A 288358-nucleotide genomic window follows, 5' to 3' on the forward strand; every position below is an offset into this window, starting at 1 on the left:
GAGAGTCAAAATCTTTAATAATTTTAGAATGAGAACTATTGTGGTTTATGTCACAGCTATTTAATTTTTTATAAAACTGGATGAAATCTTCTTGTGGTAAAGATTCGTTTTGTTGGTTATTACTTTTTTGTCTACTTAATTTATTCAAAATGTTCCAAAACATCTTTGGGTCTTTCTCACATGTATAAAGTTCTGAAAATATATCTTTTTTGTATTTATTTTCTTCATATTTACATAGACGTCTAAGTCTAGATCTGCAAGATTCAGAAAACCAAGGTCGTCTTTTTGACCTATTTTGATTTTTATTTCTGACTGGGACTTTCTTAATTAGTTTAGCAGATTTCAAAGCATTTTCATATAGTATAGTATTAAATGAATTTACTGCTGATTCAGAGTCTTTAAAAGTGGATTTTAAAAACTATTCAAATTTGTTTTTACTCTCTATACTGTTACTATTTAATGTGTAGAGATTAATTGCTTCAGGGGTCCATATAAACTTATTTGGGATAGGATCCAACTGATATTGGGGTGTATTTTGAGGCATAATAAAATCTATTAATAAAGAACAACTTATTGTACAATGATTTGACAAAGAAGTGAAGTCATGTACTTCAAAATAACCAACTATATGTAATAATTCTTTAGACACAAGCATATTATCTACAACACTACATCCATTGTATGTAATACAAGTGTGCTTACCATGTAAATCGCCTATGGTTCTACCATTTAGTATTCTAAGGCCTGATTCCTTACATAAATTCAGTAGATACTTTCCACTATTGTTGACAAGTTTGGTGTCAAGGTTATTCATTGGTATATTTTGATCAGAAATATATTGTAAATCATCTCGATTTGAAGTACAAGAATTATCAAAGGCAACAAAATCTGGTTTTGTATTAGTATAGGCATTGAAATCGCCTTGGACTATAATGTGCCCTAAATTAGAGTATTTAACAACATCAGCTAGTAGCTTGTCATAAATGGGTTCTAACCCGGTAATGTTCGTGCTCGAATTTTCTGGAGACATATATACTGTAGCAATATATATGTCCTTATCTTATTTAAAAAATTTATGGTCCATTTTGATCCAAAGGATATCAGTGTGATATTTTGGTAATTTTTTTATTCCTTTTGAAATGGAATTTTTAGCAAAAATATTTATTCCACCAGAATTGCGTCTGGCTTTATGATGTTTTTTTCTATTATTACTGTCAACAAAGCAGAAACCTGGGATACTTATTTCATTTACATCAACATCATTTGTCCAAGTTTCAATAAAGCTTATAATCTGAAACTGTGAAATAATTTTGTTAAAATGGGGGTAATTGATCTTGTCAGTGGTGAGACCCTCAATATTCCAAACAGCAGTTTTTAGTAAATTTGTACACATTTTACAATTTTGATTTGATAAAACCCATTAATTTAAGATGATGGAACAACACAAACAAAATTATTACACTAAGTAGCATATATGTAAATATGCTTTAAACATTTTATAGTGATCTGATACATGATATTTCTTAATTCTACATGTATGTATAACTTATATATATTTGTTTATGTTTTGGTTGTATGTAATATTATGGCATACTTAATGATACATGTATGGTGATGCAAGATATAAAAGAGATTATGTACAATAAAAGAAGGAAAACATATATGAACCTTTTGGTATTTATAACATATACCGGTTCTTTGGGTACTTTCCAATTAAAAAGTAAACAAATGTTTAACATCGGGTGTTTTAGTTAAACAACTAAAGTATTGGCTATTGATGTTTATCTGTATTTTTTTTATCTTTAAATGAATTTTAAATTTAATAAAATGTAATTCAAAGAATTAAAGATATTTTTTTTATCAGAAAGAAAATTATATGAATATTAAAACTTGCAAAAAGGGTGGATTAATCTGTGGGAAAAAAGTTTTAAGTTTTGAAAAATCAAAAGTAAAAATGAAAAATATATAACCTATAATTTTAACTTCATAATTTGAAAAAATCATCTATTGTTTACATGTACTTATGAATAAAACAGGTATTAGACAGTTAATGTTGTACTTGATTGAACTGACGATAAGGTTGCCACATCCAAGGGACTTGCCACGGCAATATGTTGGGCGGCGGTTGACCCCATGGGGGACACAAAGCTTTATCATGTAGCATCGGACCCCACGGTGGACTTGGGGGGTTTTCTGGTGGCATCGGACCCCACGCTGGACATTGGGGATTTTCTGGTATCATCTGACCCCACGGCGGATACATAGTGTTTTTGGGTAGAATTGGAGGCGGTCTATCCATAGAATTGTCAAATGCACTGAATCTTTGACTAGTGTTTGGTTGCCGGCGAGAAAAGTTTATACCTCCTGCAGCGATTGGTTGTTGGTTAGCATGATTAGAACGTGAAGGTCTGTTCCCATACATGTTCATTGCTGTTTTAAGGTGTTTTACGATTTCAGGGAGACCTTGTTTACTGTTTAAATGAACCTGGTCGTAAAACATTTCATCTGTTGGTTCAAACTTTTTTTATTAATGTTATCTTTTGAAATTTCAAGCATTCTGTGGCTAGGATTTCGTTGGCATCGTGTACTCTTCCATCAGCCATGTCCTTCCTTCGAATTATAGGTAAAACAAATATTTTAGCATTTGGCCAAATTTGTGTTGTAGTGTGAAAAAGGTTTTCAAATTCCTTATTTTTAACTCCATTGTTCTGCAAATCCCTCGTTCCTTTGCTGATAAGGACATGCTGTGGTTTTATGTTTTTGCCGTTTTTCTCTATGAAAATGGAACAGGTTTCTGCTCCCCCTCTTATGTATCGTTTTATTGTTTTTCCATCTGGAGAAAATTTTTAGGAATAATTCTTCTGAGAATCGAGTCACTGAGAATGAGATAATCGCATTCTGACACTCGAACATTTTGAGTATAAGATTCACTTGTTCTCTTTTCTCTTTGTTCATTAATTGATTCTTTTGAGTTGCATCTTGAATTCATGCTTGTATTTATTTCCTCTAAACGTGAAATGCGATTATTGAATTCTGCAATTTTATTCGAAATTGACTCCATACTGTCATTGTTCTCTTCTCGGAAATCAATAAGAATTTTTTCATTATTTTGCAATTTCTCAATTATGGTATCTTTATTCAATGCAGATTCTTTTAACTGCGAGTCAAGAAGATTCATTTTCAATTGAAGAGATTCCAGAGACTGATTGCAGTGTTTTATTTTATTGTCAAAATTTTCACATATTTGATTTTTTTGGTTCGATGATATTAAGTCTGGGACAAATCCTTTGATGTCTGGCACGATAGTGTCTGTTGCATTCTTGAGGTCGGTTAATTTGTTTACAAATAACTTAAAGGAAATGTCAATAGTGGTCAAAGTTGCTGTAAGTGTGTCGAGTTTAGAGCTCAAAACTTGGCCGTGTTTCGCAATCTTTTCCTTTGGAGTTTCTACTTGATTGTCTTGGTTTTTTTTTTGTACCCTCTTTCTTTCCTGATTGGGGTAGATGTGTTGTTGACATTTGCAAGGGATTTTGCAAATGTAAAAGAAGTGTCACTGAGATTGTTTTCATTTGGAAGATTTTTTTCAATTGTAGATTGTTCAATTTTAGTATTATCTTAACTTAAGCTAGGATCATTTAAACTCTCATCATTTCCACTTTTTTGTAATAGGGAACTGGCTGGTGATTTCACTATGTTCTTCAAGGTTTCGAAATATGTTTCGCTAAACTGTACACATTTGGCACCCTGAATCACAACGGAGCCCGTTTTATAAAAGTTAATCTTTATGGTGCAGTTTTTGTCAGTACCACAGTCACATAAAATTTTGATAACTGCTTTTTCCTTTAAGAAGGTAGTTTTTTCTGTTCCAAAATAATGCACAATTGCATTTTTCCAGTGTTCAATCTTTTCAGGCAGTGTTCTGAACGTGACATTGTTTGTTTTACCATTAACTTGATGGCAGGGCATTGGTTCTTCTAACTGACAGTCTGTGTATTTGTTATTCGAGTTTATATCTGTACACTCGTCAAATTCATTACCTGTCACACAATTCTGGAATTTTAATGGTGGTTTAATTTCCCTCGGCACCGCCATTTTTATCACGTTATGTTAGGTGTAAATATTTCAAGGACTGTCAGTGTTAATTATCGACCTTTGTGTTATAAATTGAAGAACTGTAACTATTTTTAACTATTTCATTAATTTATGGAGTTCCATTCATCAAATACCATGGGTTTTATGTGTATTTAAGTGCAGCATGTGAAAGGCATGGGCGCATCCATTACCGGAAGTCTATACAATCTCACATACATACTGATTATTGATAATAAAAAATGTTAAGAATTAAAAATAAATACATACCTTGACAGCTACTACCTCTTTCAAGGATTTGTATAGTATTAATATACAAATCCTTGCCTCTTTCCTTGAATCCTTTTCCCCTAAAACTCTTTAAGTTACTGCTCTGTCCCTAATATCTGTGCAAAAAATAAGAATAACATCGATAATCGCCAAGCAATATTTTAAATTTGTAAAATTCGATTGAAGACTAAAAGAAATAATTAACAATTTCAGAGCATAGTTGACAATAATAAAAAAATTTGATAATGGATGACGGATTAAAATTTTAGATAAAAAAGGGGGAGATATGATAATCTTACTTGGCAAATTCGGAAAAGTTCCTTGTCTTTAACAAATGAGCAGTAAAGAACTAAAATAAACTGTATGTAGACTGAGTATGCTGTTTCCAGATTATAGTACATATTTATATAGAAGTGCAGTCATAAATTTGGAACGTACAACAAAAAAGACAATGGACACACTGAAGTCAGAAATGATATCTCTACAACATTCAATATAGCGAGATTTTCAGAATATAACGCGTTTTTGCATTTATAATCTCCCATTGTTAACATCGCACAAGCATTGAAAGACAATTAATACAGCAACGGATAATAATTAAGGAATCACTGACATTTCTATGAATTATTCTTTCCTGAAAACGGTCCTAAAATTGTCCAGGAAAATTGTACAATCTTCTGTGTTTGTATCACACTTCATGATCGCTGCCGCGTTTGAAAAAGGCCGTCACACACGTGCGATCATACATTAATCAGCATCATGTCACGTGATAATATTATCAATAGATTATTGGGAGTGCCAATCCTCGTGTATCTGTTGTGTATATGCCGCACTTTCACATGTTGTGTCTTATCTCTGATTAAAATATTTCCGGATAATAACAAATTAGTTAGTAGCATATTTCGACGAATGATAATTAATATTTTTGTATACTTTTATGATTTTAATAAACGACCCGGTTAGACGTCGGTTTGAGATTTAATTATATTTCTTTGGAAAATTCCTGATTTTACCAGATATTGTACAAAAAAATTAAAAGGCGACATTGATAACAATTTACATAGCAAAATCCTTATTTGTAAACTTTTGTTGATGCAACAACAAACGATGTACAACTATGATGATTCCTCTTTAAAACTGATGGTGAATATTTTTTTACATCTTTTTTCTCGACGAACCTCCATCGTTGACATGTCAACCAACATTAAACGTTAAAACAACATATTTCTTTCAACCTAACTTCAACATTAAAAATTCAACTAAAATTCAACGTTGAAACAACATACTTTCTGCAACCGATAACTTCGACGTTGCTGTTACAACGTTACAAGCAACGTCATGACAAAATATCAACCACATTTCAACGTTGAAATGACGTTGCGTGCCGGGTGGGATATTATTGAAAACTGGTGTTCGCAAAATTGTATGAAACTAAATGCCAAAAAATGTAAATCAATGATTATTGGTTTAAAACAGAGGCTTTATTCAACTGGGAAAGGTTTAGATATCAATATTTCAGATGAACAAATAGAGAATGTAGATTGTGAAAAACTTCTTGGTTTATATATCGACAAAAACCTAAATTAGAATGAGCAAATAGATAAAATGTCAAGTACAATATCAAATAGAATCAACTTATTACAAAAGAAAAGAAAGTATTTACCTATGCATATACGTATTATTTATTTTAATGCTTATATTCTGCCATTGTTTGATTATTGTTGCAATATATGGGGTAGCTGTTATGAAAGTGGAATAAATAAACTTAATAAGTTATTAAAGAAATCTGCTAGGGTTATAGTAGAAGCTGACATAATGACATCATCCAGTTTATTGTTTAATAGTTTAAACTGGTTAAATGTGGGAGAATGATTTCAATATCAAAAGGCAATACTTGTATTTAAATCATTAAAGGATATGGTTCCTAACTATTTACAAGAAAACTTTCATTTTACTGATAATCAAGATTATAATTTACGCTCAGCTGATGAAAAACTATTAAATCTTCCGAAGCCAAAAACTAATTTTTTGAAGAAAACATTTACATATTCTTGTTCTCAAATATGGAACAGTTTACCAAATGAAATAAAGATGAGTAATACACTTGTATCTTTTAAAACAAAATGTTACAAATTTTTCATAAATTGTGCAAATTAACATGCTTTTTCATTAATATCTATATACAATTGTATATTGTGTATATACCATTATAATATAATAGTGTATGTACTTTATAAATATGTTATTGTTATTTTTGAAGACTCTCAGGAAGATTAGTTTTAATTAATGGGATTATCCTCTTGAAATAAAGATTATTTATTTATTTATTTATTTATTTGTCCAAGGTTATAGTTGTCTTTCTGATATTATTTTACATCTCACCCCATTTTTTTATTCATTTTGTATTTACATTGTGTCATAAATCAAATTTATTCGTTCAGTGAATGTTTACTTGTTTTTGTTAACATGTCTTTTGATTGAGTTAAGCCATTTCAATTGATATTTTATAGTTTGTCTTTCTATGTTGTGATGTTACGCTATTATTTCAGGTTAGGGTGAAGGTTGGCGCGTGTTAAAACGTTTAAACCCGCTGCATTTGTTTGCACTTGTCCTAAGTCAGGAACCTGTTGTTCAGTGGTTTTCGTTTGTTGATGTGGTTCATAAGTGTTTCTCGTTTCTCGTTTCTCATATAGATTAGACTGTTGGTTTTTCCTGTTTGAATGGTTTAACACTAGTCATTTTTGGGGCCTTTTATAGCTTGCTGTTCGGTGTGAGCCAAGGCTCCGTGTTGAAGGACGTACTTTGACCTATAATGGTTTACTTTTACAAATTGTGACATGGATGGAGAGTTGTCTTATTGGCACTCATTCCACATCTTCTTATATCTATTTAGCAAATATTACTGTAAGCAACTGTGTGCATGTGCAGGAAACAATTTACAGTGAGAAATATTCGGTGCCCAAACCAGTACAATTTTGCCTATAACTCAATTGTTCAAGATACCGGTATAAAGGATATCAACACTGCCTGGCGTACCCACCACCAATTTAAAATCGCATCGGCAAAATTGTCACATCCAATAATAAGCTAGGGATTCTATCCCAGCAGGGTGCTCAATTTAAATATGAAGCACAAGTAGCATTTAAGTAATTTACTATTATACTTGCAGGGATCTGTTCAATCACCATACTATATATATATATATATATATAGGTTTGAACGTTGTTTTCAATTTAGACTTGTTTATATATATATATATATATATATATATATATATACATTTGGACTCCCATTTAAGGCACACATGTTATTACGACAATAATGCACTAATCTATGTACAACACTGTAAAATTTTACTGCACTGTGGCATTTACTAAAATCTAAAAGCAGTTCACGTGCCATCGATATATCAATGTTATTATTACAATCTGATATTCAGCATATAAGTTCTTACTTTTTATTGTTCATTCTAAGCCAACAGGCACATCTTTGTAGGTACTTTTCATAAGTCGCCTTACACTGCACCAGTAGACTTATAAATCCTACTTCAATAAAGAGACACAACAAATTGAAAAAGGGACAAAAAAAAACAAACAAAATTTAAACTCATAGCAAAAGTTACCTAATATATTGATACCTATATTTTGATTAGGCATATAGAATTTACCTTATACCTTACTAAAAATCATTGCAAAGAGTTATTTAAGTGATCTGCTTATTTCACTCAATATTACAACTTAACCATTTAAATAAACCCTTAAGCTTCACTCTTACAGGCTGAAATATAAGTACTGCAAAAATATGGATACAAAGCAAGCCTATTCTTAACATTAGATTGTCAATTAAAGTCTTAACTGTTAATTTTTAAAAGTATTAACTTAATAAATTTATTTAATATTATGTTATCAAATGGTTTTAAATGACATTCTAATAGAGATGTCCAATAAAATGACATTACTCGACATAACCAACCTATCTGACCGTATCTCGTTCTAATGCATTAGAGGATGACGGAGGGGAGCATATACTGCATGAATTTTTGGCATGTTGAATACACATAATTTGTTGGAATAGATGCTATTTAAAAATTAGCACAAACTACTAGTTTAATTCTATACATATTTTTGTTATTACATTTAGGATGTTTTTTTTTCATTTACAACAACCTTTAAAGCCAATAAAGGGAATAATTAATTCAGTTACTGGTAATCAAACGCACCGATAATTACTTCGTCATTTCACTTGACCCATATATTTATCTCTCAAACGATGAATTCTTAAAGCTACTAAATCAAAATTAAGTTTGAAAAAATAAAAATAATGAAATCTGAAGCGAGATCATATTCTCATTTTTGATTTTAAAGGTATAAGATTAAAACAAGAGCTTCAAACACACCGGAATGTAAAAGGTGTACATGACTTGCTGCTTCTTTTTTTTTTTAAGCATACTTCTATAATTTATTTCAAGATACTTTTGTCAAAGGTAAAAATTCAGATCACTGATACATCTTTCTGATAGTACTTTGTCACCTTTCCGTAGAATTTTATCAAATGGAATTTATGAGGACGCATCTTCAAGAAAAATATGATATCACTTTACTGAATCAGTTTATTTTTTTATATCTTGTCTTATAATGATGTTTGGATTCTATGAAGAGCCAGTACAAACGTATGCGTAGTTTAACGTCATTGCTCTTAAATTGATTTTCTAAAATGTTTGGCGTTTAACTTATACAAATATGTTTGAAAAACGGACATATACGGAATATTTGATTTAAGTTTTATTAAGTAGAATGATCATTTTAGTTTTATGACCAACTACTGATAGCAAGGGATATTATATTTACTGGTCTGTGCATCCGTCCGTTCTTCCGTTCTGTTCACAATATGAAACGTTTAAAATTATATACCAAATTAGAGCTTGACCCGGATAAAGTGGTGCACTGAACATGGAAATATGATCATGTGAAGGGGCACGGTGTCTTAAGGCGACACATTATTGTTTCAAATGTTTTGATTAATACACGTACATGTACATTTGTATATGTATCTTCCATATTCATATCTGTCTCTTTGGTCGCGTGCTCGCCTCGGCAGTAAGCCTTCTAAGGTGATCTGGGGAATAGGAATATGGTCACTATTGGTCTTGTTCCGATCGGCAGTAAAACCATTGTCAAAACGGGGAGTCCGTTTGGTTGTGCGGGATGTACAAGTACGCAGTCCCGTCCGGTCAGAGTGGGGACGTTAAATCCGATGCCTCTAGTACAGTAGTAGAGAGAATGCCAAGTTCCCTACACGTTAATTATGCATGAAATATTTGCGGCTGAACGTTATGCAACCAACTATCAATCAATCGACAGGAGCGTAACTTGTATTTTATTTCGTGTGAGGCAAATGATTTGAATGTTGACAGTCAAAGCCTCACCTTGGTTAAAAAACGTCAATGCCAATAGGGAGTGGACGGTTAATTGAAAATATGAATCGAAAAATAGGTGTAGGTGATGCATATTCTTGATAGGTCACACACTGGCAAAAAGATTCTGTCTATGTAAAATCCAGATTTGTGGAATTTTATCATATAACAATATTTCTTGTGCGCATTAAATCAATATATTCCAATGAAACTGCTGGTTAAAGGTTAAATTCTCAGTATTCAGTTACAGACAGGTCCTGATCAAAACAAAAATAATTGACAGAATTATATGTATGACCTCCTCTACAATGCTTCTGTACAGATCTGGGGATATTAAGTTTAAGATCCACTATGTTTTTTAACTTTATACGTTTAGCTTTTGTCAAAATATATGGATGATAATAACTGGGTGAACTATGAAGTCTTGCTTATATTAACCAAGATAGAAGAGTATTACATAAAATGTAGGAATGCCAAGTACCTGTTGAAAACTTTGTCCACCAAACGTAACAAGTTCGTTGTCAAAAACAAATCAAGCATCATATCAGTTTCACAGTTATGACCTCTTGTTTGTATCAGTTTTTTGCGAGGTATACTTTGTCTGTTACTTAAAAAAAATATTTGCATCTACCTTGTTCATTTTATGAAAAAAGTTTTCAAGACGTTAATAATGAGGAATGAGTGAGTAAAGAGTAAAGCAGTCAACGTTTTGAACCGTCGTCACTCAGTATAATTTATACGTACATGGAATATAATTCTCTTTATCTCTCTTGTTTAATTGTCAAAAATTTGGTGAGTTGGTTGCCTCATTGCCTCAATGAAAGCTACACCATGCACTGTTCGAGTGCAGGAAGTCTTCGACTCGATCCTCGCCCGATTGAAGATTGGCTGCCTCTCTGCCAAGCACGCAATATTTAGGAGTTAGAGCAAAGATTGGTTGGTCCGGGGTCAAAATCATGTGTCCGGGTAGGATGACATGTCTTCCTGTGGTATAATACAAAGTCTGGTTCATATTCATCTTCTCGTCCTAAATATGCATATGTAACATATGCAACGAACACTTATATATATGGCCCGACATCCTATTAATACTTCTATTTTTTGTTCCACTTTTAACGTTGCCTATATCCCCCCCCACTTTTACAAAATCCTGGATCCGCATCTGGCAACGAAATCTTATTATATTACGTTGTTCAATGTTACTTACCATACACATTTCCGATAATGATTTATTCAGTAAAATTAATTCGGTGACACCCTTTTAATTGCTTATATCAATAAAATAGATAAAATACTTGTAGTTATATTACTTCAAGGGATATAAAAAAAATCCTTTGGAAATGTCTTTTGTATTTGAACTCCGATAGCATTCCCGTTAAACAAATTAATACAGAACAATCCCTAATCAAACACACCTTAATTCTAAAAAACAACATATATAGGGATTTTTTTATCAATACATTTTATAATAAATGAAAAAACTTTTGTTTAGAAATTAAATGGAAGCGATAGTTTTATCTTAATTTTCAACTTTTATAAAGAGACAGATTCTGACAAACTCTGGTTTCGATATTTCTGAAATAGATAGAAAAATATCCTTCTAAATATTTTCCCCGCAACAAATATAATATCAAGATAAACTATAAAAAAAGACAGAAATAAAAGTATAATTGGGCCTTCATCTGTATAGTATATTGAAAAAAATAATTGTCATAATCAAAACCATGAAAGATAAATCAAATCGTACGTATGATAGGTATGGGATACGTGTGTTTTATACGTGATCTTATGTCAGTAAAAATAAAGGCGGGAATCTGGAAAACCACTTGATAAATAAAATTGCAAGATTTCTATCACTTTTCGTCATGATAAAATTATTTTGTATGGACGGAAATTCCAATGGGTGATTTTAAAAGTCTTGGAATACTTTGTTTAAACTTGAGCGACGTATTTAATAAAATTCAATGGTTGGCAATAACCAGTCCCATTAGGTCCGTACGTCGAGTTACGTACGTATGTCATTTTATTGGAAATCTCTATTATGACGTTCTTCAAACGCTTTGAGTACACCCCCGTGGTAAAATATGAATTTATCGCACCGCCGGTAAATTATCACGTTGTGATTGGTTTAACGCCGTCACGTGGTGACCCCCAATGGATCCGTAGGGGTTAGTAAATTTCATAGGGGGTTCATGACGTCACGTCTACTGTTAATAGTGACATCATCTATTAATGTTGTGTTTTATTGTTCATTTCTCTACAAAACACAGCGGAAAAAAGTCTCGCGGGCGATAAATTCGTTTTACGGTTAACTACTGACCTCCTACGGACCATAGAGGGTGAATAAAATCCATAGGAGATTCGGCCTTCGGCCTCACCCCCTATGGATTTTACACACCCTCTATGGATCCGTAGGGGGTCAGGAGCGAACCATATAACTTATAATATTGTTTGGGCTGTTCCGATCATACTCCTACGTCATATGCTTTTTTATGAATGAGCTACAACGCAATTGAACGATGAAGAACATATTAAGCATTTTACGGGAAAATGCACGATTGTGAAACCGAAAATCATCACAACAAGGAAACGTAAAGAAACGATGCTAAAATGTGTTATAAGCCATTTTTCTGCTTACATACAAGTAAAATTATCATTTAAATTCATCCAAACCTATCTAAATACGTCATTGTAAATGGTTTCAGCATATCTTGTCACTGATTCAGTTTCCTCCGTTCTTTTACGTCAATGTAATAGTAGGTTTATTTACGGAAACGGAAAATATTTGCCTTCACCTAGAGCGCTTCGATCCAAAAGAATTGCTGTATTTGTCCTATTAGAATAGAAATAATTCATGGCGGCTTGAATTTATACTGATTTTACCACAGGTTTGCCCTAAATGCCGATATTTTACCCCTCGCTATCGCTCGTGGTAAAATATTTAGTATAAAGGGCCAACCCGTGGTAAAATCAGTATAAATTCAAGCCCCCGTGAATTATTTCTTAATTGCCACCCTAGCTGCGAACTAAATCCAGTATTGAGCATCTCTTATGGTGTAAGGCATATACCATTCCTCTTGAGATGGCCTCTATTTTCACCATGAGTAAGATAGTCTGTATTAATATTGGAACGAACTTGTGGACTTGACATCTAAGATCACTCTCAATAGCATTGACTTGTTTGAGAAGACTAGATTTCCTATTTCATGATCAATGTCATATAGCAGAGTTTTCAGCTTTGTAATAAACGGACTCCTCACATTATCTGTACTGCTACACTATATAAGGAAATGTTCAGTATCTTCATTATCATACATACACAACGGACATATCGCACTTACTTCACACTTATCAAATCTACTACGGTTTGATTGCAGTGTATACACTCCTGTCAGTAATCTAGCTTTAACATTAGCTTTCATAATATAAATAGAATCAAGTCCTGTATTGGCCCATATATTATGAACAATGCCACAATTCATTGACATTGGATGCAACAAAAACTGCAAACACGCAATATTAGGCATGAAGATGGAATTGATTGCAGACTAGCTCAATATCTGTCGTAAAGGATCGTAAGATACAGTCACAGAAATAATTATTTTGATAAGTACGTCTAAACAAGTGACAACTCTACGACAGATCCATCTATTGGATCACCAGTGAAGGTGATACACGGCTGGAAACACATTTTATATTCATAACTACTCTAAATAACAGCACAACAATGTTAAATCTGCAAATTTGCGGAAGCAAATTTGTGTTCTTCCCTCACCATGATTCGAACTCATGCTATTGGGATATCGAGACAACACCGCCTGCACTGTGTCCATCGCTATGTTTTAGTTGCAATTTGACCAGTAATTTTTGCAAAAGTTTACAGACGACGACGAACGATAACAGATGAGAAAAGCTCAATTTGTCCAGTAGGCTAGGCTTGCAAAATAAAAAAAGGATAAAAATCGTTTTTAAAGTCGTTTTAACTTTTTTGTAACTTTTTATCTAAAAAAGTTTTTGAAGTAAAATAACTCCAAAATTTGCTCAAAGCTGACATTAAATGTTGTCCAGTGTTCTGAAAATTTTACGGAAGATCAATACCTACTGACCCTAACATTCTTGTCTTGCTCTAACTGCTTTAGTGTTTGTAATAGGGATGTCAACAAGTACTCGAGTATTCGAGTATCGCTCGGTAGAAACGAGTATCGAATATCAAAACGATACTCGACTAATCATGCTAATCGGTTTCCTGCTAGAGTATTGCTGTCTTTTTCATATAAAATTGATCTTCTTGAGAACCTCTTTCGGAAAATTATATAGACATCACTGATTAATCATACTAGTAAATAAAATATATTTTGTTTCGAATGATTGTGCTAAATTGTCATTTAAAATGCATCCGAAAATACATGGGCTATACCTAGGCTAACACTTTAAATTAAACATGTCTTAGACATTCCATCACATCGGTCCCGTCAGAACAAATATTTTCGTCTACGAGACTGTAATTTACAAAATTGCAAAACCGACTGTCCCCAATTATAGTTGACAAGAAAATGTTTCCAAATAAAATAAATTCGATGCATCCTATGGTGACCCTCAGTGAATAGTTAAACTTATAATCCTTACGCCTTTGTAAACATTGTACTAGCCATAATTGTTACCAGGTAGTAACAGAATAATGGAAGTTTACAGAAAAAATGCTATGCATTATCACTAAAATAACATTTAATTATGCAGTTTCAAAAGGAAATATTTTAGAAGGACAATGTACAAAATGATGACAATGACGGACACCCAGTGTTTATATAACCTCAAAAGGCTCTTAAGAGCCACACGAGGAAAGATCTTTGAATCGTGTTCAGAAAGATTTGTTTGTACCTTTTGTCTTCGCGACACACACATTGATGGTTGCTAGTCATGTTCCACAGTATGAGAATGGCTACAATAGAATTGTGTCACTATATTGACCACTGTTGTAAACCGACATATATGCCTGGAAACAGCATTTGTATTTCAAGTCATAACAGGAGCCAAAGTGGCTAGTGATTAACTGAAATTCACATGAGTAAAATCATTTCAGTTAATTATTTACGTCAAAACACACAATTTCAGTTCTTTAAAGGAATTTGAAATTCTATTTGAAAGAAAGAATTGCAAGTTTTATATCAAAATTTCGGAATTTTATCCCAAAGGACCAAAACATTGATGGTTGCTAGGCATTTTATAACTATATGAGAATGGCTATTAAAGTCTATGGTGACAATATTGACCACTTATCTTTCAATTGGGATCTATATCATAGTTCATATTAATCTGAACCCAAATACGTATGGTTGCTAGGTACTTTTGTATCAAGTAATGGTCGTTGCTAAGAACTTTCGACAAAACCATGACCTCTGACATTTTGCTGTATTATCGAATACGAGTAATAATCAATCTGAACATTAAAGCTGTTTACTGTATGGGTTATTTGTTACAATTTTTGACAAAATCTAATAAAAAAAAAAAATCAAGGTCAAAGGTCAAGGTCATCATTAACCTTTGACCTTTGGGTCAAACTTAAGGTCATTAAATGTACACCATTTTTCAAGTGATTATCATCCTTTATCTGTCACTGTTTATGAGCTATTTTCATAACAAGGTCAAAATTCTGTTACAAAATAACAAAAATGACACTTTTAGGTTCAAAAAGCAACCCCCCTAGCAACCTATTTCCCAAACCTTTAGTCATAAGTTATTCCTGGGCAACAGTGGTATTTAACATTTATTACCTCAACATAATTGGTTGTGGATGCAAAAGTGTTAAATCATGTCATGCATATCGCTCGTGGTAAAATATTTAGCATAAAGGGCCAACCCGTGGTAAAATCAGTATAAATTCAAGCCCCCATGAAATATTTCTTAATTGCCACCCTAGCTGCTAACTAAATCCAGTATTGAGCATCTCTTATGGTGTAAGGCATATACCATTCCTCTTGAGATGGCCTCTATTTTCACCATGAGTAAGATAGTCTGTATTAATATTGGAACTTGTGGACTTGACATCTAAGATCACTCTCAATAGCATTGACTTGTTTGAGAAGACTAGATTTCCTATTTCATGATCAATGTCATATAGCAGAGTTTTCAGCTTTGTAATAAACGGACTCCTCACAGTATCTGTACTGCTACACTGTAGAAGGAAATGTTCAGTATCTTTATTATCATACATACACAACGGACATATCGCACTTACTTCACACTTACTAAATCTACTACGGTTTGATTGCAGTGTATACACTCCTGTCAGTAATCTAGCTTTAACATTAGCTTTCATAATATAAATAGAGTCAAGTCCTGTATTGGCCCATATATTATGAACAATGCCACAATTCATTGACATTGGATGCAACAAAAACTGAAAACACGCAATATTAGGCATGAAGATGGAATTGATTGCAGACTAGCTCAATATCTGTCGTAAAGGATCGTAAGATACAGTCACAGAAATAATTATTTTGATAAGTACGTCTAAACAAGTGACAACTCTACGACAGATCCATCTATTGGATCACCAGTGAAGGTGATACACGCCTGAAAACACATTTTATATGCATTACTACTCTAAATATCAACACAACAATGTTAAATCTGCAAATTTGCGGAAGCAAATTTTTGTTCTTCCCTCACCGGGATTCGAACTCATGCTATTGTGATATCGAGACAACACCGCCTGCACTGTGTCCATCGCTCTAGACAACCTAGACTGAACTGTATGTAGTCTAGTGTTACCTTTGCTCGTCGGTAGAATCTAGAGTTGTAACACAGTACATGATATATTAGGCATGAAGATGGAATTGATTTTTTTTTTTTTTAACACTTGAATAAAGTTTTATTGCACTAAAGCTGTTAACAATGACCTTACCGCTACAGCTTTAACAGTAAGGTACCCCGATATTGTTAATATCTATAAGAACAGGGTTTCATATAGATAAGTAGTATTTTCTTATATTTTATATTAGTAATAGTACAATTAAATACAATGTTCAATAATAATATGACATACTAATCCGAAATTAATTATCTACTGTTTTTTTACAATTAAATACAATGTTCAATAATAATATGATACACTAATCCGAAATAAATTATCTACTGTCATCTCGTTTATCAATTGCATGGTTTAAATGTGTGGAATATCGATTTTCTTGATCGGATGTTTTACCTTGTTTAAAGGTGAGAGCATGCTTTTTAATGGATGTTTATTGTGGAATTTGCCGATTTTATATCTTTATCCTTGGATTTCAAACTTATTAGGTGAGTAATTTATTTATTTATATAGTTAAGATATCTGTCTGCTTAAGAATATCATAAAAATGTTTTGTTTTTTTTTTGAAGAAAACAAATTTCTGTTCCTTAGATTAAATTTTGAAACACCCGGACTGCATTGTATTCTTTGTCTAGATTGTATGATCTAAAGTATTCGTCAAATTCAGATTTAAAGAGAATGAATACATTAGTAGATTTATTTCTTTGGTTTGATACATAGTACGATTTGTAGATTGCAAATCCTATAATTGTCAGAATTATATTGAATCCGATATACTCGCTATCTGTTATTTTGTAGCCTATTACTATATCTTTTAAGTTGATTTTTTTATTAAAGTTCATTTGAGATAAAATTTTATTTATAATTTCCCAAAATTCTTTTAGAAATTTACATTCAATAAAAAAGTGATGATACGTGTCTTTAAGTTGACAAAGTTGACAATAGGGGCTAGATTCGATTTTCCATTTGTAGAGATTTTCTCCATTTGGGAGAATGCAGCTTATCAATTTCCATCTAAACATTTTTAGTTTATTCAGTTTTAAATTTTGGTGTATAAATTTAAACGTATATTTGGTAAAATTGTAATTGATTTCTAGTTCTTTTTTCCATTTATTTATGCCGATGTTTGGAGAAATTTTTTGTCGAACGAGGTATTGATATACCTTTTTGTTGCTTAAATTTTCAAATTCAATGTTTTCTTTGTTTATATTGATAAATAATCTGTTAAAATTTACATTTGATTTGATGGATTCTTTCTTGGCTAAAACTTTTAGCCATGAGGTTGGTATTGCTTTTTTGACTATCGAAATTTCTGAAATCCAATTTTTAGTGTTTTGCAGTTTTTTAAATATTTTTTCGTGGGCAATTTTTCCATTGTCGTCAATAATATCATTAAGATAAATGAAATCACTGTGTATCCAATTATGCATAATAAGCGGCTTGTTTTGAAATTTGATAAATTTATTACCCCAGATAACTTGCTTTCTTATCTCGACAAAGTTTTTCAGTTCTGTGTTTTTCGTTTCATGAATTAAAATCCAACTTTTTATTATATCTAAGTAAAAATCTGGAATATCCTTAGTTATATCTAGTTTTTTTAAGGTTTGGTTATTTAAGTTCATTCTAAAAATAAGGTAATTTTCCCCTAATTTGTTTAAAAATAGCTTTGGGATCAATGTCCAATTTTCTTGTTTTGCCTGTAGCAACCTAGAGACCCATCTTATCTTAAGAGAGGAGAAGTAGCTTTTTATGTCGATCATATTTAGCCCTCCCTGGTTGTAATCTGCTACCAATGTATATCTTTTGATTTTATCTTTTTTACCATCCCATATAAAACTAAAGATTTCTCTTTCTAGTTCAAGTATATTTGAGTTACTTAAAACTGTAACGTTCGCTAAAAAAGTAAATTGTGGTATAATGAGGGTTTTAACTATTAGAATTTTACCTAAAATTGTTAAGTTTCTTTTTTTCCACGATGTAATTAGATTTCGACTCTTTTCATATCTAGTATCCCAATTCAATTTTTCACAATCTTTTTTATTAATGCCGAAATATATTCCTAACACTTTTACGGGTTTATCCGTAAAATTAATTTCATCTACTTTATCCCTACAATGTTTTAGTTTACCGATCCAGATTCCTTCTGTTTTATTTTTATTTAGTTGTAGTCCGGAAAAAGTTCCAAAAATTTCGATTACATTTAATGCTGTTCGGATTTCTTCTTTCGATTTGAGGAATAGAGTTGTATCATCAGCAACTTGCGTGATTTTCAAGCTATGTGTTTTACTATCAATTTTTAATTCTATGCCTCTTATATTTTTGTTTTGCCTTAGTTGGTTGGCCATTATTTCTACTGACATTACAAAAAGTAGAGAAGAGCACGGGCATCCCTGCCGGATACCTCTAAGGGGTCCAAAAGGGGCAGATATCCACCCGTTATTGAATATAGAGCTATCTATATTTGTATACAAGGTTCTTATCCAATTTATGAAGGGTTTATTAAAACCAAAATATTCTAAAGTATGATACATAAAATTCCATTCTAATGTGTCGAAAGCTTTCGAAAAATCTATGAATAAAATGGCACCTTCTATATTGAACTTATCTGCGTAATCTATTACATCTTGTATTTGGCGTAGATTAAAACCTATGAATCTGTTCTTGATGTATCCTGTTTGATCAGCATTAATGATTAGATTTAGGATTTTTTTTATTCTTAAAGCTAAAGTGTAGGAGAGTATTTTATAATCACTATTTAATAATGATATTGGTCTGTAGTTTGTGAGTTCCAACGGATCATTTTTTTTATAAATTAGATTCAGTAAACTTTGTCTTTGCGTAAATGGCAGTTGTATATTTTCAAAGCTAAAGTTAAAAAAATTTACAAGTAGAGGTCCAAGAAGTCCCCAAAATTTTTTATAAAAGTTAATGCTTATCCCGTCCATTCCTGGACTTTTATTTAATTTTAGATTATTGACTGCAATAGTTAATTCTTCTAGCGTTACGTATCCGTCACAAGATTTACTTTCTTCTTCTGATAATTTATAATTGCGTTTTGTTTCAGTAATGTATTTTTGAACATCTATATCCGGTTTTTGTTTAGTGTCGTATAAATTAGCATTAAAATCCCTTTCAAGCTTTAATATTTTATCTTGATCTGTTACTATTTCCCCATTATTGTTTCTCAGTTTAAGTATTGTCTTTTTCGTTTGTTTAGATTTTTCAAGACCTAGGAAATACGCGTTATTTTTTTCTCCTTTTTCTACCCACTCTTGTTTTGATCTTATTTGAGCTCCTTTAGCTTTGTATTCATATTGGTTTTCTAGCTCTTTTTCTAATGTGGATATTTTTTCTTTTATAACATCATTTTCCTCATTATTTGATTTCTCATATAATATTTTTAGTTGTGATTCTAAATTACGTGTTACATTTTTCCTATTTTTTGCTTTAATTTTACTATACTTAATACTATATTCCTTTATTTCCAATTTGAAGGAGTCCCACAGAAGTCTTGGATCTATTTCATTTTTTTCTATCTTATTACTATGTTTTTGTATTATTTTACTTATATTGCATTCATAATCTTGCTCGTCGAGGATACCGTTTTTAATTTTCCAGTAACCCGGGCCTCTAGTTTCAGTTGAGACAGATTGTAATTGTATGGAAACTGCTTGGTGGTCAGTGCTTTTAATAAGAATAGGCCTAATATCACACGACTTAACGTTTAACATGAAATCTTTTTTGACTAGGAACATGTCAATTCGACTAGACTGGACTGGATTTTTACGTCTCCATGTATATTGGATCTTTTGGGGGTTAACGTGTCTCCATATATCTATTAAGTCATTTGATTTTATTAAATTTTTTAGGCTATTGACTGGTTTACTAACTTTTTTACGAGTATTTGAACTTTTCCTATCTACATTTTTAAGGGCATCATTCATGTCTCCTCCTAAAATTATTGTACCTATTGCGTTTTTGTTTATAAAGTCATTTAATTTTTTGTAAAAGCTATTTCGTTCAGATTCTATATTTGGGGCATATATGTTTATAAGAGAATAAATTATATTTTCAAATTCGATATTTATCATGATTATTCGACCTTCTAAATCTTTATGCTCATCTATTATTTTATAGTCTACTTTTTTATTAATCAATATAGCTACCCCTTTGCTTGATGTCGTCCCATGGCTATAATAAAGAGAATGATCTGATTCGATAGTTAGAACGTTTTCTAGAGATGTATTGAAGTGAGTTTCTTGAATAAAAGATATTTTACATTTCTGATTTTTTATCCATTGGTAAAATCTCGATCTCTTTTGTTTATCTCGAAGTCCTTTAACATTAGCTGTACAAATGTGCAGGTTATTTAACATGTTTCAATTAAAAAAAATAAGTAACTTAAAGTTGATTTTTATGTTTATTTTAATTAGTAAGTGTACTTTATGTTGGGTCGCGTTTTTAAAGTACATTTTATTTCACCCACATTTAATCGTCGTTTTATAGCGTGGGAGTTACCTGTGAAAATGATTACGTTTATCAATTTTCTTTTGTGTAATTGGATTGCAACAATATTGTTATAGTCTGTTTCACGAATGAATTTGTCCAATATTGAGATGATAATTTTGAAACATATAATATATGTTCATAGCAATTACTGCATACCTGAAATACAAATCACACAACATATACATAGAACTATTAATAAAATTACAAATTGACACATTTCTTTGCTTTGTGCAAATTAAAACAAATGTATGGTTTTGACTGAGGAAAACTAATATACTGTCTCTAATTTTCTCAGCTAGTAATGTGGTTATATTTTCTTTGATATTTTGTTTTTCATAACATTTTTACATTGTTTATTTGCTTTTTGCATAATATTTTCCTTTTCTCTATTTTCAGTTACTTTATCGGATTTATGCTGTGAAGATGTACTAAGAATAGTTATTAAGGTGAGTAAATCTTTACTTTTGTTTTGATCTTGTTGAGTACATCTACTATAGATTAAAGTTGTAAACCTAAAGGGTTTTAAATAGAAAAAAGACTGGTTAAATTTTCTAATATAAGTGTTTTTATCTCTGACAATTTTTGTTTTTGGTATTATCAAATATACTTCTGTTAATAGTATCATATACATGAAAATATATGGTATAATGCAATATGTGCAAAATTTCACGTTTCTTTTTTTTTTTATATTTACTCTTGTTACATTTGTTTTGGAATCTTTATTCCATTCAATTATCTTTCTATAAATACTAAATACACACAGACATAAATACAAAGAGAGACAAGACATATAAACATACATATTTTTTTTTTGTTTTTTTGTTTTTTTTTTGTTATACATAAAATGTTTCTATAATTTATAGATGGACTGATTGTCTTTTCCCATCTGGTTGATTGGGAGTAGGTGGGGTTCTTTCCTTGGCAGCATTCGTTTTACTGTTTGGGGTTAAAAATTTTGAAATGGCAGATTGTGCAGATGAAGAATCTCTTTTTGTTTCTGTCTGTTTTGATGTCTGTTGTTTAGAAGAATCACTTGAAGTTTTGTTTCCTTCTTTTTTTGCAGACTTTTTTGCCTTCTTTTTTTCTTTTTTTGCATCTGCTGCTGTTATTTCTTTGTTCAATGACATTGAATGTGTCAGATTGTCTTCGTCATCTCCATCTGTTAGTTCAGGTTGTTCATCAGTATCATCTCTTTTTTTATTTTCTGTAAGAGCTTGAATTTGTTGGCTTTCTTCGGTATTTGTATTTTCATCAGCATTAGCTGTTGTTGTTTCTTGTTGCTCATCTCTTTCTGTTTCAGAATTTTTTCCCATCTTCTTTGCCAAAAAGGTTGGGCAGTCAAACATCTTATGACCATATTCATTGCATAGTCTGCATTTTCATTCATTTGGACAGTTTTTTATATTATGACCTTTCATTTGACATTTGTTGCACAAGAACATGTCTGTATCTTTCATTTGACCAAAGTGATATATTCTTGCTGTGTATTGACCTATTGTAAGAAACCTTGGGAGTGGTTTGTCAAATTTTTTGCATATGACTATTCTGTCTTCTGTCCAGCAGTTGGTTACCAAGTTATCAACCCTGAGTCTTTCTCTGTTTATAGTGAAAACCTCTATGTTTCTTTGTCTTAATTCTCTGTCAATTTGACCATCATCTGCTGATAGTGGGATGTTTTTTACCCGTACTGTTGTTGTTATGTAATCATCTTTTTGGTAATATGGGTTCTGGGAATGCAGAGGTACCGACTTGTTTCTTAATGTGATGCCTTCTGTAAGCAACAGCATTCTGTCTACCTCACTGTCTAGGTAGATTCTCCACATTTGTTTTATTCTTTGAATGCCTCTTACAAACTGTGGTTTTATCTTATGTTCAAGTGCTTTGTATATTTCTACGTGTGTTATCCAAAGTTCTTTAGGCGGAGTTTTGTTGCCAAAGAAGTCTGATTCTTTTATAAAGATAGGTTTTACTCCTTTTAGCTTTGGTTCAGGATCGCTGTAGGCCTGATAATTTACACTATGATGTTTGACAACATTGGAAAAAGATGGCGCCGAAGTATTGTCACTACCAACGGACTGAGACTTGTCAGTTTCTGATTGTTTACCATCTGAATCTTGCTTGTTGTTTTCATTTTGCTGTTCTGGTATCATGTTTTGGTTGTTAGACATTGTTCTGATAACTTACTCTTCTATAACTAGATACTTTTTATGATTTTTTCGTCAGAGCTATTCACCACTAGACCGTAGTTAAAGGGCGATAATTCTATTTTTCTACGACAGATCCATCTATTGGATCACCAGTGAAGGTGATACACGCCTGAAAACACATTTTATATGCATTACTACTCTAAATATCAACACAACAATGTTAAATCTGCAAATTTGCGGAAGCAAATTTTTGTTCTTCCCTCACCGGGATTCGAACTCATGCTATTGTGATATCGAGACAACACCGCCTGCACTGTGTCCATCGCTCTAGACAACCTAGACTGAACTGTATGTAGTCTAGTGTTACCTTTGCTCGTCGGTAGAATCTAGAGTTGTAACACAGTACATGATATATTAGGCATGAAGATGGAATTGATTGCAGATTAGCTCAATATCTATCGTAGAAGATCGTAAGATACAGTCACAGAAATAATTATTTTGATAAGTACGTCTAAACAAGTGACAACTCTAAGACAGATCCATCTATTGGATCACCAGTGAAGGTGATACACGGCTGGAAACACATTTAATATTCATAACTACTCTAAATAACAGCACAACAATGTTAAATCTGCAAATTTGCGGAAGCAAATTTGTGTTCTTCCCTCACCAAGATTCGAACTCATGCTATTGGGATATCGAGACAACACCGCCTGCACTGTGTCCATCGCTATGTTTTGGTTGCAATTTGACCAGTAATTTTTGCAAAAGTTTACGACGACGACGAACGATAACAGATGAGAAAAGCTCAATTTGTCCAGTAGGCTAGGCTTGCAAAATAAAAAAAAGGATAAAAATCGTTTTTAAAGTCGTTTTAACTTTTTTGTAACTTTTTATCTAAAAAAGTTTTTGAAGTAAAATAACTCCAAAATTTGCTCAAAGCTGACATTAAATGTTGTCCAGTGTTTTGAAAATTTTACGGAAGATCAATACCTACTGACCCTAACATTCTTGTCTTGCTCTAACTGCTTTAGTGTTTGTGATAGGGATGTCAACAAGTACTCGAGTATTCGAGTATCGCTCGGTAGTAACGAGTATCGAATATCAAAACGATACTCGACTAATCATGCTAATCGGTTTCCCGCTAGAGTATTGCTGTCTTTTTCATATAAAATTGATCTTCTTGAGAACCTCTTTCGGAAAATTATATAGACATCACTGATTAATCATACTAGTAAATAAAATATATTTTGTTTCGAATGATTGTGCTAAATTGTCATTTAAAATGCATCCGAAAAAACGTGCTATACCTAGGCTAACACTTTAAACTAAACATGTCTTAGCCATTCCATCACATCGGTCCCGTCAGAACAAATATTTTCGTCTACGAGACTGTAATTTACAAAGTTGCAAAACCGAATGTCCCCAATTATAGTTGACAAGAAAATGTTTCCAAATAAAATAAATTCGTTGCATCCTATGGTGACCCTCAGTGAATAGTTAAACTTCTAATCCTTACGCCTTTGTAAACATTAAATGTGTTTCCTTAACGATTACCAAATACTATTGTTTGATATGGTTTTTCCTTGTTATAATTTTAAATAGGTGTTCATTAAATATATTAATTAGATTATTTGTTTTTTTTACTTAATTGGTACTTGTAGATAATGAGCTATTCATTATGGTGTGTAAATCAATGGCCCAGATACTTATGTAGATGGTTTTTTGTCCGTTGAACAACAAACCATAGAATGTAAAATACGTATTTTTGTGTTCCCGTGTTGATGATATATTCCCGAGCGAGTACTCGAGTATCGCTCGATAAAACCAACGAGTACTCGATTAGTAATTGTTCACGGAGTGGACATCCCTAGTTTGTGAATTAAGCCAAAAACTATCGTTTAAATTTCAGTATTTTATTTTAATTGTACTAGCCATAATTGTTACCAGGTAGTAACAGAATAATGGAAGTTTACAGAAAAAATGCTATGCATTATCACTAAAATAACATTTAATTATGCAGTTTCAAAGGGAAATATTTTAGAAGGACAATGTACAAAATGATAACAATGACGGACAACCAGTGTTTATATAACCTCAAAAGGCTCTTAAGAGCCACCCGAGGAAAGATCTTTGAATCATGTTCAGAAAGATTTGTTTGTACCTTTTGTCTTCGCGACACACACATTGATGGTTGCTAGTCATTTTCCACAATATGAGAATGGCTACAAAAGAATTGTGTCACTATATTGACCACTGTTGTAAACCTACATATATGCCTGGAAACAGCATTTGTATTTCAAGTCATAACAGGAGCCAAAGTGGCTAGGGATTAACTGAAATTCACATGAGTAAAATCATTTCAGTGAATTATTTACGTCAAAAAACACAATTTCAGTTCTTTAAAGGAATTCGAAATTCTATTTGAAAGAAAGAATTGCAAGTTTTGTATCAAAATTTCGAAATTTAACCCCAAGGGACGAAAACATTGATGGTTGCTAGGCATTTTATAACTATATGAGAATGGCTATTAAAGTCTATGGTGACAATATTAACCACTTATCTTTCAATTAGGATCTATATCATAGTTCATATTAATCTGAACCCAAATACGTATGGTTGCTAGGTACTTTTGTATCAAGTAATGGTCGTTGCTAAGAACTGTCGACAAGACCTTGACCTCTGACATTTTGCTGTATTATCGAATAAGAGTAATAATCAATCTGAACATTTAAGCTGTTTACTGTATGGGTTATTTGTTACTATTTTACTAAATCTAATAAAAAAAAACTCAAGGTCAAAGGTCAAGGTCATCATTAACCTTTGACCTTTGGGTCAAACTTAAGGTCATTAAATGCACACCATTTTTCAAGTGATTATCATCCTTTATCTGTCACTGTTTATGAGCTATTTTCATAACAAGGTCAAAATTCTGTTACAAAATAACAAAAATGACACTTTTAGGTTCAAATAGCAACCCCCCTAGCAACCTATTTCCCAAACCTTTAGTCATAAATTATTCCTAGGCAACAGTGGTATTTAACATTTATTACCTCAACATAATTGGTTGTGGATGCAAAAGTGTTAAATTATGTCATGCATATCGCTCGTGGTAAAATATTTAGCATAAAGGGCCAACCCGTGGTAAAATCAGTATAAATTCAAGCCCCCATGAATTATTTCTTAATTGCCACCCTAGCTGCTAACTAAATCCAGTATTGAGCATCTCTTATGGTGTAAGGCATATACCATTCCTCTTGAGATGGCCTCTATTTTCACCATGAGTAAGATAGTCTGTATTAATATTGGAACTTGTGGACTTGACATCTAAGATCACTCTCAATAGCATTGACTTGTTTGAGAAGACTAGATTTCCTATTTCATGATCAATGTCATATAGCAGAGTTCTCAGCTTTGTAATAAACGGACTCCTCACAGTATCTGTTCTGCTACGGGTGCTATAAACAGTTTCGTATAAAAAACTAGGGGTTATTCCCCGACTAAAAATAACCATGGAGGGAAATCCCTTTTTATTCATATAATTGGTGAAAAAGTATCATGTTTTTTGTATTTGATTGTATAAATTAGTTAATTAGCTTTCAATTTAAACAGGTTAAATGATTAAAATAATTTTAAAAATTAGATTAAATATACATGTTTTGAGGGGAGACAACACTGTAAACATCCTGTTGTTTTGCAGTGAAAATTGAAAACTTATTTGCAGCCACTTTAGCTCTTTTCGAAGCAGGAAACCGTACCCTGAAACATGATTTTTATTAAAGGCCAGGTAAAAACCTATGAATTTCATACAGTTTTGATTATGGGAAATGTGCCTGTATCATGTTTACATGGGTATGCACATGAGCTGATTTCAGGTTTTTTATGTTCAGATTAGGCAACTTTTTCCCCATTTTCTCTGGATAGAACTTTTTTACTATACTAAAAGTACACTATATTTTTATTTCAATATAAACTAGAGACAATTCTGATTCCAGTGATATCTAGTTTTATACAAGTATCTTTATTAACCATTCCACCACTAAGGGTCACTTAGACATGGTCCCTTAAAATATGACGTCATAGAAAAAAACTGTTGATTGCACCCTACACTGTAGAAGGAAATGTTCAGTATCTTTATTATCATACATACACAACGGACATATCGCACTTACTTCACACTTATTAAATCTACTACGGTTTGATTGCAGTGTATACACTCCTGTCAGTATTCTAGCTTTAACATAAGCTTTCATAATATAAATAGAATCAAGTCCTGTATTGGCCTATATATTATGAACAATGCCACAATTCATTGACTTTGAATGCAACAAAAACTGAAAACACGCAATATTAGGCATGAAGATGGAATTGATTGCAGATTAGCTCAATATCTGTCGTAAAGGATCGTAAGATACAGTCACAGAAATAATTATTTTGATAAGTACGTCTAAACAAGTGACAACTCTACGACAGATTTATCCATTGGATCACCAATGAAGGTGATACACGCCTGAAAACACATTTTATATGCATTACTACTCTAAATATCAACACAACAATGTTAAATCTGCAAATTTGCGGAGGCAAATTTTTGTTCTTCCCTCACCGGGATTCGAACTCATGCTATTGTGATATCGAGACAACACCGCCTGCACTGTGTCCATCGCTCTAGACCACCTAGACTGAACTATATGTGGTCTAGTGTTACCTTTGCTTGTCGGTAGAATCTAGAGTTGTAACACAGTACATGATATATTAGGCATGAAGATGGAATTGATTGCAGATTAGCTCAATATCTATCGTAGAAGATCGTAAGATACAGTCACAGAAATAATTATTTTGATAAGTACGTCTAAACAAGTGACAACTCTACGACAGATCCATCTATTGGATCACCAGTGAAGGTGATACACGGCTGGAAACACATTTTATATTCATAACTACTCTAAATAACAGCACAACAATGTTAAATCTGCAAATTTGCGAAAGCAAATTTGTGTTCTTCCCTCACCAAGATTCGAACTCATGCTATTGGGATATCGAGACAACACCGCCTGCACTGTGTCCATCGCTATGTTTTGGTTGCAATTTGACCAGTAATTTTTGCAAAAGTTTACAGACGACGACGAACGATAACAGATGAGAAAAGCTCAATTTGTCCAGTAGGCTAGGCTTGCAAAATAAAAAAAAGGATAAAAATCGTTTTTAAAGTCGTTTTAACTTTTTTGTAACTTTTTATCTAAAAAAGTTTTTGAAGTAAAATAACTCCAAAATTTGCTCAAAGCTGACATTAAATGTTGTCCAGTGTTTTGAAAATTTTACGGAAGATCAATACCTACTGACCCTAACATTCTTGTCTTGCTCTAACTGCTTTAGTGTTTGTGATAGGGATGTCAACAAGTACTCGAGTATTCGAGTATCGCTCGGTAGTAACGAGTATCGAATATCAAAACGATACTCGACTAATCATGCTAATCGGTTTCCTGCTAGAGTATTGCTGTCTTTTTCATATAAAATTGATCTTCTTGAGAACCTCTTTCGGAAAATTATATAGACATCACTGATTAATCATACTAGTAAATAAAATATATTTTGTTTCGAATGATTGTGCTAAATTGTCATTTAAAATGCATCCGAAAATACGTGGGCTATACCTAGGCTAACACTTTAAACTAAACATGTCTTAGCCATTCCATCACATCGGTCCCGTCAGAACAAATATTTTCGTCTACGAGACTGTAATTTACAAAGTTGCAAAACCGACTGTCCCCAATTATAGTTGACAAGAAAATGTTTCCAAATAAAATAAATTCGTTGCATCCTATGGTGACCCTCAGTGAATAGTTAAACTTCTAATCCTTACGCCTTTGTAAACATTAAATGTGTTTCCTTAACGATTACCAAATACTATTGTTTGATATGGTTTTTCCTTGTTATAATTTTAAATAGGTGTTCATTAAATATATTAATTAGATTATTTGTTTTTTTTACTTAATTGGTACTTGTAGATAATGAGCTATTCATTATGGTGTGTAAATCAATGGCCCAGATACTTATGTAGATGGTTTTTTGTCCGTTGAACAACAAACCATAGAATGTAAAATACGTATTTTTGTGTTCCCGTGTTGATGATATATTCCCGAGCGAGTACTCGAGTATCGCTCGATAAAACCAACGAGTACTCGATTAGTAATTGTTCACGGAGTTGACATCCCTAGTTTGTGAATTAAGCCAAAAACTATCGTTTAAATTTCAGTATTTTATTTTAATTGTACTAGCCATAATTGATACCAGGTAGTAACAGAATAATGGAAGTTTACAGAAAAAATGCTATGCATTATCACTAAAATAACATTTAATTATGCAGTTTCAAAGGGAAATATTTTAGAAGGACAATGTACAAAATGATGACAATGACGGACACCCAGTGTTTATATAACCTCAAAAGGCTCTTAAGAGCCACACGAGGAAAGATCTTTGAATCATGTTCAGAAAGATTTGTTTGTACCTTTTGTCTTCGCGACACACACATTGATGGTTGCTAGTCATTTTCCACAATATGAGAATGGCTACAAAAGAATTGTGTCACTATATTGACCACTGTTGTAAACCTACATATATGCCTGGAAACAGCATTTGTATTTCAAGTCATAACAGGAGCCAAAGTGGCTAGGGATTAACTGAAATTCACATGAGTAAAATCATTTCAGTGAATTATTTACGTCAAAAAACACAATTTCAGTTCTTTAAAGGAATTCGAAATTCTATTTGAAAGAAAGAATTGCAAGTTTTGTATCAAAATTTCGGAATTTTACCCCAAGGGACCAAAACATTGATGGTTGCTAGGCATTTTATAACTATATGAGAATGGCTATTAAAGTCTATGGTGACAATATTGACCACTTATCTTTCAATTAGGATCTATATCATAGTTCATATTAATCTGAACCCAAATACGTATGGTTGCTAGGTACTTTTGTATCAAGTAAGGGTCGTTGCTAAGAACTTTCGACAAGACCTTGACCTCTGACATTTTGCTGTATTATCGAATAAGAGTAATAATCAATCTGAACAGTTAAGCTGTTTACTGTATGGGTTATTTGTTACAATTTTTGACAAAATCTAATAAAAAAAAAATCAAGGTCAAAGGTCAAGGTCATCATTAACCTTTGACTTTTGGGTCAAACTTAAGGTCATTAAATGCACACCATTTTTCAAGTGATTATCATCCTTTATCTGTCACTGTTTGTGAGCTATTTTCATAACAAGGTCAAAATTCTGTTACAATATAACAAAATGACACTTTTAGGTTCCAATAGCAACCACCCTAGCAACCTATTTCCCAAACCTTTAGTCATAAATTATTCATAGGCAACAGTGGTATTTAACATTTATTACCTCAACATAATTGGTTGTGGATGCAAAAGTGTTGAATTATGTCATGCAAAATGCCTATAATTTGCCTTCTGGAATACAATGAAAACTCCCTTATTTCAATCCGTGGTGCCCCATTCTTCCTTTTTTATCAGAATTATTTTTTTATCTTTCACCGAAAACAAAAACGGTGATAAATTTTCACCCTGCCTAACACCAACTCCACAATTGAAGAAAGTTGAACTTTGGTTACCATATCGAATACATGTCTTTATATTTTGATACATATTACAGATAACTGTAAAAATTTTCCCAGTAATGTGAGATTTTTGTAACTTTTGCCATAACCCTGTTCTCTAAACAGTGTCAAATGCTAAGTTCAAAATAATTTTTTGCCCATCGAAAAAAATATAGATAAAATTGAATGTTGCACAAAAATATTATCGGTAGTTGAAAATCCTTTTCTTAATCCAGCCTGAGATTCTGATATAAGTTAAACTTCATCTGAGAAACTATTTAATCTCTCATTTATTATTGATGAAAAAGTCTTTCCTAAACAAGAGTTTAATGTTACACCTCTATAGTTTGCAGGGTCTGCTTTGGAACCTTTATTCTTAAAAATAGGAATCATTATACCAAGAGACCATAACTCTGGAACTATACCCGTATCTAATACTAAATTAAAAAGTTTAACATACATTGGCATAAGATCATATACGGTAGATATTATATATTCATTAATTATTTTTGTCACATCCGCCAGCTTTATAATTTTTTAAGTATTTTACTCTTTTTAAAATCTCGTTTTCGGTTACAGCACCATTCAATAAGTTATACAATTCATCTGGCAAATTATGTACATTAAAATTAACCTCTGGTTCCTCAGTATTTGAGTCACATCTATTCATATCTTTGAAAAAGTCATATAGAGCTTCAATAGAAAGTTCAGGATCTACGCCTTTTTTATCTGACCCAATACTATTGAGAATATTCCAAAACTTTTTACTATCTGATTTGTTGGTCTGACGTAACTTATTGCCAATATTTCTTCGGTACAGTTCACATGCTTTAGAAAGTTCAATTTTGTAGTTTTTGCTTGAATTTTTCATTTGTTTTCGATTTTCAGCGTTTTTTACAAAACTGTACCTTTTCCGCGATTTGTGAAATTTTTTTCTACTATCAAAACATTGCTTGTTAAACCAAGGTTTTGTATCGCTTTTTGGTTTGCTATTTTTAAACGGCTGATACTTACCAAAAGTTTTCGTAGCAACTGATTGAAAAAAGTTGCTGATTCTCTCTACATCTTTGTTCATCTCATTTTGATGAATCCCTTGTTGTACCTCTACATTGTCTAATTCTAACAGTATCTGTTCTAACTGACAATCATGTTATGATCACTTTTAACATTATCTAAAAATTCTGAACACCTTTCTTCTCTCCACTTGATATATTTTTCACTACCCAATTGAGAGAGTTCGTTATTACTATTATATAAAACAATGGAGCTTGAAAAACTAAATGTAATTGACAATGGACATCTGAGATCAATGGATCAAATTCCTTTATATCGAACTCTTTAACAACTGGAAATAAATTTGATGACAATAATAAGTAGTCAATAACACTTGTGTCATAACAAGTTTTTTTACCAATACCTCTATCATTACCTACTCTAGAGTTTGCTATACATGTTATTTCTTTTACATACATTTAAAAGTTTGTGCCCGTAATTATTTGGTGCACAATTACAACTAGTAACTCTGTGTAATGGAATACTGTTTCTAGGTAAATTGTCGTAATCAAACATATATCCTCGTCTGAGCTATTAGTAAATTCAAAAATATTAGCTAAATTTTCGTCCGGTATAATATAGTCTGGTAAAAACTACCAGTTTTGGCATTAAAATCACCAAAAAGAATACAATTTAAACTGTCTATGTTTTTTTATAAATAAGCATCTCATTTTCTACTTCATCAAATGATTAACTTGTTGAATATTTCGAATTTGCAGGTGGAATATAAACACAACCTAATAGACAATCAGTTTTCTGGTTTATAATAAGTTTTGAGATCTTGACCCACTGTACAAATTCACTATCTGTATTTAAAAAGTTTAAATAACCTTTTAACTGATTTCTATACATAACAACAATCCCCCCTGATTTTCTTTTACATTTTTTTCTAATTTTAGAATAATACATATAGTCATCAGGTATATTTAATAAATCAGCGTCAGACAGTTTTGTTTCTGTAAACAGACAAATATCATAATTTTTTATCATCTCTGTAAATTCCGGACATAACAATTTTTGTTTTATACCACAGACGTTAAGAAAACAAAAGTCAAACGAAGTCAACAAGTTCAGGTCAATAACGTCATGTCTGATACTAAATACATAAAAACTGGTGTACCACAAGGCTCTATCCTTGGCCCTCTGTTATTTATTTTTGTATATCAATGATTTACCACTGAACATAGAAAATTATTTAATAGATTTATATGCAGATGATTCTACTTTACATAGTAAAGGTAATAATGTACATGAGTTAAATGCTAACCTTCAAAATGGTATTTATATTATTGAAAACTGGTGTTCGCAAAACTGTATGAAATTAAATGCCAAAAAATGTAAATCGATGATTATTGGTTCAAAACAGAGGCTTTATTCAACTGGGAAAGGTTTAGATATCAATATTTCAGATGAACAAATAGAGAATGTAGACTGTAAAAAACTTTTTGGTTTATATATCGACAAAAACCTACAAATAGATAAAATGTCAAGTACAATATCAAATAGAATGCCATTGTTTGATTATTGTTGCAGTATATGAGGTAGTTGTTATGAAAGTGGAATAAATAAACTTAATAGGTTATTAAAGAAATCTGCTAGGGTTATAGTAGAAGCTGACATAATGACATCGTCCAGTTTATTGTTTAATAGTTTAAACTGGTTAAATGTGGGAAAACGATTTCAATATCAAAAGGCAATACTTGTATTTAAATCATTAAAGGATATGGTTCCTACCTATTTACAAGAAAATTTTCATTTTACTGATAATCAAAATTATAATTTACGTTCAGCTGATGAAAAACTATTAAATCTTCCGAAGCCAAAAACTAAATTTTTGAAGAAAACATTTACATATTCTTGTTCTCAAATATGGAACAGTTTACCAAATGAAATAAGGATGAGTAATACACTTGTATCTTTTAAAACAAAATGTTACAAATTTTTCATAAATTGTGCAAAAGTAATATGCTTTTTCATTAATATCTATATACAATTGTATATTGTGTATATACCATTATAATATAATATTGTATGTACTTTATAAATATGTTATTATTATTGGTTCATTCCTCCTATTCCCACTTTTTATAAATCTGGTAAGAAAAGTTAAAATTGCATGTGGGAATAGGGGGAAAACTTGTGCAAACAAAGGATTATACTGTATAAACATTGTTTAATCAACTTTTAATTGACAAGGTGTTTTTTTTATAGGTAATAGGTTATTTTTGTATGTGTATGAATTCTGTGTTTTTAATTTAAATAAATATGCAAGAAATGGAAACAAATATAAGTAAATTATTTTATTTCTTTTATAACACAAATTCAACAGTAGATTCAAGCAAGCACTATAATATGAAACAAACTATACAAATTAACAAGATTCAAGATTCTTTATTTCTCAAACACCATATAGTTACAATGGTACAAAGAAGTTCATCAAAAGTTAAAACATAACATGAACACACATGACAGGATGAGATGCAAAAAAAAATAATAAAATAAACAGTAGTTGAGAAGAGCGGTGATTAACCAGGAAGACTTACTTGAAAAGTTATAACCCTGATAAATTTGAACAGCTTTTTTAACTTATTTTTGTATTTTAACTGAAATAGTTTTCCAAACTTTAGTATTAATTCTATGCAAGAAAAAAGTATCCAAATATTGTGCTCGAAAATTTGCCAAAGAGCTAAAATGTAATGAAGTTCATCACCAATCTCGTTCCATTGACATAAATTACAATATCTATAGTTACGTTCAATTTTATTCCATCTACCAGTTTCGATGGATAACTCGCGGTTTACCGTTCTAAATCTACAATATGTTATTCTATCTTTATCATCACTCTAGATGATGTGTAGTCCTCAGTCCCTGTGTTTTGTATTAAATGGTCCCATCAGTATTTTGTTACATTGTCTGTAAAGGACGTTTAGCTGATGTTAGTATCAATCTGATCAATGTCGGTTAGGGCATTAAACCACACATCTTCGACCTCAGCAGTAGGTACAAGTGGAAGGACAGCAGCACGGCGTACTAGTCGATGAATGTTGTTGTCTTTCTTGTATGAAACCTGAATCCCTGTTCATTGAGCTTTTCTCCAGATGCATTGTGTGTAGTGGAAAAACATTGGTTTGCGTTGATGTAAAGAAATACATAATATGCTGCATTTCGGATGGCGACATACATCCTTGAGTAAAGTCAGGAACCTTGTGTATATTAGTTCGCTCTTGGCTGGAAGTGAACTATGTACCAGTGGATAATAAATTGCACCGTCAACCATTGCGTGAAATGTGTAAAGTTTGAAGAATAGGCTTGGACAGGAGTAAAATGTACCTTCACCATACTAGTATATGATATCTGCTGCTGCTTATGTGTTAGATTCGTTTGAGTACTGAAGATTAACATACACCCAACTGTGTTGTCGTCTGTTATCGGGAATGGGTCACCTTTGGTAGTACGTGCCCAAATACCCTCTTTGTTGATTTTATCAACATTTTTGGTAAAACTGGTAGGTTCTTCTTGCGTTTGTTGTACATGGTAATCTTGCAAGATGGGAAAGTTTGTTTTAATATTAACTATCATTAGTTTCATGTGGTCGGATGACAATTTGTTAGGTTTACAAATTCAATATAATTTTAATCTTACTAATATTTATCTGACTTATTATTATTTATTTTAAGGTAATTCTTTGAAGAAGAAAAAACATATTACAAACAAACAGTGCATTAATTTTTTTTTAAATAATATACTTAAACAGTGTAAGAAATGTGTTTTCTTTTTAAAAAATACAGGTAAATCTTAGGTGAATTCTTAATTAACCTTGATTGTTATAAAAACAAATTATTTATCAAAACATCTATTGTTATTTGCATGTGGGAATAGAAGGAATAGTGATTTTTAAAAAGTGGGAATTGGAAGAAGACACCTTATTATTTTTGAAGACTCTCAGGAAGATTAGTTTTAATTGATGGGATTATCCTCTTGAAATAAAGATTATTTATTTATTTATTTATTTATTTATTTATTTATTTGTCCAAGGTTATAGTTGTCTTTCTGATATTATTTTACATCTCACCCCCCCCCCCTTTTTTTTATTCATTTTGTATTTACATTGTGTCATAAATCAAATTTATTCGTTCAGTGTATGTTTACTTGTTTTTGTTAATATGTCTTTTGATTGAGAACAGCCATTTCAATTGATATTTTATAGTTTGTCTTTCTATGTTGGGATGTTACACTATTATTTCAGGTTAGGATGAAGGTTGGCGCGTGTTAAAACGTTTAAACCCGCTGCATTTGTTTGCACATGTCCTAAGTCAGGAACCTGTTCAGTGGTTGTCGTTTGTTGATGTGGTTCATAAGTGTTTCTCGTTTCTCGTTTTTTATATAGATTAGACCGTTGGTTTTTTCCTGTTTGAATGGTTTTACACTAGTAATTTTGGGGCCCTTTATAGCTTGCTGTTCGGTGTGAGCCAAGGCTCCGTGTTGAAGGCCTTACTTTGACCTATAACGGTTTACTTTTACAAATTGTGACTTGGATGGAGAGCTGTCTCATTTGCACTCATTCCACATCTTCTTATATCTATTTAGCAAATATTACTGTAAGCAACTGTGTGCAGGAAACAATTTACAGTGAGAAATATATTTGATGCACAAACCGGTACAATTTCGCCTATAACTCAATTGTTCAAGATACCGGTATAAAGAATATCAACACTGCCTGGCGTACCCACCACCAAGTTAAAATCGCAACGGCATATTGTCACATCCAATTATAAGCTAGGGATTCTATCCCAGCAGGGTGCTCAATTTGAATATGAAGCACAAGTAGCATTAAAGTAATTTACTATTATACGTGCAGGGATCTGTTCCATCGCCATACTATATATATATATATATATATATATATATATATAGAAGTCTATAAAAAGGACCAACCAGCAAATTTACTATGTACCGGATCGTCTAGAATAGACGATACTGTGCAGATAAGGAAAACAATTATATAAGTCTAGAGATTTGCACAACGATACTAATATAAGATGGTATTATACGAAGATGTTGTTAATAAATCGTGTTGACAAATATTTCGGCTTAACAAATAGCCTTCTTCGGTGTCAATTATTTTAACAATACTGATAATATGTATAAAAAATTGAGCTATTTTAAAGAGTATTATATTTTCCTTCGGGTTTATATGATCCGTTTATCCTATTTCGACTCTTTAAAATTCAAGAGTCTATCCTAAATTGAAGTAAATTATATGGCCTTCCAATTACCGTTTCGATCCCTAACATCACTGAAGAGACATTAATTGTCGAAATCCGGATATGGTGTACAAATTTTTGCACCTCATGGTTGTGGTATACCATCTTTTCCACAAGTTTATTATTTTCTGCTTTGTATTAAATTACTATTTAGATCATTTTGTTACATCTGTGATCAATTTATTTGGCAATCGCCAATGGCAGTCAGCAGGGTTTAAGAACATCCGTTGTTCGACCTGCTAGTCAAATGCGTTTTGTTAAAATATACTTTTTCACTTTTTTGGTCTTTTGGAAAATGTTGTTTGTGCTGTATATATATATATATATATATATATCTATATATATATATATATATATATATATATATATATATATATATATATATATATATATATATAATAAAGGTAAATTATATGGCCTTCCAAATACCGTTTCGATTCCTAACATCACTGAAGAGACATAAATTAAGATCCATTTTTACATCTAGTGATCTGTTTATTTGGCAATCGCCAATGGCAGTCAGCAGGGTTTAAGAACATCCGTTGTTCGACCTGCTAGTCAAATGCGTTTTGTTAAAATATACTTTTTCACTTTTTTGGTCTTTTGGAAAATGTTGTTTGTGCTGTATTTAGACCACTCTACCAAGAAATTTGTTTTGCATGCACACGTATAAAAATTGCGGTTTTTATCCAACGCAATCATAGGTTTGAACGTTGTTTTCAATTTAGACTTGTTTATATATATATATATATATATATATATATATATATATATATATATATATATATATATATATATATATATATATATACATTTGGACTCCCATTTAAGGCACACATGTTATTACGCCAATAAAGCACTAATCTATGTAAACAAAATATGAAATAAATACTGTAGTTACAAATATTACTGATATTTTAATTGATTCTGCAAAAGCAACATTTGGTACACATAATTTTAATAGAAATATACTGAATTGTAATAGAAAGCATAATAAACAATGGTATAATTTTGATTGTAAAAAGGTAAAGAAAGAACTGAGAAAGGCACAAAGAATGTATAAACATTATGGGTCAAATTTATTTAAAGAACGATTACGATACTGTGAATATTACTATAAAAGTGTAATGGATGAAAACATTAAGAAGTATAATAAAGAAATAAGTGAAAATATGAAAAAATTAAAATCCAAAAATCCCAAAGAATTTTGGAAACTTTTTAACAGAGGTAGACAACGAGAAAAAAGCAATATATCTATTGAAACTTTATTTGATTTTTTTAAAGAATTGAATGAAAACAAGTTTGAAGACGAATTTGTCATCGATAATGATTTGAACCCAAATCATGTAAATGAGACACTGAATGGTGTAATTACACATGACGAAATTATAAAAGCTATTAAAAAGGCGAAAAACAACAAATCGCCAGGTGAAGATAAAATAATCAATGAATATGTTGCAAATTCTCTTGACAGTATGATTGATGTATATTCTAAATTGTTTAATCTTATTTTTGATACGGGTATTCTGCCGGAGGCCTGGCTTATTGGAAACATAATACCAGTGTTCAAGAACAAAGGATGTCAATTAGAAGCAAAAAATTATAGGCCTATTACTTTATTGTCATGCCTCGGTAAGATTTTTACATCTATTCTTAATGATAGATTGGGGGAATTTGTTGATGAACTAAATATCTTGAACGAAAACCAAGCAGGCTTCCGACAGGGCTACTCTACCAACGATCATATGTTTTCATTATATGCACTCTTCGAGTTGCTATGTGTCAAACGAAAAAAATTACATTGTGTATTCGTTGACTTTGAAAAAGCCTTCGACTTTGTTCAAAGAAACTCACTTCTGTATAAGCTTGTTTTAAATAAGATAACTGGTAAATTTCTTAGAATTATAGAAAATTGGTATAAAGATGTTAAATCAAGAGTTGTACATAATAATGAAGCATCTGACATGTTTGTAAGTGATATTGGAGTCCGTCAAGGAGAAAATCTTTCTCCTTTATTATTTTCTTTATACTTAAATGATCTTCATGAATTTTTAGAAAATAGTGATTTAAAAGGTATACATTCAATTACTTCTGATATAGAAGATGAACTGGATATTTATTTTAAGATATTTGTCTTATTGTATGCTGACGATTCGATTTTACTCGCTGAGACAAGCACAGATTTGCAATTACTTTTAAATAGTTTTTCTCAATATTGTGAAAAGTGGAAACTTAAAATTAATGTTAACAAGACAAAGGTAATGATATTTTCAAAAGGTAGACCACAGAATAATTTGAAGTTTTATATTAATAACGAAGAGATAGAAATTGTTAAGAACTATAAATACCTTGGTGTTATATTCTCTAGAAATGCTTCTTTTTTTGCAACTAGAAAATATCTTAAAGATCAAGCTACTAGAGCTATGTATTGTGTTATTAAGAAGTGTAGATCTAACCATCTATCTATAGAATGCCAGCTCGATATGTTTGATAAAGCTGTTTTACCTATACTTTTATATGGGGCTGAAATCTGGGGATACGAAAATCTTGACATTTTGGAAAGGGTACATTTGAGTTTTTGTAAACATGTTTTACGGTTAAAAAGATCGACTCCAAATTTTATGGTTTACGGGGAATTGGGAAGATATCCTATTTCTTTATACGTTAAATTACGGATGATAAAATTTTGGTGTAACCTTCTTGATAACACACTTGATAACAAGATTTCGTCAATGTTATATAAGTTGATATATTAATTTTAATAAGTATGGAATTGAAAACAAATGGTTGTTATGTATCAAAAGTATTTTTGATAATTGTGGAATGTCAAACATATGGCAAAATCAAGATTGTATCTCAAAAAAATGGATTGTATTAAGCATTGAACAAAATTTAAAAGATCAGTTTAAACAAGAATGGCTAGCAAATGTAAATCAATCATCAAAAGGTCTATGTTATAAATTATTCAAAACAGAACTTAAATTTGAAAATTATATTTCAATTTTATCGTTAAATAATGCACTGAAACTATGTAAATTTAGATGTGGCAATCACCGTTTGCCAGTGGAGACAGGGAGGTGGCAAAATGTTCAAAGACCCGAGAGACTATGCCACTTTTGTGAATCTATTGACATCGGTGATGAATTCCATTATGTAATGTCTTGTCCTTTTTTCAAAAAAGAACGATATAAATATTTACCACACTATTGTTGTACAAATGTTAATATTCTTAAATTTAAAAATGTATTCAATACAGTCAATATTGTCTTACTAGAAAAATTGTGTAGATTTATAAACTATATATCAGTGAAAGTCTGTCCTCCTGGTTAAATTACATTTATTTATGTATATTTCACACATGCAAAATATGTTGTATTTTGTTTATATTTTCATCTCTGTAACTATGTTATTTAGTTAATGAGAATAAAGATCTATCTATCTATGTACAACACTGTAAAAGTTTAATGCACTGTGGCATTTACTAAAATCAAAAAGCAGTTCACGTGCCACCGAGATATCAATGTTACTATTACAATCTGTTACTTAGCATATAAGTTCTTATTTTTTATTGTTCATTCTAAGCCAACAGGCACATCTTTATAGGTACTTTTCATAAGTCGCCTTACAATGCACCAGTAGACTTATAATAAATCCTACTTCAATAAAGAGACACAACAAATTGAATAAGGGACAAAAAACACAAACAAAATTTAAGCTCATAGCAAAAGTTACCTAATATATTGATACCTATATTTTGATTAGGTATATAGAATTTACCTTATACCTTATTAAAAATCATTGCAAAGAGTTATTTAAGTGATCTGCTTATTTCACTCAATATTACAACTTAACCATTTAAATAAACCCTTAAGCTTCACTCTTACAGGCTGAAATATAAGTACTGCAAAAATATGGATACAAAGCAAGCCTATTCTTAACATTAGATTGTCAATTAAAGTCTTAACTGTTAATTGAAGTAACTTAATAAATTTATTTAATATTATGTTATTAAATGGTTTTAAATGACATTCTAATATGACGTTCTTCAAACGCTTTGAGTACACACCCGTGGTAAAATATGAATATATTGTTTGGGCTGTTCCGATCATACTCCCATGTCATATGCTTTTTTTTATGAATGAGCTAAAACGTCATTGAACGACGAAGAACATATTAAGCAAATACGGGAAAATGCACGATTGTGAAACCGAAAATCAGCACAACAAGGAAACGTAAAGAAACGATGCTAAAATGTGTTATAAGCCATTTTTCTGCTTACATACAAGTAAAATTATCATTTAAATTCATCCAAACCTATCTAAATACGTCATTGTAAATGGTTTCAGCATATCTTGTCACTGATTCAGTTTCCTCCATTCTTTTACGTCAATGTAATAGTAGGTGTATTTACGGGAACGGCATATATTTGCCTTCACCTAGAGCGCTTCGATCCAAAAGAATTGCTGTATTTGTCCTATTAGAATAGAAATAATTCATAGGGGCTTGAATTTATACTGATTTTACCACAGGTTTGCCCTTAATGCCGATATTTTACCCCTCACTATCGCTCGTGGTAAAATATTTAGCATAAAGGTCCAACCCGTGGTTAAATCAGTATAAATTCAAGACTCCATGAATTATTTCTTAATTGCCACCCTAGCTGCTAACTAAATCCAGTATTGAGCATCTCTTATGGTGTAAGGCATATACCATTCCTCTTGAGATGGCCTCTATTTTCACCATGAGTAAGATAGTCTGTATTAATATTGGAACTTGTGGACTTGACATCTAAGATCACTCTCAATAGCATTGACTTGTTTGAGAAGACTAGATTTCCTATTTCATGATCAATGTCATATAGCAGAGTTCTCAGCTTTGTAATAAACGGACTCCTCACAGTATCTGTACTACTACACTGTAGCAGGAAATGTTCAGTATCTTCAATATCATACATACACAACGGACATATCGCACTTACTTCACACTTATTAAATCTACTACGGTTTGATTGCAGTGTATACACTCCTGTCAGTAATCTAGCTTTAACATTAGCTTTCATAATATAAATAGAATCAAGTCTTGTATTGGCCCATATATTATGAACAATGCCACAATTCATTGACATTGGATTAAAAAAAAAACGAAGAGTAGATTTTCCTTCTGTCATAATCATTATCTTCTGTCTCCAAAATGTTTCTATCCTTTTTTTCACATATTTTTTCCAAATTTCTCTATTCGGAATAGAATTTAAAATGTCAAATATGGATTAAAGTCATACAATGAAAGTACATATCATTCACATATATAAACCAGCTATGATAGGTGTTATCCTTCAGTACAAGTTGTCTAATACAAATCTCCTTCTCTATATCATTATTTAGCACAATGTTTCCAAAGTGAACTAAAATTTGACTATGTAGGAACGCTTCAATTGGCATCTGACCGGCCAGATTATATATTGCTGCATCAGCAGTTCGTTCTGGCAAGTTTTGCAATATTTTAAGGTGTGATTTGTGAAAAAGTTCAATTCACCCAATTCCTTTCTACTGAGTGTTACACAATCTAGTCCAAAAATCAGACGTGGGCGGACATATGTATTCCATAGTTTCAGTGGCGGGTCCAGAAATTGTCATGGGGGGGGGGGGGGGGGGGGGGGGGGGGGGGTGCTCACTGACTACCTAAGAGGGGGCCCGCTCCAGTCATGCATAAATGATTCTCTATATAATCAACCAAATTTTTCCCACAAAAAGGGGGGGGGAGCACCCTGCCCCCTCCTAAATCCGCCTCTGAGTTTAATGACTATATTTGGGTTGACTCCATTGTGTCCGTGCATAGCTGCATACATTAGCGCATAGCAAGTACGTCTAGCTAATTTTTTTCTCTCTGTCACTTAACATTTTTCAACTCATGGACTACTTCCAATTTTATGACAATCTGTTATTTATGGGATTAGAAGTCCATTACTAGAGCCTAGTAATGGACTTCTGATTGGATCAGAATATACATCTAAAAATGCAATATACAAGAAACAAATGCTACACAACAAATATTTACATATAAGATCAAAGAAAAAATGGGAGACATATCGCGAACAACGAAACATTGTTACCAAACTAAGACGTCAGTCTATAAGAAACTATTTTATAGAGCGTTGCTCTGGAGGTCCAAAACAAAAAGATTTCTGGCCAACAATTAAACCCTTTTTTTAAACAAGAGTGCACACGCTGAAATGTCTCGCCTTCTTTACTAATCATTGATATTATGTTGATAGTCCTAAATATAAAGCTTTATTACAACCATGACAACTGTCAAATAAACTTAACATTAACCAAGTAAACTAAACATTGACCAATGAACCATGAAAATGAGGTCAAGGTCAGATGAACCATGCTAGGCAGGCATGTACAGCTAACAATTCTTCCATACAACAAATAGAGTTGACCTATTGCTTATAGTTTAAGAAAAACAGACCAAAACACAAAAACTTAACACTGAGCAATGAACCTTGAAAATGAGGTCAAGGTCAAATAAAACCTGCGTGACTGCCAAATAGATCATAAAATATTTCCATACACCAAATATAGTTGAATTATTGCATATAGTATAAGAAAAACAGACCAAAACACAAAAACTTAACTATAACCACTGAACCATGAAAATGAGGTCAAGGTCAGATGACACCTGCCAGTTGGACATGTACACCTTACAGTCCTTCCATACACCAAATATACTAGACCTATTGCTTATAGTATCTGAGATATGGACTTGACCACCAAAACTTAACCTTGTTCATTGATCCATGAAATGAGGTCGAGGTCAAGTGAAAACTGTCTGACGGGCATGAGGACCTTGCAAGGTACGCACATACCAAATATAGTTGAAATATTGCACATACTATTAGAAAAAAAGACCAAAACTCAAAAACTTAACTTTGACCACTGAACCATGAAAATAAGGTCAAGGTCAGATGACACCTGCCCGCTAGACATGTACACCTTACAATCATTCCATACACCAAATATAGTAGACCTATGGCATACAGTATAAGAAAAACAGACCAAAACACAAAAACTTAACTATAACCACTGAACCATGAAAATGAGGTCAAGGTCAGATGACACCTGCCAGTTGGACATGTACACCTTACAGTCCTTCCATACACCGAATATACTAGACCTATTGCTTATAGTATCTGAGATATGGACTTGACCACCAAAACTTAACCTTGTTCATTGATCCATGAAATGAGGTCGAGGTCAAGTGAAAACTGTCTGACGGGCATGAGGACCTTGCAAGGTACGCACATACCAAATATAGTTGAACTATTGCACATAGTATTAGAAAAAAAGACCAAAACTCAAAAAATTAACTTTGACCACTGAACCATGAAAATGAGGTCAAGGTCAGATGACACCTGCCCGCTAGACATGTACACCTTACAATCATTCCATACACCAAATATAGTAGACCTATGGCATACAGTATAAGAAAAACAGACCAAAACACAAAAACTTAACTATAACCACTGAACCATGAAAATGAGGTCAAGGTCAGATGACACCTGCCAGTTGGACATGTACACCTTACAGTCCTTCCATACACCGAATATACTAGACCTATTGCTTATAGTATCTGAGATATGGACTTGACCACCAAAACTTAACCTTGTTCACTGATCCATGAAATGAGGTCGAGGTCAAGTGAAAACTGTCTGACGGGCATGAGGACCTTGCAAGGTACGCACATACCAAATATAGTTATCTTATTACTTATAATAAGAGAGAATCTAACATTACAAAAAATCTTAACTTTTTTTTCAAGTAGTCACTGAACCATGAAAATGAGGTCAAGGACATTGGACATGTGACTGACGGAAACTTCGTAACATGAGGCATCCATATACAAAGTATGAAGCATCCAGACCTTCCACCTTCTAAAATATATAGCTTTTAAGAAGTTAGCTAACGCCGCCGCCGCCGCCGCCGCCGCCGCCGCCGCCGCCGCCGGATCGCTATCCCTATGTCGATCTTTCTGCGACAAAAGTCGCAGGCTCGACAAAAACAAAGGTAGTCATTTTGACAACAATATTGTATTGTGCAATGATTGTGACATCATAAATGATCAATCTAATGTTGCAGAAATTTTCAATGATTATTTTGTAAATGTAGCCAAAGACATTGGCAATGATAGTTGTGAGGTAGATGATAATCATCCAAGCATTAAAGCCATTATAGAGAATTGTAATGTTGAAGGTAGTTTATCGTTTAATGAAATTAATGATGACTTTGTAGAAAAACAAATTGATAAGATCAATGTAAACAAAGCTACTGGCTTTGATGGTGTATCAGTCAAAATTTTGAAAATAGCCAAACCAGTTATTGTAAAACCTATTACAAAACTTATTAATATGTCAATTAAAAGTTCAGAGTTTCCTGACCATCTAAAGGAAGCACAGTTTGTTCCCTTGCATAAGAAGAATAGTCAGTTAGAGGCAGGAAACTACGTATACAGACCTGTTAGCATACTATCGGTGGTGTCAAAGTTCTTTGAAAGGGCCATATACCAATCTAATTAAAATATAGAACTCGGATTTCGTTATACTACAACGAAATCCGAGTTCTATATTTTAATTAGATTGGGCCATATACCAGCAGCTAATAGAATATTTAAGTAAGATTTTTCATCCTTCTTTGTCAGCTTTTAGACCTGGCTATGGCTGTAATACAGCACTTCTAAAAGTCATTAGAGTACTGGAAAAAAGCAGTCGATCAAAATTTATATGTTGAAGCTGTTCTTATGGACCTTTCGAAGGCCTTTGATTGCTTACCCCATAACTTACTGTTATTAAATTTGGAGCCTGTCAAACGATGCACTAAATCTTATTGACAACTATCTGTCGAACAGAAAACAATGTGTAAAAGTTGGTGCATACTTTAGTACCTGGCAAAATATTTACAAAGGTGTACCGCAGGGCTCAATCTTGGGTCCTGTGCTTTTCCATATTTTTCTAAATGACATTTTCAAGTTTGTAAAAGAAAATGAATTGTACAACTATGCAGATGACAATACATTGTCACACTCAGGACCAGATCTAAACGGATTAGTTAAATCTTTGGAAAAGGAAGGTGCAGTTTTAATTGATTGGTCTGCTAATAATAAAATGAAAGCTAATCCGGATAAATTTCAGGCTATTGCCATTGGTAATAAATCTAAAAGTGGGGATATTAAATTCAATTTGGATGGGAATGAAATTTTATGTGACACTGAGGTAAAGCTCCTGGGAGTGACAAATGATTATCAACTGAAGTTTAAAACACATATTTCTGAAATTTGTAAAAAAGCATCAAGGCAGTTAAATGTTCTAAAAAGAATTGGGAAACATCTATCAAAATTGGGAAGGTTAACTATGTATCACTCATATATTATATCTAATTTCAACTATTGTCCTGTGGTTTGGCATTTTTGTGGGGAGGGTAAAACTAAAAAAAAAAAATGGAAAAAATACAAGAACGTGCCTTGAGGTTCATCTATGAAGATGTTTATAGTAGTGACTATGAAACTCTTTTGTTAAAATCTGGTTTACCTTCTTTAAAAATAAGACTTCTACGAAAGATGGCAATAGAAGTTTTTAAAATATTACACAAAGAGTCACCAGTGTATCTCCATGATATTATTAATTGTAAAAATGTACCTTATTCTTTCAGAAAACAACAGACTGTTGAAGTACCACAGGTGAGAACAACACAATTTGGACTTCACAAATTAATGTATGCTGGAGCTATACACTCTGGAATGAGCTGTCTGACGCGATCCGTACGCAGTCGAACCTGAACCAGTTTAAAAGTATAATCAACAACTGGAATGGCAACTCATGCAGATGTGGCTACTGCAGATCTTAAAGCTTTTGATTTTTTATGTTGAGTTTTCCATGCAGCTTTTAGAACTAGTTTTGCTTTATTTATTTTGTCTGCTTTGCATGTGCTTATGATCTAGTTTAGTGCATTACTTGTTTGTTCTTTGCTTTTATATATGAACATCTTTGCTTATGCAATATAGCTATCTTACTTTTTATGTCTCATATGTATGTTTTATATGTTCTTTAATATATGTCTTAATAATTGTAGGTGTTGTTATTGTTATTAATGTCGGCAAAAAGCTCTACAGAGCTTATGTTTGTAATGTAACAGAATATAAGTTCCCCCATAATATTTGTTCCAAAGAACTTTTAGCATATAACTAAAGTTCCATTGGGAACTTTCCTTATATAATATTTTATCCAATGCCATAAGAAAATTTCCTTCACAAAGGATAAAATATTACATAAGGAAAGTTCCCAATGGAACTTTTGTTATATGCTAAAAGTTCTTTGGAATAAATATTATGGACAATGTTTTATATAATAAAAGTTCCAGGAATATTTGTTAAATTATAAAAGTTCCAGGAAAATTTGTTATATTATAAAAAGTTCCAGGAATATTTGTTATATTTAAAAGTTCTAGGAATATTTGTTATATTAATATTATAAAAGTTCCAGGCATATTGGAATATTGGCTATATTATAAATGTTTCAGGAATGGCATGGTTATTAGATAATTAAATATCTAGAAATATTTATTATATGATCAAAGTTCTAGGAATATATACTACAATATCCAAAATTATTTCTAGCTACAAATGTATGGAAGTAAATTTCCGATAATAAAGTACAGGCATTTTCATCTGAAATTTGTGGCTAACTTCATGCTTGACTAAAGTATAAGCTAAACTTTCTTCATTGGTACAGACTAACGGACCATTTAGTTAAAAATTAAGTAAGTCACAGTGGAGCATGCAGTAATAAAATATTAAAAATATATATTCTTACCTTGTTTAGAATAAGAGCCATGGTTTAAATATGTACAATTTTTGTTGTATTCCTCAAACTCCATTCTTTGTATGTACTACATGTACAGGTAAATGTGAGGTGAACATTAATTAAGATGTAATCAGGTGTAAAAAATTAAATGACACTCTTTCTTTAAAGGGACAAATATTATGAAACCATATATATATATATGACGTTTTAGTTCCAGGAAAATATCTTATGAAGGTGGAAATAGTATTATGTAATGTTTGTTCCCAAGAACTTTTATTATCCATAGTTTTGTTCCAGGGGGAAAAAGTATTATGCGGAACAAATATATGTTCACACATGTAACCCCGACTTAAAATAAAATGTTCTATTCTATCCATAATGATTTCTTCGGATACCACCTAGACATCTGGTGACAAAGTGGATGAGGTTTTCTTTTCTTTTGAGTATGCGAGGCCGATTTCGTTATAGGCCGAGTTTGTTATAGTTCGAGTTTGTTTGAAGACTGGTTCCCAGGGAACTGAGATACCCGTATGTTGCAAGGGAGAGGACCAGCCTAAGTTTGTTTAGGGCCGAGTCTTCAAAACTATTGTTGTACTTCCGTGTTCAAAAAGAAGGAAGAGGGAAGGAAACCAATATGGTAATCATTTTCTTTTTCTTTTTCTTTCCACTTGAAGTGAAGTCATATGCTTTATGCCTGTGTGCATACGATACTGAAACTTGTAGGAAAGATAATAACACGTATCCTCGATGATTGGAAGTTCGTTACCCTAATTCGAAACGGACGTGAAAAATCACAACCTTGGAGCAAATATTATCCACTGTGAATGTAAATATTCTTTACTTATTTGCAAACAGTCTGATAAACTTAATTGATGAATAGCTTCAGAAACATGGTCAATCTGTCTATGTTTCCTATTGTGACCCGCATAAAATAAGTAGACATGCTTGTAACTGTAAGTTCGTGACCTTTGTCTTGGACGGTGACTTTTGTGCATGTGCAACAATATATACATGTAGGTCAAGCATATTGTATTATGTATTTGAACATTACAGAATAAATTCGAGATCAAATAACAAATGAATATCTGTTAAAAATATAAAAAGAGAAAATGGGACATACATGTACATGTAACTTTTTTTATTCTCCCTACAACAATTATTCTAATTTTTACAGTGACTTTCAATGGTCAATTGGAAAGTCCAGAATTAAAATCTTTAAACACGTTAAGAATAACTGTAAGATGTCACAATGTCATTAATGCATCAATCCTCAATCTTATGGCCTTATGGCACAACTGTTCTCATTGGTGCATATTATGCCCTATGTGAATCTTCCTCCATGTATTTTCCTCCATGTACTTTAATTTTGTTTTTGCTGTTACGATTGAGGTTGCGGATGTGCTGGTAAGTCATAACGTCCTGTTTTTGCAATAAAGACGGAAATGATTTCCAACTTCCGTTTATATTCTTCTGTGTTTTCTTGTTCTAATCTTCCTAGCAGGGTGCCTGTATTTATTTTACGGATTCCTATTTCCTTTGTAATTTGGTGGTACATTTCTTCTCTGTAACATTCATAGTTGGAGCACTCTGTGAGGTAGTGTTGCGGTGTTTCTTTAGTTCCACAGCTGCATAATTCGGTGGTATTTTGCCCTGTGTGTTGTTTATAGTAATTAAGGGTGGTATAGCCAGTTCTTAGTTGTATGAAGATGCTGAAGAATTTTTTTGTTGGGTAGTCAAAGATTGGGATGTTTTTAACGTATGGTGTTATATCAAAAAGGTCTCTTCCAGTGTTGCTTAATTCCCATCATCTTTGCCACTTCAGCATGACACTCTTGTGTGCACCTTGTTTAATGTCTTGAAGGGTAATTATGTTGTTTTTTGGCAAGAGTTGTGTTGCTTCTTCTGCAGCTTGCTTTGCCAATAAGTCCGCTTCATCGTTTCCTTGTATATTTGCGTGTCCGGGTGTCCATAGGATGCAAATTTCCATCCCTTTAGTTCTTAGGTCCTCAATGTGTTCTCTGATGTCTCGAATCACATCAATATATGATTTTGGTGCCCAATTTACATGTAGTATTAGGAGTCCTACTGCACTTTGACTGTCAGAAAAAGTATTATTTCATTCAATTTGTCTTCAAGGGCACATGATTAAATCGCTTTTACGAGCCAATAATCGGCATGTTTTGTTTTATCAAAATACATCAAATCATTTTCTGATCTTAAAAAATCCGCTCACATACAGAATTTAAAAAATAATAATCTCGGCCTTAAAAAAAGGAAAATGAGCGCCACATAACCTAAAAAAAGATGATGACTCATTGTTGAGGTGGCTATAACATTGCTGAAAGGATTTTCCCAAGAATTAAACGAAATTCTAGGAGAGGAATGACACAGTAATAGTGGAAATAGATGTTTAAACAAATAATATACAAGAACATACACAACTTCTCTTTTTAAAGCCGATATTAGTGAACATGATGAACATGCAATGAAAAATATCCGGTTAAGTTTTTTGAAGTAGCATGTTGCCGATGATAAATACTTATGCATGACGTCACGAATAAAGTGGAAATCCCCAGATGTCACGAACTTACAAGCATAACGAACTTGCAATCATCGACGATACATTCAGTGGCTTGACAATGCTGGCTATGTCCAGTGGCAAAACTGATGACCAAACGATGCAAGACATTTCGGCCACAGTTGTTTTGGCAATTCTTTGTTAAGTTGTTTCAGTCATGGTTTTTAAGAATGTTCTTAAAATGATTACCCTAGTTTACCTCCTTCAACCATAGTGATATCATGGATATGTCTAACTACCCTCCACCAAATAAATATACAGTGATTGTCTTATAATTATAATATATACCTTTAATGTGAAAAACTAAATTTCTTTTGTAAGACTAAAAAAAATGATTTAGACAATGAAATTAATACAATGTGTACCAGGCTTTAGTCTAATTGATATAAATATTAGGAAAAAAACACAAAAAAGCTAGGCGAAATTCAGGTGGCATCTGTGTATTTGCTAAAAATAGCATAGCAAAAGGTATTAAAAAATTACCAAAGAGTCACCCAGATATTCTTTGGATTAAATTAGACCATTCATTCTTTAAATTTGATAAAGATGTGTACATAGCCACAGTCTACATATCTCCTGAAAACTCGTGTGAATGTTTCTGGAATTGAACCAATCTATAATCATTTACTTGCTGATACTGTCACAATGACTGTAAAGTATAGTAGTTTAGGACATATCATGCTACAAGGAGATTTTAATGCATACACAAATACTAAACCTGACTATGTCACATTTGATGAATCTAAGAAAACAAATCTAGAGGATAGTCGTTATGTAGCTGATAAAATAATGTCAAGAAATAATCTTGACCCCAAACTCATTAATAATAGTGGTAACATTTTGCTTAATTTATGCAAAGAGTCAGGCCTAAGAATATTAAATGGAAGAACTACATGTAAGGTGATCTTCATGGCAAATACACCTGTATTACTTATAATGGATGTAGTGTTGTTGATTATATACTTGTTTCAAATGATTTATTAAATTTAATAGGCCTCTTTGAGGTGCATGAGTTTACCTCACGTTCAAATCATTGTATCATCAGTTGTACTTTACTAACTAATTTTTTTACGAGTAGTATTACCCCATGTCAACTGGATCCCCTCCCTAACAAATTTATATGGTCGCAAGAGGCAATTGACCTCTATATTCAAAACAGTAACAGCACAACAAGTCAGAAAAAATTTAAAGAATATTTACAAAAAGATTTTAAAGATGCTGACAAAGCTGTAGAAGATTTTAACTCAATTCTCTATGAAAATTCTCAAAAGTCAGCTAAATTAGTTAAAAGTTTTCCAAAAAACAAAACAAACAAAACATCTAACCAAAAACCTTGGTTCTCAGAATCTTGTAAAGATCTTCGTACTTCAGTGAAAAATTATGAAAAACTTGTAAATAAATTTCCTGAAAATGCAGAGTACAGGAAATTCTTTTATTCCTTTCAGTCAAAATTAAGACGACTTTGTAAATATGAAGAAAAAACATATAAAAGAAAAATATGCTCTGAACTCAGTAACACATGTGAAAAGAACCCCAAAGGTTTTCTGGAAGATTTTTAACAAGCAGTCCGAAGGAAAAGATAAATATTCCCCAAAAAGATTTTATTAAATTTTATAAAATCTTAATAAGTCTGATCATGAGTATAATGATCACCAAAGCAATGTAGTCCAAAAATTTGAATCACTGAAAGCTAATTTAAATTATTCTGTTATATCAGATGAACTAAATACAGAAATAAATGCAGATGAAATAGTTAAAGCTATTAGATTGCTCTGTAATGGTAAGAGTTCATCTGCTGATATGATCTCAAATGAAATGTTGAAAAATGTTGTACCAGTATTAATTAAACCACTTCATAAATTATTTAATTTTATTTTTACTAGTGGAAATTTTCCAAAGACCTGGAATGAAAGTTTTCTAGTTCTTCTCCATAAAAAAGGGAACAAATTTGACCCTGGAAATTATAGGGGCATATCCATCCGTTCCAACCTTGGCAAGCTGTTTAATAAAGTTATCTACACTATAACAGACTAATGAATTTCATAAATAGTAAAAACTTAATCAACAAAAATCAGATTGGTTTTAAAGAAAATAGTCGCAAAGCTGATCACATATTTACACTAAAATCAGTAATTGATCCTTATAAACAACAAAATAAAAAGGTATTTGCAGCTTTTATCGATCTTAAAAAAGCCTTTGATACAGTTTGGCGACTAGGATTGTTTTATAAAATCTTGATACATGATATTCCAAAAAGAATTTTTAGAATTGTTTATTCAATGTATACTGACTCAGTATGCAGAATCAAGTTCTCAAATGGACTCAGTTCAGCATTTTTATCTGAGTGAGGAGTAAAACTAAGAGATGTACTGAGCCCTGTACTTTTTAATAATTCCCTCCACTCCCATTTTAATGTAAGCAAAACAAAACTCAACACATTTATAAGTAATGATAATCATATTTTGGCATAAATAAACATTTACAATCATACATATGTCATAAATAATTTTTCATTTAAAGTCCATATTAATTATAAATATTAACTTCCAAAATATATAAATGCACCAAACCAACGGCCACTATAAAGTGTCCAGTGTTAAATAAAAACTACACTATAATATAAACATACCTGATAATACAAACAACAAATACTGGAATCCTGCAAACTAATAGAGGTTCACAGGTAAACCAGATGTAGAAGTAATGGTCTAGCCCAGCTTTCTTGACCATCATCTTCTGAAAAATAAAGTTAAAAACCACAAAGTATCTTGACCAAAAAAGTACATGTAAATACAATATTCTAATTACAAATGATTAACTATACACCTATAAAAAAGTTTCGTAAAACAGAAACGCCAAAATAACTTAAATGTAATCTATCTTTACAAAAACATTTTCTTTTATAAATAGATCCTGGTTGCTGAACAAATTGCTTGTAAGTTTTAACAAATAAAATATTTCTCTTCAACGTTAACTTGGCCAATGCTTTATTACAATCTATAACAGTTTGTTTTGTGTCATCAAAATCTATGGGTCTTGGCAAAATTGCTGAAACTATTATCTTTAAAGAGGGTAAAGTGTTGCAAATAAAATCAATTAAATTATTGTAATATTGAATAATCAATTTACTTGATAAACCATTCCCAACATCGTTTGTGCCTACATGCAATAACAAATGTGTGTATCTTCTCAACAGTGCTTTATTGTCTTTCACAAATTGATGAAGTGTGTAAATATTAGCACCAGATATAGCATTGCATTCCAGCCTGTTAATGTTATTTACGTATTTGCAAGTAGAATCTGACAACTACAAAACCTTATTTTTTGACACATTGTCTACAAAAAAATAACAAACAAAAAATTAAATGGGAATTTCCTCAGCCATAGCTCGTGATATAGACAATTTGTCATGTAAATCAAATTCTAAATAAACTTTATAGGCATCACTACGCCAATCCCCGTGAAAATGTATTAACTCAGAAGGAATTTTACTGTGAAAAGCCCATGTAGCCCCTCCTCTGCGAAAAGAATGAGAGGAAAATTTAGAAGAGTCTAACCCACACATTTCTAAAATGTGTCTGAATTTTTTCTGAAAAAAAGAATAACATAAAATTTTATTGCCTTTAGTTTGTGGAATTAAAAAGGCGGGGTCATCAGCATTGGCTGGTACTAGAGTGCACATACGATTGTAAGCATTATACGGACAAAGCGGGGAATCCTTTATCTTAACCAATGGTAACTCAAGTTTCCTATTACCATATTGAATGGTTTTTGACCATTCCATTTTAACCAACAAGTAATCGCTATGAACAATGACGTTATTTCTGCATAATTGTTTGAGTGGATCAAAATTCTTTGCCGAAGTTGGAACTAGATTAGACTTTCAAACCATGAGAAAAAAAGGCAAACAAAAAACAGCACCAGAAAGTTACATCAGACGGATTATTAGACATATAAAAAAATTCATACATTTTCAAAAGAATATGTGGAATAATAGGCAAAGCTCTGTGAGGCATATGAGGATTTTGACGAGACAAACCTCTAAACAATAATTTTATGGAAAACCAATCTTCCGTTGGAAACTCAAATCCTAATAGCAAATGTAAAGTCTTGACACCACTAATATAATTCTGAATAGAAGCTATACTTAAAAAACTTCCATATAGACAAAGAGTATTTACAGAAGTAGGTAAAGGAGATATATTGAAATACATGTATGTGCAAAATAAAAAATAAGAAACAAATTGCACTTTCAAATTCTTGTAAGTTCCTTCTGCAAAGGCAGATTTCTTACACAACTCTGTGTCTTTCTGTAACTTATGTAGTTGATGAGTATCTACAATAAACAATAAAAAAAAAAAAAAATCACCAAGGTGAAGTAAAATGAAAGAGATCATCATTCAATTCAATTTCTGTCCAAGAATTGACACGATCCTGCTTTAAAAACTCAGTGCTGATACCGGGATCCATATCCCACCTTGAAAGCATGTCAGCTACTCTGTTTGCTTCACCACTCAAATGCCGTCCTTTGACTTGAAACTCATGACTAGCTGTCAGAAAACAGATTTCTCTGAGACAAGATTGCATGAAAGTATTTCAGCAAGCACCAGAATTTAGTACAGTGACAGATGAGGAATTATCACAATAAATAACAATCTTAGAACCCTTGAGTACACTCGCCCATACTTTCAGACACACCATAACACAAAGAAGTTCCAGAGCATTAATATGCAACTGTTTCCTGCGAATAAATGCCGGAAAGACAGTATGAAAATACCTCCACAACCAACCAAGGTTGAATCACAAGAAAGCACACAATCTGGACTAGACCAGTCAACATGGTCAATAAGAAACATCATAGAAACCCCATTGTATATATTTAGAAACTTACTCCACCAAACTAAATCCAACTTAATATACTTGGGTACACGTTTTGTAATGTTTTGACCACCGAAAGTCCGCAACCAAACCAACAACCTCGAAACAAAAAGTCGCCCTGGGCAAACACATGAACTCACGAAATGAAGTTTACCGAGCAAAGATTGTAAATCTCTTAAAGAACATTTATCCTTTTGCAACCAACTTTTAACCAAACCAAGTATTTCCTCTAACCTATCCTTAGTAATAGATAGAGTACAACTTACTGTATCAAAGAGTATACCAAGAAAAACCATAGAAGTAGAAGGAGGAGCGGCCTTTTCTACAGACTCCTCCAAACCATAGTTGTCCAATACTTCACCCAAAATAGCATAAGGGTCAAAAGCTTTTTCTTGTACGTCACAGCCCGCTAGATCATCAATATAGTTAACAATTTGTAAATTAAACGTGTTGAAATGACCAGTAAACTAATTCAAATGACAAGGGAATATGAAATTTGCCAGAAGTGAACAGATATTTTTATCAACCAATCAGAGGAGATTAAAATACGAACGATAAATTATGCATACAAACAGGTAACGAGTTATGTCGAAAGTATCCGAGATGGAATTAAGCATTTTTAATTAATTAAAAATTTACCTATTATATTAATGACCTCACTTAAATGCTTTAAGCAGTTGTAATTCTGATCCAGTTGTAATTGGGGAGTTTTCTTTAAATATTCTTCTATAATGCAGATGATATTGTTTCATTGCAATTGTCTCAAAGTAAAAAAAGGACTACAAAAAAGTCTTAATGCTTTATATGATTATTGTGACTGTTGGAAAATACAAGTTAATACAGATAAGTCCAAAGTTATTGTATTTAATTCAAATGGTAAAACTTTTTTGGACAAATTTACTTATAATGATTCTTGTATTGAAACTGTTACTCATTATTCTTATTTAGGTATTGCAATAAAATGCAATGGTAATTTCAATTTAGCCATTAATACTCTTATCCTGCTTATAAATGGAAAAGGCAAGAAAAGCCTATTTCAAAATAAAGAAAACTGTTGGTCTGAATAATCCATGTAGACTACTTGAAAAATTGTTTGATACATTAATATCACCTATACTTATGTACAGTTGTGAAATTTGGGGCGTTTACTCATCCTTAAGGGACTCTGAACCCTTTGAAAAACTACACATTAAATTTATCAAAGAAGCACTTGGTGTTCATTGCAAGGCTTCAAATGATGCTTGTCGTACTGAGCTTGGTCGAATTCCACTCAAAAGTAAGATTGTATTTTCAAGCATAAATTTTTTAGAACACATACTTTCATCAGAAAATACATTTGTAAATCAAATTTTCTGTGCTACAAGCTAGGTTTTCAAACCCCTGGATTAACAAAAACTAAATACATTTTTACAAAATTTAGGATATTCATATCTTGTATTTATTTGTATTTTGTAATATTGAAAGAAAGCAACTCATTTGCCTATCCTGTAATAGGCAAGAAATTGAGGATGAATACCATTTCTTCTCAGTCTGTCCATGCTATATATCATTGAGGGATACCTACAATGTATATACAAAAAAATAATACTAATCTTAATTTCAGTTTTATTAAATTACAATCCGCTATAGGTTGCAATTCTGTAAATATAGACAATGCAATTTCCCATAGGAACTCCCTTTGCGGCTAAAACTGTGACACTTTTACTATGAAGTTTCGTGAAAAATAATATCCTAGAACAGAAAGTTTATATGCACTACTATTTTATTCAAAGGTCATAATATAGGGCTGTGCGGCATATTTTCAACATTTATATGCCCGGAACTTCTAAGAGTTTAAACTTATACTAAAATTCTATACTACCCTTACCTCCATTTTTGGACCTCCTAAGAATTAAAATTTAGGCACTACCATGTTTTTCTATACTGGTTACATTCCCAAGTGATGTCTCTATGAAATGAAACACAGAGATCATAAATGGGAACCAGACGTTAACAAATTAACATATCTATGAATATCATATATCTCCCCAAAAGAGGCGTGGTTTGAGAAACAGCTGTATTTACAAAGTGCAACCTATACAAACATTTATTCAAATAGAAAACTCTCTAAAAACACTTTTTCTCACAACAATACTTATTTATCAGAATTATAGCCTTAAAGAAATCACTGCATATACTCTAAGTTTCCTTTTACAGTACATTTTATACCCCTACCCCTGTTTCAAATTTTTAAAGAATTTGAAAACAAGACTTTAATTATTGCCAGCTTACCCTATGTGCATGTTTTCTGACATGAACTGTCTAAAACCTGTTTGAAACTATTCTGATAACAAATTGAAAGCATTTTGAAATACTATAAATGTAATGTTTAGTAGTTAATCATTCCAACATTCAAGATTATACAAAGTATCCAATCCTGCCTGTGTCTCCAGTCCACATCTAACTGTATGCCTATTTGTCAATGAAAGTTCACAATTTCTGCCTCAAATGGTCAGTTTAGAATTCATGTTACAACAGTATCATACCTAACCATATATCTAACATAAGTTAGTTAATATATGAACTAGAAGTGTTTAAACAAAGCCATATTTGCAAAAGTTGTATTTATGAAGATATCAGTCTGGTGCATAAATTCACTAAAAGTTTGAATGAAATGACTGCTTACATCTGATTTTTGCATAACTTCCTAGCACAGTTATTGTTTTTCTTTACAAAAGACCTTTAAAATAATAAAATCATAGCATTTAGAAGTTAAATTATCTGTTTTATGACCCAGGGGGAGGCATTTTTCTCTGTTTTTTGCCCCTGGGGCCTCACATTTCCTAAATTTTTTCCCTGTTTCTAGCAATATGGAATATTTGGTACATATTTAGGATAGAACACACTATTGTAAGTTTTATTGAGGTCTTTTTGTAATTCTAGTTTGTACTTTTTATGCCGCAGTCACAAAAAAGCACATTTAGGTGTTACGGCTTACTTTTGGGTTATCGACAGGACAAAAACACCCCATCTAAAATATTTAAGAAGGATCAATGAGTTGCAATGACTGTGAAGAGTAAATATAAGCACTTCTAAACAATTTAAATTACAAATAGGCATATATTATGAATTTATTTTTAATTCAGGGCTTTAAGTAAACAATGCATACTGCATGTACTGTAAACTGTGAATTTATGCTGACTCATCATAGTTTAGGCCCAGGATTTTCTCAATCTTCATGAAATATTTATAAAACTTCATGAAATATTTATAAAACTTCATATTTGAGTTAAATTCTTCAAAATCTCTGAGATAAACAAGATTTTGTGAAATTCTGTATGTTCTAATTTTTAACCCTATATAGGTTGCAATTCTGTAAATATAGACAATGCAATTTCCCATAGGAACTCCCTTTGCGGCTAAAACTGTGACACTTTTACTATGAAGTTTCGTGAAAAATAATATCCTAGAACGGAAAGTTTATATGCACTACTATTTTATTCAAAGGTCAAAATATAGGGCTGTGCGGCATATTTTCAACATTTATATGCCCGGAACTTCTAAGAGTTTAAACTTATACTAAAATTCTATACTACCCTCACCTCCATTTTTGGACCTCCTAAGAATTAAAATTTAGGCGCTACCATGTTTTTCTATACTGGTAACATTCCCAAGTGATGTCTCTATGAAATGAAACACAGAGATCATAAATGGGAACCAGTACGTTAACAAATTAACATATCTATGAATATTATATATCTCCCCAAAAGAGGCGTGGTTTGAGAAACAGCTGTATTTACAAAGTGCAACCTATACAAACATTTATTCAAATAGAAAACTCTCTAAAAACACTTTTTCTCACAACAATACTTATTTATCAGAATTATAGCCTTAAAGAAATCACTGCATATACTCTAAGTTTCCTTTTACAGTACATTTTATACCCCTACCCCTGTTTCAATTTTTTAAAGAATTTGAAAACAAGACTTTAATTATTGCCAGCTTACCCTATGTGCATGTTTTCTGACATGAACTGTCTAAAACCTGTTTGAAACTATTCTGATAACAAATTGAAAGCATTTTGAAATACTATAAATGTAATGTTTAGTAGTTAATCATTCCAACATTCAAGATTATACAAAGTATCCAATCCTGCCTGTGTCTCCAGTCCACATCTAACTGTATGCCTATTTGTCAATGAAAGTAAACAATTTCTGCCTCAAATGGTCAGTTTAGAATTCATGTTACAACAGTATCATACCTAACCATATATCTAACATAAGTTAGTTAATATATGAACTAGAAGTGTTTAAACAAAGCCATATTTGCAAAAGTTGTATTTATGAAGATATCAGTCTGGTGCATAAATTCACTAAAAGTTTGATAGAAATGACTGCTTACATCTGATTTTTGCATAACTTCCTAGCACAGTTATTGTTTTCTTTACAAAAGACCTTTAAAATAATAAAATCATAGCATTTAGAAGTTAAATTATCTGTTTTATGACCCAGGGGGAGGCATTTTTCTCTGTTTTTTGCCCCTGGGGCCTCACATTTCCTAAATTTTTTCCCTGTTTCTAGCAATATGGAATATTTGGTACATATTTAGGATAGAACACACTATTGTAAGTTTTATTGAGGTCTTTTTGTAATTCTAGTTTGTACTTTTTATGCTGCAGTCACAAAAAAGCACATTTAGGTGTTACGGCTTACTTTTGGGTTATCGACAGGACAAAAACACCCCATCTAAAATATTTAAGAAGGATCAATGAGTTGCAATGACTGCGAAGAGTAAATATAAGCACTTCTAAACAATTTAAATTACAAATAGGCATATATTATGAATTTATTTTTAATTCAGGGCTTTAAGTAAACAATGCATACTGTAAACTGTGAATTTATGCTGACTCATCATAGTTTAGGCCCAGGATTTTCCCAATCTTCATGAAATAATTATAAAACTTCATGAAATATTTATAAAACTTCATATTTGAGTTAAATTCTTCAAAATCTCTGTGATAAACAAGATTTTGTGAAATCTGTATGTTCTAATTTTTAACCCTATATAGGTTGCAATTCTGTAAATATAGACGATGCAATTTCCCATAGGAACTCCCTTTGCGGCTAAAACTGTGACACTTTTACTATGAAGTTTCGTGAAAAATAATATCCTAGAACGGAAAGTTTATATGCACTACTATTTTATTCAAAGGTCAAAATATAGGGCTGTGCGGCATATTTTCAACATTTATATGCCCGGAACTTCTAAGAGTTTAAACTTATACTTAAATTCTATACTACCCTTACCTCCATTTTTGGACCTCCTAAGAATTAAAATTTAGGCGCTACCATGTTTTTCTATACTGGTAACATTCCCAAGTGATGTCTCTATGAAATGAAACACAGAGATCATAAATGGGAACCAGTACGTTAACAAATTAACATATCTATGAATATTATATATCTCCCCAAAAGAGGCGTTGTTTGAGAAACAGCTGTATTACAAAGTGCAACCTATACAATCATTTATTCAAATAGAAAACTCTCTAAAAACACTTTTTCTCACAACAATACTTATTTATCAGAATTATAGCCTTAAAGAAATCACTGCATATACACTAAGTTTTCTTTTACAGTACATTTCATACCCCTACCCCTGTTTCAATTTTTTAAAGAATTTGAAAACAAGACTTTAATTATTGCCAGCTTACCCTATGTGCATGTTTTCTGACATGAACTGTCTAAAACCTGTTTGAAACTATTCTGATAACAAATTGAAAGCATTTTGAAATACTATAAATGTAATGTTTAGTAGTTAATCATTCCAACATTCAAGATTATACAAAGTATCCAATCCTGCCTGTGTCTCCAGTCCACATCTAACTGTATGCCTATTTGTCAATGAAAGTTCACAATTTCTGCCTCAAATGGTCAGTTTAGAATTCATGTTACAACAGTATCATACCTAACCATATATCTAACATAAGTTAGTTAATATATGAACTAGAAGTGTTTAAACAAAGCCATATTTGCAAAAGTTGTATTTATGAAGATATCAGTCTGGTGCATAAATTCACTAAAAGTTTGATAGAAATGACTGCTTACATCTGATTTTTGCATAACTTCCTAGCACAGTTATTGTTTTCTTTACAAAAGACCTTTAAAATAATAAAATCATAGCATTTAGAAGTTAAATTATCTGTTTTATGACCCAGGGGGAGGCATTTTTCTCTGTTTTTTGCCCCTGGGGCCTCACATTTCCTAAATTTTTTCCCTGTTTCTAGCAATATGGAATATTTGGTACATATTTAGGATAGAACACACTATTGTAAGTTTTATTGAGGTCTTTTTGTAATTCTAGTTTGTACTTTTTATGCCGCAGTCACAAAAAAGCACATTTAGGTGTTACGGCTTACTTTTGGGTTATCGACAGGACAAAAACACCCCATCTAAAATATTTAAGAAGGATCAATGAGTTGCAATGACTGCGAAGAGTAAATATAAGCACTTCTAAACAATTTAAATTACAAATAGGCATATATTATGAATTTATTTTTAATTCAGGGCTTTAAGTAAACAATGCATACTGTAAACTGTGAATTTATGCTGACTCATCATAGTTTAGGCCCAGGATTTTCTCAATCTTCATGAAATATTTATAAAACTTCATATTTGAGTTAAATTCTTCAAAATCTCTGAGATAAACAAGATTTAATGAAATTCTGTATGTTCTAATTTTTAACCCTATATAGATTGCAATTCTGTAAATATAGACAATGCAATTTCCCATAGGAACTCCCTTTGCGGCTAAAACTGTGACACTTTTACTATGAAGTTTCGTGAAAAATAATATCCTAGAACGGAAAGTTTATATGCACTACTATTTTATTCAAAGGTCAAAATATAAGGCTGTGCGGCATATTTCTAACATTTATATGCCCGGAACTTCTAAGAGTTTCAACTTATACTAAAATTCTATACTACCCTCACCTCCATTTTTGGACCTCCTAAGAATTAAAATTTAGGCGCTACCATGTTTTTCTATACTGGTTACATTCCCAAGTGATGTCTCTATGAAATGAAACACAGAGATCATAAATGGGAACCAGTACGTTAACAAATTAACATATCTATGAATATCATATATCTCCCCAAAAGAGGCGTGGTTTGAGAAACAGCTGTATTTACAAAGTGCAACCTATACAAACATTTATTCAAATAGAAAACTCTCTAAAAACACTTTTTCTCACAACAATACTTATTTATCAGAATTATAGCCTTAAAGAAATCACTGCATATACTCTAAGTTTTCTTTTACAGTACATTTTATACCCCTACCCCTGTTTCAATTTTTTAAAGAATTTGAAAACAAGACTTTAATTATTGCCAGCTTACCCTATGTGCATGTTTTCTGACATGAACTGTCTAAAACCTGTTTGAAACTATTCTGATAACAAATTGAAAGCATTTTGAAATACTATAAATGTAATGTTTAGTAGTTAATCATTCCAACATTCAAGATTATACAAAGTATCCAATCCTGCCTGTGTCTCCAGTCCACATCTTACTGTATGCCTATTTGTCAATGAAAGTTCACAATTTCTGCCTCAAATGGTCAGTTTAGAATTCATGTTACAACAGTATCATCCCTAACCATATATCTAACATAAGTTAGTTAATATATGAACTAGAAGTGTTTAAACAAAGCCATATTTGCAAAAGTTGTATTTATGAAGATATCAGTCTGGTGCATAAATTCACTAAAAGTTTGATAGAAATGACTGCTTACATCTGATTTTTGCATAACTTCCTAGCACAGTTATTGTTTTCTTTACAAAAGACCTTTAAAATAATAAAATCATAGCATTTAGAAGTTAAATTATCTGTTTTATGACCCAGGGGGAGGCATTTTTCTCTGTTTTTTGCCCCTGGGGCCTCACATTTCCTAAATTTTTTCCCTGTTTCTAGCAATATGGAATATTTGGTACATATTTAGGATAGAACACACTATTGTAAGTTTTATTGAGGTCTTTTTGTAATTCTAGTTTGTACTTTTTATGCCGCAGTCACAAAAAAGCACATTTAGGTGTTACGGCTTACTTTTGGGTTATCGACAGGACAAAAACACCCCATCTAAAATATTTAAGAAGGATCAATGAGTTGCAATGACTGCGAAGAGTAAATATAAGCACTTCTAAACAATTTAAATTACAAATAGGCATATATTATGAATTTATTTTTAATTCAGGGCTTTAAGTAAACAATGCATACTGTAAACTGTGAATTTATGCTGACTCATCATAGTTTAGGTCCAGGATTTTCTCAATCTTCATGAAATATTGATAAAACTTCATATTTGAGTTAAATTCTTCAAAATCTCTGAGATAAACAAGATTTTGTGAAATTCTGTATGTTCTAATTTTTAACCCTATATAGGTTGCAATTCTGTAAATATAGACAATGCAATTTCCCATAGGAACTCCCTTTGCGGCTAAAACTGTGACACTTTTACTATAAAGTTTCGTGAAAAATAATATCCTAGAACGGAAAGTTTATATGCACTACTATTTTATTCAAAGGTCAAAATATAGGGCTGTGCGGCATATTTTCAACATTTATATGCCCGGAACTTCTAAGAGTTTAAACTTTTACTAAAATTCTATACTACCCTTACCTCCATTTTTGGACCTCCTAAGAATTAAAATTTAGGCGCTACCATGTTTTTCTATACTGGTTACATTCCCAAGTGATGTCTCTATGAAATGAAACACAGAGATCATAAATGGGAACCAGTACGTTAACAAATTAACATATCTATGAATATTATATATCTCCCCAAAAGAGGTGTGGTTTGAGAAACAGCTGTATTTACAAAGTGCAACCTATACAAACATTTATTCAAATAGAAAACTCTCTAAAAACACTTTTTCTCACAACAATACTTATTTATCAGAATTATAGCCTTAAAGAAATCACTGCATATACTCCTAAGTTTCCTTTTACAGTACATTTTATACCCCTACCCCTGTTTCAATTTTTTAAAGAATTTGAAAACAAGACTAATTATTGCCAGCTTACCCTATGTGCATGTTTTCTGACATGAACTGTCTAAAACCTATTTGAAACTATTCTGATAACAAATTGAAAGCATTTTGAAATACTATAAATGTTATGTTTAGTAGTTAATCATTCCAACATTCAAGATTATACAAAGTATCCAATCCTGCCTGTGTCTCCAGTCCACATCTTACTGTATGCCTATTTGTCAATGAAAGTTCACAATTTCTGCCTCAAATGGTCAGTTTAGAATTCATGTTACAACAGTATCATCCCTAACCATATATCTAAGATAAGTTAGTTAATATATGAACAAGAAGTGTTTAAACAAAGCCATATTTGCAAAAGTTGTATTTATGAAGATATCAGTCTGGTGCATAAATTCACTAAAAGTTTGATAGAAATGACTGCTTACATCTGATTTTTGCATAACTTCCTAGCACAGTTATTGTTTTCTTTACAAAAGACCTTTAAAATAATAAAATCATAGCATTTAGAAGTTAAATTATCTGTTTTATGACTCAGGGGGAGGCATTTTTCTCTGTTTTTTGCCCCTGGGGCCTCACATTTCCTAAATTTTTTCCCTGTTTCTAGCAATATGGAATATTTGGTACATATTTAGGATAGAACACACTATTGTAAGTTTTATTGAGGTCTTTTTATACGACCGCAAAAATTAAAAATTTTTTGGTCGTATATTGGTATGACGTTGGCGTCGTTGTCGTCGTCGTCGTCGTCTGGCGTCGTCCGAAGACACATTGGTTTTCGCACTCTAACTTTAGTTTAAGTGAATGGATCTCCATGAAATTTTACCATAAGGTTCAATACCACGAAAGGAAGGTTGGGATTGATTTTGGGGGTTATGGTACCAACAGTTAAGGAATTAGGGGCCAAAAAGGGGCCAAAAATAAGCATTTTTGTAACTTCCAGACAATAACTTGTGTGTAAGTGTATGGATCTCTCTGACATTGTACCACAAGGTTCCTTATCACAAAGGCAAGGCTGTAATTGATTTTGGGGGTAATTGCCTCAAAATTTTAGGAATTAGGGGCCAAAAAAGGGGCAAAAAACAAGCATTTTTCTAGTTTCATGACAATAACTTGTGTGTAAGTGTTTGGATATTTCTGAAATTGTACTACAAGGTTCCATATCACAAAGGGAAAGCTGGAATTGAGTTTGGGGGTAATTGCCCGAAACGTTTAGGAATTGGGGGCCAAAAAGGGGCCAAAAATAAGCATTTTTCTAGTTTCCAGACAATAACTTGTGTTCAAGTGTATGGATCTCTCTGAATTTGTACTGCAAGGTACCATACCACAAAGGGAAGGCTGGGATTGAGTTTGGGGGTGATGAATCATAAGGGGGTTCAAAAAATTTTGGGGGGGGGATTTTTTTTTTTCTTTTTTTTTCTTTTTTTCCTCTTTTTTTTTCTTTTAAAATTTTCCATTTTAAGTTGGTTATTTCTGATTAATATTTAAAAGCAAATAATAATGATATGGTAGGAGATACACACCAAACAGGATGTGTAAATTATTATATAAGTATTGTGCAATAGCAAGAAATTTTCAATTGCACAGTATTGCACAATAGCAAGAAATCTTCAATTGCACAGTATTGCGCAATAACAAGAAATCTTCAATTGCACAGTATTGCTCAATAGCAAGAAATATCCAATAGCACAATATTGCGCAATAGCAAGAAATTGTCAATTGTACAGTATTGCGCAATAGCAAGAAATATTCAATTGCACAGTATTGTGCAAAAGAAGATACTTCATATAAATTGCTTATTTCTTGATCAATTTCAATGGGGTTTTATTTTTGAATTCTTGGGGTTCTTTGATATGCTGAATCTAACCATGTATTTAGATTTTGGATATTGGACCATAATAGGTGAATGTCCAATTTAAAATTTTTAAGTTCTTAGACCACATTCATTCTGTGTCAGAAACCTATGCTGTGTCAAATATTTAATCACAATCCAAATTCAGAGCTGTATCAAGCTTGAATATTGTGTCCATACTTGCCCCAACTGTTCAGGGTTCGACCTCTGCGGTCGTATCAAGCTGCGCCCTGCGGAGCATTTTATTGTAATTCTAGTTTGTACTTTTTATGCCGCAGTCAAAAAAAAGCACATTTAGGTGTTACGGCTTACTTTTGGGTTATCGACAGGACAAAAACACCCCATCTAAAATATTTAAGAAGGATCAATGAGTTGCAATGACTGCGAAGAGTAAATATAAGCACTTCTAAACAATTTAAATTACAAATAGGCATATATTATGAATTTATTTTTAATTCAGGGCTTTAAGTAAACAATGCATACTGTAAACTGTGAATTTATGCTGACTCATCATAGTTTAGGCCCAGGATTTTCTCAATCTTCATGAAATATTTATAAAACTTCATATTTGAGTTAAATTCTTCAAAATCTCTGAGATAAACAAGATTTTGTGAAATTCTGTATGTTCTAATTTTTAACCCTTTCTAGGTTGCAATTCTGTAAATATAGACGATGCAATTTCCCATAGGAACTCCCTTTGCGGCTAAAACTGTGACACTTTTACTATGAAGTTTCGTGAAAAATAATATCCTAGAACGGAAAGTTTATATGCACTACTATTTTATTCAAAGGTCAAAATATAGGGCTGTGCGGCATATTTTCAACATTTATATGCCCGGAACTTCTAAGAGTTTAAACTTATACTAAAATTCTATACTACCCTTACCTCCATTTTTGGACCTCCTAAGAATTAAAATTTAGGCGCTACCATGTTTTTCTATACTGGTTACATTCCCAAGTGATGTCTCTATGAAATGAAACACAGAGATCATAAATGGGAACCAGTACGTTAACAAATTAACATATCAATGAATATCATATATCTCCCCAAAAGAGGCGTGGTTTGAGAAACAGCTGTATTTACAAAGTGCAACCTATACAAACATTTATTCAAATAGAAAACTCTCTAAAAACACTTTTTCTCACACCAATACTTATTTATCAGAATTATAGCCTTAAAGAAATCACTGCATATACTCTAAGTTTCCTTTTACAGTACATTTTATACCCCTACCCCTGTTTCAATTTTTTAAAGAATTTGAAAACAAGACTTTAATTATTGCCAGCTTACCCTATGTGCATGTTTTCTGACATGAACTGTCTAAAACCTGTTTGAAACTATTCTGATAACAAATTGAAAGCATTTTGAAATACTATAAATGTAATGTTTAGTAGTTAATCATTCCAACATTCAAGATTATACAAAGTATCCAATCCTGCCTGTGTCTCCAGTCCACATCTTACTGTATGCCTATTTGTCAATGAAAGTTCACAATTTCTGCCTCAAATGGTCAGTTTAGAATTCATGTTACAACAGTATCATCCCATACCATATATCTAACATAAGTTAGTTAATATATGAACTAGAAGTGTTTAAACAAAGCCATATTTGCAAAAGTTGTATTTATGAAGATATCAGTCTGGTGCATAAATTCACTAAAAGTTTGATAGAAATGACTGCTTACATCTGATTTTTGCATAACTTCCTAGCACAGTTATTGTTTTCTTTACAAAAGACCTTTAAAATAATAAAATCATAGCATTTAGAAGTTAAATTATCTGTTTTATGACCCAGGGGGAGGCATTTTTCTCTGTTTTTTGCCCCTGGGGCCTCACATTTCCTAAATTTTTTCCCTGTTTCTAGCAATATGGAATATTTGGTACATATTTAGGATAGAACACACTATTGTAAGTTTTATTGAGGTCTTTTTGTAATTCTAGTTTGTACTTTTTATGCCGCAGTCACAAAAAAGCACATTTAGGTGTTACGGCTTACTTTTGGGTTATCGACAGGACAAAAACACCCCATCTAAAATATTTAAGAAGGATCAATGAGTTGCAATGACTGCGAAGAGTAAATATAAGCACTTCTAAACAATTTAAATTACAAATAGGCATATATTATGAATTTATTTTTAATTCAGGGCTTTAAGTAAACAATGCATACTGTAAACTGTGAATTTATGCTGACTCATCATAGTTTAGGCCCAGGATTTTCTCAATCTTCATGAAATATTTATAAAACTTCATATTTGAGTTAAATTCTTCAAAATCTCTTGAGATAAACAAGATTTTGTGAAATTCTGTATGTTCTAATTTTTAACCCTATATAGGTTGCAATTCTGTAAATATAGACAATGCAATTTCCCATAGGAACTCCCTTTGCGGCTAAAACTATGACACTTTTACTATGAAGTTTCGTGAAAAATAATATCCTAGAACGGAAAGTTTATATGCACTACTATTTTATTCAAAGGTCAAAATATAAGGCTGTGCGGCATATTTTCAACATTTATATGCCCGGAACTTCTAAGAGTTTAAACTTATACTAAAATTCTATACTACCCTTACCTCCATTTTTGGGCCTCCTAAGAATTAAAATTTAGGCGCTACCATGTTTTTCTATACTGGTTACATTCCCAAGTGATGTCTCTATGAAATGAAACACAGAGATCATCAATGGGAACCAGTACGTTAACAAATTAACATATCTATGAATATCATATATCTCCCCAAAAGAGGCGTGGTTTGAGAAACAGCTGTATTTACAAAGTGCAACCTATACAAACATTTATTCAAATAGAAAACTCTCTAAAAACACTTTTTCTCACACCAATACTTATTTATCAGAATTATAGCCTTAAAGAAATCACTGCATATACTCTAAGTTTCCTTTTACAGTACATTTTATACCCCTACCCCTGTTTCAATTTTTTAAAGAATTTGAAAACAAGACTTTAATTATTGCCAGCTTACCCTATGTGCATGTTTTCTGACATGAACTGTCTAAAACCTGTTTGAAACTATTCTGATAACAAATTGAAAGCATTTTGAAATACTATAAATGTAATGTTTAGTAGTTAATCATTCCAACATTCAAGATTATACAAAGTATCCAATCCTGCCTGTGTCTCCAGTCCACATCTTACTGTATGCCTATTTGTCAATGAAAGTTCACAATTTCTGCCTCAAATGGTCAGTTTAGAATTCATGTTACAACAGTATCATCCCTAACCATATATCTAACATAAGTTAGTTAATATATGAACTAGAAGTGTTTAAACAAAGCCATATTTGCAAAAGTTGTATTTATGAAGATATCAGTCTGGTGCATAAATTCACTAAAAGTTTGATAGAAATGACTGCTTACATCTGATTTTTGCATAACTTCTTAGCACAGTTATTGTTTTCTTTACAAAAGACCTTTAAAATAATAAAATCATAGCATTTAGAAGTTAAATTATCTGTTTTATGACTCAGGGGGAGGCATTTTTCTCTGTTTTTTGCCCCTGGGGCCTCACATTTCCTAAATTTTTTCCCTGTTTCTAGCAATATCAATACAAACCAGTAAAAGTCTGAAATGGCCTATATCTGTACTCGACTGTACTGATTTTTACTCGACCAGTCTGAATAGGTCTGAAATTTACTTGATAATACTCGACTGTAGTCTGAACCATACTTAACAGTCTGAACTTGTACTCGACCAGTACTTAACCATTTTATACACGTCTGAACCATGCTCGACCTAGTCTGAACCATACTCGACCTAGTCTGAACCATACTCGACCAACAGGGCTCGACAATAACGCTTGTCCGATTGTCCGGTACCAGAGGGAAAAAGGGTCGGACAAGTAAAAGATATATAAAGCTTGTCCGATGGGACAAATAAAATTATTCTGCAGAAAATAAATTTAATCCAACTTTTATGAACAAAGTAATTATAAACAAAAAACAAGAAAAGAAGATGAAAACAAGACATGGATAATTTAAAACTGGTTCTTTGTCAGGTACTTTTTAACAGGTAAAATGCATACTATTCTCAGAAACCAGTCTTACTGATCCCAATCAGGGATGCGCTTTGTAGATAAGGTAATTTTACAAGACAGTTCGTCACCAGCTCAGAAACATTTGCTCCAAGTTTAATAGACAGTTTGGCACCGTAGGAGACATATTTAATAGACATGATTAATAAACAGTTTGGCAATGCAGGAGACATTTCGCAGCAGACATTTCGGGACCAAGACAAATCAGTACCTGTTTTTCCTACCTTATTCTGTTGCTTTATAATAAATACCATACCGGTAATTTTTTTAACAAAAACATTTTTTAAATAAAAATGAAAAATTATTTACCATTAAATTCACAAAATCATATTTGATCATATGTAGAAAAAAACAATACTTGCAATACGGTGACCTATAGTTGTTAATTTCTGTGTCATTTGGTCTCTTGCAGAGAGTTGTCTCATTGGCAATCATACCTGAGGGACATCTTCTTTTTTTTATTGATTGCATTTAAATAAACTTTTTTCAACTTAAAAAACCAGGATACAAATCCAATGAGTGTACATTGACAGGCCTATCAGACGGTGCCTCATGTGCAGAATCTGATGAGACTTTGGCATGATGAACTAGAACCTAAGTCCTGTGACATGACTAGATTCAGTTGTATTCGGCTCATATTTTTGAATGGTATTTCAAAAGATATAAATCAAATTCTGTTCTATTGTTTTAATTCATTTTGTTCCTTGAATCAACTTAAAATGCAAAAAAGGTTATTATTAAGATTTTTTTTGGACAAGTTACAATTTCATTCGGACAAGTAAATTTTGGTATGTACTTGTCCTACTGGACAAGTTGAAAAAAAAGTTATTGTAGAGGCCTGACCAAGTTTTAACCAACCTAGACCTATTTTTTGTATTTATCTATTGTATTTCATCAATTTAGGAACTGTTTTTAACAACAGCTATTTCCCCTGGCTAGAAATTTGAACAACAATTTGAAATTAAAAAATGTGTTCAATATAGCATTGAAACCAAAATTTCACAATAAACATAATATAACTTCAACACCATATTCATCAACACTTATATACATACATATATATCACCTTTAAAATAAAATTAAAATAAGCTGATCAAATAATCTCAAAACTGAATTGTGACTAATATTTTCAATGTTATTCAAAAATTTTTGAATGTTTCAGATATTATTTATGGTTACTGGACAATTTACATCACTAACTTAAGCCTAGTATAGATTTATGGTGTCAGTTGAGTTTAGTAAATAATGCAGTGAACATTTTTTTTTATTAAAATATATATAAAATAGCATATAAAGCAACTTGATAAATTTAAAAAATGACACCTTTGTTTTGTTAAACCAAGAATTTAATATAATCATGATAATAGAACTTCCATAGTAATCCTGTGATAAACTTTTAAAAAAGGAAATGTGTTCCAAAGTTACAGTAAAAATTTATTTCAATTAAATTTAAATAATTTTTGTCAAAATTAGAGACATGGCATGCAAGAAGCACTTTAATAAGGTTTAATTACCTCAGTACATGTATGTTTGACAGGTAAAAAGAAGCCCTATTTTTCTTAAACTCGTGTATTACTTATCTAGTGAATTCATAAAGGCCTTTTTGATTTAAGTTTCACAGGATGTTGCAATTTTGAATGAATGTTATTTAGAATTTAATACTCTCTGACCAGGTGTGATCTTTTTCATGAGTTTGCCCCAAGCAGGAGGTATTACTTTATACTTCACCACTAATCAGAAGAACAATTTTATTAATTTCTTTAATTTTTATCCCTTTTTGATATATATTGTATATAATATATCCCAAATTATAATAATAGATATATTTCTAAAATAAGGTAAAACAGTTTCAGTGATTTTGTTGGCTGTTGTTACCTCATTAAAAAGATAATTATATAACTATTGTACATTTTTTGTATGTAACCATGAAATCTATGTAGTTTTTATTTAGGAATTAGGGAAATTAATTAAAAAAAAAAAACATGCCAAACAAGAAGCACCTTAATAAGGTTTAATTACCCTCAGTATAGGTGTGGTTTTTAGGTAAAAGAAAATCTTTTTTTAACAAAACTCTAAAACTTTAAAATTAATATATTTAAATTATTACATAAGATAATTTGATTTAACTATCTTTATTTGATAAATCTGAGAATCATGTAAGAATGTAAAAATCTGTTTTTATAATATATCTTTATTTTATTGTGGCTGTTGTCATGTCAATTAAAAAGAAATTTATTTTAACAGTTAAAATTTAGAAAAAGTAGAGGTAATTTGGTCAAGTATGGTTCAGATTGGTCGAGTATTGTTCAGACCTTTGGTCGAGTATGGTTTAGACTGAAAAAAATAGGTCGAGAATGGGTTAAGACTGTTTCAGACTGGTCGAGTAATAGTTCAGACTATTTTCAATGGCAAAGATAAGGTTCAAGTACAAATCAGTACAGTCGAGTATGGTTAAGACTGGGGTCGAGTAATGTCGAGTAAAATTCAGACCAATTCAGACTGGTCGAGTAAAAATCAGTACAGTCGAGTACAGATATAGGCCATTTCAGACTTTTACTGGTTTGTAGTGTATGGAATATTTGGTACATATTTAGGATAGAACACACTATTGTAAGTTTTATTGAGGTCTTTTTGTAATTCTAGTTTGTACTTTTTATGCCGCAGTCACAAAAAAGCACATTTAGGTGTTACGGCTTACTTTTGGGTTATCGACAGGACAAAAACACCCCATCTAAAATATTTAAGAAGGATCAATGAGTTGCAATGACTGCGAAGAGTAAATATAAGCACTTCTAAACAATTTAAATTACAAATAGGCATATATTATGAATTTATTTTTAATTCAGGGCTTTAAGTAAACAATGCATACTGTAAACTGTGAATTTATGCTGACTCATCATAGTTTAGGCCCAGGATTTTCTCAATCTTCATGAAATATTTATAAAACTTCATATTTGAGTTAAATTCTTCAAAATCTCTGAGATAAACAAGATTTTGTGAAATTCTGTATGTTCTAATTTTTAACCCTATATAGGTTGCAATTCTGTAAATATAGACAATGCAATTTCCCATAGGAACTCCCTTTGCGGCTAAAACTGTGACACTTTTACTATGAAGTTTCGTGAAAAATAATATCCTAGAACGGAAAGTTTATATGCACTACTATTTTATTCAAAGGTCAAAATATAGGGCTGTGCGGCATATTTTCAACATTTATATGCCCGGAACTTCTAAGAGTTTAAACTTATACTAAAATTCTATACTACCCTTACCTCCATTTTTGGACCTCCTAAGAATTAAAATTTAGGCGCTACCATGTTTTTCTATACTGGTTACATTCCCAAGTGATGTCTCTATGAAATGAAACACAGAGATCATCAATGGGAACTAGTACGTTAACAAATTAACATATCTATGAATATTATATATCTCCCCAAAAGAGGCGTGGTTTGAGAAACAGCTGTATTTACAAAGTGCAACCTATACAAACATTTATTCAAATAGAAAACTCTCTAAAAACACTTTTTCTCACACCAATACTTATTTATCAGAATTATAGCCTTAAAGAAATCACTGCATATACTCTAAGTTTCCTTTTACAGTACATTTTATACCCCTACCCCTGTTTCAATTTTTTAAAGAATTTGAAAACAAGACTTTAATTATTGCCAGCTTACCATATGTGCATGTTTTCTGACATGAACTGTCTAAAACCTATTTGAAACTATTCTGATAACAAATTGAAAGCATTTTGAAATACTATAGATGTAATGTTTAGTAGTTAATCATTCCAACATTCAAGATTATACAAAGTATCCAATCCTGCCTGTGTCTCCAGTCCACATCTTACTGTATGCCTATTTGTCAATGAAAGTTCACAATTTCTGCCTCAAATGGTCAGTTTAGAATTCATGTTACAACAGTATCATCCCATACCATATATCTAACATAAGTTAGTTAATATATGAACTAGAAGTGTTTAAACAAAGCCATATTTGCAAAAGTTGTATTTATGAAGATATCAGTCTGGTGCATAAATTCACTAAAAGTTTGATAGAAATGACTGCTTACATCTGATTTTTGCATAACTTCCTAGCACAGTTATTGTTTTTTTTACAAAAGACCTTTAAAATAATAAAATCATAGCATTTAAAAGTTAAATTATCTGTTTTATGACCCAGGGGGAGGCATTTTTCTCTGTTTTTTGCCCCTGGGGCCTCACATTTCCTAAATTTTTTCCCTGTTTCTAGCAATGTTGAATATTTGGTACATATTTAGGATAGAACACACTATTGTAAGTTTTATTGAGGTCTTTTTTGTAATTCTAGTTAGTACTTTTTATGCCGCAGTCACAAAAAAGCACATTTAGGTGTTACGGCTTACTTTTGGGTTATCAACAGGACAAAAACACCCCATCTAAAATATTTAAGAAGGATCAATGAGTTGCAATGACTGCGAAGAGTAAATATAAGCACTTCTAAACAATTTAAATTACAAATAGGCATATATTATGAATTTATTTTTAATTCAGGGCTTTAAGTAAACAATGCATACTGTAAACTGTGAATTTATGCTGACTCATCATAGTTTAGGCCCAGGATTTTCTCAATCTTCATGAAATATTTATAAAACTTCATATTTGAGTTAAATTCTTCAAAATCTCTGAGATAAACAAGATTTTGTGAAATTCTGTATGTTCTAATTTTTAACCCTATATAGGTTGCAATTCTGTAAATATAGACAATGCAATTTCCCATAGGAACTCCCTTTGCGGCTAAAACTGTGACACTTTTACTATGAAGTTTCGTGAAAAATAATATCCTAGAACGGAAAGTTTATATGCACTACTATTTTATTCAAAGGTCAAAATATAGGGCTGTGCGGCATATTTTCAACATTTATATGCCCGGAACTTCTAAGAGTTTAAACTTATACTAAAATTCTATACTACCCTTACCTCCATTTTTGGACCTAAGAATTAAAATTTAGGCGCTACCATGTTTTTCTATACTGGTTACATTCCCAAGTGATGTCTCAATGAAATGAAACACAGAGATCGTAAATGGGAACCAGTACGTTAACAAATTAACATATCTATGAATATTATATATCTCCCCAAAAGAGGTGTGGTTTGAGAAATAGCTGTATTTACAAAGTGCAACCTATAACACTGAGGCATATGACCACACTTTTTGATAGCAGTTTGCCAGTCATTATAAAAATCACAACAAAATATATTAATGATTGTCTTTTATTGAGAACATCTGTATAATTTTTATGCCCCACCTAGGGGCATTATGTTTTTCGGTCTGTGCGTCCATTCTATCTTTCGTCTGTCCGTCCGTCTGTCCCGCTTCAGGTTTAAAGTTTTTGGTCAAGGTAGTTTTTGCTGAAGTTGAAGTCCAATCAACTTGAAACTTAGTACACATGTTCCCTATGATAGGATCTTTCTAATTTCAATGCCAAATTAGAGTTTTGACCCCAATTTCACGGTCCACTGAACATAGAAAATGATAGTGCGAGTGGGCCATCCGTGTACAATGGACACATTCTTGTTATTTTTTGATATGTATCCTTTTTTGTTCATGGACATTAATAATTGTTTAACTGTCAATACACACATATGTCACTTTAATTTAATTATTGTCAGTTTATTGTTTCAATTGTTCTTTACTGTATGCCATAACCATTTAATGTAAATGTGTTTGTGCAAATAAATATTGTCTATTGTCTTTTGTCTATAATATATAAAAAATTGTACAGAGGTGCTAGTTAAAACCTTGCATTGTTTATTAAAAAACTTGCCTTTGTGCAACCAAGTTTTTTGGAAAATGACGCTATCAGCGGCATGTTTCCGAAACCATTGACCAGAACTTACGGAAGTCGATAATTGCCTCCGCCTACCACACTCGGTTTCATCTGGGACTATTATACTAACGGGACTGGAAACCGTTACGCTGTTCAGTGTAGTTATACTCAAGATCACAGTCGTTAAAACGCGCGTGAGACTTGACGATACGCCATATTGTTTTGACAGTGATACTGACAGAGTACTTGCTTGAATAATTTCTGTAAGTTGTTTTTATAGCTATTTACAAAGATAATCCTTTATGTAAACATGATTACTGTTATGATAAAATATATTCCGATCTTTGACAGTTGTTATTAATCACCAAATCCCGCCTTAAATGTAAAAAAAATGTCAATTAAAGGTTGAAAATTTTCCGCTTGATTACAGCATGGGGACACTGTGGGAAAAAAAAAATTACCAAATTTTTTTTTAACTTTTGATTGAAATGAGATACACGAGTTCTGTTTGTTGTTAAATCACATTTATTGATTACAGGTTGGAATGACCTATTTTTATTGTCACTTTCTAAAGTGAAAAGTGGAATAATAATCTCCTTTTCATTACAACCGGAAACCACATGCAGGACTCAAATAAATTATACTGCTCCTATGAAATTGGCTACTCCTATTTATGTGTGCAATATTTGTAGTAAAATCAGGGTTTTTGTCGCTTATTAATGGTCTTCAAAGGGCATTAGCATTTAACTTCTTGAAAATATGTACAAATGGTTCCACAATCTGAACTACAAAAAAGGCTCTTTCACAGCTATTCCTCCAAAATATAGGCATATTGAATAGGGGACTGAAAATGCATTGACAAACAAAGAAAACATCATTCAAACAGGACAGTTTCTTGGAAACATGCATAGCCATATAGATATTCAATGTGGCCCCAATAACATTGTTTCTAAACCTGGATAATTTATGAAATTGTACCTGGTGTTTCTTTTTCCTCATGAACAAGTTCCTGCATTCCCTTCTTAACCACTACTCTATTCTATTTTTCTTGTTCATCATGTTTTTTTAAATCATTTTACAAACCAATCTGACCCCAAGTCCAAAATATTCAGACTTTTTAAAGGCTATTCAGGGCTAATATATATATTTTGTATATAAATGTAATAGCCTTCCAAGACGTCATAATTATTTTGACTATCTGGTCCCATGCTTAAAGTTTTGCTAAATTATGATTCAACGTATTGGAGTCTTTGTAGTCTGGTTTAAAATATGTGTCAAATGACAAATGTGTCTCCATTTTCTTTAATATTTTTTTTTTTTATCTGTTTATGTTTTAAGTAGTGCTGTGACTAATAAATTGTACCTTTCTTTAAATTTTTATTTGTAAGTTGTGTTTAAAGGAACAATGTATATGGTTTACTTTTACAAATTGTGACTTGGATGGAGAGTTGTCTCATTGGCACTCATACCACATCTTCTTGTATCTCTATATATGTATGATTAAGCTGAGAACCATCCATCATATTAAAATTGTACTATTTTATATATATTTAACACCTCAATGAATGAGTTTTAAGTCTGAACAAATATCAATTGTAAATAAAACATAATTTATTTAGCTTTATAAATAAAGAGTAATTTATTTACAGCAATTCAGACAAGCCTAGAAAGAAACGTTCCTCTATAGGAAGACGAAGGAAAAAATATAAAAAGACCAACACAATTTCTTCAGATGTCAGAGGTCCATATGATGGAGGGAAAGATGGTATGTACAATTTCATATATATATATATCTTAATATGGGACAAGTATGAGCTATGTTACATGTAAATAGAAATGTACCTTATGGCTTATGCAAATGAATATCAATACATCTGTTATCCTATTATGGGTTTAAAAATCTCTATGCAAAGTCTGTAACTGTTTGATAATTGAGTTATTATAAGACCCCTTCAAAATAGACCAACATTCATCTATTATTTTGTTTTTAAACATGTAAGTGTCCTCAAATCAGATCAGTCTTGTACATGACATGTACATGTATATGCACACTTTCATACGGCATAACAAAATAATACATGTGCAGCTAACCCTACCAACCCTAATTATAATACCCTATTGGCCTACATGTAACACTTTTAATGCCAGTTTGGTACAAGCACTGTTAAAGTCCCTCTGATTCCCCTATAATAACCAGCTAAAAATGACTGAAAAAATAAAACAATATTTTTTTCTGCATGTTAGATGAACACATGTATTATATATATTGGCCTAAGATCAATTTCTATCCGGCTCAGCTCATATTATACTTTTGATAAATAGGCGGTGGAAAAAAGGCGCATTGATTGATTTTTTGAATGTCCAGTGACAAGTATCATATGTCTGATTGCTCATTGAAATAGTAAATTTAATATGAGCTTGTGGTCTGTTTATCATAATATTATATAAACTTGTTTATCATAATATTATATAAACTTGTTTATATAATTAAAAAGCTGTTTCTCAACACCATGAGTCACCATATGGACTATTATAATCATAATCATGATTATCATAATAATATACATGTAATTTAACAGGAAACATATATAAAATGCAAAACAAAGAATACAATAACTGCAGTTTTAAAAGTTTTTAAAGATGATTCGTGTCTGTATTTCTTCTGCTGAAGTATATATGTAAACAAAATCTTAACATGTCCTTTTTCATTATGTTTTCTTCCTTTTTTTCTCTCATCAATATAAAAATATTCTTTTCTGTTGAGTCTTATGATTCTATCAGAAAGAAAAGATTTCACATCAGATGTATAACAAGTTCAAAAATTTTATTTATTGTCAACTATTTGAACTTTTACTTGAGAATCACTTAAAAGATCCATTTATTAACTGTCATTTGTCCTCATTGTTGAAGCTCTAGCAAATGAAAAAAAATACCATTAAATAATCTGATAATATCATTCATTTTTAAAAACAATAAATTATCATGCCAAAGTAAAAATAGCTAACTTATATTAATCAAACAATATTTTACAATCAAGTCAAATGAAACATGAAATTTCAATCTACATGTACCAGTATTTATTAGTATTGACCAGGCTTGTATACGTATTTACCACAAAACCATGTATTTATATGGACACATTCTTGTTTTTTTTATATTCTGTCTATACATGTATTAAACTTTAAAGAATATTTGTATACATGTGTATTTTAAGAGATGTTATGTAAATCAATGAGACAGCAAACTCGCAACAAATGTTAACAACTTTGATTCAGTTATACTGAAATTACATGTTTTTGTATCATCAAATGTGTAACTTTTGATCAACTTATCAATGTAATTATGTACATGTAAACTCTATGCCCTTCGATGTTTCATTGTAATTTCTTTTTAATTACAGAACCTTTCTGGAGACTTCCCTGGTTAGATAGTATTGAAGATGATACTATGTACAAAGAGAGTGGGAAAAGTGGTGAAGTTGCTGATAGCGATGGCATTTTTGGTCATGAGTTTTATTTGATATTGGACAAAGCATACAAATACCACCCTACTGTTAACCTAGAAGACTTTACTCAAAATCTTGTCAGTGGGGTAATCTACTCTAGATTGAAGACACAACTTGACAACACTAATCATCCAGACTTTGTGTTCATTCCTTCATCTAGATACATTAGATATATTCAGTGCTATGACTCAGATGATCCAAAAGTGAAAATGAGTGTAACAATAATGCCAGATTTGACAGCAGAAATTCATGTTCATGGAATGAAGCTAGATAGAAATCATGAAATTTGGAATGATCTACCCTTGATATTTTTAACAAAGAAAAGTCTTTGGACTTTATTAGATCGGCTTACAAAGTACAGAGTATGTGCAGGAAACTTCGACCCAGAATTTCAAGATTTTATCCCTATTGGTAGACGCTTAGAGGTTAATGGGAGTAATTATGTGGCATTTAGAGAAGGTGATTACAGTGCCACAACTGGACACATCACATACCATGGCACCATCAGATCCACTAAGTGTTCGCTACTGACAAACATACTTAGATGCAAAGACTGTGCTGTGTATAGACGTACTTTGAAGAAGACTCTTGAAAGAGAAACCAAAAACCCCCTGTATCGCAAGTAAATTGCACTACAAAAGTCTAAAAGTCTGAAAAGACCAGTTTTTGTCTTAATTTGCATGAACTTTTACTCGACATTCTCCAAAAGTATGACTTGTGTCTTAATTTTTCTTGACAAACTCCATTTATATTAAATTTGTATGAAATTTACTCGACATATTCTCGACATTCTGAATATGGTCTTAAAATTTCTTGACAAATTCTTGACATTTGAATACTGTCTTGAAATTTCTCGACATATTCTCGACATTCTTATTTTTTCTCAGTATGGCTTGACATATTCTGAACATTTTGAATCGTGTCTTAAATTTACTTGACAGGTCTGAGTTTTACAAATCATGACCAATATTCATGATATATAACTTTAATCTTTATTTCTCTTTATATGATATACTGTTGTTTCAAGTTGGGCATGTAAAATAATTGAAAATTTGGTATATAAATATTTTCAGAGACATATATAAATATGTGTATATATGTCTCTGATATTTTTACAAATGCAAATATGGCTATGAAATCTAAAGTATAAAATAATTCAAATGTGGGTGTGTTGATATAAAACAATTTCAATGTGGGTTTTTAAATAATTACAAATTTTGATTCCTAAATCTTATAAATTAAATGATTCAAACCAATCATACTGTAGACATATTTCATTCTACATTCATAATATTCAATGTTGATATGGTAAATAATTATTATACCAAAATGTGGTTTATATAAATAGCAAATTATGATGATATACAAATCATTCATTTAACAGAAGAAAAATTTGTGTAATGTCATCTGTTGGAATATATTAAGTATTACACATGGACAGGATGTTCCCCATAAAACTAAGGTATTCCACACCCCAGAGTACACGCAACTGTCAAATAGAAGTTATTGCTTTACCTGTAATCAGCCATACAACTTATCAGTTGACCGACCATGCCACTACAATTTAAAAAGTTTGTTGATAGATGAAAATGAAAATCATAATTTTGATGAAAAAAAATTGAATTGAAATGGATTTTCTTCATCAAAATTATGAAGTTAATTATTTCAACATAAAAACAAATTGAATAAATCCCAAAGATTAAAAGAAAATTATTATCTACTCCAGGAATAATAAAAAAAATGTATTTATAATGGGTCCTATCAATGATTTCTATAGAAATCATCGGTCTTATGAAATGGTTCTCAAACAGACATGCATAATATAGATCTAAACATTTTTTTTTCAGGAAGGAGTTATCACAAATATTTATTTTTGTTAAAAAATTATAAAATTCAACACTCAAATTTGAATAAAAAATGTTTTTGGGTTGTTCTAAAAAATAAATAAGGTTTTTGAATCAAGATGGGAACAAATTCTTTGACCTAAACGAAAGCCCCCCCCCCTCTTTTTTTAGCCACACACACCCAAAAGATGAATTGTGGGGTCCAAAAGAGATACAAGACACCTATTTTAGTAAAGCAAATTTGACTGGCAGTTTTGCGAACGGCAAAAATCTAAATGCTGTTTGTCAATACCTTCGACTTATATTCCAAGTGAAAACAATTACTTAAATGTTTTATAAAAAAAAATCAAAATTAAACTACATGGGGGATTATTCGGGGTATTCCAACTTAGTTGCACCAAAAGGGTATCTTACTATACCAAATTAATCCTTGATTCTTCAAAGTTTAGTTTAGCCATAATAAAAAGGAGTATACAACAGCAATAGAATGTCATAAACAGTGCTGAATAAGTCTGTTCACATTTCAGGCGAATTTTATACTGTTGAGATAGTGTCAAGACATATTTAAGACTGTCAAGAATGTGTCGAGACATATTCAGACATTATTTAGAATGTCAAGAATATGTCGAGACATATTCAGACATTATTAAGAATGTCAAGAATATGTCAAGACAGATCGAGACAAATTTAAGACAGTCAAGAATTGGTCAGACTAATCCAGACTCTTATCAGATGATACAGGAAAGGTCGAGAAATTTTAAGACAATGTTCATACTGTCAAGACACTTGTCAAGAAAAATTAAGAACCTTATTAGACAAATTCATACCATGTCAAGAATTTTTAAAAATTATTCAGACAAATTAAGAATGTCGAGTAAAAATTCATGCAAATTCAGACAAAAACTGGTCTTTTCAGACTTTTTGACTTTTGTAGTGTTGGCTCAAGTCAAAGAAAGGAGAAGTACGCATGACAGAAGTAGAGAAACAGCAATAACTGAAACAGTACAAGCAATACACCCATGAACTAGAGACCAAATGTAGGAAGTTGGAAAGACAAATTAGTCATCTGATACAGAAGAAAGGTGTTAAGCTTTCACAAAGTGAAAACAATGATTTACGGTTTGTGATGGAAAGCTGTGGTGACATGGTGAGACAAGCCTTTCCAGAGGCTATTTTGGGAACAACAACTGAAATATAGCCGATTAAAGAACAAAAGTGGAATGCGTTGGCACCCATTAATGATCAAGTGGTGTATATTCCTAAGAAGTAAATCTGGAAAAACTTACGATGCTTTAAGACATTCAAAATTTGTAAACTTGCCAAGTGAAAGAACACTTTACGACTACAGTCATTACATAAAGCAAGGAGTAGGATTCCAACCAGAGATAATTGAACATTTAGCAAATGAATTAAAGGAGTTGGGAGTTTATACAGAAGATTGGAAGAAATTTGTTGGCTTGTTGCAGGATGAAATAAAGATAAAGAGTGACTTAGTGTACGACAAACATTCCGGAGAACTCGTTGGATTTGTGGATTTAGAAAATATAGGTAAGTCATAAGTTACAAATTTAAATACTTGTACTGGTAATTTTTTTGAGGGATATGGGCTTTACTGAAGGGATGGTGGTCATACATTTGTCCATGAATTTTGAATGATGGGACTAATACATGTTATAAAGAGTAATAGGACATTTAAAATTTTAAAAGATGGGGTCCTTGATTTAATGCATTATTCAAGGGCCTTAGGGGGGTTATGTTTTTTTCCTAAAACAGAATATTCTGTTCAAGTAGACATTGTAGAGGACAAAAAATTTATTCTGAATCCAGATTTTCCCCATACATTAAATAAAAAAAATACACCAATCCCCCTTATTTTAAATGGTTGTTCCCTTATTAATACATTTGTTACATTGTACATGGCACCATATTGTTCCTGGCATTGACTGTAGATCCATATCAGTCCTCAAGCTACACCTTATGGCTTGATATGGCTGATATTATCGTCAATATGAAAAAATTCTGTGTGATAATTTATAATAATATACATGATTTTTATCCTTCTGAAGCCTTTTTCAACTGATTTTTATAGTTCGTTCTTATATTGTACTGCTTTACCACTGTCCCAGGTTAGGGTGAGGGTTGGGATCCCGCTAACATGTTTAACCCCGCCACATTCTGTATGTATGTGTCTGTCCCAAGTCAGGAGCCTGTAATTCAGTGGTTGTTGTTTGTTTATGTGTTACATATTTGTTTTACGTTCAATTTTTGTACATAAATTAGGCTGTTAGTTTTCTCGTTTGAATTGTTTTACATTGTCATTTCGGGGCCTTTTATAGCTGACTATGCGGTATGGGCTTTGCTCATTGTTGAAGCCGTACGGTTACCTATATTTGTAAATTTCTGTGTCATTTTGGTCTCTTGTGGAGAGTTGTCTCATTGGCTATCATACCACATCTTCTTTTTTTATGATGTAGAGATACATGTATACGAGTCTTCTTGTAAAGTTCTTTTACTGATCAATATTAATGTACAAATAGATTTTTTTAACGTGTTTAAATTATATATTTGTTGACTCCCTTTAATATATATCTGTGTTTTTGTCATGTTTGTTTAAAATAAACACTTACTTGTTCATGTTATTAAATATCATGTAATCTTTTACAAAACATGAAACTGGTATAGAAAAGCAAAAAAATGGGCATACAAATGTATGAATAGAGAAAAATGATCATAAAAATATAACGAAAAGAGAACAATTTGGTCCAAACAAATAATGAATGACTGTAAAAGTTAGGTCATAAAATCTTGATACAAGAAATGAACCATATGCAGAGTCAAGAATTAAAGAAAAAAGTAAATCTAATAGTACTAGTGTAGTGATTTCCGTTTCAGAGTACCTAAAGAATAAGTGTTATTTTTCAAGAAAAAGAGAAAATTCCCTAAAAAATTTAAGCATATAGAAATTAAGGACCCCCAAACCACACCATTCTTTATGATAAGAGCACAGCACAGCTCATTCAAATTTATATATATTTGATGTGTTTTGCAGGAAACCAGCTGCAACAGATGGAACAACTTACAACTGAAAAAGACAACGAGCTAGCAAAGTACATTATAGTTATAATGGTGAGAGGGCTTGCAATTGACTTGAAATATCTGTTTGCTCATTTTACTACATGCAGAATAACAGCAGATAAACTTTTTCCAATGCTTTGGAAAGCTGTGGAAATACTAGAGGTCGATCTAGGATTGAAATGTATGTTTATTACAAGTGATGGGGCATCACCAAACAGAAGATTCATTCGTCTGCATGCAAATCATGGGAATCATGATAATGACTCAATAGTTTACAGAGCTCTGAATATTTTTTCACCCGACCAGAGATATATTTATTTTGTGTCCGATGTGCCACATTTGATAAAAACAACTCGCAATTGTTTTTCAAACTCAAACTCACATAAAATGACAAGGAAGATGTGGAAGGATGGCAAGGACATTTCGTGGTTGCAAATTGTGGATTTGTTCCAAGATCATTGCACTGGACTGTATAGAGTGTGCCCTAAACTTACAAGATCCCATATTAACCTTGGTCCATTCTCAGGTATGAAAGTGAATTTTGCGGCTCAAATATTGAGTTCAACAGTTGCAAGTGCATTAGAAGTATTTTATGGAGACAACTTGACTGAAAAAGTGCAATTTATAAAACATATGAACAAGTTCTTTAATTGTCTTAACGTTAGAAATACATTGGAAGGACAACGAAGCCGAAATGAGAACCTTAATCCGTATAGAGACGAAAATGATGATCGACTGCAGTATCTCACAGGCGAATTTCTTCAGTATTTTGATGATTGGAAAACCAGCGTGGAGAACAGACAAGGACAGTTTACGAAATCCCAAAAAAGTAGATCCCAACTGAGTTATCAAACATTAGAAGGATTGCGAATTACTGTGAAGTCAATTGTTGAGTGTGTAAAATATTTATTACAAAATGGAGTTGAGTATGTACTGACTGAAAGATTTAATCAGGATCCAGTGGAACAACATTTTGGGATTCATCGAACCAGAGGCGGATGCAATACTAATCCTAATGTCAAACAGTTTAATCATATGATGGTAAACATTCGTGTAGCGGGATCACAAGCAATAGCTCCACTTGCTGGAAACACTAAGAGACAACAACAGAACCAGCTGATATGTGATCAGCCATTACCAAAAAGACAAAGACATTGAATGAGGAATGACTATGACTTTATTAAATGCATTATAGCATACAGTATTTTCTCAAGTGGCTTATTGCTAGTTCTTTGCTATGAATTTGGGAGAAATATCCATTACAGTACTTTCCATGCTTAAATTGATATATAAAGAAGCAGCTTTAAAATACATTTTATTTTCATCTATATATATGTTTTATGCATATCATCATGATCATTAATATGTTGAACATACAGGTACATGACATACATTAATATGTGACAAAAATTAATTAACTTGCAACAATGATAACCTAAATGAGATAACAAATACAATACAGTATCACATTATTTCATTTCTAGTCATACCTGGGACTATCATACCCTTGTATTATCAAAATTCACACTTATGAGCAATGATGAAATCAAACATGTTATGATAGAAACTGACCAATTTCAATTGTTGATTTATTTTTTGATATTTACGACCAAAATATATTGTTTTAAAAGATGGCTAAATTCATAATTCCTTTCTGAAATCAATTTATATTTAGTAAATTTGACTTAAATAAAATGGTGTTCATACCATAATTTTTAAATATACATATGTGATATATTATGTAAAAGATTTTTTTTTTTCATTTAATTTGTACTCTCAGTTGTTTGCTTGTAAATTGTTATACCATACTGTCCTTACATGTAGATAAATGCTATTTGGATCTCATTAACTGATACATGTATTGACTTTAACACCTTTTTCATTTAAATCAGTAATGAATATATTTAACATAACAATGTATACATGTATCTTCATTTAAAACTGATGTATGGTTATATGACTATACAAAAATAAATAATTTAAAGCACTTCATCTATTTATTTACATACATTTGACATACAAGAGTTCACATTTGTTCATGAAAAAGTATTCACACATTTGTCTTGTCCTTCAGTACTTTGCGTAGAGGCTTGGATGAGGTAGAGTCAGGTTTGTCCTTTTTGTCATGTTGCGTCTTAATCTGTTGTGTGACTGCATGTCCACGAATTGTTAAAAACAGGGAAATTATACGTTCTAGTATGTATCCTGAATGAACCGGGTCGAGACACAATTTACCAAAATAATGTTTGACCATAAATGCAGAAAGAATCTGTTCCTTAAGCCCCTGTTTGTCTAATGTTTTAGAATTAATACCTGCTGTTGATATGTCACAAACTTGACGCAGGATGGTTTCAAACTCCCTTACCAAAAGGAAAAAACTGTCACATGCTGTCTGTAGTCCCCCACGGTTTAACTTTTCAGTCCAGGCAGAGTATTTGTTAACAAAACTTACTGGTGCACATTTATTCTGTTGAATACAAGATTGTAGTGCTTTACTCAAAGCATTGTGTTTCTCAGACTGTGAGAATCTTTGAGATTCTTTCTTCAGGGCACTGATGATATACCCAGCTATATAGTATAGTGTGGATTGCTCACTGTCACTTATAACTGGTAATTGGTCAGAGCTATTTGTAGTTGTAGGCAAGAACAATGATACCCTGTTCTGAATAATGTTGTCTAATAGTCCACGAAGGAAAATACTGAAAAAAACTGCTGAATATGAACTTGAGGAATCAATTATTGAAAGGCACTTGTCCCTAAGGTTTGTGTCAACACACGTTGAAAAGAATGAAGCAAACATTTCTTCATTTTCAACAAGTTGTGATGTTGAGTCTCTACCAGAAAACATGGACCAAAATGGATCTTGTAAGGCAGATTTGAGTTGTTGCATGACGGTTTGGTTATCTTTAATATCTTTTGCAATCTGTATAACTTGTTGACCATTCAGAGAGACAGAACTATTACGGAATGGACAATTAAGGATGCCTTCTAATGCTTGTGTAAAGGCTGAGTCAAAAAGCCCTTGGAAGTCAGTAGATGACATCCTGAACTTATAGCTCTGGTTAGTTGTTGGTGTAGCTGCAGATGTTGGAGCTGTGCTAGACCTATGCTCAGAGGGTTTGATGTTATGAATTTTGTGTTGACCTCTCATATGCCCACGGAAACCGGTGATAGTCTTAAGTTGTTTTGCACATGTAGGACATGAATAAACTGGCTTGGAATCAGCAATTGCAGTTTTAGCCATTTTTGATGGTGTTGATGGCACATCGTCGTCAGAACAATCGCCAGCATCAATATCAGTGTAATCCCCATCAAATAAAAAATCGAGATCGATATCCCCATCCCAATGCAAAAAGTCTGTTTTACTACACATTTTGAAACAATAATGAACAGAAGAAACACATGAAAATGTTTTAAAGTATTTCTGATCAAAGAGAAGCCAAGCTAGATTTATTTTTGAGAAATTTATGTGTAAACACGAAATTTAGAAAACAATGAGGCTATTGAAATATTTTATGAAACCCGAGTAACTGTTGTTATAGGGTTTAATTTTGAACTGAAATTGTCGACATTGATTTCAATTACACTATAATTGTTTTTGTTAAGATTAATTAAGATCTATCAACTTACTACACGTTGTTTTCTTAGCGATCAAGTAAAGCGCCGCCATTTCGATCATATTTGTTTTCAACAGCACTAATTGACTACTTCTTAATATTTTTCAACAATAAAGAAAGTAGTTAACTTTCAAAAGAACTTCGATGATTATGTTAAAATAAAGAAGAACTTAACTTTCCTAGTTTTAAATCGGCATTACTACTATTAGTTCATCCCCATATAAAAACATTTCTTTCTAGTAAATATTTTCAATTTGTTAAAATAATTAAATAATTCATATATTTTTAATTTTTTGTTCATTTAATTATATCTTTTTATTTTAAATCCACCTATTTTAACGGTATAAACATGCTGACATGTTCGCCGAAATCAATTGTTTACATGTATCGAAGGCTAATTAACCACGTGACACGATAAGCTGTCAATCAAAACAAAAAATCAATAATCCGCTATCGGGACAATGAAATCTCAACAGACCGATCAGTTTCCAGTCCCTTTAGTATAATAGTCCCAGCTTTTATGCACATGTCTTACAATCGTAAACAATCGGTATGTATAGATGATAAATAGATCCGTTTTGTTATGGTGTTGGACTTTTTACCCTCCAATGATCAGCAATCGCTAGACAAAATAATTCTAAATAATGTCAGCCTTTCATGCCATTTCAACTTTACAATCATTAAACAAAGTGTAAATCGGAATCATTTTGATATCCATTGGATAGAAACTGGTCTTTATCCAGATTTACGAAGATTTTAAAAATCGGAAATTAGTAATACGGTTATACCCACGCGGTGCGTATGAATCTTTGTTTACAAAACAGGATTTCGGAACGTCTCTAGTTTTTAGATCGTAAGTCACGATAAACTCAAACTGAAAGTAAACAGTTGTTTGTAAGACGCTAGCCTGGGATCCTGGCCAACTGCTTGACAGTAGAGCCTATCGACGAAGTATTAGATTGGGTCAGGATGCCAGGCTAGTAAGAAGCAGGTTTACTCACCATAAACAAGCTGAAACGTTCAGTATGGCATATATTTTAGGTTAAAGACGGTCCCATTCATTTAAAAAGCATTTTGAAAGTAGACGATGGGATTATTTCAGGTTTGGGGAACGAGTAAATTATCACAAAGTTCATTTGACGACCTCATAATTTCATCATGTCGATGGTACAAATCGATTTTTTCCTGTTTACTGTCGCTTCTCATGTTTTGTATTTAAACGGTCTTTAATTTTTAAACCCGAACCAGGCATATGCATTCTGTAATTGTGCAAATCTTCGTTCTTTGGTCAATTGGCTTATGGATAGTTGTATCAATTTCAACTCTTACATTATTTTTTTAAAAATATATTTGCATTACACATGCAATGGCAGTACCTTTCCAATTACTATTTATGTGTTGTGTCTAAATTAAAGTTGTAACATTATAGTGACTGGAAAGGGTATAAAAATTCATCAGATGAGAAAAGGCTGAAGATACTTCAAACGGTACCGAATCATTAGATATTGCATCTTATAAAAAGAAACTGAGATTTGGATAGTTCCACTTCAAGGTAAAAATGTTTATCTCTTGTGAAATGAAATAAAAAAAATATTGTAACACTGTAGTTAATTAATAAAGATACTATTACATGTATTTCTGTATTGGCCTTATTATTGGTTCTCGGCCAGCAGTCAAAGGGCACCGAATCATTAGATATTGCATCTTATAAAAGGAAACTGAGATTTGGATAGTTCCACTTCAAGGTAAAAATGTTTATCTCTTGTGAAATGAAATAAAAAAAATATTGTAACACTGTAGTTAATTAATAAAGATACTATTACATGTATTTCTGTATTGGCCTTATTATTGGTTCTCGGCCAGCAGTCAAAGGGCACCGAATCATTAGATATTGCATCTTATAAAAGGAAACTAAGATTTGGATAGTTCCACTTCAAGGTAAAAATGTTTATCTCTTGTGAAATGAAATAAAAAAAATATTGTAACACTGTAGTTAATTAATAAAGATACTATTACATGTATTTCTGTATTGGCCTTATTATTGGTTCTCGGCCAGCAGTCAAAGGGCACCGAATCATTAGATATTGCATCTTATAAAAGGAAACTGAGATTTGGATAGTTCCACTTCAAGGTAAAAATGTTTATCTCTTGTGAAATGAAATAAAAAAAATATTGTAACACTGTAGTTAATTAATAAAGATACTATTACATGTATTTCTGTATTGGCCTTATTATTGGTTCTCGGCCAGCAGTCAAAGGGCACCGAATCATTAGATATTGCATCTTATAAAAGGAAACTGAGATTTGGATAGTTCCACTTCAAGGTAAAAATGTTTATCTCTTGTGAAATGAAATAAAAAAAATATTGTAACACTGTAGTTCCAGTTCAGCAAGCATTTTAGAGACGTATCCCGTCCATCCTCTTTTGACTTGTAATCTCTGGTGATAGATTTTGCCGCTTGACATTGTATCCTTTCAAGCTTGTTTTTTTTTGTTACCGTGTAGGGGTCCCATACTATGGCTCCATATTAAGTTATAAGATCCATTCCTAAAGATCTAGATCATTGTTCTAATCTGACACAAATTTCAATAACTGGAATGCTACCCAAGTTGAATATATGGTGACCCACGAGAACAGCATTATCACTATTTAAATTGTGTTTAATACCATGATTGTTCAATGTCATTAACTTAAATGGAGACAGACATTTGACCTGAAAGACATGAAAGGTGGTGTGGGAGTGCAAAATCAAAAACTAACTGACTATGATATATGATTAAAGAATGAATATCAATTACATGGGTCAACATGGTCAAGGGTAGAGTTGTTATAAAATAACAATATGGCAGAGAAGTGGTTTCAAGTTTCATATTAAGCGACCTGACTGACATGAAATAAAAAATCGAAGGAGTATCCCTATTTGTCTAATCTTCAAGGTGAAATAAAACTAGTAAAACAAATATTATACTATTGTCTAAATATACAGAAATATAATTTGCTTCAAGTAACAGAAATAACTAGGTCACTAGTAACTTATTTAATGAGTATGTGGGGTATAAGAGCTTGCGAACAACAGGCTATTTATAATCATTTGGTTTGAAAAGGATACTAGTAGCCTATATTCTTGATTTAGAAAAATGTAATTGCAAGAAAAAAATCACATTACTTAGAATACTTTAGATCATTCAGGTAGTCTTTATTTATATGTACAAAAGAACAGCCAGTAGTCATTGGATATTGTAGATCATTCAAATAGTCTTGACCTTTTTATTAGTACAAAAGAACAGCCAGTAGTCATTGGATATTGTAGATCATTCCGGTAGTCTTGACCTATTTATTTATAAAAAAAAACAGCTAGTAGTAATTGGATACTGTAGATCATTCAGATAGTCTTGACCTATTCATTTGTACTGAAAAAGCGACATATATACGAATATCAATTATATGCTTATGAGACATGTTGCAATGTTAAACTTATTACGGTATGTGAAAATCAAGACTTGCATAAAAAATATCACAATATTAGAGACAGTGGCGTCATTTTTCCTCAGAGCTTTCAGCTCTTTGATTGACGTAAGGGGCATTACTGCAGTTAACGGTTTCTGAAAAGACAAAATTAGCTGTAACTATTAAACTAAAGGTCCTAGACCCATGGGGTCTTTTACAATGACATCTTATATAAACATATATATTACATAACGAAAAGGAAAGACCTCTCAATAGACTATTTTCATATTACCGACTTTTGACTCCGGATTATATAATTTGTCGACTGGTTACCTTAGACATCATGGTACTCGGTCAAGTAAGAGCAAACAAAATAAGTAAAATCAAACATATAATCGGTGTAATTTGAGGGGAAAGTTTACTATTTCGGATGATTTTGTAGTGAAAAAAAAATGTTAAGCAGGTAATTTCCCCCCAAAATTGTACCGATTGAACGCTTGGTTTAACTTCTTTAGCTTGCTCTTACCTGACTTGGTACCATGATGTCCAAGGTAACCAGTCGACAAATTATATAATCCGGAGTCAAAAGTCGGTTATATGAAAATAGTCTATTGTTCACGAACAATTGACATTTTAATTGTATATATCATTTGATCAATGTGCATGTAGGATGTGAAAGCATGTTCCTGAAACTGGGAATGCTGTATGTTATGCTGTACATCCAACTGTGTAATAAGTTAATTTATAGTACATTTTTTTTCAGGGTATAATTAATACTTGTAAACTGAATGATAGAGTTTTGATGGCAGTTCTTATTCTCAATGGTAAGTAGCTTGTACATGCAGATGTAGATTTGTATGATACTTGAACACGAAAATTGTAGAAGTTATGATGGTGCAGACCACCTGAAATGTACAATTAATGTATGAGAAAACTGAATTGAGGTTTGAAAACTGAACAAATCATATAAGCTTAAATACTTATAAAAATAAGGAGATGGCGTAAGATTGCCAATAAGTTAACTATCCACCCAAATTCAAATGAAGTGGATGTAAGCAATTATAGGCATCCATAGGCCTTCAACAATGAGAAAAACCTATACTGTATAGTCGGCAATGAAAGCCCCGACATGAAAAATTTGAAACAATTCAATTGAGAAAACTAACGACCTAATTTATAACAAAACAAGTTACAGACATGAACAAACGAGAACAACTGAACTAAAGGCTCCTGACTTGGGACAGGCACATAAGGAGTGTGGTGGGGTTAAACATATTTGTGATTGCTCAACCATAATCCCTAACCTGGAGTCCTGGACAGTGGTGTTACAGCACAACATAAGAATACAAACTGTAAAAATCAGTTGAAAAGGGCTTAACTCATCAGATCGATACAGAGCAGAATCACATCTAACAAAAACACAGACCGGACGTTGCAGGATATTTTACTTTATACATCCCTAACAACAAAAAAGACACAAATATAAAAAAGAAGATGTGGTATGATTGCCAATGAGACAACTCTTCACAAGAGACCAAATGACACAGAAATTAACAACTATAGGTCACCGTATGGCCTTCAACAATGAGCAAAGTCCATACCGCTTAGTCAGCTATAAAAGACCCCTAAAATGAAAAATGTAAAACAATTCAAACGAGAAAACTAACTGTCTAATTTATGTACAAAAAAACTGAACGAAAAACAAATATGTAACACAGCAAGAAACGACAAGCACTGAATTACAGGCTCCTGACTTGGGACAGGCACATACATACAGAATGTGGCGGGTTAAACATGTTAGCGGGATCCCAACCCTCCCCCTAACCTGGGACAGTGGTGTAACAGTACAACATAAGAACGAACAAGGTACAGATCTGATAGTACTTGCAATTACTGACAGCAAGTTCAAGGCCATAACATTATGTATCTAAGACTACACTATTGCTCAGTACACATATAAAATCCAATGGATTAAGTGTAAAAATGTCATTAACAGTCAGAGAAAAACATGACCTTATGCAATGCAAAAATATAGGTATCGACAGATTGTAGTACTGTGAAAGTGTATATGTGTATAACAATAATATTAAGTATGGTTTTAATTTAGTGATAACAAAATCAATAGTTATACCAATAAAAACATTCAAAGATCAGGTCCACAGAATTTATTTGCTTTTATGTTATACAATTGCCATATGCAACATATAAAAAGTCTTAAGTGTTTAATTTGGTATATATTTTTTATGGACTTTTACTTGCAAAAGTGAGTGAGTGAACCCATTTAAAGTCTTCTTCTGTAATACATAAGGTAAATATAATATTTATACTTATTGGAACTGTGATGAGATCATCATACATACCTGTCAACTGACCCATAATCTGCGGGTGACATCCGTAAATTTTACCTTCCCATAAATTTTACCTCTCACCAGGGATTTTTACTTGACTGCCAGGTCGTTAAATAACCCGGTTATTTCGAAAATGACCCTTTTCACCTGGACTCTTGAGCCTTTAACTTTTTAAGTATGAAATACTGGCAAATTCGTAATTCCTCCTGGACAGGAAGTTCAACTAGATGTGTTTTACTGTAAAATTAAGTGACCCATTCAGTGCATGGCTTCACTTGACAGTTTTGGTGTCAAACACACTATTTATCAACACCAATTACCTTAGCTTAAGGTCATAAATAATTTGTGTATTTCAGAGTTGTTACTACCCCTTTTTTGCCAACATTCACAGTATACTCCTTAAATTGATGTTTTTTTTGTAAAAAGAATTAAATCTAAGGCAAACTGAATGCTAATACATATCAGAATATTACTTAAGTGATTTTTTCTATCTTAGAACAATTAAAAATTGAATATTTTGAAAATTATTATTTTCATCTCTACTTCCTTTAAATGCTTAAAAAGAAAATTAGATTATATATTCTAATATCAACTGCTTTCAAATGGACCTTGCAAGACCCTCATGGGTAGTCCAGGTCCTTAAAAAAAAACCTTTGTCGTATTCAAATGCAATATTAAGTAAAGCTGTATATTAATGCTCTATAGCCTTAACATACAATGAAACATTTGGCTTGTGGATTGATTTAAAAACTGTGAATGAAACAAAAAGAGGGGGTATGGCCTGGCTTGAATTGATATAGTATATAAATATATAATAATTTCAATGAATCATAAATGCAATGGAAAACTAAAATGAAAGTTTTAAATTATTTTCAGTTTTAATAGTTAACCATGTGAACATGTTTTGGAAACTGTTGAATTTAAAATATAAAAAAATGTCCCCTAAGTACTTAATTTCAGCTGAAAAAAGTTTGTATGCGTTATGACCTGAGATTTTCTTCTTCAATGTAGGTCATGATTTTCATTTTCATAGGTTGAGTTGACCGGTATGGAGATGATTAAAGCTGTAAATTTTCTTATTGACATCAGTTATGTACGTTTCGGTAGTAAAGTTTATCAATTGATTGTAGGTATTCTTATGGGCACCAATTGTAACCCTTTAATAGAAGACTTGTTCCTTTATTCTTATGAATCGCAGTTTATGGCCAAACTCAGTAAAGATTCATCTAAATTCCATTTAATTGATGAATTAAGTGACACTTACCATTACCTTAATGATATTTTTGTTTAAAATAATCAAGAATTCTCTAATAAAAACATTAATATTCTGTTACCCAAAATTACTTCAAACTTTTACTAAATTCTTGCATAAAAAACAAAGATTTGGTTTTGAAATTCGGAAAAACTGTAGAATTCTTATTAAAAAAGGGCTATCACATCATAAATTTATATGCAATCCATGTAAGCTTATTGATCATTTGAATAAACTTATTTTTATAATTATAGGATATCATCTTAAAACTGTAGTAAGATCTTTGAATATTCTTTTTATCAGCACTAACATTGATTTTGTTTTTATACGACCACAAATTTATATCCAACATGTCCAAGTATAAGTCTATAGATCTCTATGAAATTGTACCACAAGGTTCCATACCAAAAAAAGGAAGGTTGGGTTTGATGTTTGGGGTTATTACCCTAACTGTTTAGGAAAAAGGGGCCAAAAACAATACTTTGAATAAATTGCATATTTCTTGACCAATCTTAATGTGGTTTTATTCAAAGTCTTGAATTCTTGGGGTTCTTTAATATGCTGAATCTAACCATGTATTTAGATTTTGGATTTTGGGCCCTGCTTTTGAATTGGTCCACATTGAGGTCTAAAGGGTCCAACATTAAACTTTGTTGGATTTCATCAAAAATTGGTTTATTGGGGTTCTTTGATATGCGGTTTCTTACTGTGTAACCTTAAATAGTTTCGAAAAATTTCCATCCCACTTAACCAGCCTTATCCAAAAAGCCAAGAACATCTTTCCCTGTGTAAGGCATAACACAATCCTCTGGACATCACTTTTAACTGCTTAGATATCCCACTGGCTAGTAGTACCATTGGCAATGACAGATGCGAAATGTCTAGTATCAACTGTAAAATTAGTCTACTACACTTTATATGATTTAATAGTTAAATAGATATAAGAAGATGAGGTATGAGTGCCAATGAGACGACTCTCCATCCAAGTCACAATTTGTAAAAGTAAACCATTATAGGTCAAAGTACGGCCTTCAACACGGAGCCATGTCCATTTGTTCCACCATCTTTTCCAGGCTATTCATAAAATGTTTCCTAGTATTTTCTAATGTCTTACACTTTAATATAAAATGTTCAATATCTTCTTCGCCATCATTACATAACGGACAAATTGGTTTCTCTGTGTTTCAATAGAATTTGGACCTATCCTCCAGTAGCAATTCTAGCTCTGATATATGCCTTCTTGATCGACACAGTTTCTAGACCTGCAGATATCCAAATGTTGTGAAGTGTACCAGGCGTCGCAGTGCGATTTATATATACCAAACTTGACTTATTTGCAGCATCTTTCTCCACTATTTTTCCAGTGGCCATTTATTTTCTGTTTTACCATTGGAGATGGCATGTTATCAATAAGCGTAAAAATAGATGTAAATAAAGGCAACACTAGTATACCAATGTAAGATCAAACTGGTCTAGTAATTTCTTTGCATAGATAAACCAACTCTTTGAGGTGTCATCTTTATCAGTCCCCGAGGGTATCATCAGCTCAGTAGTCAGTACTTTGGTACTGACATGATTTATAACAAACTTTTCTAAAATTGCCCGTTTACAAATTTTGAAATTATAAAGAAACTAAGGTTTCAACTCCCTCAGGCAAAGTTGACCTTAGATGGATTTGGCTATTTGTTTTAGGTATTTTTGTCATATAGCTCTTCAACTGTACTTATATATCCCTCGGATTTCAAATGTTTGGCTTTGAGCGTTCCTGATGGGGGTAGATCCAGAAAAGCGCTTCAGACGCATGAAATTATTAAACGTGTTGTTTTCAATTTTTTAACTTATATATGACGAATGCAAATTTTCCTTTTCAATGAAGTCATTTCTCAGGATGCTGCCGAGTCTGATCAATATTTGGTAATGTATTGTAGACTCAATTGTTAACTGCCAAGAGAGAATGTATACTGCTGAATATGCAGTTCAATCTGGAAGATTTTGGATATTGATTTCTTGTTATATTGATTTAGCTGCTCATAGTCCTTTTTCTTTAGTACTACTGATTCAAGACAAAAAATCAACCTTGATAACATATGTATTCCTTAACTTGACACTAACCTTGGGATATACCCCCCCCCCCCCCCCCCCCCCCCCATTATTATAACCATGAAGTCCTGTCCCCATTAACGCATAGGATGTTCTCCTTGCCATTTTTATTCTCTCCGCTGTTAGATTTGACTTGTCACAGGTTCTCTGTATACCAATGTGTGTATAACTTTCAACTTCTTCCAGCTGACTGCCATGCAGCTTTAAGTTTACCCCATCGACCACCTTATATTTACTTTTATTATTAAAAGTCATAGACTTGCTCTTTGCATCAGACAAAATGTAAAGTTCACAGTCTGCATATTAAATGCTCTTGAATCAGCAACATAGTTAGTAATTCAAACAGACTCTTCAACAGTAGTCATACATCATCCGCACAGGTTGGCGATCCTACATGAATTGAACCAAATGTTTTCACCAATATGTTCGTCTTCAAATGATTTTAGAAACGGATTTATGAATACTTTATACAATAAGGATGACAAAATTCCCCCATATCAAACGCCTTGCTCTTCCTTAAAAAGTTTCGAAAAATTTCCATCCCACTTAACCGGCCTTGAAGTAAGTTCTTTTTACCAATCATCAAGTATTTTCCAATCATTGTCTCCAATTCCAGCACAGTGTAATTTCTGTAATAGTGACGCATGCCATACTACATTGAAGGCTTTTGATGCATCAATAAAGACTGAATGAAGTGGATAATTTCCATCTTTGGCTTCGGCTAATATGTCTGTAAAAAGGAGACCTGGATTTGTTGGAGGCATATTTTGGTAAATCCTCTGAATTTTTTTTTGGGGGGTTGAAAGTTTGTATTATTTTATTTTGAAGTAATTTTTCAAATACTTTTCCTATAATGCTGCAGATTTTTATATGCCTGTTTGAGTTTGGATCATCTGGAGGCTTTACCTGCTTTTAAAACACTGGTGTTCTACCACTTTTCAAAATTTCTGGAATACAGCCACATTCATATGGACAAATTGAAAATGGGCCCCAAAAATAGATAAACTGTTAACACAGAGATATGTCTCGCCTTTTTGTAATATTGATAATGCAAATGTTGAAATTTAAAGAGCAATACTTTAACATGTAAGTTATGCAAATATTCAAAGTCAATGAACCCTGACTGAAGGTACATGGCTAAACAATCTCCATGGAAATGAGATGTACTAATGCTAATACAACTGCATACCAAATACCATTTACTTATCATAAGTCGTTCCTTTTAAACAAAGCTAAACACAACTTGTAAACTATGTAAAAGTTTCAAGGTCAATGAACCATGATGAGGGGGTGGGGCTATATAATCTCCATGGAAATGAGACTTGTAAATGCCTATAAATTTGCATACCAAATATCATTGATTTAACATTAGCGGTTCATCTTAAACTGATCACAAACTAACACATGTAAACTAAGCAAAAGTTTCAAAGTCAACTTACCATGACTGAGGGGGCGGAACCCAATATTTCCCATGGAAATGAGATATGCCAATGCTTATACAACTGCATACCAAATATCATTGACCTACCACTAGTGATTCCCCTTGAACTGACCTAATCACAAACTAATACATGTAAACTAAGCAAAAGTTTCAAAGTCAATAGACCATGACTGAGGGGGCAGGGCCGAACAATCTCCATGGAAATGAGATGTGCCAATGCTAATACAACTGCATACTTAATATCATTGACCTACCACTACTGGTTCACCATAAACTAGACCTAATCACAAACTAATAGTAATACATTGTTGACGCCGACGCCGCTGGAAACAGCATACCTATGTCTCCATTTTTGACTCCGTCAAGGCAAAGGTATGGATTTGTCAGAAATTTTAGTACAAGGTTCCATACCACAATAGGAGGATTTAAGGTTTAAATGGATTAAACAGAGAAATCATGTGGCATTTAATTATATAACTACCATATCTTAAATTGATTAATTTTAAGGATAAGTTTTAAGCTTAAGATAATGTATCTCATATTGATTTGATGTTACACAAAAGTCATTTTATAGTGAAAAGCTAACAGAGACAGTTGTTGAACAGTTTTGTTTTAAATCACATGAAAAATAGACTTTTTAATTGTAAAGCTATATGATTGGACAAGAAAAACTTTTAAAACCAGTAGTAGATTTTTAAAATTAAAAGTGCTATGCATTGAATGTTCTTATAGGTGGTGGGTATAAATGTCTATACAACTACTTGTATGATGCTGTACAGACTATATTTTACTGTGTATTGCGAAGATATAAACTTAGGCTCGCACATGCAGAAGTTTTTAAGGGAGCTACCATTTGATTTTTATGGGGGGGCTAGGATGAAAAATTTTGTCCTGCATTTTTTTTAGTTGTCATCTCTGTCCTGCCTTTTTATTTTTCACTCAATTAAGTCCTGCCTTTTTATACGACTGCAAAAAATTTTTGCGGTCATATATTGGTATGACGTTGGCGTCGTCGTCGTCTGGCGTCGTCCGAAGACACATTGGTTTTCGCACAATAACTTTAGTTTAAGTGAATGGACATCTATGAAATTTTACCATAAGGATCAATACTGCAAAAGGAAGGTTTTGATTGATTTTGGGGGTTGTGGTACCTACAGTTAAGAATAAGGGGCCAAAAAGGGGCCAAAAATAAGCATTTTTGTAACTTCCAGACAATAACTTGTGTGTTAGTGTATGGATCTCTCTGAAATTGTACTGCAAGGTACCATACCTCAAAGGGAAGGCTGGGATTGATTTTGGGGGTAATTGACTCAAAATTTTAGGAATTAACGGGCAAAAAACAAGCATTTTTCTAGTTTCAGGACAATAACTTGTGTGTAAGTGTATGGATCTTTATGAAATTGTACTGCAAGGTACCATACCACAAAGGGAAGGCTGGGATTGAGTTTGGGGTGATGAATCATAAGGGGGTTCAAAAAATTGGGGGGGGGATTCTTTTTTCCTTTTTTTCCTTTTTTTTTCTTTAAAATTTTTCATTTTAATTTGGTTATTTTTGATTTATATATAAAAGCAAATAATAATGGTATGGTTTGATTTCATCAAAAATTGAAATATTGGGGTTCTTTGATATGCTGAATCTAACCGTGTATTTAGATTCTTAATTTTTGGTCCCGTTTTCAAATTGGTCTACATTAAGGTCCAAAGGGTCCAAAATTAAACTTAGTTTGATTTTAATAAAAATTGAATTCTTGGGGTTCTTTGATATGCTGAATCTAACTGTGTATGTATTTAGATTTTGGATATTGGACCATAATAGGTAAATTAAACATTTTTAAGTTCTTAGACCACATTCATTCTGTGTCAGAAACCTATGCTGTGTCAAATATTTAATCACAATCCAAATTCAGAGCTGTATCAAGCTTGAATGTTGTGTCCATACTTGCCCCAACTGTTCAGGGTTCGACCTCTGTGGTCGTATCAAGCTGCGCCCAGCGGAGCATTTTATTTTTATTAGTTTATCCTGACTTTTTTGTACATAAATTGTTATCCTGCTTTTTTTTTGCCAAGTTGCTCATCCTGCCTTTTTTTTTCTCAAAACTCCTGTCCTGCCTTTTTTTCAAATATCATCCTAGCCCCCCCTAAAAATCAAATGGTAGCTCCCTAACATGTATATATTTTAAATCCGTTGCTCTGATTGCACAGATACCCTGTGGTTCTCCAGATAGTGGAAGGATTTACTATAAAGAACGAAAACTGACGTTGCGGATTTTCTTCTTCCAGTAAAGTACAGTGATACGCTACCATGCTACTGGGCCTGTTGTAGTTATTAAGGACAAATCGTCCAGATCTTTGCACTGATTTTAGTGTGTACATGTTATCCTTAGTTGCAGAATCACAGATGGTACATACATATTGTATTAATGGTCTAATAAGTGTCTGATATCAAAGAGCTTTAGTTTGGCTAGGGCACCTTCTGATATTTTGTTGGAGGAATGCTCTTGTTGGTAAGCCTACTTAGTGATGTTGGCAATGTGTATGTTCCAGTTGAGGGTTTTATGTATTGTGATCCCCAAGTATTTTTCTGCGTCGACTTCTTCAAGTACGTGTCCACATATCTTATAGCTTGTGTTGATGTGGCCCAATGCTAATTAACAAGTGATAATAGCTTGATTAAACATTCAGTATGTGATCGAATACTAATTACTCGACATGGCTTCTGTTAATGGCACAGGTCAAAAATGTTTAAGGTAAATAATGGCAGTGATAGAAAAGTGGAATGTTGTTAATGATGTCAAAGTTTTGATGCTGAAAAAAACAGTTGATACACTTTCAACTCGGCAGAGAAATGCTCACTATTTCACTCTCCAATGCTGACCTTGAAGCGCCTTCAACAAGTTCCGAACTGACAGCAGGTCAATAATGACTCAAAGACAATTCACAGCCTCCTCAGTGTTTATACTAGCAACTACACAAACTTTTACAAGGATCAAGATTTCTTTGGCACAGTGTCAAGTGTTTTAAAGGCAGCCAAGTTGGTTTGTGCTTCTTACATGACCCAGTGTTCCAAGACCAATGCTTTATTTATTAAATAACATTGGGCAATATAATATAGAAAATTCTTTTATAGCCTAGCTAATATAATTTAAAGTGTTTGAAACAATGGCCGTGTTAAATTTTTTTTTAGCAAAATGACTTTATTAATGCTTAAATAATGGACTTTTCATAATCCAACCATACTTTCAATTACTATCTGAAGCAAGTTGACATCCTTCTTAAGTTACTAGACTTATATACCATGTATACATAACAGAAATATGGTACACAGTATAATATTTTCTCGGAGTTGGACATTGACAATCACAAACAATAATTGGTAACCTGTCAACTGACCCGTATCCTGCGGGTGTGACATGAGATTTTCAGAACTCTGAGGGGTCAACCGGGATACCTGCTGGGTCGTGTAATAACCCAGGAATTCCTAAAAAAATACCGTCAAATTCGTAATTATTCCTGGACAAGAAGTTCAACTAGCTGTGTAAACTCAAATTAAGTGACCCATTTCAGTGCATGGCTTCACTTGACAGCTTTGGTGTTAAACACACTGTTAATTAACACCAATTACCTTAGCTTTAAGTCATAAATAATTTGTGTATTTCAAAGTTTTTTCACAAAAAATTTGAGTTACTTCCCCTTTTTTGTCACCTTTCAAATATACTCCTTAAATTTATGTTACTTTTTGTTAAAAAGATTAAATCTAATACAAATTGAATGCAAATACATAATAGAATATTACTTTTCATTATTTTTCTACCTTAGTACAAGTAGAAAATAAATAGTTGAAAATTATTTTTTTCATCTCTACTTCCTCTAAGTGTTTAACTTTTTTTTTTATTATAATCTAACATCAATTTGTTTGAGTCAATGAGTGTCTTATGACTGGATGATTGATTATAAAAAAAAAGGGGTTATGGTTTGGATTGTATTATTTAAGTTTATTTTGAAACATTAATCTATCAAAATCATAAGTGCATTGCAACAATAATAGTTTTAAATTATTTTCAGTTAATACTTAATCATTGGAACATGTTTTGGAAACTGTTTGTTTTAAAATATAAAAACAAATATAGAAAAAAATGTCCCGATAATACTTAAATTCAGCTGGAAAAAGGTTCATACATGTTATGACCTGAGATTTTATTCTTCAATGCAGGTCATGACCTGCATTTTCATTTTCATAGGTTGACAGGTTTTTTCTCAGTATTTTTTTGAAAAATAATGACTTTCTTGGAAAGAGTGGACACACTCGAGATGCATTATATAACTCAATGTTTTTGAGATAAATTTTTCACAAAACCATCAAAATGAACTGGAATGTGTTTTTTTTTCAAACTGTGAATAATCACAAATAGTGAAAACCAAAATTGACCCTAAATATTCAGATGCACTTTTTATACGACCGCAAATTTATTTGCAGTAGTATTATGTTATGGTGTTGTCTGTGTCTGATGACATTTTGGTTCGCAGACAATAACTTGAGTAACAGTTCATGGATATCTATGAAATTTAAGCACAAGGTTCTATATCACTAAAGGATGGTTGTTTTTGGGGCTATTGTTCTTGCAGTTTTGTAATTAGGGGCCAAAAAAGGTCAGTTTTACCGGTTCATGGAAAATAAATTGGTTCACAGACAATAACTTTAGTGTAAGTGTATGGATTTGTCAGAAATTTTAGTACAAGGTTCCATACCACAATAGGAGAATTAGGATTGGTTTTGGGGGTTATTGTGATAGCAGTTTTGTAATTAGGGGCCAGAAAGGGGCCAAAAACAATTATTTGTCTGGTTTTGAGACAATAACTTGGCTATAAGATATTTCTTTGGTCAATATTTTAGCACAAGGTTCCACACCACTATAGGAAGGTTGGGATTAATTTTGGGGTTATTGTCATAGCTGTGAAGGAATTAGGGGCCAAAAAGGGTCTAACAAAAACTATTTTTTTGTCAGGTTATCAGACAATAACTTGAGTTATATAAGTGTATTGATATCTTGAATTTTAGTACAAGGTTCCATACCTCAATAGGAAGGTTGGGATTTATTTTTGAGGTTATTGTCGTAGCTACTTATGAATTAGGGGCCAAAAACAAGCATTTTTCATGTTTCAGGACAATAATTGATGTATAAGAGTATAGATTTCTATGAAATTTTACCACAAAGTTCCATACTTCAAAAGAAAAGTTTGGAATGATTTTTGGAGGGTCATGGCCCATATTGTTTAATAATTAGGGGTTGAAAAGGCGCAGAAAACAACTATTTTTTTCTGGTTTGCAGGCAATAACTTGAGTATAAGTGTATGGATCTCTATTCAATTTTAGCAAAAGGTTCCATACCACAATAGGAAGGTTGGGGTTAATTGGGGGTTATATTATAGTAGCTGTTTAGGAATTAGGGGGCCGAAAAGGGCCTAACAAAAACAATTATTTGTCTGGTTCACAGACAATAACTTGAGTGTAAATGTATAGATCTCTATTAAATGTAAGTACAAGGTTCCATACTACAAGAGGAAGGTTGTTATTTATTTTGGTTTTGTTGTTGTAGCTGTTTAGTAACTAAGGGCCAAAAAGGGGTCAAAAACCAGCATTTTTCATGTTTCAGGACACTAATTTGTGTTTTAGAGTATGGATTTATATGAAATTTTACTACAAGGATCCATACTTTAAAAGGAAAGTTGGGATTGATTTTAGGGGTCATGGTCCAAACTGTTTAATAATAAGGGGCTGAAAAGGGGCCAAAAAATTAGGATTTTCTGATTTTTGGACAATATCTTGAGTATAAGTCTGTTTTTTGGTATCTAATTGTGCCACAAGGTGTTATACCATAAAATAAAGTTTGGGATTGATTTTAGGGGTTATGACCCTATTGGTTTAATTAAAAGGGGCCAAAACCAATACTTTGTATACATTGCTTATTTCTTTAGCAATTTTAGTGGGTTTAATTCAAAAGTCTTGAATTCTTGGGAGTCTTTAATATGCTGAATCTAATTAGGTGTTTAGAATTTGGATTTTAGGGTCTGGTTTTGAAATGATCCATATTAAGGTCCAAAGGGTCCAAAATTAAACTTTGTATGAATTCTTTAAAAATTAAATCATTGGTGTTCCTTGATATGCTGAATCTAATTGTGTATTTAGATTTTTTTTATTTTTAAGGCCTGTCTTCAAATTGGTCCACATTAAGGTTCAAAGGATCCAAAATACAAATTCTTTTCATTTAAAAAACAATGAATTCTTGGGGTTCTTTGATATGCTGATTCTAAGTGTGTATTTAGATTTTTTATTTGGGGCATGGTAGGTCCACATTAAGGTCCAAAGGGTCCAAATTAAACCTTTGTTTTATTTTTTAAAAAAATGGTTGGGGTTCTTTGATATTTTCTTAATCTGAGCGTGTATTTAGATATTTGATTTTGGGCATAGCATTCAAGATGGTCCAAATTGGGGTCCAAATTAAACATTGTTTGATAATCCAACAGTGTTTTAATTTTTTTGATTATGTGCTTAGTTTTTAAAGCTGGTCCAAATTTGGGTCCAAATTTAAAATTTGTATGATTTCTTCAAAATATAAATCATTGGTGTTCTTTAATGTGTGCAATCTAACAGTGTTTAAATTTTTTTTTATTTTGGGCACGTTTTTCAAACTGGACCCCATGAAGGTCCAAAGTATCCAAAATAAAACTAAGTTAGTTTTTAACAAAACATGAAATAATGTGGTTATTTGATATGCTGAATCCAACCATGTATTTAGGATTTGAATATTGGACCATAATTGGTAAATGTCTAATTTTAAATTATTTAAGAACTTGTGCCATATTCATTCTTTGTCAGAAACTATGCTATTATTACATATTTGCTCAGAATCTAAATTCAGAGTTGTTATCGCACAGTAAACCGAAATTTTAAGTTGAGTCATAGTTGACGAAAGATATAACATCATATCTAATTTTTGAGAACAATTTTTATACGACCGCAAAAAAATTTTTGTGGTCGTATATTGGTATGACGTTGGCGTCGTCGTCGTCGTCCGAAGACACATTGGTTTTCGCACTCTAACTTTAGTTTAAGTGAATGGATCTCTATGAAATTTTACCACAAGGTTCAATACCACAAAAGGAAGGTTGGGATTGATTTTGGGGGTTATGGTACCAACAGTAAAGGAATTAGGGGCCAAAAAGGGGCCAAAAATAAGCATTTTTGTAACTTCCAGACATAACTTGTGTGTAAGTGTATGGATCTCTCTGACATTGTACCACAAGGTTCCATATCACAAAAGGAATGCTGTGATTGATTTTGGGGGTAATTGCCTCAAATTTTTAGGAATTAGGGGCCAAAAAAGGGGCAAAAAACAAGCATTTTTCTAGTTTCATGACAATAACTTGTGTGTAAGTGTATGGATCTTTCTGAAATTGTACTACAAGGTTCCATACCACAAAGGGAAAGCTGGAATTGAGTTTGGGGGTAATTGCCCTACACTTTTAGGAATTTGGGGCCAAAAAGGGGCCAAAAAACACATTTTTCTAGTTTCCAGACAATAACTTGTGTTCAAGTGTATGGATCTCTCTGAAATTGTACTGCAAGGTACCATACCACAAAGGGAAGGCTGGGATTGATGATGGGGGTAATTGCTTCAATATTTTAGGAATTAGGGGTCAAAAAGGGGCAAAAAACAAGCATTTTTCTAGTTTCAGGACAATAACTTGTGTGTAAGTGTATGGATCTTTCTGAAATTGTACTACAAGGTTCCATATCACAAAGGGAAAGCTGGGTTTGAGTTTGGGGGTAATTGCCCTACACTTTTAGGAATTTGGGGCCAAAAAGGGGCCAAAAAACACATTTTTCTAGTTTCCAGACAATAACTTGTGTTCAAGTGTATGGATCTCTCTGAAATTGTACTGCAAGGTACCATACCACAAAGGGAAGGCTGGGATTGAGTTTGGGTGTGATGAATCATAAGGGGGTTCAAAAAATGGGGGGGGGGATTTATTTTTTTTTTCCTTTTTTTCTTTTTTTCCTTTTTTTTTTCTTTTAAAATTTTCCATTTTAAGTTGGTTATTTCTGATTTATATTTAAAAGCAAATAATAATGATATGGTAGGAGATACACACCAAACAGGATGTGTAAATTATTATATAATAAGTATTGTGCAATAGCAAGAAATTTTCAATTGCACAGTATTGCATAATAGCAAGAAATCTTCAATTGCACAGTATTGCGCAATAGCAAGAAATTCTTCAATTGCACAGTATTGCGCAATAGCAAGAAATATCCAATAGCACAATATTGCGCAATAGCAAGAAATTGTCAATTGTACAGTATTGCACAATAGCAAGAAATATTCAATTGCACAGTATTGTGCAAAAGAAGATACTTCGTATAAATTGCTTATTTCTTGATCAATTTCAATGGGGTTTTATTCTTGAATTCTTGGGGTTCTTTAATATGCTGAATCTAACCGTGTATTAAGTTTTTGGATTTTGGGCCCCGTTTTTTAATTGGTCCACATTGAGGTCCAAAGGGTCCAAAATTTAACTTTGTTTGATTTCATCAGAAATTGAATTATTGGGGTTCTTTGAAATGCCGAATCTAACCGTGTATTTAGATTCTTAATTTTTGGTTCCGTTTTCAAATTGGTCTACATTAAGGTCCAAAGGGTCCAAAATTAAACTTAGTTTGATTTTAACAAAAATTGAATTTTTAGGGTTCTTTGATATGCTGAATCTAAAGTATCCTGATATTTAAAATAATTCTTCAAATAAGAATATTTATAAATGAATTTGTATGATATTCATTATTATATTTAAACACTGTACATCGTGTTAAATACTGGGGTACGCTAAAGGGTATTCAAAGTTATTTTCTTACATTTCAGCAGTTTGCATCTAATTAATTTAGTCTGAAAGATTGAAATTATAAGAAATACGTTAATAAATATGATTTGACGAAAAATTTAAAAAGGTTTCAAACGAATAATCGTCAGAACCACGTTGTTTGAACTAGTACACGTGTGCGCATGTGCGCTGGTGGGAAATTTAATTATGCATCCTAATTCTTCAAAAATGCTAAAATTATCATTGATACCTTTATCTAACGTTCATTTCGAGTAATTTCTTGAAGAATTAACTTGGAAAGAGCTACTTAACTCAATCATGCTTTGTAAACGTACACGGATTTTACGTATCCATCTCCGGTCCGTGATTTACCAATGTCATGTCAATATCCGGATTAGGAAAATGTGCTTTTTAAAAACGAAAGTAAAGTTTTTGACAACGTTATTTTGCACAAATAAAGAGTTTAAGGCAGAATAAGAACGCTGATGTTGCACACTTCGAATTATTGCACTTTCAATTTAACAGTTTACGTCAGAACATCGAATTTATATCAAAGTAAATTTAAATATCGTTTTAATGTCAATCATTGGTTATATGTCAATAATATGATGGCCAACTGATTACCATAATTGCCTTTTGTTACTAAGTCTAAAGGGATTAAAATCAGGATAAGATATAAAATGTCCGGCTGGCTCAAATATTTTTTGGAAGCCCTGAATTCTAAACATGTATTTAGATTTTTGATTATGGGCCCAGTTTTCAAGTTGGTCCAAATCGGGGTCCAAAATTAAACTTTGTTTGATTTCAACAAAAATTGAATATATGGGGTTCTTTGATATGCTGAATCTAACCATGTATTTAGATTTTTGATTTTTGGGCCCCGTTATCAACTTTGTCCACATTGAGGTCAAAAGGGTCCAAAATTAAACTTTGTTTGATTTCATCAAGAATTGAATTCTTGGGGTTCTTTGATATGCTGAATCTAACCAGTTTATTTAGATTTTGGATATTGGACCATAATAGGTGAATGTCCAATTTAAAATTTTTAAGTTCTTAGACCACATTCATTCTGTGTCAGAAACCTATGCTGTGTCAAATATTTAATCACAATCCAAATTCAGAGCTGTATCAAGCTTGAATGTTGTGTCCATACTTGCCCCAACTGTTCAGGATTCGACCTCTGCGGTCGTAACAAGCTGCGCCCTGCGGAGCATTTTATTGTTGTTTACATCACTGGTTCAAGGAAAATAAATTGGTTCACAGACATTAACTTTAGTGTGTAAGAAATTTTAGCACAAGGTTCCATACCACAATAGGAGGGTTGGGATATTAAATTGAGTCATAGTTTAAAATAGATTTGCTGATTCAGATATATTAATTGTGGTGATAATTTTGTATGTATTGTGTTCTATTTAAAGATTGTTAACATGTTTGAATATTTTCTTATGGTTGAAAATTCCCTCAGAAATTAAAATAGAACTTTGTCCATCTGTTGAAGTGGAAGGTAAGTGATGTTTTTAAATACAGTTGTGCCATACATTATGTTATGTTAAATCTTAATAAAAAAAGTTTTATTTTTGAATACTCTTTTTTTATTAAAGGATATAGTTCATTACAATACATTGTCATGATTGTGTAGATAAAGTTGTTGACATTGATAGATAAGTTGCAGATATTATTTTGTGACAAATGAAAGAAAAAATATTGGGAACTATTAATTATATATATAAAGTTTCATTACACTAAGTGTTTTTAAATAATTTTCACCTTTTATCAAGATAACACACCATCTGGTCATTGTCAATAACACAATTGTAATTGGAGTGACAGAATTATTTGAAAATTTTGTGTTTCCTAAATGTTGATGATAAGCTCTAAAGAACTGTATAAATAAAGTTTGAAATTTACTGTTCATTATTAGATATTTTGAAGATAATTGCAGATAAGTTTTTTATAGATTTTTTAAAGACATTTAATTAATGATAAATGATATTTTGGAAATTGTTTTTTTTTCTTTTCTTTGGTAAATCTTTTGAAGAATTTTATGGTAGGTTTGTGTGTTATTCTGTATAAACTAATTTTCTTAATGCTATATATATATATATTTTTTTGTCCCCTAATGACGAAGTCGAAGATTTGCACTCTGTCTGTCTGTCTGTCTGTCCATCCGTCAGTCCGGCAAATCAGTTTTCCACACTTTTTTCTTCGTGCTTGAAGATATTGATTTAATACAAATGTATTTGGTGTATTGTTTTATCATGACAAGTTGCAGATCAAGTTCGAATTCTAGAACTTAGAAAAATCACTCAAATAATAGTTTTCCTCATTTTTTTTGTCATGCTTGAAGATATTGTTTTGATGATTGGTAATTACTTTTAATATGACAAGTTACAGATCTAGTTTGAATTTTGGTCCAGTCTAATGATTTTTACAGGGTTATGGTCCTTGGAATTAGAAAATTCACTCAAATAATTAGTTTTCCTCACTTTTTTTCGTCATGCTTGAAGATGTTGATTTGATAATTGGTATATAGTTTTATCATGACAAGTTACAGATCAAGTTTAAATTTTGTTTTGGTCTGATGATTTTGTGCAGAGTTATGGTCCTTGGACTTCAAAAATTCACTAGAATAATCAATTTTTATACGACCGGAAAAATTAAAAATTTTTTGGTCGTATATTGGTATTACGTTGTTGTCGTCGTCGTCAGCGTCATCAGCGTCGTCCGAAGACAGATGGTTTCCAGATAATAACTTAAGTATAAGTGAATAGAAATCAATAGAATGTTAACACAAGGTTTATAACCACAAAAGGAAGGTTGGGATTGATTTTGGGGGTTATGGTCCCAAAGGTTTAGGAATAAGGGGCCAAAAAAGGGGCCCAAATAAGCATTTTTGCAGTTTCCAGACAATAACTTGTGTTTAAGTGTATGAATCTCTCTGAAATTATACCACAAGTTTCAACACAACAAAGGGATGGTTATGGGGGTGTTATGGCTCAAACCATTTAGCAATTAGGGGCAAAAAAGGGGGAAAAACAAGGGTTTTTATGGTTAAAGGACAATTTAGACAATTTAAAAGCAGTGTAAGGGAGGTAATCCAATCCATTTAAAGAATACTGTTGTATATATGTTTGATTACCTCCCTTACACTGCTTGTAAATTATGTATTAAGAAATGATGGTTGTCTTGAGATGATTAGCTGTAAATTTATTTTTAGAAGTTACTATTAATTAATATTAATTTTAACCATGGCTGTATGTCATTTTATATTTTAATATTTTATGATGTATTTAAATGAGTAGTAATGGTTGCAAACTCTATTAGAAATTTGAATTGAGATTTTTTTTGGAATAAGGGAAAGGGGGAGTTTGGGGGGGGGGGGGGTTAAATAAGAATTTGTGGGGGCTACAATCTTTCTCATTTCAGATTTCAGAAATTAAAAAGAAAATTTCTTCAAATATTTTTTTTTGGGGGGGGGGGGGTTCATATTCAACAGCATAGTGTATTGCACAAAAGCCAAAAAACCAGGTAAATTTTTTTCGGGGGGGGGGGGGAGGGGGGGGAGGGGGAGGGGGGCAATCACCTCAGCATAGTGTATTGCACAGAAGAAAAAAATTGAATTTAAATTCAAACATATAACCAATTTTAAGTTCTTTGACTACAGTTATCCTGTGTCAGAAACCTATTATGTGTCAAATATTTAATTACAGTCCAAATTCAGACCTGTATCAAGCGCGAATATTGTGTCCATTTTTGCCCCAACTGTTCAGGGTTGGAATCTGTGGTTGTATCCAGCTGCACTCAGCGAAGCATTTTATTCACATTTTTTTTTCGTCATGCTTGAAGATATTGACTTGATATTTGTTATATAGTTTACACCATAACAAGTTATAGATCAAGTTAGCATTTTTTTCCAGTACAATGAATTTTTAACCCGTAGGGGACTATGTATTGCCAGGCAATCCTCACAGAATGCTTGTTTTTGATAAGGCAAACTCCTTTAAAAACTCAGCTGATATTGTCTATAAATAAACATGTATTTAGATTTTTGATTTTGGGCCCGGTTTTCAAGTTGCTCCAAATCGGCGACCAAAATTAAACTGTTTGATTTCAACATATATTGAATATATATAGGGTTCTTTGAAATGCTGAATCTAAACATGTATTTAAATTTTGGACTTTTGGGCCCTGTTTATAAATTGGTCCAAATCAGGGTGGAAAATTAAACTTTGTTTGATTTCAACAATATTGAATTTATAGGGTTCTTTGAAATGCTGAATCTAACCAATATATTAATTTGGGATTTTGGGCTTAGTTATCAAATTGGTCCACATTGAGGTCCAAAGGGTGCTAAATTAAACCTTTGTTTGATTTCATCAAAAATTAATTCTTGGGCTTCTTTGATATGCTGATTCTAACCATGAACTTAGATTTTGGATATTGGACCATAAAAGGTAAATGTCCAATTTCAAATTTTTCAGTTCTTTGACCACATTCATTTTGTGTCACAAACCTATGCTGTGTCAAATATTCAATCAAAATCAAAATTCATTGCTGTTTTTAGCATACATTTTGTGTCCATACTTGCCCCAACTGTTCATTGTTCGACCACCTGCGGTCGTATAATGCAGCGCCAAGCGGAGCATTTTATTTGAGTATAAATAAAAAACTATTTAGTGTCTCAAAAAAATCAATTCTATGTTGTTTTGCAGCTGGTAAAAATTTAATTTAAATGACAAAAGTTCATTAATTTACTTGTGCAATAATATTTAGGTCTTTCCACTTTTCTGTGGAAAGACCTATTGTATTTGTTCTGATTATTATTATTATTATTTTCTTCCGCCAAATTTTGTTCTCGCGTAAAATTTTTGTTTCGCAAGATGTCGCTTAGATATTTCTTATATAGTATCATACAGTTTATGCGCTTTTTATTTTCACCCATTCTAAGCCGAACAATTTTCTTTGTAGGAGTTATCTCCCATAACACTGTTTTCCTTCTGACTGCATCTCCTCCGTAACCGTAAAAGAAAGCGACAAATTTATTTTATAAAATTGCTTGTTATATCCTTTGCATGATTTGTCCTATTTTGACCGAAGCGATATGAATATTCCATATGAGAGTTATTTCCCCTTATGCATTTGAAATAAGTGATATGCATTTGTAACTGGTAAACCATAAGTGATAGAGACCTAGGGTCTGTTGATTTGAGGTCCTTGGTCCTTAAGAATAGAAAACTAGGTCAAGGTCATGTTGTGATTTTTATACGACCGCAAAAAAATTTTGTGGTCGTATATTGGTATGACGTTGGCGTCGTCGTCGTCCGGCGTCGTGGTCCGAAGACACATTGGTTTTCGCACTCTCACTTTAGTTTAAGTGAATGGATCTCTATGAAATTTTACCTTAAGGTTCAATACCACAAAAGGAAGGTGGGGATTGATTTTGGGGTTATGGTACCAACAGTTAAGGAATTAGGGGCCAAAAAGGGGCCAAAAATAAGCATTTTTGTAACTTCTAGACATAACTTGTGTGTTAGTGTATGGATCTCTCTGACATTGTACCACAAGGTTCCATATCACAAAGGGAATGCTGGGATTGATTTTGGGGGTAATTGCCTCCAAATTTTAGGAATTTGGGGCCAAAAAGGGGAAAAAAACAAGCATTTTTCTAGTTTCATGACAATAACTTGTGTGTTAGTGTATGGATCTCTCTGACATTGTACCATAAGGTTCCATATCACAAAGGGAATGATGGGATTGATTTTGGGGGTAATTGCCTCCAAATTTTAGGAATTAGGGGCCAAAAAGTGGCAAAAAACAAGCATTTTTCTAGTTTCCTGACAATAACTTGTGTGTAAGTGTATGGATCTTTATGAAATTGTACTACAAGGTTCCATATCACAAAGGGAAAGCTGGAATTGATTTTGGGGGTAATTGCCCACAAATTTTAGGAATAAGGGGCCAAAAAGGGGCCAAAAATAAGCATTTTTCTAGTTTCCAGACAATAACTTGTGTTCAAGTGTATGGATCTCTCTGAAATTGTACTGCAAGGTACCAAACCACAAAGGGAAGGCTGGGATTGATTTTTGGGGTAATTCCCTAGAAATTTGAGGAATTAGGGGCCATAAAGGGGCAAAAAAACAAGCATTTTTCTAGTTTCAGGACAATAACTTGTGTGTAAGTGTATGGATCTTTATGAAATTGTACTGCAAGGTTCCATATCACAAAGGGAAAGCTGGGTTTGAGTTTGGGGGTAATTGCCCTAAATGTTTAGGAATTTGGGGCCAAAAAACAAGCATTTTTCTTGTTTCCAGACAATAACTTGTGTTCAAGTGTATGGATCTCTCTGAAATTGTACATACATGTGAACCTCCCGACGGGAGTACAATAATCCCGTTTTCAGGGGTCTCCTCCCGACCTCCCGTTGAAGACAAACAAATCCCGTGTATGAAATATTTCATGAATGAAAAATTTCAGCCCAACATATCTGGTGTAACTGACATTACTGAAGTTATATTTTACCTGTAAATCAATTAACATGCATAGTTATATGGCCTTACTTGTTACCTTGGGTGTCAAACATACTGGTAATAAACGATTTTTACCTCAGGCTAACTGCCGTTGTGTAATAAAACTTTGTTTATTTAAAATGAATGTTGGGTTACTTCCCTTGATTTATCCTGTTTTAAGTTACTTTCCTTTAAATAATGTAAATTTTTAAAAGAATAAAAATAAAATATAAATTGAACAAATAATCATAAAACGATGGTAATTAAATGATTTTAAATGTTTTAGGACAAATGAAAAAATAATAATTTGAAAATTATTTGAGGGTTCTATACTTCCTTTCAAGGCTTAAATTGAAATTTATATATTAACTATGACCCATGATTCTGGTTTGAATGTGTTACTTATCATGCATTAAAAATCTACTTGCATAAAGATAAAAATAAAAGATCTACTTGCAGATAGATAAGCAAATGTTCTGATTGCAATGAATAATATGATATGACCTAAAAAATTTAAAGAACATACTGAAAAAGAAGAATGTTAGATTGAACAAGTTGAAAGTTTAAAAAGATAAGAGAAAATTTATAAGTACAAAGGTACTATAAACATAATACATTCGGATGGAAAGTTGAAGAAAACACACTTTAACAGACAATTTCTACAGCACACGGTTACATTTACGACAGAATTTATGTCACTTAAAAACATCCTGATCTGAGTCCTAATCTCCAAAACTCCTGATCTTAGTTTCACAGTCCATCACATGTATGTGTACTGCAAGGTACCATACCACAAAGGGAAGGCTGGGATTGAGTTTGGGGGTGATGAATCATAAGGGGGTTAAACAAATTTTTTGGGGGGGGGGATTTTTTTTCCTTTTTTTCTTTAAAATTTTCCATTTTAAATTGGTTATTTCTGATTTATATATAAAAGCAAATAATAATGATATGGTTTGAATAGATAAATTAAAAATTTTTAAGTTCTTAGACCACATTTATTCTGTGTCAGAAACCTATGCTGTGTCAAATATTTAATTACAATCCAAATTCAGTGCTGTATCAAGCTTGAATGTTGTGTCCATACTTGCCCCAACTGTTCAGGGTTCGACCTCTGCGGTCGTATCAAGCTGCGCCCCAGCGGAGCATTTTATTTTACATTAAGTTCATATCGCTTCTTCCTAGAAAGAGTTATAGATATCGATAAAACAATTTAACCAAGAAGTTTGTCGCGACACGTGTTTACTAGAAATTTTTTGTCGAATTGGTACGCATCATTTTATTGCAGGGTCAATGTCCCTGTTATGGTCGAATCAACAAATTACTTATCAAAACTTCAAATTTTGCAGCTATCATGTTGTAAATGTTTCTTATCTCAATTATCAACCAGTCTACCACTACACTCCCCCCCCCTTTTTTTTCAACTGATTTTTTTTTTAAGTTATCCCATTTCTATGAAAAGAACATCGCTTTTAGTCCCTTACATTATACAGTAAAATGCTAATCCTTCTTATGTACAAATTTCTTTCTGAAATAGAAATCCATCCCTGCAAAAATCTGCTCCAATTCATGTATTTTCTGAAATTAATCGATTAGACATGTGCGGTCTGCTTGATTGCGAAATTAAAATCAATGTCGTAGAAATCGCTCTAAAGTTTGTAAATATTACTGAAATCCTACAATCAAATTTCTAAACATGCATTAAAATACAAATCTGTGCTCCCATAAATATGTGCACATAATATGTATGCATGATCTGACATCAATGACCTGTACAAAATAAAAACAATAGTTATCATGTTTCTCTGATCAATACACATGTGCTCTGTTCAACGGTCTCCCCCTGAAAAGAAATTAATATTCTAACTCCAGACATATATATTTGAGGGGCACGTGACTTCACAACACCATCTCGCGCACGGATCTAAATTTAGAATAAAACATTCCATATCCAAATAAGGAAAATAAAACTTCCAAGTTAAAATTTACTCTGTTTTCCTACAAATTCAATCAAAATGCATACACAACAAATAGATGAAAAATGGAAGTCCGAGGTAACATAGAAACTAGAGAAAAATTTATAAATGAATGATGCTAGGATCAATTTTTATGAGGACATCTCAGGGGTCCGTTTGGCTGTGCGGGATGTATAAGGACGCAGTCACGTTCGGTCAGAATATAGGCTTTACTTAAGTTAACTGCGTCGCACTGAGAAATTGCCATGCAATCAATCAATCAATCGACCAACCAACCAAAAAACCAATTAATCATGTTTCGGAGGGGAAAGACCGTTTAACAATTGTTTTTAAAACAATTGATTTATATTTATTTATTTTTTTTTTTCTTCTTCCGCCACTTTTATTTCTTGCGTATAAATTTTGTTTCGCAAGATGTCGCTTAGATGTTTGGTATATGATATCAAACAGTTTATGCGCCTTTGAAATTCACCCTGCGTAACCGAATACTTTTTTTTGTAGGAGTTATCTCCCCGAACACTGTTTTCCTTGTGACTGCATCTCCTAAGTAACTGTATAAAAAAGCGACAAATTTATTTTATAAAATTGCTTGTTATATCCTGCGCATGATTTGTCCAATTTTGACCGAAGCCATATGAACACTCCATATGAGAGTTATTTCCCCTTATGCATTTGATATAATTGATATGCATTTCTATCTTGTGAACCATTAGTGATAGAGACCTAGGATCTTTTGATTTGAGGTCCTTGGTCCAAAAAAAAAGAAAAAAAGGTCAAGGTCAGAGGTCAGGGTAATATTTTAAATTTTGATTTTGGCTTATTTTCAATTCTTTTCAAAAACTGTATAAGATATCGACAACATATTTTTACTAAATTGTAAGTTGCGACATGTCGTAACACATAAATTTTGGTTGAAAGGGTACACTAACATTAAATTGGAGTTTTCTCCCCTCTTTCATTAAAAAATAGGCATATAGTGATATAACTCATTATTCATATATAATTAAGACCTATGATTTGAAGCCCTTGGTTTATGACCTTGAAATTGAGCTCAAGGTCATAGGTAAATTTGACGTTCTAGATATTGACCTTTGCTTTTACCTCATATGTATACATGATAAAGCCATGGGACTTTTTGCATTACGTTGCAAGCCACTTGACCATGGAAAAGCCAACCGAAAGTGACCATGTGTAAACCAGAAGTAGCTATGTTTTTGTACTTATTTAATGTAAAAGTATATTAAACCATATATTTTTGGAATCAGTATCAAGTAAACTATAAAAAAACCCGGAAGTGACATTTTTCAAACCGGAAGTAACAATTTATCTTCCTTATTTAGGAACAAAATGTATAGAATAATATATTTTTGGAATCAGTGTACAATAAGCTATCATTTGACGCTGTATATGATATTTTAAACCGAATTTATATAGTTCTATATAAAAATAGATCTTTATGGGTGGAAAGACCTTCAATTGTTCTCTTGAATTATTTTTTTTTTTTTATTCTTCCGACACTTTTATTTCTTGCGTATAAATTTTGTTTCGCAAGATATCGCTTAGATGTTTGGTATATGATATTGAACAGTTTATGCGCCTTTGAAATTCACCCTGCGTAACCGAATACTTTTTTTTGTAGGAGTTATCTCCCCGAACACTGTTTTCCTTGTGACTGCATCTCCTAAGTAACTGTATAAAAAAGCGACAAATTTATTTTATAAAATTGCTTGTTATATCCTGCGCATGATTTGTCCAATTTTGACCGAAGCCATATGAACACTCCATATGAGAGTTATTTCCCCTTATGCATTTGATATAATTGATATGCATTTCTATCTTGTGAACCATTAGTGATAGAGACCTAGGATCTTTTGATTTGAGGTCCTTGGTCCAAAAAAAAAGAAAAAAAGGTCAAGGTCAGAGGTCAGGGTAATATTTTAAATTTTGATTTTGGCTTATTTTCAATTCTTTTCAAAAACTGTATAAGATATCGACAACATATTTTTACTAAATTGTAAGTTGCGACATGTCGTAACACATAAATTTTGGTTGAAAGGGTACACTAACATTAAATTGGAGTTTTCTCCCCTCTTTCATTAAAAAATAGGCATATAGTGATATAACTCATTATTCATATATAATTAAGACCTATGATTTGAAGCCCTTGGTTTATGACCTTGAAATTGAGCTCAAGGTCATAGGTAAATTTGACGTTCTAGATATTGACCTTTGCTTTTACCTCATATGTATACATGATAAAGCCATGGGACTTTTTGCATTACGTTGCAAGCCACTTGACCATGGAAAAGCCAACCGAAAGTGACCATGTGTAAACCGGAAGTAGCTATGTTTTTGTACTTATTTAATGTAAAAGTATATTAAACCATATATTTTTGGAATCAGTATCAAGTAAACTATAAAAAAACCCGGAAGTGACATTTTTCAAACCGGAAGTAACAATTTATCTTCCTTATTTAGGAACAAAATGTATAGAAACCATATATTTTTGGAATCAGTGTACAATAAGCTATCATTTGACGCTGTATATGATATTTTAAACCGAATTTATATAGTTCTATATAAAAATAGATCTTTATGGGTGGAAAGACCTTCAATTGTTCTCTTGAATCATTTTTTTTTTTTTATTCTTCCGACACTTTTATTTCTTGCGTATAAATTTTGTTTCGCAAGATATCGCTTAGATGTTTGGTATATGATATCGAACAGTTTATGCGCCTTTGAAATTCACCCTGTGTAGCCGAATACTTTTCTTTGTAGGAGTTATCTCCCCGAACACTGTTTTCCTTGTGACTGCATCTCCGTAACCGTATAAGAAAGCGACAAATTTATTTTTTAAAATTGCTCGTTATATCCTTCGCATGATTTGTTCAATTTTGACCGAAGCCATACGAACACTCCATATGAGAGTTATTTCCCCTTATGCATTTGATTTAAGTGATATGCATTTCTATCTTGTAAACCATAAGTGATAGAGACCTAGGATCTTTTGATTTGAGGTCCTTGGTCCAAAAAGAAAGAAAATAAGGTCAAGGTCAGAGGTCAAGGTCATATTTTAAATTTTATTTTGGCTTATTTTCAATTCTTTTCAAAAACCGTATAAGATATTGACAACACATTTTTACTAAATTGTAAGTTGCGACATGTCGTAACACATAAATTTTGGTTGAAAGGGTACACTAACATTAAATTGGAGTTTTCTCCCTTCTTATATTAGAAATTAGGCATATAGTGATATAACTCTTTAACCACGTATAATTAAGACCTATGGTCTTTTGATTTGAAGCCCTTGGTTTATGACCTTGAAATTGAGCTCAAGGTCATTGGTAAACTTGACGTTCTAGATATTGACCTTTGCTTTTACCTCATATGTATACATGATAAAGCCATGGGACTTTTTGCATTACGTTGCAAGCCACTTGACCATGGAAAAGCCAACCGGAAGTAGCTATTTTTTGTACTCATTAAATGTAAAAGTATATTGAACCATATATTTTTGGAATCAGTATCAAGTAAACTATAAAAAAAACCCGGAAGTGACATTTTTCAAACCGGAAGTAACAATGTATCTCCCTTATTTAGAATAAAAAATGTATAGAAACCATATATTTTTGGAATCAGTGTACAATAAGCTATCATTTGACGCTGGATATGATATTTTAATAGTTCTATATCAAAATTGATCTTTATTTATTATTATTAGGTCTTTCCACTTTTCTGTGGAAAGACCTATTGGTTTTCTTCTGATTATTATTATTTTTTTCTTCTTCCGCCACTTTTTTTTTGTCACGGTGATTTTTTGTTTCGCAAGATGTCCCTTAGATTTTTTGTATATGATGTCAAACAGTTATTGTGATTTTGAAACTGACCCTGTTAAGCCGTACACTTTTTATTGTAAGAGTAATCTCCCAAAACACTGTTTTTCTTGTGTACACATCTCCTTCGCAACCGTTACAGATTACGACAAAATTATTTCACCAATTTGCTCGTTATATCCTCAGGATCTTAAGAATAATTTTGACAGAAGCGGTCCAGAAACTCCATATGATAGTTATTTCCCATTCTATATTTAAAATAAGTAAAATGTAATTGTAATTGGTAAACCATAAGTGATAGAGACCTAGGGTCTTTTGATTTGAGGTCTTTGGTCCGAAAAAAAGAAAATAGGGTCAAGGTCAAAGGTCAAGGTCATTTCTAAATTTGGATTTTGGCTTATTTTCACCTTTTTAAACACCATATAAGATATCAACAATATATTTTTACTTAATTGTTAGTTGCGACATGTCGTAACACATACATGTTGGTTTTAAGGGTACGCTTACATTAAATTAGAGTTTTCTCCCCTCTTTTATTTAAAAATACGCGTATGGTGATATAACTCATTAACCAAATATAATTAAGACCTAAGGTCTTTTGATTTGAGGTCCTTGGTTGATGACCTTGAAATTGAGCTCAAGGTCATAGGTTAATTTGACGTTCGTGAATTTGACATTTGCTTTTACCTCAAATGTATACATGATAAAACCATGGGACTTTTTGCATTAGGTTTCAAGCCATTTAACCTTGAAAAAAACAATCGGAAGTAACCTTGTGTTAACCGGAAGTAGCTATTTTTTGTACTTTATTAATATAAAAGTAGATAGAACCAGATATTTTTGGAATCAGTGTCAAGTAAACAATTCAAATAATACCAGAAGTAACATTTTTCAAACTGGAAGTAACAAATTATCTCCCTTATTTAAAAAATATTGTATAGAAACCATTTATTTTTGGAATCAGCGTACAATAAGCTATCACTTGACGCTGGAAATGACATTTTAAACCGAATTTTACTACTTTCATATCAAAATACATGGTTTTTGGTGGAAAGACCTTCAATTGTTCTCTGAACAATTGGTTTTTAATTAGCTCTTTCCACTTTTCCGTGGAAAGACCTATCGGTTTTGTTCTGAGATTTTATTTTTTTCTTCCGCCACATTTTGTTCTTGCTTAGTATTGTGGTTTTGCAAGATGTCGCTTAGATTTTTTGCATATGGTATCGAACAGTTATTGCGCTTTTGGAACTGACCCTGTTAAACCGTACACTTTACGTTGTAAGAGTTATCTCCCCGAACACTGTTTTTCTTGTGTCCACTACTCCTTCGCAACCGTAAAAGATTACAACAAATTTATTTTACCAAAGTGCTTCTTATATCTTCAAGATGATGAGTCGGTTTGCACCAAAGTTCCCCGGAGTCTCCATATGAGAGTTATTTCCCCTTATGCATTTGATATAAGTGATATGCATATAAACTCATAAACCATAAGCCGTATAAACCTAGAGTCGCTTTATTGAAGGTCCTTGGGTCCCAACTTAGAAAATAAGGTCAAGGTCAAAGGTCAAGGTCATGTTCTAAATTTTGACATTCACTTCGAACTGCTTTTACTCAGAAAAAAGTTAGGGGTAAAATTGAAAAAAATGTGAGCAAAATGTTAGTCACGACATTATTTATGTCGTGAATATTTGTCGAAATAATACACTTAGTATTTTGGGGGTTTTCATGCCACTGAAATGGAAAAATCAACAAATTGACTAATTATAGCTTCAAACTTTACAGCTCTCATGATGCGTACATGCAATTTATCTTTGTATATCATCCAATGCCCGCAACTACCCATTTAGCCCCCCCCCCCCCCCTTTTTTTTTTAGGAATCCCATTTCTATTTTATTATAAAAATGTTCATCCTTCTTTTTTCATGAATAAAGTTCTTTCTGAAATACAAAAATACAAATCTATTCCTGCAAAATAAAATATCTGCTCCAAATCATGTACATGTATTTCTGAAAATTAATCTATAAATGTTTTGTTAAAGTACTATAACACCAGCATTGTTTTTGTGTGCATGCAATGAGTGAGTCGACCAGTGGTCAGCGATTGGACAATAGTTTACCTGTAAAAAAAATCGAAAAAATATATTTTCCGTTAGCAGTATAAATCACGTGCAGTCCGCTTAACGTTCCAATCTGGATTGATAAATTAAAATCAGTTACGTAGAATTCCATACAAAGTTCATAAATAGTAGTAAAATCCTAGAATCAAATGTCTAAACATGCATTAAAATGAAATCTGTGTTCCCGTAAATATGTGTACGAAAAAAGCATGCATGATCAGACTTCAATGACCTGTAAATGAAAGAAAATTAAATCCGTGTGCACATTCTGTATACATAGGTGTGGTCAGAATGACGTCTCTCTCTGCAACTAAATAAAATAAACTGTCTTTCTGTGTATATCAATCAGCTTGGTGACGTCACAATCATGTCAACCATCCGGTGCAACGCCTGCTACCTAAAATAAAATAGGGGTTTCCCCCTTTTCGGAAAGAATTAATCACATAGGTTAAATACAAAAGATCCATGCAGGTCAGGTCGGGCCATTTTAAATACAAAATTGAATACAATGCACACACAATAAGATCAATAAGTAAAAAATAAGACACAAATTCCGGGAAGCACTATAAAAAAAAAAGAACATTTATAAAGGAAGATGCAAGGATATTTTTGAAGGCCTGTTTAAATCCTTGCATGTTCCTACAAATATCATAACTTGAATATAACTAAAATGTTGCACGGACCCGTTTTCGTGTGCTCCTAGAGCCTAGGTCTCAAGTGTTTGAACACGGGCACTAGGCTCTCAATGCCTTTTTCACGTGTTTCTAGAGGCTAGGTCTCAAGTGTTTAAAAACGGACACTAGGCTCTCAATGCCTTTATCACATGTTCCTAGAGGCTAGGTCTCAAGTGTTTAAACACGGGCACTAGGCTCTCAATGCCTTTTTCACGTGTTCCTAGAGGCTAGGTCTCAAGTGTTTAAACACGAGCACTAGGCTCTAAAAGCCTTTTTCATGTGTTCCTAGAGGCTAAGTCTCGAGTGTTTAAACACGGGCACTAGGCTCTCAATGCATTTTTCACGTGTTCCTAGAGGCTAGGTCTCAAGTGTTTAAACACGAACACTAGGCTCTAAATGCCTTTTTCACGTGTTCCTAGAGGCTATGTCTCGAGTGTTTAAACACGGGCACTAGGCTCTCAAGGCCTTTTTCATGTGTTCTTAGAAGCTAGGTCTCGAGTGTTTAAACATGGGCACTAGGCTCTAAATGCCTTTTTCACATGTTCCTAGAGGCTATGTCTCGAGTGTTTAAACATGGACACTAGGCTCTCAAGGCCTTTTTCACGTGTTCTTAGAGGCTAGGTCTCGAGTGTTTAAACACGGGCACTAGGCTCTCAATGCCTTTTTACATGTGTTCCTAGAGGCTAGGTCTCGAGTGTTTAAACACGGGCACTATGCTCTCAATGCCTTTTTCACGTGTTCCTAGAGGCTAAGTCTCGAGTGTTTAAACACGGGCACTAGGCTCTCAATGCCTTTTTCATGTGTTCCTAGAGACTAGGTCTCAAGTGTTTAAACACAAGCACTAGGCTCTCAATGCCTTTTTCACGTGTTCCGTGTTCAAACACGGGCACTAGACTCTCAATTCCCTTTTTGCGTTGTCCTAGTGTATCGGCCCCATGTGTTTAACCAACCAACCAATCCACCTACCTACCAACCAACCAACCATTACATGCTTGTTGTGGTCCCTTGTGTTTAATACAGGTCCAAGATCTCATTTGTTTCGTGTTTGCTTGTTTCAAGCGACCCTATCCTACGTGTGTAATCAATCAATCAATCAATCAATCAATCAATCAATCCATCCATCAATTAATCAATCAATCAATCATGTTTCGGAGGGGAAAGACCGTTAACAATTGTTTTTAAAACAATTGATTTATATTTAAATCTTTCCACTTTTCTGTGGAAAGACCTATTGTATTTGTTCTGATTATTAGGTCTTTCCACTTTTCTGTGGAAAGACCTATTGTATTTGTTCTGATTATTATTATTATTTTCTTCCGCCAAATTTTGTTCTCGCGTAAAATTTTTGTTTCGCAAGATGTCGCTTAGATATTTCTTATATAGTAACATACAGTTTATGCGCTTTTTATTTTCACCCATTCTAAGCCGAACAATTTTCTTTGTAGGAGTTATCTCCCCGAACACTGTTTTCCTTGTGCGTGCTTCTCCTCCGTAACCGTAAAAGAAAGCGACAAATTTATTTTACCAAATTGCTCGTTATATCCTCAGGATGTTTTGTCCAATTATGAACAAAGTGATACATAAACTCCATATGAGAGTTATTTCCCCTTCTGTATTTGACATAAGGGATATATAAATGTATAGCATGAATGGTAAGTGATAGAGACCTAAGGTATATTGATTTGAGTTCCTTGGTTCATTTAAATGAAATTGAGGACAAGGTCAAAGGTCAAGGTCATATTCTAAATTTTGACTTTTCCTTGTTATTTGATCTCCTCTGTCACTTTTAAAATTACAAATTAAAGAACTAGTGCAAAATGTTTGCTTAATTGTGATTAAGATATGATACATTTGGTCTGAAACAATCCAATGATATCTTATAGGAGTTATTGTCCCTGAAATGATTCAATTTAAGGTTAATTGATTATTACTCCAACTTGGTACATGATAAAGCCATAGGGTCTTTTGCAAACTGTTGGTTGACATATGACCTTGAAAAAAATAAACCGAAAGTGACCTTGAGTGAACCCGAAGTAGTATTTTTTGCACTTATTTCATGGAAAAGTACCTAGAAACCATATATTTTTTGAATGATCATAGGTTAACCTATCATTTGAACCCGGAAGTGACATTTTATAAACCGGAAGTAGCATATTATCTTCCTTATTATAGGCATAAGTATAAACAAACTATATATTTTTGGAATCAGTGTGAATAAAGCTATCATATGAGACCGGAAGTGACGTTTTCTAAACCGGAAGTTGGCAATTATCTCCCTTATTTCAGGCAAAAGTATATAGAAACCATTTATTTATTGAATCAGTATGAAGAAATCTATACTTTGACGCTATTAATAACTTTGAGTAAACCAGAAGTAGCTTCCTATCAATTATTTAGAAAATTGATGTGGAAAGACCTTCATTTGTTCCTTGAACAATTGGTTTTTAATTTATTTTATTTTTTTCTTCTGCCAAATTTTGTTCTTGCGATAAATGTTTGTTTCGCAATATGTCGCTTAGATATTTCTCATATTGTATCGTATAGTTTATGCGCTTTTAAATTTCACCCTGCTTAGCCGAAGCACTTTCTTTGTAAGAGTTATCTCCCTATTCACTGTTTATCATATGTTTGCATCTCCTTCGTAACAAAAAAAAATATCGACAAAATTTCTCTTACAAATTCTTCGTTACATCCTCAGGAAGTTTTGGCTAATTTGAATCAAAGCGATTTGATTAAATTTTATATGAGTTATCTACCTTTACGAAATAAATGTGTTATTAACTCATCAACAGTTAACGGTATAACCCTGGAATGTTTTTATTTGAGGCCCCTAGGTCCTAACTTAGAAAATGAGGTCAAGGTCAAAGGTCAAGGTCAAGTTCTCAATTGTGACTTTTCCATGTTTTTGCATTTTCTCCAACACTTTAAAAGATATGTATAAAAGAACAAGTGCAAAATGGTTGCTTCATTGTAATGAAGATATGTTACATTTGGTCTGATACAATCTAATGGCATCTTATAGGAGTTAGTGCCCCTGAAATGTCTAATTATAAGGTTAATTGATTATTACTTCAACCTGGTTCATTATAAAGCCATATGACCTTTAACAAAAGGTTGGGTGACATATGACCTTGAAAAATGTATTTGATATCAGAATGCGAGCTCTAATTATTGTGAAACGCCAGTAGTCATGTTATTCTCATTAATAAAAACCTTGCCATAATTTCTGAATTTACAGTATGTTTGATTATAATCAATCTGGATTATAGATTCACAAAAACTGTAGATAATTGCCTTTACAGCGCATTCACGCTTTGATTTCAAAAATCTGGATGAAAATCTACTAATTAATTTTAGTTGGCCTTACATCACTTGCACATACAGCATTATCTACTTTTGGTCTTTCTTTTTCTTAAATTTTGAATTTAGTCCTGCCATAGTAAAAAAAAACCTCATCATTATGCTGTTTTGGTTTTTTGTTTGGTACGTGTACTTTATTACTATCAATTTTGCGTTTTCTCTTTCCCAATCTATGAGAAGATCCAGAACCAACTCCATGACTACACCCTCTTGTAGATTGATGAGAACTACTTGATTTTTCATGCCCAACTTTCTTAAAAACACTGTTTTCAGTATTTAGTTCTTTTATTTTTTCTTTAATGTCATCAACAAACAACATATCTGTCACTGGTGTTGTATCATCACACACAGTTTATATTGTGTTTGTATGTCACCTTTAATAAAGCTTACTTGAAGCATTTGGTATGTATCCCTACATATGACAGTGTAGGATTGAGCCTGTTATTTTGATGATTTGTCTAGAAACATGTCCATCATATACATCATCGGGGACAGGCTGCCTTTGATAGTAAATTTTGTAAGTGCTGTACCTTAGCATCCACAGCTTTATTCCTTGTCATCATTTGTCTCCAAATGCCTACAATAATATAATGTAATAATTACATGTTATGAGGAATACAGTTTCACAATCTTGAACTATTGGATTAATTGTTAATTTGTTCTCATGCTCAACATGCATGAAATATTTTCGACTGGACGTTCCAAAAACAACAATAAATTAATCAACCCATCAAAGAAATGTCTGCAGTATCTTACTACATTGTATGGTTATACAATATGATTTAAAAGTTTATTTTCACACCTTTCTAAAACAGTTCATGTCTGCATAGTACTGGAATGACCAGTAAACACCAAGTTAGCATTTCACAGATTTTTAATCAACATTTCGTTTGAAATAAGATCAAGCCTTGGATGGGGATGATTCACATGTTTGCATTTATATTCACTCAATATTAATTTAAAATGAAATGAAATGAACAACTAAAACGTAAAATTAATCAGCTTACAACTGTTCAATGTATGTTTTTTATATGCCTATACAAATCATGTTTACTTAAGATTTTGTCCCAAGCTGATGGACAAAGTGTCTTCATGCTAATTGATTTAGGTAAAATTGGAATATTTATTAATAGGTAATTAAGTCACAAATGAACTGAATAATTGATCTCATTACGTACAGTTACCCTCAACCACAGGCCCACCAGCCCAGTCTTGTAAAAATGCTGTTGGGCCTGTGAAAATCATTTGTATAGGCCAATAGAACCAACTAAAATTTAACTTTTGGGCCTGTAGATTCAAAAGTTTATTGTGAAGACTGTAAATATCACGATGATCATTTTAAAGTACGTCCTGAAAAATTTGTGGCCGTATAATGGTATGGGGATGTTGTCGTCCGAGGACATTTGGTTTCCATACAATTACTTGAGTATAAGTGTATGAATCTCTATGAAATTGTACCACAAGGTTTCAAGCCACAAAAGAAAGGTTGGGATTGATTTTTGGGGGTGATGGCCCTAACTGGTTAGGAATAAAGGGCCAAAAACAAGGACTTTTCTTGTTTCAGGACAATAACTTGTGTATAAGTGTATAGATCTCTATGAAATTATACCACAAGGTTCCATACCTCAAAAGGAATGTTAGGTTTGATATTGGGAGTTATGGCCCAAAACTGTTTAGGAATTAAGGGGCCAAAAAGGAACAAAAAAACAAGGATTTTCTGGTTTCTGGACAATAACTTGACTATAAGTGCACAGATCTCTATGAAATTGTACCATAAGGTTCCATTCCAAAAAAGGAAGGTTGGGATTGATTTTGGGTGTTATGGCCCTACAGGGTGAGACTTTTACTTTTTTAACAGCTTGCTTTTGGGCAAGTCACCATGATATATTAATTGCCTGAAAGAAATAATCACTTTTACAAATTTTGTACTCTCTTAAGAAATTTTAGTATGCCATCAGGACATAAATTCAGGTAAATGAAACTAAAAAAGGAATGAATTATAGTGTATTACCGAAAGTGCTGTACCAAGCCAATTGAACCACACAAGTTCACCAGTGAACTTAGATCAAACTCAAAGCAAAAGATATATAGTTCGAGTCATTACATATCATTTTATTGTTTTCTGTTTTTTTGTTGTTGTCTAATTTTTTAAGACTTATTTGTCTGTCCTGTACAGTATTTATATACAAATCATCCAATCTACACCATCTCTGATACCCTTAAAGAGTGTTTCCAGGATTCAATAAATCTCATTCCTCTTTTCAACAATTAAATTTTTTTTCGTTTCATCATTGTCAGCTTTCATTTTTTTCTGTATTTTGCTGAAAAATACCACCAGATATAGCTGTCTTGCCACCTTAAATCACAGAGGCTTGGGAATGATATTTGTAGAACATTAATTTGCTCTCTATCCAATGAAAACACTTGGAGAATTAAAACAATTTTCCTTGGCCCTTGTGCTGAATCTCAGGGATCGATACTGATGAGGCTTTCATATATTTTTTTACCCACAAAAACACTTTCCTTAAATAGAATACTGCTGAACGTTGAGAAAGCTTATAAATAAATATCACTGTAAATGTATTTATATATTTTTTCTTCTTTGACTGCACTTTTGTTCAAGGTTTAAAAAAAAAATGACGATATTAAGTAGTTTTAGAAATGTTATCATTTATTATTATGTCTAGTTTATGATAGTTCAATTAAAATAGATGCGTTCATCGAAGAATGCACCAAGTTCATCAAAGCATGGGTCAACAACTGAATCAAACTCCGATTGGCCAATATTTTAACATTTCTAGAGTTAGAAACGGAAAATACTAAAGCTAAAAAAAAATATGGTTATATTGTCAGGGCTGACATGCTGATTGATATTGTAATGTATTGATTAAAAGAGAATTAATAAAGTCTGTATTTTTCAGCTTTTTTAATTTAAAATTTTTACTTGCCATTTGGTACACTGCAGTATTTACTTGCCCGATAATGACTTTCACTTGTCCCAGGCAATCGGACAGGCTTTAATGTCGAACACTGCCCTGTTTAGGAATTAGGGGCCAAAAAGGGCCAAAAACAATAATTTTCCAATACTTTGTATAAATTGCTTGTTTCTTGACCAATTTTAATGGAGTATAATTCCGAGTCTTGAATTCTTGTGGTTCTTTAATATGCTGAATCTAAATGTGTATTTAGATTATTGATTTTGTGTCTGGTTTTCAAATAGGTCAACAGTAAGGTCCAAAATTAAACTAAGTTTGATTTTAACAAAAATTCAACTCTCAGGTTTCTTTGATATGCTGACGATTTTGGCCCAGTTTTCAAGTTGTTCCCAATCAGGGTCAAAACTTGTTTGATTTAAAAAAAAAATGAATACATGGGGTTCTTTGATATGCATAATCTAACCATGTATTAATTTTAGATTTTTGGGGCTGCTATTAAATTGGTCCACAGTGAGGTCCAAAGGGTCAAAAATTAAACTTTTGTTTAATTTCATGTAAAATCAATTTCTTGGAGTTCTTTGAAATGCTGAATCTAACCATGTGATTAGATTTTGGATATTAGACCATAACAGATGAATGTCTAATTTCAATTTTTAAAGGTCTTAGACCACATTCATTCTGTGTCAGAAACCTCTCCTGTGTCAAATATTTAATCACATTAATCCAAATTCAGGGCTGTATCAAGCTTGAATGTTTTGTCCATACTTGCCTCAACTGTTCAGGGTTCGACCTCTGAGGCCATATTAAGCTGCGCCCTGCAGAGCATTTTATTTTTTATGATTTCAATATACATGTATTATCAAAACTTTTAAAAATGTAAAAAGATCGATTATCTGGTTTATGATTTTGGTTTTTGGTGTTCTGTCATTCTGACTGTAAACTGGTAAACCACTGACAACCTTAGTATAATTAGAGGTGCACAGTAAGCACCTATAGGAGTTTAGTTACTTTGAAAACATATTATTCAGCTATAACAAACAAAATATTGTCAACCAAGACATTTACAGCCTATGTGTCTTTGTTTGTAAAAGAGTTAAATGTTTTGCTGTTGGTGTGGTTTTTTGTACATACCATATATGTGGTGATTCCTTTTATCCTTTTTATTCCCCTAGCCGTAGCGGAGGGGGCATTAAGTTTTACCCTTGTCTGTCTGTACATCCGTACGTACGTCCGTCTGTACGTACTTCCCAAAGTGGGTTTCCATTCTCTAACTTTAGTTTGCCTCAATCAAATGTTATGAAACTTGTACACAATGCTTATTACCACAAAACACAGATCAAGTTTGAATTTTGGTGGCGTCACTTTAACGGTTCTAGAATTATGCCCCTTTACTAATGGAAAAATTGCTGAATTTTTCGTTTCCGTTCTCTAACTTTAGTTTGCCTCAACCAAATGCTATGAAACTTATACACAATGCTTATAACCACAAAACACAGATCAAGTTTGAATTTTGGTGGCGTCACTTTAACGGTTCTAGAGTAATGTCCCTTTACAAATGGAAAAATTGATGAATTTTTTGTTTCCGTTCTCTTACTTTAGTTTGCCTCAACCAAATGCTATGAAACTTATACACAATGCTTAAAGCTTATTACTACAAAATACACATCAAGTTTGAATTTTGGTGGTGTCACTTTTATTGTTCTAGAGTTATGCCCCTAAACAAATGGAAAAATTGCTGAATTTTTTGTTTCCGTTCTCTAACTTAAGTTTGCCTTTACCAAATTTTATGAAACTTATACACAATACTTATTACCACAAAACTCAGATCAAGTACAAATTTGGGTAGTGTCACTTTTACTGTTCTTCAGTTATGTCCCTTTATAACTTTATATGATATGCAAGTGGGGGCATCATCTATGTCCCATGGACACATTCCCCATTTATCTTTATGTATTATTAGACGGAAATTTCTTTTGTTTAGTAGATACATTTACAAATGATGATTACTTGGCTTTTAAGTCCACAATACCCTTAAAATATTTCACAAAACTCTACACATAATTGACCCTTTTGTGTTGCTACAAATCAGAATTTAAGTTTGAGTCTACAACGCTAAATTCATGTTTCGATAACCCTTTTAGATGTAAAAAGATAATTATCAAACAGAGTTTATGTTCAATGATATAACAGAAAATCAGTGAATTCCTGATGATAAATGGTACTTGACCAGTATATATGACAGATTTCATAATGACCAATATTTTTTTTTTAAACTGCTTTTAGGTATAACTGAAGTGTTTGCAACCATAGCAATAAAAGGATTAATTGGACAGTTAGTATGTCCTTACAAACATAATGGTGGTGATGGGACTCTTGATTGGTCATTTAAATCTTCTTCAGCATCTGGGTTTATCTTGTATACAAGCAATGCAGTAAAATCACCTTCTTTAGCACCTGATTTAAAACAGAGACTGCATATAACTGGTAACAATGCTATAGGAGAATACCATTTGAATATATCAGATATCAGGGTGAGTGATCAGGGGACATATGAATGTTTGGATGGTTCTACTGGAAGCCGCAATAAGCAACAGTTAATAGTTATAGGTAAGTAGTGCAATTTTTGTTTTATGATGTTACTGTTACAATGTAAAATTGTTTTTTATTGTGCTAATAATAATAAAATGTAGTTTATGATGTCTTATTTTATCAATATGAATCTTTTTTATACGACCGCAAATTTATTTGCGATCAGTGGCGGCGGCGTCAACAATGTATTAGTTTGTGATTAGGTCTAGTTCATGGTGAACCGCTAGTGGCAGGTCAATGATATTTGGTATGCATTTGTATTAGCATTGGCACATCTCATTACCATGGAGATTATATGGCCCCGCCCCCTCAGTCAAGGTCTATTAACTTTGAAACTTTTCATAGTTTACATGTATTAGTTTGTGATTAGGTCAATTTATGGGGAACCACTAGTGGTAGGTCAATGATATTTGGTATTCAGTTGTATAAGCATTGGCATATCTCATTTCCATGGAGATTATTTGGCTCTGCCCCCTTAGTCATGGTCTATAGACTTTGAAAATTTTGCTAAGTTAACATGTATTAGTTTGTGATTAGGTCAGTTCAAAGGGAACCATTAATGGAAGGTCAATGTTAATTGGTGTTTAGTTGTATAAGGATTAGCACATCTCATTTCCATGGAGAATATTTAGCCCCGCTCCCTCAGTCATGGTCTATTTACTTTGAAACTTTTGCTTAGTTTCAAGTATCAGTTTGTGATCAGATCAGTTTAAGATAAACTGCAAATGTTAAGTCAATGACATTTGGTATGCAAATTTATTGGCATTTGCAAGTATCGTTTCCATGGAGATTATATAGCCCCACCCCTGATCATGGTTCATTGACTTAGAAACTTTTTCTAGTTTACAAGTTGATGTTTGTGTTTAGGTTTGTTTGAAGGGAACAACTTATAATAAAGTCAATGGTATTTGGTATGCAGTTGTATTAGCATTGGCACATCTCATTCCATGGAGATTGTTTAGCCATGTACCTTCAGTCATGGTTCATTGACTTTGAATATTTGCATAACTTACATGTTAAAGTATTGCTATTTTAATTTCAACATTTGCATTATCAAAATTACAAAAAAGTGAGACATATCTCTGTGATAACAGTTTATTTTAAGACAGTAACTTGAGTATATAAGAGATATTTCTTTGGTCAAAATTTTAGCACAAGGCTCCACACTACTATAGGAAGGTTGGGATTAATTTTGGGGGTTATTGTCATAGCTGTTTAGGAATTAGGGGCCAAAAAGGGTCGAACAAAAACTTTTTTTGTCAGGTTCACAGACAATAACTTGAGTATAGGTGTATGGATCTCTTAAATTTTAGCACAAGGTTCCATACCACAATAGGAAGGTTGGGATTTATTTTGGGGGTTATTGGTGTAGCTGTATAGGAATTAGGGGTCTAAAAGTAACAAAACAAGCATTTTTCATGTTATAGGACAATAATTGGTGTATAATTCTATAAGAGTTTGGGTTCTTTGAAATGCTGAATCTAACCATTTACTTAGAGATTTTGGATTTTGGGCTCCTTTATCAAATTAGTCCGCATTGAGGTCCAAAGGGTCCTAAATTAAATTTTTGTTTTTCATCAAAAATTGAATTCTTGAATGCTGATTCTAACCATGTACTTAGATTTTGGATATTGGATCATAATAGGTAAATGTCCAATTTCACAAATTTTTCAGTTCTTTGACCACATTCATTTTGTGTCACAAACCTATGCTGTGTCATTTATTTAATCACAATCCAAATTAAGAGCTGTTTTAAGCATTAATGTTGTGTCCATACTTGCCCCAACTGTTCAGGGATTCAGGGTTCAACCTCTGCGGTCGTATCAAGCTGTGCCCAGCGGAGCATTTTATTTGTCATATAGTAATAACTGTAAAATTGGTTTATGATACATTCAGTGAATATCAACTATTAAAAACTTCTTTAAAGCATAAAACATGCTGATTATAACAAGATTTTTAAAGAAAAATTGTTTCGAAATTTTATATATGTTGAGTGAAATCTAATGTGCATTTAGGTATTTTTGTTATTTTACTTTATACTGGTAAAACAACACATGATTATATAATTTCTCTTCTCTTATGGTTGTGGCCTGTTATCTATTTCTTGCACAAATAGATATTTCTCATATCACACTGCACAGAGTTTGATATGAAAAAGTGATACGAAAATCTGTTTTAATTTGATTGGCTTATCCAGCATCTTAAGACGATTTTACGGCATTTCCATTGGCTATTCGTTTGGTCCTTGATGAAATTCAAAGGTTAAGACGATGTACTTTTGGTCCATGGCAACAGACATATGTGATTTCTTCAATAATATACAATCTACACTCACACTTTTCACCGGACAATCTTCTTTTTGTCAAATTTTATTACATTCTGAAGCGTACAAAAAGTTTTAAAATGTTTGATGTTAAAGTTTGACACCTGAAAAGGACATATGACGTCATACTGGAATGTGCGAAAGACTAGATCAACAATTCGGGAATTTTTAATTTACAACTTGTGAGAATTTGATATCGCTTGATATCAACTCTCGTTATTTAATTTAAATAGTAATGATAAACTCGTCGAAGGCTCGTTTATTATTATATTGAAATGAAATAACTCGAGTTGATATCAAGCGATATCCCATTCTCACTCATTATGAAACCTATTAATTATGGTTGTGGCCTGTTACGTATCTATTTCTTGCATGAAGAGATATTTCTTGTATCACACTGCATGGAGTGTTATATGAAAAAGTGATACAAAAACTGCGTTAATTTGATTCACTTATCCAGCATCATGAGACAATATTAAGACATTTTCATTGTCTATTCGTTAGGTCATTGATGACTTCAAAAGGTTCACATGATATACATTTTGTCCATGGCAACGGACATACCGGTATGTGATTTCTCCAATTATATACAAAACGCTCAACACTTTTCCTGAAAATCTTCATTTTGTGAAATTTAATTACATTATAAAGTGTACAATAAGTCTTAAAATGTCTGATGCTAAAGTTTGACACCAGGACAGGACATATGACATCATACTGGTACATGCAAAAGACTAGATCAACGATTCACAGATTTTTATGCCCCCGCCGTAGCCATGGACACATTCCCAATTTATTTTATTTAACACAATAATAGTGTTGACAATAAGAGAAATAGATATAACAACTCGTGAGAATTGAATATTATATAATGAGAAGAGTGATGATAAAATGACTGAAAGTTCTTTTATCATAATATATTGAAATTAAGTAACTCTAAAGAGTGTCCAAAATAAAAAAGGAAAATCCAAGAATGTCCTTTATAGAGGTCGAAATTTGCTGTTATTGTGAATATACCTAATTTTGCAATTTCATATGCTAATATTCTGCTTTTGATTGGTATTTTTGTAAAAAGAAAAATTGTGTTAGAAGAAATTTCTTCTCTGGCAAAGGGAACACATGGAGAAATAAACACCATTAATATGACAATTTTATTGGATATATATATTAAATTACATTCATATTTTACAAAACATTCAAATCACAATGAAATGAAGAAACAGTAACCTATTAATTAATAAAATGGAAAGCAATAATTTGTTCACTACATTTTGTTCATATAAATTTCCTGTCTCCTTGGAAGAAATTTCTTCCGATAATAACAGTCGTAATGGGACTATGTAAAGTCACTTCAAGATGAAATATGATCAATTAATTGAACACAAATACTAAGTCTACAACAGATAAATGCATTGCAATACAATATCCACAAAAAAAATAAGGTCAAAAATCAAAAGTAGTTCTAAGAAATTTCTTGTGTGTCTCTTCCTGCAGTTTCTCTGGTAATAGTACACATAAGAATGTACTTTGTTTCTGTTTCTTTGTTGCGTTTTCTTTTTATCTGAAAAAAGTAAAGTACCACATAATTATTTTCTCTGTCTAAAAGATAAAGATGTATCAAAAGCACGAACTTAACTAAAATAATACACCAATATTCATAAAAACAAAATAAAAATTTTAAAACTTATATAATCTGTCCTCTTTTCTAGCTAAGGGATGTGATCAAGTCCCCTCCTCTCCACCCTTGGCAGTTTAAATAAGATAGAATTTTGGATCAGTGAGGTAATGCTTTTATTGGTCCCAGTTGTAACTTGCAGCATTCAATTAAAAAGGGCCTTTAAGGTGATCATGTGTAAATGTAGAAAAAGTTAATAAACAATTGTGGTGATTGTGCATCAAGTCTGAACCCCCAAAACATTATGGGACAACATTGAGTGACAATTTAAAAGTTCTTAATCAACTAATTGAAGTTCCTGTGTGTTACTTTCTTGCGCAAATGTTTGAATATCAACGTATCTTTCTGGTTCGTGCTTCCAGGAATTTGTAAACAATGCATGTATGTATAATAGACAAAATCATTTTTACACCTCCACACTGAAGAGAATGCAAGTGCTGTCGTTGGTCAAGAATGTTACAAAAGAACAATTATTCCTATAATGCAATTCCCATAGGGTACCAGTGGTGTTCCATATTTTATTCATCGAAGACTACACAAACTAGGAAAAAAATGGGTAGCAGTTCCTGTTACTAGAAATGTCAAAAACATATAGAGGGTCATGCAGCAAGAATGGATAGTGTCTTTTTGTTGTTGGGATATACAAGTACCCGGCCACGTCCACTGTGTGTTTTTGTTATATGTATTTCTATTTATCCACCTGATGAGTTGAGCCTTTTTCAACTGAATTTTATAGTTCGTTCCTATGTTGTACTGTTACGCCACTTTCCCAGGTTAGGGGGAGGGTTTGGATCCCGCTAACATGTTTAACCTCGCCACATTCTGTATGTATGTACCTGTCCCAAGTCAGGAGCCTGTAATTCAGTGGTTGTCGTTTGTTGATGCGTTACATATTTTTTTTGTTAATTTTTTTTAACATGAATTAGGTCATTGGTTTTCTCGTTTGAATTGTTTTACATTTGTCATTTCGGGGCCTTTTATAGCTGACTATGGGGTATGGGATTTGCTCATTGTTGAAGGCCGGACAGTGACATATAGTTGTTAATTTTTGTGTCATTTGGTCTCTTGTGGAGAGTTGTCTCATTGGCAATCATACCACATCTTCTTTTTTTTATATTAAAATGCAGTTGAAAACGTCTTCTTTTTCGCTTAATTAAAAAAGCAAATTTTAATGACCTTGAGGTGCAGATTTTGAACATATTTTCTATAATTTGAAAAATGTGAATTTGATTTTCTGGATTTTTTACACCAAATTGGATAAGCTTTCAATTAGGAGTAATTGCAATCCTGTATCGTCCAATCAGAACCCATACAAGATTCTATTCTGAGTACCATCTTAAAAAAAATTGATTGTAAAATTTAAACAAATAATTGCGATCTTGTTACCAGAAAGATGTAGTTGAAATGGGCATGAAATCGTAACCATTGGCAAGCGAAGATAATAAACTGTAAGAAACAATTAGACAAAAAGTTCAAAACTGTGCATGAATCGAATCATTAATAACACAGTCATGTAAAATGTAAAATCTGAATAAAAACAAGTACAACTGTGGATTTCGTGGGGTATCAATTTACATGAATTTTGTTTGTAGAAATGTATTGGGTAATACAGCATGTAAGGTGTTCAATGAAGTGTGAATTTCCGTTACGGACCAGTTTGTTTGAAGTATCATTCCAAAATTTTTCAATGTTGAGTAAATATTGCTAAAACATACAGTATTGAGGACATCTATTGAGGAATCAAACTTAACCAGAAGGCTGCGGTTCAGTCTCTCGGAACACTTAGTGAAAGTTGGTCGTAAGATACAACAAGATGCTCCAAGGAGCCTGTTTCGCTCACCTGATATTTTTATTTACAATTGATGCATGAAATAATGCAACCGTTATTACTTTTGCTTAAGTTTCAGAGATAAAAATCAAGACCTGCATTTTCCCCCTATGGTCTATTCTTAGCCATGTCTGCCATGTTGGTTGGCATGCAGGGTCATCGGACACATTTTTTAAACTAGATACCCTAATGCTGATTGTGGCCAAGTTTGGTTAAATTTGTCTCAGTTGTTTCAAGAGAAGACTTTGGAAAAGATTACAAAAATTTACAAAAAATTGTTAAATTTGACTTTAAAGGGCAATAACTCCTTATGGGATCAATTGATTTGACTAATTTGTAGATCTTACTTTGCTGAACATTATTCCTGTTTACAGTTTATCTCTATCTATAATAATATTCAAGATAATAACCAAAAACTGCAAAATTTCTTTAAAATTACTAATTCAGGGGCAACAATGGCTTGGGCAACAACGGCTTGTCTGATGTCTGAAAATTTGCTCTAAATGCTTTAGTTTCAGAGATATAAGCCAAAAAGTACATTTTACCCCGTTCTATTTTTAGTCATGTCGGCCATGTTGGTTATCAGGCGGGGTCATCGGACACATTTTTAAACTAGATATCCTAATAATGATTGTGACCAAGTTTGGTTTAAATTTGTTTCAGTAGTTTGAAAGAAGAAGATTTTTGTAAGATTACAAAAATTTGTTAAAAATTTACTATAAAGGACAATAACTCCTTAAGGAGCCAATTGACCATTTTGGTCATGATAACTTATTTGTAGATCTTACTTTGCTGAACATTATTGCTGTTTACAGTTTATCTCTATCTATAATAATATTCAAGATAATAACCAAAAACTGCAAAATTTCCTTAAAATTACCAATTCAGGGCCGGGGCAGCAACCCAACAACGAGTTGTCCGATTTGTCTGACAATTTCAGGGCAGATAGATCTAGACCTGATAACCAATTATTTCATGTGAGATTTGCTCTAAATGCTTTGGATTCAGAGATATAAGCCAAAATCTACATTTTACCCCAATGTTCTATTTTTAGCCATGACGGCCATCTTGATTGGTTGTCCGGGTCATGGGACACATTTTTTAAACTAGATACCCCAATAATGATTGTGGCCAAGTTTTGTTAAATTTGGCCCAGTAGTTTCATCAGAGAAGATTTTTGTAAAAGTTAACGGACGATGGACGACAGACGCCGGACAACAGAAGCCTAGTAATGAGAATAGCTGACTTGGCCCATTGGGCCAGGTGAGCTAAAAATCAGAGCATAATATAAAATAAAAGAAAGAATATTCCTACCAGAATCTTTTGAATTAACATTTGTCTTTTCTTGAGCTGCTCTGGTTTTTCCACTTCTTTAAAATTTTTCTTGAGCTGCTCTGGTTTTTATACGCCCGTTTACGGGACGTATTATGGTATACCGTTGACCGTCCGTCTGTCCGTCCGTCCGTCGTCAACATGTCGGACATTAACTCAAAAACGCTTTTACCAATATGCATGAAACTTTGGTGAATTGTTTATATCTATTGAGGTGAGCTCCCTTTCGTTTTTTATAAATTTGGGATTTACCATTTCCGAATTTTGGAGTTTTATTCATTAAAAAAGGGGGGATTTTCCAGTCTTCGGACAATAACTCAAAAACAATTTCACCAATTTGCAAGAAACTTTGGTGAATTGTTAAATGCTATCGACATGAGCTCCCTTTTGATTTTTATAAATTTTAGACACTACGTTTCTGATTTATGGGGTTTTATTCGTTACAAAAAGGGGGATTTTCCAGTTTTCGGACAATAACTCAAAAATCCTTTCAGCATTTTTTATGAAACTTTGGTAAATTGTTTATATCTATTGTTGTAAGCTCCCTTTTGATTTTTATAAATTTTAGATTTTATGTTTCCGAGTTACAAGATTTTATTCATAAAAAAGGGGTGATTTTCAAGTTTTTGGACAATATCCTTAAAGTGCTTAGAGCAGTTTTCATTAAACCTTGATGACTTATTTATATCTTTTAAGATAACCTCCCTTTAGTTTTTTTTATAAATTTCTAATATAACATTGAGAAGTTATTGAACTTTATTTTTATAGTCTGACAACAGATTTACTAGTATTGCGCAACAGCACAGTGTATTGCACAACAGAAAGAAATCTTTAATTGAATATAAATTCAGTTCATATAACCAATTTCAAGTTCTTTGACTACATTTATTCAGAACCTATAATATGTCAAATATTTAATTACAATCCAAATTCAGACCTGTATCAAGCTTGAATATTGTGTCCATTTTTGCCCCAACTGTTCAGGGTTTGACCTCTGCGGGCGTATCCAGCTGCGCTCAGCGAAGCAGTTTATTCCACTTCTTTTAAATTTTCCTTGAGCTGCTCTGGTTTTTCCACTTCTTTTTAATTTAGAAACTTTTTTCCTATGCTGAAGTGTTGGTTTCTTTCCACCATCTTTGTAAACTTTAACAGTACTGTTTTGCTTGGTTTTATTGTCGAGCCTGCGACTTTTGTCGCAGAAAGCTCGACATAGGGATAGCGATCCGGCGGCGGCGGCGGCGGCGGCTACGGCGTTAGCTTACTTCTTAAAAGCTTTATATTTTAGAAGATGGAAGACCTGGATGCTTCATACTTTGTATATGGATGCCTCAGGTTACGAAGTTTCCGTCAGTCACATGTCCAATGTCCTTGACCTCATTTTCATGGTTCAGTGACTACTTGAAAAAAAAGTTCAGATTTTTTGTAATGTTATATTCTCTCTTATTATAAGTAATAGGATAACTATATTTGGTATGTGCATACCTTGCAAGGTCCTCATGCCCGTCAGACAGTTTTCACTTGACCTCGACCTCATTTCATGGATCAGTGAACAAGGTTAAGTTTTGGTGGTCAAGTCCATATCTCAGATACTATAAGCAATAGGTCTAGTATATTCGGTGTATGGAAGGACTGTAAGGTGTACATGTCCAACTGGCAGGTGTCATCTGACCTTGACCTCATTTTCATGGTTCAGTGGTTATAGTTAAGTTTTTGTGTTTTGGTCTGTTTTTCTTATACTGTATGCAATAGGTCTACTATATTTGGTGTATGGAATGATTGTAAGGTGTACATGTCTAGCTGGCAGGTGTCATCTGACCTTGACCTAATTTTCATGGTTCAGTGGTCAAAGTTAAGTTTTTGAGTTTTGGTCTTTTTTTCTAATACTGCATGCAATAGGTCAGCTATATTTGGTGTATGGAATGATTGTAAGGTGTACATGTCTAGCTGGCAGGTGTCATCTTACCTTGACCTCATTTTCATGGTTCAGTGGTCAAAGTTAAGTTTTTGAGTTTTGGTCTTTTTTTCTAATACTATATGCAATAGTTCAACTATATTTGGTGTATGGAAATATTTTATGATCTATATGTCAGTCACGCAGGTTTTATTTGACCTTGACCTCATTTTCAAGGTTCATTGCTCAGTGTTAAGTTTTTGTGTTTTCGTCTGTTTTTCTTAAACTATAAGCAATAGGTCAACTATATTTTTTGTATGGAAGAATTGTTAGCTGTACATGCCTGCCTAGCATGGTTCATCTGACCTTGACCTCATTTTCATGGTTCATTGGTCAATGTTTAGTTTACTTGGTTAATGTTAAGTTTATGTGACAGTTGTAATAAAGCTTTATATTTAGGACTATCAACATAATATCAATGATTAGTAAAGAAGGCGAGACATTTCAGCGTGTGCACTCTTGTTCTGTGAGGAGTTTTTTGTGTTTTTCTCTTTCCAGATGAGCATGATGGGCCATTTTTGGAGGCTGGTTTCCGTTTTCCTTGTGAATTTGCATTTGTCTTTGTGTCTTTTTCTTTTCTTCTGGCATTTCCACCTAACACAAAAAAGAAGAAATATTTTTGTTTTATGTATTAGAGAGACAAATGTATATGCTCGGAAACGGGCCCTTTAATTGGATTCAATAAATATTCTATTTATTATAATATACAATAAAGCATCACACAATCATTGCCTATTTCAAAATCCTGACCCCCAAATGCATATGTTCACACAGGTGAATAAAACAAAGGTATGGATGGGGTTTACAGATGAAGAATGGGCCAAATCTGGGACATAATATAGTATTAGTATAATAGTCCCAGGCCAAATAATACAGAATATAGAAAAAGGATAAAAAAAAAATACAACACTGAACTGAACACCTGAGAAAACTTACCGATCCAGATCCTCATTTAAATTCACTGCATTTTGTGTCTCAGAAAGATAAAGTCTGTTTTGGATTTCGAACCTTAAATAGACAGAACCCTTTAGAACTATTCGATCATACCTTTCTATGTTAACCCCATCACCCATATGCTGACCCAGCTGTCGTTTACAGACGATGTGTATCAGTGTTCTGACGTTATTATGTGACTACATGTATAAAATGAAATCGGAAACGGAGAGACAGACTATGTCGGCAGAAGTTGCTTTCTCAGCGAACTTCAAAAACAATAATTCTGGACGATATTATCTACATGAATATTGACGTAAATACATACAGGAATAACATTAACAGTGCCTTCTTATAGCTAACTGTTTCAACTGTGACAATGCCCACTATATGTTGATGTATAATAGAAATTAGTTTTTACTGAAATTTCATTTAAAACCAGCAATAATCTGTTTCAATCCGTTTAATTAAGAAATCTTTTGAAGTTTTCATAGAATTACACCAGAAAATTTAGATGTTTATAACTGTCTGGGAATATTTATCTGGGTCAATATCCCTAATGGACCTTGAGATGAGGAACACAGATTTATGACTCTCATTAAAAAATTAGTCCGCAATACAATTGTGGAAGCTGTGATTTTAAAAATTGACATAAATGAACTAGGACTGGTGTTTTATAGAGCTGATGTGATGTGAAAAAAAGTATAAAAAAATAAACCTGAACAAATAATTACAAAGGACATATTTTTTAATGATTTTTATGGTCAGAATTTATGGATTATTTCCTGAGGAGAGTGACATTTTTCACTATCTTTCGGGGTTGGGCACTTGACGGGAAAACGAATCACACTTGCCACCCCGAAATCGCACCACACATGTGCAAGTGTCTCAGCTTCAAAATGAGCCATCATACATATCCAAGTTTACGATATGGCCTGAGCAACAGAAGAAAACGTTAACATTACCGCCTATGGAGAATCTATTACGCATATTGCCCCAAATTGTGGCCTTGAATTTCAAAGGTGATGGAGTGTTTCATGGCTCAGTGACCACAATTTAGGATGATAGCTGCTGAAATCAAGGTCAGTTACACTCTTTTAGTGCTAATTAATCAAAACAATACAAAATGGCTTCCCAAACTTTTGATTTTTGTCGAGCCTGCGACTTTTGTCGCAGAAAGCTCGACATAGGGATAGCGATCCGGCGGCGGCGGCGGCGGCGGCTACGGCGGCGGCGGCGGCGTTAGCTAACTTCTTAAAAGCTTTATATTTTAGAAGATGGAAGACCTGGATGCTTCATACTTTGTATATGGATGCCTCATGTTACGAAGTTTCCGTCAGTCACATGTCCAATGTCCTTGACCTCATTTTCATGGTTCAGTGACTACTTGAAAAAAAAGTTCAGATTTTTTGTAATGTTAAATTCTCTCTTATTATAAGTAATAGGATAACTATATTTGGTATGTGCGTACCTTGCAAGGTCCTCATGCCTGTCAGACAGTTTTCACTTGACGTCGACCTCATTTCATGGATCAGTGAACAAGGTTAAGTTTTGGTGGTCAAGTCCATATCTCAGATACTATAAGCAATAGGTCTAGTATATTCGGTGTATGGAAGGACTGTAAGGTGTACATGTCCAACTGGCAGGTGTCATCTGACCTTGACCTCATTTTCATGGTTCAGTGGTTATAGTTAAGTTTTTGTGTTTTGGTCTGTTTTTCTTATACTGTATGCAAAAGGTCTACTATATTTGGTGTATGGAATGATTGTAAGGTGTACATGTCTAGCTGGCAGGTGTCATCTGACCTTGACCTCATTTTCATTGTTCAGTGGTCAAAGTTAAGTTTTTGAGTTTTGGTCTTTTTTTCTAATACTATGTGCAATAGTTCAACTTTATTTGGTATGTGCGTACCTTGCAAGGTCCTCATGCCCGTCAGACAGTTTTCACTTGACCTCGACCTCATTTCATGGATCAATGAACAAGGTTAAGTTTTGGTGGTCAAGTCCATATCTCAGATACTATAAGCAATAGGTCTAGTATATTCGGTGTATGGAAGGACTGTAAGGTGTACATGTCCAACTGGCAGGTGTCATCTGACCTTGACCTCATTTTCATGGTTCAGTGGTTATAGTTAAGTTTTTGTGTTTTGGTCTGTTTTTCTTATACTGTATGCCATAGGTCTACTATATTTGGTGTATGGAATGATTGTCAGGTGTACATGTCTAGCGGGCAGGTGTCATCTGACCTTGACCTCATTTTCATGGTTCAGTGGTCAAAGTTAAGTTTTTGAGTTTTGGTCTTTTTTTCTAATACTATGTGCAATAGTTCAACTTTATTTGGTATGTGCGTACCTTGCAAGGTCCTCATGCCCGTCAGACAGTTTTCACTTGACCTCGACCTCATTTCATGGATCAATGAACAAGGTTAAGTTTTGGTGGTCAAGTCCATATCTCAGATACTATAAGCAATAGGTCTAGTATATTCGGTGTATGGAAGGACTGTAAGGTGTACATGTCCAACTGGCAGGTGTCATCTGACCTTGACCTCATTTTCATGGTTCAGTGGTTATAGTTAAGTTTTTGTGTTTTGGTCTGTTTTTCTTATACTGTATGCCATAGGTCTACTATATTTGGTGTATGGAATGATTGTCAGGTGTACATGTCTAGCGGGCAGGTGTCATCTGACCTTGACCTCATTTTCATGGTTCAGTGGTCAAAGTTAAGTTTTTGAGTTTTGGTCTTTTTTTCTAATACTATGTGCAATAGTTCAACTATATTTGGTATGTGCGTACCTTGCAAGGTCCTCATGCCCGTCAGACAGTTTTCACTTGACCTCGACCTCATTTCATGGATCAATGAACAAGGTTAAGTTTTGGTGGTCAAGTCCATATCTCAGATACTATAAGCAATAGGTCTAGTATATTCGGTGTATGGAAGGACTGTAAGGTGTACATGTCCAACTGGCAGGTGTCATCTGACCTTGACCTCATTTTCATGGTTCAGTGGTTATAGTTAAGTTTTTGTGTTTTGGTCTGTTTTTCTTATACTGTATGCAATAGTTCAACTATATTTGGTGTATGGAAATATTTTATGATCTATTTGGCAGTCACGCAGGTTTTATTTGACCTTGACCTCATTTTCAAGGTTCATTGCTCAGTGTTAAGTTTTTGTGTTTTGGTCTGTTTTTTGTCGAGCCTGCGACTTTTGTCGCAGAAAGCTCGACATAGGGATAGCGATCCGGCGGCGGCGGCGGCGGCGGCTACGGCGGCGGCGGCGGCGTTAGCTAACTTCTTAAAAGCTTTATATTTTAGAAGATGGAAGACCTGGATGCTTCATACTTTGTATATGGATGCCTCATGTTACGAAGTTTCCGTCAGTCACATGTCCAATGTCCTTGACCTCATTTTCATGGTTCAGTGACTACTTGAAAAAAAAGTTCAGATTTTTTGTAATGTTAAATTCTCTCTTATTATAAGTAATAGGATAACTATATTTGGTATGTGCGTACCTTGCAAGGTCCTCATGCCCTTCAGACAGTTTTCACTTGACCTCGACCTCATTTCATGGATCAGTGAACAAGGTTAAGTTTTCGTGGTCAAGTCCATATCTCAGATACTATAAGCAATAGGTCTAGTATATTCGGTGTATGGAAGGACTGTAAGGTGTACATGTCCAACTGGCAGGTGTCATCTGACCTTGACCTCATTTTCATGGTTCAGTGGTTATAGTTAAGTTTTTGTGTTTTGGTCTGTTTTTCTTATACTGTATGCAATAGTTCAACTATATTTGGTGTATGGAAATATTTTATGATCTATTTGGCAGTCACGCAGGTTTTATTTGACCTTGACCTCATTTTCAAGGTTCATTGCTCAGTGTTAAGTTTTTGTGTTTTGGTCTGTTTTTTGTCGAGCCTGCGACTTTTGTCGCAGAAAGCTCGACATAGGGATAGCGATCCGGCGGCGGCGGCGGCGGCGGCTACGGCGGCGGCGGCGTTAGCTAACTTCTTAAAAGCTTTATATTTTAGAAGATGGAAGACCTGGATGCTTCATACTTTGTATATGGATGCCTCATGTTACGAAGTTTCCGTCAGTCACATGTCCAATGTCCTTGACCTCATTTTCATGGTTCAGTGACTACTTGAAAAAAAAGTTCAGATTTTTTGTAATGTTAAATTCTCTCTTATTATAAGTAATAGGATAACTATATTTGGTATGTGCGTACCTTGCAAGGTCCTCATGCCCTTCAGACAGTTTTCACTTGACCTCGACCTCATTTCATGGATCAGTGAACAAGGTTAAGTTTTCGTGGTCAAGTCCATATCTCAGATACTATAAGCAATAGGTCTAGTATATTCGGTGTATGGAAGGACTGTAAGGTGTACATGTCCAACTGGCAGGTGTCATCTGACCTTGACCTCATTTTCATGGTTCAGTGGTTATAGTTAAGTTTTTGTGTTTTGGTCTGTTTTTCTTATACTGTATGCAATAGGTCTACTATATTTGGTGTATGGAATGATTGTAAGGTGTACATGTCTAGCTGGCAGGTGTCATCTGACCTTGACCTCATTTTCATGGTTCATTGGTCAAAGTTAAGTTTTAGAGTTTTGGTCTTTCTTTCTAATACTGCATGCAATAGGTCAGCTATATTTGGTGTATGGAATGATTGTAAGGTGTACATGTCTAGCTGGCAGGTGTCATCTTACCTTGACCTCATTTTCATGGTTCAGTGGTCAAAGTTAAGTTTTTGAGTTTTGGTCTTTTTTTCTAATACTATATGCAATAGTTCAACTATATTTGGTGTATGGAAATATTTTATGATCTAAATGTCAGTTACGCAGGTTTTATTTGACCTTGACCTCATTTTCAAGGTTCATTGCTCAGTGTTAAGTTTTTGTGTTTTGGTCTGTTTTTCTTAAACTATAAGCAATAGGTCAACTATATTTGTTGTATGGAAGAATTGTTAGCTGTACATGCCTGCCTAGCATGGTTCATCTGACCTTGACCTCATTTTCATGGTTCATTGGTCAATGTTTAGTTTACTTGGTTAATGTTAAGTTTATGTGACAGTTGTAATAAAGCTTTATATTTAGGACTATCAACATAATACCAATGATTAGTAAAGAAGGCGAGACATTTCAGCGTGTGCACTCTTGTCTTAAACTATAAGCAATAGGTCAACTCTATTTGTTGTATGGAAGAATTGTTAGCTGTACATGCCTGCCTAGCATGGTTCATCTGACCTTGACCTCATTTTCATGGTTCATTGGTCAATGTTTAGTTTACTTGGTTAATGTTAAGTTTATGTGACAGTTGTAATAAAGCTTTATATTTAGGACTATCAACATAATATCAATGATTAGTAAAGAAGGCGAGACATTTCAGCGTGTGCACTCTTGTTATCAAAAATATACTAATTTTTTGTTGTTAAAAAGCATTGATGCAGAAAATGGGTCATGTAAAATCTGGACAGGGGCCATTCAGAGGGGGTCTCACTAATTAGCGACAAGAAGCGTCAAGAAGCAACAAGAAGAATAAATATAGCGACAAGAAGCGACAAGAAGACTATTTAGCGACAAGAAAACTTTAAAAAAAATATTATTAGAATAAATATATTAAAAAAAATATGCATTGACAGCAATAAAGAGATTTTCATTTTTTTTTATTATATTGATAGATGAAGAAATTTAGAGTCAAGATAACATTTGGAGGTTTGCCTGTGATCTGAACAATTTCTTTCAAAGAATTAATATTGATGACAGCTTGCATATATCATCAGCAGTTTTGTTTTTTTAATAGGATATGTACCTATGTATTCTGCTATTGCTTTATTCATGGTTTCAAGAGAATGGCCAGGCATTTTTTTCGAACCAGCTGATTATTTTCTTGTAAGAATTACTTCTTTTCATAGAAGCATAATGACGCTTAAGGATAAACAAATTAGATTCATGGTTGGAGTAAAGGACGTGTGTCCCTTATTGTATTGCTACAATGACATTCAATTAACACCTATAACTGTGTACACGCGTCAGACTATACAACTACACGCGCCAGAAAATACAATAATTGTAAATAGTGAGCAAGTGTTGAACACTCACCTTTAATCTTCAATCAACTTTAAAGAGGGTGGTAAAGGGTTATTTTCGTGCAACGTAATCACCGTTTTTTATTTCACGTTCAACGTGTTTTTATACGACCGCAAAAAATTTTTTGTGGTCGTATATTGGTATGACGTTGGCGTCGGCGTCGTCGGCATCGTCGTTGTTGTCCAAAGACACTTTAGTTTTCGCACTCTAACTTTAGTTTAAGTGAATGGATCTCAATGAAATTTTACCATAAGGTTCAATACCACAAAAGGAAGGTGGGGATTGATTTTGTGGGTTATGGTACCAACCATTCAGGAATTAGGGGCCAAAAAGGGGCCAAAAATAAGCATTTTTGTAACTTCCAGACATAACTTGAGTGTAAGTGTATGGATCTCTCTGACATTGTACCACAAGGTTCCATATCACAAAGGGAATGCTGGGATTGATTTTGGGGGTAATTGCCTTCAAATTTTAGGAATTAGGGGCCAAAAAGGGGCAAAAAACAAGCATTTTTCTAGTTTCATGACAATCACTTGTGTGTAAGTGTATGGATCTTTATGAAATTGTACTACAAGGTTCCATATCACAAAGGGAAAGCTGAAATTGAGTTTGGGGGTAATTGCCCAAAAAGTTTAGGAATAAGGAACCAAAAAGAGGCCAAAAATAAGCATTTTTCTAGTTTCCAGACAATAACTTGTGTTCAAGTGTATGGATCTCTCTGAAATTGTACTGCAAGGTACCATACCACAAAGGGAAGGCTGGGATTGAGTTTGGGGGTGATTAATCATAAGGGGGTTCAAAAAATTGGGGGGGGGGATTTTTTTTCCTTTTTTTTCTTTAAAATTTTCCATTTTTGTCGAGCCTGCGACTTTTGTCGCAGAAAGCTCGACATAGGGATAGTGATCCGGTGGCGGCGGCGGCGGCGGCGGCGGCGTTAGCTAACTTCTTAAAAGCTTTATATTTTAGAAGGTGGAAGGTCTGGATGCTTCATACTTTGTATATGGATGCCTCATGTTACGAAGTTTCCGTCAGTCACATGTCCAATGTCCTTGACCTCATTTTCATGGTTCAGTGACTACTTGAAAAAAAAGTTCAGATTTTTTGTAATGTTAGATTCTCTCTTATTATAAGTAATAGGATAACTATATTTGGTATGTGCGTACCTTGCAAGGTCCTCATGCCCGTCAGACAGTTTTCACTTGACCTCAACCTCATTTCATGGATCAGTGAACAAGGTTAAGTTTTGGTGGTCAAGTCCATATCTCAGATACTATAAGCAATAGGTCTTGTATATTCGGCGTATGGAAGGATTGTAAGGTGTACATGTCCAACTGGCAGGTGTCATCTGACCTTGACCTCATTTTCATGGTTCAGTGGTTATAGTTAAGTTTTTGTGTTTTGGTCTGTTTTTCTTATACTGTATGCCATAGGTCTACTTTATTTGGTGTATGGAATGATTGTAAGGTGTACATGTCCAGCGGGCAGGTGTCATCTGACCTTGACCTCATTTTCATGGTTCAGTGGTCAAAGTTAAGTTTTTGAGTTTTGGTCTTTTTTTCTAATACTATATGCAATAGTTCAACTATATTTGGTATGTGCGTACCTTGCAAGGTCCTCATGCCCGTCAGACAGTTTTCACTTGACCTCAACCTCATTTCATGGATCAGTGAACAAGGTTAAGTTTTGGTGGTCAAGTCCATATCTCAGATACTATAAGCAATAGGTCTTGTATATTCGGTGTATGGAAGGATTGTAAGGTGTACATGTCCAACTGGCAGGTGTCATCTGACCTTGACCTCATTTTCATGGTTCAGTGGTTATAGTTAAGTTTTTGTGTTTTGGTCTGTTTTTCTTATACTGTATGCCATAGGTCTACTTTATTTGGTGTATGGAATGATTGTAAGGTGTACATGTCCAGCGGGCAGGTGTCATCTGACCTTGACCTCATTTTCATGGTTCAGTGGTCAAAGTTAAGTTTTTGAGTTTTGGTCTTTTTTTCTAATACTATATGCAATAGTTCAACTATATTTGGTATGTGCGTACCTTGCAAGGTCCTCATGCCCGTCAGACAGTTTTCACTTGACCTCAACCTCATTTCATGGATCAGTGAACAAGGTTAAGTTTTGGTGGTCAAGTCCATATCTCAGATACTATAAGCAATAGGTCTTGTATATTCGGTGTATGGAAGGATTGTAAGGTGTACATGTCCAACTGGCAGGTGTCATCTGACCTTGACCTCATTTTCATGGTTCAGTGGTTATAGTTAAGTTTTTGTGTTTTGGTCTGTTTTTCTTATACTGTATGCCATAGGTCTACTATATTTGGTGTATTGCTCGATATTGTAAGGTGTACATATCGAGCGGGCAGGTGTCATCTGACCATGACCTCATTTTCATGGTTCAGTGGTCAAAGTTAAGTTTTTTGAGTTTTGGTCTTTTTTTCTAATACTATATGCAATAGTTCAACTATATTTGATGTATGGAAATATTTTATGATCTATTTGGCAGTCACGCAGGTTTTATTTGACCTTGACCTCATTTTCAAGGTTCATTGCTCAGTGTTAAGTTTTTGTGTTTTGGTCTGTTTTTCTTAAACTATAAGCAATAGGTCAACTATATTTGTTGTATGGAAGAATTGTTAGCTGTACATGCCTGCCTAGCATGGTTCATCTGACCTTGACCTCATTTTCATGGTTCATTGGTCAATGTTTAGTTTACTTGGTTAATGTTAAGTTTATGTGACAGTTGTAATAAAGCTTTATATTTAGGACTATCAACATAATATCAATGATTAGTAAAGAAGGCGAGACATTTCAGCGTGTGCACTCTTGTTAATTGGTTATTTCTGATTTATATATAAAAGCAAATAATAATGATATGGTTTGAATAGGTAAATTAAAATTTTTTTAAGTTCTTAGACCACATTCATTCTGTGTCGGAAACCTATGCTGTGTCAAATATTTAATTACAATCCAAATTCAGTGCTGTATCATTAGCTTGAATGTTGTGTCCATACTTGCCCCAACTGTTCAGGGTTCGACCTCTGCAGTCATATCAAGCTGCGCCCCAGCGGAGCATTTTATTACTTTTTTAATTGACATTCAGTCGTGCAAGACAGGTGCCTCGTTCAACGTGTTCTGCTTATTTAATTTTACGTGCATCGTGATTTTGAAATGCTTATTTTGCGTGCTCGGTATTTTTCAAATAAAATTCAAACACTTGGCAGGGATCTTCAAGAAAAAAATGGATTCAATTTTGTTTTTTGATAAAGCGGAAAGGCCTTTGATGTTGTTCCTTATCGATTTTGGAGCTTCCAAGATATATTTACTGGTTTGGCCTAACACATTGCTCATTAAATATTAAGTAACTACATCACACTGACATTTTATTGTCTAAACAAATTTGTAACGGGCCATACATTTTTTTGTTGTATTCTTTCGATTTGATTCAGTTTGCGATAAGTTCAAAATCGTTGTACCATATACCATAGTCCTCTAGTATGAATATGTTGATGGATTGCTGTATTGCCATATATGTTCTCTAGTTCATGATTGTAATGTTAGAAAACATAAAAAAATAAAAGGACTAATGAGACCTGCATGGTATGAATTACTAGGGAAAGCTGTAGGATTAGGGATATATTACAATCAACTTGTGCTTCTGTTCGTCAATCCAACAAATATTTCCGTTAGATTTTTCTAAGAAACAACTTTACATAATGACTTCATACTAATTAAGTTCAAATCTGATATGTTTTTAACATGTGAACACTTTTCGAATCTCCTAGATACATGCTTCCTCATTGGCGATTCTTTGAATTTTTTGGTAAAATGAAAAGAATGACTTTAAATAGGATCGACATCTTAACAGTGATGAGCTTTAACGTGTTTGCACCTCCCATCATCTGTCAGTTCAAACTTCCAATTTCTGATACTTTTAACCACGAGTCGTGGTAGCTGGTGGCATGGATAACATGACAACGTGTTTATTCTTGTTAATAAAGACAATGAAATAGATCAAGAATACACTTTCGTGTCTGCGGGATAATTGCATTTTAAAAGTTAAGAAGATCGTTATATACTTTTTTAAAAGCCGCAAACCATTTATATTATAAATGTGTATACCAAATCGGGAATATGAAGTAAAACAGAGAGTTTATATATACAAGAAGACGGTGACTCAGTCACAAAAGGTTCACATCAAAGTCTTTATTTTTCGTGCAACGTTCATGACAGAAATTATTTCACGTTCAACGTGAAATTATGTCTTATTTCACGTTTTTTTTCCGTGCAAGCACCCCCCCCCCCCCCCCCCCCCCCTATTACCACCCTCTTTAAACTATGCATAAACATCATGCATATCGTTTGATAAGTTAATACCCAAATAAAATATTCACGTTTTAGTAACATTATCTTTTCTGGACACTGATTCAGGTATAATGCATTTTGCATGCAGTCAGTTTATTATATTTTAGACAAAGAGAGTGTTAAAAAATTCATAAAATAAATATATTATTGTTCTAAAACACAAGAACATGTAAAAATTAATATCATACCCTGACAGGGAAATTTCTATATCAAGTTATCAATATCAGAGACATATAATTGTATTATATGTCTCTGTCAATATCTTATCAATATATTCAGAAACATATACTAAATGTATTTAAATGTCTCTGGTATATTTAAAAAAAAATGAAAATCACTATACTTTCCGTATATTAAAATAAAAATGTCAATGCATATTTTTTGAAATATATTTATTTTAATAATATTTTTATTAAGTTTTCTTGTCGCTAAAAAGTCTTCTTGTCGCTTCTTGTCGCTAAATTTATTCTTCTTGTCGCTTCTTGACGCTTCTTGTCGCTACAATTCTTCTTGTCGCTAATTAGTGAGACCGTTCAGAGGAAAAGAAATTATATTTTAGGGATGCTAAATGTGGCTTATCCAAATGGAAAAAGGACAAAAATGAATGTTGCACGCTTGGCAAAAATGTTACAGTTAAAAACAATTGACATTGATAGAAATTTAGATGCCTCGCACCTCTGCCATAATACCTTGTGTGTTAATGCTGACCATATAATTTTTGAGCCCCATGATTTAAATAACCACCGTAAGGTCTGTGTAACTTCACAAAAATGCACCACTCATGAACTGCATGGCACAACATATCCAAACTGCATGTTGCATCTTAAACTGTGGTTTGTTCTATTTTTAATTCTAAAATTTAAGTCTCCGAGGTGACATATTGCACACTTCACTATGCATGAATCATTTACTCAAATACAGGTTTCTTACACTGCTAAAAAAATGAAAATGGGATAAAAGCCCTCCCTCTCACCCTCCAAGACACTGAAACAAACATGCATGTTTATATTAACCTGTGGTAACACATTTTACGGCTTGTTTCACGAGTGTTTACATTTTATTGACATAGGAGGGGGAGTAACTCTTGTTGTTTACAAATGTATTTTTAACTGTGTCAGGAAATTGGGACATTCAAACCACATGAACCAACTAAAGTAAGCATGCTTTAAAAGAAATCTTCAATATAAAAACCAAACAAATCAAAACAAAAACTACAAAATTATAAAATTAGGATATCAAAAGTAAAATAAAAAGCTAACAGAACTGAAATAGTTGCAAATGGAAGTAAATATGGACATGATTTTATTTTATTTTATTTCCTTGTATGTTGTATCAATGAATGTGTGCATGATAGGAAAAATAAACTTTTATGCAATACATGTGTGTTAATTTGCATGTATGATGCTGTGTGTGGTATGTTTCAATGTCTTGGACCGTTAATTATTCCATTTTCAAAACAGTTAAAATGAAACAAACAATACAAATAACTCAAAACAACATGCACATGCATATTACTGAAAGTTTTTGATTTATCATCACAATAATTTAAATAACATTTATTAATCCCTGTAATCATTGAAAATAAATAAAAAAAATAAATAAATTGATACATGTTGTAATATTTCCTGAAATATTGCTGAAAGAAAAATGGAAATTGTGACCTTGTTAATTTAGCCAAAAACTACAACCAGGCTGTGGAACAAACTCTTTGCAGCTAGTTATCTGACTAAGCTTTGGTTCTAACCCAAGTCAAAGTGGACAGCAGTTCTTTAGCAGTTTATTAGCATTCACAGTTCTTACTTGACAGCTGTTCTTTAGCAGTTCATTAGCATTCACAGTTGCCAAATTCAAGGCAATAGTTAATTTGCATATAGGCATTCCAATAGCATTCCATAGCAGTTTCTTAGCAGTTTATTTAGCCTTCACAGTTATTTAGCAGTTATTTTTGACGAAAAATTTAAATGAGATACTCAAAAACTGCTATCTTCTCTGAATATTCATGAGAACTGCTATAATAACAGCTATCAATAATGAATATTCATAGAAACTGCTAAGTTGCACATCCTAATATGGCTTTCTAAACTGCTAATAACTGCTATGGAATGCTATCAGATCTGTCAAAAGTTGGAATACAAAGGTACACATGAATATACAGTGTACAAGATATGAATGCAAAAATAAAATTCTAATATTTTACTGCAAGTTGAAATTTCAAAAAGTTGCACCAACTTATATTTGTGATTTGAGCAGTAACTGCAATCAAATGACTCTATTTTAATCCAATAACAGACTTGTTAAGGGGTGTAAACATGCTTTGTGAGTACTGTACCTGGCCTTATATCCCTTATTAATTATGTCAATGGCAGAATAATAGGAACAGTTAAGAATTATAATGCACTTTAAATATCAGTGCTTATAAAAATCAACTTATTCAATAAGAGTGGTTACTTAAGAGACTATTTATTACCTTGACTAAGTGATTTTCAGATTAAAAGTTATTTTATTTTTTATTATTTAATAACCAAATGTACTTCTAATTTCACTTCTACTATATATATTTTGTGTGGACCAAAAGAAAACAGTTATCTCCTCTTTTTCTTTTGGAATTACACAGAATAATTCTTAATACATGTAATATATTATGTTTCCACTTTCTGAAAAAAATTTAAGTAACATATATTAACTTCATAATATTCTCTCCCCCTTTTTCAACTCTTGAATATGATTTATTTTTGTTTTGTTTACAAAATTATATTAAAATATTCATATTTTTATTTTCAAATGACATCTTGCACTGTTAGTATATGCTAGTATTTTATTACAATCCTATCATCATCAGATATTCTATTTGAATAAACAACTATCCCCCCTTTTTTGGGGCTTTCTGTATTATTTCTGTTTTTTCCTTCAAAGTTATGTCAGAAAATACACATGCATTATCTGTAACTTCAACATACTGTACTGCAGGTGTGAGAAATTATTCCATTTAGCCCAAATTAAACTTCATAATTGACAAAAATACAGTTTTTCACTAGCAAGTATTTACACACAGCTTGGAGCCAAAAATGCACATTTGAAAACGATCAAATAACCTTCAAATAAAAGTTTACTATCAAGCTGAAAACATAGCCAGATCCAAGCATTTTCATAACAAAGATTAAAACCAAAACTGCTATCAAACTGCTATTGAACTGCTGTCATAACTGTTGTCCAATTGACAAATTGACAACAGTTTAGAAGGTAGATCCTGACTGCTAAGATGAATTCTAAGAGGAATGCTAAGAAATGGTGAAATGAGGCAGTTTCTGAAACTGCTATTAGATGGAATGCTATGAACAGCTGAAAGACTGCTAAAAATATGAAGAACTGGTAAATAACAGCTAATAAACTGCTAATGATTTCGCTTACTTTTATTAAGCAGAAAATTAATAGCCTGCCTTTTACGAGCCTGTAACCTTCGATATTTTACTTTTGAACTTTTTTTATATGCACAATCATATATTTCAAGTTTACGTATTTTTTTCAGAGCTACTGCAGCACGAGACTTTTTACCCATTGTGCAGCAACAGCTTTCAGAGTTTTAACCAAGGCAACATCTCTATTATTATTTACTTTCAAGACTGCTGCTGATGCACGACCTATGGCATTGCGGGAGAAATTCTTATTTTTGGGTAGGTATGTGAAAATAGTTCTATTTACAGACTCACACTTGTTAGTATTACTGAAAAATTTCATTTGATCTAACGCATTCTGAGAGAGTTTCATTTCTAGCAAGGATTCTATCAATATTTTGTCTCTGTCAGTTGGTATCATACCCCAGATCCTTTTCACTCAAAGGATCATACCTATTAGTATTTGCTGTACAATGCTCATGGTTAGGACATTCAACATCATAACCTTTACCGCATAACCATGCACCGACCCAGCATAGTTTGTTTACTAAGTGAAAACCTATTACATCATGACTGTCGGTTTCATTTTCACAGGCAATACCAGTTGCCTGCGAGGCATTTTGACCCATTTTATGTCTACTTTTGATATAAATACTCTGGTAAGTCCCATCCATTTGTAATTTTATTGGACTATTTTTAAAGCCAGTGCTTTAATGCCTTTCTGGTTGCCGGGTTAATCCTTCCTTCCGCGATATCCAACTTATCTACGTGGGGGGTCATTAGGCTCCAAGTAGATCCGGAAATGTTGAATTCTCTCCTCTTCTTATTGTGATATAAAATGTTTTTTGTTTCATTTCATTTACATTGGGAAATAGAGAAACGATCATTGTGTTTTGTTAGTTTTAAAAACTTTTGAATTATTTGTATTTTGCATTATAAGTAGTCAACCGATTGACAAACTAGAATTATTTGAATTCCGTGTGGAAAGAGCTCAGGTTAATTTCGAGTGTTATCTGCAATCTAGATGTTTATAAATCATTTCAGTCGTTGATATAATAATTAAAGGTCGACTGAACATGAATTATATACAATCTAAAGCGCATTTCTGTTTATGCACGTGAACCCGTCTAACGTTATTGTTATTTCGCAGTTATGTAAAGTAGCAAATTATCGTTCCTGAATAGGTGGCGCCGTGGTAGCCCATCCTGTTCCTCAACTTCCTGTTTCTGCACATAACGATGCCAAGTACTTGTTGTTGTGTACCTGGATGTCATTTAAGAGGAGGACATGCATTTCCAAATGACTTAAAAAGAAGGAAAAGTTGGATCAACGCCATGGCCCATACGCAGATTGGACGAGAACACGATGAAATCGTGGAGTCCATCTCAATCAGCTGTTGTTTGCAAGGCACATTTTACTGAAAAAGACTACGTGCAGGAAACTATTCATGGTAAAACTCTATTTTCTTTTTGAACTATATAGTTATATATGTAATCGTCATGCGAATAAACCAAAGTCTGTTTACAACCGCAATTATCGTTTTAGAATAAAAGGGGGTGGTTAATTCAAGACGTCATAATTTTTTGGATTACAATTCATTGTGATCTGTTTGAGATTTTTTGGTGATTGCTACAATTATAATGATTTCTTACAAGAGGTATATCATACTGAGAATTATTTAAGCAGTTATTATGCTAATGTAGTAATGACAGGAATGCATAAGCTATGCCTCATAGACTTTCTTGGAAAATATCAATGACAATGTTAACAGGAACAAAACAATGACATGCTCTCATCTATATTATAGTTATTTAGGTACAAACAATGTACGTTTGTTGCATAAGTCTCTCATTGTTTGTCCTTTGGATTTACATAACATACATTGAATCAGGCAAACATAGTTTTATCCAGATTGTAATGAATAAATCTAGTTAATATTTTGCCAGGTAGTACAAAGTATACATTGCTAATGGAAGTTCATTTAGTTATCAAAAAACTAATGTTTTATTACCTTTTTCAGGGCGCAAACCCACCATACAGAGACTTAAGTCTACTGCCATTCCCAACCTATTTTCCTGGACCAAGCAAGAGACTGAATCGTCCGCAAAAAGAAAAATCAGGGCAGTTTCCTGTGAAAACAAAAGAACTAAACTTGATGAATATTGTAGTAGAAATCTAGAGGAAAGTTTTGATTGTAAAGTTGGTTTTCCTGAAGAAGTCAATTATACTACTGAAAATACTTGTATGTTCAACACCTGGTGGTTTAGTCAACTATGTCTCTAATGCATATGTTGGTTGTACCAGTGACTGTGAAATAGTTGAAAGATGTAGAATAGTTCAATTATGTGATCCAGGTGACAGTGTGATGGCAGACAAAGGTTTAAATGTGCAAGATTTGTTTGCTAACTTTTTTCAAAAAAAGAAACAGAATTAGTTCCAAAACTCTTATACGGGATAGAAAAGTCTCCAATTAACACGTGCACATACATTGTAGAGCCAATTATCGGACTTGGCAAAACACAAAATTCTAGTAAATCCTATGAATGGAACTGAAACAAAACTTTCATCTGAAATAACATTTAGTTGTTTTATGTTGTGTAATTTTAGAACTTGTATTGTGCCAAAGGATGCATAAATAAAAGTGACGCAATGAATTTTGTTCTGATATATATATATTTACAATTACATGCACATGTAAATTGTAATGCATATTAAAATAAGGAGATGTGGTATGATATTTAGTGAGTTTATCGAACCAAATTGCATAAGAAATGGGTTTAAGCAGTTACAGGTGTTACTGTCACCGTACAATCTCCAACAATGAGAAAAACTCATACCGTGTAAAAAATTTCCAACTAAGAACTTACAACTAAGTTTTGTTGTCTCACCTTGACTTTGGTGAATTGTTTATATCTGTTGATGTAAATATAAAAAAGAAGATGTGGTTTGATTGCCAATGAGACAACTCTCCACAAAAGACCAAATGACACAGAAATTAACAGCTATAGGTCACAGTACGGCCTTCAACAATGAGCAAAGCCCATACCGCACAGTCAGCTATAAAAGGCCCCGAAATGACAATGTAAAACAATTCAAACAAGAAAACTAAAGGCCTAATTTATGTACAAAAAATGAACGAAAAACAAATATGCAACACATAAACAAACGACAATCACTGAATTACAGGCTCCTGACTTGGGACAGGCACATACATGTACATACAGAATGTGGCGGGGTTAAACATGTTAGCGGGATCCCAACCCTCCCCATAACCTGGGACAGTGGTGTAACAGTACAATATAAGAACGAACTATAAAAATCAGTTGAAAGAGGCTTAACTCATCAGATGGATAAATACAAATACAAGTGGACGTGGCAGGGTAGTTGTACATCCAAACAACAAAAAGACACTTGAGTACAGATCTGAGAGTACTCGCAGTTACTGACAGCTAGTTCAAAGCCACTAACAACTGATAAAAAAAAATCTTGCATCTAAGACTAAATTATCAATCCGTAAGCTCCCTTTAGAATTTTATAAATTTTAGATTTAACATTTCTGAGTTATGGGGTTTTATTCATTAAAAAAGGGGGGATTTTCCAGTTTTTGGACAACAACTCAAAAATGCTTTAAGCAGTTCACATGAAACTTTGGTGAATTATTTATAGCTACTGATGTAATCTCCCTATTGATTTTCATCAATTTCAAATATGACATTGAAAAGAAATTGAACTTTATTTGTTTATAGTCTGGCAACAGCTTTATTAAGTATTGCGCAACAGCACAGTGTATTGCACAACAGCAAGAAATCTTTAATTGAATATAAATTCAATTCATATAACCGATTTCAAGTTCTTTGACTACATTTATTCAGAAACTATAATATGTCAAATATTTAATTACAATCCAAATTCAGACCTGTATCAAGCTTGAATATTGTGTCCATTTTTGCCCCAACTGTTCAGGGTTGGACCTCTGCAGGTGTATCCAGCTGCGCTCAGCGAATCAGTTTATTTCTTAATTAAGAACTCCTTTTTTCATTCATAAATTACTTTATACTTGGAAATATAATTTTGCTTGGAGTTATAGTTTCTAAAAAAAGTATTGTCATTGAAAGAGTTGACATGTTGCAATGTACATTTATTCTACATAGTTCTATGGTACCAAATCAAAAGTTTATATAAAAGAAAGAAGTCAAAGGTTTCCCATCATAGTTTAGTTACATACATTTTTTAAAGGCAGTGCTTTAATGCCTTTCTAGTTGCCGGGTTAATCCTTCCTTCCGCGATATCCAACTTATCTACGTGGGGGGTCATTAGACTCCAAGTAGATCCGGAAATGTTGAATTCTCTCCTCTTCTTATTGCGATATAAAATGTTTTTTGTTTCATTTCATTTACATTGGGAAATAGAGAAACGATCATTGTGTTTTGTTAGTTTTAAAAACTTTTGATATATTAGTATTTTGCATTATAAGCAGTCAACCGATTGACAAACTAGAATTATTTGAATTCCGTGTGGAAAGAGCTCGGGTTAATTTCGAGTGTTATCTGCAATCTAGATGTTTATAAATCATTTCAGTCGTTGATATAATAATTAAAGGTCGACTGAACATGAATTATATTATACAATTTAAAGCGCATTTCTGTTTATGCACGTGAACCCGTCTAACGTTATTTTCGCAGTTATATAAAGTAGCAAATTATCGTTTCTGAATAGGTGGCGCCGTGGTAGCGGATCCTGTTCCTCTACTTCCGGTTTCTGCACTGTGCAACTATTTCAGTTATATTTTTAATTAACGATGCCAAGTACTTGTTGTTGTGTACCTGGATGTCATTTAAGAGGAGGACATGCATTTCCAAATGACATAAAAAGAAGGAAAAGTTGGATCAACGCCATGGCCCATACGCAGATTGGACGAGAACACGATGATATCGTGGAGTCCATCTCAATCAGCCGTTGTTTGCAAGGCACGTTTTACTGAAAAAGACTACGTGCAGGAAACTATTCATGGTAAAACTCTATTTTCTTTGTGAAATATATAGTTATATATGTAATCGCCATGCGAATAAACCAAAGTCTGTTTACAACCGCAATTATCGTTTTAGAATAAAAGGGGGTGGGTAATTCAAGACGTCATAATTTTTTGGATTACGATTCAATGTGATCTGTTTGAGATTTTTTGGTGATTGCTACAATTATAATGATTTCTTACAAGAGGTATATCATACTGAGAATTATTTTAGCAGTAATTATGCTAATGTAGTAATGACAGGAATGCATAAGCTATGCCTCATAGACTTTCTTGAAAAATATCAATGACAATGTTAACAGGAACAAAACAATGACATGCTCTCATCTATATTATAGTTATTTAGGTACAAACAATGTACGTTTGTTGCATAAGTCTCTCATTGTTTGTCCTTTGGATTTACATAACATACATTGAATCAGGCAAACATAGTTTTATCCAGATTGTAATGAATAAATCTAGTTAATATTTCGCCAGGTAGTACAAAGTATACATTGCTAATGGAAGTTCATTTAATTATAAAAAAAACTAATGTTTTATAACCTTTTTCAGGGCGCAAACCCACCATACAGAGACTTAAGTCTACTGCAATTCCAAGCCTATTTCCCTGGACCAAGCAAGAGACTGAATCGTCCGCAAAAAGAAAAATCAGGGCAGTTTCCTGTGAAAACAAAAGAACTAAACTTGATGAATATTGTAGTAGAAATCTAGAGGAAAGTTTTGATTGTAAAGTTGGTTTTCCTGAAGAAGTCATTCATACTGCAGAAAGGATTTATGACTGTCCACCACCAACTGCCGAGCTAATGTTGAGCTTCACAGATGGAATTAAGCAAACACCATCAATGCCTTTGTTTTCAGCAGAGAATTTTGAAATGAAGACACGTGACACAGCCATGCATTTTATCCCGGTTTAGAGTTGTATACTAAATTTTTATTTGTTTTGACCACACTTGGTCCAGCAGCACATTGTTTGAGATACATATATTTTCAAATTGATAGGGTGTCAGTTGAAAATCAGTTTTTTTATGACTTTGATGAAATTGAGGCATCATACAACCAACTTTGAACTGTCTAGATTCTAGATTGAATCTAGTGTTAAGAATATTGTGTATACATGGATTGTTTTTATGTCTAAACAGTGGTGTGAGGCTAACACTTGGCCATCTAGTGGTTTAGTCAGGTATTTTTCACCATCCAACTTCAAATTAAAGTTTCCTACGACTTGGATTATTATTGACAGCACAGAATATCCCGTGATAAAACCTAAAGCTCCTAGAGCTCAGGCAACCTTTTCATCAAATAAAAACAGAAACACTGAAAATTCTTGAATGTTTGACACCTGGTGGTTTAGTCAACTATGTCTCTATGTCACATAGAGCGAATTATTGGACTTGGCAAAACATACAAAATTCTAATAAATCCTATGAATGGAACTGAAACAAAACTTTCATCTGAAATAACATTTAGTTGTTTTATGTTGTGTAATTTTAGAACTTGTATTGTGCCAAAGGATGCATAAATAAAAGTGACGCAATGAATTTTGTTCTGATATATATATATTTACAATTACATGCACATGTAAATTGTAATGCATATAAAAATGAGATGTGGTATGATATTCAGTGAGTTTATCAAACTAAAGTGCATAAGAAATGGGTTTAAGCAGTTACAGGTGTTACTGTCACCGTACAATCTCCAACAATGAGAAAAACTCGTACCCTGTAAAAAATTTCAGAGATCTTACAACTAAGTTTTGTTGTCTCACCTTGACTTTGGTGAATTTTTTTATATCTGTTGATGTAAATATAAAAAAGAAGATGTGGTATGATTGCCAATGAGACAACTCTCCACACATGCACAAGAGACCAAATGACACAGAAATTAACAGCTATAGGTCACAGTACGGCCTTCAACAATGAGCAAAGCCCATACCGCACAGTCAGCTATAAAAGGCCCAGAAATGACAATATAAAACAATTCAAACAAGAAAACTAACGGCCTATTTTATGTAAAAAAATGAACAAATATAACAAATATGCAACACATAAACAAACGACAACCACTGAATTACACTTTTATAGGCTCCTGACTTGGGACAGGCACATACATGTACATACAGAATGTGGCGGGCTTAAACATGTTAGCGGGATCCCAACCCTCCCCCTAACCTGGGACAGTGGTGTAACAGTACAATATAAGAAAGAACTATAAAAATCAGTTGAAAGAGGCTAAACTCATCAGATGGATAAATACAAATACAAGTGGACGTGGTCGGGTAGTTGTACATCCAAACAACAAAAAGACACCAAGTACAAATCTGAGAGTACTCGCAGTTACTGACAGCTAGTTCAAAGCCACTAACAACTGATAAAAAAATCTTGCATCTAAGACTAAATTATCAATCCGTAAGCTCCCTTTAGAATTTTATAAATTTTAGATTTTACATTTCTGAGTTGTGGGGTTTTATTCATTAAAAAAGGGGGGATTTTCCAGTTTTTGGACAACTCAAAAATGCTTTAAGCAGTTCACATGAAACTTTGGTGAATTATTTATAGCTATTGATGTAATCTCCCTATTGATTTTCATAAATTTCAAATATGACATTGAGAAGAAATTGAACTTTATTTGTTTATAGTCTGGCAACAGATTTATTAAGTATTGCACAACAGCACAGTGTATTGCACAACAGCAAGAAATCTTTCATTGAATATAAATTCAATTCATATAACCGATTTCAAGTTCATTGACTACATTTATTCAGAAACTATAATATGTCAAATATTTAATTACAATCCAAATTCAGACCTGTATCAAGCTTGAATATTGTGTCCATTTTTGCCCCAGCTGTTCAGGGTAGTACCTCTGCGGGTGTATCCAGCTGCGCTCAGCGAATCAGTTTATTTCTTAATTAAGAACTCCTTTTTATACGACCGCAAAAAAATTTTTGTGGTCGTATATTGGAATGACGTTGGCGTCGTCGTCGTCCGAAGACACATTAGTTTTCGCACTCTAACTTTAGTTTAAGTGAATGGATCTCAATGAAATTTTAAAATAAGGTTCAATACCACAAAAGGAAAGTGGGGATTGATTTTGGGGGTTATGGTACCAACAGTTAAGGAATTAGGGGCCAAAAATATGCATTTTTGTAACTTCCAGACATAACTTGTGTGTAAGTGTATGGATCTCTCTGACATTGTACCACAAGGTTCCATATCACAAAGGGAATGCTGGGATTGATTTTTGGGGGTAATTGCCTCCAAATTTTAGGAATTAGGGGCCAAAAAGGGGCAAAAAACAAGCATTTTTCTAGTTTCATGACAATAACTTGTGTGCAAGTCTATGGATCTCTCTGACATTGTATCACAAGGTTCAATATCACAAAGGGAATGCTGGGATTGAATTTGGGGGTAATTGCCTCCAAATTTTAGGAATTAGGGGCCAAAAAGGGGCAAAAAACAAGCATTTTTCTAGTTTCATGGCAATAACTTGTGTGTAAGTGTATGGATCTTTATGAAATTGTACTACAAGGTTCCATATCACAAACGGAAAGCTGGAATTGAGTTTGGGGGTAATTGCCCAAAAAGTTTAGGAATAAGGGGCAAAAAATAAACATTTTTCTAGTTTCCAGACAATAACTTGTGTTCAAGTGTATGGATCTCTCTGAAATTGTACTGCAAGGTACCATACCACAAAGGGAATGCTGGGATTGATTTTGGGGGTAATTGCCTCCAAATTTTAGGAATTAGGGGCCAAAAAGGGGCAAAAAACAAGCATTTTTCTAGTTTCATGACAATAACTTGTGTGTAAGTCTATGGATCTCTCTGACATTGTATCACATGGTTCCATATCACAAAGGGAATGCTGGGATTGATTTTGGGGGTAATTGCCTCCAAATTTTAGGAATTAGGGGCCAAAAAGGGGCAAAAAACAAGCATTTTTCTAGTTTCATGGCAATAACTTGTGTGTAAGTGTATGGATCTTTATGAAATTGTACTACAAGGTTCCATATCACAAAGGGAAAGCTGGGTTTGAGTTTGGGGGTAATTGCCCCAAACGTTTAGGAATTTGGGACCAAAAAGGGGCCAAAAAACAAGCATTTTTCTAGTTTCCAGACAATAACATGTGTTCAAGTGTATGGATCTCTCTGAAATTGTACTGCAAGGTACCATACCACAAAGGGAAGGCTGGGATTGAGTTTTGGGGTAATGAATCATAAGGGGGTTCAAAAAATTTGGGGGGGGATTCTTTTTCCTTTTTTTTCTTTAAAATTTTCCATTTTAAATTGGTTATTTCTGATTTATATATGAAAGCAAATAATAATGATATGGTTTGAATAGGTAAATTAATTTTTTTTAAGTATCTTAGACCACTTTCATTCTGTGTCAGAAACCTATGCTGTGTCAAATATTTAATTACAATCCAAATTCAGTGCTGAATCAAGCTTGAATGTTGTGTTCATACTTGCCGCAACTGTTCAGGGTTCGACCTCTGCGATCGTATCAAGCTGCGCCCCAGCGGAGCATTTTATTTCATTCATAAATTACTTTATGCTACAAAATATAATTTTGCTTGGAGTTGAAAGAGTTGACATGTTGCAATGTACATTTACTCTACATAGTTCTATGGTACCAAATCAAAAGTTTATATAAAGAAAGAAGTCAAAGGTTTCCCATCATAGTTTAGTTACATACATTTTTGTTGTACCTGAGGTCGTTGAATATAGATCATTATATAAATAAGGAGATGTGTTATGATTGCCAATGAAAAAACTAAGGATTTTCTTATCCAAGGAATAGATTACCTTAGCCGTATTTGGCACAACTTTTTGGAATTTTGGGTCCTCAATGCTCTTCAACTTTATACTTGTTTGGCTTTGTTACTATTTTGATCTGAACGTCACTGATGAGTCTTATGTAGACGAAACACACGTCTGGCGTATTAAATTATAATCCTGGTACCTTTGTTTACTAATTTGACTATAAACATAGATAAAAAAGGTACAAACTGGACATAATGCACTAGTTCATAAACAAGTGAGAACAATCGCCTTCATATAGTGCTCAGAATATGACATTCATAAAACTTATTCAATATCATTAGAGAACTCTAAATCTTAAATACTGAAAGCCACCTCTGATAAGTACACTGTACTGTGCAAGATAATGATATAACTGGACTTAAAATACACACAACCTGTAATTAACTGCCTTTACAGCGCTTTCGTGCTTTGATTTTGTACCTGAGGTCGTTGAATATAGATCATTATATAAATAAGGAGATGTGGTAAACCGTATGATTGCCAATGAAACAACTATCATCCATACTTACTACATTGTAGTAACAAACCACATTTGCAAAGTTGAATAAAATACAGTTGATATCATTTATTTATTACTAAAAAGAAAATGCCCAACTATATTAATCAGTATTTGACTATGAACATAGATACGGTACAAACTGGACTTAATGGCACTAGTTCATAAACAAGTGAGAACAATCACCTTCATATAGTGCTCAGAATATGACATTCATAAAACTTGTTCAATATCATCAGAGAACTCTAAATCTTAAATACTGAAAGCCACCTCTGATAAGTACACTGTACTATGCAAGATAATGATATAACTGGACTAAAAATACACACAACCTGTAATTAACTGCCTTTACAGCGCTTTCGCGCTTTGATTATTTAACCCTAAGGTTTCATTTCTCCTTTTAAAATTCTCAACAACTTTTTTAGTTTCCTCATCAGCAAGTTTAACAACCTTGTCACATACATTTTTGGTTATTCTTTGCATTGTTGTTCTTGCCATAGGAGGAATACACGAACTGGTCAAAAGTACTCCCGCGCTGTCATTACCTATGTTAGAGTTTATTACACCAGTCTGAAACCCATAGTTTATGCTGGCACGCTTGCGGCCAGGACGCCCACTTTCAATTTCTCTAAACAGTTTATATTTTTCTGATATAAACTTACACTTTGTACATTTTAGTTCCCAAATCCAACCGAGACCCCACTGAGTCTCTTGCACAAGTTCAAAATCGGGAACATTACAATGTGGACTTTGATTTATATGACAAATTATTAGATTATTCATCATTAGAATGTTTAAATCTCTTTCCACTGTTCTATTTTCTGTATTTTTATCCCCTAAATATTCACCCAAATAGTCATCAGACACTTTATATGGACGAAGGAGTTTCACCGTAGTAGCACTCTTTTCAGTCTGAGGTGCTACATATGACTTCTTATCATAACTTTCTTTAGAATACAATTTGAAATCCTTTTCAGTAAGGCGGGGTAACCAGTGGGATTCTGTGGGTGTTTTTGGCAATACATTTGTTGTTGAATGAGGAAATTCATATTTAGATGATGCAGATGATACTTGCATAGATGAATTTTTTAAAACCTGTGTAGATGGAGCTGTAGATGGAGCAACACCATTGCAATCTTGATTTGTTGCTAGGGAATCATAACGGGATAAAAATGCTTGGTTACCAACCTTAAACTTGTTTCGTTTCTTTTTGCCTTTCATGTTTCAAAATCAATACACTCTGTAAGATGTGTACAACTCTAAATTATGATGTCATAATGCAATGACGTCACAAAAACAATGACGTCACAATGTACTCTTCACCAAAGAAATAACCCATTTTTCCCACTTTCAACACACATACAAAAAAAACCTCTAAAATTCTTATTCCTTGATGGATTTTGAAAACAAGACTAGTTTTAGAAAGGTCTGTGACTAATCTTTACAGTAATGAACATATATTTGAGATATTTATTCAATAAAAAAAAATATAATAGAAAACAAGACTATCAGGGTGGAAAAATTTCTTAAATCTGATAGTTTTTAAGTGAAAAACACTATATTTACATGATTTAGCAACAAAAAATGAGGATTTGTAGAAAGTCTGTAAGGTAGAAGAGGCTTATGAATTGTGTTATACCAATAAAAGTTAAAACAAATGTTTAAAATGTAAATTTATAACATATGCTTATTGTGTTTTTTTCTTCTTTAAAAAGGATATTGAACAGTTATAAACATTGCTACCTAAAAGTATTAAAATGAGCTTATTTTATTTCAGATATGGCTAAAACTTCACAGAATTGTTCAGAAATGTGTACTAAAGGGATACAAACTGCAATATAAGTGGAATCTGACATTAGCTGATCTAATATGGGTCAATATCCCTAATGGACCTTGAGATGAGGAACACAGATTTATGACTCTCATTAAAAAATTAGTCCGCCATACAATTGTGGAAGCTGTGATTTTAAAAATTGACATAAATGAACTAGGACTGGTGTTTTATAGAGCTGATGTTATGTGAAAAAAAGCATAAAAAAATAAACCTGAACAAATAATTTCAAAGGACATATTTTTTAATGATTTTTATGGTCAGAATTTATGGATTATTTCCTGAGGAGAGTGACATTTTTCACTATCTTTCGGGGTTGGGCACTTGACGGGAAAACGAATCACACTTGCCACCCCGAAATCGCACCACACATGTGCAAGTGTCTCAGCTTCAAAATGAGCCATCATACATATCCAAGTGTAGGATATGGCCTGAGCAACAGAAGAAAACTTTAACATTACCGCCTATGGATATCTATTATGCATATTGCCCCATCTAAATATTTAGAGGTAAGGAGAAGTTCGTAGGAAAAAAAGGGTTTGAAACGACCTCTGAACGATCCAAGATTCAGTAATGAGGACTTCCTAAATTGCATCAGGCCGTAAATTTACACTAGTAAAAATCGAATAACTAATGTTTTGTTTATTTCTTCACATTTTTAGAATAATTTGTCAATAGTCCATGCTTACTACATATATAGAAATAGAAGCATAAAAGTTGACTATTTGTGGACGTCGCATGCGACATCGTGTTCCGTAAATTTTACTATATTATCTCGGGATTCTTCTGTTGATATGTATACAATGTGATTGTTTTGTGCATATTTATAGACATAGTTAGCTATGTTTAAAGACATGCAGGATGGCAAATTATAAATCAAAATATAAATTAGTAAGTCAACTCCCGTTTTTATTCAAATGTACATGTACATACTGCAGTATGAGAATAACAGGACTGACAAACAGGCAGTTTGTGTATGTATATACAGAGACATATATACACATGTATATATGCCTCTGGTATATATCAGTCAAATGAATATATTACAGAACTAATTAAAGTATATTTTTATAAAGATTTCTTATTTGAACGTATGCAAGATGTCGTATGCTCCAGACTAGTCTAGCTAACTGGAATTTTCTTTTTTCTTAATTTCTTAATTTGCCGAACACTGCATGGGCACAATATCGTCATTTGGCAAATATTCTAGTAAACAAAAGTTTGAAGCCCAATATATCATGAAATATAATACTGTTAAATTATCCAATGAAAAACATACATTTGCAAAGCAAATGCATATGATTAAAAGAATCTGACCAAGTTGGAAAGTGAAACAGTACCGTGTTATTGCACACAATTAGGGTCAAATTTATTTTGCGGAAAATGATGACAACCTTCATCACTTAATTTTGCAGATGAGAATTAAGTAATCAAATATTTGCAAAGGCATACAAAATTTTAAGCAGACATTGTTTAAGTTTAAAGTGTTAAGTACTAATATCTATCTTTGAACTTTGGGGTGAAAGGAAGATTTTTTGAAATAACAAAAATTGCAAAAACAAATTGCGTATTTACTTCAAGTCAATGATTTTGATGAGAAAATAACACTCTGTTAATAATTGACCAATTGGGCACTTATTAACCTTGGTACAGTGTATCCAATTTCACTACACAGCACTGTATATAGAAAATACATTAACTTGTATTGTTTCTTTTGTTTACTAGTATAGTTTCTAAAACCCTATACCATTTCTTAAAGTGGGTACATATATATTAGATATACTGTTCCCGGCTTTAGCAGACAAAGTTGAAACACGGAAATCTGACTTTCAACTTCGAAGTGAAAATTATCTGCATACATAGTATATTTAGGAAATAATCAAATTGCAAATGAAACCACGGTATACTTATAATAGTTCAAATGAAGTGGATGTATGCAAGCCACCTTCATTAATGAAAAAATTAATTTAATGAAAAAAAACCATACTGTATATTCGACTATACATGTATAAAAAGCTCAGACATGAATAATCAGACTGATGCTTTTCAGACGAGAATTAAAACTAACGACCATATCAAATTCAAATGTGTTAAAAGTTACGTACACAAACAAGATAAACAGTACTTTAAATATGTGTATCAAATTGTATTTGAAATTTTTACTCACCGAGTCAGTATAATGGTGCAACCACAAGTGTTATCATGGACACACCCAGGAAAAGCAGTTTCATTTTTAGCTCAACTGGCCCGAAGGGCCAAGTGAGCTTTTCTCATCACTTGTCGTCCGTCATCCGTCGGCGTCGGCTTCGACGTCTGTCGTCGTTAGCTTTTTACAAAAATCTTCTCCTCTGAAACCACTTGGCCAAATTTAACCAAACTTGGCCACAATCATCATTAGGGTATCTAGTTTAAAAAATGTGTCCGATGACCCTGCCAACCAACCAAGATGGCCGCCATGGCTAAAAATAGAACATAGGGGTAAAATGTAGATTTTGGCTTATATCTCTGAAACCAAAGCATTTAGAGCAAATCTGACATGGGGTAAAACTGATTATCAGGTCAAGATCTATCTGCTCTGAAATTTTCAGACAAATCTGACAACCTGTTGTTGGGTTGCTGCCCCTGAATTGGTAATTTTAAGGAAATTTTGCAGTTTTTATACGACTGCAAAAAAAATTTTGTGGTCGTATATTGGTATGACGTTGGCATCGTCGTCGTCGTCTGGCATCGTCCGGCGTCGTCCAAAGACACATTGGTTTTCGCACTCTAACTTTAGTTTAAGTGAATGGATCTCTTTGAAATTTTACCACAAGGTTCAATACCACAAAAGGACGGTTGGGATTGATTTTGGGGGTTATGGTACCAACAGTAAAGGAATTAGGGGCCAAAAAGGGGCCAAAAATAAGCATTTTTGTAACTTCCAGACATAACTTGTGTGTCAGTGTATGGATCTCTCTGACATTGTACCACAAGGTTCCATATCACAAAAGGAATGCTGGGATTGATTTTGGGGGTAATTGCCTCAAAATTTAAGGAATTAGGGGCCAAAAAAAGGGGCAAAAAACAAGCATTTTTCTAGTTTCATGACAATAACTTGTGTGTAAGTGTATGGATCTTTATGAAATTGTACTACAAGGTTCCATATCACAAAGGGAAAGCTGGGTTTGAGTTTGGGGGTAATTGCCGAAACGTTTAGGAATTGGGGGCCAAAAAGGGGCCAAAAATAAGCATTGTTCTAGTTTCCAAACAATAACTTGTGTTCAAGTGTATTGATCTCTCTGAAATTGTACTGCAAGGTTCCATATCACAAAGGGAATGTTTGGATTGATTTTGCGGGTAATTGCCTCAATATTTTAGGAATTAGGGGCCAAAAAGGAGCAAAAAACAAGCATTTTTCTAGTTTCAGGACAATAACTTGTGTGTAAGTGTATGGATCTTTCTGAAATTGTACTGCAAGGTTTTATATCACAAAGGAAAAGCTGGGTTTGAGTTTGGGGGTAATTGCCCAAAACGATTAGGAATTTGGGGCCAAAAAGGGGCAAAAAAAAAACATTTTTCTAGTTTCCAGACAATAACTTGTGTTCAAGTGTATGGATCTCTCTGAAATTGTACTGCAAGGTACCATACCACAAAGGGAAGGCTGGGATTGAGTTTGGGGGTGATGAATCATAAGGGGGTTCAAAAAATTTGGGGGGGGGGGGGTTCTTTTTTCCTTTTTTTTTTTATTTTTAAAATTTTCCATTTTAAGTTGGTTATTTCTGATTTATATTTAAAAGCAAATAATAATGATATGGTAGGAGATACACACCAAACAGGATGTGTAAATTATTATATAATAAGTATTGTGCAATAGCAAGAAATTTTCAATTGCACAGTATTGCACAATAGCAAGAAATCTTCAATTGCACAGTATTGCGCAATAGCAAGAAATCTTCAATTGCACAGTATTGCGCAATAGCAAGAAATATCCAATAGCACAATATTGCGCAATAACAAGAAATTGTCAATTGTACAGTATTGCGCAATAGCAAGAAATATTTAATTGCACAGTATTGTGCAAAAGAAGATACTTCGTATAAATTGCTTATTTCTTGACCAATTTCAATGGGGTTTTATTCTTGAATTCTTGGGGTTCTTTAATATGCTGAATCTAACCGTGTATTTAGTTTTTGGATTTTGGGCCCCGTTTTTAAATTGGTCCACATTGAGGTCCAAAGGGTCCAAAATTAAACTTAGTTTGATTTCATCAAAAATTGAATTATTGGGGTTCTTTGATATGCCGAATCTAACCATGTATTTAGATTCTTAATTTTTGGTTCCGTTTTCAAATTGGTCTACATTAAGGTCCAAAGGGTCCAAAATTAAACTTAGTTTGATTTTAACAAAAATTGAATTCTTAGGGTTCTTTGATATGCTGAATCTAAACATGTATTTAGATTTTTAATTATGGGCCCAGTTTTCAAGTTGGTCCAAATCGGGGTCCAAAATTAAACTTTGTTTGATTTCAACAAAAATTGAATATATGGGGTTCTTTGATATGCTGAATCTAACCATGTATTTAGATTTTTGATTTTTGGGCCCTGTTATCAACTTTGTCCACATTGAGGTCAAAAGGGTCCAAAATTAAACTTTGTTTGATTTCATCAAAAATTGAATTCTTGGGGTTCTTTGATATGCTGAATCTAACCATGTATTTAGATTTTGGATATTGGACCATAATAGGTGAATGTCCAATTTAAATTTTTAAGTTCTTAGACCACATTCATTCTGTGTCAGAAACCTATGCTGTGTCAAATATTTAATCACAATCCAAATGCAAAGCTGTATCAAGCTTGAATGTTGTGTCCATACTTGCCCCAACTGTTCAGGGTTCGACCTCTGCGGTCGTATCAAGCTGCGCCCTGCGGAGCATTTTATTGGTTATTATCTTGAATATTATTATAGATAGAGATAAACTGTAAACAGCAATAATGTTCAGCAAAGTAAGATCTAGAAATAAGTCGTCATGACCAAAATTGTCAGTCGACCCCTTTTGGAGTTATTGCCCTTTATAGTCAATTTTTAACAATTTTTCGTAAATTATTGTAATCTTCTACAAAAATCTTCTTCTCTGAAACTACTGAGACAAATTTAACCATACTTTGCCATAATCATTATTAGGGTATCTAGTTTAAAAAATTTGTCCGATGACCCTGCCTTCCAACCATCATGGCCGACTTGGTTAAAAATAGAACATGGGGGTAAAATGCAGTTTTTGGTTTATATCTCTGAAACTAAAGCATTTAGAACAAATCTGACAGGTGGCAAAAATGTTCATCAGATTTAGATTTATCTGCTCTGAAATTTTCAGACGAATCCGACAACCCGTTGTTGGGTTGCTGCCCCTGAGTTAGTAATTTTACAGAAATTTCAGTTTTTTGTTATTATCTTAGATATCATTATAATATCTAATATCTAATACTATTAATTATGATTTTAACCTTATTTTACATGATTTCCAAAGCATCAGAAAATACAGGTGAGCGACACAGGCTCTTGAGAGCCTCTAGTTTCAATATATTCTTCTCAATGAAAAAAAAAACATCCGATTTTTAACACGAATTTTAAATTTCAAATACTGCTGTTCAAAAACTACATATGATGTGTTAATAATTTAATTGCTTACAAATTGGACTGTTCCATACCACCCGTCTATTAAATGAAACACAGTCAGGACGCATGTTGTGCACCCAGTGTGATGTGTTTTGCGTACTGTGTGATGCGTTTGATGATAAGATTTAGAGTCAATTAACATATTAGTTCTGTTAATATGTAACAAAAAGGGCATGAATTTTTCCATCCTTAATAAACTAATTATTAAGTATATATGTACCGCTTCCTCATATCCTTGCCCTAATTTAGAGATTTAAAAGTACTATTATGTCAGTAATCTGACAGAGCTAACTATACATTTTCATTCTAAATTTATCAAATCACTTATCATCGAAGTAAAACTGTCCATAAGGCATAAACAAACTTAATAATTTCATTTATACACATTACATTGTAGTTTTCCGTTGAGTAAACGAATTAAGATCTGACTATATGACAATAGAAGACATATGAAATTTCTTTAATTGATATAAAGAAACTTGCAGATATAAGTCAAACATGCTCGTATAAGTCTCATGCACGGTGAACATATTAACATTAACAACGAATTCCGGATCTCTTGTCTATATATATTCAAAAATAATTCATATACTCACAAGTAATTAATTGATTGGCCAAAAGTAAATCATATTTATGAGTTTGTTACGATCATCTATTTCATATAAAATTAATATCACATGTCTATAAATTATAGATAAGGCCACACCAATTTAATTTCTTGTTCTACGAATTTTTCGAGTCCAAAAATTAGGGCGAGCGAGCGAGCGATTTGAAATAAGTAAAGGCGAGCGATTTAATTATTTTAAAAGAATACTTTTGCTATCAGACATTCAGAATTGTAATAAAAGTTTGTCAGCGGCTTGACCGCACGTATTTATGTATCCGGTATCTATTTATTTTAACCATATGTGCAATATGAGTATGTCAGCAATCCACAGTTGTAATCTTGCACGTGTTGTCATGTATAATGTAGTTCAGTTATATGATATTTGACTTGAATAGTGAACATGAATAAAATGTAGTCTCTTTACAAAGTCTGCATGGATTATTTAGGTTCCATATGGAACCACAGTTGTCCTCAAGTTACAACCCGACAAAAGGTGCCACGCAATCAAACAGTCTATAAAAAATCTTTTATATGAGCATGCAGTATTAATTTGACATATACAATACTTTTTTTGTCATGGCGGACTTTTATATCTAAATAAAATAAATAAATTACTACACGGTATGGGTTTTGCTCATTCGAGAAATTATGTCGTACAGTGATCGAAATGAGAAGACTTTGATTTTCTTAGTTATTCAAAAATCATGTTTATACAACATGAACATGATTTCAACAATTTGCGTTGACACTTTAGTATCTAATATTTCTCTGGTTCATCACACTGGCTACAGGGTGTCAACATGGCTTGAGGCTATTTTGTCTAGCATTAGGACAAAACGTAATCTAAAGTATTTGTAACATTTTGTAACAGGAATTTCTTTATCAATGAAGGTAAAATACTTATTTGGCGTATCGTGGTGTCTGAGTGAACGGATATAAACTACAAAAAAAAAAGAGTTAAAAAACCAAATTTCTGACTGAAATTAAAGGTAAAACAAGATCTCGATTTATCTTTCAAGTTTGTAATTCCTTTATCCTCAATTGTTAATATTTTCTGAAGTACTACAGTTATGTTATTAAAATTTCAGAGAGTTATACTGTTCATGAGCAAGCTAGGACCAGTCAAAATTGGACTAGTCCAAAACAGCATACAACGTAAAAAAAAATGTTTTTAATCTGGTGGCATTATAATGTATATGTGGCATTATAATGATGGACTATATTAAATGAACAGAAAGTCACATTTACATCGTGAAAAAAAAACGCCGGGGAAATGGAAGGGATCTTGTATCATTTCCCCCCTCATAATCATAATTAATCAATTAAAAAAAAATATATATTTAATTCAATTCAATGCCTCTTAAAGCATGAATGGTGCTAATTTTCTGCCGATATTTTTTTTTTTTTATCGTTTTCTACAAAAACATGAGCACTGCCATTAATCTGAATTGATGTGTGGCAAAACTTTCGTACTATTTCACAAAAAGCAGGTAAACAAATACATTTTATTTTGTACAAATGAAGTATCCTGTTACTCTATACACATCTGGCGCTATTCAATAAGTCACATTTGTTTTATTGAGCCAGCGGTAATATGGATATTTTGTTTTGCGTGACAGTTCATTTCAGGGTCCTCTTCGCGGACCGCGTTTAAAACTTTGTCGATTTCGTTGAAAATTATTGTGTACAGTGTTGTTTTTTCATAAAGATCCGACGACCTCGAAAGAATGCATTTTGGCTATTATCTAGACTTTCTCTCATTATATGTTTATATCTATTATTTTTAGCAAAAAAACTAGGGTACTAATTATGTTAAGGAAATACATCGTTGCTTCCAAGTCCAAGCACTATTTTTGCAATATTAATGTATGATTTGTTTTATTTACTGCTATTTAAAGATTTCGTCGGAATGAATTCTGTTTCAAAATAAATTCTTAACACCGAATTTTGTTGAAATCTACTGAAAGCAAATAAAACGTACAACCCTTATAAATATCAACAGCTGTTTGCATTAAACAACAAATAAATTAACCTAACCCGAAACCCCACAATTCTATTTTATCCTTTTGCTTTTCTGATCTCTGTACTGTTTCAATTAGAACATAGGTGTATAAAAAACTTTGTACATCCATGATTAGAACATGTACATCAAAGTCGCATATTGACATGTCGTAATTTATAAAATCTAAGAGTCAAGCTGAGTGATATCTCCGAGGCTTGGCCACTGGATTTGTTGTTTTGAATAATTGATTTATAAGGCTTTAGTCAGTTGCGTTATCTGATCAGTCACAAGAACTTAGAAAATTTACAATATGGTTTTGTGGAAAATTGAAGGAACCCAATTGGTGAAAAAAGAAAAGTCTGAAGATAGCATTATTATACGATGTTTGAAGGATTCTTCGAAACTTTGACATGTAGAGGTATGTAAACACACGTAGCTTTAGTATATATAGTCAAACAAATAGTCGTTAAATCAATGATTTAAATAGATGGGTAAATTATTTAATGACGATAGGAGTCAAGCTCCGAGGGGTCAATGATGCCGTTTTCCATATTAAACATTCACATAACAGAAAAAAAATTATGACATGTTTATAATGTGTTTTTGTCTTATTTTGACATGAGAACTTATTTAGCAATCTAATGATTTTGAAAAGAGAAGTAAAAGATAATAAAAAACGTTGTTTACTTGTCAACCGGCAATTAAATTATTGGAGTAAGCAAAATCCATAGCTTAGAATCTTAGACCTGGAACTTACAATAGATAAATGTATCAGTCCAAGCTTGGACATTCAGAATGTTTTACTTATATAAATATTAAAGTCATATTTTCATCTTTCCGTGAATTTCTCTTGATTACCATGACAACATTGCACTGATCGCTGATACTGTTTAATATCTAATTTATATGTCTTTATTAATCATAACATTTTTTCATGGACACTGTATATCTCATTTGTCTGTTATCGTCAAAATACTGCCTATATATGTATATATATATATATTTGGTGTACAAAAACCTTTGCACCTTTTGTTTGCAGTATATCATCTTTTCCGCAAGTTTATTGTTTTCTGTTTAGTATTAAATTTATAATTAAGATCCATTTATTACATCAGTGATCCGTTTATTTGGCAATCGCCTATGGCAGTCAGCAGGGTTTAAGAACATTTGTTGTTCGACCTGTTAGTAAATGCGTTTTGTTAAAATATACTTTTTCACTTTTTTGGTCTTTTGGAAAATGTTGTTTGTGCTGTATTTAGACCCCTCTAACAAGAAATTTGTTTTGCATGCACACATATAAAAATTGCGGTTTTTATCCAACGCAACCGTAGGTTTGAACGTTGTTTTCAATTTAGACTTGTATATATATATATATATATATATGTTTAGAAAACATCAAAAACACTGAACTTCAATTTCTAAGAACCAGGCATGAGGGTGTTAGGAAGTTTCTGTCTGTCGTATGTGCATCATCCTTGGTCTCATTTTATAGGACTGAGACATGGACTAACGTCAGGGATTTCGTTTCTACAAATTTCATTAAAACCTTTACTAAATTCTTCCATAGATATAAAGATTTGGTTTTGAAGTGTAGAAAACTTATTTCAAACGTGATAACACATCCTCATTTTTATGGAGATGTTGTTTACCGTGCCCAGAAATTTAGAAACAATCTTGGAGCCGGTAACAAGAAGCTCTCTTAGCACTTAATATCTTCTCCGAGAGTATCTTAATACTGTCTCAGTGAATTAGAGTGTAACAAGAAGCAATCTTATGTCAATCTTAGAATGATTGACAGCCCTTCAGGTAGATTCATGGTATACTGCCATCTTGGATTGTACAATCTCAGTACAAAATTGGTCTAGTTATTTGCCCAAATCTGCAAATTTGGAGACAGATTTGCAATTTATTGGTTAGATTGTTTATTTATATAAAGAAAACTTGGTGATTTATTGTATTATTCAAAATATTCAAACAAATATCAAATTTTGTGTTTTTAGAATCATTTTTGTCGAGCCTGCGACTTTTGTCGAGCCTGCGACTTTTGTCGCAGAAAGCTCGACATAGGGATAGTGATCTGGCAGCGGCGGCGGCGTTAGCTAACTTCTTAAAAGCTTTATATTTTAGAAGGTGGAAGACCTAGATGCTTCATACTTTGTATATGGATGCCTCATGTTACGAAGTTTCCGTCAGTCACATGTCCAATGTCCTTGACCTCATTTTCATGGTTCAGTGACTACTTGAAAAAAAAGTTAAGATATTTTGTAATGTTAAATTCTCTCTTATTATAAGTAATAGGATAACTATATTTGGTATGTGCGTACCTTGCAAGGTCCTCATGCCTGTCAGACAGTTTTCACTTGACCTCGACCTCATTTCATGGATCAGTGAACAAGGTTAAGTTTTGGTGGTCAAGTCCATATCTCAGATACTATAAGCAATAGGTCTAGTATATTCGGTGTATGGAAGGACTGTAAGGTGTACATGTCCAACTGGCAGGTGTCATCTGACCTTGACCTCATTTTCATGGTTCAGTGGTTATAGTTAGGTTTTTGTGTTTTGGTCTGTTTTTCTTATACTGTATGCAATAGGTCTACTATATTTGGTGTATGGAATGATTGTAAGGTGTACATGTCTAGCTGGCAGGTGTCGTCTGACCTTGACCTCATTTTCATGGTTCAGTGGTTATAGTTTAGTTTTTGTGTTTTGGTCCGTTTTTCTTATACTTTATGCAATAGGTCTTCTATATTTGGTGTATGGAATGATTGTAAGGTGTACATGTCCAACTGGCAGGTGTCATCTGACTTTGACCTCATTTTCATGGTTCAGTGGTTATAGTTTAGTTTTTGAGTTTTGGTCTTTCTTCTTATACTATATGCAATAAGTCAACTATATTTGGTGTATGGAAATATTCTATGATGTACATGTCAGTCTCGCAGGTTTTATTTGACCTTGACCTCATTTTCATGGTTCATTGCTCAGTGTTAAGTTTATGTGTTTCAGTCTGTTTTTCTTAAACTATAAGCAATAGGTCAGCTATATTTGTTGTATGGAAGGATTGTAAGCTGTTCATGTTTGACTGGCATGGTTCATCTGACCTTGACCTCATTTTCACGATTCATTGGTCAATGTTTAGTTTTCATGGTTAAGTCTGTTTCTTATAAACTATAAGCAATAGGTCAACCATATTTAGTGTATTGAATGATTGTAAGGTGTACATGTATTTCTCGTTTGGTTTATATGACCTTGACTTCATTTTCTTGGATCATGTTAAGTTTATGTAATAGTTGTAGTAAAGCTTTCATTTAGGACTATCAACATAACATCAATGGTTAGTAAAGAAGGCGAGACATTTCAGCATGTGCACTCTTGTTTTCAAATAAGCCATTTAAGGGGAGATAACTCTGTTAGTAACAAATATATACTGAACTGATAGAGAAATTTTTAATTTTTACTTGTAGCAAGAAAACAAGTTCAGTGACACCATTTTTTCTTTTTCTTTTTTTAAAACATATTATAAAACCTATCTTCTTACAATTTATTTCAAAATTCTATCTCACAGAATTTTTTTTATGCACACAAATGTGTTTTTTTCATGAACAATCTAACCAAATTTAGACAATTTTCAACAACTCATAGCTTGGAAAATAGCACAGTGACCCATACTTTTTATTAAATTTTTGAAAAAAGCATAGTAAAATCTTCCTTTTGGCAAAGTATAAGAAAATTCTATCTCAAAAAGTATATACTTATGATCTTTCCTTAAGACATAATTTTTTTTTTTCAATTTCTTACGAATTTAAGGGAATTCTTTGCATTCCCTTATCAAAAACTTATCAATTCGGGTAACTCGAAAACATCTTAATTTTTTTGTCCTTTAGGAAGAATTCTTTGCATCAACTTAACCATTTACGAGCGTAACACGATTCTTTCTTAACACGTTTAAATGTAAGTGTGGCTCTACCCATCCCTTCCCCCCACACTGTTTTTACAAAAACTGAAGAACATTTATTTCATAATTTGTTTACAGAAGTCCAATATCAAATATTTCATACAATTCAACAAGAAACAATTAATTCCCCAAAACATCGAGCAATTGAGCAATCTCGGAAGAAAGTTGAATGTTGAAAGTGGGTTTTAACTTTTCAATTTTTATTATAACAGGTGTAACAATTCATCTGTTTTGTAACCTAATACACGCTATGTAGAGGTCATCACATGCATATAATATTATCAACCTTTTTAAATCTTTGAATACGTTTATAACATTTTTCCACATTTAGACAATAGAGATAACCATATAAAATATTCTTGTAAAAATTTACAACCTTTAACTCATTGATCCTTCGTGATTCTGCACACTATACGCGCCTCACATTATTTTCCACAAACACCCAACTTCAGGAACATAATTATCATTTTTAATTCCGGATGTTTCCCCGATTTCGAAGTTCCAATGATTTAAACATATTAAACAAAACTAAAAATAATCTTGCCCTCCTTCTAAATGCAGTTTGTTTTTTTTATGTCATTCTGTTAAATATGGACTGATTTTTTTTGTAATGTGTTTATTGTCAAAAACTACATGTATAAATAATCATAGTAAGTATAAGTCCATAGTACATCAGCAAAATCGAGACAAGTACATATAGTAGATATTTTGAATCATTTGACAAACTTATAAGTAAATAATAATAATGGTATACAAAGAAAAACTAACCTGGGCAGCATGGATTTGGTAGATATTTTTATTACGTAAAAATTTACTTGTATCATCATTCTATTAGTTGAGCCAGGGGTTCCAGCAGGAGTGCGCTCTTTGCAATGGTTTATTTTTATGAAATATTATTTTTTCAATAAACAAATTTTCTTTAAGATAATTTTTAAGGCTACTATATTTACTTGTCCAACTTGCATTTTTGTTATAACCTCCTTGTGCATATATGATATTTAGTTAATAATATTATGAGGTTTCTTGTGTAGGTTTTTTCTGTTATTTTCTAATATCCCAAATAAGACTTTATTTGAATTAAGTGGTAGTTCAATTTGAACTTTTGAATATATCCATTTATTAAGTTATTCCCAAACATCAAATACTTTTCGACATGTTTATTAAACGGAAACAGGTGTCGTTATTCGTGTGGCTTTTCACAAATAACCACGGGAGTTTCCGTGTTTATTTACATTGGTAGGTAGATAAGACCAGCTTCAGTTAACAGAACAGGTGAAGGCTGCATCGCAGATACCCCACAAAGGAGTTAGCACGTACTTGAAAAACTTAGTCTGAACCTTTAATTTTCCTAAAGAAATCAGTGGGATGCGAATGTGCCAATTTTTTGTTGGATTCCTGTCAATATAATACTTCCATGCTCTGATTTAGTAATATGACAAATACAAAAACCTGTCATGCCTAAGTAAAAGGATTTTTTTCTTACTTATTCTGCTAAATCAATGATCCTGATTAAGTAAAGAACATGGGAATATCTAAGAGAAAAAGAATTTAACGGCTCAGTGCAAAAGACCACGAAAACCGAGTTTTAAACAAGAGGAAATATCCTAACCCTCCAGTACCCCGCCCCCACTCACACATGTCTTTGTGTATGTCTAAAGAGCTGCTGGATCTTTACTTTTTCCAGTTTATACTCTTTAAATAAAGTCTCTCAAAAATACATATATCTCTTATCAAGAAATTGTATATTTATAAATGCCTTTCTAAATGATCAAGGATTCCTCTTCATATTAATATTTAATATTATTCAGTATTTATCGCTAAAACCCTGGTTTTCTTAGTATTTCCATCTGGACTTGGGAATACTTGTTTTTGCCAACCCTGTTCAATATATTGTTGTATAAGATAGTCTGTCAATTTGGACACACATATATTTGTGAAGAACATTAATTTCTATCAGCGAGATCTCTCCGCCACAGTTTATCTCTTGATGATGACTGATAAGTGTGTAAACTTCGTTGACAAATATTGCATGAATATGAAAGAATGAGAACATGTTAATGATATTTAAATATAAGCCATGCTTTAACAAACTTATTAAAAGCTTAATATTTCAGAAGTTAGAAGACCTGGATCCTTCATACTTTGTTTATAGATGCCTTAAGTTATAAAGTTTCCATCTGTCAGTCTCAGATATCCATTGTCCTTGACCTCGTTTTCATGGTTCATTGACTACTTGATTTTTCGTGGTCAAGTCTATTTCTCAGATACTATGAGCAAAAGGTCTACAATATTTGGTGTATGCAATGATTGTAAGGTGTTCATGTCCAACTGGCAGGTGTTATCTGACCTTGACCTCATTTCATGATTATGTGGTTAAAGTTAAGTTTTTTTTGCTTGTTTTTCTGGTACTGTATGCATAGGTCAACTTTATATGATGTATGAAAATATTTTACGATTTGAATGTCAGTCTGGTATGTTTTATTTGACCTTGATCTCATTTTTACGGTCCATTTCTCAATTTGAAGATTTTGAGGAATTTTAGTTTTTTTGGTCTGTTTTTCTTATTCTGTAAGCAAAGCTGCAAACGGTCAACTATAATATTTGGTATATGTAATGATTGTAAGGTTTATATGTCTGTCTGGCAAGTTAATTTATGACCTTGACCTCATTTTCATGGTTCATTGACCAATCTTAAGTTTTCCTGGTTAAGTTTGTTTCTTAGATACTTTATGCAATAGGTCAACTATGTTTAAAGCATGTAATGACATGTCTGTCTGGCAGGGTTCATCTGATGTTGGCCTCATTTTCAAGGTTCATTGATGATTATTAAGTTTTCCGGGTTAAGGTTGTTCTTTAGATATGCAATAGGTCAACTATATTTAAAGTATATTTGGTGTATGGAATGATTGTAAGGTGTACATGTATTTCCAGTTTTGATTATTTGACATTGGCCTCGTTTTCTTGGATCATGTTAAGTTTATGTGATAGTTGTAGTAAAACTTTATATTAAGGACTATATCAACATGATATCAACGGTTAGTAAAGACCGTGAGACATTTCAGTGTGGGCACTCTTTTTTAATGGATGAATGTTTTAAGTTGTTCGTCTATTGTATCCTTCATCTGTCAACACTGAGTCTTGTGGATCTTAGTTTGGTTGCGGCATGTGTGTTCGACTCCAAATCTTTATTGACTAGGATTGCTAGTTTTACTGCTAAAATGTTGTGGTTCTCTCGGCACCCCATTTTCCCCCTCCAATGTAAAAAGGCTGCCTAGAATTTGCCAATAGTGATAAAAGTGGTGCTTAATACCACCTATTAATCAATCAACAATTCTTGATATATATGTAATGAACAAAATGCAAAGACCTGTTAGAATGTACCGGGAGATATACTCATCTGTTCATTTCTATTTTTCCAAAAAATTAAATTATATTTTTTTTCAGAAACCAAGTCAAGCTCAAGTTGAAGTCGGATATGACAGCCAGGATTTAGAGCCAGTCAGTATTATTATATGTGTTCTAAGTTTCTGCGATCTCTTATTAGATGCAAAATTAGCATTATAGGAAACAATTGAACCAGGTCTGCTAGAGATAGATTCTATGTGGTAATATGTATGGACATATTGATAAATACATTACCTTATTAGTTTCAAATTGTTTGCTTTGAAAGAAAATTCAAATACTACTCACTGGATATATTTACTCTGAGACTTTTGTTTAGAAAGATAAAGGTGTATTCTATACTCCTAAAAAGGAAGAAATTAATTTCTTTTACTAAGGTATCCGATGTAAATTGAGTTTTTATGGTTCAGCAATATATTAAGTATATTAATATTATGAAAGTAATAAATAATATATGTATATATATATAGATGTATATTTCTTTTCCAGGTGACAGTGGCAGTTGTAGAATACAATAATTTGAGTGTTTATTTGGGAAAAATTAGAGAAAAGACCATGACATTTGCTGAAGCAAAACTTGGGAAGCTGAACAACCAGCTGTGCAAGAATAAACGTTAGAAGCATCTCTTCAGCTGGACAAGAATGACGTTCTTGAAATAGATGAAAATTATTTGATATCCAAATTTAAAGGACATGTTAAAATTGGAAAAATATTATTATCAGAGGAGCAGAAATTGTCAATTTTTAATTCCATTACAAATTATTTAGATAAAAGAAAAAATATAAATTGAACACTCTGAATAACTTTTAAATTATGCTGTATTCTAATAATTCCAACACAGACTGTCATCGTGAAAGAACTGGGAATTTTGTAAATGTGGTGTACAATTTGTAATTATGATCAAATAGGCTTTATAGCTTTTCTCATCACTTGGCGTCCGTCGTCCGTCGTCCGTCGTCGTCCGTCGTCGGCGTTAACTTTTAAAATTTTGAACTTCTTCTAGAGAACCACTGAATGGAATGAAACCAAACATGTCATGAATGTTCCTTATGAGGTGCTGACCAAGTGTTGTTACTTTGTAGCCGATCCATCATCCAAGATGGCCGCCAGCGGGGGACTTAGTTTATAATAGGACCCTATGGGAAATGCATACAAATGACTTCTTTTAGAGAACCACTGAATTGAATGAAACCAAACATGGCATGAATGTTCCTTATGAGGTGCTGACCAAGTGTTGTTACTTTGTAGCCGATCCATCATCCAAGATGGCCGCCAGCGGGGGACTTAGTTTAGCATAAAACCCTATGGGAAATACATAAAAATGTCTTCTTTCAGAGAACCACTGAATGGAATGGAACCAAACATGGCATGAATGTTCCTTATGAGATGCTGACCAAGTGTTGTTACTTTGCAGTCGGTCCATCATCCAAGATGGCCACCAGCGGGGGACTTAGTTTAACATAGGACCCTATGGGAAATACATACAAATGTCTTCTTTTAGAGAACCACTGAATGGAATGAAACCAAACATGGCATGAATGTTCCTTATGAGGTTCTGACCAAGAGTTGTTCCTTTGTAGCCGATCCATCATCCAAGATGGCCGCCAGCGGGGGACTTAGTTTAGCATAAAACCCTATGGGAAATACATACAAATGTCTTCTTTTAGAGAACCACTGAATGGAATGAAACCAAACATGGCATGAATGTTCCTTATGAGGTGCTGACCAAGTGTTGTTACTTTGCAGTCGGTCCATCATCCAAGATGGCCGACAACAGGGAACTTAGTTTAACAAAGGACCTATGGGAAATACATACAAATGTCTTCTTTTAGAGAACCACTGAATAGAATGAAACCAAACATGGCATGAATCTTCCTTATGAGATGCTGATCAAGTGTTGTTACTTTGTAGCCGATCCATCATCCAAGATGGCAGCCAGCGGGGGACTTAGTTTTACATAGGACCCTTTGGGAAATACATAAAAATGTCTTCTTTTAGAGAACCAATAATGGAATGGAACCAAACATGGCATGAATTTCCTTATGAGATGTTGACCAAGTGTTGTTACTTTGAAGCCGATCCATCATCCAAGATGGCCGACAGCGGGGGACTTAGTTTAACATAGGACCCTATGGGAAGTGCATACAAATGACTTCTTTTAGAGAACCACTGAATGGAATTGAACCAAACATGGCATGAATGTTCCTTATGAGTTGTTGACCAAGAGTTGTTACTTTGCAGTCGATCCATCATCCAAGATGGCCGCTAGGGGGGGGGGGCTTAGTTTAACATAGGACCCTATGGGAAATACATACAAATGTCTTCTTTTAGAGAACCACTGAATGGAATGAAACCAAACATGGCATGAATCTTCCTTATGAGATGCTGACCAAGTGTTGTTACTTTGTAGCCGATCCATCATCCAAGATGGCAGCCAGCGGGGGACTTAGTTTTACATAGGACCCTTTGGGAAATACATAAAAATGTCTTCTTTTAGAGAACCAATAATGGAATGGAACCAAACATGGCATGAATGTTCCTTATGAGATGTTGACCAAGTGTTGTTACTTTGAAGCCGATCCATCATCCAAGATGGCCGACAGCGGGGGACTTAGTTTAACATAGGACCCTATGGGAAATGCATACAAATGACTTCTTTTAGAGAACCACTGAATGGAATTGAACCAAACATGGCATGAATGTTCCTTATGAGTTGCTGACCAAGAGTTGTTACTTTGCAGTCGATCCATCATCCAAGATGGCCGCTAGGGGGGGGGGGCTTAGTTTAACATAGGACCCTATGGGAAATACATACAAATGTCTTCTTTTAGAGTACCACTGAATGGAATGAAACCAAACATGGCATGAATGTTCCTTATGAAGTGCTGACCAAGTGTTGCTACTTTGTTGCTGATTTACTGTTCAAGATGGCCACCAGGATATTTTATTAAATAACGGGACCAATATTAATCAAAATTTGGCCTCAATCATTATTTGGGTATCTGTTATGATTTTTATCTATCTTTACATGATTTCTAAAACCAAAGTAGATTCAGGTGAGCGACACAGGCTCTTGAGAGCCTCTAGTTATGCATTATCATGGGTTTTTGATATTTGGCACATGGGTGTAACACTTAATGATGACATGTGGCATACCATAGATGATGACATCTGACATTGACCCTCATAGTAAAATAAAAGACTTTTAGAATGTCTGCCCCCAAACATATATGTTCTTGCATGCCATCACAAGATCATATCAATTTTACTCTGGGGTAAATTCCCAGGGTCATGTCTACTCTATATTCGAACTTTTTTTGTTATCCCTCAATCATACAGATAATCACCCTAAATTTTATATCTTATTCAAATCCTTGTTAATATAGGTCTAGTTCGCCATAGTTTTTGTCATTTATATATAAGGGGTCCGGTCTTACACCCTTCAAATGTAAAGTTCAAAATGTACTCATATCCTTACCTCTAAACTATACATAATTTTAACTGTCAAAACAACACTTTTATATTACACAATAGGGCGCATATCTCACATGGAGGATCCTCAAACCTCTCGTATCATAAATTATTAAAAATATGAAAAACTCATATTTTTCAACCCCTTAAACATAAATATTCTATACTGCCAATATAGGACGGTTTTTGTCGAGCCTGCGACTTTTGTCGCAGAAAGCTCGACATAGGGATAGTGATTCGGCTGCGGCGGCGGCGTTAGCTAACTTCTTAAAAGCTTTATATTTTAGAAGGTAGAAGACCTGGATGCTTCATACTTTGTATATGGATGCCTTATGTTACGAAGTTTCCGTCAGTCACATGTCCAATGTCCTTGACCTCATTTTCATGGTTCAGTGACTACTTGAAAAAAAAGTTAACATTTTTTGTAATGTTAAATTCTCTCTTATTATAAGTAGTAGGATAACTATATTTGGTATGTGCGTACCTTGCAAGGTCCTCATGCCCGTCAGACAGTTTTCACTTGACCTCGACCTCATTTTATGGATCAGTGAACAAGGTTAAGTTTTGGTGGTCAAGTCCATATCTCAGATTCTATAAGCAATAGGTCTAGTATATTCGGTGTATGGAAGGACTGTAAGGTGTACATGTCCAACTGGCAGGTGTCATCTGACCTTGACCTCATTTTCATGGTTCAGTGGTTATAGTTAAGTTTTTGTGTTTTGGTCTGTTTTTCTTATACTGTATGCAATAGGTCTACTATATTTGGTGTATGGAATGATTGTAAGGTGTACATGTCTAGCTGGCAGGTGTCATCTGACCTTGACCTCGTTTTCATGGTTCAGTGGTCAAAGTTAAGTTTTTGAGTTTTGGTCTTTTTTTCTAATACTATATGCAATAGGTCAACTATATTTGGTGTATGGAAATATTTTATGATCTATATGTCAGTCGCGCAGGTTTTATATGACCTTGACCTCATTTTCACGGTTCATTGCTCAGTGTTAAGTTTTTGTGTTTTGGTCTGTTTTTCTTAAACTATAAGCAATAGGTCAACTATATTTGTTATATGGAAGAATTGTTAACTGTACATGTCTGCCTGTCATGGTTCATCTGACCTTGACCTAATTTTCATGGTTCATTGGTCAATGTTTAGTTTTCTTGGTTAATGTTAAGTTTATGTGACAGTTGTAATAAAGCTTTATATTTAGGACTATCAACATAATATCAATGATTAGTAAAGAAGGCGAGACATTTCAGCGTGTGCACTCTTGTTTTTGTTGCACCATAGAGTTTTGTTTATGTATTGCTTATTCTTGATTTATTTTAAAGAGAAGTTTCTTCTTAGAAGGGTTTGAAATGAAGTGAACTATTTGTGTTTAATTACATATACCTGTAAATGTATTAGATTTTACTGAATTAATTGCAAACAATTATTTCCACGGAGGAAGAATACTTTAAACAATAAACATTGGGATTCATAGACTGCAACAGGGAAATAGGAGAGCAGGGCAATGACTAGTGGATTTATAGACTGCAACAGGGAAATACGAGGGTGGAGTAATACACTGTAAAATTACATAGACTGTAACAGGGAGGTAGGAGGGTTTGGCAATTAATTGTAGGATTGATAGATTGCAACAGCACAATAAGAGGATGTGGCAATACACGGGGCGGGGATTCATAGACTGTAGCATTGAAATAGGAGGGTGACGCAATAAACTGATGGATTCATACTCTGCCATAGCTAAATATAGGAGGGTGTGGCAATACACGGGGGGATTAATAGACTTCAACAGCACAATAAGAGGGTGGGGTAATCAACTGGAGGATTAATAGACTGTAACAGCAACATAGGAGGGTGTGGCAATACACAAAAGGGGGGATTCATAGACTATAGCATTGAAATAAGATGGTGACACAATAAACTGAAGGATTTATACACTGCAATAGCATAATAGGAGGGTGACGCAATTAATTGTAGGAGTAATAGTCTACAACAGAACAATAAGAGGGTATGGCAATACACGGGATGATTCATAGACTGCAGCAAGGAAATAGAAGGGTGGGGCAATGAACTGAAGGATTCTACTCTGCAATAGCAAAATAGGAGGGTGTGGCAATAGACAGGAGAGGGGGGGGGGATTCATAGACTGTAGCATTGAAATAGGAGGGTGACACAATAAACTGAATGATTCATACTCTGCAATAACATAATAGGAGGGTGGGGCAATGAACTGGATAATTAATAGACTACAAAGCAAAATAAGAAAAGGGGAGTGGGGCGAGGATACAAGAACTGAAACAGGGATTAGAAGACTCATTTCATATGAATGCAAAAAAAAAAAGAAAAAAGAAATAGTTCAAAGAAAAAAAATCAGAATAAAATACACTTAAATTTAAGGAAACTATATTTGTGGACAATGAAAGTTGAAACTAAATATATCTTTCCCAGACAATCTTTTAAAACTGTAAAATGCAATGTCTTTCTGTTGAACAAATGGACAATAATTTGTAAACATATTACATGTTTCTATATTTGTTGGAACAAATTTTGAATGATTTAATACTACTTGGAAGAAATTTCTTCCAACTTGTGAGAGGATAAAAAATGAAGTGAGCAAGTTGAGTTTATTAACTAAAATAGCCTACTTTATTGGTAATGAATTACATTTTTATATGACCGCAAAAAAATTTTTGTGGTCGTATATTGGTATGACGTTGGTGTCGTCGTCCGAAGACACATTGGTTTTCGCACTCTTACTTTAGTTTAAGTGAATGGATCTCTATGAAATGTTACCATAAGGTTCAATACCACAAAAGGAAGGTAGGGATTGATTTTGGGGGTTATGGTACCAACAGTTAAGGAATTTGGGGCCAAAAAGAAGCATTTTTGTAACTTCCAGACATAACTTGTGTGTTAGTGTATGGATCTCTCTGACATTGTACCACAAGGTTCCATATCACAAAGGGAATGCTTGGATTGATTTTTGGGGTAATTGCCTCAAAATTTTAGGAATTAGGGGCTAAAAAAGGGGCAAAAAAACAAGCATTTTTCTAGTTTCATGACAATAACTTGTGTGTAAGTCTATGGATCTTTCTGAAATTGTACTACAAGGTTCCATATCACAAAGGGAAAGCTGGAATTGAGTTTGGGGGTAATTGCCCAAAACATTTAGGAATAAGGGGCCAAAAAGGGGCCAAAAATAAGCATTTTTCTAGTTTCCAGACAATAACTTGTGTTCAAGTGTATTGATCTCTCTGAAATTGTACTGCAAGGTTCCATATCACAAAGGGAATGTTTGGATTGATTTTGCGGGTAATTGCCTCAAAATTTTAGGAATTAGGGGCCAAAAAAGGGGCAACAAACAAGTATTTTTCTAGTTTCATGACAATAACTTGTGTGTAAGTCTATGGATCTTTATGAAATTGTACTACTAGGTTCCATTTTACAAAGGGAAAGCTGGAATTGAGTTTGGGGGTAATTGCCCAAAACGTTTAAGAATAAGGGGCCAAAAAGGGGGCCAAAAATAAGCATTTTTCTAGTTTCCAGACAATAACTTGTGTTCAAGTGTATGGATCTCTCTGAAATTATACTGCAAGGTACCATACCACAAAGGGAAGGCTGGGATTGATTTTTGGGGTAATTGCCTCAAAATTTTAGAAAAAAGGGGCAAAAAAACAAGCATTTTTCTAGTTTCAGGACAATAACTTGTTTGTAAGTGTATGGATCTTTATGAAATTGTACTACAAGGTTCCATATCACAAAGGGAAAGCTGGGTTTGAGTTTGGGGGTAATTGCCCTAAATATTTAGGAATATGGGGCCAAAAAACAAGCATTTTTCTAGTTTCCGGGCAATAACTTGTGTTCAAGTGTATGGATCTCTATGAAATTGTACTGCTAGGTACCATACCACAAAGGGAAGGCTGGGATTGAGTTTGGGGGTTATGAATCATAAGGGGGTTCAAAAAATTGGGGGGGGATTTTTTTTCCTTTTTTTTTTCTTTAAAATTTTCCATTTTAAATTGGTTATTTCTGATTTATATATAAAAGCAAATAATAATGATATGGTTTGAAAAGGTAAATTAAAAAATTTTAAGTTCTTAGACCACATTCATTCTGTGTCAGAAACCTATGCTGTGTCAAATATTTAATCACAATCCAAATTCAGTGCTGTATCAAGCTTGAATGTTGTGTCCATACTTGCCCCAACTGTTCAGGGTTCGACCTCTGCGGTCGTATCAAGCTGCGCCTGGCAGAGCATTTTATCTAATTTGTTGGAAGAAATTTCTACAGTCGGCGTCGTTGTAGTCGGCGGCGTCCACAAATATTCACTCTGGTTAAAGTTTTTGAAATTTTAATAACTTTCTTAAACTATCCTAGATTTCTACCAAACTTGGACAGAAGCTTGTTTATGATCATAAGATAGTATCCAGAAGTAAATTTAAAAAAAATAAAATTCCATTTTTTCCGTATTTTACTTATAAATGGACTTAGTTTTTCTGCCAGGAAATATTACATTCACTCTGTGGTATAAAGTTTTTAAAATTTTAATAACTTTCTTAAACTATCCTGGGTTTCTACCAAACTTGGACAGAAGCTTGTTTATGATCATAAGATAGTATCCAGAAGTAAATTTTGTAAAAAAAAAAAATCCATTTTTTCCTTATTTTACTTTTAAATGGACTTAGATTTTCTGCCAGGAAACAACACATTCACTCTTTGGTTAAAGTTTTTAAAATTTTAATTACTTTCTTATACTATTTTGGATTTGTACCAAACTTGGACAGAAGCTTGTTTATGATCAAAAGGTAGTATCTAGAAGGAAATTTTGTAAAAAAATAAATCCATTTTTTCCGTATTTTACTTTTAAATGGACTTAGATTTTCTGCCAGGAAACAACACATTCACTCTGTGGTTAAAGTTTTTAAAATTTTGATAACTTTCTTATACTATTTTGGATTTGTACCAAACTTGGACAGAAGCTTGTTGATGATCAAATGCTAGTATCTAGAAGGAAATTTTGTTTTCTTCCAGTTAACATTACATTCAGTCTGCAGTTAAAGTTTTTTAACATTTATTAGATTCATAAACTATCCTGGATTTTTACCAAACTTGGACAGAAGCTTCTTACAATCAAAAGATAGTATCAACAGGAATATTTTTATTGATTTACTTCCTCATTTTTGTTGAGCCTGCCATTAACAGAAAAAGTAGGCGAGACACTGGGTTCGGTGGAACCCTTACGAATTTTTAATTTATAGGTTACTGTTTCTTCATTTCATTGTGATTTGAATGTTTTGTAAAATATAAATGTAAATTTAATATATATATCCAATAAAATTGTCATATTAATGGTGTTTATTTCTCCATGTGTTCCCTTTGCCAGAGAAGAAATTTCTTCTAACAATTTTTTTTACAAAAATACCAATCAAAAGCAGAATATTAGCATATGAAATTGCAAAATTAGGTATATTCACAATAACAGCAAATTTCGACCTCTAAAAAGGACATTCTTGGATTTTCCTTTTTTATTTTGGACTCTCTTTCTAGTTGATATCAAGCGATATCTAATTCTCACTTGTTATGAAACCTATAAATTTTAAAGAAGTTGGTACAGACAAAAATAGTTCTGTATAATTAATGAATACTATATTTCTGTGTGCATAACACATTTTTGTCTGTTCATGTTAGACTAGACATGACTTGCAAACAAATTTCAAATAATGGAAGATTTACCATGCCACTTCAAGGCCATGAACAATGTGGTAATAGATTTTTATGACACTATATGAATATTTTTTCTATAATCCATCTGAATAAAAATTCTATTCAAGTTTTTATGCCCCCGCCGTAGCGGAGGGGGCATTAAGTTTTACCCTTGTCCGTCTGTATGTGTGTACGTCCCGAAATTGGTTTCTGTTCTCTAACTTTAGTTTGCCTCAACCAAATGTTATGAAACTTATACCCAATGCTTATTATCACAAAACACAGATCAAGTTAGAATTTTGGTGGCGTCACTTTTACCATTCAAGAGTTATGTCCTTTACGAATGGAAAAAATGTTGAATTTTTAGTTTCCGTTCTCTAACTTAAGTTTGCCTTAACCAAATGTTATGAAACTTATACACAATGCTTATTACCATAAAACACAGATCAAGTTTGAATTTTGGTGGTGTCACTTTTGCAATTCTAGAGTTATGTCCCTTTACAAATGGAAAAATTGCTGAATTTTTCGTTTCTGTTCTCTTACTTTAGTTTGCCTCAACTAAACGTTATGAATCTGATACACAGTGTTTGTTACCTCTAAACACAGATCAAGTTAGAATTTTGGTAGCGTCACTTTTACTGTTCTTGAGTTATTAGATATAAGAAGATGTGGTATGAGTGCCAATGAGACAACTCTCCTTCCAAGTCACAATTTGTAAAAGTAAACCATTGTAGGTTTAAGTACAGCCTACAACACGGAGCCTTGGCTCACACCGAACAGTTAGCTATAAAGGGCCCTTTATAGTGTTGTATGCAAGCAGGGGCATCATCTGTGTCCCATGGACACATTCCCCATTTATTAACTTCAAAAGGCACAATATATAATTTATCTTTTCAGTGTCTTTATGATTTCTTTTTTATAAAAGGATAAATTTATCATTTAAAATTCATGGTGTAAAAGATTTCCAGTTTCTTTAAAAGAGTATATTTATCAGAGGTCTACCAGAGAAATAAAAAATGTTATTCCATATTGATAGAACTTTAGTAGGTTTTTGTCGAGCCTGCGACTTTTGTCGCAGAAAGCTCGACATAGGGATAGCGATCCGGCGGCGGCTACGGCGGCGGCGGCGGCGGCGGCGGCGTTAGCTAACTTCTTAAAAGCTTTATATTTTAGAAGGTGGAAGGTCTGGATGCTTCATACTTTGTATATGGATGCCTCATGTTACGAAGTTTCTGTCAGTCACATGTCCAATGTCCTTGACCTCATTTTCATGGTTCAGTGACTACTTGAAAAAAAAGTTAAGATTTTTTGTAATGTTAAATTCTCTCTTATTATAAGTAATAGGATAACTATATTTGGTGTGTGCGTACCTTGCAAGGTCCTCATGCCCGTCAGACAGTTTTCACTTGACCTCGACCTCATTTCATGGATCAGTGAACAAGGTTAAGTTTTGGTGGTCAAGTCCATATCTCAGATACTGTAAGCAATAGGTCTAGTATATTCGGTGTATGGAAGGACTGTAAGGTGTACATGTCCAACTGGCAGGTGTCATCTGACCTTGACCTCATTTTCATGGTTCAGTGGTTATAGTTAAGTTTTTGTGTTTTGGTCTGTTTTTCTTATACTGTATGCAATAGGTCTACTATATTTGGTGTATGGAATGATTGTAAGGTGTACATGTCTAGCTGACAGGTGTCATCTGACCTTGACCTCATTTTCATGGTTCAGTGGTCAAAGTTAAGTTTTTGAGTTTTGGTCTTTTTTTCTAATACTATATGCAATAGTTCAACTATATTTGGTGTATGGAAATATTTTATGATCTTTATGTCAGTCACGCAGGTTTTATTTGACCTTGACCTCATTTTCAAGGTTCATTGCTCAGTGTTAAGTTTTTGTGTTTTGGTCTGTTTTTCTTAAACTATAAGCAATAGGTCAACTATATTTGTTGTATGGAAGAATTGTTAGCTGTACATGCCTGCCTAGCATGGTTCATCTGACCTTGACCTCATTTTCATGGTTCATTGGTCAATGTTTAGTTTTCTTGGTTAATGTTAAGTTTGTGTGACAGTTGTAATAAAGCTTTATATTTAGGACTATCAACATAATATCAATGATTAGTAAAGAAGGCGAGACATTTCAGCGTGTGCACTCTTGTTCTATATGAATGGGATTTTGAATAAATAAGCATATTCACCTGCGGAAAAAGTATATTCACCGTGCAAAACGTCGCGCGCTTTTACGTGTATAATAACGATACAATGTTTGACGTTTAGTTGGTTTTGGTAAATAAGTGTTATTTTATACATATTTTTCTTGCTCGGAACATGGAATAAAACAATTACTGTCTCTTGTTTCGGTAAATATGTGGTTTAATTGACTTTTGAAAAACCTAGTGACATTCACTTCGGCCGTTGGCCTCAGTGAATGTCAGTTTTTTCAAAAGTCAATAAAACCACACATTGCGATACTGGTCTTATATTCTTCTTTTATGTATCAATAATGATTCATGTACCCTGTTATAGTTGATTCTTGTTTAGGTGTTCCTAATAATTTTTTACCGGATTTTCGAAGGAAAAATCGGTTATTGATTTGAGGGTGTACAGCGGGCGTGCAGGTGGGCAGCTGCCTAACAGTGTCCGTTCATTAACATGAAAACGATTTGACAAACTTTTTTCAAATTTATATATGTTGTTTCCTGTGATTTAATAAAGGTCAAGTTCAATTTATACAATTTTAGCTTTTCTCGTTGTTGAGTTGTAGACCTTTCAGTAGCCAAAAGTGATATTTATTATAAGATTGAGTTATTTCCCTTTGAACAGAAATGGTGTAATTAATAAGTTTATGTATAGATAGTCTATCAATGATTGTATCTGTTCAATTGATTTTAGTCAGTTGTTGTCAAAAATTACTTTATACCTATTTAAGTCATGAGTGTTTTGAAGGAAGATGTCACAGTTGTTATGTGGTATTTTATTTTTGTTGGGTGCGTTAATGTTTAATTTTTACTTGATCCTGTTTGGGGGTCCAGATTTGCAAATATCATTTTCATTAGATAATAATCTATTTTTATTAAAGGATAAATTTCATTACATTACATTGTGTATATAAAGTTGTTGACATTGATAGATAAGTTGCAGATCTATATTAGTTTGTGACAAATGAAAGAAAAAATATTGGGAACTATTAATTATATATATAAAGTTTGATTACACTAAGTGTTTTTAAATAATTTTCACCTGTTATCAGATAACAAAGCATGTGGTAAATATCAATCACAGAATTATAATTTGATTTTTTTTCAGTTTCCTAAGTGTTGATGATGATAAGCTCTGTAGGACTGTATAAATATAGTTAGACTGTTCATTATTAGACATTTTGAAGATAATTACAGATAAGTTTTATAAATTTTTAAAAGACATTGTATTAATGATAAATGACATTTTGGATTTTTTTTTCTTTTCTTTGGTAAATTGTTTGAAGAATTTTGTGGTAAGTTTGTTTGTTATTCTGTATAAACTAATTGTCTGAATGCTATATATATATTTTTTTTTATGACTCGAACTCCTTTAAAAACTAAGCTTATATTGTCTATTAATAAACATATATTTAGATTTCTGATTTTGGGCCCAGTTTTCAAGTTGGTCCAAATCGGGGTCCAAAATTAAACTGTGTTTGATTTCAACATAAATTGATTATATATAGGGTTCTTTCAAATGCTGAATCTAAACCTGTATTTATTTTCATTATTAATTAGATAATACCACATTGAGGTCCAAAGGGTCCTAAATTAAACTTTTGTTTGATTTCATCAAAAATTGAATTCTTGGGGTTCTTTGATATGCTGATTCTAACAATGTACTTAGATTTTGGATATTGGACCATAATAGGTAATTGTTCGATTTCAAATTTTCCAGTTCTTTGACCACATTCATTTTGTGTCACAAACCTATGCTGTGTCAAATATTCAATCACAATCCAAATTCAGAGCTGTTTTAAGCTAAAATGTAGTGTCCATACTTGCTCAACTGTTCATGGTTCGACCTCTGCAGGAAAATCCGGATTTGCTGTCACTCTGACACCCTCTTGTTAAACCCTGTTGTTGCAGTTCTCATATTCAAATGTTCATGTAATTTTTCTTAAACCCTGTATTTGTAGCTTTCTTGTTTAAGTGTTCTTAGTACTTATCTCCCTTGCCTATCAATTTTGCACTTAAAAACTCGTGTCTCATCCTAGCGTTGAAAAGACATCTCAGTTCCGTTAGGGCTAAGGGAAATATATTATTTTGCCTTTGGTATAATGTAGAGTGCACGAAGTCTCTAATAATAAAAAATAACGAGTGCGCATATCGACCAATCAGCATGATCAGGATTAACCATACTCTTAATTCTGAATACCATGTCTTCATAAAATGGCTGAGCCCATAATATTTAATGGTTGATTGTAACCTTCAACTAAAAACTGGGAATTTGTATGTAAAGACAGTATTAAATGTACATATTTTAATATATCAGCAAACTGTATTAATGATAATGATATTAGTAATACAAAAGTATTACAGTTGATCTTAATGCCACATGTCTATATATATACTAAAAACTGTTAAATCAAACTAACTGTTACAAATCTGTTACTGTGCATACTTAGTAAAGGATTTATCTGTTCTTATGTAGCAACAATAGCTATCAGAATTTTATTTTCCCCGAAGTTTTGATCAAATGATCTCCAATGTTAGCCTTACCGTCACTAGTAGCTGCGCCAATACAAAAAGAGTGTCCTTTATAAAAGTCTTTCATTTTCAGTAATGAACAGTGGATATGAAAGTGCACATTGGCCTTTAACTGATCTTAATTTTAAAGAACTTTTTAAAGCTGTATGTGGACATAGCATATTGTTAAGCCTATGCAATTCTATGTCAATACCTTTTCTAAAAGGATGAGTTCCAGATTGTTTTAAATGAAGAATTGCAAAATTTGCATGAAACACATAAATTACATTCTGAATCAAAATTAAATGCTTTATCAGTAAATTCACCACACTGTAAAAACTCGTGAAATGCTACAATACAAACACTTTCAAGCATACAATATAAAAATTCTCTATTGTAACCCATCTTCAGTTTGAAACATACTTGGTGAAGTATGTCAGAAGTAATTGGAAGTCTTGGCCTGACAGACTATTTTTGTGACTGTTTAAATGACTTCAGTACTTCATTCATAATATGATTACAGAGCTGCAGGTAAGAATTCTCAAATTGGGGTTTTTATCCACTTTTTTTTATGTAAATGAGTGAAATAGTTTTTTTTGCATTATTAATTCCAATTTACCCCTCAAGCAAATATCAAATTGGGTTTTTCACCACCAAGCTCCTTAATGTATTGGACTTTTTCATCATCAAGATATTGAATTTAGGCATGTTATAATTATGAAATTATATCAAACAGAGATGTTCATCCATCTTAGATATGTTTCTTTCATTATATATGTGATGGCCGTTTTATTTGGTTTATACCCTGATGAGCAATTTTTCGTTTAATTTGTGTTTCGTTTAATCTGCCAGTTCTGTATTTTCTCTCAATTTATATAAACTGGTTTAATTCTTGCACCACTGAGATGAAACCCATGCTTGTCGTACTAACAATGTTCTCGTTACTTTAGGCGCGTGGTTTTCTGTCTTGGTGTGCTATGCATGAACCCGTGCGTCCGAGGAACGCTTCCTGATAACACTAGCTGAGTCTTGCTCAATCATTCAAATCATGTTAAGTATTGTATGTTTTGTCTTGTAGTCATAATTAAACTGTAATTATATTGCACTAGTACGGCCACTGTGATTACCATTGGAACTCGAGTAATAGTCGATCCGACTATTAGTCGGCTGCCCTTTTCAGCTCCAAATTCTAAGGATTTAGTCTTGACCCTCGTATAAGTCGGACAAAATATGGACATTTCTTTGGCAGCTGACAATTACTGAACGCCGGTAAAACCAATGCAAATCCAGGAATTATATTCATTTTCAGCATGAATGCATGTTTGTTTGGTTTGAATTTAATTGATGTTGATCATGATAATTTATATTGCTGTTAATAATAAAGATGTATTCATTCCTCTTGTTTTGTTCACTGTTTGATTAGCCATGTGTTGTTTACGTAATGCATAAATGATTTTGAGGGTAAGACTAACAACCTATTGTTTGAGAAAAGCGAACATAAACCAATATGAACCTGAAAAAAATTAAAAGTCAAACAATATTTTTCACAGCACGCATAACTCAGGGTTTAATGAGCATGTACACTTCATAATTCTTATTATATTGTGTTGATTAAAGGATTAAAAAAATTAAGTGAACCTAATCAACTTTATATTAAAATAACTTTCAACTCATTAGTGTCATCTGTTCACCTATCACTGATATTTTTCACACCTTTAGTGAATACAACTCTTTGTCTCTTAATTAGGGGTTATCAATGGATTATATTGGCTTGTCAATCAATTTTGTAATTTTTGTTTACCTGAGACATTTTAATGAATAATATTTTGATCTTGGGAATGAATCTTAAGATTATTTTTGGTTATTGTATGATTTATAAGTATTGAATTGATATCATGATATCACAATAATGACACAACAACTCCGCTGAATACATCCTTTCACATAGTTGGTACATTGTAGTCTCCTTTTCATTTTTGGTTCTTGGCTCTTCTTTTGGGTAAAAGCACAAACCATTTGACCCTGAAAATCAATACCCAAACCGGAAACAGTGGGAATTTCAACAAAGAGCAAATAAAACACAAGGACAGTATTGTAGTCATTTATTTTGAATAAACACTTTTTATTTATTGATTTATGTAGGTTTGGCAATCACAAACGTAGTTTTGACCAGGAAATTGACTTCTGACCACTTTTCTCAAGCTTTGACTTTTCCTCTGGTCGCTGGATCTCGTCTATTAGTCGGTACCCCTCTCTGGATTATGAATTTTACTCCCAATTTTCCGACTAATAAGCAAGTAGGTACGGGTAGTTAATAACTTTATTTGTATTTGTATTGTATATTTTATCATAATTATCCCTCAGCTATCAAAAAGAAGCTGAAAACATGCTTCTATTCAATATTTTTACTGGATATTTACTTTCGTTATAATTCATTTATTGTCAGAAATCCCCAGCAATACGAAAATGATTATGATCACTTACACTAATTGGATAAACGCAGAGAAGATCGAAATCTGTTTACATCAGCACGTTTACCTTTTTGAGCAACGGACATATTCTAACAGTGACCCAGATCAACTATTTGATATAACGCTCTATTTCTAGGACGAAAGGGATTTCAAATTATAATTAAAAACCAATTGTTCAGAGAACAATTGAAGGTCTTTCCACATCAATTTTGTAATTAATAAAAAGCTACTTCCGTTTACTCAAAGTTACTATTGGCGTCCAATGATAGGTTTCTTTATACTGATTCATTAAATATATGATTTCTATATACTTTAATTTAAAATATGGAAGATAATATGCTACTTCCGGTAAAGAAAATGTCACTTCCTGTCTCATATGAAAGCTTTATTCACACAGATTCCAAAAATATGTGGTTTATATATACTTTTGCCTGAAAAAGGGAAATAATTATCAACTTCCTGTTTAGAAAATGTCACTTCCGGTCTCATATGATAGCTGTATTTACACTGATTCCAAAAATATATAGTTTCTATATACTTTTGCCAATAATTAGGGATAATGAGCTACTTCCAGTTTATTGCAGGTCACTTCTGGTCTCAAATGAAAGGTTTATGTATGACTATCAAACAAATATATGGTTTCTGGGTACTTTTCCATGAAAAGAGTGCAAAAATGTCTACTTCGGGTTTACTCAAGGTCACTTCCGGTCAACATTTTTCAAGGTCCTATGTCACTCAACATTTTGCAAAAGACCTAATGGCTTTATCATGTACCAATCTGAAGTAATAATCAATTTACCTTAAAATAAAACATTTCAGGAGCAATAAGTCCAATAAGATGTCATTGGATTATTTCAGACCAAATGTATCATATCTTAATCACTATAGAGCAAATATTTTTTTCCAGTTCTTTTATCTATATCTTTAAAAGTGTCAAGGAAAATGCATAAACAAAAAAAAGTCAAAATTGAGAAAATGACCTTGACCTTTGACCTTGACCTCATTTTCTAAGTAAGGACCCAAAGACCTCAAATATAAAGATTCTAGGTTTATACTGCTTACGGTTTATGAGTTACAAAAACATAACTATAAAATTTATTTGGTAAAGGTAGATAACTCCTATAAGACTTCAACGGACTGCTTCGATCCAAATCAGCCAAAAAATTCTTGAGGATTTAACAAACAAATATGAAAAAGAATTTTGTCGTTATCTTTTTTGGTTACGGAGGAGATACATGCTGCACTAACAAGAAAAACAGTGTTTGGGGAGATAACTCTTACAATAAAAAAGTCTTCGGCTAAACAAGACGAGTTTTAAAAGCGCAATAACTGTTCGATATAATATCCAAAATATCTAAGCTACATCTTTCGAAACAACTTTATATCGCAAAAAAAGGGTTTGGCTGAAGAAGATAAAAAAAAAAAAAAAAAAATCAGAACAAATACAATAGGTCTTTCCACAGAAAAGTGGAAAGACCTAATAACAATAATCAGAACAAATACAATAGGTCTTTCCACAGAAAAGTGGAAAGACCTAAATATTACAAAAATAGATTGACGCAATGATAATGTATAGATAAGGGTAAATAATGCACATGGAAATGACCAGAAGGGTTGAGAACGCATGGTTTTGACATATAATTGGGTTTTTCCTTGCATGAATTGGGTTTTTGAACACTGCAATCGTCAATTGCATTGGGTTTTCAATTGTTTTTATTGCGTGATCACGCAAATACCCAGCTTATCTGGAGCTCTGAATTGATGATGATGGATGGCTGTTTAATGTCCAGTAGCAATTTAAATGCATATTAAGGACAAGAAGATTGAATGTAATATGAATATTGACCCTGCTTTGTACAAGAGAGACACGCTGAGCCGGACTTTTAAAGCGCTAGATCATAAGGTAACTGTGTATAGGAAGACATGTCGACCTACCCAGACACATTATTCTGACTCCGAGCCAACCAGTCTTAAAGTTTGCTCTTATTCCTTATGTGTGTGCTTAGCGGAGAAGCAGTAAATACCAATTTTCAAATATTCCGTTTGACTCACCCAGAGTTCTAACCACCTAAATGCATATTCAGGACAAGAACATTCAATGGAATTTGAATATTAACCCTGCTTTGTACTAGAAAGACACTCTGGGCTGGATTTTTAAAGAGCTAATTAACAAGGTAACAGTCTACATGATGACAAGTCAATCTACCTGGACATATTATTCTGACTCCAAGCCAACCAGCCTTTGCTCTTACTCCTTAATGCTGCATGCTTAGTAGAGAAGCAGCCAATACCAATGTTAAAATACCACAACCTTTTTCACTCAATGGGAACATGGCATTCAACAATAAGCAAAACCTGTACGGCATAGTCAGCTATACAGGTCCCGAAATGCCAAATGTGAAACAATTAAAAGGAGAAAACAAATGGCCTGATTATGTACAGAAAAATGAATGAAAAACAAATATGATATACAGCAAAAACGACAACCACTGAATTAATACAGGCTCCTAACTTGGGACAAACACATACAGAATGTGGCGAGGTTAAGTTAGTTGGTGTATAGTGTGTATGGAAAAAAATTTACAGAGTTTCAAAGATCTTCACTGAAACTAGTGAACCAAATTCAACCAAACTTGGGGTGAATGATCTTTATGGTATTTTGTATGTATACAATTAGGAAATTATTCAGTTTTTATATGACCGCAAAAAATTTGTATATTGATATCTCGTTGACGTCGTCGTCGTTGTCTGCGTCGTCCGATTGGTTTCTGGACAATAACTTTAGTATATGTAAATAGATATCTATGAAATTTAAACGCAAGGTTTATAACCACAAAAGGAAGGTAGGGATTGATTTTGGGGGTTATGGTCCTAACAGTTTAGGAATTAGGGGTCAAAAAGGGGCCCAAATAAACATTTTTCTAGTTTCCAGACAATAACTTGTGGAAAGGTGTATGGATCTCTCTGAAATTAGACCACAAGTTTCCATACCACAAAGGAATGGTTAGGATTGGCATTGGGGGTTATGGCTCAAACCTTTTTGGAATAAGGGGCAAAAAAGGGGGAAAAACAAGGTTTCCTGGTTAATGGACAATTGCAAGTACAATGTAATGTTTGGATTTCCTCCCTTACACTGCTTGATTGAACAAGGAATTTAGGAATATATCTCCCTCGTGCAAAAAATTTGTTTGTTTGTTTTTCTTTTGGGGGGGGGGGGGGGGTCAAATCACAACAGCATAGTGTATTGCACAAAAGCAAAAAATTTAATATAAATTCAAATCAAATAACTAATTCTAAGTTCTTTGACTACAATTATTCTGTGTCAGAAACCTATTATGTGTCAAATATTTAATTACAATCCAAATTCAGACCTGTATCAAGCGCCAATATTGTGTCCATTTTTGCCCCAACTGTTCAGGGTTGGACCTCTGCCGTCGTATCCAGCTGCGCTCGGCGAAGCATGACTGAAAATGTCAATTGATCCCTTTTAAGAGTTATACCCCTTGAAAGACTATTTTTTACTGATATTTAAATCTTTTTTTAAGAAACTAAGAGAGAGAGAAACTAAATAAAAGGTTATTTTCTGTTGTTCATCCTGTGGTTAAATTTTACCCCTCTGTTAAATCCTTGGTTATAGGTTGCAATTCTGTAAATATAGACAATGCATGCGCAATTTCCCATAGGAACTCCCTTTGCGGCTAAAACTGTGACACTTTTACTATGAAGTTTCGTGAAAAATAATATCCTATTATCCTAGAACTGAAAGTTTCTATGCACTACTATTTTATTCAAAGGTCAAAATATAGGGCTGTGCGGCATATTTTCAACATTTATATGCCCTGAACTTCTGAGAGTTTGAACTTTATACTAAAATTCTATACTACCCTTACCTCCATTTTTGGACCTCCTAAGAATTAAAATTTAGGCGCTACCATGTTTTTCTATACTTGATACATTCCCAAGTGATGTCTCTATGAAATGAAACACAGAGATCATAAATGGGAACCAGTACGTTAGCAAATTAACATATCTATGAATATTATATATCTCCCCAAAAGAGGCATGGTTTGAGAAACAGCTGTATTTACAAAGTGCAACCTATACAAACATTTATTCAAATAGAAAACTCTCTAAAAACACTTTTTCTCACAACAATACTTATTTATCAGAATTATAGCCTTAAAGAAATCACTGCATATACTCTAAGTTTCCTTTTACAGTACACTTTATACCCCTACCCCTGTTTCAATTTTTTAAAGAATTTGAAAACAAGACTTTAATTATTGCCAGCTTACCCTATGTGTATGTTTTCTGACATGAACTGTCTAAAACCTGTTTGAAACTATTCTGATAACAAATTGAAAGCATTTTAAAATACTATAAATGTAATGTTTAGTAGTTAATCATTCCAACATTCAAGATTATACAAATATCCAATCCTGCCTGTGTCTCCAGTCCACATTTTACTGTATGCCTATTTGTCAATGAAAGTTCACAATTTCTGCCTCAAATGGTCAGTTTAGAATTCATGTTACAACAGTATCATCCCTAACCATATATCTAACATAAGTTAGTTAATATATGAACTAGAAGTGTTTAAACAAAGCCATATTTGCAAAAGTTGTATTTATGAAGATATCAGTCTGGTGCATAAATTCACTAAAAATTTGATAGAATTGACAGCTTACATCTGATTTTTGCATAACTTCCTAGCACTGTTATTGTTTTCTTTGCAAAAGACCTTTAAAATAATAAAATCATAGCATTTAGAAGTTAAATTATCTGTTTTATGACCCAGGGGGAGGCATTTTTCTCTGTTTTTTGCCCCTGGGGCCTCACATTTCCTAATTTTTTTCCCTGTTTCTAGCAATGTGGAATATTTTGTACATATTTAGGATAGAACATACTATTGTAAGTTTTATTGAGGTCTCTTTGTAATTCTAGCTTGTACTTTTTATACCGCAGTCACAAAAAAACACATTTAGGTGTTACAGCTTACTTTTGGGTTATCGACAGGACAAAAACACCCCACCAAAAATATTTAAGAAGGATCAATGAGTTGCAATGACTGCAAAGAGTAAATATAAGCACTTCTAAACAATTTAAATTACAAATAGGCATATATTATGAATTTATTTTTAATTCAGGGCTTTAAGTAAACAATGCATACTGTAAACTGTGAATTTATGCTGACTCATCATAGTTTAGGCCCAGGATTTTCTCAATCTTCATGAAATATTTATAAAACTTCATATTTGAGTAAAATTCTTCAAAATCTCTGAGATAAACAAGATTTTGTGAAATTCTGTATGTTCTAATTTCTAACCCTATATAGGTTGCAATTCTGTAAATAAAGACAATGCAATTTCCCATAGGAACTCCCTTTGCGGCTAAAACTGTGACACTTTTACTATGAAGTTTCGTGAAAAATAATATCCTAATATCCTAGAAAGGAAAGTTTATATGCACTACTATTTTATTCAAAGGTCAAAATATAGGGCTGTGCGGCATATTTTCAACATTTATATGCCCTGAACTTCTGAGAGTTTAAAATTTATACTAAAATTCTATACTACCCTTACCTCCATTTTTGGACCTCCTAAGAATTAAAATTTAGGTGCTACCATGTTTTTCTATACTTGATACATTCCCAAGTGATGTCTCTATGAAATGAAACACAGAGATCATAAATGGGAACCAGTACGTTAACAAATTAACATATCTATGAATATTATATATCTCCCCAAAAGAGGCGTGGTTTGAGAAACAGCTGTATTTACAAAGTGCAACCTATACAAACATTTATTCAAATAGAAAACTCTCTGAAAACACTTTTTCTCACAACAATACTTATTTATCAGAATTATAGCCTCAAAGAAATCACTGCATATACTCTTAAGTTTCCTTTTACAGTACACTTTATACCCCTACCCCTGTTTCAATTTTTTAAAGAATTTGAAAACAAGACTTTAATTATTGCCAGCTTACCCTATGTGTATGTTTTCTGACATGAACTGTCTAAAACCTGTTTGAAACTTTTCTGATAACAAATTGAAAGCATTTTAAAATACTATAAATGTAATGTTTAGTAGTTAATCATTCCAACATTCAAGATTATACAAAGTATCCAATCCTGCCTGTGTCTCCAGTCCACATTTTACTGTATGCCTATTTGTCAATGAAAGTTCACAATTTCTGCCTCATATGGTCAGTTTAGAATTCATGTTACAACAGTATCATCCCTAACCATATATCTAACATAAGTTAGTTAATATATGAACTAGAAGTGTTTAAACAAAGCCATATTTGCAAAAGTTGTATTTATGAAGATATCAGTCTGGTGCATAAATTCACTAAAAGTTTGATAGAAATGACAGCTTACATCTGATTTTTGCATAACTTCCTAGCACTGTTATTGTGTTCTTTACAAAAGACCTTTAAAATAATAAAATCATAGCATTTAGAAGTTAAATTATCTGTTTTATGACCCAGGGGGAGGCATTTTTCTCTGTTTATTGCCCCTGGGGCCTCACATTCCTAATTTTTTTCCCTGTTTCTAGAAATGTGGAATATTTTGTACATATTTAGGATAGAACACACTATTGTAAGTTGTATTGAGGTCTTTTTGTAATTCTAGCTTGTACTTTTTATGCCGCAGTCACACAAAACCTGTTTGATACAACATATTCTTCAACCATTAGTAATCATAAACTGGTCAAAACTGATTATTACGTTTAACAGTCCTTCCCCCTTTTTTGCATCAAGGTTTATGTCTACCTATCAGACATTTTTAAATCGACATTTTTTTTTACCCTGTCATCTTCTAAGTTAATTAACAAATTTATGCAGCAAAATTAAAGATTTTTTAGTAAAATAATGTATTTATCTAGATAACAAATAATTAAGTGCCAGTCTTTGTAAGAATCAGGCAATTTTGAAAAAAATTAAAACACGGCCGAAAAAAACCCACTGACCTAACCATCCTATTTTGAAGTTACCTTCATCCTGAGTTAGAAATGGTAGGTCTTTCATTTCTGCATGTCTGGTAATTCGAGATATCTGTAGATAACTTTTGGTTAGAATGATAGCAAATTACGGAGTTAGCTCCCCTTAATTGTAAATATCTAGTTCATTTCAACCAAATTATATCTTGAATTACCAGAACAGGAAAAGGAAACGAATGTTATATTCGTTCACCATTATACATTTTGAACATAAATTAATGTCAACTTGAGTGGGTTTTTGTTTGTCATGTTTTCACCACTGCCTAGTTCTTAGGCAGATTGGCACTTAACGATCAACGCTTCTTTTCAAACAAAAGGTGCTCTCTGTCACGTCCGTGTTGTTGCTGTTCTATTTAATGAACATAGGGCATTATGTTTTTTGGTCTGTTCGTCCGTCCGTTCGTTTGTTCGTCTGTCCGTTTGTTAGTTCGTCCGTCTGTCCGGCTTAAGGTTAAAGTTTTTGGTTTTTGGTTAAAGTTTTTGGTCAAGGTAGTTTTTGATGAAGTTGAAGTCCAATCAACTTGAAACTTAGTACACGTGTTCCCTATGATATGATCTTTCTAATTTCACGGTCCACTGAACATAGAAAATGATAGTGCGAGTGGGGCATCCGTGTACTACTGACACATTCTTGATTAAAAGTTTTTTGCAGAAACTATCATGATAGATATCGAGATTTTTTAAATGGCATGTTTAAACATGCATTTATATACATTAAACAGCAAAATAATCACTGAAGCATGTAAGATCTACGCAAAAAAATTCCAGGTGAGCAAAATTCGGGCTCGTTAAAGTCTTTTGATTATTGTCCACTATCATACCTCAATGGAGGACTAATTATGCACACACCTTTTTCAATCTCTCCACCAATTATTTTAATCATTTAGATCTTTTCTTGTAGTTGGACCAACAGCTTTAGCTATAGAAAATGTGATACCAGACAACGAGATATCTGGTATAGAAGGACAGGATATGACTATCAAATGTATAGCTACAGGAGGTCAGCTAGCACCTGATATAAAGCTGATAATATTAGAATCTACTTATACTGGAAAACAGTCAGCACAGCACACATTCAAACCCAACAGTTCCTATGATGATTCCACTGTTACATGTCAAGCAGGTTATACAGATATCAACTATTTTCCATTGATAGCTTCGGCTCGAATTCATCTTAATTGTAAGTATTGCTACATGTCACTCATTAGGTTATAAAAATATTAAATATGACCCATTAACAACTTTGGCATATATTCATTTAAAGCATATAAGAATCAAAATGTCTGTCAAGCATTTTGTATCTATTCATTGACCACTTTATTATGAATAACATATGAAACTACAGATAAATGTGAAAATGAAAAATAAAATGAGAGGTTGCTGCTTTAACAAAATTTATATTCCTGGCTTCAAATTAAGAATCAGGTGACCTAACACAATGTAACAATACGATAATGAAATTATTCAAAGACATTAATACAGAACTTCACAGATTTTTGTCTTCTAATAACATAAATATGGATATTCAGATTGAACAAGTTTTTTTGTGCACTAACATACATTGTCGTTTGTTGGTGTGGTTCATAGGTGTTTCTCGTTTCTCGATTTTTATATAGATTAGACCATTGGTTTTCCTGTTTGAATTGTTTTACACTAGTCATTTTGGGGCCCTTTATAGCTTGCTGTTCAGTGTGAGCCAACGCTCTGTGTTGAAGGCAGTACTTTGACCTATAAGTGTTAACATTTTATACATTGTGACTTGGATGGAGAGTTGTCTCATTGGCACTCATACCACACCTTCTTAATTAGTCCCCTATCGACGAAGTCGCAGGGGATTTTCGATTTGCACTCCGTCCGTCCATCCGTCTGTCTGTCTGTCTGTCTGTCTGTCTGTCTGTCTGTCTGTCTGTCCATCCGTCAGTCCGGCAAATCAGTTTTCCACACTTTTTTTCGTCATGCTTGAAGATATTGATTTGATATTTAGTGTATTGTTTTATCATGACAGTTTACAGATCAAGTTTGAATTTTGTTCCGGTCTGACAATTTTGTGCAGAGTTATGGTCCTTGAACTTAGAAAATTCACTCAATTAATCAGTTTTCCTCACTTTTTTTTGTCATGCTTGAAGATATTGATTTGATAGTTGGTGTATAGTTTTATCATGACAAGTTCGAATTTTGTTCCGGTCTGATGATTTTGTGCAGAGTTATTGTCCTTGGACTTAGAAAATTCACTCAAATAATCAATTTTCCACATTTTTTTTCGTCATGCTTGAAGATATTGACTTGATATTTGTTATATAGTTTACACCATGACAAGTTATAGATCAAGTTGGCATTTTGTTCCAGTACAATGAATTTTTAACAGGCAGGGGACTATGTATTGCCAGGCAGTACTCACAGAATGCTTGTTATATTAATTAAAGGAAGACTAGTTACGCATACATCACTTCCAACCTTTCCACCAAAAATTTTGATCAAAAAAATGTTTTGAAGAGGAATTGAGTCTATCAAAGTCTTTCTGAATTTATTTGAAATCTAAAAAGGAGCCTGTTAAATAACTATAATAATTGTCTATCAATCAATCTAGGAAATTAGATATTAATATATATACATGTATACACCTGCAAAATATTGTAGAATTTTTCATGAATGACTTTGAATAATGCATGAATCATTCATGAGATGATGATGATAGATGGCTGTTTAAGGCCCAGCAGCAATTTAAATGCATATTCAGGACAAGAAGATTGAATGGAATATGAATATCAACCCTGCTTTTTACTAGAGAGACACGCTGAGCCGGACATTTAAAGCGCTAGATCACAAGGTAACAGTCCACATGAAGACATGTCACCTTACCCGGACACATTATTCTGACTCTGAGCCAACCAGTCTTTGCTCTTATTCCTTATATATAATTAATGCCACATGCTTAGCTGAGAACAGCAAATACCAATTTTCAAATCTTCAGTGCATATTCAGGACAAGAACATTTAATGGAATATGAATATTAATCCTGCTTTGAACTAGAGTGGCATGCTGAGTCAGATTTTTTAAGTGCTAGGTTCACAAGGTAACAGTACACAGGAATAAATGTCACCCTACCCAGACACATTATTCTGATTCCAAGCCAACCAGTCGTTCTTTAATACCACGTGCTTAGTGAAGAAGCAGCAAATACCAATTTTAAAATCTTCGGTTTGACTCACCTGGGGTTTGAACTCCACACAACCTCTGATTATTAGTGTTACGAAACATTTAAATATACTGAGATAACTCAATTACCAACTTTATAGGAAATATTAAGAAAAACTCTATTTAGTATTCGTAAGACCAATTTTTGATTCAGCCATGCTGGATCTAAGCAATCACTCTGGTTTTAGAGATGGTGCAGAATACTAAGTTGAAGACATATCATAAAACTAATGATGTGTTTTTATGACCTGCAGAAACTTTCTACACCATTTTAATCATCAATTGCCAACTTTTGACATGTTATTTGCCCTTAAATTAAGAAAAGATTGGTCGAACAACCCTTTTATTTTAGATATACACTTGCATATAGTTCCTTTGTAATCAAAATTTATAATGATTTACTATATATGAATTAATTTGAAAAAGTATTTGTACATCAATTGAATCAGTTGTTAAGAATTTTGAAAGTATTATATTAGTATCTTATGCTTGTATAAGTTGTTGTTCAATGAAATGTAGGTCAACATGTGTATTAATATATCTAAGTTGATTCCCACACTTTTTTGAAATGGTATTACTCCAATTCTTTTCATAAGCAAGTAAGAGTCAGTATGAGTATCAACTGTCATGATTTTCAAATAATTACAATCAAAGGTGTAAGTATTAATTGGAAACGACCCTAGGCTTAATTCACCACAGTTAATATCTCATGACCTGTTACATAATTAAATAGACACAATTTATTACACACCTAACTGAATACACAAATTCTTGACCTCAATAGTAATCCTACAAATGTATTATTCTTTTTAATCTACACTACACTAAAATATTCTGTTAATTTTGCTAGCTAGCTGAATGATTAATCAGATGTTGGTTTTTTAAAAAAAAAAAAGACAAAAAATTCAAAAAATATGTATAATAAAATGCTTCGCTGGGGCGCAGCTTGATACGACCGCAGAGGTCGAACCCTGAACAGTTGGGGCAAGTATGGACACAACATTCAAGCTTGATACAGCTCTGAATTTGGATTGTTATTAAATATTTGACACAACATAGGTTTCTGACACAGAAAGAATGTGGTCTAAGAACTTGAATTTTTTTAATTTACCTATTATGGTCCAATGTCCAAAATCAAAATACATGGTTAGATTCAGCATATCAAAGAACCCCATATATTCAATTTTTGTTAAAATCAAACAAAGTTTAATTTTGGACCCCAACTTGGACAAACTTGAAAACTGGGCCCTTAATCAAAAATCTAAACACATGTTTAGATTCAGCATATCAAATAACCCCAAGAATTCAATTTTTGCTAAAATCAAACTAAGTTTAATTTTGGACCCTTTGGACCTTAATGTAGACCAATTTAAAAAACGGGACTTAAAATTAAAAATCTAAATACACGGTTAGATTTGGAATATCAAAGAACCCCAATAATTCATTTTTTGATGAAATCAAACAAAGTTTAATTTTTGACCCTTTTGACCTCAATATGAACCAATTTGATAGCGGGGCCCACAAATAAAAAATCTAAATTCATGGTAAGATTCAGCATATCAAAGAACCCCATATATTCAATTTTTGTTGAAATCAAAAAAAGTTTAATTTTGGACCCCAACTTGGACCAACTTGAAAACTGGGCCCATAATCAAAAATCTAAACACATGTTTAGATTCAGCATATCAAAGAACCCCAAGAATTCAATTTTTGTTAAAATCAAACTAAGTTTAATTTTGGACCCTTTGGACCTCAATGAAGACCAATTTAAAAAACGGGACCCAAATTAAAAATCTAAAAACACGGTTAGATTTGGCATATCAAAGAACCCCAATAATTCAATTTTTGATGAAATCAAACAAAGTTTAATTTTGGACCCTTTTGACCTCAATATGAACCAATTTGATAGCGGGGCCTACAAATAAAAAATCTAAATACATGGTTAGATTCAGCATATCAAAGAACATCATATATTCAATTTTTGTTGAAATCAAACAAAGTTTAATTTTGGACCCCAATTTGGACCAACTTGAAAACTGGGCCCTTAATCAAAAATCTAAATTCATGTTTAGATTCAGCATATCAAAGAACCCCATATATTCAATTTTTGTTGAAATCAAACAAAGTTTAAATACTGGACCCTATCTTGGACCAACTTGAAAACTGGGCCCATAATCAAAAATCTAAACACAATATTTAGATTCAGCATATCAAAGAACCCCAAGAATTCAATTTTTGTTAAAATCAAACTAAGTTTAATTTTGGACCCTTTGGACCTTAATGTAGACCAATTTAAAAAACAGGACCCAAAATTAAAAATCTAAATACACGGTTAGATTTGGAATATCAAAGAACCCCAATAATTCAATTTTAGATGAAATCAAACAAAGTTTAATTTTGGACCCTTTTGACCTCAATATGAACCAATTTGATAACGGGGTCCACAAATAAAAAATCTAAATACATGATTAGATTCAGCATATCAAGGAACCCCATATATTCAATTTTTGTTGAAATCAAACAAAGTTTAATTTTGGACCCCAATTTGGACAAACTTGAAAACTGGGCCAAAATCAAAAATCTAAATACATGTTTAGATTCAGCATATCAAAGAACCTCATATATTCAATTTTTACTAAAATCAAACAAAGTTTAATTTTGGACCCTTAGGACCTTAATGTAGACCAATTTGAAAACTGGACCCAAAATTAAAAATCTAAATACACTGTTGGATTCGGCATAACAAATAAATAAATGTGATCAAAGATTTTACAAATCTAATGCGCCATACTGTGCAATTAAAGATTTCTTCTTGAAATTTTTCAATATTTGAAATTTGAAAAAAAAATAATATTTGAAGAATAATTTTTTTAATTTCTGAAATCTGAAATGAGAAAAATTGACCCCTCACAATTTCTTTTTATCCCCCCCCCTTTTTTTCCCCAAAAAATTCTTTCCCTCAAGATATGGTCATAATCTCAATTCAAATTTCCAATGGAGTTGGCAACCATAATTACCCATTTAAATTTACCATAGTGCTAACTTAATCTATTTTATAATAGAATTAAAAATATAGTGTCAAATCTTTCATATGGATTTTTTTGTAAAAAAAAAAGATGCAACATTTGCAGATATTTTTACTGGTCTTCCTTTATAAATATGCATTTCTTTAAACATAATTTAAAAGCAGTGTAAGGGAAGTAACCAAAACGTTGTATTTGGATTACCTCCCTTACACTGTTTTAAATTATCTTTATTGTTCATTAACCATTACTTTATACATAATTTAAAAGCAGTGTAAGGGAGATAATTTCAATGATGTATTTGATTTATCTCCCTTACACTGCTTTAAATTATGTTTTGTACTAAAGTATTTGTCCATTAACCAGGACAACCTTGTTTTTCCCCCTTTTTTGCCCCTAATTCCTAAACGGTTTGAGCCATAACCCCCCAAAGCAAATCCTAACCATCCCTTTGTGGTATGGAAACTTGTAGTATAATTTCAGAGAGATCCATACACCGTTCCACAGTTATTGTCTGGAAACTAGAAAATGCTTATTTTTGGCCACTTTTTGGCCCCTAATTCCTTAACTGTTGGTACCATAACCCCCAAAATCAATCCCAACCTTCCTTTTGTGGTATTTAACCTTATGGTCAAATTTCAAAAAGATCCATTTACTTAAACTAAAGTTAGAGTGCGAAAACCAATATGTATTCGGACGACGACGCCGGACGACGACGACGACGCCGGACGACGACGACGACGACGACGACGACGCCAACGTCATACCAATATACGACCACAAAATTTTTTTGCGGTCGTATAAAAATGCAAGCAATTTTATTTCACTTGTAAAATCAGTGTCATTATCATCTGACACAAGTCAATAATCAAGTTCTAATTAATTAGTTACAATTATCAGAAATTTTATTGAAATAATATACAAAATTGCATAACTCTTTCCTGATCATTTTCTCCAATAAAATTTATTTGTTTGTTCTACATTTATATCCCATTATATTGCTATTTAACACTTATTGGAAATATCTCATCATTAGGTATTTGTACATTTAAATTTGAATACAGGAAATGTATTTTTTCTTAATGAAGAATGAACACCAATTTAGATAAAAAATAGTTATTATTTTTTAAAATTTTTGTTGTTGAGAAACTGCATTTCTAAGGCCTCTTTCTAGAAATTATTAAGCCAGTTATTATTAATGGCATATAAAGAAATGTATCACTTATTTGATGATTTCCCTTTACATTCTTGTAAAAAAAAATCTGACAGAGTCTAAAATTGAAATATCTATATATATATATCAATATTTGCATTAATATTGGGAAATTCCTTACCTTTGGACAATAACATAGAAATTTTACAGTAAGATTGGAAATAAAAAGATAAAAGAATATTGTCATGCTTCAGTGATTCCCTAAATGATCAACCAAATTTTTCCCTAAAAAGGGAGGGCCCGGGCCCCCTGGAAAACCCTCTAAATCCGCCACTTTATACCATCAACTCTTAGACTATGGAATCATACTGATGTTCCTTTGAAAATCAACTCTTTCTCAAAATTTAAAATCCAATTAAAAAGGCTAAATACTATAAATAAAGAAGTACCTAAGCGCTATTAATATGGACCACCGAAACTAGATATAATTCTTACACAATTAAGATGCTACTCATCTTTCTTGAATTATGACTTGTTCAGAGTCAATATAATTGCTGACCCATCTTGTCTTTGTGGATTCAACATTGAGACTGTACACCATTTCCTTTTCGACTGTTCTTTATATACAGACCAGAAAGAAATTCTGATGAACAATCTAAGATGGATCTGTGATGACCTTATATTGAATGTTAAGTTACTAACATCTGGTAATCCGAACCTCTCGTATGAACAAAACGTCCATATATTTAAACATGTATTCTAGTTTATTAAAAGGTCTCTGAGATATCTTGTTAATGTTATATGATACTGAATAGTGAATTTGTGGTACATTTACATCATCATCCCCTACAGAAAAAAAAGTTGAGGGCCAGTTGAGGGCCATGTGGCGTACAGTTGAGGGCTAGCTGTTGAGCAATTTAGCTCAACTCAAACCTGGCCAAGCACTGTATGTTGGATAGATGTCGCTCAACTGGCCCTCAACTGAAGCTGGCCATTAAGTTGAGGAAAAGTTGAGCAATTGATCTTTGGTTTTCATGTAGTTGAGCAAAAGTTGAGCATTCAGACTTTGATTTTTTTGTAGTTGAGAAAAAGTTGAGCATTCAGACTTTGATTTTTTCGTAGTTGAGCAAAAGTTGAGCATTCAGACTTTGATTTTTTTGTAGTTGAGAAAAAGTTGAGCATTCAGACTTTGATTTTTTCGTAGTTGAGCAAAAGTTGAGCATTCAGACTTTGATTTTTTTGTAGTTGAGAAAAAGTTGAGCATTCAGACTTTGATTCTTTCGTAGTTGAGCAAAAGTTGGGCATTCAGACTTTGATTTTTTTGTAGATGAGAAAAAGTTGAGCATTCAGACTTTGATTTTTGTTGAAAAAGTGAGATATAGCGATCCTACATTACGTCGGTGGCGGCGGCGTCCACAAATATTCACTCTGTGGTTAAAGTTTTTGAAATTTTAATAACTTTCTATAACTTTCTTAAACTATCCTGGATTTCTACCAAACTTGGAAAGAAGCTTGTTTATGATCATATGATAGTATCCAAAAGTAAATTTTGTAAAAAAAAAAATCCATTTTTCCGTATTTTACTTATAAATGGACTTAGTTTTTCTCTAAAATTTTAATCATAGAAGCTTGTTTATGATGAAAACCTAGTATCTAGAAGGAAATTTTGTTAAAATTTTGTTCCATTTTTTCCGTATTTTACTTATAAATGGACTTAGTTTTTCTTCCAGTTAACATTACATACAGTCTGCAGTTTAAGTTTTTAAAACATTTATTAGATTCATAAACTATCCAAAAGTAGGCGAGACACTGAGTTCCGCGGAACCCTTACTAATTTTTTTATAGTTAAGGAAAAGTTGAGCAATTGATCTTTGGTTTTCATGTAGTTGAGCAAAAGTTGAGCAATTAGAAATATGAGCCGGTGATATAAATGTTATGTTCCATCTGTTTTCAATTTATCTTTGTGTAGTGCAAGAAGACAGGATGTATCATTATAAATGTACACAGAGTTTGAGGCCAAATTAAGGGAAGCACATTGGTTTTCGCACTCTAACTTTAATTTAAGTGAATGGATCTCTATGAAATTTTACCACAAGGTTCAATACCACAAAAGGAAGGTTGGGATTGATTTTGGGGGTAATGGTACCAACAGTAAAGGAATTAGGGGCCAAAAAGGGGCCAAAAATAAGCATTTTTGTAACTTCCAGACATAACTTGTGTGTTAGTGTATGGATCTCTCTGACATTGTACCACAAGGTTCCATATCACAAAAGGAATGCTGGGATTGATTTTGGGGGTAATTGCCTCAAAATTTTAGGAATTAGGGGCCAAAAAAGGGGCAAAAAACAAGCATTTTTCTAGTTTCATGACAATAACTTGTGTGTAAGTGTATGGATCTTTCTGAAATTGTACTACAAGGTTCCATATCACAAAGGGAAAGCTGGAATTGAGTTTGAGGGTAATTGCCGAAACGTTTAGGAATTGAGGCCAAAAAGGGGCCAAAAATAAGCATTTTTCTAGTTTCCAGACAATTACTTGTGTTCAAGTGTATGGATCTCTCTGAAATTGTACTGCAAGGTACCATACCACAAAGGGAAGGCTGGGATTGATGATGGGGGTAATTGCCTCAATCTTTTAGGAATTAGGGGCCAAAAAGGGGCAAAAAACAAGCATTTTTCTAGTTTCAGGACAATAACTTGTGTGTAAGTGTATGGATCTTTCTGAAATAGTACTACAAGGTTCCATATCACAAAGGGAAAGCTGGGTTTGAGTTTGGGGGTAATTGCCCTAAACGTTTAGGAATTTGGGGCCAAAATGGGGCAAAAAAACACATTTTTCTAGTTTCCAGACAATAACTTGTGTTCAAGTGTATGGATCTCTCTGAAATTGTACTGCAAGGTACCATACCACAAAGGGAAGGCTGGGATTGAGTTTGGGGGTGATGAATCATAAGGGGGTTCAAAAAATTTGGGGGGGATTTTTTTTTTTTCCTTTTTTTTCTTTTTTTCCTTTTTTTTTCTTTAAAAATTTTCCATTTTAAGTTGGTTATTTCTGATTTATATTTAAATCAAATAATAATGATATGGTAGGAGATACACACCAAACAGGATGTGTAAATTATTATATAATAAGTATTGTGCAATAGCAAGAAATTTTCAATTGCACAGTATTGCACAATAGCAAGAAATCTTCAATTGCACAGTATTGCGCAATAGCAAGAAATCTTCAATTGCACAGTATTGCGCAACAGCAAGAAATATCCAATAGCACAATATTGCGCAATAGCAAGAAATTGTCAATTGTACAGTATTGCGCAATAGCAAGAAATATTTAATTGCACAGTATTGTGCAAAAGAAGATACTTCGTATAAATTGCTTATTTCTTGACCAATTTCAATGGGGTTTTATTCTTGAATTCTTGGGGTTCTTTTATATGCTGAATCTAACCGTGTATTTAGTTTTTGGATTTTGGGCCCCATTTTTAAATTGGTCCACATTGAGGTCCAAAGGGTCCAAAATTAAACTTTGTTTGATTTCATAAAAAATTGAATTATTGGGGTTCTTTGATATGCCGAATCTAACCGTGTATTTAGATTCTTAATTTTTGGTTCCGTTTTCAAATTGGTCTACATTAAGGTCCAAAGGGTCCAAAATTAAACTTAGTTTGATTTTAACAAAAATTGAATTCTTAGGGTTCTTTGATATGCTGAATCTAAACATGTATTTAGATTTTTGATAATAGGCCCAGTTTTCAAGTTGGTCCAAATCGGGGTCCAAAATTAAACTTTGTTTGATTTCAACAAAAATTGAATATATGGGGTTCTTTGATAAGCTGAATCTAACCATGTATTTAGATTTTTGATTTTTGGGCCCCGTTATCAACTTTGTCCACATTGAGGTCAAAAGGGTCCAAAATTAAACTTTGTTTGATTTCATCAAAAATTGAATTCTTGGGGTTCTTTGATATGCTGAATCTAACCATGTATTTAGATTTTGGATATTGGACCATAATAGGTGAATGTCCAATTTAAAATTTTTAAGTTCTTAGACCACATTCATTCTGTGTCAGAAACCTATGCTGTGTCAAATATTTAATCACAATCCAAATGCAAAGCTGTATCAAGCTTGAATGTTGTGTCCATACTTGCCCCAACTGTTCAGGGTTCGACCTCTGCGGTCGTATCAAGCTGCGCCCTGCGGAGCATTTTATTTCTGTATGGGATCATCTTCATTTCCAATTTTTCCTGTTTATTGTTTCATCTTTTTTCAATAGATAGACTCTTAAATTATTGTATATTGAAATATTGCATGCTCCTATTAATATTGTATTGTTATTTATTGTTATTCGGAACGGACTTCATAAGTATGGTTTACTTGTGTCCAATCCATTTTACTTTGAGTAAATAAAATATGTTTAAACTAAACACAACCTCCCGCACTCGAGGGGAACATGATACCACGTGAAGAATTGCCTAGTTAAATTTGGCGTAGTGAATACATTTGTATTGTTCACCACATAATAATTTTATTTCTGAATATTTGAATATCCAATAATTTCTGAAAATGTTTTTTTTTTATTGTGAGATACTTTATTTTTCATTTGCATATGAATAAGCCATTTAAAATAAAGAAAATCATACTGTTAAATGTTATGGAAACTGAATTGGTGTAATCAAAATTAATATGTCATGAGAATTGGATAAAAAGTACTTTTGAAATGTTATGGTTTTATATGCAAATTATAAATTATAAAATTAAAAGCAATTTTAACAAGAAAATATAGTTGATTTATAATTTCGCAAATAGTTAACAGGAAAAATAATTTCAAGTTTATTAAATCTACGTACTAAATATGCAAATCTGAAGTAAATGGTTGACTAAATGGACACAACATAAAAGTTTTTTTTTTTCCGAGTAGACATTAGAAATTTCCTTTTTGACCAAGTTAACATTATTATAGTAAACGCATGTTTACTAGAAAACACGAAATTTGGAGTAAACAAATGAAATATGAGTGTGATGATTTTGTATCATTATTAAGGTTCAATTATTTACCTTAGTTACAGTTTGGCAGAAGCCTCATTTAGAAAAGAGTAAGATGTTTCGCGGGTAAACTTTGGGTCAGGTCAAATGCGAAGGGGTGTTCCAAAGGAAACTCTGATACTGGTAACAAGGCACTTTGGTAGAACACCCCTCCTTTAAGAATGGTACGGCTATCATAGGGGTATATAAGCAGGAGAGATTCCTTGCTCAGGGTCGATTGTCATACGTTTAGAAGACGAAGACCTGAAGTTACGATACGTTCATATTTGAGATCGTTGTCTCATATAATAGATATTATTACTTAAGTGTAATAAAGAACAGGTTGGTGTTTTAGCAATACGGACTTGTACTAGGTGGAGTTTACAAACTGAACCGTATTGTTGTATCGTATAGGACAAGTGTGAGTCTGTGTGACCAACTTGTAAGGTACATAATAGTACCAAGAGGCCAAGGACAAGTGTGTAAAGTTTGTACGGTACATAATTGTACCAGAAGGACAAGTTTGTTCCTGATCCAGGACAAACTTGTAAGAGCACAAATTTGTACCAGTTGTATATATTTAAAGTAGAATAGTTATAGATAGTTTATTAGAGAACGCAAAGAGCAGTTGTACATATTTTGGTTCATTGACGTTAATTTATGAATAAAGATTATTTGTTATATGTTTTGTAAATAGAACATTTTTGATCCAGTATCAAACTGGTAACGAACTCATTCTAAAAAAGAATTACCGCTTACCCTGTGTACACGTTACATGAGAATGCTGCTTTAACATGCATTTACCTTATGTTGTGCTTGGTCTGTTCTGATCAAGGTTCTTATTTCAAATACTATAAATAGTAGTTTAACTATATTTGGTGTATGGAATGAATTAAAGGTGTGCATTTCAACTGGCAGATTTCATTTTACCTTGAACTCATTTTCATGGGTTATTGGTCAATGTTCAGTTTTCATGATTTTTGGCTGTTTATCAGATACTATAAGCAATAGTTCATCATAATTGGTGTATGAAATGATTTTAGGGTGAACATGCCCGTTTTACAGGTTTTATCTATCCACAGCCGTCACTCTATATAATAATTACCAGTGACTGCTGTGGATTTCCTATAGTAAACTTGGAATTGATAGTAAATAGCAAATACAAGTTGTTTCTAGTATATTTATGTTCGTATAATATAAAGAAAAACAAGACAACAATTGAAATTAATTGAAAACAAAAAATTAACGGATTTTGAAAAAAAAAGGGAGGGCTAAAAAAAAGTACCTATGATTGACACTGGACAGTAAAGAATCGAACGAGGAGTTCAGGTTTATTTTCGAGTGGTATTTTAATCTTAAGTTGTTTTTAAGATCAATTCAGTCATTTATATAATAATAAAAAGTCGACTGAACTATGCCTAGTGGCCACATGTCAATATTAACTCAGCTTTCTCGGGAATCCGATTATTTCTCTTTTTCTCATATCAGAGCATTTGGTACATCGACTTGCCAAAATCTGCCTAAAATATCATTATCCGAATTAAACGAAAAACAGAGCTGTTGAAAATCGGCTGACCATCCGACATAGCTATTATATCAGACCCTTTGTCATGTAAACAATTTCATACAATTAGGTCCGATAAGAGTTTTCTAAATCCGATTTCATTTTTGTAAACAGAAAAGCAGAAACAACAGTGCCAAAGTTGGCATACGGGAATCCGATAAGGGGTCGCCCCACTATTCCGACACCCCATTGGTCCAATGCCCCATTAGTCCGACACCCCATTGGTCCGACACCCCATTAGTCCGACACCCTGATAGTCCGACACCCCAACAGTCCAATACAAGCTGTAATTTAAAATCTACTTCATACAAAGAAATGAAAAGACAGCACATCCCAACTGCTACATGTATGCAAGACATACCATTATCCTATAAATATATAAGACAATCGATAACCTTGCAATATTTTTCTTTACAAATACAAAGTGTGACCTAGCTCTTTCATAAAAAAAAACACTACGCTATAAAAGAAATTTGATTGATTGATTGCTGTTTTCTTTACGTCCAGTGTCTAATAATTCATGCATGTTAAGGACGAAAACAAATTAATAATTAATACAAAAGGTATGTCCTGTAATAAGGAATCGACCAGGATTAAGGGAGGAAAATGTGGACTGACTGCCATGTGAAAATGAGGGACTGGGAATATTAGATAGGCATTGAAATTTGGCCTGGCAACAGACTGTCATGGAATAAACGTTCCTATATAATATATGTTCTAAATAAGGAATATTATTTCCACTGGAAAAAATATTACGTTACTTAATTGTTCCTGACGAAATAAAAGGTATATATAATATTTGTTCCAAAAGGAAAAAAAAAATTGGAATTTGAAGAACAGTCTCTAGTCGTAAAGAAAATATCCAGACTGCAATATACTCTCTGAAACTCTCAAAACTAATAAGATTTCATTAACAAACAAAAAAAAAAATTATTTCATCCAAGCGTCTTGGTTTTCATCTCCACCGAACTTGAATTTAAAAATCGAAAACTTTATAAAAAAATATCCATAGTAAAATTGAACAATCGATTATATTTTGTTCTTTATTGAATACTTTATTACAGTTGTAAACTCAATTAAAACGGATGGCATTTGCTGTCCGAATGGACTTGGTGAATATAACTGCTTCCAAATTACCGCTCTCCGTCCGAATGGACATGGTGAATATATACTGCTTCCAAATTACCGCTCTTCATTCTGGTCGACCCCTATTACTAGATTTATTATACCCCACACAACGAGTTGCGGAGGGTATAATGTTTTTGACCCGTCCTTCCGTCTGTCCGTCTGTCCGTCTGTCCGTCTGTCCGTCCATCCGTCCGTCAGTCCGTCAGTCCTGTTTCTTGTCATCACAACTCCTCTCAAACCACACAACAGAATTTCACGAAACCTTTTTAGATAATAAGGACATACTATGTAGTTGTGCATATCGACAGGAAATTACGATTCAATTTTTTTTCCAAGAGTTACGCCCCTTTGAACTTATTTGCCCAATATTCTACTGCAACAGTTTGTCATCTCAACTCCTCTGAAACCACACAACAGAATTTCATGAAACCTTTTCAGATAATAAGGACATACTACGTAGATGTGCATAACGACAGGAAATTACGATTCAATTTTTTTTTCAGGAGTTACGCCCCTTTGAACTTATTTGCCCAATATACTACTGCAACCTTTTGTCATCGCAACTCCTCTCAAACCACACAACAGAATTTCACGAAACCTTTTTAGATAATAAGGACATACTATGTAGTTGTGCATATCGACAGGAAATTACGATTCAATTTTTTTTTCTAGGAGTTACGCCCCTTTGAACTTATTTACTTTAATGTACTACTGCAACAGTTTGTCATCTCAACTCCTCTGAAACCACACAACATAATTTCATGAAACTTTGTAGATAATAAGGACATACTACGTAGATGTGCATATCGACAGGAAATTACGATTCAATTTTTTTTCCCGGAGTTACGCCCCTTTGAACTTATTTGCCCAATATACTACTGCAACCTTTTGTCATCGCAACTCCTCTCAAACCACACAACAGAATTTCATGAAACCTTTTCAGATAATAAGGACATACTACGTAGATGTGCATATCCACAGGAAATTACGATTCAATTTTTTTTCTAGGAGTTGCGCCCCTTTGAACTTATTTGCTTCAATATACCTCTGCAACAGTTTGTCATCGCAACTTCTCTGAAACCACACAATAGAATTTCATGAAACTTTGTAGATAATAAGGACATACTAGGTAGATGTGCATATCGACAGGAAATTATGATTCAATTTTTTTTCTAGGAGTTACGCCCCTTTGAACTTATTTGCTTCAATATACCTCTGCAACAGTTTGTCATTGCAACTCCTCTGAAACCACACAACAGAATTTCATGAAACTTTGTAGATAATAAGGACATACTATGTAGATGTGCATATCGACAGGAAATTATGATTCAATTTTTTTTTCTTATACAATTTTTTTTTCTTACAGTTATTTTATTTCTCCAGTGACAATGTGGGGACGTGGGGTATGTGAGCGCACTCAATAATGTTCTTTAATTGTTAATTATTTCTTATCCTGAACGTGCATGAAATATTTGTCACTGAATGTAATGACAGATGTATCTCCCATTGCGTGTATGTTGTTTGCCAGTTACATTGCCGGGAAATTTGAAATTTTTTACCTGATTGAAGTGATAGCTGAGTAAGGTAGTCGTTGATCGGAAAATCAATACATGCTTCTGATCGAAGAACCATTTAGGAAGGAAACAAATGCCTTTATAAGGTATAGAGTCAAATAGAAATATTTTAAATTATTTTTTATTGAAAGAAGGGTAGGCTATTCAAAATGGCCACTTAGATCCCTTTAGGGTTTTCAGTATACTGATGTGGATAGGAAACTGCACATTGCTAGACAACTACAAAATATTGATGTCTGATTAAAATAAATGGAGAATGTGTCCATGGGACTCAGATGATGCCCCCGCTTGCATTTAACGTTATAAAGGGACATAACTAGAGAACTGTAAAAGTAATGCCACCCTAATTCGAACTTGATCTGTGTTTTATGGTAATAAACATTGGGTATAAATTTCATAACATTAGGTGAATTAAGGCAAACTAAAGTTAGAGAATGGAAATCAATTTTAGGACGGACGTACGTTCAGATGGATGGAAGGATGTACGATGGACAAGGGTAACACTTTATGCCCCATTTGCCTAACGGTGGGGGCATAACAATGTGTATCTGCATACCTAGTCAATGTGTGGCGAACGAGTCAAAAACTGAAAGAGTATTATTTGGAAGAGAAATAATCATTGAACTAGTTTTCACACTATTCGAAAAAGAGCAAAATTACAAAAGAACACTTCAACACAAGCTTGTGTTCTGCCATAATTTCAATCTTTCTTAAATATTTGTGCCCATATATACAAACTAAACTGGTGTTCTTCTTCAACTAATGGCATTATACTGTTACATGTTAGCATATAATCGTGTACACAGCAAAGCTTCATTGGTTCCTTTATTTTCTTACTGCGTCATTGTAAACCTGTATCTCTGAGATACTGTATCTAGAGGTATTTAAGCAATTCACCAAGACTTAACAAAGAAGTTTGTGCTTTTAGTTAGTGGTGATAAAATTCTGCTACTTTAGTACTTATACATTTACCAAGCTTGCATCACCTGTTCCCACAAAGGACAGTGTCCTCTTCTTAATATGGAATGAACCTTTTCATTTGACTTTCTAATATAAAAAATAAATACATTTTTTTTTTAAAACAATTTGATGTCAGACTAATGGAAAGTCAAACTATTGGTTGTCAAACCAATAGGGTGTTGGACCAATGGGGTGTCGGACTAATGGGGTGTCGGACTATTGGGGTGTCAGACTAATGGGGTTTCGGAATATCGTGGCTGCCCATCCGATACACTTGTGTTTTGACCACTGTAAATTGAAGATTTAAAAACCAGAGTGTATTGAACTTATCGATGTGTTTCCCTCGGTTTTTAACCGGATTTGCGAAGTAAAAATCGGTTATTGATTTGGGGATGTACGGCAGGCGGGGGGAAGCGGGCGGGCGATCTGGCCGGCGGCTGCTAAACAGTGTCCGATCATTTACATGAAAACGCTTTGAAGAATTTTTTTCAAATTTAGATATGTTGTTTCCTGTTACTAAATTAAGATCAAGTTCAATTTTCACGATTTTAGCTTTTCTCGTTGTTCAGTTATAGCCCTTTCCCAAAAATTTAATTTTTGATGAATTAATCCATTTCTGTACAAAGTGAAATAGCTCATTTTTTAAAAGATTTTTAAAAGGTATATTGTATTAATGATAAATGACATTTTGGATTTTTTAGGCCCCTGCCATAGTGGAGGGGGCATTAAGTATTACCCTTGTCTGTCTGTACGTCCATCTGTCCGTCGTACCATCCGTCCGTCCGACCCTTTGTCCCAAAGTTGGTTTTCGTTCTCTAACTTAAGTTTGCCTCAACCAAATGTTATGAAACTTATACACAATGCTTATTACCACTATATACAGATCAAGTTTGAATTTTGGTGTTGTCACTTTTACTGTTCTAGAGTTATGCCCAGTGTTCTCCCCAAGCCCTTAAAGGACCACGGGCCAGCGATGTGTATAATTTTTTACCAAGGTGGTATCGTTCTTACAGCAATGTACAATTTTTCTCCGTGGTGCTAAAAGTTTAAGTTAAAAAATCATAAATCGGTAAAGTTTTTAACGACTTGTTAAATCTTTTCCGTGCTGTATAAAATTCCAGGTGAAATTTGACCAGTTCAAACCAGTTCAACACAGATTGTTTACACCACGTGATCGATTTAACCTTATGAGGTTAACCTTGTTGATTGGATTTAATCGATGTAATTAACACTTGTATGATTCTTTTGTGTTTTAATTAAGAGTTCATAACTTTATGATCACAGATAACTATTTTATGGCTTCACTCTCCACCCAAGCACTGACCTGTGACAAGTTGGCAAATACTTTGTACACAAACAGTGTCTTGACCCAATAGGTACATTTTTTGTACATCATAATGGTGGCTCATTACGTATAATGGACAACTATACATTTCCCAATTCTTATATTATAGTATTATATGTCTCTAATTAAACCATGGCCAATATTATCTTTAATTATGACATAGTTATTGCATGATAGTCGGGTTTCAAACTGTAGTATCTGTCTGTACATATCACATGACCCAGTTAGTTCACGTAGAATATTCAAGTTTATTTACAATTAATTGCAATCTATATAAAATAAAATGCATGACTGTACCTTCAAACTGGATATCTATATCCATAATTAATGAATAACAGAAGTAATCTTGCAAATTTCATCCATAAGCACATGTTAAATCCATTTTTATCTACTTCCTGTCATTTAGGCGGGAAAATAGGGAGACTTAGTTGTTGACATTGAATATGGTTACTTATAGATCTATAGACCAAAGATAAATTTATAGATTTAGGAATTCTTTTTAAATGGTTCATGAAAAATAAAGATTTAGATTTAAGGGCAGTATTAAGTCTGTATCTATGTTTGATTATCACCAAAGACAAGAAAGGTTAATATTTACATGAAATCTATGGCAAAATGTTCTAAAATTTATGAAAAATTTCTTTTTATTAAAATCTAAGATAGAAACTGGTTCAAATAGTAAAACAATATTAATATTTGCAATTGTTCTTGTTAATTTTATATCTTCTTATGACAGGAATCCTTTCACATACAACAACTTTTTTTCTAGAAACTAGAAAGTTTTTTAAATTGAACATTTTTGTTCTCTTTTGAATGATATTTTATTTTTAGCTCACCTGACCTGAAAGGTCAAGTGAGCTTTTCTCATCACTTTGCGTCCGTCGTCCGTCGTCCTGCGTCCGTCTTCCGTCGTCTGAAACTTTTACAAAAATCTTCTCCTCTGAAACTACTGGGCCAAATTTGACCAAACTTGGCCACAATCATCATTGGGGTATCTAGTTTAAAAAAAATGTGTCCGATGACCCTGCCAACCAACCAAGATGGCCGCCATGGCTAAAAATAGAACATAGGGGTAAAATGTAGATTTTGGCTTATATCTCTGAAACCAAAACATTTAGAGCAAATCTGTAAAATTGTTTATCAGGTCAAGATCTATCTACCCTGAAATTTTCAGATGAATCGGACGACCCGTTGTTGGGTTGCTGCCCCTGAATTGGTAATTTTAAGGAAATTTTGCAGTTTTTGGTTATTATCTTGAATATTATTATAGATAGAGATAAACTGTAAACAGCAATAATGTTCAGCAAAGTATGATCTACAATTAAGTCAACTTGACCAAAATGGTCAGTTGACCCCTTAAGGAGTTATTGCCCTTTATAGTCAATTTTTAACCATTTTTCGTAAATTTTTGTAATCTTTTACAAAAATCTTCTCCTCTGAAACTACTAAGACAAATTTAACCAAAATTGTCCACAATCATCATTAGGGTATCTAGTTTAAAAAATGTGTCCGATGACCCTGCCCGCAAACCAAGATGGCCGACATGGCAAAAAAATAATACATAGGGTAAAATGCAGTTTTTGGCTCATATCTCTGAAACCAAAGCATTTAGAGCAAATCTTATGGTATAAAATTGTTCATTAGGTCAAGATCTATCTGCCCTGAAATTTTCAGACCAATCAGGCAACATGTTGTTGGGTTGCTGCCCCTGAATTGGTAATTTTAAGAAAATTTTGCAGCTTTTGGTTATTATCTTGAATATTATTATAGATAGAGATAAACTGTAAACAGCAATAATGTACAGCAAAGTTAGATCTACAAATAAGTCAACATGACCAAAATTGTCAATTGACCCCTTAAGGAGTTATTGCCCTTTATAGTCAATTTTTTACAATTTTCATAAATTTTGTAAATTTTTGTAAATTTTTACAAAATATTTTCCACTGTAACTACTGGGCCAAGTTCATTATAGATAGAGATAATAGTAAGGAGCAAGAATGTTCAGTAAAGTAAGATCTACAAACACATCACCATCACCAAAACACAATTTTGTCATGAAGCCATCTGTGTCCATTGTTTAATATGCACATAGACCAAGGTGAGCGACACAGGCTCTTTAGAGCCTCTAGTTATTGATTTTGGATTTTATAAAAGATTTAATTACTTTAAATTAAGATGAATATTTTATTATGAATCATAATTTATTTATTTTAAAAAAATATTAAAGTATACAAACTGTTTTTTTATTTACTTCATTTTTACCAATAATTTTCTGAATCAATGTCTACATAATACAGTACCACAGTGTTAAAACAAAACAAGAGACATAAAAACTACAGTAATTAGAGTTAAGCGATGCGACGCGACACAACTGATTGCATGAAATACTTCACCAAGAAGTCCACACGCGTTACCCTGGTGCTATCCAAAAATCCTGGGGAGAACACTGGTTATGCCCTTTACAAATGGAAAAATTGCTAAATTTTTCTTTTTTTTTTCAAATATCAAGTCATTTTTATACGACCGCAAAAAAATTTTGCGATCGTATATTGGTATGACGTTGGCGTCGTCTTCGTCGTCCGAAGACACATTGGTTTTGGCACTCTAACTTTAGTTTAAGTGAATCGATCTCTATGAAATTTTACCATAAGGTTCAATACCACAAAAGGAAGGTTGGGATTGATTTTGGGGGTTATGGTACCAACAGTTAAGGAATTAGGGGCCAAAAAGGGGCCAAAAATAAGCATTTTTGTAACTTCCAGACATAACTTGTGTGTTAGTGTATCGATCTCTCTGACATTGTACCACAAGGTTCCATATCACAAAGGGAATGCTGGGATTCATTTTGGGGGTAATTACCTCAAAATTTTAGGAATTAGGGGCCAAAAAAGGGCCAAAAAACAAGCATTTTTATATGGACAAATACTTTAGTACAAAACATAACTTAAAGCAGTCTAAGAGAGATAAATCAAATACATCATATGAATTACCTCCCTTACACTGCTTTTAAATTATGTATAAAGTAATGGTTAATGAACAATTAAGACAATTTAAAACAGTGTAAGGGAGGTAATCCACATACAACGTTTTGATTACTTCCCTTACACTGCTTTTAAATTATGTTTAAAGAAATGCATATTTATAAAGGAAGACCAGTAAAAATATCTGCAAATGTTGCATCTTTTTTTTTTTTACAAAAAAATCCATATGAAAGATTTGACACCATATTTTAAATTCTATTATAAAATAGATTAAGTTAGTACTATGGTAAATTTGAATGGGTAATTATTTAAAAAAATCTTTTTTGTGGGGGGAAAAAGAAATTGTGGGGGGGTCAATTTTTTCTCATTTCAGAAATTAAAAAGAATTATTCTTCAAAAATTTTTTTTTTTCAAATTTCAAATATTGAAAAATTTCAAGAGTAATCTTTAATTGCACAGTATGGCGCATTACATTTGTAAAATCTTTGACCACATTTATTTATTTGTTATGCCAAATCTGACCGTGTATTTAGATTTTTAATTTTGGGTCCAGTTTTCAAATTGGTCTACATTAAGGTCCAAAGGGTCCAAAATCAAACTTAGTTTGATTTTAACAAAAATTGAATATATGGGGTTCTTTGATATGCTGAATCTAAACATGTATTTAGATTTTTGATTTCGGGCCCAGTTTTCAAGTTGGTCCAAATTGGGGTCCAAAATTAAACTTTGTTTGATTTCAACAAAAATTGAATATATGGGGTTCTTTGATATGCTGAATCTAACCATGTATTTAGATTTTATATTTGTGGGCCCGCTATCAAATTGGTTCATATTGAGGTCAAAAGGGTCCAAAATTTATCTTTGTTTTATTTCATCAAAAATTGAATTATTGGGGTTCTTTGATATGCCAAATCTAACCGTGTATTTAGATTTTTAATTATTTGTCCAGTTTTCAAATTGGTCTACCTTAAGGTCCAAAGGGTCCAAAATTAAACTTAGTTTGATTTTAACAAACATTGAATATATGGGGTTCTTTGATATGCTGAATCTAAACATGTATTTAGATTTTTGATTTCAGGCCCAGTTTTCAAGTTGGTCCAAATTGGGGTCCAAAATTAAACTTGGTTTCATTTCAACAAAAAATTGAATATATGGGGTTCTTTGATATGCTGAATCTAACCATGTATTTAGATTTTTTATTTGTGGGCCCCACTATCAAATTGGTTCATATTGAGGTCAAAAGGGTCCAAAATTAAACTTTGTTTTATTTCATCAAAAATTGAATTATTTGGGTTCTTTGATATGACTAATCTAACTGTGTATTTAGATTATTAATTTTGGGTCCAGTTTTCAAATTGGTCTACATTAAGGTCAAAAGGGTCCAAAATTAAACTTAGTTTGATTTTAACAAAAATTGAATATATGAGGTTCTTTGATATGCTGAATCTAAACATGTATTTAGATTTTTGATTTTGGGCCCTGTTTTCAAGTTGGTCTACATTAAGGTCAAAAGGGTCCAAAATTAAACTTTGTTTTATTTTTTCAAAAATTGAATTATTGGGGTTCTTTGATATGCCAAATCTAACCGTGTATTTAGATTTTTAATTTTGGGTCCCGTTTTTTTAAATTGGTCTACATTAAGGTCCAAAGGGTCCAAAATTAAACTTGGTTTGATTATAACAAAAAATGAATTCTTGGGGTTCTTTGATATGCTGAATCTAACCATGTGTTTAGATTTTTGATTATGGGCCCAGTTTTCAAGTTTGTCCAAGTTGGGGTCCAAAATTAAACTTTGTTTGATTTCAACAAAATTGAATACTGTAAATTCAGAAATTATTGCGTGCATTTATTATTGCGATTTTGTCATTTTAGACTAAAATGCGATTTTAATTTTTGCGATATTGAGAAAAATCCTGTTTAATTTATATAAAAAATTTCAAAATGCGAGTTTAAATTATTGCGATTATAACCATGACGCATTTTTCGCAATAATAAAAACATCGCAATATTTTCTGAATTTACAGTATATGGGGTTCTTTGATATGTTGAATCTAACCATGTATTTAGATTTTTTATTTGTGGGCCCCGTTATCAAATTGGTTCATATTGAGGTCAAAAGGGTCCAAAATTAAACTTTGTTTTATTTCATCAAAAATTGAATTATCTGGGTTCTTTGATATGCCAAATCTAACCGTGTATTTAGATTATTAATTTTGGGTCCAGTTTTCAAATTGGTCTACATTAAGGTCCAAAGGGTCCAAAATTAAACTTAGTTTGATTTTAACAAAAATTGAATATATGGGGTTCTTTGATATGCTGAATCTAAACATGTATTTAGATTTTTGATTTTGGGCCCAGTTTTCAAGTTGGACCAAATTGGGGTCCAAAATTAAACTTTGTTTGATTTCAACAAAAATTGAATATATGGGGTTCTTTGATATGCTGAATCTAACCATGTATTTAGATTTTTTATTTGTGGGCCCCGTTATCAAATTGGTTCATATTGAGGTCAAAAGGGTCCAAAATTAAACTTTGTTTAATTTTTTCAAAAATTGAATTATTGGGGTTCTTTGATATGCCAAATCTAACCGTGTATTTAGATTTTTAATTTTGGGTCCTGTTTTTTAAATTGGTCTACATTAAGGTCCAAAGGGTCAAAAATTAAACTTAGTTTGATTTTAACAAAAATGAATTCTTGGGGTTCTTTGATATGCTGAATCTAAACATGTGTTTAGATTTTTGATTATGGGCCCAGTTTTCAAGTTTGTCCAAGTTGGGGTCCAAAATTAAACTTTGTTTGATTTCAACAAAATTGAATATATGGGGTTCTTTGATATGCTGAATCTAACCATGTATTTTGATTTTTGGGCCCCGTTATCAAATTGGTCCACATTGAGGTCAAAAGGGTCAAAAATTAAACTTTGTTTGATTTCATCTAAAATTGAATTCTTTGGATTCTTTGATATGCTGAATCTAACCATGTATTTAGATTTTGGATATTGGACCATAATAGGTAAATTAAAAAAAATTAAGTTCTTAGACCACACTCATTCTGTGTAAGAAACCTATGCTGTGTCAAATATTTAATCACAATCCAAATTCAGAGTTGTATCAAGCTTCAATGTTGTGTCCATACTTGACCCAACTGTTCAGGGTTCGACCTCTGCAGTCGTATCAAGCTGCGCCCAGCGGAGCATTTTATTAAAATTGGAGTTATCTTCCTTTGTCCATGATTATAGTTGAATCAACTACAATGCAATGCTTTATACAATGCAATGTTTAATTTTGCCTTCCACTGATAAATTAAAGCAATTTTTACCCTTCATTTCTAAAAATATTTTAGTCTTCTTTGAAAATTGGAGTTGTCTTTCTTTGTGCATAATGGTAGTTGAATCAACTACAACCAATGCTTTATACAATGCAATATTCAATTTTACTTCCTACTGATAAATTAAAGCAATCTTTACCATTCTGTGATTACAAGCACTCTGATTACCGTTCTAGGGTTATTCCCCTTTACAAATGAAAAAAATGCTGAATTTTTTGTTTCCGTTCTCTAACTTGAGTTTGTCTTAACTAAATGTAATTTCTAAACATATCAATGTCATTATTCAAGTAATTTTTAAAATTGGAGTTATCTTCCTTTGTCCATGTTTATAGTTGAATCAACTACAATCAATGCTTTATACAATGCAATGTTTAATTTTGCCTTTCACTGATAAAACACAGATCAAGTTGAATTTGGGTAGTGTCACTTTAACCATTATTGAGTTATGCCCCTTTATAAATCGAAAGATTCTGTAACTTAAGTTTGCCCCAACCAAACATTATGAAACCTATACACAATATTCATTACCTCAAAACTAAGATAATGTACAATTTTTTTGTTTCCGTTCTCCAACTTTAGTTTGCCTCAATCAAATGTTATGAAACTTATACACAATGCTTATTACTACATAATACAGATTAAGTACCAAATTTGGTGGCGTCACTTTTACCATCCTTGAGTTATGTCCCTTTATATAAACATAAAAATTGCTGAATTTTTCGTTTCCGTTCTCTAACTTTAGTTTGTCTCAACCAAATGTTATAAAACTTATACACAACAGTTCTAGAGTTATGCCTGTTTACAAATAGAAAAATTGCTGAATTTTTAGTTTCGGTTCTCTACTTAAATTAGCCCCAGCCAAATGTTATGAGACTTACACACAATGCATATTACCACAAAACTCAGATCAAGTTCAAATTTGGGTAGCATCACTTTTATCGTTCTTCAGTTATGTCCATTTATAACTATATGATATGCAAGCAGGGGCATCATCTGTGTCCACATGTGGACACAATCCACATTTATTTTTTCTTTTCTTTGGTAAATTGTTTGAAGAATTTTGTGGTAGGTTTAAAGGATTGCATATTTTGGTATTAATATTGATTCACTCATAGGGTCTTTGCATTGGAAAGAAACACATTTATTCTAAAACCAGTTGTTGGCATGATACGGGTTATGTTCTTCTCATATATTTTATGATGGTATGATACTAAACCCCTAACGGGAGGGATTGTACTTGATTTTCATATGACATAATCTTTTAATCAGTTTAATTGAGGTCTGGAGCTGGCATGTCAGTAACTGCTAGTAGTCCTTTGTTCATTTATGTATCATTGTCATTTTGCTTAGTTTCTTTTGTTACCTATCCTGACATCGGACTCGGACTTCTTTCAAACTGAGTTTTACTGTGTGTATTGCTATGTGTTTCTTTATTCTACATTGGCTTGAGGTATAGGGAGAGGGAACGTTGAGATCTCACAAAATATGTTTAACCCCGCCGCATTTTTGCACCTGTCCCAAGTCGGGAACCTCGGGTCTTTGTTAGTCTTGTATGTTTTTATACCCCCGCCGAAGCGGAGGGGGCATTAAGTTTTACCCTTGTCCGTCTGTACCTACGTACGTATGTCCTTCCGTACGTCCCAAAATTGGTTTCTGTTCTCTAACTAAAGTTTGCCTCAACCAAATGTTATCAAACTTATGCACAATACTTATTACCACAAAACACAGATCAAGTTTGAATTTTGGTGGCGTCACTTTAACTGTTCTAGAGTTATGTCCCTTTATAAATGGAAAAATTGCAAAATTTTTCATTTTCTGTTCTCTAACTTAAGTTTGCCTCATCCAAATGTTATGAAACTTATACACAATGCTTATTACCACAATACACAGACATACATGTGATGGACTGTGAAACTCAGATCAGGAGATTGGGAAATTTTGGTCAGGAGATTAGGACTCAGATCAGGAGGTTTTTAATCGACATAAATTTTGTCATAAATGTAACCGTGTGCTGTAAAAATTGTCTTTTAAAGTGTGTTTTCTTCAACTTTCCATCCAATGTATTACGTTTATAGTACCCTTGTACTTATAAAGTTTCTCTGTCTTTATATTCTACATGTTCAATCTTTTTTTTTAGTATGTTCTTCAAATTTTTTACTTCATACCTTTTATATCATTATTTTATAGAACAATCATTGCAATCAGAACATTTGTTTAACTATCTGCAAATAGTTTTTATTTGCATACTCAGAAAATCATTCTATCATAAGGGTCATAGTTATTATATAAATTTCAATTTAAGCCTTGAAAGAAAGTATAGAACCCTCAAATAATTTTCAAAATATTATTTGATTATTTGTCCTAAGACATTTGAATACATTTAATTATCATCCTTTTATGATTATTTGTTCAATTTATATTTTATTTATATTCTTTTAAAAATTTTCATTATTTAAAGGAAAGTAACTTAAAACAGGATAAATCAAGGGAAGTAACCCAATAAATACACAAAAGTTTTTATTACACAACGGCAGTTAGCCTGAGGTAAAAATCGTTGATTACCAGTATGTTTGACACCCAAGCTGACAAGTGAAGCCATATAATTATGCATGTTAATCGATTTACAGGTAAAATATAACTTCAGGTAATGTCAGTTACACCAGATGCCTGAGATGATATGTTGGGCAGAAATTTTTCATTCATGAAAAATTTCATACACGGGATTTTTTTCTCTTCAACAGGAGGTCGAGAGGAGACCCCTGAAAACGGGATTATTGTACTCCCGTCGGGAGGTTCACATGTATGCACAGATCAAGTTTGAATTTTGGTGGCCTCACTTTTACTGTTCTAGAGTTATGCCCCTTTACAAATGAAAAAAAATTGCTAAATTTTTCATTTTTTTCTAAAAATATCAATGTCATTATTCAAGTAATTTTTAAAATTGGAGTTATCTACCTTTGTCCATGATTATAGTTGAATCAACTACAATCAATGCTTTATACAATGCAATGTTTAATTTTGCCTTCCACTGATAAAACACAGATCAAGCTGAATTTGGGTCGTGTCACTTTAACCATTATTGAATTATGCCCCTTTATAAATCGAAAAATTGCAAAATTTTAAGTTTCCATTCTGTAACTTAAGTTTGCCCCAACCTAACATTATAAAACCTATACACAATACTCATTACCACAAAACTAAGATCAAGTACAAATTTTTTGTTTCCATTCTCTAACTTTATATATAAAAAAGAAGATGTGGTATGATTGCCAATGAGACAACTCTCCACAAGAGACCAAATGACACAGAAATTAATAACTATAGGTCACCATATGGCCTTTAACATGAGCAAAGCCCATACCGCACAGTCAGCTATAAAAGGCCCTGAAATGACAATGTAAAACAATTCAGACGAGAAAACTAACGGCCTAATTTATGTACAAAAAATGAACGAAAAACAAATATGTAACACAGCAAGAAACGACAAGCACTGAATTACAGGCTCATGACTTGGGACAGGCACGTACATACATACAGAATGTGGTGGGGTTAAACATGTTAGCGGGATCCCAACCCTCCCCCTAACCTGGGACAGTGGTGTAACAGTACAAAGTAAGAACATACTATAAAAATCAGTTGAAAGAGGCTTAACTCATCAGATGGATAAAAATACAAATACTACAAATACAAGTGGATGTGGCCGGGTACTTGTACATCCAAACAACAAAAAGACACTAAGTACAGATCTGAGAGTACTCGCAGTTACTAACAATTAATAAAAAAAAAAAATAAAAAAAATCATGAATTTAAGACTAAATTATCAATCCATACACATCCAACATCCATTGGATTTAGTGTAGAGACGTCATAAACAGTCAGAGAAAAACATGACCTTGTGCAATGTTTAGTTTGCCTCAACCAAATGTTATGAAACTTATACACAATGCTTATTACGACATAATACAGTTTAAGTACGAAATTCGTTGGCGTCACTTTTACCATTCTTGAGTAATGCCCCTTTATAAACATAAAAATTGCTGAATTTTTTACGACCGCAAAAAATATTGGTATGACGTTGGCGTCGTCGTCGTCGTCGTCCTCCGAAGACACATTGGTTTTCGCACTCTAACTTTAGTTTCAGTGAATGAATCTCTATGAAATTTTACCATAAGGTTCAATACCACAAAAGGAAGGTGGGGATTGATTTTGGGGGTTATGGTACCAACAGTTAAGGAATTAGGGGCCAAAAAAGGGCCAAAAATAAGCATTTTTGCAACTTCCAGACATAACTTGTGTGTTAGTGTATGGATCTCTCTGACATTGTACCACAAGGTTCCATATCACAAAGGGAATGCAGGAATTGATTTTTGGGGTAATTGCCTCCAAATTTTAGGAATTAGGGGCCAAAAGGGGGCAAAAAACAAGCATTTTTCTAGTTTCATGACAATAACTTGTGTGTAAGTGTATGGATCTTTATGAAATTGTACTACAAGGTTCCATATCACAAAGGGAAAGCTGGAACTGAGTTTGGAGGTAATTGCCCAAAACGTTTAGGACTAAGGGGCCAAAAAATAAGCATTTTTCTAGTTTCCAGACAATAACTTGTGTTCAAGTGTATGGATCTCTCTGAAATTGTACTGCAAGGTACCATACCACAAAGGGAAGGCTGGGATTGCTTTTGGGGGTAATTCCCTTAAAATTTTAGGAATTAGGGGCCATAAAGGGGCAAAAAAACAAGCATTTTTCTAGTTTCGGGACAATAACTTGTGTGTAAGTGTATGGAACTTTATGAAATTGTACTGCAAGGTTCCATATCACAAAGGGAAAGCTAGGTTTGAGTTTGGGGGTAATTGCCCTAAACGTTTAGGAATTTGGGGCCAAAAAACAAGCATTTTTCTTAGACCACATTCATTCTGTGTCCGAAACCTATGCTGTGTCAAATATTTAATTACAATCCAAATTCAGTGCTGTATCAAGCTTGAATGTTGTGTCCATACTTGCCCCAACTGTTCAGGGTTCAACCTCTTTGGTCGTATCAAGCTGCGCCCCAGCGGAGCATTTTATTCTTTTCTGTTCTCTTACTTTAGTTTTTCTCAGCCAAATGTTATAAAAATTATACACAATGCTTATTACTACAAAACTCAGATCAAGATCAAATTTGGGTAGCGTCACTTTTACCTTTCTTCGGTTATGTCCCTTTATAACTATATGATATGCAAGCGGGGGCATCATCTGTGTCCACATGTGTTCACAACCCACACTTATTTAATTTTAGGTTATTTATATGTTTTGGAGTTTAGTGTGACGTCCATTTTCACTGAACTAACACACAATTTTATTTAGGGGCCAGCTGAGGACCACCTCTGGGTGCGGGATTTTCTCGCTGTATTGAAGATCCATTGGTGGCCTTCGGCTGTTGTCTGCTCTTTGGTCGGGTTGTTGTCTCTTTGACATATTCCCCATTTCCATTCTCAATTTTATTGTTTGTTATTCTGTATAAACTAATTATCTGAATGCTATATATATATATATTTTTTTTTATGAAGTGAACTCCTTTATTTAGATAATAATCTTTTTTTATTATAGGATATATTTCATTACATTTAAAGTTGTTGACATTGATCATAGATAAGTTACAGATCTGTATTAGTTTGTGACAAATGAAAGAAAAAATATTTGGAACCATTAATTATATTTGAATATAATTTGAAAATAGATATACATTGTGTTACATCATATCTAATTTTAGAGAACTATTAATCATATCTAATGTTAGAGTACTATGTTAAACCATATTTCAGTTGAAAGGGAAATAACTCAAACTTATTCCATGAACACATGATAACATCAAAATTTCTTTACAAATATTTTTTTTAAGTCATGTGTGTTATGAAGGTAGATGTCACAGTTGTTATGTGGTATTTTATTTTTGTGGTGTGTGGTAATGTTTAATTTTTACATGATCCTGTTTGGGGTTCAGATTTGCAAATATCGTTTTCATTATTAATTAGATAATAATCTATTTTAAATATTCGATCACAATCCAAATTCAGAGCTGTTTTAAGCTTAAATGTTGTGTCCATACTTGCTCAACTGTTCAGGGTTCGACCTCTGCAGCCTCTTGTTGTTTGTAACCCGGATTTGTTTTCTCTCGATCGATTTATGAGTTTTGAACAGCGGTATACTACTGTTGCCTTCGTTTATCACGTTTAAATGACATAACGGAATTTCTGTTGATTCAAAGTTTACAGTAGCCCAATGTTAATTACCAAGTGATAATAGTTTAATTGAACAATAAACAGGTGATCAAATACTATTTACTCGATATGGCTTCTGTTTATGGCACATGCCAAAGATGATTAAAGTAAATACTGGCATTGATAGAAAAGTGGAATGTTGTGAAACATCGATCTGAAAGTTTTGATTCTGAAAAAAACATTTAATAAACTTTCGACTCAGCAAAGAAATGCTCACTATTTCACACTCTAGTGTGGACATTAAATAACCTTCAACATGCTCAAGAAGTTCAGAACTGACAGCAGGGTCAACAAGGACTCAAACACAATTCACAGCCTCCTCAGTGTTTAGATTTATTAACAACTTCACAAACTGTTACCAGAATCAAGATTACTTTAGCTCAGAGTCAAGTGTATCAAATGCAGCCAAGTTGACTTGTACTTCTTACATGATCCAGTGTTCCAAGAGGCAAGACAGTGTTTAAGTGATTAAATAACATTGGTCGGTATAATATAGACTGTGTAGATTAGAACGTTGGTTTTCCTGTTTGAATTATTTTACACTAGCCATTTTGTGGCCCTTTATAGCTTGCTGTTTGGTGTGAGCCAAGGCTCCATGTTGAAGGCCGTTGAAGGCCGTACTTTGACTTATAATTGTTTACTTTTTACACATTGTGACTTGGATGGAGATTTGTCTCATTGGCACTCATAACACATCTTCTTATTTCTATGTGTGTATATCAAATTTGTCATCAACAAATTAAAACATAACTAAAGTTGTATTCTTTTCGGATGGTTTTTTTTTATGTATAAATACACTGCCATGTTTATTTTCTATATAGAGATTGCTTTATCTATATATAACATTATACATATTTATTATAAGGTTAAATCCTAACTATCCTACTGCCTGTCGATATACTTTTATTTCGGATTGCACAGGTCATGTATTTTTTGATTGTCCATATGGCACTAAAACACTAAATCCCTGGGATGTGTTTTGATTGATTTTAGTCTCTGATGCATGATTTTTTTTATTATTAATTGTTTTTGGCTTTTAACTAGCTTTCAGTAACTGAGAGTACTCTAAAATCGTACTTTCGTGTTGATTTGACCTGTTGACATAATTTGTAATGCATTTTTGTTATTCAATGTTTGCTTGTTTTTGTGTTATATCTCGTCTCACTATTTTTTATATGTACTTTTGATAAGTGTTTAGTTTTACGATTAAATTTCACTTATGTTCTCGTACTATGAACAACAAATTTATTTTGTAAAAAATATTTCCGTACTTCCGACAACAAAATTCTTATATTTAAACTTACCTGTGTACGTTATTTTATTTAAAGCCATTTTGTCCCAGGTTATAGTTGTCTTTTTGACATTGTTTTACATATTGTATTTACACATGTATATTGTGTCATAGATCAAATTTATTCGCTCAGTGTATGTTTAAGGTAGCACTACAGTCAGAATTTTCTGACTCCAACCAACAGACTTTAAAGATTAATTTCTCCAAAACTACTCAATGGATTTTTAAAATCTTTAACTCATTTTAAAGCTGAAATATTACTCTTTCTTAATCCATAGATAAATCTCAAAATATAGCTCATTAATTGCCAAAAAAGTTGTCTTCCAACTTGGATGGAAATGGCACATTCAGGTCAAATGGTAGTAAAAATTTGTTTTCATCCCTTTAATCAACCATATACAAGCTGCAAAACCGTGTCTCAGATTTTTGATATATGCCTCCAGTAAGAAGAAATATCGATTTAACTGCTGGGTGCCAAACCTCATTTCACCTTTCATCTTTGGAGATCTATAAATTCATTTAGAAACAAATTATCCCAAAACTGGGACACGGTAGAAAATACTCCCTTTAATCACATATATCAAAGTCAAGCCAAAGGGGGTACCCATAAAGTTTATATTTTCATTTTTTCCTAACAAATCTCATGAAAAATTGTTCTGAGAAATGACCAAAAAACGGAATTTCCCCCTTAGAACCCCTATAAATGCAACATAAATGCAAAAATTCCACTGGGAACACCCACACACTTTGTCTCTTTGATGCTCTAATGCTGTAAATTTTGCATTATGTGTGGCACTGTGCAACACTAACTTGGCATTTGGCGGTAGTTTGACGCTTAAAATTGGAGTTATCTTCCTTTGTCCATGATTATAGATGAATCAACTACAATCAATGCTTTATACAATGCAATGTTTAATGTTGACTTCCACTGATAAAACACAGATCAAGTTGAATTTGGGTAGTGTCACTTTAACCATTTTTGAGCTATGCCCTTTATAAATCGAAAGATTGCAAAATTTTTAGTTTCCATTCTGTAACTTAAGTTTGCCCCAACCAATCATTACGAAACCTATACACAATATTCATTACCACAAAACTAAGATCACTTTTACCAGTTTTTGAGTAATGTCCCTTTATAAACAAAAAAATTGCTGAATTTTTCGTTTCCCTTTTCTACCTTTAGTTTGTCTCAACCAAATGTAATAAAACTTATACACAACCGTTCTAGAGTTATGTGTGTTTACAAATAGAAAAATTGCTGAATTTTTAGTTTCTGTTCTCTACTTAAGTTAGCCTCAACCAAATGTTATGAGACTTACACACAATGCTTATTACCACAAAACTCAGATCAAGTTTAAATTTGGGTAGCGTCACTTTTACCGTTCTTCAGTTATGTCCCTTTATAACTGTATGATATGCAAGCAGGGGCATCATCTGTGTCCACATGTGGACACTATCCACATTTATCTTCATTTGTATTTTAAAAAGAAATATACTAGCTAGAACATTAAAATTGTGCATCAAAAGACGTTCATAAAAAGATCCAAGACCATCCACTTCTTTAAAAAAAGACACTCCCACATGATTTTTGAGTTTTATGGAATGAAAAATTTCACATAAACTTAAAATTGGTTAAAATGCCTAAAACTGTATTTAAATGTAGAAGACCAAATAGAAGAAATTTATACAGGCAGTCAGAGGCTTTCAAAGAAACTCTCACACTCTTTTCCATATTTTTTTTTCATTTTTTGTAGATTTCTTCCCTTTAGATTTTTTCCTTTTCATATCTTTTTCTTTTTCTCTGTTTATAAACATGTTATATAAATTGCTTTTGTTGCAATACAATGAGATAAGACCACAATATTTATCTTGTGGTCAGGGATTAACAGCTGGACACTGGTATCAACAGATGATTGACATATTAGCCCCTCCCAAATGCCTATATATTTAGATTAATTACCATGTGCTTTTATTTACATAAGTTCATTATCAATTTACTCCCTGTTGTGATATGATAATGACTTTGGGATTTTTACAAACTTTGCAGAATAATACTTAATAATTCTAAATTATGTGATAAAAAAAATATCTTAAAAAAATCAGTTAGACTGTAGTGCTACCTTAATACTTGTTTTGTTGATATTTCTTTTTGATCGAGTTAAGCCATTTCAATTGATATTTTATAGTGTGTCTTTCTATGTTGTAATGTTATACTAATGGTTCAGTTTAGGATGAAGGTTGGTGCCCGTTGAAACATTTAAACCCGCTGCATTTGTTTGCACATGTCCTAAGTCAGGAACCTGTTGTTCAGTGGTAGTCGACTTTGTTGATGTGGTTCATAAGTGTTTCTCGTTTCTCGTTTTTTTATATGATTAGACTGTTGGTTTTCCTGTTTGAATTGTATAACACTAGTCATTTTGAGGCCCTTTATAGCTTGCTGTTTTGGTGTGAGCCAAGGCTCCTTTTTGAAGGCCCTACTTTGACCTATAATGGCTTACTTTTTACAAATTGTGACTTACATGGTGAGTTGTCTCATTGGCACTCATACCGGGTACCACATCTTCTTACATCTATGTGCTTTTATAGCTAATATATTTTAAAGTGTTTGAAACAATGACAGTCTAAAGTTTTCTAGAAAAATTACTTTATTAATGCTTAATAAAATGCTCCACTGGGCGCAGCTTGATCTGACCACAGAGGTGGAACCCTAAACAGTAGGGGCAAGTATGGACACAATAATTATGCTCTAAATTGGGATTGTGATTGAATATTTGACACAGCATAGGTTTGTGACACCAAATGAATGTGGTCAAAGAACTGAAAAATTGAAATTGGACATGTACCTATTATGGTCCAATTTAAAAAATCTAATAACATGGTTAAAATTAGCATATCAAAGAAACCCAAAAATTCAATTTTTGATGAAATCAAACAAAATTTAATTTAGGACCCTTTGTATTTCAATGTGGACCAATTTGATAAAGGAGCCCAAAATCCAAAATCTATATACATGGTCAGATTCAGCATTTCAAAGAACCCCATAAATTCAAAAGTCCAAAAATTTAAATACAAGTGTAGTAGGGTTCATGTTAAAATGGAGTTTCCAGAAATTGGTGCCTAAAAATATGTCTATCATCATGACATTCAGTTCAATAAGTATTGAATATCAACATCAACATACATGCAATTCAATTGGCAGTATTTTTTCCAAATTTATGTTCATTGAACTGTTATACTTATCACTTGTTGGTGCTTGTTGTTAGTCCCTTACCGACGAACTTGAAAGGACTTTAGGTTTGCACTCCGTCCGTCTGTCTGTTCATCAGCCAGTCCGGCAAATCAGTTTTCCACACTTTTTTTCTTCGTGCTTGAAGATATTGATTTGATATTTGGTGTATTGTTTAATCATAACAACTTACAGATCAAGTTCGAATTTTGTTCCGGTCTGACGATTTTGTGCAGAGTTATGGTCCTTGAACTTAGAAAATTCACTCAAATAATCAGTTTTCCGCACATTTTTTTTCATGCTTGAAGATATTGATTTGATGATTGGTATATAGTTTTATCATGACAGCTACAGATCAAGTTCAAATTTTGTTCCTGTCTGATGATTTTGAGCAGAGTTATGGTCCTTGGACTTTTAAAAATTCACTAAAATAATCAATTTTCTTCATTTTTTTTCGTCATGCTTGAAGATATTGACTTGATATTTGTTATATATTTTACACCATGACAAGTTATAGATCAAGTTAGCGTTTTGTTCCAGTACAATGAATTTTTTAACAGGTAGGGGACTATGTATTGCCAGGCAATACTCACAGAGTGCTTGTTTAATATATGAAGGTCTGGATGGGATTTATAGAATAGAGAATACTGTACAAAATGTGCAGAATAAAGGGCTCAAAATTTAAAGAATAGAGAAAAATAGGCAAAAAAAAAACCAAATTAGAGTTTAATGGTGAGCTGAAATAAAGAGAATAGAGAATAGAGCAAAATTTATAAGAATAGAGAAAAGTTGCTTAAAAAAAAAAAAAAAAAAAGAATATAGAATTGAAGGACCCCATCCAGACCCTCATATATATATATATATATATATATATATATATATATATATATATATATATATATAATGTTGAATAAATGCAATTACAATTTAAAAACCAATTGTTCACAGAACAATTGAAGGTCTTTCCACAGCAATTTTAAAATTTATTGAAAAGAAGCTAGTTCGTGTTTACTCAAAGTTAAAATTGGCATCTTATCATCAGTTTCTTCATACTGATGCGATAAATAAGTGGTTTCTATATACTTCTGAGTGAAATAAGTGAGATAATTAGCTACTTACGGTGAAGTAAATGTCACTTCCGGTCTCATATAATAGTTTCTTTCACACTGATTCCAAAAATATATAGTTTCTATATACTTTTGCTTGTAAACCAGGAGATAATTCAGGCCACTTCCGGTTTATCGAAAGTCATTTCTAGTCTTCAGTGATAAGTTAATGTATTAAACTTACAAAATATATGGATCGAGTACTTTTCCATGAAGAAAGTGCAAAAATGGCTACTTCCAGTTTTCTCAAGGCAGGCCTCTACAATAACTTTTTTTTCAACTTGTCCAGTAGGACAAGTACATACCAAAATTTACTTGTCCGAATGAAATTGTAACTTGTCCAAAATTTTTTTTAACAATAACCTTTTTTTGCATTTTAAGTTGATTCAAGGAACAAAATGAATTAAAACAATATAACAGAAGTTAGTTTTATATCTTTTGATATACTTTTCAAAAATATGAGTCGAGAACAACTGAATCTAGTCATGTCACAGGACTTTAAGGTTCTAGTTTTCATCAATGCCAAAGTCTCATCAGACTCTGCACATGAGGCACCGTCTGATAGACCTGTCAATGTACACTCATTGGATTTTTATCCTGTTTTTTTAAGTTGAAAAAAGTTTATTCAAATGCAATCAATAAAAAAAAAGAAGATGAGGTATGATTGCCAATGAGACAACTCTCTGCTAGAGACCAAATGACACAGAATTTAACAACTATAGGTCACCGTATTGCAAGTATTGTTTTTTTTTCTACATATGATCAAATACGATTTTGTGAAATTTATGGTAAATAATTTCTTCATTTTTATTTAAAAAATATTTTTGTTAAAAAATTACTGGTTTGGTATTTATTATAAAGCAACAGAATCAAGGTAGGAAAACAGGTACTGATTTGTCTTGGTCCCGAAATTCTCCTGGGTTGCCAAACTGTCTATTTGTCATGTCTATTAAATATGTCTCCTACGGTGCCAAACTGTCTATTAAACTTGGAGAGGGAATGGTTTCCAAGCTAGTGAGGAACTGTCTTGTAAAGATATCTATCTACAAATCATCACTGATTCGGATCAGTAAGACTGGTTTCCGATAATAGTATGCCTTTTACCCGTTAAAAAGTACCTGACAAAGAACCAGTTTTAAATTATCGATTGCAAGTAAACATGTCAAATTAATACTTGTTTTTATCTTCTTTTCTTGTTTTTTGTTTATAATTACTTTGTTCATCAAAGTTGGATTAAATTTATTTTATGCAGAATAATTTTACTTGTCCCATCGGACAAGCTTGATAAAGCTTTTACTTGTCCGACCTTGTTTTCCTCTGGTACGGGACAATCGGACAAGTGTTATTGTCGAGCCCTGCAAGGTCACTTCCGGTTGTCATTTGTAAAAGGTCATATGGCTTTTTAATGAACCATGTTGAAGTAATAATCAATTAACCTTATAATTGGACATTTCAGGGGTACTAACTCCTATAAGATGCCATTAGATTGTTTCAGACCAAATGTAACATATCTTCATTACAATAAAGCAAACATTTTGCACTTGTTGTTTCATATATATCTTTAAAAGTGTTTGAGAAAGTGCAAAAACAAGGAAAAGTCAAATTGAGAACTTGACCTTGACCTTTGACCTCATTTTCTAAGTTAGGACCTAGGGACCTCAAATAAAAAAATTCCAGGGTTATACGGTTATTGGTTTATGAGTTAAAAACATACCGACAAATTTATTTGGTATAGGTAGATAACTCCTTTAAAATTTCATCGAATCGCTTCGATCCAAATTAGCCAAAAATTCCTGAGGATGTAACGAACAATTTAGAAAAAGAATTTTGTCGATATCTTTTTTTGTTACGAAGGAGATGCACACACTTGATAAACAGTGAATAGGAAGATAACTCTTACAAAGAAAATTGTTTGGCTTAGAATGGGTGAAAATAAAAAGCGCATAAACTGTATCATACTATATAAGAAATATTTTAGCGACATATTGCGAAACAAAAGTTTTTACGCGATAACAAAATTTGGCGGAAGAAAAAAATAATAATCAGAACAAATACAATAGGTCTTTCCACAGAAAAGTGGAAAGACCTAATAATCAGTTAAATTTCAATTTGTTTGTTGTTTATATAATACTTTCCAAAGTAGGAAACAAAACAAAATCTAGTAGCTCTATAATCATTGCACACATTAGATATCCAATAAAGCTTAAAAAACAAATCAACAGAATGTATGAAATTACTAGACTGTGAATGAACTTGCGGCTTAGAAAAGTAAACTTAGAACACAGGACTTAGAAATAGTTTTACAGAGTAAAACATACTAAAGTCAGTCCACTCTGACCTTGACTTTTACCTTTGACCATTTATGATAGTTAACTTTATCCAATTTGTGTTCGGTTCATAAAGTTTGTACTTTGAAACTTTGGTTTATCAAACTTAAAACGCAGTTGCATGATGGTCTTTGGGTTTGTCATATCCCAAAGTCTAATCGCTCTGACTTTGTCATTTAATACCTATGATAGTAAAAACTTGTCCAATTCATATCTGGGTCATGTCTTTTGTACCTTAAAATTTTGGTTAACCTAACATTGTAGATTGCATTATGGGCTTTGAGATGTGTCATATACCAAAGTCAGATCATTCTGATCTTTCCCATTTGACCCCTATGATAGCTTAACAGTGTCTGTACGCAGAATCGTTATACTGACCTTGACATTCAATTTCAGAATTTACAGTATGCAAACCTCACACTTTGTTCCCGGGTCAGAATTATTCTTTTAGATTGACCTATCATTAACAGTTTGTCAATTTAACACAGAGGTGGAATGATTACCCCTGTCAATGTGCAGTTTCTAACCATGGTACAACCATGGTTAACCGTGGTCAACCATGGTGGTATGGAGATGGTTGACCATGGTTTGACAAAATTGTTAATTGGCCGACCATGGTTAACCATGGTTTTGATGACCATGGTTGACTTATCAATAACCATGATTCCAAACATGGTCAACCATAGTTGGAACCATAGTCAACCATGGTTGGAACCATGGTCAACCATGTTTACAACCATGGTAGGACCATGGTCTTCAAAAACCATGGTTAACCATGGTCGGCCATTTAACAATTTTGTCAAACCATGGTCAACCATCTCCATTAAACCATGGTTAACCATGGTTGGCCATTTAACATTTTTGTCTAATCATATTTAAAATGTTAAATGGCCGACCATGGTAAACCATGCCTCCTACTGGCATGTTTCCTACAATCTTCAATTTTCTTGAAACACTGATCGTCTACTTGTTACGACGCCTTGTATACTTCTTTTCCTTTCTGTACATCAGGAATAGTCACTACCAACAAAGGCTAAATTACAGATTTGCATGAAAATCTTTAAAGATACCCAGGCAAATGTGTTCATCCATAAAGCTGTTTCCACCTGCAAGAACATAAAATTTCCCACAAAGAATCAATAGCTCCTGATATTTTATAAAACAGATTTTAAGGATCAAATTCAATTTTATTTAATCAATGTTCTTTTTATTTTATTTTGCAAATTTTCAATAAAAACAAACACATTTTATTTGTCAAATAATTGTAACCCCCCCTTTTTTACCTTTCAAACAAAAGTGAAAAGAATGATTGATGTGTTATTAATTATTTTAACACATCCACACTTGTCTTCTTGTACAATTTTATCAATTATACCTGGCATTCAAAACATTTCATTTATCACAGTTTATAATGTTTATGCTGACATCGAGATGCTGACTGACTAATTTAAAGACCACTTTCTGATGTGTTCAAATGAGAGCCTTATCAAATACCGTAACAATTTTTCTATCTTATAAACAAAATATCAAACAGATTTCCTGTAAATATACTTATCTGATAATAAATCTGCTTTATGTGACAATTCTGACCATCAGTCTCTTCACTTGAATTTAAAAGTGCGAAATAACATTTGATGACGTCACGTGACTTTTTGTTCCAAGTCATTTAAATGTTTCACTCTGAGTGAATCATTGCTAACGGTGGGTGATAATAACTGACATTGACGTCGCATGCTTTCCGGTGAAAAAAAAAATCAACAATCCATAATCATTAATCTGAAATGTTTTCAAGTTCTTAAAATATGCCGTATGATGATAAAGAGAGGCAGATTTATGAACTTGGAGATTGAGTCAGAAATTACGTCTTTGGAAGAAAGAAATAATAGTTTGACAGTGTAACACTGTAAAAAAAACGAGAAGAATAAATACTGAAAGTAAGTTCCAGTTTGTAAAAGTCCCAGATTTCATCCGACGGTCTCTATCTTTCTCTGTTACTGTAGCGTAACTGTTCAGGTAGAACTGCTCAGTTTATATATGTTTTCAAATGTAAAGAGAATATATTTTTATTGACATAAACATGAAAGGAGAGAGCCAGAACTTACATCTTGGGAAGAAAGAATTATTTAAAAATTGTTATTGAACAGTACAAATGTACCACTGAAAAACGAGCATAATTTGAATATTAAAAGTCTCAAAGTAAGTTACAATTTGTTATAAATTCCCATGGTTAATATGACTTTATGAGGCAGGTGTTACCTGTGAAAGGGGATGAAGTCTGTATCAATTGTTTTTTTCAATACTAACATATTTTAATGTTAAAAAAAAAGAAAGGAAATACCGTAACATTTCCGATGTTGGTCCAGTTGTAAGGGATTTTAGATATGACTTCATTACGTCGTTTTCAATGTAAACAAAGAAACGCTATCATCAGGTTACGTTTTTTTTTTATATCAAAAGATAATTAAAATGAAATTGTTATTGTGCTCATTCCTAGACTGATAAATAAAATTGAGAATGGAAATGGGGAATATGTCAAAGAGACAACAACCCGACCATAGAACAGACAACAGCAGAAGGTCACCAACAAATATATATTTTACTCAAAGTCGCATGACAAACGAGAACAGAAGAAAGAAAGAGATTTCTGTACAAATGCTAACCCGAATAATTCAGTCCCTCCCCGTGATCAACTCTCCCACTCCCATCGTAGAGCAGTGGAATATAACGACTGAATTATTCGGGTTACACAAATGCGGGAAAATAAAAAAGTTAGAAAACAAAAAGTTAACAATTTTGAGTTCATTAGTACATGTAGAATGAAATTATTAATATTCTTTTTTATTGATTTTTCTACTTTAATTGGGGACTTCATCCCCATATAAATCAGATCTTTTTTAATTCACCATGGTTCAGGTTGCCAAGTTGCCCATGGTCAGATGCAAGACCATGGTCACAAAGGTAGAAAACCATGGTTGTCAAACTCACCATGGTCACAAAGGCAGTAAACCATGGTTGTCAAATTGATCATGGTCAACCACGGTTGATTAGAGCATGGTCAACCATGGTCACAAAAGTGGAAAACCATAGTTGACCATGGTTTTCAGATCATCCAACCATGGATTGACCATGGTTATCAATGGTTAGCGATGGTAACCATTGTCAACCATGGTTGCATTTTGACAGGGGAATATAAAATGAATGGCTGAAAACCAAAATCTCAAAATTTCATCGTCTCAATGTCTGAATTTAACAGCGTTAACTAAAATGTATTACACGGTTATAAGTACCTCTACCAATCTAGTTTATATTAACTTTTTATTCCTGTCTACATATTGCCATTGTTGTTTGAATCCTTTCATATAAATCACTTTCACTATGTTTGTATTGGTTTTAAGTTTGTTGTCTTAGGGGATGTGGTATTAACTGCCAGTGAAACACCTATCCACCAAAGTTCAAAGGAGGAAGATATATTATAAGCAATTATAGGTTACCATATGGTCTTCAACAATGAGAAAAACCCATACCATATAGTCGGCTATAAAAGGCCCTGAAATGTGAAACAATTCAAACAACAAACGGCTTAATCAATAACAATACCACAATTTACAAAAATATAACTATGAAGGACATGAGTCAATAAAAAGTACTAACTCACAGGCCCCTGACATGCGATGGACACATAAAGAATGTAACAGAGCTTTCTGAGTACTGAATTATAAAATCTACAGTAAGGTTGCAATAGAAAATATCAAAATTTCACATGATCAACATATGAAAAAAAGGTGATTTTTGATTGCTGATGAGACAACAATTTAGTAACAAACATCAAAGCTGTGAAATTCAGATTTGAAATAATACACATCTATCGCTGCAAACTTTCCACAGGTGCTATCCAGCACGTTGATTATTGACACCACCCATATACTAATTTTAGTATGTTATACATGTAAATCAAATATGAGTATTTGAGTATTTGAGTCAAATTGGCGAACATGAATTTGACAGCTATTATGCCCCTTAAAGATAAGATCTACAATTAAAAAAAAACAAACTTAAACAACTGTAATCAAAGTGAAAATAGATATTGAAATGGCATATTTTTTCTCAATTCAAGCTTTGTGGAACATCTTGTTTTTAATGCTTTCCTTCATCAGGGATGCTCAAATCCAAAAACTTTTAAACGAAGGATGTGTAAGTATCAGGTACTTGGAATATAAGCTATATGGCCAAATGGGACCAACAAGAATAGCCAAATTCATCAATGGTCAACTTTGCCTGAGGGAGTTGGAACTTTAAATTTGTTTCTAAACATAATTTCCAAATTTATCACTGAAAGATTCCTGAAATTTATATCAAATCTGTATTGAAGCACTGGCTATTTGGCTCCTACCCTCTGAATTGATGGGTGCCAATTATTCATACTGCTGTGCATTGAAGAACATAGCTGCCAGGTAAAATTAACTAATTATGAATTATGAATAAAATCTGGCAAAGAAATCTAAAGAATGCTTAGATTTATTATATTCCTCATATTTTTCAGTCAAACCAGTTATAAACCCTTTTACTCCTGATACCCTCAGTACAGAAGAAAGAAAAGTATTTGATGTGTCATGCCAATCTACTGGCAGTCGTCCAGCTGCTACAATACACTGGTTACTTGGACAACAAAGGATTAATGTTACATCAAACTCTACATCTCAACCTAACAAAGAATCATCAACAGATAGATATACTGTGACATCTGATCTTAAATACAGATTGGACAGAAGATATAATAGACAGATACTAATATGTAGAGCTAGTAATGTTGCTGGTTACATGGAAACATCTCTATCATTAAATGTCAAATGTAAGTCAAGCTAGGATGCTTGTGTGATTTGAGAGTAAATTTAATATACCACAGATTTGTGTTTATGACCTGATAATTTTAATACCTACAAAGAAAGGAAAATTTTAACTGTAAACTTTTATGACAAATAATTTAAACAGAAAAAAAAACCAAAGCCCTACAGGTTCCTTTAATCCTGTGTAGCTTACATGGTCTGTAACATGTCTAATTGTTATACTTGTAATATGATCCAGTTCGAAAAACATCTGTACCACCGAAATATACATTAGAAATATACATTAGAGTCGTTCAACACCAGAACTACAACTGTCAGTAACAGCAAGTTAGGGCAAAGTAAATCACAAATTAATTATTTCTATTACATCTCTTCTTTATTTGTGCTGGCAATTGTATTAGATTTGCTATTTTATTCTGTAATAAAACAAAACATATTTTCCTTTAAAATCATGGAACCCATTAAACAAAAGTTATGATTATTTTTCAGAAGTATTTCTTCTTTTTTGTCTATTTCTTCTGGTTTTCTTGTCTGTGCCAAAACATGATTGTATTTTGAAGTTGACTAATGATATGGGATATGAAATTGTATTATTATAAGATGGTGTGTCAAATATTAGATTGACCGTCATGTTACCTCAGCCTTTGACCAAAGGGTAAAATTGATTGATTTTTGCCGAGCCTGCAACATAAATGTCACGAAAGCCAGACATAGCGATCCTAGATTCCTTTGGCAGCGTCAACATTTAGGTTAAATCTGTGGTTAAAGGTTTTTTGGACATCAATAACTTTGTCAAACCTTCATGGAATAGTATGAAATTTGGACAGAAGCTTGTTTCTGACGAAAATATAGTATCCAGAGCAAAATAAAAATAAAAATTTTTTAATTTTTCCGTATTTTACTAATAAATGGAATTTTACAGTTAACACGTAGAGACAGTCTGATGTTAAAGTTTGTTACAAGTACATCAATTACTTTGTCAAACCTTCAGACATGTAGAATTTTATGAAACTTCGTCAGAAGCTTTTTAATGATTTAGAGTTTTTTTTACAATTAACTTTCAGATTTAGTCAGAGGTTAAAGTTTTTCAGTCATCAATAACTTTGTCATAGAATTTCATGAAATTTGGACAGAAGCTTGTTTATGACTTAAGACAGTATCCAGAGCATAATTTTGGAAATATTTATTTATAATTTTCTTTTTTGTCTCGCATGCCACAAAAGTTGTGGAAAGATAGACATAGGGATTGCTTTTCCGGCGACATCCATGATGATGATGGCGTCGATCAACAATTGTGAAGTTTTCTGCTTTAGTTAGTTGTGATAGATCATTGGTATTTGATATCATATTGCATTACTATTAGTACATATCATTTTGAGGACTATTTTGAGGCCCTGTTGCCTAGGATATGGTCCAGTGACTTTGAATTAATTAGAAATTTTCAATGTTAAGTTTCCTACTTAAGTTATTTTGATAGGATCTACTTGTGATAGATCAATGATATTTTGTATGAAGTCGCATTACTATCATTACATATCAGTTTGACGACTATTTTTAGGTCGTGCTCCATAGGACACGGTCCAGTGACTTTGAATTAGTTAGCAATTTTCAATGTTAAGTTTTCTGCTTAAGTTAGTTTGATAAGATCTAATTGTGATAGATTAATGATAATTTATATGAAGTTGCATTACTATCAGTTCATATCAATTTGTGACTATTTCGAGGTCCTGCCCCCATAGTTTATGGTCCAATGACTTTGAAATTAATAAGTAATTTTTAATGTTAAGTTTTCTGCTTTATTCAGTTTGATAGGAACTATACTTGTGATAGATCATTGATATTTTATATAAATTTGCATTACTATAAGTACATATCAGTTTGAAGACTATTTTTAGGCCCTGTCCTCTAGGTCATAGTCCAGTGACTTTGAATAAATTACCGTAGGAATTTTCAATGTTAAGTTTTCTGCTTAAGTCAATTTGATAAGATCTACTTGTGATAGACAATGATATTTTCTATAAAGTTACATAACTGTTTGTACATCTCTGTTTTTAGATTGTCTTTTTCTGAATTTCATGCAGACAGGCGAGACATAGTATCTCTGTGTCAACAGTTTATTCCATATTTCAATGATAAATGGACTTAGTTTTTTAATAGTTGACAAGTAGATACAATCTGGTTTTTCTGAAAATTTGGCAGAAGCTTTTTAATGATTCAGAGATAACGTCTGAAACAAACTTTCAGGTTATCGGAATTCCTATGGGGACTAACTGTGCACCACTTATTGCGGACCTGTTTCTGTATTGTTATGAGTTACAATTTATGACTAAAATCAGCAAAGACCCATCGAAACAACATCTAATTCAAAAAGCACTTTAAGATATTTAGATGATATATTGGCTCTCAATAATGACGACTTCAGTATGTACACTAAAGAGATTTATCCTGCCGAACTGACTTTGAATAAAGCTAGAACTGACTATGAACACTGCCTTTTCCTGGATCTTGATATCTATATCTTTAACGGGAAGCTTAATACCAAAATTTATGATAAAAGAGATGATTTTTCATTTCCTATTGTTAATTATCCATTTTTAGATGGTAACGTTCCCTTGTCGCCATTTTATGGTGTTTATATATCTCAACTTGTTCGGATCGCTCGTGTTTGTAACAACGTATTTGATTTCAACGAAAGAAATCTCTGTATTACTGAAAAATTATTACACCAGAGTTTTCGATATCACAAACTAGTCAAAACATTTACTAAATTTTATCATCGGTACAAGGACATCATTCGTAAATATAAATCAATATGCAGACATCTTATACGTTCAGGTGTTTCACATCCAATATTTTATGGTAATATTCTTTACAAAGCACAAAAATGTCGGCATTCACCTCAAAAGATAACCAAACCTTTAAACTGACTTATTCAGAAAGGATATAGTTACGATACTGTTTTCAAGTCATTAAAGATTGCATATTTTGGTATTAATATTGATTCACTCATAGGGTCTTTGTATGGGAAATAAACACATTTATTCTAAAACCAGTTGTTGGCATGATACGGGTTATGTTCTTCTCATATATTTTATGATGGTATGATACTAAACCCCTAAAGGGAGGGATTGTACTTGATTTTCATAAGATGAAGACATAATCTTTTAATCAGTTTAATTGAGGTCTGGAGCTGGCATGTCAGTAACTGCTAGTAGTCCTTTGTTCATTTATGTATCATTGTCATTTTGCTTAGTTTCTTTTGTTACCTATTCTGACATCTGACTCGGACTTCTTTTAAACTGAGTTTTACTGTGCGTATTGCTATGTGTTCCTTTATTCTACATTGGCTAGAGGTATAGGGGAGGGTTGAGATCTCACAAAACATGTTTAACCCTGCCACATTTTTGCTCCTGTCCCAAGTCAGGAGCCTCTGACCTTTGTTAGTCTTGTATGTTTTTTAATTTAAGTTTATTTATTTAAAATTGAGAATGGAAATGGGGAATGTGTCAAAGAGACAACAACCCGACCATTAAACAGACAACAGCAGAAGGTCACCAACAGGTCTTCAATGCAGTGAGAAATTCCCACACCCGGAGGCGTCCTTCAGCTGGCCCCTAAACAAATATATATTCTAGTTCAGTGATAATGAACGCCATACTAAACTCCAAATTGTACACAAGAAACTAAAATTAAAAATAATGCAAGACTAACAAAGGCTAGAGGCTCCTGACTTGGGACAGACGCAAAAATGCGGCGGGGTTAAACATGTTTATGAGATAGTTTGTTTTGGAGTTTAGTATGACGTCCATTTTCACTGAACTAGAACACAATTTTATTTAGGAGCCAGCTGAGGACCACCTTCGGGTGCGGGATTTTCTCGCTGCCTTGAAGACCTCATTGGTGGCCTTCGGCTGTTGTCTGCTCTTTGGTTGGGTTGTTGTCTCTTTGACATATTCCCCATTTCCATTCTTAATTTTATTTTGAAAATATATATTTTTTTCATTTTCATTGTCTGATAGATGGACTTCATCTTTTACAGTTAACATTTTTTGACATGATAAATTTGTAAACCATCTTGGATTGTTATAAAACTTGGACAAAAGGTAAATCTTCAAGACAACGAAAAAGCATCTAAAGAAAAAGTTTGATTTTTTTTTTATATTATGTATTTTACTAATAAATGGACTCACTTTTTAAGTCAACATTACATGTTTACACTCACAGCAGTAATGGCAGACAGGACACAGGGTTATGAGGAACCCTTTACAATTTTTTTTGGGGACATTGTCATGTCTGGAACTGAACTTTTTGATACAGGGACAAAGGGTTTTTTGTCTCGCCTTGACAGACTTAAAAAGCAAGACATATATGTGTGCTGTTTCTGGGTCGGCGACATCGTCAACAATATATTAGTTTATGATTATGTCAGTTTATGAATTTTGTCGCGGAAATGTTTTATATTTTTTTATGAAAGACAAGAAGAATATAGGAGAACAGGGTAATTTGTCATAAACTCAGAGTATATTTTGTTTATTGAAACCATTTTTGCGAATATTGATGAAAACAGATGCTACTATTATTGACAATATCTTGTAAAACGTATCACTATACGGGGCTCAAGTAGAATACCACCCATTGGTTACGTTTAAAAAATGCACCAATTTGCCTCACTTTTAAGCATATGTAAGATATTTTTACCTAAATATAATCCATAATGTGGCGGGTCGGATTTGGTCATATTGGAGCCATACAATATCCAATATACAGAATAGATTCTGTATTTTATTAAGCAAATCATATTCTGATTGTGCCTAATTTGTTGAAAATAGTTTGTTAAGAATCTGTATGAATAATTCCCTGTATAACATAATTAGGATTCTGCATATATGTATGTAATTAAAATTCTGAATAATCTGTATTTGTGTATGCAAAGAATTGTTACGTCACAATTCCGCATATACCGAATTCTAAGTCTATCCATATGGAAATAGTTCTGTATATATCCGTTTTTAGCTCACCGGACCCGAAGGGTCAAGTGAGCTTTTCTCATCACTTGGCCTCCGTCGTCCGTCGTCGTTGTCCGTCGTCGTCGTCGTCGTTAGCTTTTTACAAAAATCTTCTCCTCTGAAACCACTGGGCCAAATTTAACCAAACTTGGCCACAATCATCATTAGGGTATCTAGTTTAAAAAATGTGTCCGATGACCCCGCCAATCAACCAAGATGGCCGCCATGGCTAAAAATAGAACATAGGGGGAAAATGTAGATTTTGGTTTATATCTCTGAAACCAAAGCATTTAGAGTAAATCTGACATAGGGTAAAACTGATTATCAGGTCAAGATCTATCTGCCCTGAAATTTTCAGACAAAGCTGACAACCTGTTGTTGGGTTGCTGCCCCTGAATTGGTAATTTTAAGGAAATTTTGCAGTTTTTGGTTATTATCTTGAATATTATTATAGATAGAGATAAACTGTAAACAGCAATAATGTTCAGCAAAGTAAGATCTACAAATAAGTTGTCATGCCTGAGTTATTAATTTTACAAAAATTTTGCATTTTTTTGGTATTATCTTAGATATCATTATAATATCTAATATCTATTACTATTAATTATGATTTTAACCTTATTTTACATGATTTCCAAAGCATCAGTAAATACAGGTGAGCGACACAGGCTCTTGAGAGCCTCTAGTTTGAATTTGGTAAATCCATAAACGATTTCTGTAAAGGCACGAAAATACATAATTGAATAATATACCTCTAGGGGAATTTCACTTAATTGCAGACATCGCTGATTTGAGGACGGAGAATCAATATCTCACATTTCAATAATATGAAAAATTGAAATAAAATAGATATTAGAAAATAAATATACACAAATTTTAATTACGTATATACATATTTTGAATAAAGAATATAAAAAGTATTCGCACTACCTATATAATATATCGTAATTATTTCTGTACAAATATAATAGCATACGTTATAATACAGACCAACATATTTTTTTTTACCCTGTTACCGCGCAATATTTATTTCTAAGTGTTGGACTAGTGGGTTGTCGGATTATTGGATTTCGGACTAATGGGTTGTTGGATTATTGGGCATCTCCTATACCTATAGTTTTAGTTCCATATGATATACTTTTAGATCAGTGTATGACAAATCATAAATGAAAGGGATATTGAATGAAGATTAATTGCTTATTTTCCCCTAAAAAAAAGCTCAGAGTAAGATTTATTGATGAGAGATGTACTAAAATTTATAATGCAAAGCAATAAATTAATAAACTTAATTTTCAACCTTTGACTCCTCACCCCTTTTTCACCCATAATTTTTCATCTTTATTCATTCTGAAGACATGTCCTATCTAAACGAAGTCTGATTGAGTATCTTACAAGTATATTTTTTTTTCTGTTTTTGCTCATATACTTGAATATAAACCTCATTAAATTTAATCCAAAATGGTCACTTTAAAGGAGTTATATATAATATTTAAAAAGTCATAAAAAAATCCATTGCGAACAAAACTAATCAAAACTAGTATCTCAATTGTTTGTAAAACAATTGAAAGGTCTTTCCTGTAAAAGTGATGTTTTCATAATGTACTTTTTACGACCTTTCATTTGATATACGACAAGCATACCTTCTGAAAGTTTTCGCTTTTTACACTTAATGACCCCATCCGCTTAATTTTCGAGATTGGAAGTTTGATATATGTAATGTAGACTTGATGATCTTTCATTTGATATGCGACAACGCCATCTTCTAGAAAGTTTGATTTTTGCACTTAATAACCCCATCCAACTAATTTTTGGAGGACAGGAATTTGACATTTGAAATGTACACGTTATGACCTTTCATTTGATATACAACAACCTTATCTTAAAAGAAAATTTATGTTTTGCACTCATGACCCCACCCAACCCATTTTTTGGGGACGTCAAATTGATATTTGAAATGTACGCTTTATGGACTTTCATTTGATATGCGACAACCTAACCATCTGAGAAGTTTGAAATTTTTGCACTAAATGACCCCACCCTTCCCACTGGAATGAAAAAGGGGTTTGAAATGTTCATTTTTGAGTAGAGCTCATTTAGACGTTCAATTTGATATACATGATGACAGCATTTGACAAAATGCCAAAAATGATGCAATATCAATTATATAAATAGAACTTAAGTCAATGTAAAAGATGAAAGTTTCAAATTAATTTTTTTTTTAGTTTTTCATTGAAAGTTTCTGGTAATTAGTCAAACATATAACCATGTTTGAGTTTTCAATTTCTGGAAATTTCAGGTGGAAAGCAATTGTTGATTCAGAAATACATGCCTCCGCTCGCAAAATTTCAAACTGCATTATCTCTAAAACGACAATAGATATTTCAAATCTGTTAAATGATAAATGATCTGCAGTTGAAGGACAACATTGTAAACAAAAATTTGGGACAATTCCAAAGTTCATCAAGGTCACAATGAATCATCAAATATATGATGCAATACCAAACTTGAGAACCGGAAGTCGAAGAAACATGGGACTACCACCATTCAACTCAGAACCACTTGACCTTTCAAATGTCACAAGGTCAAGGTTATAGTACACTTTGAAGGTCAAGGTAAAATTTCATCATGACCTGACATTGACCTCAAACTGAAGGTCTTAAAATACTGATCATTTTTGCTGTTTATAGTAGGTTGATATCTGTTACCTTTTAAAAGATATGCACACAAAACTATACTTTAAAGAATTATCTCGTCGTAACTTTTGAACAGACGGTCGGACATTTTTTAGCTTAATGTATAAAATATAGAGCTCGTCGAGAGGAACATTTGATACACAGTATGTATGCAGCAAACTCTTATCGTTTTCTTAATATGTAAGCTTGAAATTGCAGCGTAAATTGTTTTTGCACTCAGTGACCTTGGACATTGGGTGCAAATTAAAGGTCACATGAATTAAAGATTATTGGTGAAGGTCCCAAGTCTCTATGACTTCCGGTTCTCGAAATACAATTTTTAAAAAATTGTGTAAAATTTTTCAAGGGAAATAACTCCTTATAAGGATTGATAACATACTAATTGTTTATGTTTATTAACATTGCCATTTGTTACTGTAGATGTTGCCATTTTCAATTCGATTCTATCTCTTATACTTTTTAAGAAAAATGCAAATAAAAGAAATTGCTTCAAGGGGATGCAACTCTCAGAAGGGATAATGAAATCCTACGTGCCCTCATATGGTAATACATCATGATGAGATCTACCTATTGTCCACATAAAGTCATTATATCTTAAAAAAAACGAGGGAGGGCCATGTTGAAAAAACCCAATAAAAGGGAGATAACTTCTACAGGGGATGATGAAATCCTATGTGCCCTCATCTGGTAATACTTCATGATGAGGTCTATCGATGGTCCATATTTGGTCTTGATAACTCCAATAGAAACGAGGGGAGGCCATGTCAAAAAAATGCTGGAAGAAAAAAAAAACATTAGAAAAACACTAGTATCTCAATTGTTTGTAAAACAATTGAAAGGTCTTTCCTGTAAAAGTGATGTTTTTGTAATGTACTCTTTAAGACCTTTCATTTGATATACGACAAGCATACCTTCTGAAAATTTTCACTTTTTACACTTAATGACCCCATCCGCCTACATTTTTGATATCGGAAGTATGATATATGTAATTTAGACTTGATGATCTTTCATATGATATGCGACAACGCCATGTTCTAGAAAGTTTGATTTTTGCACTTAATTACCCCATCCATCTCATTTTTGGAGGACAGGAATTTGATATTTGAAATGTACACATTATGACCTTTCATTTGATATACAACAACCTTACCTTAGAAGACAATTTATTTTCTGCACTCAATGACCCCACCCAACCCATTTTTTGGGGACGTCAATTTGATATTTGAAATGTACGCTTTATGGACTTTCATTTGAGATGCGACAACCTAACCATCTGAGAAGTTTGAATTTTTTGCACTAAATGACCCCACCCTTCCCACTGGGATGAAAAAGGGGTTTGAAATGTTCATTTTTGAGTAGAGCTCATTAAGACCTTCAATTTGATATACATAATGACCGCATTTGGCAAAGTGCCAAAAATGATGCAATATCAATTATATAGATAAAACTTACAAAGTCAATGTAAAAGATGAAAATTTCAAATTGATTTTTTTTTTGAGTTTTTCATTGAAAGATTCTGGTAATTAGTCAAACATATAACCATGTTTAAGTCTTCAATTTCTGAAAATTTCAGGTGGAAAGCTGTTGTTGATTCAGAAATACATGCCTCCGCTCGTAAAATTTCAAACTGCATTATCTCTAAGTCGACAATAGATATTTCAAATCTGTTAAATGATAAATGATCTGCAGTTGAAGGACAACATTGTAGACAAAAATTTGGGACCATTTCAAAGTTCATCAAGGTCACAATGAATCATCAAATATATGATGCAATTCCAAACTTGAGAACCGGAAGTCGTAGAGACATGGGACTACCACCATTCAACTCAGGACCACTTGACCTTTCAAATGTCACAAGGTCAAGGTCATAGTACACTGAAGGTCAAGGTAAAATTTCATCATGACCTGACATTGACCTCAAACTGAAGGTCTTAAAATACTGATCATTTTTGCAGTTTATAGTAGGGCGATATCTGTTACCTTTTAAAAGATATGCACACAAAACTATACTTTAAAGAATTATCTCGTCGTAACTTTTGAACAGACGGTCGGACATTTTTAAGCTTCATGTATAAAATATAGAGCTCGTCGAGAGGAACATTTTATACACAGTTTGTATGCAGCAAACTCTTATCGTTTTCTTAATATGTAAGCTTGAAATTGCAGCGTAAATTGTTTTTGCACTCAGTGACCTTTGGCCTTGGGTGCAAATTAAAGGTCACATGAATTAAAGATTATTGGTGAAGGTCCCAAGTCTCTATGACTTCCGGTTCTCGAAATACAATTTTTAAAAAATTGTGTAAATTTTTTCAAGGGAAATAACTCCTTATAAGGATTAATAACATACTAATTGTTTATGTTAATTAACATTGCCAAATGTTACTGTAGATGCTGCCATTTTCAATTCGATTCTATCTCTTATACTTTTTAAGAAAAATGCAAATAAAAGAAATTGCTTCAAGGGGATGCAACTCTCAAAGGGGATAATGAAATCCTACGTGCCCTCATATGGTAATACATCATGATGAGATCTACCTATTGTCCACATAAAGTCATGATATCTTTAAAAACAACGAGGGGGGGCCATGTTGAAAAAAAAAACAATAAAAGGGAGATAACTTCTACAGGGGATGATGAAATCCTACGTGCCCTCATCTGGTAATACTTCATGATGAGGTCTATCGATGATCCATATTTGGTCTTGATAACTCCAATAGAAACGACGGGAGGCCATGTCAAAAAAATGCTGGAAGAAAAAAAAAAAACATTAGAAAAACAATAAGGTCTTTCCTAACGGAGTGGAAAGACCTTAAAAACTAATATCTCAATTGTTTGTAAAATAATTGAAAGGTCTTTCCTGTAAAAGTGATGTTTTTGTAATGTACCCTTTAAGACCTTTCATTTGATATACGACAAGCATACCTTCTGAAAATTTTCACTTTTTACACTTAATGACCCCATCCGCCTACATTTTTGATATCGGAAGTATGATATATGTAATGTAGACGATGATCTTTCGTAAGATATGCGACAACGCCATGTTCTAGAAAGTTTGAATTTTGCACTTAACCCCATCCACCTCATTTTTGGAGGACAGGAATTTGATATTTGAAATGTACACATTATGACCTTTCATCTGATATACAACAACCTTACCTTAGAAGACAATTTAATTTCTGCACTCATTGACCCCACCCAACCTATTTTTTGGGGACGTCAATTTGATATTTGAAATGTACGCTTTATAGACTTTCATTTGATATGCGACAACCTAACCATATGAGAAGTTTGAATTTTTTGCACTAAATGACCCCACCCTTCCCACTGGGATGAAAAAGGGGTTTGAAATTTTCATTTTTGAGTAGAGCTCATTAAGACCTTCAATTTGATATACATAATGACCGCATTTGGCAAAGTGCCAAAAATGATGCAATATCAATTATATAAATAGAACTAATGAAACTTACAAAGTCAATGTAAAAGATGAAAATTTCAAATTGATTTTTTTTTTTAGTTTTTTATTGAAAGTTTCTGGTAATAAGTCAAACATATAACCATGTTTAAGTCTTCAATTTCTGAAAATTTCAGGTGGAAAACTGTTGTTGATTCAGAAATACATGCCTCCGCTCGCAAAATTTCAAACTGCATTACCTCTAAAATGACAATAGATATTTCAAATCTGTTAAATGATAAATGATCTGCAGTTGAAGGACAACATTGTAGACAAAAATTTGGGACAATTCCAAAGTTCATCAAGGTCACAATGAATCATCAAATATATGATTCAATACCAACCTTGAGAACCGGAAGTCGTAGAGACATGGGACTACCACCATTCAACTTAGGACCACTTGACCTTTCAAATGTCACAAGGTCAAGGTCATAGTACACTTTGAAGGTCAAGGTAAAATTTCATCATGACCTGACATTGACCTCAAACTGAAGGTCTTAAAATATTGATCATTTTTGCAGTTATAGTAGGGCGATATCTGTTACCTTTTAAAAGATATGCACACAAAACTATACTTTAAAGAATTATCTCGTTGTAACTTTTGAACAGACGGTCGGACATTTTTGAGCTTAATGTATAAAATATAGAGCTCGTCGAGAGGAACATTTTATACAACAGTATGTATGCAGCAAAGTCTTATCGTTTTCTTTATATATAAGCTTGAAATTGCAGCGTAAATTGTTTTTGCACTCAGTGACCTTTGACCTTGGGTTCAAATTAAAGGTCACATGAATTAAAGATTATTCAGTGTTCCAGCTAGGATTTCAAAAGGGCAGGGTGCCAATCCTGAAAAAGGGCATTTAACGCGTGATATGATAATATGAAAAGGGCATGTTTTAATAAAGATTATAATCAAACATTGCTTGTTCATTGAATCACTGGTTATATATATACAAGAACAACATCATTAGCCCAGAGAAAAACTATCTTTCTACTTTTTAGGCTGAAAACTTATCAATCAGCTTGTCACACAAGTTTTAAATCATTGCTTGGCACAGTTAAGCTTTATATGCAGTATTTTTTGAAAAATGTCCTGCTTCATTCTGTTTCTATGGTCTGACACACTTTACAAGTTTCACCTTTCTACCTTTTCTGTGCTTAATGGCAATACAGCACAAAACAGCTGTAAATGCACAATGTTAGGATATAGTGAACAGTGAAAATTTGGATTGAAAATAAAAAAATACAGAAAAAGATGACCAAGGCACCCTACCAACCTTGCTACTAAGACCCCCTCTAAAGCCAGAAGTATGAAGACATATTTTATAATATCTTAGTAGGTTACTCAATGCTAGGGAAAAAATAAGATTGAGTTATCTTTCTTTATTTGGGTGTGCTCCTTCTTTGGAGGATAATAAACAGTACGTAGAAGATGTAAATACGATCAACAATATGGCGGCCGATTTTGTTATTTTCGTATAAGAAATGAAGGCAGTCAATGAAAAATACGTCTTAATTTGCTATTTATTTCACGGAAAACAATAAGAGCAATGTTTTTAACGAGTTGATTATGGTTTTCGACTTTCTGTCAATTACGTTTTCTCGATGAAACTACGGTAAACATTGCTAATTGTGCCCAAGTTGTAAAACATTTCTTCAAGTTCAAAAACAAACAAATGCCGACTGACCGATTCTATTTGAATGAATTATATTGATGATCATTAAATGACCCATCCGATAAACGGATTACCTATAACAACAGATTATGACACCTGTTGTAACCGTTGATTAGCTTGGGGTCGTAAACAAAGTCATATACTTGTCGCCAGGTAAATTTTCGTAATTGGCTGATCATATCAATACGAACAAAATATATACCAATCGATCTTCAAAAAAGGCAGGGCGCCCTGCAATCTGTAAAAAGGGCACAGGGCGGCACTCGGGAAAGGTCGGGCGGACCGCCCTGTGAAAACGACCTAGCTGGAACACTGTTATTGGTAAAGGTCCCAAATCTCTATGACTTCCGGTTCTCGAAATACAATTTCTAAAAAATTGTGTAAAATTTTTCAAGGGAAATAACTCCTTATAAAGATTGATAACATACTAATTGTTTATGTTTATTAACATTGCCAAATTTTACTGTAGATGCTGCCATTTTCAATTCGATTCTATCTCTTATACTTTTTAAGAAAAATGCAAATAAAAGAAATTGCTTCAAGGGGATGCAACTCTCAAAGGGATAATGAAATCCTACGTGCCCTCATATGGTAATACATCATGATGAGATCTACCTATTGTCCACATAAAGTCGTGATATCTTTAAAAACAACGAGGGGGGGCCATGTTGAAAAAACCCAATAAAAGGGAGATAACTTCTACAGGGGATGATGAAATCCTACGTGCCCTCATCTGGTAATACTTCATGATGAGATCTATCGATGGTCCATATTTGGTCTTGATAACTCTAATAGAAACGATGGGAGGCCATGTCAAAAAAATGCTGGAAGAAAAAAAAAAAAACATTAGAAAAACAATAAGGTCTTTCCTAACGGAGTGGAAAGACCTTAATTTGATTTCAGCTATTTTGGTATATTAAGAAAGTACAAAAAAAATTTATCTGGTTCCACTTTGAAGAAAAGAAGAGGGTGTACACCCCCATTTGATTGGAAAATATATAATGTTTTATTCTAAAATCATCAAATTTTGTTTTATTGTATAAAGGCCCATGGGTTTGGAAAATCCTGGATCCGCCCCTAAAGATAAGAGGACATTTGAACTGTGCAGTTTATCTGAGGTAGATAATGCACACCTAAGCTGTGCATTATCCAGATTATAGCACAGTAAGAACATAGAGATTTTGCCTATGTCATGGGTTATGTTTAATAAGTTTAAACCTGTGAAAACAAATATCCAATTTGGTTGTTTATTATCCAAAGTTTTTTACTCCAAAAATTGAAATTGCCAGACAGGGGTGCAGATATTAGAGTACTATATGCAAAAAAGGGTTAATGACAAGCACAACTTATCCATTTTTTATGTTGTTTTCATTTTGCCCTTTTTTAGCTAACCGGACCTGAAGGGCCCCATGTGAGCTTATGCAACCACTTGGCTTCCCTCGTCTGTCGTCGTATACTATTTCAAGAATCTTCTCCTTTGAAACTACAGGGCCAAATACCTTCAGACTTTAACTGAATGTTCTTTAAGGTATCTAGTTTATAAATTGTATCTGAAGTTTTGATCCATCAACAAACATGGCCGCCATGGCTAAAAATAGAACATAGGGGTCAAATGCAGTTTTTGGCTTATATCTCAAAAGCTAAAGCATTTAGAGCAAATCTGACATTGGGTAAACATGTTCAATAGGTCAAGATCTATCAGCCCTGAAATTTTCAGACGAATCAAACAACCCATTGTTTGGTTGCTGCCACTAAATTGGTAATTTTAAGGAAATTTTGCAGTTTTTATACGCCTGTTTACGGGACGTATTATGGTATACCATTGACCGTCTGTCCATTCGTCTGTCCGTCCGTCATCAACATGTCGGACATTAACTCAAAAACACTTTAACCAATATGCATGAAACTTTGATGAATTGTTTATATCTATTGCTTTGAGCTCTCTTTCGTTTTTTTTTTAAATTTCGGATTTACCGTTTCCGAGTTTTGGGGTTTTATTCATTAAAAAAGGGGGGATTTTCCAGTTTGTGGACAATAACTCAAAAACAATTTCACCAATTTGCAAGAAACTTTGGTGAATTGTTTATTTCTATCGACATGAGCTCCCTTTTGATTTTTTTAAATTTTAGACTATACGTTTCCGATTTATGGGGTTTTATTCATTACAAAAAGGGGGATTTTCCAGTTTTTGGAAAATAACTCAAAAATGCTTTCAGCATTTTTTATGAAACTTTGGTAAATTGTTTATATCTATTGTTGTAAGCTCCCTTTTGATTTTTATAAATTTAAGATTTTACGTTTCCGAGTTATAAGATTTCATTCATAAAAAAAAGGATTGATTTTGAAGTTTTGGGACAATATCCTTAAAGTGCTTAGAGCAGTTTTCATCAAACTTTGATGACTGATTTATATCTATTAAGATAAACTCCCTTTAGTTTTTTATAAATTTCTTATATAACATTGAGAAGTTATTGTTTGTTTATAGTCTGACAACAGATTTAAAACAGCACAGTGTATTGCACAACAGCAAGAAATCTTTAATTCAATATAAATTCAATTCATATACAGTAACCAATTTCAAGTTCTTTGACTTCATTTATTCAGAAACCTATAATATGTCAAATATTTAATTACAATCCAAAATCAGACCTGTATCAAGCTTGAATATTGTGTCCATTTTTGCCCCAACTGTTCAGGTTTGGACCTCTGCGGGCATATCCAGCTGCGCTCAGCGAAGCAGTTTATTGGTTATTATCTTGAATATTATTGAAGATAAAGATAAAGATAAACTGTAAACAGCAAAAATGTTCAGCAAAGTAAGATCTCCAAAAAGTTTATATGACCAAAATTGTCAATTGACCCCTTAAGGAGTTATTGCCCTTTAAAGACAATTGTACACAATTTGTTCATTATGTTTGCTGACATTTAAAAATCTTCTCCTCTGAAACTACTGGCCTACTACTTCTAAACTTTAACTGAATGTTCCTTAGGGTAACTGGTTTATAAATTGTATCTGAAGTTTTGATCCATTAACAAACATGGCCGCCATGGCTAAAAATAGAACATAGGAGTCAAATGCAGTTTTTGGCTTTTATCTCAAAAATTATAGTAGTTAGAGCAAAAGTGACATGGAGTTAAAGTGATCTATCTGCTATGAAATTTTCAGACTAATTGGACCACCCATTGTAGGGTTACTGTCTGAAATAGTTTATTTTTATCAAATTTTACTGTTTTTGGTTATTATCTTTAATGATATAACAGCTAGAGAGAAAGTGTAAATGGCAAAAATGTTCAGCTAAGTAGCATCTACAAATAAGTCAAATGATCAAAATAGTCAATTGACTCCTTAAGGAGTTATTGCCCTTGAAACATTTATTTTTTACATTTTTTCGTGCAAGTCTATTGCTTTTTCAAAAATCTTCTTCTCTGAAACTACCGGGCTAAATACTTCCAAACTTTAAATGAATGTTCCTTAGAGTATCTAGTTTATAAAGTTTATCCAAAGTTTAGATCCATCAACAAACATGGCCGCCATGGCTAGAAATAGAACATAGGGGATGAAAGCAGTTTTTGGCTTATATATCAAAAACTACAGCAGTTAGAGCAAAAGTGAAAGGGAGTTAAAGTGATAAATGGGTCATGATCTATCTGTTATGAAATTTTCAGACAAGTTCCACAACCCATTGTTAGGTTAAACTGTTGGAAATAGTTTATTTTTATTAAATTTTACTGTTTTTGGTTATTTTCTTTAATATTATAATTGATCGAGAGAAAGTATAAATGGCAATAAATGTTCAAGTAAGTAAGATCTACAAATAAGTCAACATGATCAAAATAGTCAATTGACCCCTTGAGGAGTTATTGCCCTTAAAACGTTACTTTTTCAAAAATCTTTTCCGCTGAAACTACTTGGCCAAATACTTAACAACTTTAATTGAATGTTCCTTAGGGTATCTAGTTTATAGATTGTATTCGGGGATTTGATTCATTCAAAAACATGGCGGCAGTTTCTAAAAATAGAACATATGGGTCAAATAAAGTTTTTGGCTTTCATCTCAAAAACTAAAGCAGTAAGAGCAAAACTGACATAGGTGAAAGTGTTAAACAGGTTTAGATCTACCTGTCAAGTAATCTTCAGACCAATAGGACAACTTATTGTTGGGTTACTGTCCAGAAATAGGAAATTTTACAGTTTTGGGTTATGTATTATCTTTAATATTATTATAGAAAGAGAGAAAGTGTAAATGACAAAATTGTTCAGCAAAGGAAGATTTACAAATAAGTCAAATGCCTGAAACTAAAATTACAGGTGAGCGATATCAGGCTCTCATGGGCCTCTTGTTAACAGTAGTGAAGTGTTCTAGAATCATTTACAAACACTAGACATTTTCAACAAAGTAAGAAAAAGCGCTTTTCCTTAAAGGATAGTGAATTATGTACTAATAAGGATTATACATGGCAATTTACCGTAATAAGAACTCTTTTTTATTTGCCACCCTAAGGGTGACTTGGGAATAGAAATAGAAATATAGGGGAGGGTTGGCGGGCCTTCAAAATAGTTTTACCCTACCACATTCTGTATTTGACTGTCCCAAGTCAGGAGCCTGTAATTCAGTGGTTGTCGTTTGTTGCTGTATATCATATTTGTTTTTCGTTCATTATTTTGTACATCAATCAGTTTTCTTGTTTGAATTGTTTTACATTTGTCATTTTGGGACTTTTTATAGCTGACTATGCTGTATGGGTTTTGCTCATTGTTGAAGGCCGTGCAGTGACCTATAGTTGTTAATTTCTGTGTCATTTGGTCTCTTGTGGAGAGTTGTCTCATTGGCAATCATACCACATCTTCTTATTTGTATGCTTTTGATCTACTTCTGTCCAGCAGTAAACCCTTGCCAAAGTGGGGCATTCATGTGGTTGTGTGGAATGTATAAGTACGCAGTCACGGTCAGAATGGGGGACATTAAATCTGATGCCTCATGTAGAGAGAATGCCACACTTTCTGCACGTTAAGAACCCTAATGCAACAATTCTTTGAGGGTTCTCTAACTAGCTGTTGTTGACCTGTTGCAAGGCTAAATTTCTGTTCATACTCAATATATTCTCATTTCCAATGATATTCCACATTTTTCTTCATGTTATTCCTATCCTCCTCTATTGAAGGATTTACCTATTGAACTTATTATTAACTTGTTCTTGTCCTGAACATGCATGAAATTTTTGACACTAGACCTTTAGCAATCATCAATTAATCAATCATCTGGATTGACAAGACAATTCCTTTCCGGTACTTAATTACGTCTGTTAATTTTGGACCTTTTTTGACTGGAATAACACTTATAGATGAATGATAGTCCATTAGCACAATTCTACCTACTTTGTTTTTGTTTTGTTATTTAACAGATGCACCTGATGTTACAGTAGAAAATAAAACTTTTTCACAGACTCAGTCACCCAGACAGATACAAAGTACTGTAGATAGTAATCCTCTAGTAAATACTTGTAAATGGCATCATAGATCTATGTTTGGTGAATATATCAGAGATTTTAGTGACAATAACCTGGTATTAACATTGCATTCAGTTCCTGAAGATCAAAGGTATCAGGACACTGGTGAATATGTCTGTACAGCTGAGAATGGTTTAGTAGGAATAAATGGACAACTGAAACAGACAGGATCTGGATATGTCACTAGTAATGGTAAGGTATATTTAATAGAGAACTGAATATCGTATCATATGGTATCGTACCCTGCAAGTTTCATTGTTAATTTAATCCATCTTCTTGTAGTGTTTTTTTGACACAGGTGTTTGTGGTTTCATTGTCATAATAAACAACTTTGTATATTGTCCTCTTAATGGTTTAGTCCTTTTAATGTATTCAGTATATATGTTCACAACACATAAAGATTTGTCTTTGTTATATGCTGGCAAATGACTACCTGGTTTTGAAGTTTTGATAAATTTTGTCACTTTTATAATTAGTTCATTATTATTAACAGCATAATCATTGATATCCATCAGATGTAATTAATGTTTGTGTTCTTTGAGCTGTCAATAAACTTAATATCATAGTTAAAAGTTAGGTTTTTCAAAGTCAACATTTACAGGTGATAAAGTACATTAAAACTTCAACATCACATCAACGTCCCATGTCTATAGTTTGTATTCTGCATTTTGAATCTGAAACGGTTATCCGGTATAGCGTATGGTGCATGGAACCTGTTTGCTGAAACAGTGTTGAACGTGTTGTTCACTCTATGCAAAATCATTTAATTTTTTTATTTCAATTATGAGTACTGGTCTCTTTCATCTGTACGTACTGAATATTGTCAATATCACTGGACTTGCTGTATGCAACTTCCCATGCGTCGGCACATCATGTCATGATCTATTTTCATTTCAATCACAAAACTTACATTTTCTTTATTACGATCATTGTTAAGCTTGTTTCTTTTTTCTGTATTTAATATTTATCAATCATTTAATAAAATCAGTTACATGAACTAGGGCTTTCTAACTTTCTTTATTGTTTATTACTAGTCTGAAATCAGCTGGAATCACAAATGATCATGATGATCTGGTGCTGTTTGGATGTTTCGTCGCCTAAATTCAACCTGTCCAGTAACTATAAAGTGTTATGATACATAATACACAACACATAAATAGTTACCGGAAAGGTACAGCCACTGCTTAAAAAATGCTGAAATGAGAAATGAAAATCCAATATAGTTTTCAATTCACATAAATATTCTGACCAATATAAATGTTTAAAGAAATTGCTTAAAATGAGTTTCTTGTTGCTTACGTCTTTCATTCCACGACAATTTGGGCTCATATTTGTCTCTAAGGGAATTTTAGTTTTACATTCACAGTAAAATTTAATCTGGCCACAAGTAATCAATGACTAAATCTATATTCTTCATATAAAATATAAAATCTTGTAAATATATGAAATATTGTCAACAATAAGTTTTCATTGTAACATCACAATACTGTTAAAGTAGATATTCATGTAGAATAAAGTGTTAAAAATATATTGCTTTCCTCCCAACGTTGAAAATGACTACTCATGGTTGCAAAAAAAACTACTTAAATCCTCCCCCCTTTTCCACTCCAACGAAAACGCATGATTATTTGAAGAAAACCTCCATTTAAACTTCACTTTATCAAAGTTTTCCATCCAAACCTGGTGCTTCTGCGTAGTCATCAAATAAGAAAAAAAAAAGATCTGAACCACTAATTAAATTGAATTATTATGGAACAACATGCAGATCTATACACTATCAAAGGGAGAAAAGGTTGCAATATTATCAATGTCATTCGTTTTGGAGAAATATACCCTATTTGGAGATATTTCGTGAAATAGCAATCCCATCCAAGGGTGTATTCATTTTACACCTTAATTTATGTTTTGTTTTTTGCTTCCTGCATGTATAACACAAATATTAACTTCCCATGTGTCGGCACGTCATCATGTCATGATCTATTTTCATTTCAATCACAAAACTTACATTTTCTTTATTACGATCATTGTTAGGCTTGTTTCTTTTTTCTGTATTTAATATTTATCAATCATTTAATAAAATCAGTTACATGAACTAGGGCTTTCTAACTTTCTTTATTGTTTATTACTAGTCTGAAATCAGCTGGAATCACAAATGATCATGATGATCTGGTGCTGTTTGGATGTTTCGTTGCCTAAATTCAACCTGTCCAGTAACTATAAAGTGTTATGATACATAATACACAACACATAAATAGTTACCGGAAAGGTACAGCCACTGCTTAAAAAATGCTGAAATGAGAAATGAAAATCCAATATAGTTTTCAATACACATAAATATTCTGACCAATATAAATGTTTAAAGAAATTGCTTAAAATGAGTTTCTTGTTGCTTACGTCTTTCATTCCACGACAATTTGGGCTCATATTTGTCTCTAAGGGAATTTTAGTTTTACATTCACAGTAAAATTTAATCTGGCCACAAGTAATCAATGACTGAATCTATATTCTTCATATAAAATCTTGTAAATATATGAAATATTGTCAACAGTAAGTTTTCATTGTAACATCACAATACTGTTAAAGTAGATATTCATGTAGAATAAAGTGTTAAAAATATATTGCTTTCCTCCCAACGTTGAAAATGACTTCTCATGGTTGCAAAAAAATTACTTAAATCCTCCCCCCTTTTCCACTCCAACGAAAACGCATGATTATTTGAAGAAAACCTCCATTTAAACTTCACTTTATCAAAGTTTTCCATCCAAACCTGGTGCTTCTGCGTAGTCATCAAATAAGAAAAAAAAAAAGATCTGAACCACTCATTTAATTGAATTATTATGGAACAACACGCAGACCATACACTATCAAAGGGAGAAAAGGTTGCAATATTATCAATGTCATTTGTTTTGGAGAAATATACCCTATTTGGAGATATTTCGTGAAATAGCAATCCCATCCAAGGGTGAATTCATTTTACACCTTAATTGATGTTTTGTTTTTTGCTTCCTGCATGTATAACACAAATATTGTGTGTCGATATTTACATTTTCTTTAATTTTTCGTATTTTCTTTTTCATTCATTTTGCTATTTGCTATTTTGGTTTTATAATCAAGCTGTCACGAGCCTCAAAATAATTAAAAAAAAAACAAGAAATGAAAATATCAGCTTCAAAGGGAGCATGAGCTACAAGATATAAAAAAAAAAAAACGTTTTTTTTTTTTGTTCAATCATTAATGAAAGTGAAAAAGTGAAATGATAATTCGCTTTTAGCAGCCAGTTTGGTTCAATTTTGTCAAAATAAAATAAGAAACATCACTGATTAAATATTCACTTGCAAGTGAATAATTTGGCCTTATTCAATCTATTTTTATGTGACCTTCAATTAAACCCCTTAGCTATAGATTGATTAGGCATACAATAGGCATGTTCAGCTATTAAAAGGAAAAGGTCATGTCAACATTGAAAGTGAAATATTACCAAAGTAAACTATTTGGTTGACTGATTCCATCCACAAAAACTCATTCTTATACAGGAACAAACGATAATTAACATATTTTTTTAAACTACAATATGAAATCAAAGAGACCTAGAAAAATCCAATTGCACGTGTTTGCTATCTATTTATATCTATATTTATGTTTATATCGGGTTAATTTAATATAATGACCATCAGCAGTCTTAGAGGTCACATCAATGGTTAATTAGAGGCGTCTAGACTAAAATACACAGGAAATTCTGATACATACTATCAAGTTCATATGTCGCAAATTCTTTATTTAAGACTTTTTTAAAATTGGGATATAAGTTTTAGAATGTTATAAATCAAATATGAGAATTTGAGTCAAATCAGTGAACATGAATTTGACAGTTATTCCCCTTTAAAAACACTAAATAATGAAACGATGATGCAAGGCATATATGTATATGAAGGGCTAGTTTGACCCATGAAAACATGTAGCAAATTACTTTTTTATATGTATTAGAGTAAATTTTATTTTAAGTCGATAAATCTGTATGTGGTCCTTTCTTAATTAAACATTATTTACATAGTATTTGAAATTCACCCTTTAATATTCATACATAATGGTAAGGGTTTTGCTCATTGTTGAAGACTGTACAGTGACCTATAATTGTTAACTTCTATGTCATTTGTTGACATAATAATCTCAGGCTGGTGGATAATTGTCTTATTGGCAATCATACCACATCTTCTTATTATTATATATACTGTAACTCTGGTTTCTTAACTGATTTGGGTCCTTTTCAACATTTGTATTAGCTGTGGAATCATAAAGCATGATCCTTGTGATATGATTCGACCCTCAGTTTTAATGAAATGAACTATTAAATCAACCAACTTGCTAGACGAGCACAGTATTATCAGACTTTATAAGGTAAGCCTTTTTAGTAACAGGTGAAAAAGAATGTTATGTCCGAAAAGGAAAAGTGATGTTTGTATGACGTTAATAGTTCAAGTGTCACATAGCATCTGGTCAAGTGTTCTGATATCCAAATAGCGATAATGTCTATTATCGCTATTTAACGAAATTTTCCTTTGATCTTACTGACTGATAATTTCCTTTCTCAGCACAGTAGAGTGATATGAAAAATGATCGCTAGAAACCAAGGGCACACATGCCGTTGTCAATGAAATTAACAACGTCGTCATAGGTAAAATAGCGATAAACAGATTATCATTGGTCGTCTCAACTCGATTGCTTTTCTCAATTTCGACATACCGGCTCAAGCGAGAAAATCAATCTCGTTGAGATGACAAACAATAATCTATAATTGTCTCCTGGTACGAGGAAAACTCTCCCTTACAAACCCGAAAATCAGTAATTAATTTCTTTTGATTTATATGGCTTTTGAGGCATTCTTTCAGGACAATTTCAGTCTTCGAAAAAGCTTCTTGACTTTCTAGACCGAAAATCAATCTTAAATCAAATTTCTTATACTAAACATTGCTTGTATTAAAATTGTAAGGCTTCTTACCAGTGATGAAATTTACTGGGCATGCTAGTGTAGGTCATATGGCTAGTGGTCAACAAATTAATTTAGCTGACCCGATTTTTATGTAGGGCTTGTGGTTAATCGTATGTAGAGACATAGTCTTCGTGGGGTGTCATGTGCATCAGATTTTTGTCAAATCTATTTAATATGATAGGATGTACATATTTTCAAAATATATGGAAAGGGTACTGGATGATGCTCACCGCTACTACAAAAGGATCGAAGTGCTATTTGCACATATATTGTTGGCCAAATGAACGACATGTCCTAATCAGTGTTTTTAAAACTTCTGGAAAATATTGATGGAAATGAGGGATGAGTAGTGAAAAATAAATTAACACGGTTCCAGAACGACTCTGATTCTAAAAAACGGATGTTTAATATACTGTATATTTGGGTTGATATAGATATATACGATATAATATTTTTGTCCAGTTTCCCATGTTAACTAATTAAAATGAGATGGTATTTACCGTACAGCTTCATTTTCTGTTGATGCTGGAATGTATAAATGATATAAAACAAGATAAGCGTCTTTGACCTACTTTATCTCTTTATTCGGATACATGTGGGTATCTTCTCAAAGTTCAACGGGAATTTTAGAAAATAACCCAGATAGAACCAAGAAGTTGGGTTCCTATAACCAAACAACCCGGATGTTGAACCAGTAACCATGGTTTGGAAGCAAAGAACCCAGATAGAACCAAGGTTCAGAACCAAAAGACCCGGATGGAACCAAGGTTTTGAACCAGAGTGCCCGGATAGAACCTAATTGCATTCAGAAATCTCATGACTTTTTATACCTTTAACATATTTTCCAAATCATTTATTTATTTAGTATATTTATATATAATTATATATAATTTATTTATTAGAGAATAAAAAATACTACTAACCCTTGGCCTGTGCGATTCCATTTAGTTAATATTTTATCTTACAAGGAACATAAGTGACCAAATGGTCTTAGTATTTCATCTACATTGGTCTCTTCATCTGCCAATTTTTTATGACCCCGCCGTAGCGGAGGGGGCATAAAATTTTACCCTTGTCCATCCAAACGTCCCAAAGTTGGTTTCTGTTCTCTAACTTTAGTTTGCGTCAACCAAATGTAATGAAACTTATACAAAATGCTTATTAAGTATTTAAATCTTAGTTTTGATCTGTTGTTTGTTATAATGATACACTTTTTATACGACCGCAAAATTTTTTTTGGGATCGTATAATGGTATGATGTCGTCGTCTGCGTCGTCGTCCGAAGACACATTGGTTTCTGGACAATAACTTTAGTTTAAGTGAATGGATCTTTATGAAATTTTTTAAGAAGGTTCAATACCACAAAAGGAAGGTTGAGATTGATTTTGGGGATGATGGTCCCAACCGTTTAGGAATAAGGGGCCCAAAACAAGCATGTTTCTAGTTTCAGGATAATAACTTGTGTATAAGTATTTCGATTGCTCTGAAATTGTACCAGAATGTTTAACACCACAAGTAGAAGGTTGGGATTCATTTTCGGGGTTATGGGGCCAACAGTTTAGGAATTAAGGGCCAAAAATGAGCATTTTTCTAGTTTCCAGACAATAACTTTTGTGTAAGTGTATGGATCTCTCTGACATTGTACCACAAGGTTCCGTATAACTAGTGGAAGGCTGGGATTGAGTTTGGGGTTAATTGCCCCAAACATGTAGGAATTAAGGGCCAAAAAAGGGCCAATAACAAGCATTTTTCTAGTTTCCAGACAATAACTTAAGTGTATGGATGATGATCTCTCTAAAATTGTACTACAAGGTTCCATACTACAAAGGAAAGGCTGGGATTGAGTTTTGGGGTTATTGCTCCCAGGGAGTTTCAAAAAGTTGGGGGGGGGGGGGGGGATTTTTTTCCCACTTTATTTTAAGGGATTCATTTTTTTTTTTTTTAAATTTTTAAAATTTCGAATTTTTGAAAAGTTTCAAGAAGAAATCTTCAATTGCACAGTATTGCGCAATGGATTTATAAGATCTTTGACCATATTTATTTTGTGTCAGAAACCTATATTATGTCAAAAATTTGATTACAATCCAAATTCAGACAGTACCAAGCTTGAATATTGTGTCCAAATTTGCCCCAACTGTTCAGGGTTCGACCTCTGCCGTCGTATCAGGCTGCGCTCAGCGAAGCATTTTATTTACTTTTATGGATATATGTCTCATTGGCAATCATACCACAGATCTTTAATTCTATAACCAAATTACTTCATTAGTAGAAAGTAAAATAACAAAAATACCGAACTCCGAGGAAAATTCAAAACAAAAAGTCCCTAATCAAATAAGTAGATTATTAGTTAATATATACATGTAATACATTATAAAATAGTTTGTCTTGTCTTAGGCATTCATCATAATTGTATATATAAATTTACTATCTAGGTCCTTTTTTGACTCTTATTGTCATTATGTTAAACTAAAGGAACATGCACACATTCAAAATGGTGGAATCTAATTCATTGTATTTACCAAAAGATATGCTCCTAAATCCAACAGTCAAGGCATCAGAGAATACATCTGCACTATTTAATGTCAAGAACTATTTTGGAACTATTTCATATGCATCCAATGTAAAATTCACATTATGTTCAAGAGAGAAGACTTCTTCGCTTGTTATCTGCATATCCATTGCAAGTTCAAATTTTAAATGTGTTTGGGGTTGTATAAGGAGTTGTCAGATTTCTTTGAAAAGTGCCCCGATTGAATACTGTTAATTACCTATATTTTGAATATTTTATATATATTATAATAAAAAATTATCCATTTATTGTTTATTTACCATCTTTATGTTTTAAGTTATAATAATTGCACAAAAAATGTATAACGCCATGTGCTCTCCTTCATTTGGCCTCACACTCTATGTTCATATTACTTCCTGTGGACTACACAGAGATTAATGAAAAACAGATGGCACATTACATTTCTTTCACTGGCTCACATGTCTAATTGATGATAAAGAATTAATGCATGGAAATAATTTGTGTGTACATTTTTTTCCATGCTAAAGTCATCATTCAACCCCCTTTCCATCTCAAAAATATTGTAAGTCCAGATTCTATCCTCTTTTCCATGTTAAAAATATTGTAAGTCAAGATTCCATCCTCTTTTCCATCTCGAAAATATTCTAAGTCCACTTTCCATCCTCTTTTGCATTTACAAAGTTTTCTAAGTCTACTTTCCATCCAATTTTCCATCCAAACAGTATTTTTTCCATGGAATTCGATGGAAAATTTTCCATCATATCATGGAAAATGATAGAATAAGTGACACATATAGGTTTTCCATTAGTGATGGAATATTTTTCCACAAAATTTCCATCATTATCCATCATTTTTTCATGGAAAAAGTTGAGCTGCATGGAAAAACTAGGGTTGGGAAATGGAAAAAATGCTGAATTTTTCGTTTCCATTCTCTAACTTTAGTTTGCCTCAACCAAATGTTATGAAACATATACACAATGCTTATAACCACAAAATACAGATCAAGTTTGAAATTTGGTGGTGTCACTTTAACCGTTCTAGAGTTATGCCCCTTCACAAAGGGAAAAATTGCTGAATTTTTTGTTTCCGTTCTCTAACTTAAGTTTGCCTCAACCAAATGTTATGAAACTTATACTCATTGCTTATTAGCACAAAACTCAGATCAAGTACACATTTGGGTAGCGTCACTTTTACCGTTCTTCAGTTATGTCCCTTTGTGACTTCATATGATATGCAAGCGGGGGGATCATCTGTGTCCCATGGACACATTCCCCATTTATATAGTTGTGAGTTTCTACCCTGGATGTGATGAGGTTTGTTCAAATCTGAGCTTATGTGACAAGCCTGTTTTCCAGCTGAAAGTCAGGGATTCTCAATGTGTGCTCCAGCTGCTCTCACCTGTAAAAACTAGCCGGCATGATATAGCCATGGCTGCAAAATTGGTGTTAAAACAATGAATTATTTAAATCTGGATTAATTTTAAATTCTGGAAAATTGATAACAAATGTATGATGAAACATACATAATTTAGGAGGGTAGGCCATGCATGCATGCATGGCTAAGGGGGTTAGTTGGTTCATACTGAACTATTAGTGAAAGTAACCTATTTAGTTGGGTTAGCTTTCATTATACATTTCTACTCAACCTTCCAGAATTCAATATTATTCCAGATTCAAGTATTTCCTTGTTTAAACATTAAATAACCAAATATACAATTTGTCTTCAATTTTTATGCCCCCGCCGTAGCGGAGGGGGCATTAACTTTTACAATTGTCTGTCCGTCCGTACATACGTCCCAAAGTTGGTTTACGTTTTCTAACTTTAGTTTGCCTCAACCAAATGTTATGAAACTTATACAGAATGCTTATTACCACAAAACACAGATCAAATTTGAACTTTGGTGGCGTCACTTCAACCGTTCTAGAGTTATGCCCCTTTACAAATGGAAAAATTACTGAATTTTTCATTTCAGTTCTCTAACTTAAGTTTGCCTCATCCAAATGTTATGAAACTCATACACAATGCATATTACCACAAAACACAGATCAAGTTTGAATTTTTGTGGCGTCACTTTAACCGTTCTAGAGTTATGCCCCTTTACAAATAGATAAAATTGCTGAAATTTTCGTTTCCCTTCTCTAACTTTAGTTTGCCTTAACCAAATGTTATGAAACTTATACACAATGTTTATTTCCACAAAAGACAGATCAAGTTTGAATTTTGGTGGGGCCACTTAAACCGTTCTAGAGTTTTGCTCCTTTACAAATGGAAAAATTGCTGAATTTTTCGTTTCCGTTCTCTTACTTTAGTTTGCCTCAACCAAATGTGTTGAAACTTATACACAATGCTTAACACCACAAAATACAGATTAAGTTTGAATTTTGGTGGTGTCACTTTGACTGTTCTAGAGATATGCCCTTTCACAAATGGGAAAATTGCTGAATTTTTCGTTTCTGTTCTCTTTCTTAAGTTAGCCTCAACCAAATATTATGAAACTTATACACAATGCTTATTACTACAAAATACAGATCAAGTTTGAATTTTGGTGGTGTCACTTTTACTGTTCTAGAGTTATGCCCTTTCACAAAGGGAAAAATTGCTGAATTTTTCGTTTCCGTTCTCTAACTTTTGTTTGCTTCAACCAAATGTTATGAAACGTATACACAATACTTATTACCACAAAACTCAAATCAAGTACAAATTTGGGTAGAGTCACTAATACCGTTCTTCAGTTATGTCCCTTTATAACTTTATATGATATGCAAGGGGGGGCATCATCTGTGTCCTAGGGACACATTCCCTATTTATTCTTTTTATATTGATTTTGTATTGCCTAGAAACAGGATTACTTGACAGTAACAAAATAAAGTACATGTATAAATTAATTTCTTTACAATATTTTGCTCAGCCAGTTATAACAGCTGACAGTAAAGAAATTGTACATAGTACAGAAAATTTGGCAAATCTACCAATATTAACGCCAATTTGCATCATGTTCATAGTAACCTTAATAAACATGTAAGCCTTCAATTTTCTTGTTTCAATTTTGTCTTTGCTAAGAAAAAAGTCTACTTTACTAATAAAATTATATGAATAAGTCAATTATGAACTATTGTAGCTCCACCAGTTGTAACAGCTGACAACAAAGACAATTCTACACAGTATGGAAAATTTGGTAAAAGTACTGAATTAAATGTTAATGTGTACAGTATTCCAAAGTATTCCAGTATTCGTTGGTATAAAGATTATACACATCTAGTATCAAACAAATATGCCACCACAGAAGAACCTGTCATGGTCAAAGATGTGTTTCATGGTGTAGAAGTACAGCTGGATGGTTACAGAGTTACACTGACTATAAGTGATCTACAGGAGACAGACTTTACAAACTATACATTACATTTGTATTATAGTAGTAGTCAGTATGTACAACATGAAGTGACTCTGGAATCTGCAAGTAAGTATTAAGATGTGGGCTCTTTGTCAATGAGACAGCAACCGAATGACACAGATAATCAAAGGACAGCATAATTAAATCACTTTAAATAAAAGCTATTAAACAATATTACATTAAAACATCTACACAAGTGAACCAACACCTTCTAACGGTACAAGCTGGTAGAGTAATCAGGATGGATACTGAAGTATGCTGCGGTTGTCTTAAAACCTCGGGAAAATAAAACTATAAAAAGACAACAACATCCTGGATTACTGTAAGGAAATGCTTTATTCTGGTCTACATGTTTCGCCACTTACGGTGGAGTCTTTGTAAGTGTAAGTGGCGAAACATGTAGACCAGAATAAAGCATTTCCTTACAGTATTCCAGGATGTTGTTGTCTTTTTATAGTTTTAATATTACATTAAAATTGAGGTGTAAAAGTTTATATTATATTTATGACATATTTACAATTGAAACATATTGAATATTTACCTGAATTATTTCAAGTCCATCCTGTCATGTAATGTTGTCATTTAATGTTATATTTAACATTGCCATAAAAGCAGGAGGTTTGTAGTTCAATTATGTGATCCAGGTGACAGTGTGATGGCAGACAAAGGTTTAAATGTGCAAGATTTGTTTGCTAACTTTTTTCAAAAAAAGAAACAGAATTAGTTCCAAAACTCTTATACGGGATAGAAAAGTCTCTAATTAACACGTGCACATAGAGCGAATTATTGGACTTGGCAAAACATACAAAATTCTAATAAAATCCTATGAATGGAACTGAAACAAAACTTTCATCTGAAATAACATTTAGTTGTTTTATGTTGTGTAATTTTAGAACTTGTATTGTGCCAAAGGATGCATAATTAAAATTGATGCAATGAATTTTGTTCTGATATATCATATATATATATTTACAATTACATGCACATGTAAATTGTAATGCATATAAAAATAAGGAGATGTGGTATGATATTCAGTGAGTTTATCGAACCAAAGTGCATAAGAAATGGGTTTGAGCAGTTAGAGGTGTTACTGTCACAGTACAATCTCCAACAATGAGAAAAACTTGTACCGTGTAAAAAATTTCAGAGATCTTATAATTACAACTAAGTTTTGTTGTCTCACCTTGACTTTGGTGAATTGTTTATATCTGTTGATGTTAATATAAAAAAAAGATGTGGTATGATTGCCAATGAGACAACTCTCCACAAGAGACCAAATGACACAGAAATTAACAGCTATAGGTCACAGTACGGCCTTCAACAATGAGCAAAGCCCATACCGCACAGTCAGCTATAAAAGGCCCTGAAATGACAATGTAAAACAATTCTAACAAGAAAACTAACGGCCTAATTCATGTACAAAAAATGAGCGAATAACAAATATGCAACACATAAACCAAAGACAACCACTGAATTACAGGCTCCTGACTTGGGACAGGCACATACATGTGCATACAGAATGTGGCGGGGTTAAACATGTTAGCAGGATCCCAACCCTCCCCCTAACCTGGGACAGTGGTGTAACAGTACAATATAAGAACGAACTATAAAAATCAGTTGAAAGAGGCTTAACTCATCAGATGGATAAATACAAGTGGACATGGCCGGGTAGTTGTACATCCAAACAACAAAAAGACACTAAGTACAGATCTGAGAGTACTCGCAGTTACTGACAGCTAGTTCAAAGCCACTAACAACTAATAAAAAAATCTTGCCTCTAAGACTAAATTATCAATCCGTAAGCTCCCTTTAGAATTTTTTAGATTTTACATTTCTGAATTATGGGGTTTTATTCATTTAAAAAGGGGGGATTTTCCAGTTTTTGGACAACAACTCAAAAATGCTTTAAGCAGTTCGCATGAAACTTTGGTGAATTATTTATAGCTATCGATGTAATCTCCCTATTGATTTTCATAAATTTCAAATATGACATTGAGAAGAAATTGAACTTTATTTGTTTATAGTCTGGCAACAGATTTACTGGTATTAAGTATTGCGCAATAGCACAGTGTATTGCACAACAGCAAGAAATCTTTAATTGAAAATAAATTCAATTCATATAACCGATTTCAAGTTCTTTGACTACATTTATTTAGAAACTATAATATGTCAAATATTTAATTACAATCCAAATTCAGACCTGTATCAAGCTTGAATATTGTGTCCATTTTTGACCCAACTGTTCAGGGTTGGACATCTGCAGGTGTATCCAGCTGCGCTCAGCGAATCAGTTTATTTCTTAATTAAGAACTCCTTTTTTCATTCATAAATTACTTTATACTTGGAAATATAATTTTGCTTGGAGTTATAGTTTCTAAAAAATGTATTGTCATTGAAAGAGTTGGACATGTTGCAATGTACATTTATTCTACATAGTTCTATGGTACCAAATCAAAAGTTTATATAAAAGAAAGAAGTCAAAGGTTTCCCATCATAGTTTAGTTACATACATTTTTTTTGTACCTGAGGTCGTTGAATATAGATCATTATATAAATAAGGAGATGTGTTATGATTGCCAATGAAACAACTATCATCCATACTTACCAGTAACAAACCACATTTGCAAAGTTGAATAAAATACAGTTGATAACATTTACTTATTACTAAAAAGAAAATGCCTAACTATTTTAAACAGTATTTGACTATAAACATAGATAAAAAAGGTACAAACTGGACATAATGCACTAGTTCATAAACAAGTGAGAACAATCGCCTTCATATAGTGCTCAGAATATGACATTCATAAAACTTGTTCAATATCATTAGAGAACTCTAAATCTTAAATACTGAAAGCCACCTCTGATAAGTACACTGTACATTTACTATGCAAAATAATGATATAACTGGACTAAAAATACACACAACCTGTAATTAACTGCCTTTACAGCGCTTTCACGCTTTGATTTTCTTAAAATGTCCTGTACCAAGTCAGGAAAATGGCCATTGTTATATTATACTTCGTTTCTGTGTGTTTTACTTTTTAATGTTGTGTTTCTGTTGTGTCATAGCTCTCCTCTTATATTTGATGTGTTTCCCTAAGTTTTAGTTTGTAACCCGGATTCGTTTTTTTCTCAATCGATTTATGAATTTCAAACAGCGGTATACTACTGTTGCCTTTATCCATGAACATATAGACTTTGCAGTTCATCATTCAATATTAAGATTGCAAATGAATATGACATTTTAAAAAGAAATATTTGGAAATAATTTCAGGTGCACCAAGAGCTCCATCAAATTTCACTGTAACCAATTCAGGAGAAACCAGTATAACAGTTCAGTGGATTCCTGGATATAATGGTGGACATACACAAATGTTTTACATAGAATATCGTATAAGGGGAACTAATGCATGGTTGCCTAAAGAAATCAAAACCAGTAACCAGTTATACACATACAACTTTTACACTTTGTCAGGACTTCAAGATAAGACAACATATGAATTGAGAATGTATGCAAAAAACAGTTTTAACCAGAGCCAACATACAGAAATGGTGACAATAAGAACTCTAGGTAAAGGTATGAAAATAAAAAGACTGACTCATTTGAATTTTCAAAATACCTGATGTGACATAGGCTTATCTGAACCATGTGTTGTTTGTCTTTGTTTATTTTCTTTGTGGAGGAGTTGAATAATGTTGGTTGGTGTAGTCTGTTGTGCTGTCCAATATATTTTGTTGGTTTCTTTTATCTTTTTTTGTCTCCCATGCAACATGGCGTAGTGGACTTGGAAATATCTTCCTTCTATGTGTCTATCTCTTGTGAGAGCTCTCAAATGTACATTCTTGCCAGATTTTTATGAAATTAATATGAAAAGAGAGGCAAATTATAACAACAGGATTTTTAAACTCATAAGTCATATGAAATTGTTTATATCAGTAATTTCTTTGACAAGTCCAAAAAATCAGTGCCGATCAACTATTTCTAAAGGAGTTACGCCCTTGGTTGGTAAAATGATTTATAGAAAAAATTGAATTGTAAGTGCTCTCAAGTTTATTGATTAAAAGTTAAAAAGAACCAAAACTAAACTATTTTGTAGTTATTGCCCTAGGACATGAAATATGTAGATCAGTTAGGGACATTGGGATGCTGGTTGTTTAACCAGAATTTTGAAGGAAAATTCGGTTATTGATTTGGGGATGTACATCGGGCGGGTGGGTGGTCGGGCGGCTGCCAAACGGTGTCAGTTTATACACATGAAAACGCTTTGACAAATTTTTTTCAAATTTATATATGTTGTTTCCTGCGACTAAATGAAGGTCAAGTTTAATTTTCGCGTTTTTAGCTTTTCTCGTTGTTGAGTTATATCCCTTTCCAATAGTCAAAAGTGGTACTTATTATGTGATTGAGTTATTTCCCTTTGAGCAAAAATGGTTAAATATATATATAAAGTTTGATTACACTTACAGATAAGTTTTTTTAGATTTTTAAAAGACATTGTAAAAATGATAAATGACATTTTGGATTTTTTATGCCCATGCAGAAGGGGACGGGGCATGTAGATTTACCCTTGTCCGTCTGTCCGTACGTACATACGTACGTCCCAAATTGGTTTCCGTTCTCTAACTTAAGTTTGCCTCAACCAAATGTTATCAAACTTATACACAATGCTTATTACCACAAAACACAGATCAAGTTTGAATTTTGGTAGCGTCCCTTTAACCGTTCTAGAGTTATGCCCCTTTATAAATGGAAAAATTGCTAAATATTTCATTTCTGTTCTCTAACTTAAGTTTGCCTCAACCAAATGTTATGAAACTTATACACAATGCTTATTACCACAATACACAGATCAAGTTTGAATTTTGGTGGCGTCACTTTTACTGTTCTAGAGTTATGTCCCTTTACAATAGCAATTTTTCATTTTTTCTAAAAATATCAATGATGTCATTGTTCAAGTAATTTTTAGAATTAGAGTTATCTTCCTTTGTCCATGGTTATAGTTGAATCAACTATAATCAATGCTTTATACAATGCAATGTTTAATTTTGCCTTCCACTGATAAAACACAGATCAAATTGAATTTGGGTAGTGTCACTTTAACCATTATTGAGTTATGCCCCTTTATAAATCGAAAAATTGCAAAATTTTTAGTTTCCGTTCTGTAACTTAAGTTTGCCCCATCCAAACATGGAACCTACACACAATACTTATTACCACAAAACTAAGATCAAGTACAAATTTGGGTAGCGTCACTTTTATTGTTCTTGAGTTATGTCCCTTTATATTGTTGTATGCAAGCAGGGGCATCATCTGTGTCCATGGGGACACATTCTCCATTTATTTTTCTTTTCTTTGGTTAATTGTTTGAAGAATTTTGTGGTAGGTTTGTTTGTTATTCTGTATATTAAGCTAATTTTCTGAATGCTATATATATATTTTTTTTTGATGAAGTGAACTCCTTTAAAAACTAAGCTTTTATTGTCTATTAATAAACATATATTTGGATTTTTGATTTTGGTTTAATTTCATCAAAAACTGAATTCTTGGGGTTCTTTGATATGCTGATTGTAACACTGTTGTAGTGGTTAAATCATATCTAATTTTATTGATTATAATTTGAAAATATATAACTTTTAGATTACTATTAATTTTAGAGAACTATTTTTTAGTGGTTAAATCATATCTAATTTTAGAGAACTAGTTGTATATCATTTATTCAGTTTGAGTTATTTCCCTTTGAACAGAAAATTAATAAGTATATGGATAACATTAAACTGTGTTTCATTTCAACATAAATAAAATATATATAGGGATCTTTCAAATGCTGAATCTATACCTGTATTTAAATATTGGATGTGTGGGCCCAGCTTTCAAGTTGGTCCAAATCAGGGTCCAAAATTAAACTTTGTTTGAATTCAACAAAAATTGAATTTATGGGATTTTTTGAAATGCTGAATCTAACCATGTATTTAGAGATTTTTGATTTTGGGCTCCTTTATCAAATTGGTCCACATTGAGGTCCAAAGGGTCCAAAGGGTCCTAAATTAAACTTTTGTTTGATTTCATCAAAAATTGAATTCTTGGGGTTCTTTGATATGCTGATTCTAACAATGTACTTAGATTTTGGATATTGGACCATAATAGGTTAATGTCCAATTTCAAATTTTTCAGTTCTTTGACCACATTCATTTTGTGTCACAAACCTATGCTGTATCAAATATTCAATCACAATCCAAATTCAGAGCTGTTTTAAGCTTAAATGTAGTGTCCATACTTGCTTAACTGCACAGGGTTCGACCTCTGCAGGAAATCCCGTTTGCTGTCACTCTGACAGCCTCTTGTTTGTTGTTGTATTGATCCTAATGGAGATTGCATCCCTGATTATGAAAAAACTGTGTCCCAAAAATGTTAAAATTACATGTTAAAGTTTGTAATCAGTTATCAGTTGAAGATGAACCATTTAAGTCATTGATACTCCGAAAATGAGTTTGCCATTTGATAAGCATTGTTTTAGCAGTTTCACATCTTATTTCAAATGAGATTAAAAGGCCTGCCATCCTCAGTCATGGTTTATAAAAATAAGGAGTGGTATGATTGCCAATGTGTTAAAAGACTCTTAATGACTAAAATGTTCTCTGTACAGCTTTAATCTAGACCCACTAAGTTACAAACTGTAAATACAAAGATACATTCTCAATTTTATACAAATAGAACTAAAGACTAAAGACTAAACTTTATACTAAACTACTAAACTAAATAGTTAACACAATGAGTCAACTATCCACCACAGTTAAAATGAAGTGGATGTAAGCAACTTAAGGCAACAGTACGGTCTTTAACAATGAGAAAAACTCATACTGTATAGTTGGCCATAGAAGGGCTCTGCCTGAAATTTTGCATGGTTCACATGTTGTTGTTTGTGTTTAGGTCAGGTAAATGGGGACGATTTATTACACCTGCATCATTAGTCCTGGTTCATTGACTTTGAAATGTTTTTGATGGCTTACATGCTAATAAAAGTAATGTCTTTTTATTTTAACATTTGAATTATACTATCAAATTACATGCAGGATAGACAAATCTCTGTGTCAACAGTTTATCTATGATACAGTGTTATTTCAATGTAATTTGTCTTTTTAATTGTTTTTTGTTGTTTTGCCATGATTTTGTCAGTCTCTCTATGACTTATGAGTTTTGATTCTCCCTTTGGTATTGTTTTTATTTTATGGAAAGTTAGCATTTTCCAAATATATTTTGGGGAGAAATGCCCCTTTAAAATGTAAATAAGATTGAAATCAACTTTGTAAGTGTTCTTTCACTTACTTTTCTCATTGGAGTTTAAAGGGAAATCACACTATTGTTTATACGCATCGCTCTCGGCGCCGCTATAGTGTCGTGACCGTATTATGACGTCGCCGTTTCGAGTCCGTCGTAAAGGTTGCTAATTTCTAAAATGGCGGCCCGCTCAAAGGGACGTTCACTAAAGCAAGAGAAAGCAAATGACGTTTTGATTTAAGTGCAAAAATGAAAATGCTACTCGAAACGGACAAAATGTATGGCAAAAAAATAGCTGAAAGTGGTCTTGATATGGTCTTGAATTACCTTACGATTGGGTTTTTAAAATTCAAATGAGTTACTCTCTTTAAATAAAGATATTATTATTATTATTATTGAGTTAGTATTTACATACAATACCATTTATACAATTATTTTTCTTAAAGATTTATTAATTTCACCGAAAAATATTGTTAGATATGAGAAATATCAACATTTTTTGTTGATCTGGTCTTTATTATTTGTAGTGAAATCCGACAGCTCAACTTTTTTTGTAGAAAAACTTTTTTTATTTACTGTAAAGTTTATATTTTCTTATATTAACATATTTGTTGATCTCGCAGATTTCTTAGTTTCACGAAGAAAAAAAATATTTTAAAACAAAAGAGATATTTATAACACTTTTTGTCGATCATTTTAGTATAATCAAAGCGTACATCGGGAATGTGAAATCCGTCCGGTCAACTTTTTTTTAGAAAAAGATTTTGTTTTACTATGAAGTTTAAATTTTCATATAA

At 32.8% G+C, this 288358-nt stretch overlaps 1 protein-coding gene and 5 long non-coding RNA genes across 14 annotated transcripts in view; 4 read left to right on the forward strand and 2 right to left on the reverse strand.

Moving 5' to 3' along the window:
• Positions 1-5360, reverse strand: part of LOC127701738 (uncharacterized) — an 8932-nt gene extending 3572 nt beyond the window's left edge. The window contains exons 1-2 of the long non-coding RNA XR_007982189.1: positions 4973-5360; positions 4360-4475 (exon numbers count right to left, since the gene is read on the reverse strand). This is a non-coding gene — a long non-coding RNA (uncharacterized LOC127701738). The remainder of the gene's footprint in view (positions 1-4359; positions 4476-4972) is intronic.
• A 59810-nt stretch (positions 5361-65170) lies between these two features.
• LOC127701717 (uncharacterized) lies at positions 65171-165130 on the forward strand. 2 transcript variants are annotated; one of them, XR_007982154.1, is made up of 3 exons: positions 65171-65330; positions 105974-106616; positions 164131-165130. It is a non-coding gene; the product is annotated as an uncharacterized LOC127701717 (long non-coding RNA). The 2 variants fall into 2 exon arrangements; XR_007982155.1 differs by lacking the exon at positions 105974-106616 and adding an exon at positions 113112-113915.
• LOC127701712 (uncharacterized) lies at positions 140086-150162 on the forward strand. 8 transcript variants are annotated; one of them, XR_007982132.1, is made up of 3 exons: positions 140086-140654; positions 143381-146276; positions 149154-150162. It is a non-coding gene; the product is annotated as an uncharacterized LOC127701712 (long non-coding RNA). The 8 variants fall into 8 exon arrangements; XR_007982134.1 differs by having other exon boundaries at positions 149594-150162; XR_007982137.1 differs by having other exon boundaries at positions 150034-150162.
• Positions 142877-194696, reverse strand: LOC127701726 (uncharacterized). Its single transcript, XR_007982166.1, has 5 exons — positions 193910-194696; positions 178149-178333; positions 145283-145769; positions 144526-144566; positions 142877-143205 (listed from the first exon to the last, which is right to left on the reverse strand). It is a non-coding gene; the product is annotated as an uncharacterized LOC127701726 (long non-coding RNA).
• On the forward strand, positions 159988-162140 carry LOC127701701 (uncharacterized). The gene is made up of 2 exons (XM_052205703.1): positions 159988-160583; positions 161155-162140. The coding sequence occupies exons 1-2, from the start codon at positions 160499-160501 to the stop codon at positions 161514-161516; spliced, it is 447 nt and encodes a 148-aa protein (XP_052061663.1). The 5' UTR covers positions 159988-160498; the 3' UTR covers positions 161517-162140.
• Positions 171025-236885, forward strand: LOC127701716 (uncharacterized). Its single transcript, XR_007982153.1, has 3 exons — positions 171025-171044; positions 189785-190623; positions 236526-236885. It is a non-coding gene; the product is annotated as an uncharacterized LOC127701716 (long non-coding RNA).
• Positions 236886-288358: the final 51473 nt, after the last annotated feature.

This window comes from Mytilus californianus, unplaced genomic scaffold (assembly GCF_021869535.1).
Source record: "Mytilus californianus isolate M0D057914Y unplaced genomic scaffold, xbMytCali1.0.p SCAF_5, whole genome shotgun sequence".
In the NCBI taxonomy this organism is placed as follows: Eukaryota; Metazoa; Mollusca; class Bivalvia; order Mytilida; family Mytilidae; genus Mytilus; species Mytilus californianus.

Bases quoted from the DNA above. Each gene is read 5' to 3' on its own strand.
- LOC127701701 (XM_052205703.1), top strand. From the start codon at position 160,499: ATGATATCGTGGAGTCCATCTCAATCAGCCGTTGTTTGCAAGGCACGT. The intron at 160,584-161,154 runs GTAAAACTCTAT...AACCTTTTTCAG, and splicing joins CGTGCAGGAAACTATTCATG to GGCGCAAACCCACCATACAG.